This window comes from Manis javanica, chromosome 1 (genome assembly GCF_040802235.1).
Source record: "Manis javanica isolate MJ-LG chromosome 1, MJ_LKY, whole genome shotgun sequence".
Classification (NCBI taxonomy): Eukaryota; Metazoa; Chordata; class Mammalia; order Pholidota; family Manidae; genus Manis; species Manis javanica.
In genome coordinates this window covers 7,819,570-8,024,170 of record NC_133156.1, presented here as the reverse complement: position 1 = coordinate 8,024,170, position 204,601 = coordinate 7,819,570, and the positions used below count along the sequence as shown (strand labels likewise).

Here is a 204,601-nt window from a genome sequence, read left to right as displayed (position 1 = left end):
TTGGAGTATAATCCTATTTGAGATACAGGATTCTGGGTTGGTAGTTCTTTTCTTTCTGTACTTAGAAATGTTGTGCTACTTCCTTTCACCCTCCATGGTCTCTGATAAGAATCCAAGATCTTTCCTCTGGTTGCTTTTCAGAAGGTTAGCTGTGATATGTCTTGACTTGGGTTGGGTTTTTCTGGTCTTACCTTCTTAGTGGTTCACTTAGCTTCTTTAAAATGTAGGCTTATTTCTCTAGCCAGGTCAGAGATTTCCTAAGGCATTGTTTCGCTGGGTTCTTGCTTATCCCTGCCCTCCTCCTCTCCTTCCAGGCCCCTGATGATACCAGTATGATATCAGTATGATATCTTTGGTTGTCATTGCCAAGGCTGTCTCATTTCCCCAGTTTTCTCTCAGCTGTTGACGTTGGTAATGTTTATTGTTCTAATTTTAGTTCATAAATGTTGTCATCTCTCCCCTCCATTCTTAGCTGGCTTTCATTAACACTGCCCTGGCAAGGAAAAAGGGACGTACTGCTTCATTACTGCCTAGTGAAGGTAGAAGTTCCCACTCGGCCTCTTTTTGGTGCTCAGGGATCTAAATAGTCTTTTGTGTTAGCAGAGGCGGAAGCTCTCCATGCTGTGTCCACCGACAACACATGCAATGGCCTCATCGCCCCTGGGGAGGCCGCCTGTGACACCACCCCTGGCAGGAAGGGAGGGGGATGCCTCATTACTGCTGGTAGATATCGTGTCCCAGCTCCCCATGCTTTCCACTTAGACTGCCGTGTTGGCAAAGGTGTTTGTGGGGTAAATTGCAGTATTTCCAGAATCTCTCCCCCAGCCTTAGTCCATTTACACATACTGCCGCCAATTCACACAGCCTCCGGGGCAAGGTAGGGGAAGAGGCTCTTCTCTCCTCCCCTGGATAATTGGCGCCTGGCAGTAGCAGCGGATCTGCCAGTGGAGTTTCTCCTGGAAGGGGCAAGAGGCAAGCGCACATCGTGACTGCAGAGGCGAGGAGCGCGAGTGGAGGCCAGAGGGGATTAACAGAGCCAGGCCTCATTGGAGCAGTAGAGGGTTTCTTCCAATCTAGCGTTTCCTTTAGACTGATACTGGTTTACTCGCCTTGGGCCAGGAGCACATTTTCCCCTGCTCTATACCTGGAGTAAGTTGGCTGGACTGGTGACCCCAAAGTCTGTCTTCATGGGTGCAGTGTTTGGCAGGCTGCCACTGGAGATGGTGGAGAGACACCCAGGAAACCCTCTGTGGATGGCGGGCCTTCACGCAGGGATTCCCCAGTGGGGATTTGGTCTGGAGTATAGTGTCTCCTAGACAAGTGGCCCCTGCCCAGAATTGGGGAAGGGTGGAGCTAAGCCAACAGGCAAGGCCATGCAGGCCTGAGCGTAATGGACCCATAAGGCCTGTGCACTAGATGTCCATGGAACCAAAGATGGTTATGGAAGGGGCCTCTGGCAGAGGCTTGAACACACCCGCCAACCTATTGGATTCTGGTCACAACTACAGAAAGGAGCAGAGGTCCGGGACACCTTGATAGAGAAGCAACTGGCTGCTGTGTACCATGCCTTGCTGGCTACGGAGCCCATCACCAGAACAGTTCCAACCAAGGTAACAACCATTTATCCCACCGCCCGGTGGGTGCGAGACTGGACCCAAAGGCCATGGAGTGGCATGGCACTGACACCTACACTAGCCAAATGGGGGGCATATTTACTGCCTAGGGAATACAGCGCCCTCTCCACCAGCCCCTTAAAGGGAGAACTCCAGCATTTACTGCGGCCAGTGACCTACACCAGCAGGAAGCAGGGAGAAGCTGTCTTGGAGCCCCTGCTAGCCGAGGGAAGAGCCCCTCTACCTGAAGACGCTTGGTACACAGACGGCTCCGGTTGTGGGCAGCCCCCGAGGTGGAGGGCTGTGGCTTTCCATCCTAAGACTGAGAGAACATGGATGGAGGATGGAGAGGGGAAGAGCAGCCAGTGGGCTGAGTTACAGGCAGTATGGCTTGTGATCACCCAGGAGCCCTCCCCTATAGTTGTCTGCACTGACAGATGGGCCATCTACTGGGGCTTGACCCTGTGGCTATTGACTGGTACCATGCCAACTGGATAGTTGGTCACCAGCCCCTTTGGGGGAAAGAGTTGTGCCAAGACCTTGGCCTCTGCTCAGACTAAGGCTGTTACTGTATATTGTGTGATTGTCCATTTGCCTTTGGCATCCGCAGGGAATGATGAAGCAGACACATTGGCCCAGGGGCGCTGGCTAGAAGGAAAGCCTGCCTGTGATGAGGCCCAATGGTTACATCAGCATTTGTTGCTCATGGGGTTGAAGACAATGTGGGCTGTCACCCTTGGTTAGGCTTGCCGTTGACCTTTGAAGAAGTCAGCAGACCCAGGAGCAAGTGCCTTGTGTGCTCTAAGAGGGACTTACACCAAGTCCTGCAGCAACGTGGGACAATAGTAAGGGGGCTGATACCCCTCGTGAGGTGGCAGACAGACTATATTGGGCCTCTGCCCATATCAGAAGGATATCGGTATGCCATGACTTGTGTGGACATGGCTACTGGCCTGTTGGTTGCTTTTCCTGCACGTCATGCAGATCAAAACCTACCAAAAGGGACCTAGAGCATCTCTTTCAGCCTCTGGTCATCTCAGGTGATTGAGAGTGATCAAGGCACCCACTGTACTGGACATGCATTACAAGAATGGGTGCAGCAATCAGGAAGAAAGTAGAAGTTTCATGTACCATATAACCCTACCAAGGGAGGCATGATGGAGAGGTGCAATGGTGTGTTGAAATCTGCCTGGAAGCCAGACACCAGTACTCTACGGGGCTGGTCAGTTTGCTTATGGACAGTGCTACGGCGTTTGGGTGAGAAGCCCCAGGAAGGAGCCTTGAGTCCTGTGGATATGCTGGCACACACTGCTGCCTTTCCTATACAACTGTCTGTGCAAAACGGAGGAGTTACTGAAGCCAGGATATGGCCACCAGAGCAACTTTCTGCTGCCAGCCCCAAGTAAACTAATCCCTGGATACTGCTGAGTGGACATGGCCCTGGACATTTTGTCACATGGACCAGTGAAGGCTGGCCCTTCTGGCACCTTCAGGAAAGGGCCTGGAAGCTGGCCTTATGTGTATTCCTGGAGTAACAGCAGAGTGACCCCCAAAGATCATGGTAGTGTACCCAAAATAGCCAGGAGGTAAGTGCATCTTGCAGGAAAGTTTTGTTTTATCTTTATGACCAGTGCATGTGCCTCCCATAGCCCTATATACTGACCCATCTGCAACTCCCACAGGGAGGGGGGTGAAGGTCTGGTATACTAGACCAGGATGAGGTCCCATTCCTGCCACTGTCCTGTCGTAGGACCACTCTCTTGCATGCATCCTACCTGATGGACAGGATTTGCCTATGCTGGTGTCATTAAAACATGTATCTTATTGCCCTATGGTTATTCCCTTCCACAGTCCATGTGGCTTGGGCCCACCTCCTGGCTATGGCTGCTGCTTGCTGAGTGTGCCAGAGCTCCCTGTTTAGCTGGTGGCCTCCTGTGGAATGCACGAGTCATGGACTTAATCTGAGTAGGATTTTGAACCTAGCTGGATCCTGAGGCTTGAAGATGATCTGTTTCTGTTATTGTCTGTTATTAGTCTGGTTACAGTGCTCCAGCTTTCTCACTCAGGGGGCATTGTTGGAGATTGGGAGCGAGTAGATTGTAAGGTGAGAATTCTGGAGCAATGAGTTGTGGGGTAAATTGCAGTATATCCAGAATCTCTGCCCTGGCTTTAGCCCCCTTTACATATACGTGGCAGCTTCACACAGCCTCGGGGCAAGGCATGAGGACAGCTGCTCTCTCCTCCCCTCCATTGCATATTGGTCTGGCGCTTGTCAGTCGCTGGGATCAGCCCTCGGCGTTTCTCCCGGAACGGGTGGGTGGAGAGGTGAGCATGCACCATGGCTGCAGAGACAGGGAGAGGGAGTGGAGGCCAGAAGAGATGACTGGAGCTGGGCCTCATTGTGAGCAATAGAGGGTTTCTCCCAATCTAGGCTTTCCTCAAACTAATTTTGGTCACATTGGTTTATTTGCCCCAGGCTGGGAACACCACTTCCCCCAAGAGCTACAGTGTTACCAGCCAATGGGGATGAAAACTCAGGCTTGTATTTGGGGATCTTTGAAATCACCCTGGCAGGCATGCCAGGGAGACTCACTGAAGCCTTGCAAGGGTGGAATTGTAGGTTCCCCAGTTGGCTTTGCAGACATGGGTTGGGTGGGTGGGCGCAGCTTTTTCTGTGGCAATTGGCTGGAGTAGAGCCGTTATCCTCTAAAAGCTGTCTGGCTCGTCTAAGCCTTTCCTCTTCTGGCTAGAGGGAACTGGCTTTTGTGATGACTCTTCGTATGTACTCATTGGCATTCCTGGATTTCTGGCTTCTTCAGCTCCATGTCTGGAACACGGAAGCAAAAAAAAAATTCAGAGAACTCACCACTGTGTTGTTCGTTGGGTACTGAGGTCCCTAGCTGCTCTGCCCCCTCTTCTCCACCTTCCAATGTCTTTTGCTTAGTTTATGAATAATGTCCAGGAGTTTTAGTTGTACTTAGCTAGAGAAATAGGGAAAAGTATGTCTACTCCATCTTCCTGGAAATGGAAATGGATTTCAATTTCAAGTTCAATTTTAACTAGTTAAAATTAAAAAATCAGTTCCTCAGTCACATCAGCCATACATCATGAGCCTGATCAGGAGCAACATGTGGTTTAAAAGCTACCATATTGAACAGGAGAGATCTGGGAGAATAGTGTGCTAGTCTTGCATTAATCCTTGCATTGATAAACATCTTGATGAATTTTGGGACAAGTGTAAGTTTAGCCTCGATCTCCTTCCTGTGTGTCATTTACATGCAGGCGGTAGACAGCCCTCCTCAGGGAGCTGAGTCAGCTAGACCTACAGTGCACCCAGTATGCCTGTGGCCCGTCAGCTGTGCAGCAGTCCTTTCCTGCTGTCTGCTCGGGCTGCCTGGCACTTCCTGTCTCTTCAAGATGGTGACTGGTGTCTCCAGAAGGATCATGATAGCCCACAGATCTAAGACAAGCGCAGCAGATGTGCAGTTAGCGTGTCTGCCACAGCTGCCCCTCACTGGCCTTGCCAGACATCACTAATCAATCAAGACGCACTTTCTGGCTGAACCCAGACTCAGCCTCAAGGTCCAGCTCGGTGCTTGGAACAGGTCTTACCAATCAACTGAAATAGGCACTTGAGATAACACCTGGTTGTCACTTGTTTTATAACAAGATCTTATTCTTAACTTTCCTATTTCTTCCTTTGACTCTATTTTCTCTTACCTCATATTAAAGCCTTAACTCTCATTTATTCCTTTTCTACTTCCCCCAAATGCCAACATCAATACGCTCAAAGGTATCCACATTTTCCCTGTCCCTAAAAATGAATTGCCTTCAATTGATGCCTCTGCCTCTTTTGTTTTTGAATTCTAGAAGCAAGGCCATATAAGAGAGAATCCTGGGCAGGGAATTAGGGGCCTTGATTCTAAAGCCAGCTTTCTAGAACTTTGTATAGCTTTGTATAAATTATAAATTCTGTCATATTTATTAGCTATGTGGGGCAGAGAGAGTCTGAATCAGTGGTTTTAAATTATTCTTCAGAATTAGTGGCTTCTAAGAGGTGTCTCAGAGGCTGCTAAGGTGGGAGGCCCTGTCCTCTGCTTCTATCATACTACTTTTATGAGTTGTGCTTTTATTTTGCTAAAGATTCTTAAAAAAAAGCATTCTGCTAATAAAACAAATTTTAAGACTGTAGTTTAAGTGATTGGTAATGTCTTTTCTTTTTCTTTAAAGCTAATTTTCAATTTTATAAATAGAGTGTACATAGTTTTTAAAAAGTTATATTTTAGTACAAAAAAAAGTCTCTTTGTTCATCCCTTGCCATTTCTGCCTCTCCAGACACAACCACTCTCATGTCTTCTGTGTTATTTCTTCCAGCACTTCCATTATATTACTGGGTTTTTTTTCATACACTTTGGGTTGCCAGACCTAGTTCCAATGCATGTGTGCATGTGTGGGGGGTGGGGGGTTGGGACGGGTGGTGGGTCTTCCACACACAACACTAAGCAATTATGTAACACCAGCAGGGTGTCTGAGAACTCAATTCTGATGTTATCTGCCCAAAGACAGCAACGGATTCCCCAGGTTAAGGGCTCTTTCTGTCCTACAAGACTGCCCTCCACCCCCAACTCCAGATACTAGTCGCAAACCCCAGCACAGAAGTTGCCTGTGCTTCTGACCAACCAGCTTCAGATTGGAGGTTCCCATGACCTCCCCTTAGATTTGATTAACTTGCTAAAGTGGTTCACAGAACTCAGGAAAACACACTTTCCAGTTTAATAAAGGATACCAGTTAACAGCCAGATGAAGAGATACACAGGGCAAGACCCTAAATAAAGGAGCTTCTATCCTTGGGCAGGTTGGGCCTCGCTTGGTGGAACAGGGGCTTTCTGGTTCCCCAAGCATGGAAGCTCTGTCCTACAGAGAAGCAGGACACAACACAGAGATAGGCCCTTCTCAGGCATTTTTGTGAGGGCTTCATTGCATAGACATGATTGACTAAATTACTGGCCATTGGCTGATTAGATCTCCAGCCTCACCCTGGGGTGGGGTCCCAAAGTCTCTCATTAACATGACAAGATACCCATTTCACCTTTAAGGCTCTGAAGTGTTTTTAGAAATCCTGGATGAAGACCAAATAATATCTGGGAAATATGTATTTGGTTATCTTGTCCGGCAATTGCCTATGGGGAGGTCTCTCCCTGTGCACTAGGTCAAACCTCAACCTGGACAGGGGAGGATTCTTGGATCTGAATGAGGAAGAATTCTTGAGGAGGTTGGACAAGTGTAGGTGTAACTCCAGGGGGAAATCCCAGGGGAAAAATATGTTTGAAACCAAAGAGAGTCAAAGGAAGAAATAAAGTTAAGAAACCTGTTTATTTCTTACAAGCAGTCATCCCGTCTCTCTCTTGACCAGGCTACAGCCAAAGAGAGCTACACTCAACCTCTCTGGTCCAGATAAACCCTTGCTCACCCTTGTAATTACCTATTGATACAGAGATGGACTATTCTTCTCCACCCCTTGGACACACCTATTGATATGCAGATGCACTAAAGCCAGGAGAGATATTCTGAAAATATTACAATTTTACTCAGAGTAGGTAAAGAAGAAATTCATTAAAGCGAGAGTAGCAGGGAATGGCAGCTGCTTTGCAGGCAGCAGAGAGCAAGGAAGAACAGAGGGAGGAAAGGGAAGCTCACTGAACACCTGCTAGGAACAGGGCAGATCCTAAAGCCAACTCCTAAAGCCAGGATCACCTGGCTTCCAGTGTCTGCTTGAATCTGCACAGCATGGAACAAATTCTCTGCCACTCCAGGATTTGGGAGAGCCACAGAGCATTGGATGGAGTGAGATTTTCTTCTGAGGACTTCCCAAAGGCAAAGAAGGGAGATTTTCTGGCAGGTTACTAACGAGCATGATTGTACAGCTGCAGTTGTCCCAGGTCACCCAGGTGATGGGAACTTGCAAGCCCAAATCAGAGATCTCAGTAGCCCTTTCCTACTTGTCTGCAGTAGGTCAGAGAGAGAGAAGGCTAGTGCTTAAGTCTATAAAATAGAATGAAATAGCAAAGTAAAAAAGACAGTTACCACTGGAAGAGCACAGAACCAAGAACAGTGAGAAGGCTTTATTTAAGGCAAAAAGTACACACTCAAAGCAAGGGGAATGTGGGCATTCTCAGAGAGATGTCTCTCTCCAGTGAAAGACATTGTTACTATCCATAGTCTGTCCTCTAGACATTCTGTAAGATAAACTTAACACAAGGAATTAATTGATCCTGTTCTTCTCCACCATAGTGGTTGTCCTCAAGCAGTGGAAACATACCATCTAGGACTGCTTGCCTGCTGAAGATAGGGTCAGTTGTGGCTAACTGCCTTAAAATATGTTATCAGGAATCTTACCGCCTAACTTCCTGGTTTTTAAAATGGATACTTAGCTGTAAGATGGAGTTCCTCCTGTTCTTACTATACTATTTATATCTTGGTATTTTCATCACAGACAGGAAAAATTAATGATGATGCTTCTCCCATGTCCTGCCCTGCCTCAATCTGAGTAATCAAATATGTAGTTCTTATAATTCATTGTATTGCAATTACCAATGGCCTTTTAATTATATTTCTTGATTTACTCTTACATATTTTCTATCAATGGTATATTACGGTAATTTTTTCATAGTCCCCTCTCCAGCTCTGTTTCCTAATATAGTTCTGTCCCAATTTTTAGTTAAATCAATTGTCAGTGTGAATACCTTTGACTATCCTGGGTAGTCTTTGGGCCAAATAAGATATTGTGATTGAGTTTCCTTTCTTACACAGTTTTTTTTCCCCTCTCAGACTTAGAATTACCCTGCTTTTTTCATTCTTTGTTTTCTTTGAACGTATAGTTTTTGTTCCCCTGCCCTCCCCTCCTTCCTTCCTCACGGCTTCAGTGGATCTGTGTGTGTGGGCCTAACAAATGGCTGTCATCCTGGGAATCCCCTTTGTCACTTCCCTGTGCTGGTTCCCATCTTTGCCAAATGCTGTATCTTCTTTTTCTTTGATTTACACTTGGAAAAAACATGGAGTCCTTGCTTATCTGAAAATGTCCTTTACTACGTGATTGAAAATATGGGCAGATATATAATTCCAGGATAGAAATTCATGCAGCATTTTGAAGGCCTTAGTCCTTTGTTTCCCTGCTGCTGGTGTTCTGGTTGGAAGTCTGATGTCATTCTGATTCCCAGGCCTGTATGAGTGATCTTCTATTGTTCTCTTTAGCAGCATTTGGAATTATCTCTGTATACCCAATGTTCTACATTTGATGATATTCCTTGATATAACCTGTTTTTCATTTAGTGTCCTGAACACTGCTGGCGTTTTCAGCCTAGAGACACATGCCCTTCAGTTCTAGAAAATTTTCTTGCATTATTTTGAACTTTATTCCCTATAGTTTTGAACTCCTGTACATTGGATCTCCTCAACTAATCCTCTAATTTTCTTATGTTTTATATCCTGTTGTGGGGAAAATGGAACTTTCCGACCAGGATTCTCACCTGGCCTTAACATTGTCCATTGTGTATATAATAAGAGCATGTTTGCGTATTGGTGGGATGTTCACCAATGGCAGGGCTGCTGGTCAATCACGGGACTGCCCATCCAGTGTAGGCGTGGGGAAGAAGCACCCATTCTCTCCTCCCCTCTGCTCCTCATCTTTAATTGGTCAGACCCCTGCCAGAGAACAGGGATCGTCCAATGGACTACCTCCCAGTGTGGGATGGGGGAGGAGCTTGCGGGGCAAGAAAGAACCAAGCAGCCTGGGTTCTGAGCGAGGAGAGACTGAGCTGTGAGAATAAACTCTTTCATCCCCACCTTCTGAGCCCTTGCGTTCCTTTGTTCCCAACAGATTCATAGAGAACTTGCCCTGGGTCGGGAACCCCCTCCTCCTGGAACCACACCTGTCATCCACATCATTTTTGTTCCACTTTCTGGAAGACTTTATTGACTACCTTACAGATTTCATATTGAAATGTTGTAGGGGCAGGTATTTTTTTAAACCCCAAGAGCTCATTTTTGTCCTCTAATCGAACTGTTCCAGTTCTATGTCTTCTGTATTTGTGTTCATTACCCGCCTGGGGTTTCAGCATTTTTATTCTGTTTCCCAAACTCTCTCCTCCCTGTTTTTTTCTGTTGTTCCTGTTGTTTTCTTTCTTTGTTTTGTTCTCCTCTTTCATGTATGAGGCTTTCCTTACATGACTCCCACCATCCTTTATCAAGAAAAAAAAGCCTTAATAGGCTATAGATTACATAAATTCATAAAATTCATACATTTAAAGTGTGCAATTCAACAGTTTTTAGTATATTCAGGTTGCACAGACCTCACCATAACCATTTTACATTTCTATCACCCCCAAAAGAAACCCTGTTGTCTTTGGCAATTTCTCTCTCCTGCTTTCTATCCTTATCCCAGCTGCCCACCTTAAGCAACCACTGATCTGCCTTCTGTCTCTGCAGACTTGCCTATTCTAAACATATCATATAAATGGAGCCATACAATACATGGCATTTGTGAGTGGCTTCTTTCACTTAGCATAATGTTTTCAAGGTTCAATCCTGTTATAACATGTATCAGTATGCCATTCTTTTTTATTTTCAAATAATATTGCACTGTGTAGATATATACCCCCATTTTATTTACCCTATTCATCCATCAGTTGATGAGTGTTAGGATTACTTCCACTTTTTATCTATTAAAAATAAAACTTCTATGAGTATTCATGAACAGGTTTGTTTTTTTTTTTTTTTTTTTTTTGAGAGGGCATCTCTCATATTTATTGATCAAATGGTTGTTAACAACAGTAAAATTCAGTATAGGGGGGTCAACGCTCAATGTACAATCATTAATCCATCTCAAGCCTAATTCTCGTCAGTCTCCAATCTTCTGAAGCATAATGAACAAGTTCTTACATGGTGAACGAATTCTTACATAGTGAATAAATTCTTACATGGTGAACAGTACAAGGGCAGTCATCACAGAAACTTTCGGTTTTGATCATGCAATATGACCTATAAACAATCAGGTCAAATATGAATATTCGTTTGATTTTTGTACTTGATCTATATGTTGATCCCCCATTTCTCCTACTATTATTATTATTTTTATTTTTAATAAAATGCTGAAGTGGTAGGTAGATGCAAGATAAAGGTAGAAAACATAGTTTAGTGCTGTAAGAAGGCAAATGTAGATGATCAGAAGATCAGGTGTGTGCCTATGGACTAAGTATTAATCCAGGCTAGACAAGGGCATCAAGACATCCACGGATGCAGAAGATTTCTCTCAAAGCAGGGGGGGTGAGGTTCTGAGCCTCACCTCTGTTGATCCCCAAATTCTCACCTGATGGCCCCCCTGCGACTGTGCCTGTCTTAGGTTGTTCCTCCCTTGAGGAATCTTACCCGTCTCTGGCTAACCAGTCATCTTCCGGGGCCATACAGGGAAATGTAAAGTTGGTAAGTGAGAGAGAAGCCATATTGTTTGCAAAGGTTAGCTTTTTACTTCTTTGCAGATTTATGCCCTGTGGCTTCTATGCCCAGCACTTGTCTCAAGGTATCTTTACCACCTGGAGGAATTATGATACTCGGTAAATTCGATATGAGGCACGAATTCTATTTAAGGGTTGTAATTAGGAAGGAAGAAGAAAAGCTATAGATGTAGCATACGAAGGAAACTTGGGAGGATTGATTATTTCTTTGACATATCTTCTTGTATAGTACCTTAAGTATGTATAGGTTTTAAACTACTAACTAATTTGCACACATATATTAACATAATAGGAATACGGTGACATAAACAAAGCAAATCTATAATTACCATCCATCTCCAGTGAAGCCAAGAAAACCATTTAGGCACCCTAGGCATTTGTGAAAATTTATCTATGATATGATGGATATTGTCCAACTGTACTTGAACCATCAGACAAATTAAAGCAGCCCATTTCTGGGATCTGTTCACATCCCATATGTTCTTTTAACCATAGATAGTCTATAGTCATGAGATTTTGGAGTGCTACAACTTGCACCCCTCCCAACTCCTGGTTGAGTTCCAACAGTACAGATCCGGTCAAATTCGTTGTCTCACTGTATGCACATGCCAGCCTAGACATCTCCCTCCTCATTCTTATGGCAAGTCCAGGAGATGGTGGGCTGGATGCAGCCACAACCGCAGCATCGTCCGAATCCCTGTGGAGGCTTTTTGATGATCATCCCCCGGCACTAGTCCTCCAGAGAGTGCTGATGCCGGAAGCTCCTCCTCATATCGTATCTTAGTTCATTTTCTGGGTATCCAAGCTAGGCCTTGATCTTCTGCATAGAAACAAACAGACCCTTTGCCCACACTTTGACATGCCCTCTATACCACTGTGCAGAACTCATTGGAGGTCAGCACACAGTAACTGCTTTTTTTTTTTTTTTTTTTTAATTAAGAGAAAGGAATATTATCAGAAAAGAGTACCTCCATAGCTGATCATCTGACACCCTTTAAGTGATCAACATTAAGGATATTTAAAGCATGCGTTGATCTTTGATTTACCAATAGTTTTATCCTGTTAAGGAGTAATCCCCCTTTTCCTTCTTTCTTTCTTTCTTTCTTTCTTTTTTTTTTTTTTTTAAATTTTTAATCTACATTTACATGAAGAATACTATGTTTACTATGCTCTCCCCTATATCAGGTCCCCCCTAACAACCACATTACGGTTACTGTCCATCAGCTTAGCAAAATGTTGTAGAGTCACTACTTGTCCTCTCTGTGTTGTGCAGCCCACCCTCCCCTTGCTCCCTCCCCCCCATGCATGCTAATCTTAATAACCCCCTTTTTCTTCCCCCCCCTTATCCCTCCCTGCCCACCCATCCTCCCCAGTTCCTTTCCCTTTGGTACCTGTTAGTCCATTTTTGGGTTCTGTAACTTCACTGCTGTTTTGTTCCTTCAGTTTTTCCTTTGTTCCTATACTCCATGAACAGGTTTTTATGTAAACATATGACTTGATTTCTCTTTGTCTATGCCCAGTAGACGGGTCAAATATAACTCTGTATTTAACCTTTTGAAGAACTGCCAGCAATTCAGAAGCAACTGCACCATTTTATATTCCCATCAGCAATGTACGAGAACTCCAGTTTCTCCACATTCTAACCAATACTTGTTATTATCTATCTTTTCTATTATAGCCATCCTAGTTTGTATAAAGTGGCATTTTTTTGTGTATTTTGCAAATGACTAATGATGTTCACCTATTTTCATGTTTATTGTTCATTTTTATATCCTTTTCAGAGAACTGTCTCTTCAAATCCTTTTCGCATTTTTAAATTAGTTTATTATTGAGTTGTAAAAGTTTACATATCTAGATATGAGTGCTTTATCAGAAATATGGTTTTAGAATATATTCCATTTTTGGAAGTGTGTTTTCTTTTAAGTTTTTTTATAGTGTTCCTTGATGCCTCCCAATTTTTTATGCTAATGAAGCCCAATATATCTATTTTCTCTTTTGTTGTTTTTGCTTTCAGTGTTATATCTAAGGAGGCTTTGCCTGCCCAAGGCCATGAAAATTTACTCCTATATTTTCTTCTAAGTATTTTACAGTTTAAACCTTCCACTTAGGTCTGTGATCCATTTTTCATTTATTTTTGTGTATGGGGAGATGAACAGGGTGATTTCCTTAGTATGCATGTGAATATCAAATGGTCCCCAAACCATTTGTTGAAAAGACTATTCTTTTCCCATTGGGTTGTCTTGGCATTCCTGCCAAAAATCAACTGACCATATTTTTAAAGGCTTATTTCTGGACAATCCATTGTATTTAATTGATCTATATATCTGTCTTTTTGCCATCCATCTAAAGTATCAAGCACTGCAGGGCTGATTAGAAGCTCTCCTCGATGCCTGTGAGTGTGCTTCAGTATTTGTAACTAAGACCCTTCCATATTTATAGGAAAGGGGGTGCTGACATGCTGGTGATCACACACCCAAGTTTTGGCATTCTGTGGGCCTACAACAAATAGACATGAGCTCATAACATGCACCCCTCTTTCTGCCTTGAGAGCTCTCCCCCTGGTTCTCTGATGCTGGCCATAATCTCATTCTTGGGACATGAATCTTTTGTAGTATTAGAAAGCCTGCTTGCTGCTTAAATGCATCTCAATTACTCAGCATTCTGCACTTCCAGCATATTTCTTATTATTAAATGAGCCACTGTACCCTCTTTACTCAGCACCGTATCCTTTGCTTTCCATTTGCACCAAGAGCACTGATTATTTCCTCAGGGCCAAAAGGAATCAGTTTCTTCCTAGTGCTCATCACCACCTGTTGCAGCTTCAACATACTCTATCCCAAGGTGCTATCTTGATTGAGGCATCTAATCAACTCTGGATGTACTGATACTCCCTTGCATTCCTACCACCACCAAAATGATAGGAAAGAGGCTTAATTTTTTTAAAGTAATAAACTTTATTTTTAAAAACAGCTTTAGGTTCACAGCAAAATGGAGTAGAAAACACGGTGAGTTCCCATAAAGCATGCCCCATACATAGATACCCTCCACGACTATCATCATCTCCACATTTGTTACAATAAATGAACCCACATTTACATATCATTGTTTTTCACTCACAGTCCATAGTTTATATTAGGCTTCATCTTGGTGTACACTTAATGGGTTTGGACAAATGTAAAATATGTATCCACCCTTACAGTATTACACAGAGTATTTTCACTGCTCTAAGAATTCTGTGCTGTGCCTATCCCTGCCTGCACATAAACCCTGGCAACTACTGACTCTTTTACTATCTCCATAATTTTACCTTTTCCAGATTATCATATAGTTGGGATAATACAGTATGTAGCTTTTCACATCGGCTTCTTTCATTTAGGAACATGCATGTTAAGTTTCCTCCATGGCTTTTTATGGCTTCATAGCTCCTTCTGTTTTAGCCCTTAATAATATTCCATTGTCCACAGTTTATCTATAAGCCTACTGACAGATATATTGGTTGCTTCTAAGTTTTGGCAATACTGTTATAAATATCCATGTGCAGGGTTTTTTTGAAGTTATCATTTATATACAATCTTATATTGGTTTCAAATATACAACACAGAGGTTTAACAATTACCCATATTACTAAATCCTCATCCTTACTAGTGGAGTTAGTATCTGTCAAAATAGAAAGATGTTACAGAATCACTGACTATATTCTCCATGCTATACTATCCCCATGACAAACATATTATGATTGAAAATTTTTATGCCCCTATATCACCCTCACTTTTGGCAACCACTAGTTGCTTCTCAGTGTCTAAGAGTCTACTGTTATTTTGTTTGTGTTTTGCTTTGCATTATATTCCACAAATAAGAGCAATCATATGGTATTTGTCTTTTTCCATTAGACTTACTACACTGAGCATAACACCCTCTAGGTCTATCTATGTTGATGCAAATGGCAGGATTTTTCTTTTTATGGCTGAATAATGTTCCATTTTGTGTATGTACCACATCTTCTTTATCCATTCATGTTGATGGACACTTAGGTTGCTTCCATATCTTGGCTATTGTAAATAATGCAGTGATAAAGGGGTGCATATATCTTTTTGAGTCAGGATTTTGTTTTTTGGAGGTAAATTTCTAGAAGTGGTTGAAATTACTGGGTTGAATGGTATTTCTATTTTTATTTTTATTTTTTTTGAGAGGGCATCTCTCATATTTATTGATCAAATGGTTGTTAACAACAATAAAATTCTGTATAGGGGACTCAATGCACAATCATTAATCAACCCCAAGCCTAATTCTCAACAGTCTCCAATCTTCTGAAGCATAACGAACAAGTTCTTCCATAGTGAGTAAGTTCTTACATGGTGAACAGTGCAAGGGCAGTCATATCACAGAAACTTTTGGTTTTGATCACGCATCATGAACTATAAACAATCAAGTCAGATATGATTATTCATTTGATTTTTATACTTGATTTATATGTGAATCCCACATTTCTCCCTTATTATTATTATTTTTTAAATAAAATGCTGAAGTGGTAGGTAGATGCAAGATAAAGGTAGAAAACATAATTTAGTGCTGTAAGAGGGCAAATGTAGATGATCAGGTGTGTGCCTCTAGACTAAGTATTAATCCAGGCTAGACAAGGGCAACAAAACATCCACGGATGCAGAAGATTTCTCTCAAAACAGGGGGGTTGAGGTTCTAAGCCTCACCTCTGTTGATCCCCAATTTATCACCTGTTGGCCCCCCTGCAACTATGCCTGTCTTAGGTTGTTCCTCCCTTGAGGAATCTTACCCGTCTCTGGCTAACCAGTCATCTTCCGCAGCCATACAGGGAAATGTAAAGTTGGTAAGTGAGAAAGAAGCAATATTCTTTGAAAAGGTTAGCTTTTTACTTCTTTGCAGATTTATGCCTTGTGGCTTCTATGCCCAGCATTTGTCTTGAAGTATCTTTACCACTTGGAAGAATTATGATACTCGGTAATTTTTTTATATGAGGCATGAATTCTACTTAAGGGTTGTAATTAGGAAGGAAGAAGAAAAGCTATAGAAGTAGCAGATAGAAGAAAACATGGGAAGATTGATTATTTCTTTGACATATCTTCTTGTAGAGTAATATAAGTATGTATGTATAGGTTTTAACAAACTACTAATTAAATTGTGTACACACATTAACATAATAGGAATACAGCTACATAACAAAAGCAGATCTACAATTACCGGCCATATCCAGTGAAACCAAGAAAACCACTTAGGTACCCTAGGCATTTGTGAAAACTTATCAATGATATAATGGATATTGTCTAACTGAATTTGAATAGTTTGAGAAAAATCAGACAAATTAAAACAACACCTTCCTGGGAACTGTTCACATCCCATATGTTCTTTTAACAGTAGATAGTCGCATGATTTTGGAGCACTGCAACTTGCACTTCTCCTAATTCTTGGTTGAGTTCTGACAGTATAGATCCAGTCAAATTTGTTGTTTTGCTGTATGCACAGGCCAGCTTAGATATCTCCTTCTTCATTCCAATGGCAAGTCCAGGAACCGGTGGGATGAATGCAGCTACAGCTGTAGCATCGCCTGGATCTTTGTTGAAGTTTTTTGATGATCACCTTCTGGAATGACTCTTCCAGAGTATGTTGATGTTGGAACTTCTTCTTCATATTGTGTCTTAGTTCATTTTCTGGGTAGCCAAATTAGGCTTTGATCCTCTGTATAAACACAAACAAACCCTTTGCCCACACTTTGATATGACCTTTATACCATTGTGAAGAACTTATTGGAGATCACCACACAGGAACTGCTTTTTTTTTTAAGAGAAAGGAATATTATCAGAAAAATGTACTTCCATAGCTGATCATCTGACACCCTTTAAAAGATCCAAATTAAGGATATGTAAAGCATGCATTAATCATTGATTTGCAGTTAGTTTTATCCAATCAGGGAGTAATCCCCCTTTTCTTTCTCTTTTTTTTTGTTATCATTAATCTACAATAACCTGAAGAATATTATGTTTACCAGGCTCTCCCCTACACCAAGTCCCACCCACAAACCCCATTACAGTCACTGTCCATCAGCATAGCAAAATGTTGTAGAATCGCTACTTGTCGTCTCTGTGTTGCACAGCCCTCCCCTTTTTCCCATCCCCCACATTATGCATGCTAATCATAATGCCCCCTTTCTTCCCCCCACCACTTATCCCTCCCTACCCACTCATCCTCCCCAGTCCCTTTCCCTTTGGTACCTGTTAGTCCATTCTTGGGTTCTAAGATTCTGCTGCTGTTTTGTTCCTTCAGTTTTTCCTTTGTTCTTATACTCCACAGATGAGTGAAATCATTTGGTATTTGTCTTTCTCTGACTTTCTCCGCTTGGCTTATTTCACTGAGCATAACACCCTCTAGCTCCATCCATGTTGTTGCAAATGGTAGGATTTGTTTTCTTATGGCTGAATAATATTCCATTGTGTATATGTACCACATCTTCTTTATCCAGTCATCTGCTGATGGACACTTAGGTTGCTTCCAATTCTTGGCTATTGTACATAGTGCTGCGACAAACATAGGGGTGCATCTGTCTTTTTCAAACTTGATTGCTGCCTTCTTAGGGTAAATTCCTAGGAGTGGAATTCCTGGGTCAAATGGTAAGTCTATTTTGAGCATTTTGAGGAACCTCCATACTGCTTTCCACAATGGTTGAACTAATTTACATTCCCACCAGCAGTGTAGGAGGGTTCTCCATTCTCCACAACCTTGCCAACATTTGTTGTTGTTTGTCTTTTGGATGGCAGCTATCCTTACTGGTGTGCGGTGATATCTCATTGTGGTTTTAATTTGCATTTCTCTGATAACTAGCGATGTGGAGCATCTTTTCATTTGTCTGTTGGCCATCTGAATTTCTTTTTTGGAGAACTGTTCAGTTGCTCTGCTCATTTTTTAATTGAATTATTTATTTTTTGTTTGTTGAGGTGGGTGAGCTCTTTATATATTTTGGAAGTCAAGCCTTTATCGGATCTGTCATTTACAAATAGATTCTCCCATACTGTAGGGTACCTTTTTGTTCTATTGATGGTGTCTTTTGCTGTATGGTGTCTTTTCAGCTTCATATAGTTCCACTTGTTCATTTTTGCTTTTGTTTTCCTAGCCCAGGGAGATATGTTCAAGAAGAGGTCACTCATGTTTATGTCTAAGAGATTTTTGCCTATGTTTTTTTCTAAGAGTTTTATGGTTTCATGACTTACATTCAGGTCTTTGATCCATTTTGAATTTACTTTTGTGTATAGGGTTAGACAATGGTCCAGTTTCATTCCCTTCATGTAGCTGTCCAGTTTTGCCAGCACCATCTGTTGAAGAGACTGTCATTTCCCCATTGTATGTCCATGGCTCCTTTATCAAATATTAATTGACCATATGTTTGGGTTAATGTCTGGAGTCTCTAATCTGTTCCACTGGTCTGTGGCTCTGTTCTTGTGAAAGTACCAAATTGTCTTGATTACTATGGCTTTGTAGTAGAGCTTGAAGTTGGGGAGTGAGATCCCCCCACTTTATTCATCTTTCTCAGGATTGCTTTGGCTATTGGGGGTCTTTGGTGTTTCCATATGAATTTTTGAACTACTTGTTCCAGTTCGTTGAAGAATGTTGTTGGTAATTTGATAGGGATTGCATCAAATCTGTATATTGCTTTGTGCAGGATGGCCATTTTGACAATATTCATTCTTCCTAGCCAAGAGCATGGGATGAGTTTCCATTTGTTAGTGTCCCCTGTAATTTCTCTTAAGAGTGTCTTGTAGTTTTCAGGGTATAGGTCTTTCACGTCGTTGGTTAGGTTTATTCCTAGGTATTTTATTCTTTTTGATACAATTGTGAATGGAGTTGTTTTCCTGATTTCTCTTTCTATTGGTTCATTGTTAGTGTATAGGAAAGCCATACATATCTGTGTGTTAATGTTGTATCCTGCAACTCTTCTGTATACCGATATCAGTTCTAGTAGTTCTGGAGTGGAGTCTTTAGGGCTTTTTATGTACAATATCATGTCATCTGCAAATAGTAACAGTTTAACTTCTTTACCAATCTGGATTCCTTGTATTTCTTTGTTTTGTCTAATTGCCATGGCTAGGACCTCCAGTACTATGTTGAATAACAGTGGAGAGAGTGGGCATCCCTGTATTTTTCCCGATCTCAGAGGAGAGGCTTTCAGCTTCACGCTGTTCAGTATGATGTTGGCTGTGGGTTTATCATATATGGCCTTTATTATGTTGAGGTACTTGCCCTCTATACCCATTTTGCTGAGAGTTTTTATCATGAATGGATGTTGAATTTTGTCGTATGCTTTTTCAGCATCTATGGAGATGATCATGTGGTTTTTGTCCTTTTTGTTGATGTGGTGGATGATGTTGATGGATTTTGGAATGTTGTACCATCCTTGCATCCCTGGGATGAATCCCACTTGGTCATGGTGTATGATCCTTTTGATGTATTTTTGAATTCAGTTTGCTAATATTTTATTGAGTATTTTTGCATCTACATTCATCAGGAATATTGGTCTCTAATTTTCTTTTTTAGTGGGGTCTTTGCCTGGTATTGGTATTAGGGTGATGTTGGCTTCATAGAATGAGTTTGGGAGTATTCCCTCCTCTTCAATTTTTTGGAAAACTTTAAGGAGAATGGGTATTATGTCTTCTCTGTATGTCTGATAAAATTCCGAGGTAAATCCATCTGGCCCGGGGATTTTGTTCTTGGGTAATTTTTGGATTCTCGGTTCAATTTCTTTGCCTGTAATTGGTTTGTTTAGATTTTGTTTCTTCCTTGGTTAGTCTTGGAAGGTTGTATTTTCTAGGAAGTTGTCCATTTCTTCTAGGTTTTCCAGCTTGTTAGCATATAGGTTTTCACAGTAGTCTTTAATAATTCCTTGTATTTCTGTGGAGTCTGTCGTGATTTTTCCATTCTCATTTCTGATTCTGCTGATGTGTGTTGATTCTCTTTTTCTCTTAATAAGTTTGGCCAGAGGTTTATCTATTTTGTTTATTTTCTCAAAGAACCAGCTCTTGGTTTCATTGATTTTTTCTATTGTTTTATTCTTCTCAATTTTGTTTATTTCTTGTCTGATCTTTGTTATGTCCCTCCTTCTGCTGACTTTAGGCCTCATTTGTTCTTCTTTTTCCAGTTTCAATAATTGTGATGTTAGACTATTCATTTGGGATTGTTCTTCCTTCTTTAAGTGTGCTTGGATCACTATATATTTTCCTCTTAAGTCTGCTTTCGCTGCATCCCACAGAAGTTGGTGCTTTGTGTTGTTGTTGTCATTTTTTCCGTATATTCCTTGATCTCTATTTTAATTTGTTCATTGATCCATTGATTATTTAGGAGCATATTGTTCAGCCTCCATGTGTTTTTGAGCCTTTTTGTTTTCTTTGTAGAATTTATTTCTAGTTTTATACCTTTGTGGTCTGAAAAGTTGGTTGGTAGAATTTCAATCTTTTAGAATTTACTGAGGCTCTTTTTGTGAGCTTGTATGTGGTCTATTCTGGAGAATGCTCCATGTGCACTTGAGACGAATGTAGATCCTGTTGCTTTTGGATGTAGAGTTCTATAGATGTCTATTAGGTCCATCTGTTCTAGTGTGTTGTTCAGTGCTCTGTGTCTTTACTTATTTTCTGTCCAGTGGATCTATCCTTTGGGGTGAGTGGCGTGTTGAAGTCTCCTAAAATGAATGCACTGCATTCTATTTCCTCCTTTAGTTCTGTTAGTATTTGTTTCACATATGCTGGTGTTCCTGTGTTGGGTGCATATATATTTAGAATGGTTATATCCTCTTGTTGGACTGAGCCCTTTATCATTATGTAATGTCCTTCTTTGTCTCTTGTTACTTTCTTTGTTTTGAAGTCTATTTTGTCTGATACTAGTACTGCAACACCTGCTTTCTTCTCTCTGTTGTTTGCCTGAAATATGTTTTTCCATCCCTTGACTTTTAGTCTGTGCATGTCTTTGGTTTTGATGTGAGTTTTTTGTAAGCAGCACACAGATGGGTCTTGCTTTTTTATCCATTCTATTACTCTGTGTCTTTTGATTGGTTCATTCAGTCCATTTACATTTAGGGTCACTATTGAAAGATATGTACTTATTGCCATTGCAGGCTTTAGCTCGTGGTTACCAAAGGTTCTAAGTTAGCTTCTTTAGTATCTTACTTCCTAACTTAGCTTGTTTATTGAGCTGTTTTATACACTGTCTGGAGATTCTTTTCTTCTCTCCCTTATTATTCCTCCTTCTCCATTCTTTATATGTTGTTTGTTTTATTCTGTGCTCTTTCGTGTTTCCTTTAACTTGTTTTAGTGGGTAGTTGATTTTATTTTTTGCCTTTAGTTAGTATTTGTTTGGTCTGCTTTCTTTGCTGTGATTTTCTTTTCTCTGGTGACATCTCTTTAGTCTTAGGAGTGCTCCCGTATAGAATAGTCCCTCTAGAATACCCTGTAGAGGTGGTTTGTGGGAGGCAAATTCCCTCAACTTTTGCTTGTCTGGGAATTGTTTAATCCCTCCTTCATATTTAAATGATAATCGTGCTGGATACAGTGTCCTTGGTTCAAGTCCCTTCTGTTTTGTTGCATTAAATATATCATGCCATTCTCTTCTGGCCTGTAAGGTTTCTGTTGAGAAGTCTGATGATAGCCTGATGAATTTTCCTTTATAGGTGACCTTTTTCTCTCTAGCTGCCTTTAAAACTCTGTCCTTGTCCTTGATCTTTGCCATTTTAATTATTATGTGTCTTGGTGTTGTCCTCCTTTGACCCTTTCTGTTGGGAGTTCTGTGTATTTCCGTGGTCTGTTCAATTATTTCCTCCCCCAGTTTGGGGAAGTTTTCAGCAATTATTTCTTCAAAGACACTTTCTATCCCTTTTTCTCTCTCTTCTTCTTCTGGTACCCCTATAATATGGATATTGTTCCTTTTGGATTGGTCACACAGTTCTCTTAATATTGTTTCATTCCTGGAGATCCTTTTATCTCTCTCTGTGTCAGCTTGTATGCATTCCTGTTCTCTGGTTTCTATTCCATCAATGGCCTCTTGCATCTTATCCATTCTGCTTATAAATCCTTCCAGAGTTTGTTTCACTTCTGTAATCTCCTTCCTGATGTCTGTAATCTCCCTCCGGACTTCATCCCTTAGCTCTTGTATATTTCTCTGCATCTCCGTCAGCATGTTTATGATTTTTATTTTGAATTCTTTTTCAGGAAGACTGGTTAGGTCTGTCTCCTTCTCAGGTGTTGTCCCTGTAATCTTTGTCTGCCTCAAATTTTGCCTTTTCATGGCAATAGAGATAGTTTGCAGAGCTGGCATGAGTGATGGCTGGAAGAACTTCCCTTCTTGTTGCTTTGTCCTGGGAGAACAGCGACCTCTAGTGGCTTGTGCTGGGCAGTGGCATGGAGACGGGGCTTCTGATTCTTGCCCGGCCGCTATGGAGTTTATCTCCGCTGTTGTGTGGGCGTGGCCTGCCTCAGGCTGCTGTTCCTATATGGTGGAGCCATGTTGGAGGGGCAACGGCCAGGAGGCTGTTTATCTCTGTGAGGGGCCTCTGAACTGCCCTGCTATCCATGGGTTTAGGGTGCCCGGAGTTCCCTGCTGCTGGACTAAGTGTCCCAAGACACTTCTGTCTGGCTGTGGGGCCCCTGTCCCTTTAAGACTTCCAAAAAGCACTCGCTTTTCTTTGTCCCCAGGGTGCCGGCTGTAGGAATCCGCTCACAGGTCTTACTGTCCTGTTTCCCTAGTATCCAAGACCCCACGCATGCACTGTATCTGCGCTCTGGTGCAGATGGCTAGGGCTGGCTATTTAGCAGTCCTGGGCTCCCTCTCCCTCCCTGCTCTGACTCCTCTCCTCCCGCCTGGAGCTGGGGTGTGGGGTGCTTGGGTCCCACCAGGCCGGGGCTTGTATCTTACCCCCTTCGCGAGGCGCTGGGTTCTTGCAGGTGTGGATGTGGTCTGGATGTTGTCCTGTGTCTTCTGGTCTTTCTTTTAGGAAGAGCTGTCTTTGCTGTATTTTCAAAAATATATGTGGTTTTGAGAGGAGATTTCTGCTGCTCTACTCACGCTGCCATCTTGGCTCCGCCCCTATTTTTAGTTTTTTAAGTAACCTCCATACTGCTTTCCACAGCAGTTATACCAGTTTACATTCCCACCAACATGTAGGAGTGGTCCCATTTCTCCACATCTTTGCCAGAACTTGTTATTTATTGTCTTTGGGATAGTGGCCATTCTAATCAGCGTGAGGTAGTATCTCCTTGTGGTCTTGGTTTATATTTTACTGATGATTCGCAATGTGGAGCATCTTTTCATGTGCCTGTTGGTCATCTGTATTTCTTTGGAGAAATGTCTATTCAAGTCCTCTGCCCATTTCTTAATCAAGCTATTTGTTTCTTGGGCATTGAGGCATATGACTTATTTATTTATTTTAGATATTAACCCCTTATTGGATGAAACATTTATGAATATATTCTCCCATACAGTAGGGTGCCTTTTTGTTCATATGATGGTGTTCTTTGCTGTACACAAGCTTTTTAATTTGACGTAGTCCCACTTTTTCATTTTTTATTTTGTTTCCCTTGCCTGAGATGTGTCCAGGAAAAAACTGCTCATTCTTATGTTCAAAATATATTTTCATATATTTTGCTCTAAGAGTTTTATTGTTTTATGTCCTACATTCAGGTCTTTGATCTGAGTGAACTTTTGTGTACGGAGTTAGATAATAATCCAGTTTCATTCTCTTGCACACAGGTCTCCAGTTTTCCCAATACCAGTTATTGAAGAGGCTGTCTTTTCCCCATTGTACTTGTATGCATGGATATTGGAGGAGGGGGTTTAAAGGAGTTAGAATCTCATGTTCCATAATAGGAAATAACTGCATCATGCCTAAGATGGAAAACCAAAATATTGCATTTGAGGGATGCAATTTGGATACAAGTCTTTTGTTGATGTACAGTTGAAGAATATTTTATCCCATTTTCTTAATGGTGTCTTTTCAAAGGCAGAAGGTTTTAATTTTGATAAAGTCAAATTTATTCTTTTTTTCTCTTATGGTTAGTGCTTTTGGCATTTGATTTAAGAAATCTGTTCCACAAAATCATGAAGAAATTCTCCTGTGTGTTTTCTTCTAGAAGCTTTTTAGCTTCAGCTTTTATATTAGATCTAGGATCCACGTCAAAGTATTTTGTGTGTTCAGTGATTTTTGTGAAAGTGAACATGTATTACTTCTCCATTTCTTTCCTGTGCCAGGAAAGGCATTCATATCTTTTGTTAAATTCACACAATCATCTACAAGCTTCTTCAGGGCAGGGCCTGTATATAACAGTTCTTTCTCCCTGATCCTTCCCATCAATCAGGGCCTAACACAAATCTATACCTAATAATAACCCTCAGTAAATAGGTGCTCAATGGGGCAAACAGCAAAGGCCACACACTGCTTCTCTCTGCACCTAAAGGGCCAAGGCAGGGCTCTGTTCTGCCCCCAGACCTCTGGGTCTGGTAGCTGTGCTCCCGCAAATGGAGAGAAGAGCCCCATCCTGGACACACTGCCCTAGACCAGAGCAGTGGACATGGGGTGGAGGCTGGCCCTGGAGTCAGCCTTTTTGTCTCACCTCCCTGGGATTTCACCTGCTACTCAGAGGCTCATTGCTGGTCTTTGTTTTGCATGCTCTGAATTTTAAAGAGAGTTTAACATGTTAGCTAAAGCCATTTCTTTTCTCCCTGGGAATCCTTTGATCTTGAACTTAATCTCATAGTAGCAGGAACATCTTTTCAAAATAAACATCAACTGGGAGTAGAGACAAAGGCAGTATTAGTAAATCATTAATGTGTGGACACAAACATTTTTTACTTTCACCTACCCAAATAAAAGATAAAAAATCAACTACAATCGTATGACACAGCCATCAGCTTCCTGCTGAGAAGAACCAAATCTCCACTGGCTCCAGTCACAGTCGAGCAAGGACAGGAATGAGAGGGATGCTGATGGCAGAGCCAGGGGATGATGAGCTACCAGTCTGATCTCTTGTGACTGATGCTCAGTGGCTGTGGATTCAGGCAGATCTCCCAAACCTTAGGCTGTTTTTGTTTTTGCTTTTCTTTCCATGCAAGAAGAAATGGTATGAGAGAATTGGAAATGAGAGCTGCACGAGGTCACCCTGACAATGACCAAGCCAACACTCAGCAGGTGCAGCCTGTCTTCCCAGTTTCTCCCTGGCTCCGTGCACACAACCAGGCATGGTCCCTTTTGGGGCCATTACCCAGAGGTTAACTGCTTTTGCATTCCCTCTAGGAACAGCCCCAACTTGATCAAATCATCTCCCTAATAAAACCCCTTTCAGGGGTTTCCATTGCCCAAAGATAAGGTCCAGCATTGGTCCAGCCATGGAGGCTCTCAGCATCCTCTCCCAGGCACCTCACCCATGTGCTGGAAGGAAATTGTCAGAGCTGTGGCTTGAGGTGGGCCAGAGTTTAAGCAACTGGTCTGCCTGAAGTTGTATGACCCTGGCAACTTTTTTTACCCTGAAAGAGCTGCTTAACACCTCTGATGCTCAGTGTCCTTGATTCCTAACAGAATGAGGCTGACCACAGTCATGGGAGAATTCAGTGAAAACAAGCATAGGCAAGGTGCCAGAGCTACACAAGTTGCTCCCCAAACAGGGAGCCAGTTCTCTCCCTTTCATCTCCCCAGCCTCTTGCACACACCTGGGCAGTAACCACACCAAAATCATTCGTAAGTACTTATGTGCACATGGTCCTCCAGACTTCCACTGTCTTTGCCTGTCTTTCCTTTACTCAAAATGCTGTTCCCTCCAAATTTTCACCCAGAAAACTACTGCACATACTTGGTACCCAGCCCCAGTGCTCCATGATGAAGGCCCCATTCACCCCTCAGATGTACATTCCTCCCGGCTCTGCAGCACTTTGTACAACGTCTAACCCAGCACTCACCGTGTTGCATGGTGGTGTTTCATTTACAAGCCTGCAGCCCCTCCTAGGCTCCTCGGAGGCAGGGCTCAGGTTCTATTTCTCTTCTGTCTCTAGGACCTAGCCCAGTGTGGCACATAGCAGGCACTTGAAAAGATTTTGACAAATAAATAAATGAAAATTAGTAACTGTCGATCATTCTCCCACCCTGGACCAGTCCTTTTTAAAAGGCCATCATCTCCTTCAGTCTGTTTTATTATCTGTAAAATTGAAATTACACTTTATATAAATACATAGATAACACAGTGTTAGACTGACTTATAAACTGACACACTTCCGGTAAAGGCCTCTGCCAAGCAATCCTTTTAAAGTGGTGGGCCATCGGCAGCAGCTCATGTGTTCATCTGAAAAGGTGCCAAGTAGGAACGTTATTTCTAAAGCTCTTCTTGCTTTCCAGAATTTTTATTAGATACAGTTCTATGACAACTTCTCATTGAAAGGATGGGATTTAGATAGTTTAATAATATAATATAAAGATATATATTATAAATAAATATATAATGATAAAACATTGGTTTTATATGCTCATATGATTCTTACTTTCTTATAGTAAGAAATCTACAATTCAGGGTCATGAGAACATGGGATGCGTTCTAAAGCAGCTTTAGTAAAAATTAATATACCTGAAAAATGATTTTTATTGACTCTTTTTCTACAAGTTATTTAAGTGTCCAGAGAACATAGAAAAACTGCTTTTCACCTGTTCACGTGATTTAACTGTTGATCAGATTTTATTTCAGGGAAGTTCTCCATATCCTCTGCATTCACCATAAACTAACCATTATAAGCCCCTACTTTTTATTGGTCACACACACACCAACAGTTTATACTGAATCATGTTTTTCAGCTTACAAATATTTTCATGCCCATGATCTCACTTAATATTTGCCACAAACATGAAAGATGGCTAATATTGGTGACCCATTTCATTGCTGAGGAACCTGAGGATGGGAGACTTGCTTCACAAACTAATACATGTCACCTCTGTAGTCTGAACCAAAGCTTCGGAGTTCCATGTCCTTGTCCAGAATTTCTTCCAGAAAAGGATAATGCCTTCTTCAAAATAAACAACCCTGTGAAGGTTCAGTTTATGGGTCAACCTGCCTGACCAATGGATGCTCAGACCAAACATGATTTCTGGTGTGTCTCTGAGGGTGTTTCTGGGGAGAATAGCATTTGAATGGGCAGACCCACACTGGGGAGGGCATCCTCCAGAGCACCAAGGGCCTGAAGATAGCAAAAGGCAGAGGAAGGAGGAATTCACCCCTTTTTTTCCTGCCTCACTACTGAGCGGGGCCATCTCATCTCATCTTCTGCCCTCACATACCCCATGGGCTTTCCTGATGCCCAGGCCTTCTGGCTCAGACTGCATTACACCACCAGCTTTCCTGGGCCTCCAGCTTGCAGGTGGCAGATCACCTGGGACTTGTGAGCTTCTATAACCATGGGAGCCAATCCTCATAATCTCTCTTTATATAAATACATAGATAGATAGGTATGGGGGCACCTATAGTATTCACCTATCATCTATCTATCTATCATCTGTATCATCTATCTCTATGTGTCTATATATATGTATCTCCTTGGTTCTATTTCTCTGGAGAACCTTAATATAAGTCTTCTGTTCATAGCAGCTGTGGGTTAAATTACAGAATTTCCAGAATCTTCCAGCTGCCCTCAGGCACTTATATATCAATGGTGTTTCTCTTCTGGTGGCCATTCTCTTCTACACCATTCCTGTAATTGGTCTGGTGTCTGCCAGTCACCAAGGCCCTGCCCACAGAGTTGCTCCCAGAAGGGGCGGGCAGAGAAGTGAGGGCACACAGAGGCTGCAGAGACATAGAGTACCAATTGGGCTTTGCTAGCAAGGTCCGGGGAAAAGGAGAGTTCGTTCTGTGGCCAGAGGGGATGGACAGAGCCAGGCTTCTTTGTGAACACTAGAAAAGGTTTCTCCCAACCTGCCTTTCCCTTGACTTAGTTTGGTTCCACTGGTTTATTTTCCTAGGCTAGGAACACTCTTCCTAGGTGCAACAGCAGCATTATTCACAACAGCCAAAGACAGAAACAAATCAAATGTCCATCAGTGAGAAATGGACAAGCAAAATGTGATCTATCTACACAATTTCATGCTAGTCAGCCTTGGAAAGGAAGGAATTCTGACACCTGCTACAACATGGATGAACCTTGAAGACATGCTCAGTGAAATAAGCAGACACAGAAGGACAAGGGGAGATCTGAGGACAAGGGAGCACAGTGAGTAGGTGTGGGGGTGTTGGAGTATGGCTGGAGCTTTATAGTGTCTGAGGGGATTTAGGGATACAGGCAGGAGTGGACTGTGAAAGGCCTCAGGAGTCTTGCTAAGGAAACTGGGCAAGGTTAGGCAAAGCTGGCAACCAAAAACTCTACCAGATTCCAATTGACTCATAGATTCATACATCTCAAAGCTAGCAAGGAGCTCCAGAGATGATCTGGCTTGCAATCAAGCCTTTGGGTGGATAAGGTATTCTCAGCCCTGTCTTACAGTGGAGTGGACCATTCAGACAGAGGGAGCATAAGCTGCCGGACCAACGTCACAGTGACTGAAGACAAGAGCTTAGGCCTCCTGTCTCAGGATGGAGTAGCTTCCCCACAGAGGCCACTTTTTGATCACCTGTGGTTTTCAGTATAATGCTTTGGGAGGGAATCATTTTAGTAGAGACAGTAATATAGAATTTATGCATGTCAGTTAAAAACAGTAAGAGACAGTATAAGTGCCAATAGTACTCTTCCAATGTTTAGAACAATCCTTCTGGAATTCATTATAACTACCCCCTATATGAAAACATAGTTCTAATCTTCCTTAACTTCCCTTTTCCTTGAATTAATCCTCTGCTTACCCAATTGACTCTTTTCTTGTGTTGAACCAAACAAAGAAAGTTACCCCTAGTGACTTCAGTTGCACATGGCCCATGAAGGAAGGAAGGGCCCAAATGAGCCCATGTGGAAAAGGCTGTGCAGACCAAGGCTGTTTAGTGAGGCAAACATCTTTGGTTTAAAAAGGTATAGGCATATAAAGTACTTTGCATATTTATAACAATGTTCAACTGAGTCGTGTGGTTTATAGCAATTCCCAGGAAATGCTTTTCCGAACAGAATTTATGTGTGTCTGCCGAGTGCATACAGTGCGGTTTCTGCTAGATTATTGTTACAGGATTGCAAAAATCACTACCGAGACCAGAGAAGCAGTTTGTAAAGTGTGGTCTGTGGACTTCAAAGGGTCCCCAAGGTCCCCTTTCTCAACTAGGTATCTGGGGCAGGCTGAACTGTCTCCATCGACCTCAACAAAAACAGCCTATCACAAGAAATCGAGGGTGGATGCAGAAATGAGCACCCAGCTGTTCTCTATTAAGCCAGATATTCAAGAGATTTGCAAAATATAAAACGAGGTCACTCATTTCATCACCATAATTTTTGTTTTGGAAAAGACAGTCATTGCACACACATCATGTTATTTATGGTACCATGTAATGGCTTTTTTTTTCAATTAATAAATACATATTTTAGCCCTCGGTATCCCGAGGCCGTGTTGGCCGCTGAGCTGCCGCCACCCAGGCCCGCCTCTGGGAGTGGCGGCCTGCCTTGACCCCCAGTCCACTGCCGCCGCGGTTCTCTGAAGTGCTGCACCCGGCGGCAGGGGTACAGCCAGCAGGGCGACCGTGCGATGAGCGGCCGCCAATGGCTCCCCGCGCCTGGCGAGCCCATGCCTTGCCGCCTCCTGTCTCCGCTCCGGGGCACCCTCGGCCCTGCCTGCGCCCACCACCTGATGGTGCACCTGTCATTACAAGAAGAACCCCAGAATCATTTTGGGGGGCTCGTCCAGGATAACTTCGGAGCCTGCTTCTTCAGGCTGCCCTGGCCTCTGAGTGAGGCAGGGGGCATCTCTAACTCTCTTCTAACTTCATCAATGTCACGGAACCCGATGCTCACCACTGCAAAGAGAAAGAAATGAGAAGACAGCAAGCTGTTCTTCTGAAGCATCAGGAATGAGAGAGAAGGAGACAACATGATGCTTATGAAAGCTATAGAAGCTCGAAAAAGAGCAGAATACTGCCGATCTGTCGAAAGGGTGATAATGAAGAACCACTCCTCCTTTGTGATGGCTGTGACAAGGGCTGTCATATGTACTGCCATAGACCTAAGATTACAACTGTGCCAGATGGGGACTGGTTTTGTCCAGCTTGCATTGCTGAGGCAAGTGGTCAAACTCTAAAAATCAAAAAACTTCATATAAAAGGAAAAACTAATGAGTCAAAGAAAGGCAAGAAAGTAACTTTAACAGGGGATACTGAAGATGGCAACCCGGCGTCTCAAGTAGTTCACTGAAAAGGGGCAGCAAAGAGCAGAGAAAAGGAACAATAGAGGAAAACGATTCGGGTCACTTGTCAAAACAACACAGTTGTACCTCTGTTAAGGAACCGAAATGAGAGAAGGCTGAGAGGATCCTTGCTGACATGGTAACTCACCTCAGCGAAGAGTTGAGAAAAGGAAAAATGGAGAAAAATACTTGTGGTGACTGGTCCAAACTACCAACTTTTAGTTCCGTTAAGACACCGAAACGAGATGAGTCTAAGGACCTGACTATCTGCAGTATGAACCTTAATGAAATGGAAACTCATCTCAACAAAGAGCAGAGAAAAGGAACAATGGAGGAAAACGATTCGGGTCACTTGTCAAAACAACCCAGTTGTACCTCTGTTAAGAAACCGAAACAAACGGAGTCTCTGTACCTGGCTAATTGCTGTTTCGTCTTTGCTGAAATGGTAACTCGCCTCTGTGAACAGTTGAGTAAAGGAAAAATGGAGGAAAACACTTGTTGTGACTTGAAAGAACTACCACCTTTTACTTATTCTAAGGAACCGATAGAGAACCCAGACCTCTACCTGGACATGACTTTTTCCCAGATACTGATATGCATACTTGCCTCAGCGAAGCGTTGAGAAAAGGAAAAACGGAGGAAAACACTTGTGGTGACTGGTCCAAACTACCAACTTCTACTTTCGTTAAGACACCAAAACGAGAGTGTAAGATAAATTTTAGCCGAAATAAGCAGGCAAAGAGAGGCAACAAAGGGCCAGGTAATTTATTTAAATACCCCTGGGTGAGGTTCTGTGGCCTTCTTGTCACAGGCCAGAGAAGTCACACCCAGATGGGGAGGTGGGGGGCTTATAAGGGATTAGGAGGGGGAGGAGTGGGCAAGCTATCTTAGGGGGTGTGGAGAGGTATGATTGGCTAAAGGTGACATAATAGACAACTAGAAACTTTTTTTCCTTCCAAGAGGGAGGAGGCTGACATCCAGGTCTTAGTTGGCACATCAGGATGGAATTCAGGGAGAGCTGTCCCCTTTCCACATATGGCACGGACTTTGGGGTCTGGTCTGTTCTCCCCCTATGGCATCTCTCTGTTCTGTTTGCATGTCCTTGTTTTTCCTTTCTCCAGCCTAACAGAGAGGAGGCTGATACAAACCTTAATGAAATGGAAACTCATCTCAGCAAAGACCAGAGAAAAAGAAAAATGGAGGAAAGCACTTCTGGTAACTCGTCAGAACCAAGTTTTACTTGTGTTAAGAAAGTGAAACGAGATGACTGTAAGGACCTCAGTCTTTGCAGTATGATCCTTACTGAAATAGAAAATCATGAGGATGCATGGCCTTTTCGTCTTCCTGTAAACTTGAACTTTGTTTCTGGTTATACCAAAGTTATTAAGAAGCCTATGGATTTTTCCACAATTAGAGAGAAATTAATTAGTGGACAGTATCCAAACCTGGAAGCCTTTGCTGTCGATGTCAGGCTTGTTTTTGACAACTGTGAAGCATTTAATCAAGATGAATCTGATACACGCAGATCTGACCACAGTATGGGGAAGTATTTTGAAAAAAAGTGGACAGATACTCTCAAAGTGAGCCGAAGCTACAATAATCTCTCTTTTTTCCTTTTCAATAAGGACAAATAAGACCAGCAATGTGAACTATATTTTACATAAATGTGCAAGGCACACGCATAACAACATTTTTTTCCTTAATAAAAGTATCACACACACAAAATAAATAAATGAACAAATAAATAAATAAATAAATAAATAAATAAATAAATAAATATTTTAAGAATGTCTAAGTAGTTTCAATTTCTAATTAGACAAATATTGGTCCACCCGATTTCCCGCACACGGAGGGCTCCTCAGTCTTCAACAATTTCTAAGAGCATGAACAGATCCTGAGCTCAGGAAGTTGAGCGCCGTGCATCCCATCCTGGGGCAGGCCCGCGGGGCACTGGGCAGTGGGTGGCGCACTGCCACTGGCCCGTCAGCCCTGCCACACCGCAGGTGATGCCCAGGCTCTCTGGCCCTTGCCTGAGAACCCTGAGGGCAGTGGCACTGAGGCAGGAGGGGCTGCCTGTGGCCAGTGTGGCTGGGGGGCAAGCAGACCCGTGGGCCTACAAGCCGCCTTTGGTGCTCCTCCTGGGCTGAGAAGTGGCCGCCGGGCATCCCACTCCAACGAAGCCAGCCAGTGCCACATCCTCAGTGTCCGCGGGCCTGAAGGACCCTCGGGGGACAGCAGGCCGGTTGTGCTCATCTTGTCTTTGAATCTGACTCTCTGTCACAGGAATTAAAGGAAAAGCTTCTAGAACTGGTCTCCTGAGGACTAAGCATGAGTTTCCTAAAGTGATGTTCTTTCCTAGTATCCCAAGTGTTATCTCTTGAGCACTCTGCACAGGCTCTTCCAGAGTTCCCAGGATGCGCGTCTTGGCAGTGAGGGGCTTGTTTCAAAGACGTGCACTGCTCCAGCTTATCTAGTAAATATTTTACACAGTAAAGGAGAAATCAGGACTTCTCTCTGTTTTTGAGTTTTTATTTATCCCATTTACTTTTTTTAAAAACAGATTTTCTTTATAAAGATTCTATTGAACTGGAGGCGGAGCCAAGATGGTGGCGTGAGTAGGACAGTGGAAATCTCCTCCCAAAAACATATATATTTTTGAATATACAACAAATAGAACTATCCCTAAAAGAGAGAGCAGAAGACACAGGACAACAGCCAGACTACATCCACACCTACGAGAACCCAGTGCCTGGTGAAAGGGGTAAGATACAAGCCGCAGCCTGGCAGGACCCGAGGCCCCACATCCCAGCTCCTGGCGGGAGGAGAGGAGTCAGAGCGGGGAGGGAGAGGGAGCCCAGGACTGCTAAACACCCAGCCCTAGCCATCCGCACTGGAACGCAGTCACAGTGCATGCGTGGGGTGCTGGATACTAGGGAAGCAGGACAGTAAGACCTGTGAGCGGGTCCTGAAGCCGGTGCCCCTGTGACAAAGAAAAGTGAGTGCTTTTTGAAAGTCGTAAAGGGACAGGGACCCCACAGCTGGACAGAAGCATCTTGGGTCACAGTCCAGCAGCTGGAAATTCCAGAGAACTCTGGGCACACTAACCCCTGAACAACAGCTCTGAGGTCCCTCACGGAGGTAAACAGGCAAACAGCCCCCCGTCCATTACCCCTCCGGGGCCCCGCCATCGCAGAGCAGCAGCCTGAGGCTGGCCACGCCCACGGCAAGGGAGCTTCCTCCATACCGGCCGGGTAAGATAAAGAGACCCAATCTACACGCAATTGCCCAACACAAGACACTAGGGGTCGCAGTTGTCCCAGTAAAGTAAGGCCAGGAGCCAAGTGGCGAGAGTCTTGACTCTCCCAGCTGACAGACAAGTCAATAGCACTCCACTGCACCTATCAACATGAAAAGGCAAAAAAATTTGATCCAGACAAGACTAACCCAGACAGCTTCTACATCTTCTACATCTTCCCCTGAGAAGGAACCTGGGGAGATAGATTTAACCAATCTTCCTGAAAAAGAATTCAAAACAAAAGTCATAACCATGCTGATGGACTTGCAGAGAAATATGCAAGAACTAAGGAAGGAGAATACAGAAATAAAACAATCTCTGGAAGGACTTCAAAAGAGAATGGACGAGATGCAAGAGACCATTAGTGGACTAGAAAACAGAGAACAGGAACGCAGAGAAGCTGATGCAGAGAGAGATAAAAGGATCTCCAGGAATGAAAGAATTTTAAGAGAACTGTGTGACCAATCGAAACAGAACAGTATCCGCATTATAGGGGTACCAGAAGAAGAAGAGAGAGAAAAAGGGATAGAAAGTGTCTTTGAAGAAATAATTGCTGAAAACTTCCCCAAACTAAGGGAGGAAATGGCCTCTCAGACCACAGAGGTACACAGAACTCCCATGACAAGGGATCCAAGAAGGGCAACACCAAGACACATAATAATTAAAATGGCAAAGATCAAAGACAAGGACAAAGTATTAAAGGCAGCAAGAGAGAAAAAAAAAGGTCACTTAAAAGGAAAACCCATCAGGCTATCATCAGACTTCTCAACAGAAACCCTACAGGCCAGAAGAGAATGGCATGATATACTTAATGCAGTGAAACAGAAGGGCCTCAAACCAAGAATACTGTATCCAGCATGATTATCATTTAAATATGAAGGAGGGATTAAACAATTCCCAGACAAGCAAAAGTTGAGGGAATGTGCCTCCCACAAACCACCTCTACAGGGCATCCTACAGGGACTGCTCTAGATGGCAGCACTCCTAAAAAGAGCACAGAACAAAACACCCAAAATATGAAGAAGGGAGGAGGAGGAATAAGAAGGGAGAGAAATAAAGAATCATCAGACCATATTTATAATAGCTCAATAAGCGAGTTAAGTTAGACAGTAAGATAGTAAAGAAGCTAACCCTGAACCTTTGGTAACCACAAAAGTAAAGCATGCAATGGCAATAAGTACATACCTCTCAATAATCACCCTAAATGTAAATGGACTGAATGCACCAATCAAAAGACACAGAGTAATAGAATGGATAAAAATGCAAGACCCATCCATATGCTGCTTACAAGAGACTCACCTCAAAACCAAAGACATACACAGACTTAAAGTCAAGGAATGGAAAAAGATATTTCATGCAAACAACAGAGAGAAAAAAGCAGGTGTTGCAATACTAGTATCAGACAAAATAGACTTCAAAATAAAGAGAGAAACAAAAGATAAAGAAGGACATTATATAATGATAAAGGGTTCAGTCCAACAAGAGGATATAACCATTATAAATATATATGCACCCAATACAGGAGCACCAACATATGTGAAACAACTACTAACAGAACTAAAGGAGGAAATAGAATGCAATGCATTCATTATGGGAGACATCAACACACCACTCACTCCAAAGGACAGATCCACCAGACAGAAAATAAGTAAGGACACAGAGGCACTGAACAACACACTAGAACAGATGGACCTAATAGACATCTACAGAACTCTACATCCAAAAGCAACAGGATACACATTCTTCTCAAGTGCACATGGAACATTCTCCAGAATAGACCACATACTAGGCCACAAAAAGAGCCTCAGTAAATTACAAAAGATTGAAATCCTACCAACCAACTTTTCAGACCACAAAGGCATAAAATTAGAAATAAATTGTACAAAGAATGCAAAAAGGCTCACAAACACATGGAGGCTTAACAACATCCTCCTAAATAATCAATGGATCAGTGAACAAATTAAAACGGAGATCCAGCAATATATGGAAACAAACGACAACAACAACACAAAGCCCCAACTACTGTGGGATACAGCAAAAGCACTCTTAAGAGGAAAGTATATAGCAATCCAGGCATATTTAAAGAAGGAAGAACAATCCCAAATGAATGGTCTAATGTCACAATTATCGAAATTGGGAAAAGAAGAACAAATGAGGCCTAAGGTCAGCAGAAGGAGGGACATAATAAAGATCAAAGAAGAAATGAATAAAATTGAGAAGAATAAAACAATAGCAAAAATTAATGAAACCAAGAGGTGGTTCTTCATGAAAATAAACAAAATAGAAAAGCCTCTAGCCAGACTTATTAAGAGGAAAAGAGAGTCAACACACATCAACAGAATCAGAAATGAGAAAGGAAAAATCACGATGGACCCCACAGAAATACAAAGAATTATTAGAGAGTACTATGAAAACCTATATGCTAACGAGCTGGGAAACCTAGGAGAAATGGACAACTTCCTAGAAAAATACAACCTTCCAAGACTGACCCAGAAAGAAACAGAAAATCTAAACAGACGAATTACCAGCAAAGAAATTGAAGCTGTAATCAAAAAACTACCAAAGAACAAAACCCCCGGGCCAGATGGATTTACCTCGGAATTTTATCAGACATACAGAGAAGACATAATACCCATTCTCCTTAAAGTTTTCCAAAAAATTGAAGAGGAGGGAATACTCCCAAACTCATTCTATGAAGCCAACATCACCCTAATACCAAAACAAGGCAAAGACCACAACAAAAAAGAAAACCACAGACCAATATCCTTGATGAATGTAGATGCAAAAATACTCAACAAAATATTAGCAAACTGAATTCAAAAATACATCAAAAGGATCATACACCATGACCAAGTGGGATTCATCCCAGGGATGCAAGGAGGTACAACATTCCAAAATCCATCAACATCATCCACCACATCAACAAAAAGGACAAAAACCACATGATCATCTCCATAGATGCTGAAAAAGCATACGACAAAATTCAACATCCATTCATGATAAAAACTCTCAACAAAATGTGTATACAGGGCAAGTACCTCAACATAATTAAGGCCATATATGATAAACCCACAGCCAACATCATACTAAACAGTGAGAAGCTGAAAGCTTTTCCTCTGTGATCGGGAACAAGACAGGGATGCCCACTCTCCCCACTGTTATTCAACATAGTACTGGAGGTCCTAGCCATGGCAATTAGACAAAACAAAGAAATACAAGGAATCCAGATTGGTAAAGAAGTAGTTAAACTGTCACTATTTGCAGATGACATGATATTGCACATAAAAAAATCCTAAAGACTCCACTCTGAAACTACTAGAGCTAATATCGGAATTAAGCAAAGTTGCAGGATACAAAATTAACACACAGAAATCTGTTACTTTCCTATACACTAACAATAAACTAATAGAAAGAGAAATCAGGAAGACAATTCCATTCACAATAGCATCAAAAAGAATAAAATACCTAGGAATAAACCTAACCAAGGAAGTGAAAGACCTATACTCTGAAAACTACAAGACACTCTTAAGAGAAATTAAAGAGGTTACTAACAAATGGAAACTCATCCCATGCTCCTGGCTGTGAAGAAGTAATATCATCAAAATGGCCATCCTGCCCAAAGCAATATACAGATTAGATTCAATCCCTATCAAACTACCAACAGCATTCTTCAATGAACTGGAACAAATAGTTCAAAAATTCATATGGAAACACCAAAGACCCCAAATAGCTAAAGCAATCCTCAGAAGGAAGAATAAAGTGGGGGGGATCTCACTCCCCAACTTCAAGCTCTACTACAAAGCCACAGTAATCAAGACAATTTGGTACTTTCACAAGAACAGAGCCACAGACCAATGGAACAGAATAGAGACTCCAAACGTTAACCCAAACATATATGGTCAACCAATATTTGATAAAGGGGCCATGGACATACAATGGGGAAATGACAGTCTCTTCAACAGATGGTGCTGGCAAAACTGGACAGCTACATGTAAGAGAATGAAACTGGATCACTGTCTAACCCTATACACAAAAGTAAATTCGAAATGGATCAAAGACTTGAATGTAAGTCATGAAACCATAAAACTCTTAGGAAAAAACATAGGCAAAAATCTCTTACATATAAACATGAGTGACCTCTTCTTGAACATATCTCCCCGGGCAAGGGAAACAAAAGCAAAAATGAACAAATGGGACTATATCAAGCTGAAAAGCTTCTGTACAGCAAAGGACACCATCTATAGAACAAAAAGGTATCCTACATATGAGTGAATATATTCATAAATGACAGATCCAATAAAGGGTTGATATCCAAAATATATAAAGTGCTCACACACCTCGACAAACAAAAAGCAAATAATCCAATTAAAAACTGGGCAGAGGAGCTGAATAGACAGTTCTCTAAAGAAGAAATTCAGATGGCCAACAGACACATGAAAAGATGCTCCACATCACTTATCATCAGAGAAATGCAAATTAAAACCACAATGAGATATCATCTCACACTAGAAAGGATGGCTACCATACAAAAGTCAAACAACAACAAATGTTGGCGAGGTTGTGGAGAAAGGGGAACCCTCCTACACTGTTGGTGGGAATGTAAATTAGTTCAACCATCGTGGAAAGCAGTATGGAGGTTCCTCAAAATGCTCAAAATAGAAATACCATTTGACCCAGGAATTCCACTTCTAGGAATTTACCCCAAGAATGCAGCTCTCCAGTTTGAAAAAGACAGATGCACCCCTATGTTTATCACTGCACTATTTACAATAGCCAAGATATGGAAGCAACCTAAATGTCCATCAGTAGATGAATGGATAAAGAAGATGTGGTACATATACACAATGGAATATTACTCAGCCATAAGAAAAAAACACATCCTACCGTTCGCAACAACATGGATGGAGCTAGAGGGTATTATGCTTAGTGAAATAAGCCAGGCAGAGAAAGACAAGTACCAAATGATTTCACTCATATGTGGAGTATAAGAACAAAAGAAAACTGAAGGAACAAAACAGCAGCAGAAGCACAGAACCTAAGAATGGACTAACAGTTACCAAAGGGAAAGGGACTGGGGAGGACGGGTGGGAAGGGAGGGATAAGGGTGGGAAAAAAGAAAGGAGGCATTACGATTAACATGTATAGTGGGGCGGGGGCACGGGGAGGGCTGTGCAACACAGAAGAGACAAGTAGTGATTTTACAGCATCATACTATGTTGATGGACAGTGACTGTGAACGGGTATGTGGTGGGGGACTTGGTGAAAGGGGGAGCCTAGTAAACATAATATCCTTCATGTAATTGTAGATTAATGATACAAAAATAAAACTAATAAAAAAATTCTATTGAACTTTATTGAATTTATACAATCACAAGTCTCAAAATTCACACATAAAAATACACCATTTGCCATTCAATGTTTCTAGTGAATTCCTCTATTTGTGCAACCATTGCCATAATCCAGCTTTAGGATATTTTTATTACCTGAATCAGATCCTTCATTCTGGTTTACCAACCCAGGACACCACTAATCTACTTTCTGTCTCTCTAGATTCACCCTTTCTAGACAGTAGAGTCACACAGTCTGCAGCTTTTTGTGACTGGCTTTGTTCACTGAGCATGTTTCTGAGGTTCATCCATGAGTCTTTCCAATGGGTTTCAGCCCTGGGAAAATTCACTGTGGATTTAGTGAGACTGAGGAATGACAACGGAATGTTTGTGGGGTAAAAGGGTTTATTACCCGGCTCTGTTCTCCGGCGATAGGTCACACACTAGAATTACACCTGCATCCAACAGTCTGCAGGTCTGTAATCCTCCCGTCTCTGCCTCCATCCAGAACACTGGGCAGAGCTCTTTATATAGTGACTCAGTCAATAATAGCTCATTGCTTATGCTGTGGAAGCAGTAGCCTAGCAGTAGGCCAATTATGTCATCAAGCAGTATAGGGGCAGGTGAGGATCCTGGCCATAGGAATTTCCATTTTCCCCACAGTCAACCCCTCTAGGATTCTCACCTCTTAATCTTCCCCAATGGTGCAAGAATGCTGAAGCATTGTAATCAGATTCCACAATAGCAACAGAGGATAACAACATAGAGATAATAACAAAAATTATGATACAACAAAATTCTGACACAGGTAACAAAAATTGTAATAATCCTTAATCCTGAGGAGGTTATTCCAACTGTATTGAAAACCAGTTCTACTCAGACAAGTTCAGACTTGGTAGTGGTACTGATAGGGAGCTCCATGCACTCCAGAAAGTAGCAGATTTTGCTAGGGTGTGTACCCAATCCACAAAGACCTTAGGGAGATAAGACACATGTTTTAATTACACCAACATAGGCAATTCTTGTCCATCAGGTAGGATGCATATAAGAGAGTGGTCTTGTGATAGGACTGTAGCAGGAAGGGGGTCCTGTCCAGGTCTAGTATACCATACCTTTACCCCTCTCCCCATGGGCTGAGGGATCTATATATAGTGTTACTGGAGGTGAATGCACAGGCCATAATGATGAAACAAAACTCCCCAGTAAGATGCTCCTACCTTCTAGCCGTTTTGGATATACTACTGTGATCTTCGGGGGGAATTCTGTTGTTACAGGAATACACAGGAGGCCAGTTTATAGGCCTTGTCCCCAAGGTGCCAGGAGAGCCAGCCATTGTTGGTCCATGTGTTGAAATGTCCAAGGCCATGTCCAGTCAATGGAGTCTCCAGGATTCAGCACAGTTGGTGCTCGCAGCAAGATGTTATTCTGGTAGGCAACCTTGGCTTCAATGATTCTTCCTTGGTTTGTACTTGCAGTTGTATAAGGGAGGCAGCAATACACATTAGCATGTCTACAGAGCTCAGGGCTCCCTTTGGAGTTTCTTTTTCAAACACCGTAGCAATGTCCATAAGCAGACTGACCATCCCCGTAGAGTATTGGTGTCTGACTTCAGTCCAGATTTTAACAAACCACTGGACTCTCTATCATGCCAGTCATGGTAGGATTGTATGGCACATGAAACTTCCATTTGATTCTTAAACTGATGTACCCATTCTTGTAGTGCATGTCCAGTAAAGGGGGTGTCTTGATCACTCTCAAGTACCTGTGCTTGGCCATAGCCTGCAAAGAGATGTTCCAGGCCTCTTTTAGTCATCTGTTGGTTTGCACAATGTATAGGAAAGGCAACCAGAAGTCCAGTAGCTGTGTCCACACAAGTAATGGCATATAAGTACCTACCTGACAAGGGGTATCTACCCCTTAGCTATTGTCCATGGTGCTGTGGAACTCAGTGTAAGTCCCTTTTAGAGCACACAAGGCACTCTTCCTGGGCTCTTCTGACTTCTTCAAAGGTCAAAAGCAAGCCCCACTGATGGGCTACAGCCCACGTTGTCTTTTGCCCCGCGTGCAACAAATGCTGATGTAACCACTGGGCACATCAGAGGCAGGCTTTCCTTCTAGCCAGTGTACCTGGGCCAATTCATCTGCTTCATTATTTCCTGTGGATGCCAGTGGCAAATGACCTGTCACATGATGTACTGTAATTGTTTTAGTCTGACCAGAGGCCCATAGGTTTTGCCACAATTCTTGTCCCCAAAGGGGTCAGTGACCAACCACCAGTTGGCATGGTACCATGTTGGTAGCCACAGGGTCAAGCCTTGATAGATGGCCCAGATGTCAATGAAGACAACTACTGGGGGGGGGGTCTCCTGGCTGATCACAAGCCACACTGCCCGCAACTCTGCCCATTGACTGCTCTTCCCCTCACCATCTTCCATCCTGTTCTCTCAGTCTTAGGAAGGAAAGCAACAGCCCTCCATTTTGGGGGCTACCCACAGCTAGAGCCATCTGTGTACCATGCAACTTCAGGTATAGGGGCTCTTCCCTCCCGATAGGGTCTGTCTCCTACTAATGGTTCTGAAGTAAATTCTTCCTGCCTTTCACTAGTGTATGTCACCAGCCCCAATAAACATTGGGAGCTCTTCACTCAAGGAACTAGCAAAGAAGGCACCACGCTGCTGTACATAAGCACACCCCTTGGCCAGTGTAGGATTTGTGCTACACCACTTGGTGGCTTTTGGGTCCAGTCTTGTACCCACCACACGATAGGATAGGTGGTTATTACCTTTACCAGGGTCATTCCAATGATGGGTTCTGTAGCCAGCAAGGTGTGATACACGACAGCCAATTGTTTTTCTATCGAAGTGTATTGTACCTCTGTCCCTTTCCAGAGTTGTGATCAGACCCAATAGGTTGAAAGTCTGTTCAAGCCACTGCCAGAGACCTCAGACAAAACCATCTCCAGTCACATGAACATCCAGCTCTCAGGGTCTTGATGGGTCTATCACACTGAAGGCATACACGACCTTGACTGACCATTTTGATGCAGTGAAGGCAGATGCACATGTCTCATCCAAGTCCCACCCGATGCCTTTCATACCAACTGGTATAAGGGATTCAGAATTTGCATCAAGTGCAGGATAAACACTCTCCAGTAGCCTAGAAGACCCCAAAACTGTGTAACAATGCCACAGTTGTAGTGATAGGGCAGGCCTAGACTTTATCTACGACTGTTTCTGGTATAACTTTAGTCTTACTCAACCAGATGACCCCCAAGACTGAAATCTGCCCTGAGTGTCCAGATCTGGATAACCAAGTAAACAAATCTTGCATAGTAGTTAATTTTAAAAGCATGTATTCTGGAACCAAATCACTTGTGTAACAATTCTGATTATGCTATTTACTAGTCATTATATGCTTCACAAATTACTTAACTTTATGGAGATTACTATGAGGATTAACTAAATGAACACATGTGAAGATATAATTATTATTCTTTCCCATCTATTTAAAAAAATACCAAAAGTTAAGAAAATTCCATAAAAATCATTAAAACAGCACTTTTACAATACTTCACTCTAATTAAAGCAAAGTTATATAGAACTATATTTCAGTGGGAGGGTCTAGGCTATGAAAACTTATAAAAGATAGTTTTAATTTGAGAGTTGAATGAGTGACACTGCAGAACTCTCAAATTCTCCTTCATTAAACTCAGATAACTTAGAAGCATTAAATGCCTGCCCTATGTAAGACTTTTCACTACTGAATATTTTAAAATTCTGCTAAGCAGTGCGCCCTAATTGATACTTAATGAAATTCTAGGCTATGATTTCTAAAGGATGGGCCTAAAGCCTAACTGAGGTCAAGCTCTCCAAACACAATCACCTAACCCACACCCTACCTCCCATTATGGACCAATTACACTTCCACTGATCCTATTGGCTCGGTGAATGTTACATACAGAGTGGAAAGGTATTCATCACCTTGAACAGCCACTCCATAACTGCGTGACCTAACCAAATGACCTTATTTGCTCAGCCTCATTTCGAACATCTGTAGAGATACTTATGCTGAGATACTGAGAGGATTAAAGGAAAGAACGAATGAGATGTCCCCTCCATCCCTAAGAGCACACATCGCTTCTCATGTCCATTTCCCTTCATGTTTAATGTCACCTTTGGTATTTTTGACAAAACCATCTATAGGTTAAGCTGTGCACTTCAACAAAGATGTACCCTTTTAATTGTTCCTTCAGAAGCTTTACTTCATAATCAATATGGAATTAGAATGAATAGGCTGAGAATAATCTTCTGACAGAATTAAATAAGATTCATACAACTTTTGGAATGGAGTCTCACTTCGAAGAAAATAAGATAAAGTATCACCATAACTGATGAGAATCCTATGATTACTATCACTTTCTACAAGCAGCCTCAAGAAATACCTAAATCTAGTCAATATCAATTCATTCAAACATCATTTTTGGCAAACATTTTGGTATCCAAAACGATGAGACTAAATAATATTCAACAGGTTAACCATATTCATGTAGTAGAAATAACATTCCACAACTAATTTAATCTGGGCCTACTTAAAAAAAACAGCATTCTTCAAAATGAAATGTTCCATAAGTAAAAGATAATTTTCTTAAAGGTGGATATTTTCATTTAAAAACCTACCCTCACACCTTCTAAGCCAAAGTATTCTCTTCCGCATGTAGAACTCTGATTTTACCAAGTATTTCTTTGACAGCTGTCAAATTCAGAGCTATAATTGGAGTTTTGATTCTGCCAGTTGCGAGTGCGTGGTACGGCTTTTCATTCACACAATTACTGTGTATCTCATGTGGTTCTTTCTTTTTGAGTGTGTACAATAGTGATCCTTTAGAGAGCTGTGGATTTAGTCCGGAGATTAAGAATAGATCGTTAAGATGGCAAAGGATTGCTTTTACAAACACCACTGACTATTTGGTCCTAAGTTTTCACGAGGAATTGACATAAGCAGCAGACATGTACAGAATAAGGCCAGTTTAAGTGTAAAATAGCTGCACACTCAAAGCCTATGAACAATTAAGGTAGACCCATCAGTTACTACCACAAACACAGCAGTAGCCCTTGAACAAGGTTTGATTGACAACCAATATCCTTCCATTTTAACAGTCTATTCGAATTAGTACTCAAATTCTTGAAGTGCACTGCAACATTACTCCTGTTTTCCAGGGAATCGGGTGAGAAATTGCGTATCAAGAATTAATGAGACAAATGGCAGTAACGAAAATAAAACAGAACGTCAAAATCTGAGGATGGAAAAAACATAAACCTCCATAAGAAACAGCCAAGAAAAAGACAACTGGGCTTATATATCGTGTCACCCATTCTTTCTGTCTTAAAATATTGTGTATAAGGCACCGGAGGCGGAAGTGAAATAAATGAACGTCAAAATCGGTCAAGCGCCACTGACACGCGCACGCGGGCGCTCATTTGTCCACGGCGAGCCCGCCTTCGGCAGAGACCGCGGACACCCGCCCGCCAACTACCGCCCCGCGGGGAACGCGCTCGTCTCAAGCTGTTCGGACAACCAACCCGGGAGGAACGTCTCCACTCGACGACGCCAGCGAAAGCACAGCCGGCCGCGCACACAGCCTGGACGCCACCGGGCCACCCCGGGGAGGAGCCCGCTTCTGGCCCCCTCCGCGGAGGACCGGGCGCTGCCCGGGACCCCGAGCTCAGGGGGCGCCGCCGCGGCCGCCACAGAGCCGCGGGCCGGGGGCCTCTGCTGTGCGGCGGCGCAGGGGCGGGTCCTAGAGGCCGGGAGGCCACCCCCCGCCGCCACAGAGCCGCGGGTCGGGGACCTCCGCTGTGCGGCGGCGCAGGCAGGGCCGCTCCACCCGGACCGCCGCCCGCCTCCCGTCCCCGTCGGAGCGCCCGCCCGGCCCTCCGCCCGCCGCCGCGGGTACTCACACACCGCACAGCTCCACCACCTACGCGTAGTAGGACCTGACGGCCACGCAGGTGATGAAGGGCACCGGCACCCAGCCCACCGTAAGCTGGCAGCAGCGCCAGGACGTCCACGGCGCCATGTCCCGCCGGCGGGTGCAGCTCCCGGCGCCTCGGGCTCGTGCGGCGCTCCAGGGCCCAGGCGGCTGCAACGCGGGCGATCCGGGCGGCTCCGCGCTCAGCGGCCCCGCCTCCCAGGCTGGGCCCCCCGAAGCGACGGTCCGGGGCTCCTCCGCGGCTCCTCCCCGCGCCGCGCCCAGCCGGGTCCCGCCCCTCGCCTGCGTCCGGCCGCCCGCTCCTCTGCGGCTGGTGTCTCTTCAGACGTTAAAGCTCCAAGACGGCGGATCCTTGGCGAGTCTGGGCATCTGAGCGGCTCTGTGGGCGGCAGCCCGCAACGGACATGTAAGAACCGACCCGTCCTCGCGTCAGCCGCGAGGATTAATTTGCAGCAAACCCAGGCGGATCTGACCATATAACCATTACTTTTATAGATTAATTTAAGGTAAAACTGCTGTATTTATAATACGAAGACTTCCTATTCAGAATACGGATGTATTTATAATTGGGTAAGTTTTCTTTTATATCCATCAAGACCTTAAAGTTTGTTTCATATACTTCTTGTTAAATTTATTTCTAATTGGTATGTATTTTATTGTAATTGTAAATGAGACTTTCATTATTTTTTATTATCTTTTTCCTCAGTATAGAAATAGCCTTAAAAGCATTATATTAAAACACATGCCCAAAGTGTTTTGGAACAATAAAAGTCACGTGAAATCTCACTGCAGTATACCAACCATTATTAATAGTTTGGAGAACATCATTTCATGCACCTCATGCGCGCGCGCACACACACACACACATACGCGCGCGCGCCATTATATTTCCTAACTTTAAATTTGTACGCAGGAGAGCTACTTCTAATAACTCGCGTTATAACAGGCACTTTCTGGAATTTGATGGTTTTTCAACTTGATTCTCTCGGGTTCTCTGGGCATATTTCAACACATATGCACACAAAGACAACTATCATCTTTCAAATTTTATATTCTTATCTTGTTAATTTGTACTGGCTGAGACTTCCAGGCTAATAGGAAGTAATAGTGGTAATAGTGGATATTCTTATCTTATTCCTGACATTATTGGCAATGCAAAACTCCTGTTTGTTATACTGAGTCTATCTTAGGTAATAGTTCATTCTGAAGAAAACAGTATGTGGAGAACATTTCTCAACTCGATTTTATACTTAAATAACAGAGTAACAGTCTTGGTTAATTTGGAAGTTACTTCACTTCCAACAATATTTCATCTTTATCACAGACATAATAAAAAAGCCATACCAACCTCTCCTGCTGACAACCTCTCTCTCACATTTTTCCAATAAATGTCTTTATTTTCAGTGTTAGTGAAAAAAAGTAGCCACTCTGCAAAGTCTTCTTTTCTCATAAAATTCAAACCTTTAGAGAACTGAAGGAATTCCATTTCTTGAATCTCTGTTGTAAATTTTCCATAAATCTAATGTTAAAAACATACAAAATTGATATAAGTAACAAGTAGCTTAATGTTGTAAGTGGGATTGCGAAGCACCTTTCGTTACCTGTTGAGTGGCTGGCTTCTTGAAAAGGTGCAACAAATGAAGCATTTGTTTGTACAGAGGATTGTGCAGGAGAAGGGATGCAGGGGCTGATTAGTTCCCGCACTTGCTTCAGTCTGAGACTCCCTATGTTCAAGTTGTTTGTGAAAATTAGAGCTGGCAACCTACATTCTGATACTTAAAAGACCTGAAAAATTATGTAAAATGTTGCTTTGTTACATCCGTGGCAGTTTTTTTTTCATTATCAATAATCAGAGGAAATTAAAATTCAGCTGGCATACTCCTTTTAGAATGTTAATCATACTAAACACTTCCCAGTATTTTTTCAGATATTAGAGCTAATAAATGTGATCAGTGACTTTGTACCAAAAGCTTAGATTTGTCTAAAAATATTTATCATCTTTTACACAATAACTTATATCTATCTATATGACAACATTCTAATTTTATAAAAACATGGTGCTTTGATCAAACTGCCATCGACAGCTTCCTGGGCAAGGTACAAGTTGAAAGGATAGCAGATTAAAATATACTTTCTTTGAAAAAGAATTTGGAAAATGCTGTCCTTGATTTGTCTATATCTAAACTATTTGAGAAATATTATCTCCATGAATTTTAATATGTTGCTGGTATCTTTATCCACCTTTCTACATGTTAAAAGATCTGTATTATCTGTCATGGCACAATTTAGTGGAAATATACATGGGGTGGAAAAGATTTATGTCCTAGTTCAGTGGACGAAAAACTCACCATTCAAAAACTACTTGCTTTGGAGTCTACATTTATCCCATTAACCTTAAAAGAATGAAGGAGGAGTTTGATTTTAGGCTTCTATCTATGTGGTAAGAGTCTGTTATAGAACATTTTCTGAATGTATTGGATATATAAATTTATGTCTTGTGTCTTTTGGGGTCAGTGAAGAATTTTATCTAAAATTTGAAGCATTTCAAGTTTGGTCAGATAAACAGTCTTTAACTGATATATTTTGTCCTTTGTTTGACTGATTTTTCTTATACTGTGCAGTGTGAGGATGCTCAGTTCATTCCCACTAGAATGCTAAAAGGGCGCTTTACTTGCAAGTGTGCACTGAATTAGGGAAGTAGAAAAGACAATAGAAAGCATTACTAACTCGTTCCTTTTACTTTTTCTTTAGGCTCTGAGGCTTTAAGTACTATAAACTTAATTGGTATTAAATCATACGTTATCGGGTTTAAGCTATCTTTGTCTTAATTATAGTACTGTTGAAGAACGTAAGTGTATTATATGATAATAACCTCTTCTAAATCAAAAATTATAGATCTTGTTATGCTGAGAAAATCTGGACCATGATACTGGACATAAATTTATGAACTGAAGATTTTATAGTACATAAGACCACCAGATGCATTCTGAACAAGTTACATAGTTTATAAATTAGTGGATTAATTGCAAGCAATGGGGAAAATCTACCTTTCCCTATCTGGGGTTTCAAGGAAACCATCCATGGTATCCCAGAGATGACTCACACTAGCTGTGAGTTTACTGTACACACATCTTCTCACCTTTGCTTCATGTCTGGTGGCTTGAAATTAGCTTAGCAGACTATTTACACTACTAATTATTAAATGCTAAAAATGAAGTCTGTTCTTCCTGAGGGCTGATAATTAAACATATTTACCAGAATACACTGCTCACAGACACCTTTGAATTGATAAAAACTATTCATGAATTTAGAACATTCTCGACAACTGGTATCTCAGAATTTTTTAAAAGTCTTAAAAGGTACATTAGGAAGGTGGTGTAGAAAGATCCTGAACTCACCTCCACTCAAATCTGGATCATTCCCTCTGAAAAAGACCTGAAAACTAGCTGAAGAGCTCCCTCAGAACAAAGGATAAAAGGGCCACACTGAGATGGTAGGAGGAGCAGAGATGTGTTTTCACTACAACTCTATTCCTGACACAGTGACCCACAATCACGAGGGATCTTACAAATATGCAGTTTTTCCCCGAGGACTGAGGGGCTGAGGGGTTTGTACCCCACATCAGGCACTCCAACTCTTGAGGTGTTCTCTGGGAAATAAGGTACTGTCACGTGCCATTTTTGCATGCTCACTCCATCTTGCTAGCACTACTGGGAATGATTTCTGTGGTGTCTCTACCTTGCTCCGTGCTGGTGGGCTTGCCCTGCCCCTGTGCTCTCATGTGGCCTGGGAGAAGAACAGATGAACACAGTGAGAACTTGAACAAAGAGATAGAAAATATTAGAAAGTACCGAAATAAGTCACGCAGCTGAAGAATAAAATGACTGAACTGAAAAAAACACTGTTCAACAGCAGTTTAAGATGAAGCAGAAGAAAGGATCAGGAACCTGGAAGTCAGGACAGTGGAACTCAACCAAACAGAGCAGGAAAAAAAAGTAAACGCAGCCAAAGGGACCTCTAGGATGTCAAGCAGAGTAAGTTTGGTATGATGGGGGTCCCAGAAGGAGAAAAGACAGAGAAGGGCAGAAAAATGATTTGAAGAAATAATGGCTGAAAATTTCCTTAACCTAGGGAAAGAAACAGACATCTGGGTTCAAGAAGCAAAGTGTTCCAAATAAGGTAAACCCAAAGAAAGGGATACAAGGCACATTACAATTAAAATGTCAAAGGATAAAAATAAAGAATCTTAAAAGCAGCAAGAGAAAACAACTTGTTAAAAGAGACAACTCTCCCCTCTCCACCTCCCCATCCCCCATGAAACTATCAGCAGATTTTCCAGCAGAATCTTTGAGTGCCAGAAGCCATGATACATTCAAAGGGCTTAAAGGGAGAAAAACAGACAACCAAGAACACTCTACCTGGCAAGGCTGTCATTCAGAATTGAAGGAGAGAAAGAAAGTTTTCCAGACAAAAAGCTAAAGAAGTCTATCCCCACTAAGCTGGCCTTATAAGAAACATTAAAGAGACTTCTTTAAGCTGAAAAGAAAAGGCACTAACGAGTAACAAGAAAACATGAAAATAAAGATCTCCCTAGAAAAGACAAATATGTAGCAAATATAAGGTAATAATTGCTTATAAAGCTGGTATGAATTTTAGAAGATGACAGAGGGAAAATTATAATTACCAAAATTACTTAAGGGAGATTGCAGTAAAAAGGTAAAATATGACGTGAAAAACAAAATGTGAGGGAGAGGCATAAAAATGTAGACTTTTTAGACTGTGTTAAACTTTGGTTACTAACAATGGAAAACAGACTCTCCTGGGTGCGGGGCCAGCCTGGCCCGGGGCCGCCCCGTCGGAGGCTGGGGGCGGGGGCCGCGGCTGCGGGAGCCCCGGGCGCTGCCGGCTTCGGGCGAGCTCCGCTGGGCGGATGCCGGCAGCGCGGCCCGGGGGGCCCCTGCGCGGAGCGGCGGCGGCGGCGGCGGAGCCGGAGCGCCGCGGGAGGGCGGGCGTCCCGGCGGTGCTGACGGTGGACTCCCTGGGACCCGACACAAGACCGCAGCTGGGGTCGGGGGTCCGCGGAGCCTCTTCGTGCCGGCGCAGGACAAACGGAGACCGACGTGCTCAGCCGCGGACCGGCGCGTGGCCCCCATAGGCCAGGCCCGCGCCGAGGGCCGTGCGGTGCTGCTGCGCTGGTCTCTTCTTCAGTCGTGCAGGAGTGGCTCGACTTTCGTGAGGAAGACGGACCAACTTACCTTTGAAAAAGCCTGTGAAAACCTCCAGACTATCAGCCAGAGGCAAAGATGAATGCGGGGGTGTGAGTGGCAATTGAAATTATACCAGGAAATGGGATATGAAGTAGATACCTCTAGTGCAATTTATATGCAGCCCCGTTTACAAAAGTTACAGAAAAGTATCCAGAATTGCAGAACTTACCTCAAGAACTCTTTGTTGTTAAACCGATCACCCTTCCACAAGGATTGAAAGATGAGGTTCTCTACAATGTAGAAAGTGCAGGAGGTCCCTATTTCAAAGTTCTAGCATTTTGTATCATAATGAAGGAAGTGGTCCTATAGCTTTTGCCCACAGGAAAATGATACCATCTTTCATGCTTACCACAGGGAATCAGGCTCAATGTACATCTTATTTCATTGAACCTGTACAGTGAATGGAATCCACTTTGTTGGGAGTAATGGATGGACAGCTTCTTTGCCCCAAATGCAATGCCAAGCTGGGTTCTTTTGATTGGTATGGTGAACAGTGCTCATGCAGTAGATGGATGATACCTGCTTTTCAAATACATAAAAAGAGAGTGGATGAAGTGAAAATGCTGCCAGTTTTGGGATCACAAGCAAGAAAAATATGAACTTGTGACATTTCATACCTGGGAAAGAAACAGGCTGATGGATGCAAGAAGTATCTATGAAGTATTCCTGCAAAAACAAATGAAAAAAACAAAAAATCCAATCAAGCCTTTAGATTTAACTAGCAGTTCACAGGAACAAATCGCCATGAAGTTACAATCAGAAGAATCACCCAGTGGGAAATTCTCCTGGACAAATTCTTCAACAAATGGCATGGTTTGAAGAAAGAAAATATTATATAAATCAAATGCACTGTGACAGTCTTATTTCCATCATAATTTAAACAAACCAACCCATAGAAAGGCATTTTGAAACAGAAAATTAAAAATGGAATGGGTATTAGATGATATTAAAGAATTACTAATTTTGTTGGGTATGATGATGGTACTTATGTTTTTTAAGGTTTTAAAAAAAATTTAAAAGAAAAAGCTTTGTCAGGATACATATTGAGGTACTTATAGGTGAAATAACATGATACCTGGGATTTGCTTTAAAACACTTCAGGGGGAAAAGCAAATGAAAAATAGGTGTTGTGGGGAAAGAGGATAAAACAATAATGGCAAGTTGAAGCTGGGTGCTTGGAACAAGGGCATTCATTCATCATACTGTCATCTGTGTTTGACATCTTACATATTAAAGGTTAAAAATGAAGTGTTGAAAATGAATTTTAAAATGTTAGTGCTTGCATACACTAAGTTTTTCTACATAGACTCTCCTAGAGAACTTAAAGACAAAATGTTAGGATCACATAATTCAGCAAGGTTTTTGGATGCAAGATTGTTGTACAAAAATCAAGTGTTATTATACCCCAGCAATAACCAAATAGGAAAAGAAAATAAAAGGTGGAAAACAAAACTATACAATTATGGAAATAAAATTTAAAAGGAAATCTTAATGACTTCATGAGAGGGAAGGATTTCTTAGGCAAGGTACAAATAGCAGAGATCATAAAAGATTGATAAATTTGGTTACATTGAAATTAAAACCAAGGACAAAAACCCCATGAACAAAAGACAGGGCCAACCTAGGAGAAGGTACTTGGAACATACACACCAGTTAAATGAAATGAGTAAGAAAGAAAATCCTATAGCAACCTTTATAAAAGACCAGACTAGGCAATTCCCAAAAGAGATCAGGTTTAATAAAGATGGAAAAGATGCACCACCTCTTTACTTGTCAGGGAAATATATAGTCTCACCCTTCACAGTGGCAAAAAATGTCAAAGTCTGGCCATATCTTGGTGAGAACAGAGCAGAGAGCATCACGGCCAGCTGGAGTGTAAATTGGTGTAATTTGGCAAATGCTGATACTCCTACTCTATGACTGACCCAGAATGTTTCTTAAATACATTCCTTCATATGTATGTCCAAGGACCCATACACTGATATATTTCATGGAACAGTGAAAAATGAGACAACCTAAATGTCCATCAGTAGGGAGATTTTTTAAAAATTGTGATATATATGTATTCAAGGAAGTACCGTATAACAGTTAAAACATGAAAAATCAGAAGTAATGTTGAAGAAAATGATTTGGAGAACATGATTATATGTTAATGTAAATTTAACACTAAATGTATCTATAAACATATTTAAACATGGCATAAAAGTAAAAATAAAAATGGACTTGAAATGAACTAGTGGTTACCAAAGGGGAAGAATGTGGAAGGGCAGGTGGGAAGGGAAAGAGAAGGGGACTGAGGGCTATTATGTTTAGTACACATGGTGTGGGGGATCACGGAGAGAACAGTGTAGCACAGAGAAGGGACTTAGTGGATCTCTGACAACTTGCTGCACTGATGGACAGTGACTGCATTGGGGTATGGGTGGGGACTTGATAATATGGGTAAATGTAGTAACCACATTGTTTTTTCATGTGAAACCTTCATAAGAGTGTATATCAATCATATCTTAATAAAAAAATTTTTTAAATGGACTTGAATCATTCTTAGAAATTATCTGTGTGGAGGGAGGGAAATCAAGCAGAGGAAACAGCATAGTTTAACTTTATCTGTAATGTTTAATTTCTTATGAAAAATCCAAAATGAAAATTGAAAATTAGTATTTGTTAATTTTTGATGATAGGCATACAAATGTCTGCACTTTTTGAATAAAAATTTTTGAAAATTAAAAAAAATAAAATAGACTACTGTACATATGTATGCTATTATATGTGAATCTCACAGTAACCACAAAGCAAAAACTTAGATACATAAAAAATGGGAAAAGAATTTAAATGTAACCCTAAAGAAAGTCACCAAACCATAACAGCAAAAGAGAGGCACTAAAAAAATCTAGAAAACAATTAAAATGACAATAATTACATGCTTATTATTAATTATTTTAAATGTAAATGGACTAAATTCCCTAATCAAAAGACAGAGAATAGCTGAATGGATGAAGAAAAAAACAAGGCCCATCTATATGCTGCCCACAAGAGACTCACTCCAGATGTAAAATCCCACAAAAACTGAAAGTGAGTGGATAGAAAAAGATACTCCAACAAATGGACATGAAAAGGAAGCTGGTGCAGCTATACTTATATCAGAAAGAATAGATTTTAAGACACAAATTATAATAAAACACGAAGAAGAGTATTACAAAACAATAAAGGGATCAACCCAACAAAAGGGTGTAACATTTGTGAGTATTTATGCACCCAACATATATGAGCATGTAAATACATATTGTAAATATAACAAGAGCTAAAAACAAAAAGTGACAACAATACAATAATAGTAGAGCACTTTAATCTGTCACTCACACCAATGCATAGATCATCCAGACAGAAAGTCAGTAAGGAAACATTGGTTTTAAATAGCATGTTGGACCACAAGGACTCAACTGGTACAGAACATTCCATCCAAAGGCAGAAGACTGTGCATTCTTCTCAAGCGCACATGGAACAGTCTCCAGGACAGGTCACATGTTAGGCCACAGACAAATCTTAATAAATTTAAGAGAACTGAAATCATACCAACCATCTTTTCTCACCACAATGGTATGAAACTAGAAAATAATTACAAGAAGAAAACTGGAAAAATCACAAATACATTGATATTAAACATGCTACTGAACAATCAATGGGTCAATGAACAAATAAAAGAATAACTTGAAATGAAAGCAGAAATACAACACCCCAAAATCCTTAGGATGCAGAGAAAGCAGTTCTATGAGGTTAGGGTCATAGTTTGCAGGCCTACATCAATAAACAAGAAAAGCCTCAAATAATCAAACTGAAGAACCAAGGAAAAAAACAAATCAAGTCCACAGTTAGTAGAAGAAAATAATAAAGATCAGAATGGAAATATGTGAAATAGCCACTAAAAGGTCACAATAAAAGATCAATGATATTAAGAGCTGGCTCTTTGAAAAGTTAAAGCAAACTGACAAACCTGTAGCTAGACTCACAGTGACAGAGAAGGCTCAGATAAGACAAAATGGAGATACTACAACTGATACCACAAATACAAAAGGTCATAAAAGACAGAGTCTAACAATTATATACCAATAATTTGGACAACCTAGAAGAAATGGATAAATTCACAGAAACATTAAATCTTATGAAAAAAAAAGAAAATTTGAACAGGTTGTAAACTAGTAAGGAGATTGAATTATTAAGATAAAAAACTCCCATAAAACAAAAGTCCAGAACCAAATGGCTTTATTGGTGAATCCTACCAAACTTCAAAGGGAATTTAAACCTATCCTCAAACTCTTCCTAAAAACTCAATAGGAAGGGAATGCCCCTAAACTCATACCCTCAAAATCATCAACAACATATTAGCAAACCAACTTTAACAATAAATTAAAAGGTTCATATACCATCATCAAAGGATGTTTTAACATCTGCATATCAATCAACATGATACATAATATCAACACAATGGATAAAAATCATATGATTATCTCAATAAATGCAGAAAAAGCATCTGACAAAGTTCAACATCCATTTATGAGAAACACTCAACAAAATGAGTGTAGAGGGAAGGTAACTCAGCATAATAAAGGCCACATATAACAAGCCCACAGCTAACATCATACTCAATAGGGAAAAACTGAAAGCTTTTCATCTAAGATTAAGAACAAGACAAGGATGACCACTCTTGTTACTTTTATGCAACATAATATTAAAATCCTTGAACCAATTGTGCAATAACAAGGAATAAATGGCATCCAAATATCAAAAGAAGTAAAACTTTCACTATTTACAGATGACATATTATATATAAAACACCCTAAAGACTCCACCAAAAAAACTGTTAGAATGAATGAATTCAGTAAAGTAGAAGGAAACAAAAATTAATATACAAAAATCTGTTGCATTTTCTAGATCATACTAATGAACTACCAGAAAGAGAAATTAAGAAAACAATCCCATGTACAATTGCATCAAAAATAATAAAATAACTAGGTACAAATTTAACAAAGGAGGTGAAAAACTTGTACATTGAAAATTATAAGAAACTGGTAAAAGAAACTGAGTAAGACACAAATAAATGGAAAGATAGTCTGTGATCATGGGTTGGGAGAATTAATATTATTAAAATGTCTATAATTACTCACACTACAGATTCAATGCAATCCCTATCAAAATCCCAACAGCATTTTTTACAGACCTAGAACAAATAGTTGTAAAATTTGTGTTGAGGCACAGAAACCCCAAAAGAGCCAAAGCAATCTTGAGGAAGAACAAGGTTAGAGGTCTCATGCTCTGACTTCACACTATACTAAAATATATAATAATCAAACAGCATAGTATAGGCCTAAAAAAAACTGATACGCAGGTCAGTACAACATAATGGAAAGCCTAGAAGTAAACTCACACGTATATGGCAGCTAATTTATGGCAAAGGAGCCAAGAATACATGGTGGGGAAAGGACATGCTCCTCAGTAAATGGTGTTAGGAATATTGGACAGCTTCACACAAAAAATGGAATTAGACCGATACCTTATACCATAAACAAAAGTTTACTCAAAATGGGTTAAAGACTTAATATAAGATGTGAAACCATAAAACTCTTAGAAGAAAACAGATGGTAAGCTACTTGACATTAGTCCTGGCATTGAATTTTTGGATCAGACTCCAAAGGCAACGAAAGAAAAAATAAGTAAATGGGACTCTGTCAAACTAAAAAGCTTTGTACAGCAAGAAAACTGACAACCTTTGTACAGCAAGGAAAATGAGAATGCAACCTACTGAATGGGTAAAATATTTGCAAATCATACATATGGTAAGGGGTTAATATCCAAAATATATGAAGAACTCATTACAACTAAGAAGCAAAAACAAAAACAAAAACAAAACCCCAACCAACCAATCTCTAAAACATGGGCAGAAGATCTAAATAGATATTTTTCCAAAGAAGACATACAGATGGGCAACAGCTACAAGAAAAGATGCTCAACATTACTAAATTATCAGAGAAATGCAGATCATATCAAAACCACAATGAGATATCACCTCACACCTTGTACACTTTTGGTGGGAATATGAATTGGTACAGTCACTATGGAAAACAGAATGGAAGTTTCTCAAAAAATTAAAACAGAATGGAAGTTTCTCAAAAAATACCATATGATTCAGCAATTCTGCTTCTGGATATTTACCTGAAATAAATGAAAACACTTATTTGAAAAGATATATGCGCCCCAATGTTTACTGCAGCATTCCTTCAAATAGCTAAGATCCGGAAACATCTAAAGTGTGCATCAATTGATGATTGGTAAGAAGCTGTGGTACATATATTCAATGCAATACTACTCAGCCATAAAAAGGAAGGAAATAGGCCATTTATGACAACATGGGTGGACCTTAAGGGTATTATGTGAAGTAAAATTAAAGTCAGACAATGACAAGTTCCATGACTTCATTTATATATGAATCTAAAAAACCAAACCAAACCAAACCAAACTCATAGATACAGAGAACAGAGAGGTGGTTCAAAGTGGAAGGGGCCCAAAAGGTGGGGGGAGGATGTAAAGGTGGTCAGTGGAATGGTGATGGTTGCCAACTAGACCTGTGATCACTTTGTAGTGTACAATAATCAAATTATTAAGTTTTATACCGGAAATCAACATCATGTTACATTACCAATTTTGCTTCAATAACGAGAAAAGTGCATCAGTATCAACATTCTTCTAATGCTGCTTGGTGAGCAAACTTGAGATCAACTTTATTCCCTCCCTCATCATTTCTGTACTACATCTCAAGTCACGGAGTTATTTTTAGTTTAAGAAGTTATTGGAATTTAATGTAGGTTGGGGGGACACAGGGAGAGTTGTAGAACACAGAGAAGAAAAGTAGTGATTCTACAGCATCTTACTACTCTGATGGGCAGTGACTGTGATGGGGTATGTTGGGGGGACTTGGTGATGGGGGGAGCCTAGTAAACATAATGTTCCTCATGTAATTGTAGATTAATGATACCAAAACAGAAATTAAAAAAAAAACAAAACAAAAGCAGGGAGTTAGGAGGTGAAGTTCCTAACATATTCTTTGGTTATCAGACAATAACCCACCCTATAAAAAAAAACTTATGGAATAAAAAGTGAGATCAAATATACCACACTGGAGATAAATTTGGGATTATTTGTGGTCACTATTTTAAGGCTACCCACCAAGAGCTTAACAAAGGGAGAAGACATGAAGAAGGAAAAGCCCCCAAAAATGTAGGCGAGCAGAGGGAAAAGAAGACGGGAAAACTTCACAGACACAGGTGAGGATGCAGTGGGTGCAAAGGCCGCCGGCAGCTGCCTGAGGAGCCGGAGCACCAATATTTTCTTTCCTGAACTATGTACATACGCTGATAAAAACCTGAATTTTCAGAATTAAATTACCTGTTGATTTCATAAGAATGGGCAAACACCAAAATTCCAGAAGACAGATCTTAAATTATATGTAGTTTTTATTTACATGGCTAAGTGTATTTCAGTTGGAAAATCTTGACTAGTTGTAAAAGTACAAAATTCCCAAAGAACAGCAAATTCACCTACATGCTCCCTCATTAAAATGTAAGTCTGACTTGTTGCATGGTAGTATTTACTTAGTATGCAGTCCTTCTGGTCACCCAGAGCAGTGCCAGCCTCCTGAACCCCCACTCAGTGCACCCAAACGCCGACCAGGGACCACATTGTTTTTTCATGTGAAACCTTCATAAGACTGTATATCAATAATACCTTAATAAAACATTTAAAAAGAAAAGAAAAGAGGATGCTAGTCTCAGAATCTGTGTAGCCAGTAAATCACAGAAATACCCAGACTCATGGCAAATCGTGGCTTAAGCAGAAACACTGACGAGCCCTTAGCAAGGCACGTCCTGGGTGATTTTCCAGTGCCTGTCTCCTCTGCGTTGACCGGTGGCACTCGTCACCATTTTCTTCAGACTGGAAATAAAAGCTAAGGGACGGAACAGATAGCACGTTACTTTTTTATCCACAATGCTCATCAGTATGTCTCCTCACAAATCATTACAATAAACATTGATTTAGTAGAATGGCTGTTAACCCAGGTGGTAGGTCCCGAATGTGTCAGAATTTTTTTATTTATTACTGGGCGCTTTGTGTCAACATACATATTCCTGCAGGCCTGAGAATGGTGGGCAGTTATGTAGATTTGTGTGCAGTTTTATGTATAAGTCTTAGTGGAAATTTGATTTGGGAGTGGAACAGTCACTATTGACTTAGAAGCCCCTTCTTGCCTTGCCCTAAAGGCGGAGGTGAAATGTTACCTGGCTAGTGTCTACTGGAGTCCAGTGATGTAATCAGATCTGACATTTATTTTCTGATTGAGTTCCAGGCCTGTCCTTCGGAAGGTAGGCCGTCACCTCCAGGGACCTCGGTCTCGTTGGGGCGGTCCCGTCACTTCCCAAGGCCCCTCAGTCGCCCCTCCCAGGAAGGCCAGGCGCTGCTGCCCTCGTGGTCAGGATCAGGACTGCCCGTGAGGGGGAATGCTGCAGGCAGGGGGGCCCCAGGGAGCTCTCGGTAATGGGGACTCTCACCCGCACGTCACAACCCGGCTTCCCCAGCGGCGGGGGGGACACGCGTTGCCCAGGGGAAGCTGGAAGCTGAGGTGTGGCACCTGCACCGCGGGCCTTGGGTGCGGCGGTGAAGTCATCCTTTCAGGGGCACCCTGTCTGCTCTTGTCCTCACTCCGCAGGCCTCGGCCGTTTCCTAATGCCTCCCCTCCCCCAGTGGGCGCACTTTGAGGGAAGCGTGCGGTAAAGGAGGCAAGTCTTTTTCTGCCAACATGGTAACTTACTAGAAGCCTGCTGGTGTAAGAGGCTCTGGCGCATCTCCCCTCGGAGTGATTAATGTCTTGTGCTGCCGAGCGACGCCTGCAGCCTGTGCATCTCACCGCACGCTTGCTTCCTCCTCCCGGTCCCTGGGGCGACTTCGGCTGCAGCCTAATCCTAGTGGGGACGCTCCCAAGCCTCCTCTACACCGACCTGCTCTGCGGGAACGTCCGGGGGCAGAGGTCTGGTTACGTTTGTTCCTGGACAGTTCCGTGCAAATGCTCCCAGCTGTGAGCAGCTTTGTCCCTGGGGGACTCCGGGGCCCGGGGCTCTTTCATCTCTGGCTCCTCTTTCTCGGAAGGGTTGAGGCGCTTTGCCTCCAGGGGCGGGGAAAGAGCCTGCCTTGCCCTGAATGACACACATCACTTGCACTGGGGTTCCCTAGGGGAGAACTAACGCCAAGGCCGTTTCGGGGTGCCGCAGGGAGCCCGGAAACACAGCCTCGGGAAGGGCGGCTTCTCTGGAAGGGCAGGAAACTTGGTGACCAGGCATCTGCCTGTGGCCCGGAGAAGAGCTCTGCCCCCTCGGGCCCCGCCTTGTCTGCACTTCAGTGAGGGGCTCGCCGTCCCCGGGACCCTGGCGGCAGGGCGGGGACAGGGCGAGTGGGGCGGGGGTCGGGCCCAGGGCGCCGGGGGCGCGGACTCCCCTTCCCTCCCCGCAGCAGCCCCGCCTCCCCCACCCCTCCGGGCTCCCTGAGTCTGTCTGCACTTCTCCCTGCCCTGCCCTGTCCTGGGCCCGGGGGGGTCACTTCCAGGACCACCAGCCTTCGGACTCCGGTTCCCGCGGTCAGCTGCGCAGCTGCCCAGGCGAGTGTCCCTGCTGACGACCATTGTTTCCCCCATCCAGCCCCGGCAGGGGGCCGGCCAGCGCTCAGGCTACCCCTGTTGGCCTGCACCGGAGGCCCTTCCGCGCCCCTCCCCGCTCCTCAGGGCCCCTTTCCCGCCCTGCGGCCCGCTCCCCGTCCCCCCTCCCAGGGGGCTTGTCCAACCCGCACCGACTCCCGCGTCCTCACCACGCATGTCACCCGGAGAATCCTCTGTGAAGAAATCCACTTTCCCCCAGCTTGCTCTCGACCTTAGAAATGTGTTTCTTTACACCAACACAGCAGTTTCCAAATTAAATAAAGATTTATTCATATCACAGTTGGATGTTTCACTTTCTAAAGAACTTAAAAAAATTGTGTCTTTTAAAGCCATATTTAAACAGTAATTCAATTTACAGGAATGAGATTTGTGCACATGTGTTATCTTTTCTGCTGTTTTAAAAACAAAACTCCCCAGGTGCCTAGCCACTTGCCTCCTGTGTAGCTATGCAGTAAACAGTTGCTAAGGGAATGAATGGACAAAAGTCAAAGGCAGGATTAACAATTTTACCGTTTCATCAAAGCTACAGATCAATGGGCACAGGTGGCCACAAGGAATGCTTCTGGGGAAAATCTAACAGCTCATAAAGGCAATACTAAGGGGTGAATTTACTAAGAAACCTCAATTCCAATCTCATTTCTCTTCCCTCCGTATCTACCTGGTAGACTGAATTCCCGGAGGTTTGCACGTGGCAGTGTATCACGAGGAGATCCTGTGTTATGATCAGGTTGACGATGGCTAATAACACTGTCAGAGCCTGTCAGTTTTGCTTATGTGCCTGTTTCTCTGGGGCACTTACTGAAAATAATAAAACGTGACTTTAATTAGGATCCTAAGGCAGACTGCTTGTTTGATGCTTAGAAGGATTTAGGACATTAGGCGTGAGTGTCTTTATTACCTGCGCCCCTTGATTTCCTTCCATTTAATTTAAGTCCCAATAAATTCACTAAAGCAATTCTTGACAATAATAATGCATTTGGAAACTTGGAGAGATTCTAAAGCATATATTTGTGTCTATAAGCAGCTTAAAATAGAGATAATTCCAATTATCCTTATTGAAATGAAAATAATTCTCCCATAATTAGCCTAACATTATTTGTCTATTAACTTGGAAATCCAGGAAAGGGACACAATGCATTTCTATGTCTTGCAAGTGCTGAAGAGATTTCATCCAAGCTAATTAAGTGTAGATGGTCACAGGCGCTGAGAAAAGAATGAACAAGAGTGGTGATTGAGCTGCATCTTACGGACGGCAATACCCAATACGGTGGTGTGTCCACGACAGGACTCAAGATCCGCAGACAAGCAGGGACATCTCCCTAGATTCAGGGCATGCTGGGAGGGGGCATTGCTAGTGTTCAGACATCCTTTGTGAGCTGCCTCCCTGAGATCTAGTTGCTGAGATGAGCAACTGGGTTGTTGGTCGTCCCTCATGGGTCCCAGGCATCCCTGATCCCGTTGCACTGCCGCAGGGCTGCCAAGTCACAGTGGTCAGGCCTCCCCCACTTCCTGCCTCTTCTTCCACTCCAGTCTCTTTCTAAGCCTTCGTGTGAAGGCTCATCTTAAATCCAGAAGCATTGTCTAAATGGGCAAATTTATGGCCTACGTCAGAACTGTTTCTCAGTGTACCATCAGAGTGGACCTGATGGACATGGGGAAACTAGCACCAGAAAGCACCTTTCAGTCATTCACAGGAATAAATAGAAAAAAGGCTGGTCAACAAGTCAGTAGACAGGTACTAACTATGCCCACAGAGTACAGATACTGTATTAGACTAGAACCAGGGGGAAATAGGCACTTGATTATAGCTGGCTCTTTGAAGGGATTTTACAAATTCTTCAGATGGAACTAGAGCATGAATGAAAAACAGGATTACACACACATACATATACAACACACGCACACAACATATATACACACATACACACATGCCTACATACATGTGCACAAATATATTACATTTTTCTTCTATCTTAGTTAAACAAAATATGACCAATGTTCAAAAATTGCACAAAAATATATACACTATAAACAAATAAGTATAATTGTTTGCATTCTGGAAACTTATAGGTCTCCCTGCCTCATAACTCCTTCCTTCTTAAATATAATACAATTTTTCATGAATTATGCCGTGTCTTTTATTTTAGATGGGCTCAAGATCCATTTCTGCATAGTCGGCTTACACTAATTTAATTAGAATCTAAAAGGGCAGAGCTGTAAACAGATGCAGTGTATGAATGTACATAGATGTAATGTATGACTGTTGCTCATCTTTTCTGTTCTCATTACCCCAGTGTTATATTTTCTTCATCTGCCTGTTTTTAATTCTGTCCGAGGTGAGCTCAGAGAAGTGGGAGAGAAGAGGGAAAGGGCAACGCATCCTCCCTCGTCCGGACTTTCCTTCCCCCTGGACCATCAGCCCTTACGCTCGGCACACAGACTTCAGGAGTCAGCTTCTGCAGTCATAAGGGATGGCTGCTTCCACAGCCCAGTCACTGGGCCACAGAAACCATTGCACAGTTAAGTCTGGTTCAAAGCATCACCCTTCACATATGTCAATTCTTCCTCTGTAGCTGAGTCAGAGAGTAAAGACAGAGCAGACGCAGATTAACAAGAACAAGGCTTTATATGAATGTATAACGTATATACATAATCTTGGAAAAATTAGGGCCATTTATGTAAATGGACAGGAGGAAATAAAACACCTATAATCAGTTAGTTAGTTAGTTATTATTAGTCTTCTTAGTTCCAAGACTAGAGAAACCTGTTGTTACAACATACGCACTCTTGAGGTGGTGTGGGCTTCTGACTTGCTGTAGGGAGAGAGCAGGTTGGGTTTCCATAAAGAGCAGATCCTCCTAGTAGATCAAAGTCCATTCATGTTATGCACAGATGGCAGATAAACATCTCTCCAGTAAAGCCCATTCATGCTGCATACAAATTGCAGACCAACATCTTCTCCATTATTTGTTGAGGTTCATGATAGGAGGACAGAGTCAGATGGTGGTTCCTGTGAGGCTCTGAGCAGGCACAGAAGGGGCCCTAAAGGCGATGTGCAGCTCACTGTGCCCAGAGTCCAGGCATGGCTGTGTGACCAGGAGCCCCCCAAGATGCCACTGCTCCTGCAGTCAGAGGGCTCCCTGCTGTGGATCAGGGCAGCGGTGGATGTTTTGGCTGAGAACAGTTTCTCTTTAAAAACATATGGCCCTATCCCCCATTGCACGGCCTGCATTGTACTGTCCAGCAAAGCCGCAGGTGCCCTGTATCGACGGCGTCCATGTTTCTACCCAGTCACAGCAGGAGTAATGCTCTGGCCGACACCATCACCTGCGCTCTGTGTAGGTGGGTTCTAAGGGCTGGGAAGGCAAGGGTCCTCCTGGGGCAGCCGTGCTGTGGCCATACAGAGCCCCTGGGATCTGAGCAAGAGTAGGACTGTCACGTGGCCTCCTCTACTTGGACCACCTCATTTTCATTTCATGGATGCAGGTGGATGCATGGTGTCTAGGGCAGGCACACTGAGCCCTGATGTCCCCCCATCCCTAGTGGCTGCAGGGGCTCCCATGCAGATGTTTGCCTATTGTCCCTGCTCAGACAGACTGAAGGGACGCATCGCCTCTATTAATTGATCATAAGAAATAGAACTGCCACCTTCCCTCTTCTTGGATGACTGTTGGCATATCTTGGATGCCTGTGGATGAAGGGGGCCTGGGGCAGGCACACTGAGCCCTGCTGTACCCCCATGCCTGGGGGCTGGAGGGGCTGCCATGGAGGGTTTCCCTGTCATCCTCGGGCAGCCATGCCAAGACCACGCATAGCCTCTATTAGTTGATTGTAAGAGTGCCACCTGCCCTCTTCTTGGATGACTTTGTGCATATCTTGTATGACTGTGCATGAGAGCGCCGTGGGGCCGGCACTCTAATACTTCATGTGCTCACATACCTAGGGGCTGCAGGGGCTGCCATGGAGGGGGATACCTGTCCTCCTGGGGCAGCTATGCTGTGACCATACAGAGCCTTCCAAGAAGTGCTTGGAACTGGCATTATTGCATTAGAGACATGGGTGTTAACCACATTTTTTATGCCAGCTACTTTGGAAGGCAAAGAGGTGAAGACACGGGCTGAAGCAATCCTGCCACTGCCTGGTTTGTTCAGAGGAGGTACCACGGAAGCCAGGAAGTGATTTGTCCCAGAGACAGGAGCTGGATGGAAAATGACAGCATAGGACGGTGGAGTCATGTCCATGCCCACCTCAGGATGTGAATTAGGTGGGGAGGGCAAGCCTGCAGGTGCCTGGGCAGCCATGGTGGGTCGGCCTGCAGTGGAAGTGATTGACGCGACGATGATATCCGAGTTATTGAGGGAAGGCACAGGAATGGGGGTGGGTTAGAAGCAAGGAGCAGGAGAGTCTGTACCCTCGGGTGATGGGGAGTTGACAGGACACGAAGGCTGCTGCAAGGAGGTGGTGGAAGTGCTGGGAGCTGCAGGAAAGTTAGAAGTGAGCCAGGCTGTGGCAGGGGATGAATGACAAAGGCCCTTCTCCTTGGGTGGAATTCCCACCAGGGACCTCTGAGGTGTCGGTGGTCAAGGGTGGGCAGCCTATAGTCTCTGGGGCAGGTGGGGAGGAGGAAGGGGCAGGCTGAGGGGCACTACCAGCAGCCATGTCCTTTGTTTTACCCCCCAAGCGTCTGTCCCTGTGACGGTCGGGGCTGTTTTCCAGGTGGCCCAGGTTTTTGGCAACAGCTAAGCAAGGACACTTGGGAGGTGGGGGCAGCTCACCGTGATCCCGGGGCGCTGGTAGTGGCCGGGGCTGCGGCAGCGGGAGCCCCGAGGCACGGATGCTGTCCTCTTGCGGGGCCTGCTGCTGGCAGGTCGCGGCAGGGAGCTCCTGGATGGCGTGACGGCGGCGGGCTTCGTGCCCTGCATCTCCTTCCCAGGGGCGGTGAGTCTGCGGGTGGTCTCCACCCGGCCCTTCCTCTGTGGATGGCTCTGGCAGCCAGGAACAGCGTGGGCTGGGGTCAGAGGGCACTGCTGCTTCTGGATCAAGCCTCCCAGAAGGCGTAACGTCTCCAGATGGGCTGTAAGAAGCGGTGGTGACCCTGTGGTCCTCGGAGGAGGAGCCCACCCGAGACATCCGGGGGATCTCACTCGAGCCATCTTCTGGGGGCCCAGGGTGGCGGTCCAGGGGCCCAGGACTGCGCTCCAGGGACGTGAGAGCCCTGCTGGTGTCTGGGGGCCTGGATGTAGCTGACATATCCCCACTGCCACGGGGGCCCCTGTTCTCATTGTCCTGCCCTGCGGGCTCTACGTGATCCTCCTCTACTGGCACCCCTTCTGCAGGCTCTCTGTGGACCTCCACTTCTGGGCGAGGAAGCGGGAGGTGACTGGCTGGCACTGGCTTCCTAGACTTGGCTCCCTGCTGACCTCCTAAACGCAGGAGCCTCCGCATTTGCCCTGCAGGAGAAGGGGTGCTGCTGGCCCCTAAGTGTCCAGATATCTTGTAATTATGCGCTGAGAGTGCGCGCTTCCTCGGCAGGTCTGTCCAGTTGTTGGAGCACAGGACGTCCAAAGGGGAGCATCTGGCCTGCTGGAAAGGATACCGCGTCCCTGGCTGGATGGAAAAGGCCCCTGATAGCAGCCCTGGATCCGGGCGGATCAGCGGGTGACCAGGGCGGTCGGCAGGTGCAGGAACGGCGGGGTGCTCCCTGGCAGGAGGGGGCTCCCGGGGCGGGAGAAGCAGAGGACGGCGGCGGCGAGGCCGGCGCCTGCGGCGGGCTGGGGCCCAGAGCTTAGACAGGAAATTGCCCATCGGGACAATCAGTTGTGCGCCAAAAGATCCAAGACCAGAGTGTGAAGCTGAGAGAAAGTCTCTATTGCTTCTGACTCCTCTCGTGGCCAAGCACACAGTGAGCTAGTTGGTCCGCAACTGCAGTTGTGATGTCACCTGCGCATGTGTCACAAAGCCCCCTGCACTGGTCAGCACCCCTCCACCATTGGAGACATCACCAAAGGTCAAAGGTCGTGGTAGAATTTTCGGCGCCTGGGACCGCCCACTGACAATTGCAGGTGGTGGGCACCAGGTAGACCACCATGAGGGACCGTTCAGGGCTGGAGCGGGCACATAAATCAGTGCTCACGCCGCCTGGGCACTGGCTCTGCAGGGCCCTCAGCACCCAGTGTGTGGTGGCCAGCCCAGTGCTCGAGTCCCAGAGGCCAGGGCCTGCTCAAAGCCACTGGCAGCCACCCAGATCCCGCCAGGGTGTCCCGCCCCGCCCATGTCCTTCCCAGCCTCTTTGGGAAGCCTGGAGCCAGGCCCGCCTTCTCCGCACCCGCCCGCCAGGCAGGTGTTTTCAAGGAGGGGACTAGGGTCTGCACCTGACTGGACAAGGCAGCCCACAACATCTTTCCTAATAGGCAGGTACGTTCTTGGCTTCTCAGAAAGTGTTGGTTTATTGATCACTTATATTCTTTCCATGACTTTCTATATGAGCATTTTAAAGTTTTTAAAATGTCACCACTTTCTATGGTGTCAATAAAATTTTAATAATTAATTATTTTGAAGTTCCCAATCAGGCAGAAAGGCTAACTATTGTATGAACTGGAATTGTCTACTCTAAATTTCAGTAGGCCAAATTAATTTTTTAAAATTAGTTTACCTTCTAGACACAGAATATGAATCCTGAACTTTTTCTCTTATCACATCTCAATTTAAATGGTTATTTGAAAAAAAATAAAAAAGGAAGAATCTCCCTACTCATAAACCTTAAAACATTTGTCTGTGATAATGAATTTGAGAACTACCAAAATGACGTAGTGCTGCTTGTTTTCCTAAGAACAGTGATTTTTTTTCAAAGTTTGATGAAGAAATCAGTGTTAATGTGGCATTTTCTTTTCTGTTTCATTGATGCTTGCAATTTACCCTAGCTGATTGTTCTTTCTTTCTCCATGTGGGGATCTTGTTCTTTTCGTTATTGGGCTGGAAGGGTTTTGAATTGGTATTGCTGAGGAACTGAGGAACAGACTTAGAAATCCAACTGAGTTCCAGTAGAGAAAGCAGCAAACAAGGACTTCAACAACTTTTTTTTACACAGTTTTTTATTAAGGTATCACTGATATACACTCTTATGGAGGTTTCACATGAAAAACAATGTGGTGACTACCTTCACCCATATCGAGTCCACCCCCCCTGCCACTGCAGTCACTGTAGGACTTCAACAACTCTTGATGTGAGAAATTGAGTCCTGAAGATCAAAATAATTAAAATAAATCCTCTACCAAACATTATTTATAAGGTCTAATGGACATCCATTTTTCACATAATGGTCTCTTTTTATTATATTCCTGACTAGTCCAGATAACTAGCCCAGACCACAGCCACTTGTCAGCTGTGATCTAGACTTTCCAAATAAGATTGTTTCCAGAGAGCATGCTTTTTCATAGATAAGTTGTTTTTTTAATTGCAAAGATTGTTTTGTAAAAATATAAAGGATTCCTTTTTCCAAATAAACCTATTTTTACAATTAAATCTGGTGTCTTTAAGCAACTAGTAAATTGATGTTAGGTGAGATACATTAGATATCTAAATGTAAGGAAAGAAATGATCTAGAAACCAAGATAATGCAGTTTATAGATGGATCTATGAGTACTTTTAAAATTATTTTGACTTTTATTAAGGAAAAATAACTAGAATCTACCTTCAGGATTTCAAGAAGTTTTTATAATTTAGAATGAGCTAGGGAAAGAAAATAAAATTGTTGTCCCAAATATGGCTGCAGGTTTTCTTCCTAATTAAACAGGTTGACTTTTCCAGAATTTTGAACTTAAAGAATTGATAAAGTAGAGATGAAGCCTTCAGTTAAAGGCAGAGTCAACCCCATGGTGTTTATCTTCTCAGGAAGCTTGGAAATTTTCTATGGAGGTTGTTAGTTGTTTTGATAACTAAGGGTTCACAATTAAAGGCTTAAGAACTTAAATGGGGATCGGTTGGTCAGCCTTGATCTTCTGCAAATAGCTTTTCCAGAGATCATCTGAATTTTTTTGAGTAGATGTTGTGTGTTTCTCTTGGGCCATGGAAGCTTATAGGAAATCAGTGCAAACAGATAAATGCTGCAACTGCTGTTTCTTTGCAGCAATAGGTTACGTGATCACAGCTGAAACAAAAACAGAGCTACTAAGATGATAAGAAATACATGTAGACTTAAAAACACAGACAATGGACTGCTGGTTACCATAGGGGAGGTGGTGGGGGGCATGGCTAAAATAAGTGAAGGGGATAAAAAGGTACAAACTTCAAATTATAAAATAAGTTGGCCACAAGAATGGAAGTACAACATAGATAATATAGCCAATAATACTGTAACATCGGTATAATGACAGAGAGTAACTACACTTACCATGGTAAACGTTTATACAACATTTGTAATTACATAATGTGTATATAATTGTCAAGTCACCATGTTGGACATCTGAAACCAAAATAATGTTGTATATTATCTATATTCAAAAAATAAAAAAGAATACATGTAGAAATATTGTTATGAAAGTGTTTTGGTGGTTTGATTTCCTTTGCTCCAGAATATGCTGATACTGACACACTTGCCCGACCCTGATCCAGCAGATGATTTACTACTGAGTTCTATACCAACCGTAGTTTAGTCCAGAAAGTACCATAGTTTCTTTAAGTTCTAAATCACACCAACAAACAGCAGAGTGAGACAGTGATGCACTTTTGCAAAATTTCTTGGTATGTTTTTTCAGTGGAGAGGAAAGTAGGAATTCATTAAATCACATGCAAGTTGCAATGTTTCCTTTAGTTATTTCTTTTTATATCTACCTATTGTAAGAAGGAGCTGTTGAACCTAGTAACTTAGAAACAGTAAGTATTGCGCAGACTTCTATTAAGGCAAAGTCTGCATTGTATTCCCCCAAAAGCTAGACAATTTTCAGGGATCCCTGAATGGTACGGTTATGGGCACCTATTGTTTGTCCATTCCATATTGAGTCAGCATAAATATATTAAGCAGCATTATGCTGTATTTTGGGACATTTGGTAAAATATTTAAAGTTGCCATCAACAAAAACACACCATATTCAGGCTCAAGAGGTCCAAGGGCCAGTGTTTGTGTCACCTATGTGTGGTTGGAAGATGCTGTGAGGGCCACACAGTGCAATTACACAGTGGAGATGGCAGAGTTGCTACGGCATCTCTAGGTACAACAGGAAGTAGTGCAGCTGCGCTCACGGAACAAGCAGTGCCTGTATCTACATGAATCAGAGGACAGGGTGAAACCTCAGGAAGAATACAAACAGAAGCTGCTTCAAGGATTTTATAAATTCCAGTTTTCTCCAACTATCCATGGGCTTTAATGTTCAGAGTAGAACAAAAAGACAGTGCTGCAGGGCCCTTCTGACAAACCTCAATCTCTCTTATAGGGAAGAATGACGATCCCAAAGACATCTTAACAGGAGCAGACCTTCTGCACACCTTGCTCTGTCAGAATCCAGCCGTTACCCCTGTCAGGTGGTGCGGCCGCAGGGCATGCCCTCTTTAGAAGGGCATCTGCTGGTTAGCCCTGATCTTCTGCAAATAGCTTTTCCACAGATCATCCGAATTTTGTTGAGTAGATGTTGTGTGTTTCTCCTGGGCCATGGAAGCTTATAGGAAATCAGTACACACAGGTAACAGTCACAGTTGCTATTCTCACACAATCCAATCCTGTCCCAGTGGGCTTCCTCCCTTCTCCAGCTCCGCACAAATCTAGGGATTGGATCTCATGAAAGAAACCTGGCCACCTTCTCCTCTGCCTGCCTGCAAGCAGCTTTGGCTCTGGTCCTTCTCAACCAGAGGATGTCTTGGGCTTTCGCTATTGGTGTCACTTGAAAAGCTTCAGCAGCCTGCTTGACAGGACCTGTCAGCCCAAGACCAAGCTTCCCTTTCATGCCACTCCCCTTCTAAACCTGCCTCCCTCTCTCAGCCGCCAACGGCCTGGGCTCTGGATTTGGACACCCTGCAGCAGCCGCCAGGGCCTCCTCTCTCTATAGTGCCTTTCCAGTCTCACCACAGAGGATCCCTCAACTCTAGCAGCTCTGGGGGTTTATAAGTCACCCACTTTCCCAGGCCAGGGAGGCCCCTATCCTTGGCTGGCCTTTCCATGCAATAACATCATGCCCTTGAATACACAGCAAACCCCACCTCAGACAGGAACTTCTTAGACTTGAGTCTCCTGCCATGACACAACGCAGCTCTGGGTGGGGCGGGGCCCTTGTAGAAGGAAGATTCATTTAAAGTCTTGAGAATCTGTAAGTCATGCCTTCAGATTGCTGGGTGTTAGGATCAGTCTCAGAAATTTCTCTGGAAAAAACATAAAGGCCTATCACCACCTCAATATTGGATGCCTTCTAAAAGGAGCTTTAAAGGGAAGGTGGAATATTGTGCATGGTTATTGGTTAGGACCATTTTACTTAATAGGAGAGTCGCTACATTTTTACATACATGAATGAAAAACAACAGAAAGAAGAAAAAGAAAACTAGACCCTGAAATTGTGCTGTAGAGTTCAACAGCATGAGAAAAGTCCTGATTTTTCTGTCCTAAAACTAAACTGTCTCAAAAATAAATTTCAAAATGGTAAGTTGTGAGAGCAGGAGAGAGGCCACTTCTTAACTAATTTTTTTGGGTACTTTGAGTGATACACATACCTGCTCACACCCATCCAAACTGCTCTGTAGATTAATATATTTGAGAATTCCAAATATTAACGTTTCTTAGACATATGTGCAGAAACATACTGTGAAAAATAAATGTTTTAGAGATATTTTGGCTATCATGCTTTTATTTCTGGGGAAATATATTCCTATAAATTTGATACTGTAATACTTCTGGTTCTGCACAGCTGCCTTTGGTTTCAAAACTTTGGGTTGTAAGATCCCTTAACATTGTCTAGATCAAGTATTTTCTGTATCAAAGGAAATGAAGTGTTCTCATTTAATTTGGACTTTAGAGTTGCCTGTCGAAAAGAGATTTTGTTCCTCTTGATTCTCTCAAGTAAAATAGAATAATCTTTCACTCTGCTGCATACTTCATGTAATATAACTATATCCCTTGTCAGGGAATTTAAAGTATTTCCCAGTGGTATAATAATATGCTTCTTAACATGTGAATGTATTTCTACTACTTGTTGGCCTGTATCAGCAAGGCATTCTCTGCTGTTTAGCAAGGGGGACAGACAGGGATTTACAGAGCTCCCCCGGAATTCTTGGCCCCATCTCCCTGAGGACCCCCAGCACTGCACTGGAAAGACAAATGGCTGAGTTGAGAGTGACAGTTACATATGGCTGTTGATACATAGGGCTGATGTAGGTACAGCAGCTGATGTGGGCTGTGCACAAGCAGAGGACTCACACTCACAATCCACATGGATCTGATGACGATGACAGCAGCTAGTCCAGAGTGGCCTTTCCTAGGCTCCTCTTTCTGCTCAACTCCTGGTAATTCCTTTATTTTTCAAAAGAACATGTTACACTGTAATTTTTGTTTTATTGTAGTCATTTGAAAACCTGGCACTTTATTTGTATGCATCTCAAAACTATTACATTAAAAAATGAAAGTTATATATAATCTGAACATTAGAAAAAATCAAGCATTTAAACAATTAAAATGAATGAAAAAAATCTTATTGATGAGGTTTTACAAAAAACTTTTGTATAGAAGGCTATATTTATGGTATTTACTGTGTAAGAAAATTAAAATTGAGAACTTAAAGGTATGTTAATTCATTTAATAACAAACCCATTAAAGTCCACATAGCACACTTTTTAAAATGTGTAAACACACCATTTATTTTTGATTTATTAAAAATATTATTACAACCGTGTACATTAATACTGGTACAGAAACTACAAGTTTTCAAAGTTAAAATGTACCTCGGGGAGATGATTTGGCCAAAAGAGTGAGACCTGCTTGTGATTCATATATCACTTCATGTTGTGAAGCACTTTCTCATCCATTATCAGCTCAGTGCTTGCTTTGCACATAGCATGCGATGGTTAAAACAAATCTCCAGTGTTTTCTGATGTCACTTTATTTTCTGTTCATATGGGGGAATGTTCAGAGAAGGGGTAAATGTCTCCGTTTCTTTTTTTTCTTTCGTTAAAGCCTTTCTAGGTCAGCTCTTCTAATTTAGAATGTTTAAGTAAAAATCTAAATTAAAACACACTAGATTATGTAGTCAACCTGCTTTCAATATTAGTTTCCATATTTTTGTTATACAGTAACATTTTGAATGTATTTTACATTATCAGTTCATTTCGTATTTCAGAAACATAAAAATGGTTTCAATTGGTATTCTAAGTCAAACAGATACACAATTAAGCACTTAAGAAGTACTTTTAAGTAGTAGGAAATGTTAAGAAATCAACTCAAAATTGTTCCCATTTGCACCAGATGAAATCTGTAGGACACCGTGCAAAGTTAAGTCAAATTAGTATGTCTACATTCAGAATGACTGTATTTTCAGAAGCTTCTCACAACTGAAGCATTAGCATGAGGTACAATTCTGGTGTCTTTATGTTTCATCATGACAATCGTGCAGTAGCAAAGTTCAACAATTCTCAATACTTCAAATATTAACCTGTTTTCTCATACCAGTTATTTTAAAATAATGCTTTTGTTAAAATTTCACAAGAACTAACACGTTATCCAAATTTAAACCTTAAAACGACCACATGACTCAACATGTGAACTTCCCTTATTTATTTTGGAATTTTAAGATAACATAATTAGTTTGCTTATGTTGGGGATTAAAAAAATAACCTCTATCCCAGGTATTTTCCAGGGATCGGAGCCCACTGCTAGGATGGTTGGGTGAGCGGGGAGGAGCCTTACGGCCGGTGCTGGGGGCGCCTCGGCGAGGGGCGCGGCCCCCGAAAGGACCAGGGCCCAGGCCCCAGGCCCCGGCGGGGGCGGCGGCCGGGGGCTGTGCTGGGCGGGGGCGCCCCCCAGCCTCCCAGGCCAGCCGGCCGGCGCCCTGCGCGCCCAGCTCGGGCCGCGGCGAGTCGGGGATGAAAGCGCGGCCCGCAGGGAGGCCCGAGTGTGAGCAGAGGCCCCCCGGGGCGACCGCTCAGGGTGATCCTGGCACGTTAGCAGGGGGCCCGGGGGCGCAGTCCGAGACCGTCCGGGGCCCCCTGCCCGCGGCGACCTCAGCTTTGGTCCTGTGACAGGCTTCCTTGAGGCCCCCAACCCCGAGCGCTCTCCGGGCGACTCTTCGCTCGTTCCCCACGGCAGAACGTCACTGCTGGCACCCCACACCCAATGTACTGTGATATCACACATCAGGTAGCCTGTGGAAAACTCCAGTTCATGCTGAGATGTGAAAAGGTAAATACTACTAGTTTTATTATGAAAATAATTTTTTCCGATTATTTTAAAGTCGTTGCATATGAAAAATGGGATGCTGATGTGGATCCTTTAAAAAAAAGTTACTTGTAGTAACAAACACAGTAACATAAGTTTACCATGTCAACCGTTTTTAAGTGTACAGTTTAATAGTGTTAAGAATGTTCACTTAGTTGTACAGAGATCCCCAGAGCTTTTTCATCTTACAAAATAGAATCTCTGTCCCCATTAAACAACTCCCTCGCCAGCAACTGTTCTACTTTCTGAGTTTGATTACTCTAGGGACCTCATATAAGTGGAATCATACATTATTTCTTTTTTTTGTGTCTGGCTCATTTCACTTAGAATAATGTTCTCAGGTTCATCCTTGCTATAGCAGTGTCAGAATTTCCTTCCTTTTTAAGGCTGATTTATATTCCATGGTGTCTATATTTTGTTTATCCAAACATCCATTTTCTTTTAAGAGTTTTATACTTTTAGGTTTTTGGCTCATTTTTAGTTAATTTTTGTATATGGTGTAAGGCAGGATCCAACCTCATTCTGCCCCCTCCCCCTGCCCCAGTTTTACTGATACAATTGACATATAACATCTTCCAAGTTTAAGTTGTACAACATGATTTGATATATATATATATATATTACAAGATGATTACCTCAAGAAGCTTAACACATTCATCACCTAATTACAATTTTTTTGTGCATGCTGCATATGGGTATCCAGTTTACCCAATTCCATTTGCTGAAAATCCTATCCTTTTCCATTGAATGATCTTAAAACTCCTGTCAAAGTCACTTGACCACACACAGGGTCTGATTCCAACCTCTCTATCCTATCGCCTTGGTCTTTGTGCCCGTAGCACGCTGCCTTGGTCACTGCTACTCTGCACTAAGTTTTGAAATGAGTAAGTGTGAATCCTTCAACTCTGCTCTTCTTTCTCAAGATTTGAAAAATTTGGCGTCCCTTGAGATTCCATATGATGTTTAGGATGGATTCTACTTCTGCCAAAAATGTCATTGGGATTTTGATAGGGATGTATACTGTGTATCACTTTGGGTAGTACTGACATCTTAACACTATTCAGTCTTCTAATTCATGAACATGATATGTCTTCCCTTTTAATTTTGTTTCTTAATTTCTTTCAGCAATATTTTGTAGTTTTCAGTGTATAGATCTTTCACCTCCTTGGTTAAGTTTATTGCTAAGTATTTTATTCTTTTATTCTTTTTTATTGAGGTAAATACAATAAAGAGCACAAATTTAGTATACAGTTTGATGAATTTTAATGTGTGTATACACTCATGTAGCCATTGCCAGGTCAAGGTAACAAACATTCTTGCTAGTTTTTTCCCCTTCACCAATTTTCCTCTTCTCCTACCCCTCCCCACCAAAACCACCACCAATCTGTTCTCTGTGTTTATGAGTCTATTCTGTTTGGTTTGTATGTTTCAAATGCAAGTGAAATCATATGGCATTTTTCTTCCTCTTCTCTGTGATTTATTTCACTTAGTGTAATATATATAGGTTCACCCATGTTGTCACAAATGGCAACATTTCATTCTTTTTTATGGCTGAGCAATATCCTACTGTATATATGCACATCTAAAATAAACAAGTGGAGACTACATCAAACTCAGAAGCTCCTGCACAGCAAAAGAAACCATCAACAAAATGAAAAGGCAATCTATTGAATGGGAGAATATATTTGCAAATGATATATTCAATAAGAGGCCAATATCTAAAATGTACAAACAACTCAATCAACTCAACCCCACCCACCCACAAACCCCCAAATAATCTGATTAAAATAGGACAGAGTAGACATTTTTCCAAAGAAGACATACAGACATACAGATGGCCACCAGACATATGAAAAGATGCTCAACACCACTAATCATCAGGGAAATGCTAATCAAAACACAATGAGATACCACCTCACACCAGTCAGAGTGGCTAATGTCAAGACAAGACAAGAAACAAGTACTGGTGAGGATATGGTGAAACAGGAACATACACTGCTGGTGGGAAGGAAAATTGGTGAGACCACTGAAAAGCAGTATGGGGGTTTCTCAAAAAACTAAAAATAGAAATATGACTCAGTAATTCCACTTTTGGGAATTTATCCAAAGTAAACAAAACCACTAATTTAAAAAAATATATGCATTCCTATGCATATCACAACATTATTTACAATAGCCAAGGTATTTTATTTTTTTATGCTATTTTAAGTGAAATTGTTTTAATTTCCTTTTAACATGGTTCATTGTTAGCATACAGAAATGGAATTGATTTTTTATTGTAGATTTTATATCCTGCAACTTTGATGAATTCACTTATTAATTCTAACAGATTTTTGTGGACTCTTTAGGGTTTTCAGATCATGACATCTATGCAGAGATAATTTTACTTCTTCCTTTCCAATTAGGATGCCTCATTTCTTTTTCTTGCTTAATTGTTTTTGCTAGAACTTGTACTATGTTGAATAGAAATGGCAAGAGAGGGCAATATAGTTGGATCCTGCTTTTTTATGCAGTCAGGCAATCTATGTCTTTTGACTGGGGAGTTTAATTCATTTAAACTTAAAGTATTACTGATAGAGAAGGATCTGCTCCTGCCATCTGAAAACAGTTTTGACCTGTAGACCCTCTGTAAGGATCTTAGGGACTTACTAGGTATTCTGGACTTACTAGGTGACCACTGGACACACTTTGAGAACTGTTGCTCTAAGGTATTTCACCAGTGTGTTTATGTTGACAAGATGTTTATGACTAGACAAATAATGGTTTTAGAAACACATGATGGTCCCTTCATAAATACAAAAAGAAACCAATATGCATGGTTCAATAATTCTGAAAAGGTAAAAAATGTAAACACTGAATTAGGTGTTGTGCAAACATAAGGAATCTGATAGGTGTTCAAAATCATTTTGCCATATTTTGTGATTTAACAGTTTGAGAGAAGGACTCAGATAACATACTAAACTGTAATGAGTCAACTTTTTCACAGGGGGCATAACATTCAAGTTATGGAATATCTAAGCTCCTCATAGTGCACTATTAATTAAAATGTCAAAACATTTCTAAAACAAGCTTTCTTCTAAAAAGGAAAAACTTCAGACTTTCTATCAGCAGTTTTGCTTTACTTCTCTGGTAGTTTTACTTTATTTCCTATATGTTTCAAGTTGGACATAGATTTTTTTTTTTTCATGTTTTACAAATTTTTTTTTTTGCTATCATTAATCTACAATTACATGAGCGACATTATGGTTACTAGACTCCCCCCATCATCATTCCCCTGACATAGATTTTTAATAGAGTCCTTACACATAGTTGAAAAAGTTGACATGGTGGCTTGAAATATATTTACTTAAGCTATGATCATTCCGAGTGGTTTGTTCTCTACCTAAAATACTACCCTAGAGGCAGGGGCATGGAGCATTAGAAAGCCTGGGTTCAAATCCTAGTTCGATTTCTGAGACAAATTACTCAGCAGTTGTATGCCTTGATTTCCTCATCTGCAATTTGGGATAAGAACAGTATATTATCCTACAGGGTTGTTATGAGGATTAAATGAGTTATGAGATGAAAACAGCTTAGTGTCCTACATAATACTACATACACGTAAACATTAACTATCATTATTGTAATATTCTCAAATTGATTAGAATGTTTACTATTTTAAAATATGCAAACTCTTACCTATTTCAATAATCCGTGTTGGTCTAAGATTCTCTGACACCACGGGTGTCCTATAATTCAATTCTGACACTACTCATAGTGTACACCCCATGAATTAAATGCTCAATCCCACAAGCCTGCTTCCACGTCAAATGCCTGTTTCAAGTCCCAAAGACCACCAGTACTTCTGACCTACCAGCTATAAATCAGGGATTTCCATGATCCCTTGCTCAAACTGAGGTGGTGAAATATTAAGTTACTTACTCTGTACACATTATCATGGAAGCAGCAGAGATACAATACAAACCCAGCTCTTCTGATTTGAATTCCAGCCTCTGTCCACTTTACTACAAAATATATTAGACTGTAAGACATGTGACTTGTTCTCCTTGGCTTGGTCCTATTTCTTCGGGTCTTATTTTCTTCATCGGAAAAACAGGGGATTTTTCATTTCCAAAATCGTAAGATTCTATGATCTCTAAATTCTCTTCCAGTTTTAAAATGTCATTATTTGGTATCCACAATAGTTTGCTTTCCTCTGCATCAGAGCGTGAGCAGTGGAGATAGTAACTGTATTTGTGCTTAACAAATGTTCCCAGAGAGCACCTAATTTAGGAAAAAGAGACAAAATTTAGTAAATTTGGCTTACAGCAAATCCCAGTGGTTTCCATTAAACAAACTAACTAAACCTATGGTTTCAAAGACAAAGTATATAGTATACTCAGCTACTTCTGGTGAAAAGTAGGAATAATTTTGGAGCCCAAGACAGCATAAGTGTTAAAGGATACCCTAAGTAGAAAGGCTGTATTTGTGAAATGCTCTTCATTTAGGGAGTATTTCAACCAGACATCTACTTTTTCTCAGGCCATAAACATTTCTCTCATGTCTGGTGAGCAATTATTGGAATTTGCACAAGTTTCTTCTTCTTTTTTTATTTCAGAATAAAAGAGCATATGGGTAGGCTGGAATACTCTTCCTTACCCATCCCCAGAAGAGTGTTATTGTTAAATAATAAATTAGGAAGAAAAAGCATTAGGCCTGAGGGTAGCCCAAACTAGGAGCTAAATTCTAGTGTCTTCCAACATCAAGATTCTACAACTTCAAAGTTTTACCCTGCCCTAAAGTTCATGGCTCTCGGTTATGTGCGATTTCTGTAGCCCACTTAAAAAAAGCATTCATTCAAAACATTAAGTAAATCTGAAAGTAAGCCTACTCATCCTCACATTTGAGAAAATACTTTTTCTTCTTCTTTTCAAAGAGTGTCTAGATGCAAAGTTCTTATGTAGTTGCACAAAACAAATGCTTTGGATCACAAGGCCCAGTCTGAAGCATTATAAGTCTCAAACATTTATCGTCACAAACTATTCATTTGTTACATTTGTACAGACATAGCATTGATCTGCAGTAATTATTCTTTATAGCAGCTAGAGGCATTTTGTAATCTTTCTGCAGATTGCTATACTTAGTCAAATATTTATTGTCTTCTATATGTCAGAGCCCTCACTAACCACTTAGTTTCACACAATTCTTTAAAAAGGCCATTAACTGCATTTTGGCTCACTTTACCTTTCTTTAGTGAAAATAGTACAGGCACTTAGCTTCTCACAAGCAATAACAATCTTGTTAATTAACTTTCTCAACTTCAAGTTGTAGAGATGCCAAACATGAAACAATCGTGTTTTTCAATGGAGCTAATAATGCAATTTTGTTGCACCGATATATTAGGAAAACTAAACACCTCAAAAGTATGGCTTACTTACAGCTAGTGAGAAATACCGGGAAGATTTCAAGAGGCAACTTACAAATACTAGTATTTGACTTTCTGTGTCGCCCCAGGAGGCAGAACAGCACCAAAAGATACAAGTTACAGCTAAGTGGATGTCAGCTCAAGACAAATAAACCCCCTCTTCCAAGCAACCAATGAAAGCTGGTCTGAATATTTAAATAGATGCTCTGGGCATGATTTGCCTGGATTGTCGTAAGAGCCTGGGGTTCGGGAGTAAAGATGGATTACCAGGCACTCTGTAAAGTACTTTCAACAAGGACTCCGCAATTAACATAACTGTTATGAATCCCTTAAGCACGACACAACTGGTGACAGTGAGTTATTACTGAATTCATGAAGCGAGGTAGTCAAGGTCAGGGCACCTGCCTTTTCTCTCTCCTGTACGAGACAGCACGTGCGAGGAGAAAAGGATGCGTTTTCCTGCGAGGGTCTTGCGGCGATCTTCTGTCCAAGTAACTTTAGACGAATCTCCTCCTGCAGGACCTTTGGTAGAAAAAACGAACCGCGCTATTCTGTAATGGTTCCTTTTCATGGCAGAGCAGCAGCACGCAGAAGACTGAGGCGCACTCCCGGGAGAGAAAGCGGGGCTCCGAGTCAGGTCCTCCACAGCGGGGAACGCGGGCGGGAGAGGAGCGGCCGGGGCGGCGTGAAGGGCAAGGCCTGAGGGAGAGGGCGGGCGCCGCGGGCACTGTCCTCGGCGGAGGGAACCGCGCGGGCGGCGGGGATGAGGGCGAGATCAAGGCCGGGGCGCCGGCCCGCAAGCCCGGGGTCGCCTGCAGCCCGGCCCCACCGCCCCGGCCCCGTCGTCCGGCCTGCAGGCGACCCCGCCCGAGCGGGGCGGCCCAGCCTCCCCTCCTCCCCGGCTGCCCAGGATTCGGCGTCCGGCCTCCCCGGCCCCGCCGCCCTGCGGCGCCCGCGCCCACGGCTGCCGTGCCGGCCCCTGAGAGCGCGTGGGGCTCTGGGGTCGCGGCGCGATTGGCCGGCCGCGGGCCCGCTCCCATAATGCAGCGCATGGCGCGTCATTGAAGAGAGACCAAGATGGCGGTGGCGCTCGGGCCCCCAGAAGTGATCGCTCAGCTGGAGAACGCGGCCAAAGTTCTGATGGTGAGTCCGCAGCGTCCCTCGCCCCTCCGCATCCGCGGGCCTCGGGCTGGCCCCGCAGCGCCAGGCCTTGCCTCCCGCTGGGCTGGCGGCCAGCAGGGCCTCTCGGGAGCCTTGCAAGCGGAGGAGGCGGCGGTGGCGTGGCGCAGGATTCTCCGTCCTGCTTTCCTCCTGCCTTCGTTGCCCCCCTTCCCGGCGCTGTCCCCCTTCCCTAGATGTCTGACACCGCGGCAGGTCCACGGAATATGGTGCTGTCGGAAAGAGGGTTTCCTGTACCCCCCTCTTGTCCCTGCCCGCCGCCCTGCAGACTGGTTGGAGAGCGAGGCGCGGGGAGCGGGTCGGGGTCACCCCGCAGGGCTTTGGGGCTGTGGGCTCCCTGCTGGAGAGTCGGTGTCGGGAGGCAAGGGGTGGCCCCGCCCAGGTGCTGATAGCAGCCCTGCCCTCTTCCTGCATTCGTGTCCCCAAGAGCTTTCTCTGACCTGCACCCACCTCTCGGGTGACCGCAGCCGGCAGCACGTGGAAGGACCGGCAGGAGGGAGGGAGGGGAAGCTTTGGGACCAAGGTCATTGGGGCGAAACTGTCTAGTACAGAGCTCCGTGTGGGTCGCGAGTGAAGGAGAACTGAGCCTAAGGTGGTCGTTGACTTCATTTGTACACTGTACAATTTTGATGAGTAGGTAATTTGCTCCGGATTTGAGAAGGCCGAGTCAGAGGATGAAGTATTCCACGCAGGGTTTAGAACTAAGGATAAACTATCTATCCAGTTACTCAGTAAACTGTGTATTTGGTGACCCAGTTTTGTTTTTGTAAATTATAATTTATGTATTTGTGGATGTTTTTTGGAAGTTAGAGGCTAATTTAATTACTTGACTTGATTCAGCCTTTTTAAGATTTGACAGCGGACAGCTTTGTTATCTTTTTGGACTTTTTCCTTTTCCTTTTGGTCGGGTGTGTTTGGGTTATGTGTTAGAGCATAACATTTAAAAATGTTTGAACTAAATTCTAGCACAGTTTTGCTTTCACCACAGATAGCTTGTGAAGCTGAGAAGTCTAATGAAAAGTAGGATTTACTTCGTTATGAACATAGTTAAGTGAATCATTTGTCACACAAATTTGAGTAGATGACGTTTTCAGACTCTTGCAAGATTAAGTCCAGAAAAGAACTAGTTAGTATTCTGCCTAATGCACGGTTTTGTATACATGACATGACTGACATGGCATGACATGACATGACATAACTCTGCATAACAGTACTCAGTATTCCTTAAATACCTGAAAATTTTCTAGGAGCTAGGGGCTTCATTTCATTAGACTCTGTAAGGAGTATGTCACTCAAAATACGTTTGCTTTAGTTTACACTGATAAGATAAAGTTAGTGTCCTTCATCATGGGGCTGAATATTAATTGGAAAGTGCTTGCCAGTACCTTCCTTCTTCCTGGCAAAGTTAGTTTAGAAGAAAAGTAGTAAGTACTGTTTATTGAATGCATTCTATGTGCCAGATACTGTGCTTGATGCTTTACATACTTTATTAGTCCTTGGAACAGTTTTACAAGATTGAGGAAGAGTTTAAGTGGCCTGGGTTACCTACCAACTAAGGGCTGAATTAGGTCTAGAACTCAGACCTTTCTGGTTCTAATGCTGAATTTCTTTCCACTTTGCTTCACTGCCTGTTGTGTATGTGGTGGTGTAGCTATCTGCTTGTATACTTCTTAAGTTCCCAGAGGAGAAGAGTATTGAAAAAAATGCTAGGGTATTAAAGATAGGAAATTTGTTTTTGGAAATTTTCATTTACTATTAAAAAGCATGTACCAAAAATATGTAAGAGTAGTAGTTACTAAATTATTTCTCAGCATGAAAACTGCATTCCAATTTATTATTAATAATAGTTCACATTAAGTGCTTACTATGTGAGAGGCATTATGTCAAACACTTTACATATATTACCTTATTCCTCAGTAAATCTATGAAGTACTTAACTACTTTAATTTTCATTTTATAGACTAATATTCAAACATACAGATGCTAAGTAACTTATCCAGATGTTGAAGGAAAGTGGTAGACTGGGGACTCCCAACTCAGATCTTTTACCACTGGTCTGTGGCTCTTAACCTAGAGAATAGCGGGAAAGTACGACTAGAAACTTACCTAGAAAGTAGGTAAGTTAATTCACTTGGGGTTAGTTAAGATCGTCAAATCTCCTTCATTTATTAAACATTAGAATATTTTTTAAAAAGATTTGGTCATTTTTACCGTTTACCCATCTGTGGGCCTAAGGACATCTTGCTTATAGAAAATTGCTATTTTAACTCTTAATATGATCTGGGATTTAAAGAAATAAGTGGTCTTTTACAGTTTTGCTTAGTGTTCCATTTGGTAGTCCATCTGTTTCTTTAGACATAGAGTTTCAGTGTGTAGAACAATCTCAAGAGATCTTTAATATAGAGGCCTTAGGGAGTGCACAATGGCTATCAGAAGGAAATTGTAAGGCAACTTTTGTGTGCAAACATGTATGTTTGGTAATAGGGTCTATAGCTTTACCGGCTTTTCTCAAGAAATAGAGATTCTGAGAAATAAGAATCTAGTCTAAGCATTCTCCCTTGCATTCTACAGATGGGGCAACTGAGGTTCAGAGAGGTAGAAGTGACTTGCCAAAGGTAGGTCATAGAACAAATTAGTGATAAGAATGATCCAGACCCCAGATCACCAGTCTCCCATTTCCAGAACTCTTAAAATTTTTACTTGAACATGTTGCGTCTCAAGGCCAACATATTATATTAGCATAAATGTTACATTTTATTACTTAATTGGAAGTTTTGAAATGTGTTTTTGGATACTGTAGTTGCTTGCCTGTGAACATCTATAGTCACTGCTGCTTTAAGTTCTTGGATAAGCTGCCAAATAAAGTAGTATATTAGACCTTTAGAGTAAAAAGGATACTTGTGGATTTTATAGGACTCAGCATAGAGTGATTTCCCTCCACTCATCATAGAAACAGGAAGTATTTTGTTGATGCTTGTAAATACTGCTTTATCTGCAGATTCAAGACAGTGAGGTTACTTGCTAGAAAATAAATTTGAAGGTGAACAAGCTAGAATGAGAAAATACTTTTATAAATTAGTAACAAATGGAGTATTGTTTAAATAGATCTGAAAATTTCTTTTCCATAAAGATTCCAGATGTTGGGTTTTACTTAAGATACCTAACCATAAGTTTTTGAAAGGATATTACATACCAGCATGAGTAAAGTTTACCACACTTAGTGCTGACATTCTCTTGAGTCTCTCTGGCTATATGAATTTAGTAGGTTACATGTACAGGCCTGGAAATTTGGCATTGTAGATACATTCTGTGTTATTTAAAAAATCGCAAGAGTAATACTGGAACATGCTAAAGTGAATCAACAATATACACAAATATACAGAAAGGAAACAAGCCTCCCTTCTCTCCCTTTCCCCAGGCTCAGTCTCCCTCCTTAAGTGATTCATATTAAGGTTGAACATGCAGTTGACCCCTCAACAGCACCAGAGTTAGGGGTGCCGACACCCTGTGTAGTTAGGAATCTTTTTATGACTTGTGACTCCCCAAAACTTAACTAATAATAGCTTGCTGTTGACTGGAAGCTATACCAATAATATAAATAGTCAACTAACATACATTTTGTATGTTATGTGTATTATATACTGTAGTCTTCCAATAAAGTTAGCTAGAGAAAAGAAAATGATTTTCAGATTGTTGCAAATCCCCAAAATATTTTTCAAATATATTCATTCATTGAAAAAATCTGTATCTAAATGAACCTGTGCACACAATGCATGTTTTTCAAGGGTCAGCTGTACTTTGATCATTTTCCCCATGTTTTTGCAATACCCATTATATAGTTTCTACTTCTTTTTTTTTTTTACACAAATGATATACTATAAATATTACCCTTGGTTAAAAAAAAAAAATCTAATGGTAAGAAATTCAAGCCGTGCAGAAAGGTATATAGGAGAAAGCAAAAGTTCCCTAAACTCCCATTCCCTCTTCAGAGGTAACTGTTTCTCGGGCATCACTATTGCAAAATACGTCGTTTTTTAAAATGTATTTTTTACATAAATGAGATCGTATGCTCCATATCCTCGTGCACTTTTCTTTATTCGCCTCATTGTGGATGAATTTTAAAGTTTGTTACCATTTTCTTTTTTTTCTGTGTGAGTAGATATAAAATGTAGGATGTGTTTTGATTTTAGAGATGTCATAATGGAAAAGGTTAGTATTCTGTTAGAATTAATAATACATTTGTTGGAACCGTAAGTACACATAGTGCTTTGCTTATTGTCTTGCATTTCCTTGGCTTTCCTCTCCCGGTTCCCTTGGGCTGTTGTTGGTGGTCCTGAGTGAGTGTGCGCAGTGACGATGTAAGGGGGGGCAGAGCATGTAAGTCAGCTGATGCTTTATAGAAAAGTAATTCCATGGATTTGAAGGATGAGTGGGAAGGGAGGGATAAGGGGGGAAAAGGGGCATTATGATTAGCACACATAATGTAGGGGGAGGCATGGGGAAGGCAGTTTTAAAACTAGAATGGATTTTAATAAACCTATATGCAACTTGAATGAAAGGGAACCCTGACTGGTTTCGTGGTTTTTATTCGTGGTAGTGGAGTTTGGTTACTATTTTGAAAGCATCTGCAAAATTGTAGTGCTATGCTATACAAAAATTATTACCATTAATTTGATTCTCACATCAGTCCTGTGATGTAAATAGGAGAAGAGATTTCATTAAACTTTATAAATGACAGCATCTGAGAATGAGAGATGATAAGTGATTTGCCTGGTCATGTAGCTGGATCTGGAATTCAGTCTCTGGTCATTCATTCCTTCTAGAGCATTTCTTCAGTATGTATATGTGGGCGTGATACTATGTATGCTGAGGAGACAGGAGAAAGACCTTGTTTTCAAGAACGGCACAGAAAGGCAAAACTATTAACAGTTGTTAGGTAATGCTACAATAGAAGTCTGTACTCGTGCTCGGTGAGAGTAGAGGAGGGACATCTATCTCAGACTGAGGTGGGGACCTACAAAGGGCTTCTGGAAACATGTGATCCTTACGCTGACTCATGAAGGACAAATTGAAGCTTTCCAGTTGAATAAGGAGAATCCCAGGTAAAGGGATATATCTGTATGAAGGCTTGAGGGAACCAGTTACAGTGTGTTTGGGAAATATTTGAGCATTTATTTAGTAGATATTTCCTGAGTCCTTCCAATGTAAGGTTCAATTCTTTTATTATTTTATAATCAATGTACATGTCATAAAGTTGAGATATTTGATTATAACATATACTTTTCCTATTGGAAAGATAGGAATAAGCATTTTTATTTATTTCAGCCTTGTCTTTTAGGCTTTCCTGTAGATAGTAGAAAACTGGCACTAACAGAATTCTTTTACTTAAAAACTAGCAGGAAATTTTTGTTTAAAATATAGTTCAATTAAAAACAGCAGCAGACTCACAGAACCCAAGAATGGACTAATAGTTACCAAAGGGAAAGGGGCTGGGGAGGATGGGTGGGAAGGGAGGGATAAGGGGGAAAAAGGGGCATTACGATTAGCACACATAATGTAGTTGGGGGGCATGGGGAGGGCAGTATAGCACACAGATGACAAGTAGTGACTCTCTAGCATCTTACGACACTGATGGACAGTGACTGTAATGGGGCATGTGGTGGCAACTTGATAATAGGGGGAGTCTAGTAACCATAATGTTCTCATGTAATTGTACATTAATGATACCAAAAAAACCCAAAACATACAGTTCAATTAAGCTTGTATTTTGCAGTTGGACTTTTTCAAACTCAACTAATTGTATTATATCCAGTGATCCAGAGAAAAAATGTGGAAAGACCTCTGAAATTGTCCACAGAGACCTAAAAGGCAGTTGATAAAATTCAAAAGCATCTTAACGATTAAAAATTCAGTAAATGAGGAATTGATAAAAATGATACAAAATAGTCCTTTGAAACCACTAGTAAATGGTGATATCCTTAACAGTAAAATAGGGAGTCCCAATATAACTATTATTCAACACCTTCTGCAGGGCTTAGCTGATAAGAAAAAGGAATAAGTGCAAATACTGGAAAGAAAAGTAAAAAAAGATTATTTGCAGGTGAGATTCAGGAAGAGAAAATTCAAGGATATTAACTAAAAAACTATTAGAAACAATAGTTGTTTGGTAAGGTGACCAGATAGAACACAAACCAATTGTAAGATTTCCTTCCTACCAACAATGATAAGCTTGAAAGTGGAAAAAAGGTCTTGTTTCATTACGAATAATAACTAGGAATAAATTATAGGACACTAGTAAGAAGAATGCAGCATTTTAGTGAAGAAAATGATAGTTTATTTGAAGAATATAAAAGAAGATGTGAATTAATCTTAATTAATTAAGGTGGGGTTCCTCAATCCAAAGAATTCATCTGGTGAATGTGGCAGGTCCTCCTTCGTTAATCTATAAATTGAATATAATGTTGATCAAAGTTCCTTCTTCCTCCTCGCCCTTCTTTGAAGTAGAAGAAAAACTTGACTAATAATTATAATATATCTGGAAGAATAATTGTATGAGGATAGCAAAGAACATTTAAAAAGAAGAATGCGGGGTTTGGGGCATTGATGTACAGCACCGGCATGGGAAAAGAATAGGTAGGTGGGACAGAATAGTCCAAAACCTGAACTGTGATTAAAATGGCATCTCATATTGTAAAGGTATGGGAAAACAGATGGTGCTAGTGGCAGTATAAAAAGCTACACGTTTTTGGTAGACAGTTTAGTAGCATGTTACAAAATCTGCATATCTTCTGACCCCACCTCTTTTACTTCTAGTCATTTATTCAACCTCTGGGAATACTTGCACATACACAAAAAAATGTTTACTGTAGCAAATATACCTTTCTGCAGTAAAGTACTGAAACAATGTGAATGTCTAGTTGGAAAAAATTGGTTAAATTAACTGTGGTATTCTATATAACAGCATTTTATGGAACTTTCAAGAAATGTGTATCTAATATATGGTAGTATTTTTTTTTAAGACAGATCTGAATGGATGTTGAAAGATGTTCAAACTAAGTGAGAAAAATGTGCAGAACAATATATGATCCTATTTTTGTTTTTAAATAAAAAACTTTATTTGTAGATGCATAAAAGCAATTGAAAGATAGATATTAAACTTTTAGGAATGGCTATATAGGAGTGGGATTGGAAGTGCTGAGTCCTGAATTTCTGTTGTAATGTAGTTTGAATACAATGTGAAACGTCGTTTTGATAAATTTGAATGTTGCATGTGCTTTTAAAATCCATAACTACTTTCTTGAATGTTTTATAATTTTTATGTCAGAAAATTAAAAAATATATCATGGCTCATACTGAGTAAAGACTATATTTGTGGTTTTTGCACTTATAAATCAAATCATCCCATTTCTGCAGATTTCTTTAATCATTGCTAGTTAAGTAACTTGCTAACAAATAAAAGGAGAAAAAGTCTTGAGAACAAGTTATTAGAAAACAAACTTTATTCTTGAGAAGAGGTGTGGATTTACTCTCAGGCCAAGCTCTATTCACTTGCAAATGTGGGAAAAATTAGGCCCACTATAACACTGACAACAGAATATTCTAGAGTAGGGGCTTTCAAAGTTAAGAAGGTACATAATCAATTTTAGGATGATTAGTAAAAATGCCTTTTACTATACTTTTACTCTGTGTTTACTATGAAGGTTCTGGTTTACTAGGCTATGTCTCACTCCATTCCCTTACTTTTAATGACTTTTTTAGTAGGGTTGTCAGAAAGTACAGCATAATTCTTAGCCCCTGGTTTATATTCCAGCCGTGATACTGTTCCCATCTACAGTTTTTGTTTTCCAGTCAACGCTGGATACATAATTTTCAAGGCCCCATGTAAAATGAAAATGTGGGACCCCTTGTTAAAAAATTGGGAAAGAAGTGCCAATAGAGGTCCTAAAGTATAAAGTTTTTTCCTTTAAAAATATTTTCTTATCTATAAAACATAGGAGTAATAGTGTTTTCTGCAAACATAAGCTGAAGAACAATATTTTGGTGTCATACTTTTATTTAATACAATAAATAATACACATGTGATACTTTGGTCATAATATATTTTTGGCTTGCTTTTCTACAAATTTATTAGGTGTCAGAATTTTTACTTAAGTTCATTCTCAGTGTGATTGAAAGTGATGTCAGTTGCTCTTGACAAATGCAAGATTGCAGATAATTTTTGATAATTTTTGGTTTGAGTAGGGTCTTTATCCTGATACAACTAGTACTAACTAGAGCTTTTATGTTTTATAGACTGTGACAACCTTGGGATAAATTTTTGATTAATTATTTACAAATATAAATTTTAGTACATTTAGAGTGGGTGATTCTTGTTGAACCTTTTTTTGGAAAAGATTTAACTCCTCACATAATTCAGTTTTATGTAAGTCCAAATTTATTTTCATGTGAACATTTTTTTTGGAAAAGATTTAACTCTTCACAAGATGACTGCTTAGCCAGGCACGGGTAAGATTCCTCAAGGGAGGAACAACCTAAGACAGGCACAGTCGCAGGGGGGCCATCAGGTGAGAAATTGGGGATCAACAGAGGTGAGGCTCAGAACCTCACCCCCCCCTGTTTTGAGAGAAATCTTCTGCATCCGTGGAAGTTTTGTTGCCCTTGTCTAGCTTGGATTAATACTTAGTCCATAGGCACACACCTGATCATCTACATTTGCCCTCTTACAGCACTGAACTATGTTTTCTACCTTTATCTTGCATCTACCTACCACTTCAGCATTTTATTTAAAAAAAATAATAATAATAATAAGGGAGAAATGTGGGATTCACATATAAATCAAGTATAAAAATCAAACGAATATTCATATTTGACCTGATTGTTTATAGTTCATAATGCGTGATCAAAACTGAAAGTTTCTGTGATGACTGCCCTTGTACTGTTCACCATGTAAGAACTTATTCACTATGTAAGAACTTGTTCACCATGTAAGAACTTGTTTGTTATGCTTCAGAAGATTGGAGACTGTTGAGAATTAGGCTTGGGGTTGATTAATGATTGTGCATTGAGTCCCCTATACAGAATTTTATTGTTGTTAACAACCATTTATTAATAAATATGAGAGATGCCCTCTCAAGAAAAAAAAAAAGATTTAACTCTTCACATAATTCAGTTTTATATAAGTCCAAATTTATTTTCATGTGTAAATTTATACAATATTGTAATGTTTCCTCTGACAATTCTTGTTACTTACAGATATTGTACTAGAAACCACAAGTGGTTTAATGATTTGTATGTAATTAAAAATGCCTGTTTATGCATCCTGCCACTGTATATTCAAATATAAAAAGAGTAAAGTTAGTCTTCCTCATTAATAAATGGCTCATACAGAATTTTTTATTAAAATAGCATTTTCAATCACATATGATGATCCTTAAATTTAATTTCTACTAGGCCTATAGATAATTTACTTTATTGTAGCAGTTTTGAAGACTAGAGTTTTTAAAAGTTTTAAGGAATTCTAATAATGCCCTGAAATGTGTATTGCAGTGTCCATATGGACATTTTTGTTTTGTAATTTTACTGATGCAGTTTGCTGCTTGGGTTCCTGTTGCAGTGCGGGCTGGAGAGCTGCTGTTCGTGCAGGCGTTTCCGGGACCAGCTCTGGGGATGAGCGGGCAGGCTGGCTGAGCGGGTAGGTTCTGGCACTGTTGTCAGTTTGGGCCCAGCTACCACCACAGCCAGCTTGGGGACCTCTGGCACCCCAGATTGCCTCAAGGGATGTGTATGTGTGTCTGGCCCCCTGCCTGTCTTCATTACTCCCAGACATGCTCCATTGTCCAAAAACAAGTTCAAGGATGAAATCTTTAGGAATTTCAGGATGACAACAGCAGAGTATCGTATTAAGCATGGGACCCTTCTGAGAGATGGGCCCTGTGTTGTCACACAGGTCACATGTTAATGAAGCCAGCCTTGGGCTCCAGCGTCCTGGGCTTCAGTGCATCACCTGTGATCTGCTCGCTCCTTCCAGAACCTAACGTGTCTGTGTGTGTATTCTTTTGGCTTGAAACGCCCTTTTTCCTCTTTTGCCTAGTTTACATTTAATTCTTCAGATCTTGGTGTAGTTGTTTACTTTGGCAAAACGAGCCTGACCACTCTGAACTAGATTAAATTCTCTCTTCATAACACCATTTGCTTTAGTAACATTTATTACATGTACAGCTTTATGCTGTCTATTTGGTTACATGATTGCCTCCTGCTGGACTGAAAGCTCCATGAGGACAGGGATTCTGTTTGTTTTTGCTGCTCGCGACTGACTGGTGTATCCGAAGCGTCTAGCACATTGCCTGCACGTAACGTTTGATAGTAATTCATGGACTGAAATATAAGAACAAACGGCTTTAAGGGAAGGCAGGTAGTGTAGTGGCGAGTTTAGACCGATTACCCAGGTTTGAATTCAGGTTTTATGACCCTCGCTCTTTGTGAGGCTTTGGGTGAGTTTCTGTCTTTCCAGCTTCTTCGAACCCTTCTCTCGTTGCTTTCTTTGCATCAGCCCCACCAGCTCTCTTTCAGCCCCCCTCTCTGCTAGCCTCCATAGCACCACAGGACATTTTGTATCCTAGTCCCTCTGCCTAGAATGTTCTTCACTTTCACCTAATCCTTTAGGTCTCTTCATAGTCACTTTCTCAGGACAGCCTCTCTTAGCTTCCCTGAAAGGTGAAATTCACCTGTCCTCTACCTAGGTAACTACGTAATTCTTTCTTGACACCTGCCATATTTGGATTTTTACATTTATTTGTGTTATTAGGTAGTGAATGTTGGTCTCCCGTGCTAGACTCTAAAATGTATTAGTTTAGGGACCTTGTTTGCATATAGTAGTTGCTCAGAGTAATGTTTGTTGAATGAAAAAAAATGAATGAAGTAAGGAGGGAATAGTGTCAGATGAGCCTAGGAAAATACACGGAGGCTGGCTTATCTAAGGCCTTATTTGCCCTAATAAATCGCCTTGAATTCACCCAGTAGTTTGACTTGTCACGTCTGTGGGTTTGATATGTCACCGGCAGCAGTGGGAACCAAGAGAAGCAAGATGTGAGGTAGGAAGACCAGTTAGGAAGCTGTTGAAGTTCGAAAAAGAGACGATGAGATTCTGAACAAAACTGGGGCAGGAGAGGATGTGTTAATGTGGGTAAAATTGTAAAATTTCCGGAATATCTCGCCTGGCTTTGGTTCATTTGCATATCCTCACGGGTGGAGAGAAGCTCATCTCCATGTCAATGGTTATTACCTGGGCAACCCAGGGCGTGTCTGAACCTGAGAGGTTAAGGGGAGGGGGCTTGCTGGCTGCTTGCTGGCTTGCTTGCTTCCTGAGCAGAGGAGACTCGCGCTGGACTGCAATTTGTAAGCAATAAATGGGTTTTAAACTTTATTTCTCCCTTTGTCTGATTTCGGTTTTAGAGATATTTTGCCCTGGGATTTCCTCTCCCCGGATTTACAATTAATATTATTAAACATTTAATGTCAAAGTGATTGTCATAGTAAAGGAGTGTAAATTCATATTTGGGTAAAGCTGAGGAGTACCCCAAAACATCTTGTAGAAGCTCAAAATCTCTCAACTTTTATTTTAAGAGATTAAAAGAAATTTCATTCTGATTCACAATATCTGTGTTCTAATATAAAATTATTTTCCCCTAATCTTTGAATCAGATTAATAATTTTAGAAAGCTGATCCATCTTTATTTTGTGGCAGTGATCAGAGAAGTAATTAGAAAACACCAGTAGTATATTTAATCAGATGAGATAGTAGAAAAATCACCCTGTTACTATAGTAGTAAGTGAAAGGAAAGACACACAACAGCAATTCACCGGAGAGTTCCGCTTTATTAGGGAAAGGTGCTGGGTTATATAGGATGGGGCATAGGGTGATTGTGGTGTTACTTCTACGGGGCTGGTGGCTGTTGGCTAGGTGCTGGGATTGAGAGGGGGGCGAGAGGTGATTGGGCTTCAGGTGGCGCCGGCGGGAACCGAGGACCCCGAAAAGAAGCCGGAAGTTTGCCATCTTACTGGTGGGGACCCTTCATTCCCCCCTTTCTCCTCTATGGGTTTGTGGACGTTGCTTTCTCTCTGACTGCTTCTTGCTGAACAGGGGCGGAGAAGGGAGTGAGGGTTTGAGGATTGGGAGGAAAGGGTTGATAGGACTCCCCACAGTAAGGATGAGTAGATGTGGACTTCCTTCAGGTTGGAAATCAATGAAGGTTCCCTGTAACCATAGGTTGAGGACCTGTTGATTCCAATGGTGCCAAGAGGATATGGGTGTCAGGAGCCAGGCGTCTGCGGCCATTGTTTCCAGGAACAGTTTCCAGCAGAGAGAGGGGTCCATCTCAGCATGTGGTGAGGAGGTCACGTGAGGGTGAGGGGTCTTCTGTGGCCAGAAGCTGGTAGTTCCTGAGTAAAAGCTGGTTGAAAGCTTGATTAGAGATTTTTCCGACTTGGGATTTGATGAACTTTATTATACAGGGTAAGAAGAGACAGACGAGAAGAATGACTATTATGGGGCCTGCCATGGGCCAGAGCCAGGTGAGGAGGGGGTTTGTTAGTATTGAAGAGAATGGGTTGGAATTGGAAGCAGAGTGGAGGCTGGAGGCAAGGTCAGTGAGTTTGGTGATGTCAGTTTCTACAATGCCGGATTCCTTGATATAATAGCAGCACTCTTCCTGGAGGAAGACGCAGGTGCCGCCCTTCTCGGCTGTAAGCAGATCTAGGGCCCGCCGGTTTTGAAGGGTGACTTTAGCTAGCGAAATGACCTGTCTTTGGAGAGAGGCTAGGGAATCGGCAGTGGATGTCAGGGCTCCCTCAAGTTTGGCGTTGAGATCTCTAACTGCCCATAGAGAGTGACCCAAGGCTCCTCCCAAAAACCCCACCCCAATGGCTGAGGTGATTAAAGAGATACCGACCATGATGGGAAGGAAAGCAGCCCTTTTTGTGCGCGAGGGCAAGGGAGGTTGGAGCTCAAGGAATTCTGCCATGCTGTAAAGTGTAAGCTGTGGGATTAGGGTGACGAGAATGCAGGGTGTATCGGAGTTGAGAGGTAGTGAGTTGAAAAGGCTGCCATTACACCAAAAGAAGTGTCCCGGTTGTGTAAAAGTCTTAGAGCCGGAGGTAGGGGTGTAGATAGAGAGGCAGTGAAGTGCACTAGAGGGGGGTGGAGTTGGGCCTACACAGTGGTGGATGGTGAGATTATCTGGGTATTCTGGTTCCCATAGGGGTATGTCTGCCAGGGGACGGAGGGGTTGTCCTTCTGCATGGAAGGAGTAGTTGGAAATATTAAGGGGCACGGCGGCCAGCAGTGGGCGCTGTAGTGATGCACACAAGAAACAATTGGCGGTGTTGAGGGTGTGGTTGAGAAAGATGGTGGTGTCTCGAATGAGCTGTAACCAAGAGTAGGAGGAATAAGAAGATGAAGAGGCGCCGTCAAGAGTTTGGATAATGACTTTCTCGGAATGTCTGATATCTGATGCAACTTGAGAGATCTGGGAGCGAGAGGGAACATACTCTCGAGAGATATGAAGGGTACCATGGGGGGTCGAGGACCCCTTGTAGTAAACTGAGGCTGTTACTCCAGCAGCCCATCGAGAGTCCCAGGGATCTGGGATTGATAAGGAGAATGAGCCGTTGGGATATTTCATGAAACGGTTGGAGGAGTAATACTGTGGGTACTGGAAGTCACCCATGTAGTGAATGGTGCAAGACCAGTAGGGGCATCCCCCATAGGTGTCTTGCCATCGCCTGCAATAGGCTTGTCTTTGGTCATAGAGGAAGCAGAGGTAGGGAGAATAAAGGTAGCTGTAAATGAATACTTCGGTGGAGGGAGGAAAGTGGAGGTACAAAGGCTCAGAGCAGCCTTTCAGAGGGCAGTCTGATGTGGCAATGAGGGCAGTAACTTTTGTTTGATGCTGTGTGTAAGTCTGCTTGACTTTGAATCGCCATACAAAGGAGGGGCGGGCGGCACGGAAGACAATAGGAATGAGGGAAAAAAGCGAGAGAGCAGTAAAGGAGGAAAAAGTCATGATTCAGATATGGATGGCAAAGGGGGTGCACGGGAGATGCGGAGCTTCAAGGGATCAGAGGGATGAGGCGTGGTAGAGTAGACAGTGTCTTGGGCTGTATCCGAAGGACTCTGGATTGTGACTGATGGGTCTTGGGTGTCCAGAGAAGGTGGGTCTTGGGTATTTGGTTTCAACCTGGAGATATGAATCCAAGGGGTGACAGAGTTATCAGGCAGTGAGAACTTGGCAGCCGAGGGGGTGCAGAGAATAACTGGGTGTGGACCTTCCCATTTCAGGGTGAGAGAGGGCTGATCCTCTGGTGGCTTATAAAACACTAGTTGGCCGGGCTGTAAGACAGGAGGATTTTGGGAGGCAGATGGATCAGGAAGGAGCCAATCCTGATATTTCCACAATTCAGTGCGGAGGAGAGAGAGTAGTGGAAGGGCTATATTGGGAGGAATTGGTCCTTTGTGGGAAGGGAGCCCGGGGGGTAGAATCGGGCGCCCGTACATGATCTCAAAGGGCGACAAGAAGGAAGGTTTCTTTGGGAGGGCTCGAATGCAGAGTAGAGCTAAGGGAAGTAAGTGAACCCAGTCAAGGTGTAGTTCTAGAGATAGTTTGGTCAGGATGTCTTTTAGAGTCCTATTGGCTCTTTCTACTTTTCCTGAAGCTTGTGGTCGATAAGGACAATGTAAATGCCAGGGGAGCGAGAGCGACTTGGAGAGGTTCTGGATAATTTGGGCAGTGAACTCAGGGCCGTTATCTGATTGGAGGGAAGTGGGCATCCCGAACCTAGGAAAGATCTGGGTGAGGAGGATAGAGGCAACTACGGATGCTCGTTTGTTAGTGGTGGGGAAAGCTTCAACCCATCCTGAAAATGTATCTACTAGCACGAGTAGGTATCTGGTACGTCGTACAGGGGGCATGTTAGTGAAGTCTATTTGCCAATCTGCAGCGGGGACATTACCCCTTGCTTGATGAGCCGGGAAGGGTCGGGCTTTGAGGGGGGTATTAGGGTTAGTGCATTGGCAGATGGTGCACTTGCAGGTGATTTGGTTAAGTAGGGTTTTGTCTTCAGGAGAGAGAGGAAAAAAAGATGGTAAAAAATGGATCAAGGATTGGGGGCTGGGATGGAACAGGTCATGTAAGAGGCGGAAGAGAGACTCTTTGTCCTGAAAGCAGAGGGTGTCTTGTGATAAGGCTAAAACCGCAAGGGCAGACGGATTGTTGTCTGGTGTGTTTTCTGATAGGGCAACTGACCGGGCTACTCTGTCAGCCTTGTTGTTACCTCTTGCAATGGGGGAGTCATCTTTTTGATGTGATTTGCCGTGGACTATGCCTAGTCGGTGTGGGAGTTGTGAAGCCTCTAGAAGTTTAGTAATTAAGGCTGAATTAGTTATGGAATTCCCTTTTGTGGTGAGGAGGCCTCGTTCTTTCCATACTGCCGCGTGGGACAAGAGAATGTGGAATACGTACTTGGAGTCAGTGTACAATGTGAGAGACGTGTCCCAGGCCAGAGTGCAAGCTCTGGTGGCTGCAATGAGTTCAGCCTGCTGATTGGTTGTACCAGGGGGTAGGGCTCGTGCTTCAATGACATCTTCGAGGGAGACTACTGCATATCCTGACTAGTGGATGCCCTCATGTTTAAATGAGGACCCATCAGTAAACCAGATGAGGTCGGAGTGTGAGAGGGCTCCTTCGGAGATCGTGGAGTGGCATGGAAGGAAGTTGTGAAGGGCTTCCAGGCAATCATGCGAGGGAGTATGAGGAGAGTAGGGCAGAGGAAGAAGAGTGGCCGGATTCAGGGGCTGGCAGGGGAGGAAAGAAATGTTTGGATTTTGGAGGAAAGAGGACAGTAAGGTCAGGAGTCTGGAGGGAGGGAGAGTCTGTAAACTTTTGTAGGTTAAGAGATCTTTTAGGTGATGTGGGGACAGAATGGTAAGGGGCGCTCCGAATGTTAGTTTATGAGCTTCTTTCTGCAAGAGCTGTCCAGCGGCTAATGCCCGTAGGCAGGGGGCCCATTCCCGAACTGTGAGGTCTAATTGCTTGGAGAGATAAGCCTACTGGAGCAAAGGATGGGCCATAATATTGGCCTAGGACTCCTAGAGCTTGACTGGACCTCTCATGAATGTATAATGAGAAGGGCTTCGACAAATCAGGAAGATGGAGAGCTGGGGCTTCCACAAGGGCTTGACAGAGCTTAATGAAGGAGTGTCGGGGTGAGGAGGATAATGGTTTTTTAGGGGGGCTCTTGCTGAGGTCGTATAGGGGTCTTGCCAACAGGGTGCAGGGATAAGTTAGGGATCCATGCTCTAAAATATCTAGCCAGGCCTAGAAAGGAAAGGATTTCTGTCTTGGTTTTGGGAATGGGCAGGTCAGAGAGGAGCTATTTTCTGTCTAAGGTAATGGACTTTCTTTGTTGAGATAGAAGGAATCTGAGGTAAGTGACAGGAGGGGAAGAGATTTGAGCTTTGACAGGGGATACTCGGTAACTTCTGGAAGCTAGAAGGTTAAGTAGGGAGGCAGTGTCAAGTTGAGACTGTTCCCACGAGAGACTGCAGAGTAGAAGATTGTCCATGTATTATAATAAGGTGGACTTGGAGTGATCATGATGAAACTGTTTGAGGTCCTGAGCTAGGACCTGTCTAAAAATATGGGGACTATCTCGGAAGCTTTGTGGCAAAACTGTCCAAGTGAGTTGTTCAGAATGTCTTGTGTATGGGTCCGTCCAGGTAAAGATGAAAAAATCTTGGGAGCAGGGGTCTAGAGGGATAGAAAAATGGGTCCTTGAGATCTAGGACTGAGAAGTGGGAAGCCGAGGCAGGGATCTGCGATAAAAGGCTGTATGGATTTGGAACTAAGGAATGGATGGGGACAACGGCTGTGTTGATGAGGCGAAGGTCTTGGACAGGGCGGAAAGATCTGTTGGTTTTTTTAACAGCTAATATGGGCGTATTAAATGGGGAGTGAGTGGGTCTGAGGTAATTTTTGTTTAAGAGATCTTGAATGATGGGTTGGAGGCCTATGAGGGCTGAAGTGGTTAGGGGGTATTGGGCCTGACAGATATACTGAGAGGGGTCATGTAATTTGATAGAGGCAGGGGGACATAGGGCCATGGAGGGGCTTGTAATGTCCCAAACTTTGGGATTTACAGGGTGTGTAAGGGCAGAACCGGAGCTTTCATTGGGTAGAGGGGGGTTGTCGGCTATGAGGGCCATCAGAAAGGGAGTACTGGGGGCTGTGGGATTGGATATAGTTATGGAAACGTGGAGGAGGGAAAGGATGTCCCGTCCTAGTAAAGGGATGGGACACTGGGGCATAACTAGGAAGGAGTGGGAGAAAGGTATGGGACTGCCTAGGATTGTGCATAAAAGGGGGGGGGTTTAATGGGAAAATCTGTTTACCTCCTACCCCAACTATAGGAGTAATGGCTGGCGTGATAGGGCCCCGGTATTCTCGCAAGACTGAGAAGGTGGCTCCTGTATCTAGGAGGAAGGAGATGGGGCGACCGTCTACTGTTAAAGTAACCCTGGGCTCCTGTTTGGTGATGGAAATGGTCGGGCGAGAAGCCCCCGGGCCCCATCAATCTTCTTCTGCCAGCCCCACTACGGTGGGCTTAGGATGGGGGTTGTTCGTCCAGCCTCCCCTTCGGGTGGTTGGGCAATCAGACCCCCAGTGGCCCTTTTTGTGGCATCTGGGGCATGGGGTGGTAGGAGATCTGGGGGAGGGGCACGCCCTTGACCAATGTCCCTCTTTTCCGCACTTGAAACAAGCTCCTGGGGGGGCTTGTCTGTAGAGGGGTGCCCAGGTTGTGGTTTTATCAGCTGGGCCAACATCTGGAAATTGTCCTGATCAGCTTTTTGTTTACGGCGTTCTTTCTCCTCCTCCCGGTTATGGAAGACTTTAAAGACAACTGTTAGCATCTCAGTCTGTGGGGTAGCGGGGCCCTGTTCTAACTTTTTGAGTTTAGCTTTAATGTCGGGGTAGCTTTGAGCTAGGAAGTATGTCATAAGGACCTGTCTTCCTTCAGGTGTTTCTGGGTCCAGGCTGGTATACTGTAATAGGACTTGAGTGAGTCTATCTAAGAACTCGGAGGGGGTTTCGTCTCTCTTTTGAATTATGTCTTGGAGCTTTTGAAAATTGACTACTTTACGAGCTGCCTGTTTTAGACCTGCTATTAAGCAGGAGGCAAAAATATCTCGAGAGTGGAGACCCACGGCGGTGTTATAATCCCAGTGTGGGTCTTATTCGGGGACAGCAGTGGGACCAGGGGGACAGGTGGGGTCAGTCCTGTGGGTTTCGGTAGCATGCGTTTGGGCGAAGTCCCAAGCTCGTCTACGCTCTTCAGGGAGGAGAGTATTGGCCAGGAGCATGAAAATGTCATGATGCGTGAGGCTGTAAGACTGGAGGGTCCATTGAAACTCCCTGATGTAGGTCGTGGGATCAGTGGAAAAGGAACCTAGGCGTTTCTCTAGTTGGGCTAAATCTCCTAAGGAGAAAGGGACGTGAACGCGCATGATGCCTTCGGATCCTGCTACTTCCTGGAGTGGGCGATGATTTTGGGAGGCCCTCGGGACCGAGTCTGAGGGGGACTGAAGGGTTCTGGCTCAGTCTGTGCGGGGGAAACAGGTGATGGGGGCAAAGCCACGATAATTTTGGGAGGCCCTCGGGACCGAATCTGAGGGGGCAAAGACGGACGAGGCTCTTGGAACTTAGTTAGAGGGGGGCTGAAAGGCTCAGGCTCGATTTGCGGGAGGGGGGAAGGTGAGGGGGAAGGAGGAGGAGGTGGTGAGGGGCAGGAGGAGATGGTGGAGGAGGGGGAAGGGAGAGGATGGGAGGCTTCTGCGGGGGTGGAGGCGGCTGCGGCTGTAGAGGAAGGGGGAGGGTCTGTTGTAGGAGAAGAAGGGGAAGGGAGAGGATGGGAAGCTTCTGTGGGGGGGGGGAAGAGGCAGCGGTGGCGGCGGTAGGTGGCGGCGGTAGAGGAAGGGGGAGGGGCTGTTGTAGGAGAAGAAGGGGAAGGGAGAGGATGGGAAGCTTCTGGGGGTGGGAGGCAGCGGTGGCGGCAGTAGAGGAAGGGGGAGGGGCTGTTGTAGGAGGAGAAGGGGAAAGGACAGGATGGGAAGCTTCTGCCGAGGGGAAAGCGGCAGCGGTGGCGGCGGTAGAGGAAGGGGGAGGGGCTGTTGTAGGAGAAGAAGGGGAAGGGAGAGGACGGGAGGCTTCTGCCATGGGTAAAGAGGCGGCAGCGGCGGCAGAGGGTGGAGGGGTTGTAGGAGGGGGAGGGGCCAAAGGGGGAAGTCTGTATGGCGGAGGCTCGTCAGCCGGGTCAAAGGTAATTGAAGAGGGACTGGGAGTGTGTGGAGGGGAGGGAGACGGCTTGCAGGCTAGGAGAACTTGGGGCAGGGAGCAGGTGGTGCAGAGGCTGGGATTTTGAGCTAGGAGGCGAAAAGCTTCGATATAGGGAATCTCCTTCCATTTTTTCAGGCGCTGGCAGTAGTTAAAGAGATTGCGAGTGATGTTAGGATCAGTAGTTCCCCCTGCGGGCCATTGGTTGTTATTGTCTAGGGGGTATGTCGGCCAATCTTGGGAGCAATATTTACGGAGAAGTTTTGGTTTTATATCAGGCGTCAGGGAGAGGGTAGCCAGATGCTTAAGCAGGCATTCAAGAGGTGAACTTTCAGGGAGGGATGAGGAGGCTCCCATGGCTAAAGGACAGAGGAGACAAACAGGGGAAGACGAACGGAGATCCTCGGACTGGAGGCAGACCACAAGGAGACAAAGGGCGTCCCCGATGATCCTTGGTGGTCTGCGGAAACTTGTATACGAGTCGGAATTTCTTAGGAAGTGTGGGTCGTCAACCAGACTTCCCTAAGAAGGCAGAGTGCCGGAGTCACGAGGTACCTAGTGCTAGGCGTTTTCGGCAGACCGAACAGGTTTCGGCGGACGGAACAGAAGGAGGAGGGGGCGGGAAAGGGAGCGTTCTCATCCGCAAAGGAGTCACCTTGTTTATGGCTGTTGAGGGGGGGGTGCTGAGAGTCTGCTGCAGCTGTGAAGGCCTGAGGTGGGGGTTTATGGCTGTCGGGGGAGGGGCCTGAGGGTCCACCGCAGCCGTGAAGGCCTGAGGTGGGGAGCGTTCCCTCCTCATCCCCGAGCGTCAGGGCCTTGCTGGACAATCACGGTCAATGGCACTGCGATAGCTCAGGGAAGAGTGGCTTTGGAGGAGGGGCCTGAGGGTCCGCCGCAGCCATGAAGGCCTGAGGCGGGGAGTGTTCCCTCCTCGTCCCCGAGCATCAGGGCCTTGCCGGACGATCACGGTCAATGGCACTGCGATAGCTCGGGGAAGAGTGGCCCACCCCGGGGTGGGGGGGGAAACTTACCTAAAGGTCAGAGAGGAGTGGTGAGTGTGATGAGCCAGCGCCGGAAAAAGAGGACGAGGGCAAGCTGCTGCTGGTGTTGGGGGAAGACGGCGCCCAGTTGGGGTGTCCCGTCTCCCGGGTTTCGGCACCAATGAAAGGAAAGGAGCGACACACAACAGCAATTCACCGGAGAGTTCCGCTTTATTAGGGAGAGGTGCTGGGTTATATAGGAAGGGGCATAGGGTGATTGTGGTGTTACTTCTACGGGGCTGGTGGCTGTTGGCTAGGTGCTGGGATTGGGAGGGGGGCGAGAGGTGATTGGGCTTCAGGTGGCGCCGGCGGGAACCGAGGACCCCGAAAAGAAGCCGGAAGTTTGCCATCTTACTGGTGGGGACCCTTCAGTAAGCACACAGGAGAATTACTGAAATTTAGGAATTGAAAACCAATATACCACAGAGGCTCTGGAGCCAGACTGTGTGAATTCTCCTTGACTCTGTCCTTGATTAGGTGTGTGATGTTTGGCAAGTCACTAAACTTCTACGTGTCTGTTTCTTCATCTCTAAAGTAAGAAAATATCTACCTCAGGGAGTTAATATGAAGATTAAATGATTTCATTTATATTACAAAGATGTTTAGAATAGTGCCTGGCCCATAGTTCAGTGCTCTGGGCTAGCTGTTATTTTGTACTTTTATCTATTAAATATAACGTTGCATCAAAGCACATAAGTCAAGGTAACCTTGTATTAGTAAGCGGTCAATAAATATTTGTAGAGTTAAATAAATTTCTTCTAGAGTAGTGCTGATAGTACTTTCTGCATTGATGGAAAGGTTCTATATCTACCCTTATGGTAGCCAGTAGCCACGTGAGGCTGTTGAGTACTTGAAATATGCCTAGTGCAAGATAGGAACTAAAATTTTACTTTTTATTAATTCAAATAGGCACATTTAGGTAATGGCTGTCATATTGGGTAGCACTGGTCTACAGCATGGCTATGTCTCTGTACTCATCTTCTGATTTGTAAATACTGATTCCATATTTCAAATAATTTTCAAGGGTTCTATCATTACTTCTGGTTGTTGCATTCCCACTGTCAAAATGCGCTAGTGATTTTTGATCTCAAATGCATCTTTAATAGATTCTGCCTTAGCATTCTGATTTTTTTGTGCTGTAGAATCATCAAAACACAATACTGTTGAAAACATTGATAGTACATATTGATAAAGAGATGGCGGCCATATTCTTTGCTTCATAATTATAAATCATTTTTAGATTTATAAACACCAATTAGAACAATAAGGCAATTTTTTCAGCACCTTTATATACACATCTACCATGAACATTTGTCTATTTATTATTGTATCAAGTGAATTTTTTACACAGACATCATAAAAGAGTAAAGAACCCTGTCACATTGAGACAGAGACTATGGTCCTAGACAGAGTAGAGTGAGGGCCTCTGGAAAAAAACAAAACAAGATAATCCATTGTGAGATTTGCTTAGGCCTACTGAGGGGGGCCCAGCTTATTTTTCTAACTTTACCCATATGCTGCTTTTCTTCCTCCAGCCCTAAACAAATGATTTGTTGCAACTTAGGCAACTTAGCAAGCAAGCCCAAAACAACATAGTAAAAACAGGAAGGATTCCATCTTAAAACCCAATTAGTTAAAAAAATTTCTTAACAAACATACAATAACTCAGCCCATCTTGGGAGGCAGTCTTGAGTGATATGCTCCCAGACCAAGAAACTGCTATCCTGGCAGGAAATCAGAGCAGTAAAAATCTTGTAAGTAACCAGGAAGACTAATAAGAAACTTAGTGTTTCTTCAAAACTATTTGAGACCACTTAGCAGGTGTACCTCCCTAGCCTCTTGCTTTCTCTCTAAATAAAAGCCTCTGTCCTTACTCTCCTGCCTTGACTGCAAAGTTCATTCTTCCGCTCTGTGAACAAGAACCCCAGCATCAACATTATATTAGCAAAACAAGTTTGTTCAGGTTCTTGTCACAGAATATTGGTTAATGAAGTGATTGTGTAATGAGTGACTAGATGAAAATACCATATTTCCTTTCTCCTTGGAAGTATACTGTTGATTTACTGATTCTTAAATTCATCTAATGTGAGGCTTCTCAACCTTGCCACTATTGACATTTTGGGAAAAAAGTCTTTTGCGGTCTGGCCTGGGCATTGCAGGTTGTTCCGCAGCATCTCTACCCTTTACCTGCTGATTGCCAATAGCACTTTCTAGTCGTGGCAACCAGTAATGTCTCCAGACATTTCCAGGTGAGTCCTGAGGGGCAAGATTGCCTCAGTTGAGAACCATTGATCTAAAATATCATCATCTGTAGACTCAAGGTCTGAGATTATACTTTGATCAGTTTTATCATCGTTATCCATCCGTTGGAACTTCCTGCAGCGGTAGGAACATTCCATACCTGTGTTGTTGGGCTCCTAGCCACATTTGGCTATTAAATACTTGAAATGTGGGTGGTGCAACTGAGGAACTAAATGTTTCTTTAGTTTAGTTTAATTTTAGCTTATTTAACTGTCAGTAACCCCATGTGGCTCTGGCTGCTGTGTTGGACAGTACAGCTGTACATCTTGTTGCATCCTTTAGATTCACCGGATAGTTGTGAATATCATCTCTTGTCAGTTTGCTTCTCTGTCATTGTGGGTGGAAAATGAAAAACTCTGAATTCTCAACACTATTCAGTGAAACAAACAAACAAACAAAGACTACAGAGATGGTGTTTCTAGATTGCTTCAATACCTTGGAAGATCATGCTTTACTTGAGTAATGTGGTAAAAAAAATTAAGGATAGTGTAATAGTGACAATTTATTTTCTTATTTCATCTCTTTTCTGATTTCATCATTTATTTTTTAATTTCATTATTTTAGTTTTAGCACAGTTGAGAAAAATTGGTGAGTTCTAGTCCTTAGAATGATGCAATAAAAATGTTTCAACATACAGAAATAATGTGACCACTAAGATCCTATATTATATATCTTAGCTTTATAAAAGGATTCAGCAGATGCATTGTGACTTCACATTAGAATGAGTATCGAAAGTAAAATTTCTCTTTATTCTTTGGAAGACCTTTAAGAAAATATAAAAATCATGAGATATCAAATATTATAAATAGTTAGAACTGCTTAAAAACCTGCAAAAATTGTATCCAGTGGACCGTAATGGTTTACTGACAGTTACTGACAGTTTAAGGAAATGCTTTTATTGTCTAAACATTGGGTATTATGTTTGCTATAGTTTTTTTTAAAATTCTTTTTATCAGGTTAAAGAAGTTTCATCTATTTCTTTTTTGTGCAAATTTAGTCATGGATCTTGATTTAAAACATATTTCTGCATTTTTTTATGATAACATTCTTCTTTAATATGTTAATGAGGTGAAAGATATTACTGTAATCCCCTGTCCATCCCCTCCCATCCTCAGAAAGGCAGAAAGACATTTAACTTTCCACAGTTCAGTATCTGCAGGTCTGTGGTCCCAAAGCAGATGATCCTCCTTTAGGGTCAGTACCTACATCATTCACCTCCACTTCATCTCAGCACATAGGCATTTATCATCTCACATCATAAGAAAGGAGAGTGTAGTATTATAAGATATTTTGAGAGCAAGAGAGAGACCACATTCATATAACTTTTATTACAGTACAGTGTTATAGTTGTTCTTTCTTACTGCTATTGTCCCTAATTTATAAATTAAACCTTGTAATAGATATATATATCTAGGAAAAAACAACATGTATAATTGACCCTTGAACAACCCTTGAATTGCATGGATCCACTTATACATGGGTTTTTTTTCAATGAACGTATTTGAAAATCTTTTGGAGATTTTCCACAATTTGAAAGAACTTGCAGACAAATTATGTAGCCTAGAAATAATTAGACAATTAAGAAAAAGGTGTGTTATGAATGTATAAAATATATATAGGTGCTAGTCTGTTTTATCGTTACTGCTGTAACATCTGCAGTAGTTAAATTTTTGGGGAGTCAAGCATTATCTGTGAATTTTCAGCTGCATGGGAGTTGGCACCCCTAACCCCTGCATTGTTCAGGGGTTGGCTCTGTAGAGTTCAGAACTATCCACACTTCTCAGCAGCCACTGGCATTTTGGAATGTGTCACTTGTGGGTAGGGGGGCACTCTTTAGTTGATTTTCTAATGTTAACCCAGTTTTGTATACCTGAGATAAACTAACTTGGTCACAGTGTACACTATTACCTCTTTAAAAAATTCCATTGTTTTGATTTGGCATGTGAACTATGGTAAGGTTTTTTTCATCTCTGTTCATGAGTAAGTAAGGTTGGCCTAAGCTTTTTTTGCACTGACTTCTGGTTTTGGTATTGGCATTATGTTATGATGATATGCTAACCTCCTAAAGTGGGTTGAAGAGTGTTTGGAGAAAGTTTTGTAATCTCTTGAATCTATGTAGGACTGGAATCGTTCCCTGCTGTTTGGTAAAATCACTGATAAAATCATTTGGGTCAGTGTATTTAAAAGAAAAGCTATTTTATTTTAAACTACTGATTGAATTTAAAAGTTTCAGGACTATTGAGGTTTACTTAAATAATTTGTGACATTTTTTAGTGATTTGTCCATATCACTTGTTACATTTATCACCATAAAATTATTAGTTATTCTTTCAATTATCTCCCTATCATCTGAGGCATCCGTGGCTACAATCTCTTTTAATTTTGGCCATTTATATATTTGTGTTCCCCCCTCCCCACGTCCCTTCTTGATTAATTTTGCCAAAGTTCCATCAATTTTATTAGTCATTCCAAAGAAGCAACTTTTGGCTTTTTTGTTTATATCTATTGTATATGTAATTTCTGTTGCATCATTTTTTGCTCTCTATTATTTCATTCTATTTCCTTTGGGTCAGTTCTGCTATATTTCTAAGTTCTTAGTTTGGATGTTTAGTTCATTTGTTTTAACTTTTTATATTTCAGATGTAAGCATTTAAGTCTATACATTTTCCCCTGGTACTCTTATTTGTATGCCACAGGTTTTGATACAAAGTACTTTTGGTCAATTCTAAATGTTTTCCATTATGATTTCTTCTTTTATCTTTGGATTTTTCTAGTTGTTGTTAAATCAGGTTCTAACTTAGTTGCTTCGTAGTCAGAGAATGTGTCATGTATATATACCAATTATTGAAAATTTGGGTATGAATTATGGCCTAGTATGTTGTCAGTTTTTGTTCAGTGTGTGTTTGAGAAAAATGTATGATATCCAGTAGAGGTGCAGTGTATGTATGCCCATTAAATTAAGCTTCTTAAATCTTTTGGTCTCCATAAGCTAACAGTTACTGAGAGAGGTGTGTTAGTGGATTTGTTGGTAATCCTGTTATTTTTGTTTTTTATATATTTTAGGCTCTACAGTGTTACCCACATACCATTTTAGTTGACCCTTTTATTTTATCAGATAACCCACTTCTCTTTAGTAACATTTTGTCTTAAATTCTGTTTTTTCTTATAGTATCATAGCTATGTTAGTTTCATTAACTTTCTTTTGATTAGAATTTGCTTGGCATGTCTTTTTCCGTCCTTTTACTTTTAGCTTTTCTATGCTTTTGTTTTTTGTATGCATGAAATTGGATTTTCTTTTTTATCCAGCCTGACAATTTTTGTTTTGATTTAGAAGGTTTAGTTTATTTATATTTATGTGTGGCTACTGATAAATTATGATTTATTTCTATTACCATATTTTGTGTGTGTGTATATATGTGTGTCTCTGGTTGCCTTTTTTCGGGGTTTTATAATCATTTTTTTCTTAACATTGTTTTGATGTCATAGCATATGTCTTTTATACTTTTAAAATTATTTTATTGACCAACGTAAACATCTATATTCAATTTACTTTAATCTGTAATTTCTATGTCAGAACAATACAAGAACTTAAAAACACCTCTTTCCTGATTTATGTGCTGTATTGTCCAGAGTTTTAATCATCTCTTTTTAACCTCACAAATTTATCATTTAAAAAATAAAATCAGTGTTTGTTTAGATTTATTCATATAGTTAGTTTATTTACTTCATAGTCCTTTGCATTCCAGACTTTCCATCTGGGATCACTTTCCTTTTTGAAGTATATCCTTCATAATTTCCTTAAGGAAGAGTGTTTTGGTAGTAAAGTCTATTAGTTTGTTTTCAGGTACATTTTAATCCTTGAAAGACAGTTTACTTGTTTATATATTTCTGATTATTTTCTCTCAATGTTTTGAAAATGTTACTCTGTTTATATACCTGGAGGTGGAATGCTCTCTTTTTTTTTCCTTATTTTTTATTAAGGTATTATTGATACACACTCTTATGAAGGTTTCACATGAAAAAGCAATGTGGCTGCTACATTTACCCATATTATCAAGTCCCCCCCATACCCCATTGCAGTCACTGTCCATCAGTGTAGTAAGATGCCACAGATTCACTATTTGCCTTCTCTGTGCTACACTGTTTACCCCGTGACCCCTCATACCATGTGTCTAAACATAATACCCCTCAATCCCCTTCTCCTTCCCTCCCCACCTGACCTCCGACAGCCCTCCCCTTTGGTAACTGCTAGTCCTTCCTTGGAGTCTGTGAGTCTGCTGCTGTTTTGTTTCTTCAGTTTGGCTTCGTAGTTATACTCCACAAATGAGGGAAATCATTTGGCACTTGTCTTACTCTGCCTGGCTTATTTCACTGAGCGTAATATCTTCCAGCTCCATCCATGTTGTGGCAAATGGTAGGATTTGTTTCTTTCATGGCTAAATAGTATTCCTTTTGTGTATATGTACCACCTCTTCTTTATCCATTCATCTACTAATGGACACTTAGGTTGCTTCGATATCTTGGCTATTGTAAATAGTGCTGTGATAAACATAGGGATGCACATGTCTTTTTGAGTCTGAGAACTTGTATTCTTTGGGTAAATTCCAAGGAGTGAGATTCCCGGGTCAAGTGGTATTTATATTTTTAGTTTTTTGAGGAGCCTCCATATTGCTTTCCACAATGGTTGAAGTAGCTTACATTCCCACCAGCAGTGTAGGAGGATTCCCCTTTCTCTGCATCCTCACCATCATTTGTTATTCTTAGTTTTTTCAGTGCTGGCCATCCTTACTGGTGTAAGGTGATACCTCATTGTGGTTTTAATTTGCATTTCCCTGATGATTACTGATGTGGAGCATCTTTTCATGTGTCTGTTGGCCATCTGAATTTCTTTGGAGAATTGTCTCTTCATACCCTCCGCCCATTTTTGATCAGCTTTTTGGGTGTTGAGGCATTTGAGTGTTTTATGTATTTTGGATGTTAACCCCTTGTTGGATATGTCATTTACAAATACATTCTCCCATACTGTAGGATGCCTTTTTGTTCTGTTGATGGTGTCCTTTGCCGTACAGAAGCTTTTTGGTTTTATGGTGTCCCATGTGTTCATTTTTGCTTTTGTTTCCCTTGCTCAAGGAGATGCATTCAGGAAGAAGTTGCTCATTCTTATATTGAGATTTTTACCTATGTTGTCTTCTAAGAGTTTTATGGTTTCATGACCTACATTCAGGTCTTTGATCCATTTCAAGTTTACTTTTGTGTATGGGGTTAAACAATAATCCATTTTCATTCTCTTGGATGTAGCTGTCCAGTTTTGCCAACACCAGTTGTTGAAGAGGCTGTCATTTCCCCATTGTATGTCCAAGGCTCCTTTATCATATATTAGTTGGCCATATATGGTTGGGTTTATATCAGGGCTCTCTGGTCTGTTCCATTGGTCTATGGTTCTGTTCTTGTGCCAGTACCAAATTGTCTTGATTACTGTGGCTTTCTAGTAGAGCTTGAAGTTGGGGAGTGTTATCCCCCCTGCTTTAGTATTCCTTCTCAGGATTGCTTTGGCTATTTAGGGTCTTTCATGGTTCCATATGAATTTTAGAATGATTTGCTCTAGTTCATTGAAGAATGCTCTTGGTATTTTGATAGGGATTGCATTGAATCTGTAGATTGCTTTAGGCAGGATGGCCGTTTTGACAACATTAATTCTTCCTATCCATGAGCATGGATGTGTTTCCATTTGTTGGAATCGTCTTTAATTTCTCTCATGAGTGTCTTGTAGTTTTCAGAGTATAGATCTTTCACTTCCTTGGTTAGGTTTATTCCTAGATATTTTATTCTTTTTGATACAACTGTAAATGGAATTGCTGTTTTCTGATTTCTCTTTCTGCTAGTTCATCATTAGTGTACAGTAATGCAACAGATTTCTGTGTATTAATTTTGTATCCTACAACTTTGCTGAATTCAGATACTAGATCTAGTAGTATTGAAGTGGATTCTTTAGGGTTTTTTATGTACAATATCATGTCATCTGCAAACAGGAACAGTTTGACTTCTTCCTTACCAGTCTGGATGCCTTTTATTTTTTTATGTTGTCTGATTGCCATGGCGAGGACCTCCAGAACTATTTTGAATAAAAGTGGGGAGAGTGGGCATCTTTGTCTTGTTCTTAAAGGAAAAGCTTTCAGCTTCTCACTGTTAAGTATGATGTTAGTTGTGGGTTTGTCATATATGGCCTTTATTATGTTGAGGTACTTTCCCTCTATACCCATTTTGTTGAGATCATGAATGAATGTTGAATTTTGTTAAATGCTTTTTCAGCATCTATGGAGATGATCATGTGGTTTTCGTCCTTCTTTTTGTTGATGTGGTGGATGATGTTAATGGATTTTCACATGTCCCATCCTTGCATTCCTGGAATAAATCCTACTTTATCATGATGGATGATCTTTTTGATGTATTTTTGAATTCAGTTTGCTAGTATTTTGTTGAGTATTTTTGTATCTGTGTTCATCAGGGATATTGGTCTGTAATTTTCTTTTTTTGTGGTGTCTTTGCCTGGTTTTGGTATTAGAGTGATTCTGGCCTCATAGAATGAGTTTGGGAGTATTCCCTCTTCTACTTTTTGGAAAAATTTAAGGAGGATGGGTATTAGGTCTTCACTAAATGTTTCATAAAATTCAGCAGTTGAAGCTATCAGGTCCAGGTGTTCTGTTCTTAGGTAGGTTTTTTTTATTACCAATCCAGTTTCATTGCTGGAAATTGGTCTGTTCAGATTTTCTGTTTCTTCCTGTGTCAGCCTTGGAAGGTTGTATTTTTCTAGGAAGTTGTCCATTTCTTCTAGGTTATCCAGTTTGTTAGCATATAATTTTTCATAGTAGTCTCTAATAATTCTTTATATATCTGTGGTGTCTGTCATTTTTTTCTGTTCTCATTTCTGATTCTGTTTATGTGTGTAGAATCTCTTTTTCTTGAAAAGTCTGGCTAGGGTTTATCTATTTTGTTTATTTTCTCGAAGAAACAGCTCTTGCTTTCATTGATTCTATTGTTTTATTCTTCTCGATTTTATTTCTGCTCTAATCTTTATTATATCCCTCCTTCTACTGACTTTGGGCCTCATTTGTTCTTCTTTTTCTAGTTTTGTTGGTTGTGAGTCAGGCAGTTCATATGGGATTCTTCTTCCCTCAGGTAGGCCTGCATTGCAGTATACTTTCCTTTTAGCACAGCCTTCGCTGCGTCACACAGGTTTTGCAGTGTTGAATTATTGTTGTCATTTGTCTCCATATATTGCTTGATCTCTGTTTTTTTTCGTCATTGATCCATTGGTTATTTAGGAGCATGTTGTGAATCCTCCGTGTGTTTGTGGGATGTTTCATTTTCATTGTGTAATTTATTTCTAGTTTCATATCTTTGCGGTCTGGGAAGCTGATTGGTATAATTTCAATCTTTTTTGAATTTACCGAAGCTCTTTTTGTGGCCTAGTGTATGATCTATTCTTGAAAATGTTCCATGTGTATTCTACTGCTTTTGGGTGTAGAGTTCTGTAGATGTCTGTTAGGTCCATCTGTTCTAATGTGTTGTTCAGTGCCACTGTCTCCTTACTTATATCGGTCTGGTTTATCTGTCCTTTGGAATGAGTGGAGGGTTGAAGTCTCGTGGAATCAATGCATTGCAGTCTATTTCCCCTGTTAATTTTGTATTTTCACATTTTTTCACAATTTTGTATTTGTTTCACATATGTAGGTGCTCTTGTGTTGGGTGCATAGATATTTATAATGCTATATCCTCTTGTTGGACTGCCCCCTTTATCATTATGTAATGTCATTCTTTGTCTCTTGTGACTTTCTTTGTTTTAAAGTCTATTTTGTCTGATACAAGTACTGCAACTCCTGCTTTTTTCTCCCTATTAGTTGCATGAAATATCTTTTTCCATCCTTTCACTTTTAGTCTGTATATGTCTTTGGGTTTAAAGTGAGTCTCTTGTAGGCAGCATATAGATGGGTCTTTTTTTTTTTATCCATTCAGTGACTCTATGTCTTTTGATTGATGCATTGAGACCATTTACATTTAGGGTGATTATCGATAGGTATGTACTGATTGCCATTGCATACTTTAGATTCATGGTTACCAAAGGTTCAATGTTAACTTCCTTACTAAGAGTCTAACTTAAATCCCTTAGTATGCTATTACAAACACAATCTAAAGGTTCCTTTTTTCTCCTCCTTTTTCTTCCTCCTCTATTCTTTATATACTAGTTATCATATTCTGTACTCTTTGTCTATGTTCCTTCATTGACTTTGGGGATAGTTGATTTAATTTTGTATCTGCTTAGTAATTAACTGTTCTCCTTTCTTTACTGTGGTTTTATTACCTCTGGTGATAGCTATTACACTTTAGGAACACTTCCGTCTATAGCAGTCCCTCCAAAATATACTGTAGAGATGGTTTGTGGGAGGTAAATTCTCTCAGCTTTTGCTTATCTGGAAATTGTTTAATCCTGCCTTCAAATTTAAATGGTAATCTTGCCTGATAATGTATTCTTAGTTCCAGGCCTTTCTGCTTCATTGCATTAAATACATCATGCCACTCCCTTATGGCCTATAAGGTTTCTGCTGAGAAGTCTGATGATAGCCTGATGGCTTTCCTTTGTATGTGATCTTACTTCTCTCTGGCTGCTTTTAAGAGTCTCTCTTTATCCTTCTTCGCCATTTTAATTACTATATGTCTTGGTGTTGTCTTCCTTGGGTCCCTTGTGTTGGGAGATCTGTGCACCTCCATGGCCTGAGAGACTATCCCATTTCCCAGATTGGGGAAGTTTTCAACAATTACCTCCTCAAAGATGCTTTCTATCTCTTTTTCTCTCTCTTCTTCTTCTGGTACCCCTATAATGCAAATATTGTTCCATTTGGATTGGTTACACAGTTCTCTCAATATTCTTTAATTCCTAGAGATCCTTTTTTTCTCTCTGTGCCTCAGCTTCTTTGTATTCCTCTTCTCTAGTTTCTATTTCATTTATCGTCTCCTCCACCATATCTAATCTGCTTTTGAAACCTTCCATTGTATGTTTCATTTCTAATACTGTGTTCTGTTAATTTTGGATCTCCAATTGAAATTTATTCCTGAGTTCTTGAATATTTTTCTGTACCTCCATGAGCATGTTAATAATTTTTATTTTGAGGTCTCTTTCAGGAACATTTCACGAGGTCGATTTTAGTTGAATCTTTCTCTGGTGTTGTATTCATAATTTTGCCTTGAACCAGGTTCCTTTGACATTTCATATTTGTATATGATGCCCTCTAGTACCCAGAAGCTCTACTCTCTGGAACTGCTGAGCCCCTGAAGTAATGTTGGGGGTTGCAGGGGAGCAGTGTTGGTGCCTGGGGGGAGGAAAGAGCTGTTTCCTGCTTCCTGGCTACTATGCCTGCCTCCACTGCCAGAACCAGTGGACCGAGCACACAGGTATAAGCCTCTACGCTTTGCGATTGTAGCTGCTGTAGATGGGGCTTCCCTCTGGCTGGCCTAACGCTAGGGTAGGGTTTGCCAGTGTGTGAGCCAGGTGTGGTCTCTCCAGGAGGAAGGCGCAGTAGGCTGCGTATCAAGAAGTGGGGCCTTGGAGCTGTGTAGCCAGCCAGGCAGCTGGAGCACCTGAAGATTGTGTAAGTTCCCAACCTTCTGGGCAGAGTGCATCCGGACAGTAAGCTCTTTGCAGTCCTTGCCCCTTTAGCAGCCCTCTTCCTGTTAGGAAGTCTCTCAGACTGCCCACCTTTCTTTTGTCCCAGAGCAGCTCAATATGGATCCCTGCTTTCCACAAGTGGCTGGAATCTCAATCTCTCCAGGTATTCTGCCTTTCTTAGCTTTTCAACCCCCCTCATCATGAGAGTACCATGAAAACACCATGAAATGTAGGTTTGTGCTCCCAGAGCAGATCTCTGGAGTTAGGTGTTCAGCAGTCCCAGGCCTTCACTCCCTCCCTGCTCCGTTTCTCTTCCTCCCGCTGGTGAGCTAGGTTGGGAGAAGGGCTTGGGTCCTGCTGGATCAAGTCTTTGGTATGTTACCCTGTTACATGAGGTTTATTCTTTTCTCCAGGTGTGTGCAATCTGGCGCAGCCTTCTTTCCTGTTGCTCTTTAAGAATTATTTGTATTAATTATATTTTCATATTATATGCAGTTTTAGGAGGAAGCCCCCATCTCAACTCTCATGCCACCATCTTTAATGCCCTCCTCCAATGCTGTCTTGAATGGTAATTCTATGTTAAATTTTTTGAGGAACTGCCAAAGTGTGTTCCACAGTTGCTGCATTTAAAAAGAGACCACTGCATTTTTATGTTCCCACCAGCAATTTTTCCAGTCTCTCTACATCTTTGTTAACAATTGTTATTTTCTGCTTTTTTGGTGTTGGCCATTCTCACAGGTATGTGAAGTGGTATCTTGCTGTTTTGATTTGCTTTTCCCTTAAGATTAGTGATATTGAACATCTTTTCATATGCTTACTGGCCATTGGTGTATCTTCTTTGAAAAAATACATATTCAAGTCCTTTGCCCATTTTTTAATTGGGTTCTTTTTTGTTGTTGTTGAGTTTTAGAAGTTCCTTATAGATTCTGTCTATAAATGACATATATGTTTATGTTGTGCAAAAATTTCTCTGTTCTGTGAATTGCCTTTTTACTCTGTTGATAATGTCATTTGATGTACAGAAGTTTTTATTTTTGACAAAGTCTGCTTTGTACATTTTTAGTTCTTACTTTAAACATATGTTTCTGACATTGTCAATATCTGTGCTTTGTTGGTCTGATTCTTTAATCATTTGTTGTACAAACTCACAGTGGTTTGATTCCTCACATGTTAGGAATTTTTTAACCTTAGTGCTTGGAAGTGTTTCTGGAAAACAAGGAAGCCTGGGTTAAGTTGCATTACTCCAAGTGCGTAAGTGCATAACCAACATGGGTCTACTTTGTTTATTGGCTTGAGGTGTTTGGGTGATAAAGGATCCTATTGAAATGGAGCAAGAAACCTATTTAATGGCCTGTTCATGGTTACCAATTAATTGTCCAGAAGTAGTTTTCCTCTTTAATCTATCATTAAGGTCTCCCCTCCCTTCCTCCTCCCCCCTCTCTTTTTAAAAGATAGTTTGCCCTTCTTCTGTGGGTGCCCTCCTTAAGTGGCGGGATGTCCTGTTGGATCCCCACCTGGGGCCCACCCTGGCTGTGTCTCCTGTCTTCTATGCCTTGGGCAGAAGTCACAATGTAAATTGAGGGTCACTCAGGTTTGCACGTTTCTTGGGTAAATGCTAAATGCTTGAGTGTTTGACTTCGTCTTGGATCCGTGCTTCTTTTTCCTTTTTAGCTTGTGAGGATTCCTCAATTTCTTGTAAGCTCAGCAGTACGTTAAAAAAAAAAAAAATTCTATCCACTTTTTTTTTTTTTTTTTTTTTGGTTTTACAGAAGAGTTGTTTGATGATCTAGTCAGCAGTACCATTGGGTTTGGAAAGCCCATCCATTTAAAAAAATGCAGTGTTGCAGATAAATGGAAAAGTTACATAGAATAATATAAATCAAACCCATGTGCCCACTTCCTACATTAACAAAAGTTAATATAGCCACTTTACTTAAAATATTAAAGTAATAATCCTTTTGTAGATATAATTGAATTTTCCTCTGGGTCCCTCTTAGATACTATTCACCACCACACAGATAACCACAATTTCAGAGACATTTATCTTTCCATGTTTTTACACTTTGCCCACAAATGTAAATACATATACTACTAAGTTTTTAAAACTTTACACAAGTGATGTAGCATAAGTCCTGTCATTTGCTTCTTTCATTCAGATTAATTTTCAGAGTTTATTCAGGTTGGTTAACATGAGTTCTAGTTCAATCTTTTAACTGCCTTATAAATCACTATGTGACTTTACTATGATGTACCCCAGTTGGTGGAAATTCAAATTGTTACTTTTTGGTGGGGGTGCTATTACAGTGCTGTAGGAACATCTTTGTGTCATCTTTATATGTGTGGGAGAGTTTCTCTAGGAAATAAATGCCTAGAAGTAGACATGTGCATACCTAGCTGTTCAAGACCATCAACTTTTTCCAGATACTTAAAATACCAAGTGACTGTCATGTTGTAGATTATCGTCAGGTTATAATTGTCTATAGTACCCCAAATCTTCCCATGCTCTTGTTTTTGTACTAAATTTTTGCCTAACCAGTCATTCAGAGGTGGTAGCTTATTTCAGTTTGCATTTCTGTGGTTATTGGTGAGGTTGGATATGATTTCATGTTTATTAGCCATTTTTTCTTTCTACAGACATTTCTTGGAGATACTGTGGGTTCAGGCCCATACCACTGCAATAAAGGGAATATAACAATAAAGAGAGTCAAACAAATTTTTTGGTTTCAAGTGCATATAAAAGTTACATTTATACTATACTGTAGTCTGTTAAGTGTGCTTTATATAGCATTAAGTCTAAAAAATAAAAATGTGCATACCTTAATTAAAAAATATATTGCTCAAAAATGCTAACCATCATCTGAGCTTTCAGCGAGTAGTAATATTTTTGCTGGTGGAGGGTCTTGCCTCATTGTGGTGGCTGCTGATGGATCGGGGTGGTGGTTGCTGAAGGTTGGGGTGGCTGTGGCCATTTCTTAAATAAGACAATGAAGTTTGCTACACCAATGGACTCTTTCTTTCACAAACGTTTTCTCTGTAGTGCGTGATGCTGTTTGGATGACCATTTTACCCACAGAAGAATTCTAAAAATTAGAGTCCATCCTCAAACCCTGCTGCTGCTTCATTGGCTAAGTTTATGCCATATTCTAATCCTTTGTTGTTGTTTCAACAGTCTCCACAGCATCTTCACCAAGAATAGATTCCATCTCAGACCACTTTCTTTGCTCATCCATAAGAAGCAACTCCTGATCCATTAGTTTTATCATGAGATTACTGCAATTGAGCCACATCCTCAGGCTCCATTTCTCATTCTAGTTCTCTTGCTGTTTCTATGACATCTGTCATTGCTTCCTCCATTGATGTCTTGAACCTGTCACTGTCATCCATGAGGGGTGGAATCAGCTTTTTCCAAACTCCGTTCAATGTTGGTATTTTGATCTCTTCCCATTAATCACAAATTTCTTAATGGCATCTAGAATGGTGCATCCTTTCCAGAATGCTTTCAATTTACTTTGCCCAGATCCATTAGAGAAATCACTATTTATGACAGCTATAGCCTTTTGAAATGTTTTTCTTAAATAATAACACTTGGAAGTTGGAGTTACTCCTTGATCTGTGGGCTACAAAAAAAAATGTGTTAGCAGGCATGAAAACAGCATTCATCTCGTACATCTCCATCAGAGTTCTTGTGTGATCAGGTGCATGGTCATTGAGCAGTAATATTTTGAAAGGAATCCTTTTTTCTGAGCACTAGGTGTTAATAGTGGGCTTAAACTCTACAATAAACCACATTGTAAATGGATGTGCTGTCATCTAGGCTTTGTTGGTCCATTGATAGAGCACAGGCAGAGTGGACTGAGCATAATTCTGAAGGGTCCTAGGGTTTTCAGAATGGTGGATGAGCATTGGCTTCAATTTAGAGTTCCCAGCTGCATTAGCTCCTAACAAGTCAGCCTGTCCTTTGGAGCTTTGGAGCCAGGCATCGACTTCTGTCTGGCTGTGAAAGTCCTAGATGGCATCTTCTTCCATTAGGAGGCTATTTCATTCACACTGAAAGTGTGTTGTTTAGTGTAGTCACCTTCATTAACTATCTTAACTGGATCTGGATCACTTGCTGCATCTGTATTCTACATCAGCACTTGTTCCTTCACTTTACACTTTTATGTTGTGGAGATGGCTTCTTTCCTTAAACCTCATGAACCAGCCTCTGCTATCTTTAAACTTTTCTTCTGCAGCTTCGTCACCTCTCCCTGTCTTCATAGGTGGAGAGTTAGGGCCTTGCTCTGGATTAGGGTTTGACTTCAGGGAATGTTGTGGCTGGTTGATTTTCTATCCAGACTGCTATAACTTACCATTATCAGCAGTAAGGCTGTTTTGCTTTCTTATCATTGTGTGTTCACTGAGTAGCACTTTTAATTTCTTTCAACAGCATTTCCTTTGCATTCACAACTTGGTTACCTGTGTGACTCAAGAGGCCTAGCTTTTGACATGCCTTCCTCACTAACCTTTTATCATTTCTAGCTTTTGGTTTAAAATAAGATGTGTGACTCTTCCTTTCACCTGAACAGTTAGAAGCCATTGTTGGGTTGTTAATTTGCCCAAATTCAGTTTTGTGTCTCAGGGAATAGGGAGGCCCAAGGAGAGGAAAAGAGATGGGGGAATGGCTGGTTGGTGGAGCGTTTCAGAACACACACGGTCATCAATTAAGTTTACTGTCTTATATGAGCGTGGTTCGTGGTACCCCAAAACAATTACAGGCGTACTATTAAAGGTCACAGTGATCACAGAGGATAACAACAAATATAGTAATAATGAAAATGTTTGAAATATTAGGAGAATTTCCAAAATGTGCCACAGAGAGACAAAGTGAGCAAATGCTGTTGGAACAGTGGCACCAATAGATCTGGCCACCGTCAAACAGGGTTGCCACAAAACTTCAATATGTGAAGAATGCAAAGGGCATTAAAGTAAAGCATGATAAAACAAGGTATGCCTGTAACAGAGATACACAGGCAGTGCATTGTGTGAGGTGGGAGAGAGACATTGGTTGTGCTCAGGCCAGCTCAGGGAAGGTCCGAGAAGGCTGATGAGGAAGAGACTGAAGCAGAGTTGTGAAGGATGAGTTTGCATATCTGAAGAGGAAGGAGAAGAGTTGGACAGGTGGGGGTTCCATAGGTCAGTACTACCTTGGGAACTTTGAGGGGAAAATGCATATTTTTGGTGTAGACTCCTAGCCTATTGAACCTTTGGGGGCTGGGAATATGTTTTTTTTTTTTAACAAAAACGTTTCTCAGGACTTTATGATGCAGAAAACTTGGTATTTGGAAACCATTACCAAGTCATTTTCAAGAAGAGTTTAAAGTTTTGGTTTTAAGAAACTTACTGCCCTATTGCCATGTCATGTATTGACTCAATGATTTTATTGTTCTTATGATCAACCAGTGGTTAATATGAACTTACTTTTAGATTATACTTTGTTATTTATGAAATCTGGTATTTTATAAGTAGAATATCATTCTTTGTTATATTTAAAGTATATTCAGACAGGTATTTTTTTTTATTAAGGTATCATTGATATACACTCTTATGAAAGTTTGACAAGAAAAACAATGTGGTTACTACATTCACCCTTATTATCGAGACCCTCCCACACCCCATTGCAGTCACTGTCCATCGCTGTAGTAAGGTGCCACAGAGTCCCTATTTGTCAGGCAGGTATTTTATGAAGGGTAGATATCAGAGTGTCCAAAGATTAGCTTTAGGAACTATTTTTGTTTGTTGAGTAACCTGCATATTAATTTGTAATACTATGCATGGTAGTGCTCTTTAAGGGTATTGAGAAGAAAGAACATGTAGTTTGGAAATACCTGAGTAATTCATGGTTGATTGTGTTCATAGCAGTATAACATGTGGTAGTATTTGTTAGTATGTTGTGTATTCAGGGTATAGTCAGCAGATATTCATGATGAAATATCTTGTAAAAACTCAACTTGTTGAATTAGGGGACATGGTGGGAATGAAGAATTTGCAAATTGAAGGACAGAATATTTATATTTATCATAATTAGCTGTTCACAGTGTTTATAATAAAGCCTTTTAAAAAATATTAGAGATTCTTTAAATCTTTAAAGGAAATATTTTCATTTTTGTCCAGAGAACTCTAGAGGGTGCTATATCATTAGGAATAGAAGTGTGAACTGACTTTATTTAAGGATTTCTTTAGGCTAGAGTATCAGAATTTGTTAATTTCTCTTTATGTACATCTTTTTTCACTATTTTAACTGAAATTAGAGTGACTAATGTTGCATAACTATTGATACAATTGTGATCTAATGTATTCAGTTGTAAAAGGTTTTTTATCATTTAGATTCTTTGAATATACTTGAAATTTGATTTCCCTACTTTACAATGGTTATCTTTTCCAAAATGTAGGCAATTTTAAGCATTCAGATCCAAACCTTGCCAGGAATTTCTTCCTTTATCCTGAAACCATATTTTAAATACTTACTATGAGGTTTTATACTGTAGTTCCTAAAAAAATTAAGCAAGAATATGTCCCCCATTGTTCTCCGAAAGTGAAAGTGTTTTCTGTGGTGGGTAGAAAGATTACTATTGTTCAAGCTTTCTTATTAAACAAGTATACTCTGTTTTGTGTTTCTCTTTGTAATTCTCAAGGCCCCACCTTCCATGGTCAATAATGAACAGCGCCAGCACGCAGAGCACATATTCTTATCATTTAGGAAATCCAAATCACCATTTGCAGTTTGCAAGCATATTTTGGGTAAGTATTCACTTCAGAAATGTTTTTGCATAATTAAATGTAGTTTTTCTGATTTGCAATTAGATATTTTAAGTTCCTTTTAAAATAAGCAGTTTTTTTATATAGCTATAACTTTCCATTAATAATCATCCTATTGAAGTGACTTTAAAGGTATTCCGTAAAGCCAGACAGAAAACTTAGTTTTTACTTTGGATTTTCTTCCCCTAAATAAAGTGTTCAATAATTTATTTTATTATTGATCATAGCATGAAGGCTGTTAATGGTGGGGGAAAAAATCCACTATTTTTTCAGTTGTTCTCAAGGATAGTATCATTACAAGGAGTATACTGCATATCTTATCCTAGTGATTGTTTTTGGAGGTTTCTACAATTTCTTTCTTTTAGTTGTGGTTTTTTTTTTTTTCAGTTTTGTTCTTTTAAACCACAGTTTGTATTCACCTTGCTTAGGAAGTATTAGTTCGGTATAGCCTATTACTATATATCCTTAAAATGCACCATTGATTTTTACTCTTGTAAAAAATGTTTTACGAGGACCTTATAGCTGACATGTATAGAAATAATCTCTTTCCTTTAAAAATTAACAAGAATTTTAACCCTTTTCCAAATATGTAATTTTCAAAGATAGATATGTATATGGTGTTCTGCGTCTTAGATATTTATCAATAACAGTAAAAGAGATCTCATTGGTTATTGTTACTTTATAGCCTAATTTTTGTTGACTTTTTCTTAATTAGAGCCATTTTTTGTAAGACATATTTAAGGCTCTGAAAGGCTAATTGAGTTATCCTTAACCATAAAATTGGTTAGTTGAGTATTAGGACCTAAAATATCTGACCATCTATTCATGTGCTTTTAGTAAGACTTACCTGTTAGCCACCAGTATTCTGGTTGCCAAATTGAAATAGCCTACAATTAAAGCTGTATGTTATAAATGGGCTTATAAATGTGAGTTGTTAGGTTGGAGTGGAAAGAGCACTGGTGTAGGAACTATGAGATCCGGGGTGCCTGCTGCATGGTATCAACTTGAGGAAGTCATTTAACCTCTCTGAGCCTTTTTTCATCTGAAATGGGAATAATGATACTATTTTCCTTAATGGACTTGGCTGTCTTAAGTTGAAGTAACATATAAAAACACTTTGTAAACAGGTAAATGTTGTGACCCCATTATCTCATTTCAAATGGCTTTTTAAAAATACGATAAACTTAAAAAATAGTTTGTTCTCTGCAAGGAGCTAGCAGTGGTGGTGAAGGTGGTCTGTCTCATTCAGGAGTTAGGTGATACCATTAGAGGAACAATTTCAGTAGGTACCTTTTCTGAATGAGGCAGTTTTGATTTTTTTTTTTTTTGAGTGCTCAGTTTTTATGCTTGGGTTAATTTGGTTCTGACACTGAGAAAATTTGTTATCTTATGCCTGTGAAGAATACTTAACCCAATGTTAAATTAGAACAAGCAAAACTAAACATCAAGAACATTAAGAACTTGAGGGAGATTTACTTCATCCTTACTGCCTTGAAATTGTTCAGCATTACTAGATTAAGAAAACCATTGTGTTAAACTGGTAACCTAAAATAATTTGAGTCTGCTTTTGGTGGCATATGCCCTAACTACATTAACTAGGATTCCATCAGTGTTTCATCCGACTTAGTATTGTAATTCAGTTGTCATTCTGTACTAGTTGGGAAATAGTTGACCTAAGTTATAAGTATTTTATTAAAGTGTTACTTGTTTATATCATTCTTTCCTTTTTAGAGTATGTATATTTTATGAAGTACTATTGCTTTGTTATGATTTGAGCTTGTTTTGGAACACTTGTTTTCCTGATAAAAATTTCTAAACAATAGTATTGCTAGTTTCAGCTATGCTTTAAATCAGTTTGGGTTTTGAGACATTAACTATTTAAAAGGTTGAGTGCATGTATTACAAGCATAATCATTAATGTACTACAAAGCCCTGTGTTACATTAATGTTTACATCTGAACTTCACAGAAAATCTTTTAACTCCATACTCAGTTGCCACCAGCACAGAAAGGTTAATTCCTCTAAGAAGACTTCTCATACAAGTGGCAGTCAATCGCAGTTCAGAATTTTCACATTCTTGTTCGGGGATTATATGTCATTTTTATGGAATGTCGGGTAATATTCTAACGAAGGGGAAACTTTCTCTTTGCTTTCCTTTTCTGGGCTCTTAAAATTCTTCTTTTTCACTTCTAAGTTAAGTTTTATTTTGTTTCTTATTTTTCCTCATTTCTCTTCTTACCCTTTTGTTTTCATTCTAATTTTAATTTTTTGTTCTTTTCTGTATGTGTGTGAGCACACGTGTGTGCATGTTGTGTGCTTGTACGTTTTGTCAGAAGAGCACTTTCTTTTAGACTTCTTCACCTCGGAAGTCTTTGGCACTTAGGAATTTACTAGTTCTGCAGGGCCAAATGTTCCTTCAGAAAACCTGTGAGTTCTATTGTTGTTAAAGAAATACCCGCAGATAGTGAAGTGAGATTGGGGCAGCACTTCTGGAGCTAATTTGTTAGCATTCTTTTGCCCTTCTCTCAGGGAGAAGTGGGTTTCTTTCATTTCTTACCTCAGATGTAGCCAAAACAAAATGAAACCTGATACTTATAATTGGTTGGTGTTCTTATGTATCATTAGGCAGACTTTGGAGCTTACATTTACTTGTGCTTTGGACAGAAATCTCTGAGGCCAAAGGGGGTGATTGTTAATAGCTGAATATCTGAGGCTTGACTACTAGGGTTTTAATTTTCTTAAAAAAAATTTTTTTTTATCAGAATTTGTGCTTTTCCTCTCATTTACTTGACTTTACCTTTCATCTTTGTGGCTCTGTCTAGTTTCAGATGGCTGACATGATACAAATGAATTCATTTACATAATTATTATTAAACTTACTGTGTGGTAGGAAATGAAAGCTTCCTGCTAAAGTGGCCTAAAATAATTTTATCACCTAGCCAGTGTCCTAGTCAGTGGAAAATCATTCTAAAAGTATTAGGAATTCTAGATGAATTGGGAGTTCTTCATGAAGACCTTGCATTGTCAGGCATCTTTACAGCAGAGAGCAAGAATGAGGCTCATGTATGTACATGTGAAGTCCTAATCTGTTAGTAGGCTTCTTAAGTTCCTTTAGCATCTTTTGCACATATATATGCCATATAAGCATGATTTATAAAGGCTAATAACAGTTTTTATGAGAAAGTATAATTTGTTAGGAAAATTCTTTCTTTTCAATTTGTAATTTGGCTTTCTTTTTTCGGATTCCTCCCATCTTAGAGACAGCTTCTTATGGGAGTAGTAATTTAGAGATTATTTATGTCAAACAGGTATTCTAAGGAAAAGCTATCTTGAAAACTTTTCTATATCATTCACCTTCTGTAACTGTCCACCTCCCAACCCTGCAAAAAAAAAAATGTTTGTGGGGGAGGGAACAGAAAAAAAGGTCAGGATATAAGCACACACAGTGAGAGATGAGCATGTTTCCTTGCTCATGAGACCAAGCAGGTGCCTGTTTGGTCTCACCTTCATTGGCATACTCAGGTAGGAGTGGATTAGTATTGTTGAAGGAACATTATCACTAGCTATGTGACCTTGAATTTCCTCTTTTAATCTCTTGGTGCATCAGTTTCTTCAACTGTAAAAGCAGGAATTAAATAAGATTATCTTTAGAGTTCTATTTCTAAAATTCTGAGAGTCCCTAAGATTTTGCTACCTTGTTAAAACCTATGGTTAAGGATTTTAGGTTTCTTAAGATTTTTAATGTTATAATAGAAAATGAAGATAGGCAAACAGCCATCATTTTTTTCAAGATGTTTATAAAAAGAGATTGTTTGAATTACCTTTATGAAGCAATACCATATTTCTCCTTAAGTGATCTACAGAGATGTAACTGGTTTCTGTTTGAAATCCTTTTTGAATAAAGCACTAATTTTTTTCTCTTGAAACTTTTAAACACATTTAAAAAAAATAGGTTTACATTTTTGTTAGGTTAGGAAAATTCTTTTTTAAATTTGGCTATTTTAAGGTTTCTAAATTTTTGTGAGTTTTGATTATCATCTTAATTAGAATTCATGTTAAGATAGCATGGAATAATCAGATTTAAAACAAATAAAGGTCCAAATTGGGTCTTCTTATTAGCTTTGGTATGTTCAAAACTCCTATGTAGTAACCTAACGTGATAGGAATTTACGTAGGGCGTGCATTTTCTCACACGTTTTTATAGCTAATTGTGTCAGGATCATTTGTAAGATTTTCAAATGACCTGAGTTTTACTAGGAGAGAAAAAGATGTGCCTATGTATCTTCATGCTCTTCTGATAAATTCTTGAAGATGCCATGCTATGCCTAGAGTTAATTTCTCATGGCTTTCAGATACTCACGTCTAGTGATCTTGGCAAGTAACCTGGAGTCTAATCATAGACTTTTTATGGATTTCACATTATGGTTATTTTTTAGAGCTTCAGAAAATTTCTTTTTCCTAACTTCATTTTAACTTTTCTGCCTTTTGATAATACTGTTTGTAAACTGTAGTGGTATTGGTGAATAAAAAGAAAAAATAGAAAATTAATATAAAATACTTCTTAGGTATGTTAATTTTCTATTTTTTCCCCCTCCTGATTCAGTTTTTAGTTCAGATACTGTATCTTGTTAGTTTAGGCTGAACTTTTCTAAGTGTAGCTTTGGGATTTTACTCAGTTTGATCAGTATTGCAATCAGAAAATTCACAAGAACTTCTCACCTTGCGTAAATTTTTTTTTTTTTTCATTTGGAGAAAAATAACCTAAGTGTGATTGGGTTTATTTCTGAACTTGCTATTAGAGATGGGTCATCCTGCTGAAAGCCTCATTACTTGACAAACTGAAATATTTGAATAGCATGGCTCATCACAAATAGTAATGTTCAAAGAGTAGTTTATTAAGATATTTTTCAGATACAAAGTTGTTTTGCACAGGGTGAGAATCTCTTAGGAAATATTCTGATTGCTTTATATTTTTATTTTTATTTTTTTTAAAGCTGTGTTATTTTTTAGTTCTTCATGCTTTGGAAGTAACAGTTGAAGAGAGGTGAGGAAAGTTTGTGAAAATTGTGATCGGTGATTAGCTGCCACCTGCCTGAGGTGTCTTCTGAGAGGAACTAACCTCTTTGTGGTGCTAGAGCAAGGTCCCTGGATAAAAAAAAGAACAGGTAACCATCTTATTCCTTGTCTGAAAAGTTCTGTTTTAAAATTAATAAATGAAAAGTGTTCAAGGGAAGATGAATTGCTGTTTAAAGTAAGTTTCTGATTTACTCCTCAGAAACAAGTAAAGTGGACTATGTCCTCTTTCAAGCTGCCACAGCCATAATGGAAGCAGTTGTCCGAGAGTGGATTCTCTTGGAAAAAGGTAGCATCGAATCACTGCGAACATTCCTCTTAACCTATGTTTTACAGAGGCCTAAGTAAGTACGTGAAAGAGATACTGCTAAATACTTTTGCTGAGCTTATCCTTTTTGAATTTTTTTCTTTGTTTTTTTTTCTTCATCTTTTAATGATAGATGTTTATGGTTAAGGTCTATGTGGGGCTCATGCTTTTAAAACTCATATACATGTGATTGTAGGTTGTTCCAGTACTACATGAAATAATACTTTTATTTAAGCTCATGATAATAGGTTTTTGTTTCCTTGAAAAGATTGTGCTGGATGCTAAGTTTTTTTGTTGTTTAGTTCTGAGATTTTGATTATAAATAAAATTTGACCTTGGGCTCAGTTTAAAATCCTTTATACTTGTCCTTCTTTGTTGCTTGGTAAGTATTATGACATAGGTGAGTAATCAAAGACAGGTGAGGGGGGAAAATCAAGTACCGTTATCAAACCAAATGGTAGCTGCGCGTACACACAGACACACACACATACACGCAGAGATGCACATTAAAAAGGTTGTGGAAGAGAAAGCACCACAGTCTCTACCAGTTTCCGGTGGAGAGTGCTCCTGCTCAGGTTTGAGGAATGGGGTGAAAGTGAATGTTCTGTTCATCTTATACATTGTATTGCTTAAACATTTTATAAGATTGTATACATTTATTGCATATATGATTAAAAAAAACTTTTTTTGGAAAATTATTAGCCACAAGACTTTGGGGAGAAATTCATTTACTACTTACCTTTTTTTTTAAAGTTCCCCCAAATACCAAGTCTTCTTTTAAGAAAAGGCAGTGCACATTGTATGTATACTGTTTGTGCAATTGAGTACTTTTTGCATATATGTTTATTTCCAAATTCTATGAAGAAAATGTTATGTATTAATGTAGTCAGGAATGCTGGTAATTAGGATTGTCGATTAATGGCTTTAGACATGCATTAAACTTTAAGAGTAATTTAGAGCATACTGTCATACCTTTGTTCCTACTGACTGTTCATGAGCAGTCTCTTGGGTTCATAATATTTAATAATAATTACTGGCATGAGTTCAGCTCTGTTAAGTGCTAACTGCTTTATATAAAGGAAAACATGAGAAAAAGCCAAGGTTTACTTAGCTTATTAGCATTACAGATTTAATGGGTGATGTGTTCTATAGGTGAGCAGATGTATGTGTATATAATGTGAGAGAAACTTGTTTTATATAACTTTTGTTTTCTGGTTTTAAGAGAATAAGGAAAAATTGCCCCAGTTTCAAACCATTCTCTTCTCCCTCTTGCTAGTTTTTAAAAATTTATTTAAATTTTAATGTGTTCTTTGATGAGGCCATTTGGGTGTGATACTAGCTTACCCTGGAGCTACTCATTTATTACAACCACCCCCGTGGGAACCGCTGAACCCTGGAGAGCTTGGTAGACTCAAATGTATGACAGATTCTGATTGTGTGTGTGCATATGATCTCTTATATTATCCAAAATAAACTTACTTTTAAATAATTGTAATTAATTCAGAAGCTAGTTTAGAGTTGATTTATAGGGTTCCACATTGAAATAGCTCACTTGTATATTTTCTCATAAACTCATATTTTTGGGGAAAAAAGCTTTCAGCAGAGTTGAAAGAATAGTATAATAAATATGCATGTACCCTTTCTTGAGCAGAAACCCAGTTAACATTTTGTGCATTTGAGTTCTCCCTCAGATACATGCATTTTTCTCCCTCAACTATCTGAAAAGTGTGCTGCAGAAATGATGATCCTGCCTCCGTGGGTATTGCAGCGTGGCTTTCCTAGGAGCATAGTCTCAATACCCATGATCTGATTGGTATACTAATATTATCAAATATAATTCTCACTGTATATTCTGATTTTCCCAGTTGTCTGAATAACGTTAGTTATATCCTTTTCCTTCTTTAGTTATTTTTTTGATCCAGGATTTAACCACAGATTAACACTGTATTTAATTGTCATGTCCCTTTAGTCTCTCTTTTGGGTTACTGATTTTGTTTGTTGAAGTATAGTTGATAACAGTATTATATTGGTTTCAAGTATACAACATAGTTACTCTGCAGTTATATACAATATTAAATCCTCACCCCAACTAGTGTAGTTGCTAGCTGTTAATATAGAAAGATGTTACGGAACTATTGACTATATTCTCTATGCTGTAGTTTCATCCCTGTGACTAATTTATATTATGATTGAGATTTTGTGCCTCTCTTTCCCCTCCACCTGTTTTCCCATCCACCACACCCCTCCCCCATGGTAACCACTAGTCATTTAATGTCTGTGAATCCACTGTTGTTCTGTTCATTTTGTTTTGATTTTAGATTCCACACATAAAATGTGGTATTTGTCTTTCTCCACTTGGCTGATTTCACTTAGCATAATACCAAGTCCATCCGTGTTGCTGAAAATGGCGAGATTTCTCTTTTATGGCTGAATAATATTCTAGTGTATATATGTACCACATCTTCTTTATCTATCATCTATTGATGAGTACCTTGGTTGCTTCCATATCTTGGCTGTTATAAATAATGCAGCAGTAAACATAAGGGTGCATGTATCTTTCTGAAGCATATTTTGTTTTCTTCGGGTAAATTCTTAGAAGTAGAATTACTGGGTCATGTGGTATTTCTATTTTTATTTTTATTTTTAGAAACTCTGTGCTGCTTTCCATAGTGGCTACACCAATTTACATTCCCACCAACAGTGTAGGAGGGCTTCCTTTTCTCCACATCTTTGTCAACACTTGTTATTTCCTGTCTTTTGGATAGTGACTATTATGACGGGTATGAGGTGGTATCTCATTGTGGTTTTGATTTGCATTTCTCTAAGATTAGCATTGTGGCGCATCATTTCATGTGCCTGTTCATTTAGCCATCTATCTGTATGTCTTCTTTGGGAATATGTCTTTTGAGGTCCTCTGCCTATTTTTTAACTGGTTATTTATTTTTTCATATTGAGGTTTATGAGTTCTTTATATATTTTGAATGTTAACTCTCATCTCTTTTGATCTAGAATAATTCTGCCTCTTTTTGTCTTTCATGACAGAGATATTTTTACCTTGTAGCATGTCCTACAGTATAGCTTACATCAAATTAAAAGCTTTGGTATACTGCATAGGTAGAATACAACAGGTTATGTAGTATTAAATATTACATATGTTGTGTGTAGTTCTCATTACATGCACAAAATTTTTTCTTTCTATTTTTCCCTCCTAATTCAGATAAAACTTGCATAGAGTAAAATGCAGGGTACACTTTTTATAGAGGCAATATAACATAGTGGCTTCAAAAAGGGACTACAGGTCCCACTTTTGTCACTTATTAGCTCTGATAGATATTTATTATTATATATTATAAAATACATATGATTAATAAATTACAATCATGTAATCTCTGCATTAATTTTGTTTACTAGAGTGAATAATATTACTTTATCAAGAGATTGTTGTGAGGACTGAATGTATTAATTTTTGTGAAGTTAGTTTGTATCCTGTGTATCCTGAAGGTCTTGTGTATCCTGAGTCTTGTGTATCCTGAGCCCTCAATAAATGTTAGCTATTGTTTATTTTTCTAGTAATATATAATTCTTGCCAATAGAGATATTCAAAACTAACTTTATGTACTTTTCTAGTAGTAGTATTCAGCTTTATGCACATTCTGGTAGTAGTGTATTTGAAACTATTGAGTCCTCTCAAAAGTATAAAAATTCCTGTTGCTTAACTAATATTCTTATACATAATAAGATCTCTGCATTTATTTGCTTAACGAATGCTTCAAGCCTGTGTTTTGAAGGAATAGTTTTCACCTCAGTCTCAACATAGACATGTTTGTTCATTTGTGTACATGTCTAATAATGTCTGTTGTTCTGGGGGCATCCTCCTTCGTAATGACCAGGCATGTGTAGAGGAACTAGGCAAGGAATGCTCTCTGGAGAAAGTAACATCGCAGTTTTGGCAGAGGGCATCCAAGTGCAGAGGCCGGGAAGTACATGAGCTTGTACCAGGAACTGAAACTTAAGCTGAGTATATCTGCAGCTTTGGGTATATGTGGAAGGAGTGAGATCAGAGAGGGGAGTAGGTCCCTGGCCATGAGGCACCTTAGAAGTGGGTGACCAAATCATTGATGTCCAAACCGGATACTTTTCAGGGTGAAAGAAAGCATTATAAACATGTTGGACAACAGGGAAATTGGGAGTGTCTCAGGAAAGCTGGGGTGGGTCACACAGTTTATAAACCATTTTAAGGGATTCGGGTTTTATCCCAATGGCACATGGTGGTTGTATCCTTGTGGTATTCTAGAAGCTGGATAATACGGTTCAGGATTATGTCTTCTGAGTCTTACCCTCAAGAAACAGTTGTGAAAGGCAATTCAGTCTCCCTGCCCTTGTGGTCTAATGGGTTTTGTAGAATGCTTCTACTTGGGATCAGTGCTTCTGCTACCACACTGTGGAACAGAACTTGGAATGAAAATTTAAAAAGTTCTATTACAATTTGTATGTTTCCATATGTTGTATCTTAGATAGCTAGCATGTTGCTTTTTTCACATTAGGAATGGACTTAAGATTATACTACTGGTTGGAGATGGACGTTAGATTAGAATTTACCTCTTAATTGGTAGAATCTTAATCGGGCTCTTAGTGAACTGACACACTTGTTGAACACTGCCTAAAACAGCTAATGCTTATAGTTGCATGCTATGCACCAGACACAGTTTTAAAAACCTGTAGTCCTTGTAACGACTCTGTTACTGTTACCCCCATTTCACAGATGAGAAAACAGTCTTGCCTGGGGACACATATCTAGTAAATAATGGAGGATGGGTTTGAACGCAGGACTTCTGGCTTTGGAATCTTTGGCTAATCAGATAGCTAACTGGTATTATTAGTACCTTCAAGCATAATGAGAAATTTGGGAGTATTTTTATATTAGATTCATGTAAAATTTTTCATGATTTTTGTGTTTTTCAGCCTCCAAAAATATGTTCGGGAACAGATTCTATTAGCAGTAGCTGTAATTGTAAAACGAGGATCATTAGATAAATCAGTTGACTGCAAAAGCATTTTTCATGAAGTCAGCCAGTTGATAAGTAGTGGCAATCCCACTGTGGTAAGTGTGCTAATTATTTTTATTTATAAATACTAAGAAATGTTTGTACTACACAAATAGCAATGGTAATGGGTATCTGCATAAAAGAAAATGCACAGTCTAAAAACATCAAGCAATTTTCATCTTCTAGTTCTTTTTTGTATGTGCACATACTATAGATACATATAGAATACTTTGCTTTTTCATTTGATTCTGTTTTTCCACGTTTCCATAGTGTTCATAATCATGTTAATGGTGTAAAATATTGGAAGCTTATATGCTGTAATGCTTTTAACCATTTCTTTTATTGAATATTTCTCCCCATTTTTAATAAAATGTGTGACAACTACTAGTGATAATAGAAATGTTTGAATAAAATACGAAATGATACACAACAAAGATTATTAAATGTTGCTATACAAATATGTCAAGGTGTTATTGTCCTCTGGGGACCATTGCTCTTGACTAAAATGCTCTGGGGAGCCTGACTGATTTTTTCCCCTTTCAGTCTCCTGTCTACCTTTTAAGAACTTGTTGTGCTAAGAGTGACTCTGTCAGAGGCAGGAGGGGTTGGAGTTGGCGTTAGTGATGAGGTGTGATCCTCGGTTGAACTATTGACTTTGATCAGCTGAATGATCTTTAACTCAACATAGAATTGAGCTTGGTAATACTGGACTGTTCTGATTCTCAGGTATTTAATCTTTAAATATTTGGGTAGTTTTTTTCACTTTCCCTATTTTCTTGCATCATTTGAAAGATATCTGTGTGAGGCTATATACTTTACAACTCTTTATGAATTACTTTACATCTTCAGTGGCCCCTCCGTAGTGGCGTGATTTTAATAACTGTTTTGTTTTCGTGGGGTTAGGGTGTATTGGTTCCCTCTAGGAGGGTGAGGCACCTTGTCCCTTACTGTCCGCAGTGTCTGGGCTGTCTCCTTCCCCCACCTCTTGCTATACGCAGATGTGCACTCACTTCTCAGCTCTAGCCATCTGTGCTCCACTCTGGTTGGGACCCCTGGCTTGATGTACCAGGGTCTTGACTGAAGGAAGTTGCCAGGACTTTGGAACTTCCTGTTCCAAATACCCTAAGTATTTTTTGTTTTGCCTTTGGAATTAACCAGAGGTCATGCGTCTTTTCCTTATAAGCTTTATTGAGAAATAATTTATATGCATTGCTGCATCCATTTAAAATGTGCACTTCAGTTGTGTATACCAGTGAACTGTTGCCATAGTCAAAATAGAGAACATACCTATTTTTTTTTTTGAGAGGGCATCTCTCATATTTATTGATCAAATGGTTGTTAACAACAATAAAATTCTATATAGGGGACTCAATGCACAATCATTAATCCACCCCAAACCTAATTCTCAACAGTCTCCAATCTTCTGAAGCATAACGAACAAGTTCTTACATGGTGAACAAATTCTTACATAGTGAATAAGTTCTTACATGGTGAACAGTACAAGGGCAGTCATCACAGAAACTTTCGGTTTTGATCACGCATTATGAACTATAAACAATTAGGTCAAATATGAATATTCATTTGATTTTTATACTTGATTTATATGTGAACCCCACATTTCTCCCTTATTATTATTATTATTATTTTTATTTTTAATAAAATGCTGAAGTGGTAGGTAGATGCAAGATAAAGGTAGAAAACATAGTTTAGTGGTGTAAGAGAGCAAGTGTAGGTGATCAGGTGTGTGCCTGTAGACTAAGTGTTAATCCAAGCTAGACAAGGGCAATAAAACATCCACGGATGCAGGAGATTTCTCTCAAAACGGGGGGGTGAGGTTCTAAGCCTCACCTCTGTTGATCTGCAATTTCTCACCTGATGGCCCCCCTGCGACTGTGCCTATCTTAGGTTGAGAACATACCTATTTTGATTTTAATTGTGTGGATATTCATAAATGTATAATCTATAAAATTTTGTGGCAGATTTCTTCAAGAGTAGTGCTGTCCAATAGAACTTTATGTGTTGATGCATATTTTGCACACATGTAGCTGGTGTAGGTGAGGAACTGAATTTTTTATTTGATTTATTTTTAATTATTTTAAAGTCAAATAGCCACATGTAGCGAGTGGCAACCATATTGGACAGTATAGTTTTAGAGATTTATTAATCTCAAAGGCCTGATTTTAGGTCCTTTTCACTTATTCTTAATACTGTAAAGTTTAATTATTTATAAAAATTTAATTTAAAAAATGTGCATGTTTGAATTACTACATTTTATGAGTCATTTTGGCTGTTGTATATTGTGAGAAGCTCTCTTGAGGTTAGTCCTCAAATAAGATTTCATGTAAAATTTTTGAGGTAAAAAATGATCAGAAGCTGCTTTTTAATTACATTAATTTTTGCACTCTCAAAATCTCCGTATTGCTAAACCTGGTCTCTGTTTCTGATGAAGAGCTTTGCTCTTGACATGCTGATGCTTCAGGATTGCCTGCATTAGTGGTGTAGTGGTAATCTTGGTATTTGCATGAATTTGTGTTAATATTTGTTGCTTAACTAATGTCTTTGTGCACATCCAATGGTGGCTGTCACCTGTGGTCGAGGGAAGAAAAGTAGTGGGTATAACTGGCCAGAACTAGTAGAGAAAAGGTTTAGAACTGAGGCTGCCACTTGGAAATTCTATTTTAGCCCCTAGTGCTCTGAATTAAGTTACTCTTCATATTTTAGATTCTACTTAAGACTTGTCCTTGCTTGGGAGCTTGAAACTAGCTCATTCATTTGACAATATGCAGTAAAGGAGTCCAGTTCATTGCAACTGACCAGGATTTAAACTTTAGAAACTTATTCAGTTGCTCTGGGATCTATATGCTTATAACTAATGCCTTTTCCCTTGTTTAGTTTAATTTGCTGATCATGTTGGCTGGGATTTCAGTGTTCAGGTAGAATTCCTGTGGCCTGTCCTCATCCCCACAAGTAGCTTCTTGGTACCTATGCTGAAGGCAAAGGATCAAGAGTACCTTGTCTCTCTCAGGAATGAGCACCTACTCAGGAATTATGTTCTCCACTTCCTTTCCCTTTGGGTAATTTGACCCACCACAAAAAGTAGTCCCAATGTAACCTGGTCACTGGATTTTTTTGAGCCACTGTAATAATTGATGTTCTTAGAATGATTGGAATAGATGTAGCTGTTTGATTAGAGATTTTGCTTCAGTCACAGTGCATACACTTTGAGGATAGTGGGTAAATTTAATATTCTCATGAAATATTCCAGAATATTTTTGAAAAAAAATACCACAAAAAATAGAAAAAAAATAATATAAGTAAACAATAAAAAATCCAAGATGATTTTTAAAACTTGAATTTCTACTGACAAGGTTAAGAACTTTTATTGTAGTAGGAAGTCAGTAGTGGGAGGTAGAGTTTAATTTCAGGATTGCTGGATGAATTTATTTTGGTGACTGCACTGAAAACATTAAACTTAAAAAATACTTCTACATTTATATGGCAAGTTAAATGCCCACATGTGGCCATCCCTGCTTGTCCTTGCTTGGCAGCTTGAAACTAGCTCATTCAGCAGGTCTAAAAATTAAGGTTACAGACCGATAAAACATTTTAATATATCATCCTCTCTGTCTGCTTTCAGACTGTGAAGAATTTGTGGGAGTGGTTCAAGAATTTTACTTAAGATATTCTTAGTCTCAGAGACATGAATAGCAATGGGAGAGAGGTTTAAAACTTTGATAAGAAAGTAGAATGATAAAATCAGAAGAACAACTTTGATAAGAAAGTAGAGTGATAAAATCAGAAGAACACTGATAGAATGTTGGCTTGAAACTTTATAAAGCTGGTTTTAACAGGTATTTGTAAAGAAGTGATAGTTGACCCACCATAGTTGACTCATGGTTTTCTATAGGTAAAAGAAAGTGTTGACCTCATGAATTATTAAGTGAGATAACTAACTTTCCCCTCAGACCTCTTCTAAATTGATGCTTCCAGGAACCCTCATAAGTCAGAAACTATATGTCGTCTGGCTTTTCCTCTTCCCTTTCTAAGAGTGTCCTTTGGTGGTCCGTCTCCTGTACTCCTCTAATGTACACGTTTAAATAAGCTTAGGTGCAGTGTAGTGTAATACAACACTGATTTTGATTTGTGATTCACACTTAGTTTAAATCCCAACTCTGTCATTTACTACCTAACTAACTTTTACAAACTATTTAACTTCTCTAGGCCTTGGTTTACTAATATATCAAATAAAAGTGCTGCTATCCAGTTCAGGGTTGCCCAGAAGAGGAAAGACAATGCGAAGTGCATTTCAGTAAGCATTCAGCAAGTGTTTGCCTTATCTCCCTGATGGTCTCCTACCCCTTTATTTATAGACTCTTGGGACATGAACTATATTAAAATCATCTCTTTTCTATCAAATAATGTTTTAAGTATTGAAAATCAGAAGAAAGTCTTATGTTATTATCCATGAATGGAAACTAATTGTATATTTAAAAGATATGTAATCAACATATTAGTTTTCCTTTAAATGCTTTAAGAAATATCTTTACAGTTTTGGTTCTCTACAGATAGTTATATGGAAAAATTCTAATTAAAAATACTTTCTAAGATTATATTTTTAAAACACAGTTTGAAATGGTCTTCATGTGTCATCATATATTCTTAGGGTGATTATGTGTTTACAGTTGTACAAACAAAATAGTTTGTTGTTTCATACCTGTCTTTGTAGATAGGCTGTTTTCCTGTTACGGTGGTAAAGGTTGCTGTAGTTACTTCCTCTGAGTTTGCAGTGTCAGACCTGCTCCTTACTAATCTGAGAGGGATAAATATGGAGACTTTATTTCCTAAAGAAAGTGGCTGCATTTTTTATTTTAAATTATTATCTAAAGCAAAATTTTAATGTTTCTTGTTTGTTTCATTTCCTTTGAAAGCAGTAGGCATACATTAAATCACTTTCAAAGCTATTGAATTTAACATTTAAGCCTCCTTTCTTCCTCTTTGCCTGCTTGAGAGCAGTCCGTGAGAAATCCACTCATCTGCAGCACGGCTGCCCCTGGATGTGGTGGCCAACTTAATCTCTCTTATCATAAGTCTCATTGATGTTTGCTTAGAGGAGCAGCTGGAAGTCTGCTTCATGTATGGCAACTTTTCATTAAGTTTATTCTTGGTAATACTTATTACAGTACATTACCAAGAATAAAAAGAATAATTCCTGGGGGAAGAGCCAGGCTATTATAAGACACAATCCTCTTTCTGAACAAGAGTGTTTTATTTTGTCAGCTGGAGTTAGTGTTTGAATATCTTGTCCTTGTCACAGTAAGCTTGGTGAGTAGGGCAAGCTGTCTCTGAAGGATATTTTTTCACTATCATGAAATTAGTGGTTTTTACTAGAAATGAGAATGCTGCTATATGTCTTTCAATCTGAAAACGGTTACTTAAGTTGTAAGTGAATTAACTTGTGAATTTTCAGTACTTAAATGAGAGAAAATTTTAGACTTTCATAACCATGAGACTTCATTGACTTTCTTCTACTTGTTTTACATATTTAAATTTTCTTTTTGAAATTTATCAGTACCTTAAAAAAATGAAACACATCATGTACTCATCCTCTACCTTCCCTTGTGTAGTACAGCATTAGGGATAGAAATAAATGTAGATTCCTTAGTCTAGGTAACATTTACTGCACATCTACTGTATTGCTTTAGTGATGCTTTAGTTAATGGCTTTCTTTTTTTAATTAGTAACTTATGTTATAATTTTAATTTGGTGGAATGTAGGTTAACAATCAAGAAGTAAGACCAAAAAGCCAAAATGGGTGATTACTTTTTATGATAAAGATGAAAAATACTGTTCCCACTTTACCTTATGGTAAGCTCTGTAAGATATTTACATAATATTTTTACATGCATTCTCTAACTTAAACCTTTGGACAGTCATAAATTAGGCAGGGCAGAAAAGACAGTTACCTTTTTCAGAGATGAGAAAACAGAGGCCAAGGTAGATGAAGTGATTTGCCCTTAGTTACTTGAAGTGGTAGATCTTGGACTGTTAGAACCCAGATTTTCTGAATCCTTCATCTAAATAGTAAGGTTCTTATACTAGACTCCAGAGAGTCCTATAGAGTATTTTTATTTAGAATTTATTTTAGATATAGTTTTAATAAAAATTATTACTTGCTTTCTAACTTGTTAAAACTGAAAATTAACAATTTAGGACTACTTGTTAGTGTTAGTCAAAATGCTAGCAGCAGTGAATGATAGACACCAACAAAGGATGACTGAGAAAAACTATGGTGCAGACATGAATGAGGAAGCACTGGGTTCTGGTGCCACTTTGTCGAAAGGTATAAAGCCTCATACATTTTAGTAGAGTCCAAGTACTCATTTTATAATAACATCATATAATAATTGCCTTAGAAATAATTCTTTTGGAAAATTTACATGAAGTAAGTTTCATGAAAAATGCTGCATTTGGGAAATGAACTTATATTAACTTAATTCTTTATGATCTTGGATAAGTGAATCATGGTTGTGTTAACCTCCTATTGTAAGTCTTTAGGGTTTGTACTAATGGTATTTTATACTGGTCTAATCCCTGTTAACTTTAATATGACAATCCCTTAGTATACTGCTTATTAATCAGTATACTAGTTGTTCAACTTTGATCTGATTTCACTGAAATTCACCACTCTGAATTATTTACAACAGCTTTTGTTTCTGAGTGTCTTAAGTATCAGAGTCACTGTCTCTAGTACAGAAATGATCTCTGGCCCTGACTGTGATGAAGGGCACAGAGACAGCCTGGAAGGTACTGATCAGTGGAGGGGGAGTTAAGAGATGACACATGTGGGTGACCACTGAGATCTGAAGACTGAGGCAAGCGGACAGGAACCTTCTCCAAAGGTTAAGAGAAACAGAAATTGTGGTCTCTCTCAGGTAGACCTGATGCTTACCCCCACCCCTTTGGCTCTCTTTCTTCTGTCCTGAGGGGCTGTCCTCTTTTCTCCTTTAGGACCTCCTTGTTTCCATAGCTGTCTTTGTTATGACGCAGTGCACCCCACTGAGATAGTGACTTTATTTTAATGAGATTTAATTGATAATCAAATAACGAACATTCATAAACATATTGGGAAATGAGTCTTAGACACATTTTATTATGTTTAATTACTCTACAAATAGGGAGAAATTACTTTGTCGATATGTGTAGAAATGCTTTGTTTTCTTATTGTACAATCAGTGCTTAATCACCTTTCTCCAAGAATTTCCATTAATTCGGCACCTTTGAACCATAGTAGTGTATTTTTCACATTAAGGATTAAACTGTTTGGTATATTTTAATGATGAAAATATTTTATTGAATTTTAGCTCTTTGAAAGCTGGTAGTTTTAGGAAGGTTAAAACCAGAATAACTGATTTCTGGTAATACCCTAACCATGTTGTATAATCTATTGTTATGTATTTGTTAAGTCTGGTAAATTTGAAAAGAACACACTTACTTTAAAAAATTTGTCTTTTTATTTTGTAAGTATAAAGTGGAAAAAAATAGAATACAAGACAATATGGATTGATGGTATATAAATAATTTATACCTGTACATTTAAGAAATTAGAAAACTATAAACTAATGTTACAGTAATAACTTCTGAATGGTAGGATTGTGGGCAATTTTATTTTCTGTGTGCTTTTCTGTACTTCCTAGTTTTCCTAAAATGAAGATGAATTATTTTTATAAGAAGAAAAAGTTACTTAAAAACAAAATGGTCTTATATACCAAGAGCTAAGTCTATAATAAAAATGCATTTTGTTCTTAATTATCATGAATCAAGAATGTACATTCTTTTATGGATGAATTTGTTCTTCACTAGTGTGAAAGTTTGCTGTTTTGGAGGGATATCTTAATTGGTACATCTCAAACCCATCCCATGGAGGTTTCTTTATTTGATAAAATTTATAGTTAAAGGAGACTTTTAAAAGTCCCTTTTCTGAGCAGTAGTACTTGAGAAAGATTCTCACCTTCTGTTACTCCTGCCCTTCACTTGTATTTTCATATCTTGACATTTATGTAATCTTAGGAAATGTGTATTTCACATAAAAGCAAACCTTTTTTTACATGTTACAGTCATTTAAGTTGTGTTACTGAAAATTTGGATATAGTCATAGTTTAAAAAGATGCCATTTTGTAGTGAGTATGGTTTGGCACTAAAAAGCAGTTTCTGGCCATTTGTAAATTACTTGCATGAAACTTGTGATTTATTTGTAAGAATGATATGTTTGAGTTTAATGAGAGCTTCTGGGTTTATAATGTGCTAGCACTGAAATCTTATTTAGAAAGGACAGGAGAAAAAGCTAAGACGAAAAGACAAAAAAAAAAGTGTTCCAAGAAAGTGTTTTCAGAATTATGGGATCTAGGAATACATCATGTTAGATCCCTCTGAGTTAACCTTTCCTTTTGAATTTTTAAAATTTGAATTTAATACCTACTTTATCCATGAAAGTCTAGCTGTATTTAAAAACTATGTTCATGGTTGATCCCTATGTTATTTAAATGTGTTTGTAAGGTTTTGATTGCTAGTACTTTAATCATTACTCACCATTTTAGAAGACAGCCATTTTTAAAACTAATTTATATTAACTAATAAAATGAAGAGATTGTACTTGATTTCCTAAGATTTTCTAAGATTCCCTTTGAACTATAAAATGAAGTGAATATGCAATAAACACCGTTTTCTGTAATAAGCTCTTCAGTGCCTGGTTTCTCAGACCAGGTTTCTTCCACCACATGCTGGGGACCATGCAAAGGTGGTTAAACTTGTACACTTTTCTTGACAGTTTGGGGAAGTGGGGACCTTTTTATATTAAAACAAATTATATTTTGAAGTAAAATTACAGTGTGTGTGTGTGTGTGTGTGTGTGTGTGTGTGTGTGTGTGTTAAGCTAAACCAGGCTTATGCAGAGTACTTCTTTCATTGTTGAAAGCACTTTGGTCTGTACCCCCCGATTCCTGAGGGAATTTGCATGTATTCTCGATTGTTAGGTTTCCTGGAGTAGAAAAGTCTGAGAAACTGTTTAATGTATGAGCTAGTGTGCCATTTATAAATATTAGTTATACAGCCATGCTTATTTTAGTTGAGATTAAGGGGTAAATAGGGATTTAATTCTTTTTTACATTGCTTAGAGGAAATTCCAAACACACACAATAATAGACAAATGTACACTCATGTATCATTTAGCTTCAACAAATATCAACTCATGCCAATCTTTAGGAATTTAATTTTATGTATATTTGCTCAGATTTGCCAAGATAAGCATCTGTAAGGTCAAGGTATTGACATCAGAAGCATTTCTGAACAAAGATGTGGCAGTTGGTGGGTGGGTATGAACTGAACTGTGTTCAGCTGTTGTATAAGCGTGCATAAATAGTATCGTCTTGACTTTAATCTTTCTGTTGTTCAGAGGTAGTGTGCATATTTCTGTTTAATTCCTGGAAACATGCCAAGATAATTTGTGTCCTCTCCATCCTCGGCACCTTGACTCTAAATAGTTCATGAATAAAATCAGTGAGTCAATGTTAGGCTCTTGTTGGATAGAGACATTGACAAAGTCTTCACTTTCAGTTTAGAAAAACTTGAGTATACTACCTGGTTAATACTTAAAAGACTGTAACATCTATTTTACTTTTCATCTGTTTGGGAATATATTTTACAGATGTCAGAACAGAGAGTCTGGGTTCAAATCTCAGCTGGCCTTACTACTTACCCTCTCCAAATCTCACTTCTTTAAAATGTATTATGGGGATATGGATTGTTGTGTAAATTAAATGAAATTAACACATTCAACAATGATTGTCTTTAAAATACCATTTGCAGTCTGTGATTGACTAGGTATATGTCCTGAGTTCAAATCTTAGATCTGTGTAGGTGAAGTTGAAGAAATGTTATTAACTACTAGGCCACTTAGAAAGGGGAGATAATGTTTGTTATACCTAATCTTCTGACTGATAGTATAAGATATAAAGATACAGAGAAAATGCTCTTCGAACAAATACTGTATTGAAACAATGTGCTGGAAAAAAAATTATTTCCTCACAATTTTTTCCTATCAAATAATTTCAGCAAACTCTGGCCTGTTCTATTCTAACTGCATTGTTGAGTGAATTCTCAAGTTCAAGTAAGACTAGCAACATTGGACTGAGTATGGAATTCCATGGTAACTGTAAAAGAGTTTTTCAGGTATTGGTATTTTTGTTCTTATATTTTAATTATTAGATCATACACTTTCTATACAATCTGTTCCTAATGGAGTGAGAACATTTATTTTTATCTAGTTGAGTAGTAGCCTGTACTTAAAGATTAGTGTTGTGATTTCATAGAATATAGTAAAGTAATACGTTTGGTAAAAGTAGTTGACAATTTAAGATTACTTGCTTAATTCTAGTCTTTAAACAAAACAAAAAGGAAATAGCTATTCTAAAGATCCTTAGTTTATTTTGTTCTTACTGTGTTTAGATATAACTAATTCAATTGGTGAGACTCTGCCAGCCTTAAAAATAGGCCTGGCTGAATGCCAGTGGGGGCCATGTATTTAAAATGTTATTGCAGATGGTGTGGACTCTTTGTCTCAGATGTATTGTTTGGCTCTGAAGTGAAGTTATGTGAAGGCATTGGCTTAAATCCGAGGGCTCTGCACTAAAGACTGACCCCTCCAACTCTGTAGTGGTTGTCAAAGAGTCACTTCTCTACAGAGAAACATTTATGTTACCGTCAATTCAAAACTTGAATGCATATCATGTAAATTATGAGCAAAACTAAAAATGGAAAATGTTCTCAAAGAAATACTGCTTTCCATAGGAAATTTTAAGGTTTTTGTTTGTTTTGCTTTATGGTCCTAAGAAGTAATACATTTCGAATAAGCTTTTGATACAAAACTATTTGTGATTTATTTACTGTAGGAAGAAGACCTTCGTCAGATCTTCATGTTAACTGTGGAAGTTCTGCAGGAGTTCAGCCGGCGGGAAAACCTTAGTGCTCAGCTGTCTTCGGTATTTCAGCGTTACCTTGCACTTGCCAATCAAGTCTTGAGTTGGAATTTTCTTCCTCCAAATTATATCCTTTCAACAGATGAATAGTTTATTTGTGGTAATTTTCATAGATAATTATAACAGAATTCTTTGTCTCTGCAGTTATATAAAACATGTTGAAAGAAAATTAGTCTTTTTAGAAATGGAATTTAATTTCTTATATTTTATGAATACACAGTGCAGTGAGCTGCTTAGATTTAAAATTTCATTTGCAACTTCGTAGAAGAGGGTTGAATAAATGAAAACATTAGATCAATATGGCTGTTATGGAATAGCAGTATTCCTTAGGAAGAAAAAATGTGGAAGTACATTATCAAACAATCATTTTCTCCTTGTAACTTGTAATTACATTGGATTTTTTGACTGATTTTTCTTAAAACTGGCATATTTTCATTTGATCTTTATGGATGATGATACTGTTCAAGTGTACACAATAAGGTAATAGTATGTTTATTCTTAGAAGAATTTTCCAATATAAAACTATGAAATTTAATTTCTAGCAAATTATTTATTAGTAATACAAAATAAGTTTAAATGGGTTATATTATAGATACATATATCTGCCTCTTTATCTGTCACTAAAGTGGGGAAATTTGTATTTTAGAAAGCAGTTCCTTAATGTGTATGATTTGCTTTTCTAGAACATTTGCTCCCTCTTGACACACTGAAAGCAGTGCTGTGTAGTGGCTGCCCATTCGAGCTATAGTCGAATCAGACAAAACTAGGTTCAATTTTCTGCAGATCTTAGGCAAATTATTTAACCTCTCTGAGTCTCAGTTTTTCCAAATGTAAAATGGGGATATGGATTGTTAAGTGAATTAAATGAAATAATACATTTAAAGCTCATGAATTAGGTACTATTTGTTGAGCTCTTAATAGTCTCCTTGTAAAGAAGTTCATCAGCTAGCTATTTATGTGATACGTATACTCTTAATGTATAGGAAATTTAACTTAACCTGTTCTAGATATCTTTAATCCTTTCTTGGGGGGTCAGGAGAGGGGAATTTATTTAGGAGACAAAGATAGGTGATAAACAGGAAATAGGTATTCAGCCATATCATAGATTTAGGATGAGACTCATCTTTATTCTAACAGAGCCAAGAGTTATCACATTCATGTGCAGAGAAATTAGCTAATTATTTGTGGCTGGTAAAATTGTGGGATTTTAAGGTGGTGGGGTGAGGCAAAACCTTTTATTTTCAAGTTATTGTATGTTACATTTCTATTATTTTCTGTTATATTCGTTAATAGAAAGTTAACCATAAAATGCTATGTATGATAGTGAATCTGTGACTCAAGCCCTGAGTTTCTCCAGTTTTCTTTCCCAAAGACAGTCATGGTTAGCTGCTGCTTTATAGGGTAGTTAATCACTTTCTCCTTTTATTCCTAGTCTCTAATCATCTTTCTCTTAATAATCAATTTTATATCTTCAATGCATTCTTTTTGTTAAGGGGCACATATTTTCTTAGGTTTGCTTTTTAAAAAACTACCCTTTGAGTGCTAAAATACAGTTTTTTGCTCCAGTTTTTGTTAGAAAAAGAAAGGTGTTGAAAAACTTTGAGACAGATTTGAAAAGTAGCAGGCCATATGGAACTGTCAAAACATGAATTATATATGTGGGGAAAATGAAAGTTACACTGCATGTATTGTAGCCAACTTTAAAGTCTCTTTTAAGGGAAAGTGTAGTTGGCTGAAGAGTGACTGTTTTGTAAAGGGAAACAGTGTGCTCTGGGAGTTTGGAAACAAAAGTTTGTCTAAAGATACACATACAGAAAATATTTTTATAAAGTATTTAGTTAAAACTTTGGAAAACCTGTCATCTAAAAATAATAAGCACTGCTTCAGTGTTGCCAAAGGAAATAATTCCTTATTTAAAGAAAAGTAGATCTTGATCTTGACTTGTAGGTATTCTACATAATGGCTTACAGATGAGTTCTTATGTGATCACGGATGTTTATAGGAGCTATTGTTGGCTCACTGAACTGCAGTTAGGTGCTCCTGTCTCTAAGTGGGTGAGAAAGAACATAGAAGTTGAATTAAACCAAGATGTGTTTTCAGTGCTAACTAGGGAAATTCAAGGAACCCAATTCTATCATAATTCTGATTTTGGCAATTACTTAGAGGTCTGTTCAGTGAAGAGGGAACTGAATAATTGTTTAGCTTTGTACCTTGAAGATGATCTAATGATCAAATTTAATTTAGTTAAAGCATATATTAAATTGATGGCTATTTTAAAAATGATTTGCCTTTTAGGATAGACAGATAAATAGCAAGGAGACCTTATAAAATGTGTTGTATATTTTGTATCAAATATAGTTGATCATTTAGAATGGTATCATATTAAATGAGACTATGTTAAATTATCAATATCAGTCCCTATACATATTTTTTTGTAACTGCTTTTTCTTTTTCTTTTAATGTAATTTAAAACATAATGTAAAAAACTACAAGAGTAGTTCAAATAATTGTCATATGCCCTTTACCAAGATTCACCAATTCTTAACATTTTGTACCATATAATTTATGACTATAGAAATAATCAGGAAAACTAATTGAAGCTGATTCAGCATTGGAGCTAGGATGTGAAGAAAGTTATTAACAAAAGAATACATGGATTCAATTTTTAGATATTTAATAGTATTTAAGGGTATTAATGTCATATTTGGTACTTGTTTTGCAATCATCTTTTGTTGAGATTTATGTGCATATAGACTTTCACTAAAGAAATCATAACTGCAGCAATGATTCTCCATGGGGGGTGATATTTCACACTTGGGACATTTGGCATTGTCTGCAGACATTTGGTTAAGTTCAATGAGTAAACTGTGCAGTATGTGGATTAAGTCTCAGTAAAGGCTTTAAAAATATCAATCATGCCAAGTGTTAGAAATCTTTCTCTATAGGTCAGTTGCTCCCTGGCAGTAGAACCTTAAGTGATAGAGGGAGATTGGAGGTGAAGATGAAGTTTGAGGAGATATTCCTGTGATGGGGCCATTAATGTAAAGGGACTGGGAGAAATCATTCAGAGCAGCAAACAGGACCAGTGTCAGGACCTTTGGGTACAACAGCAGTCAGAAGGAAGAAGCAAAAAATGTTGCATAGGCCCCTTCAGGCAAGTGGAGGGAAGAATCAGGCAGGGAGTCTGGAAAGCAAAGGTAGATAAGTGTTTCAAAGGATGGTAGTAGACATGATCTGTTAGTGATGGGTAAGATGTGGATGGAAAATAGGCCACTGGGTATCAGGCTAGATACATAGGGAGCTCTGTTTGTGAGGGATGAAGGGTGTAGGTGCCTAAAGTCATTTCAGTGGCAGAGTAGTGATTGGTAATTGATGAAGCAGGACGGAAATGTGGAGCACAGGTTGTGAGAAATAGAGGGAGTGGGAGTTTGGGACAAGAACAGGTGCAGTTTCATTTTGTACTTTAAATTTTGGATAGATTAACTTGTTTATTGCCTAGGGGGAAAAAGTCAGCATTTAGGAAAGAAAATGTGATATTATAGTGTTAGATCGGCCAGTGTTGTAGATGTTGAGATGGCCCAGGTGCAGTTCAGGTAGTGAGGAAGACAGTAAACTTTAGGAAATACGGAGTGCCTTCCTTCGCCATCCAAGTTTCTCAGCTATTAAATGCTGGTTTGATCGGCTTTGTCCAGGGTTGTTCAAAAGTAGAAAAACGCAGTGGTAGAAATCAGCGTCCTATGGAATTTTTAAATGTGTGCATGTGTGTATGAAGAAAAGAATACATAAAGCCATTGTGGAATTTTTTCCTTGAGTCGTCTCTTTTTTGAGTTTCCCCACCTCCAGTTATTCTCTACTTAAATCTGGTGTTGTACACTTTAAAAAGAAAGATTTGTAAAGTCATTACTCAGTGTGTGAACTGGTTTATATGTGATCCTTCTAGAGATATTTCTGCTTTGCAAGGAAGGTATCCCGAGGACACAGTAAGAAAAGCCTCTGACTTTAGGCCATTGGAAGGATAGGTTATTTGGGGAGTCATCTCTTTAGTCTTAGGTCATAATTGATTGTACTGAATTATATATTATATTACCTATATAGCGTTTAAAAAAATATTTAACAAAATATTTTGTTTACTTTGGTGGTTCTTATATCTGTTCTGTGTTCCCTGTCTCTCCCCTCTTGCCTGTGATATCCTGCTACTGTATTCTACACTATAGTTTTATCCCTCTGTACAACACTATAGTTCTGTAACTGTCATAAATGGTAGGGTGGTTTGGTCTTAGGAGAAAGTTAGCAAAACTAAAAAAATTGGATGTTGACTTGCAGGTGCTTGGAGAGCAGAAACAGGCAGGCCCACCGAGCCGTCCGCCGCTGCCTGAGCAGTGCTGTGCAGCTCTATTTTCTCGTTCTAAGCCCACAGATTTTTCAGTTATTGCTTTATATAGCTTAAATCAGTTAAGGAGCAGGGAGGAAGAGATTGTACATTAGAAAAAAGTCTCTCTAAGAGCAAACTGGATTCCACACATTTTAACTCTTGTACCTCAGTCGTTTAGTGATTTAGAAGTTGAACGTCAGGTGCCAGCAGCGCCATCTTTTTGGTTCCTTCCACCTTTGGCTCAGGAAGCTGCAGCATTTATGCAGGGTTCTGTTTGGGCAGGTCTGACTTAATTATTTTAAGTGCAGTGCTTCTCACTAGAAAATGATTTCTTTAAAATTATTTAAATACTTATAAAGAAATATATCCATTTCTTAATTCTATGTATCAGTCTAGGTTATTTCAGTTCAGTAAACTGTTAGTGAATGCCACTACCTTCAAGGCAGTCCTGGATGGTACTCCGAAACTTAGAGTTCAAGGTTGTATTACTTGGAAAGTGATAGTGATGGGAGGATGGGAAGAGAGCTGACCACTGAATCATATGTTTTCCCCTATGTTACGTTTGAGCGAGAAGTGAATACTCAGGAAAGTATAGAGACTTTTGGTTTGTTACCATCGAAATTGAATTCTTGAAGACCTTTCTATACATTTTGCTTTTGATTACAGGAATTAATTTTTTTCTAAGGAAGGTGTAATTTAGAGAGAGCATTAAGACCATGTGGGTTTAATCCATTATGGGTTAAATAAAGTTTGCCTTTGCCATGTTAGAACTGTGCTTCCTACCCTAGTCAGTTGTCTTTAGCAGATTTGGTCATTATTTGCACTTGGGGAGAAGTGTTTGTGTATGTGAATCTGTTACCATTAAAGCAGAGTCATTGTTTTCTTGACATTGTTCTGGTAGCGTGGTTTTACACATAAAAATTCCGTGACAGCCCACCTGCACTGGCTGTCAGAGAGCCCAGTGAGCAGCGCCAATGCTGTGGTTTCCCAGCTCGGGCGTGACTGGACTTTCAAGTTCCCTGAAGTGTACTGTAACTGTGCCCTTTCTTCTTACATCTGCCTTGGTGACTGACCCTACGCTAGGGTTGGTGAGCAACTAATGTGTTGGAATTGAATGCACAAGAGAGGTGGATAGTCTGGAAGTTCTCTGACCTAACTGCCAAAACAGGCTTTCACACCCAAATGCGTAGCTTTTAACTGAATAGAAATTATGGAAATGTAATCTGATTGGGGTAAACATTATTTACTGTAGCCTTTTAAATATTTAATCTCAGATTATCTATTTTTTAAATTCATTTAGTGTAGTGAATATTATTCATTATGCATCAGGTTTATTTTACAAAGAAGGAAGAAGTGGGAATTATATACAGAAGTCTAAGTTTTTTAATTCACTTTTATAATAAATCATCTAAAATGTCTACTTGATGTATCTTACATGTTTTCACTAAAACAGCTGTATTAATTGATAATTCATGTTCAAAAACTTATATGTGGCATTGATTTAAACAAAAGACATGGACACAGCATAGATTTTGAGGCTCAAGAAATAGTATTTTTTTCATAAAAAAATGAAATACAGTTCATATACAAGTCACATATTTAAAGTGTGTAATTAATTTTTTTTAGTCTATCATCGTGTTGTATAACCATCACCAACATCAATTTTAGGGAATTTTTATCACCCCAAAAAGAAATCCCATACCTTTTGGAAGTCACTACCACCTCCCTCTCTTCATCCCTTGCCCCCTTGCCACCCCATCGCAACTGCTAATCCACTTTCTGTCTATACATTTGTCTATTCTGGATGTTTTATTTAATGAAATTGTACAATATGTGGGGTGTTCTTCTGCATGGCATGTTTTCGAGGTTTATTCATGTTGTAGCGTGTATCAGTACTTCATTCTTTTGTATTGCTAAATAATATCACATTGTATTGATATGCAACATTTTTATTTCTCTGTCCATATGCTGATCAGTTGATGGCCCTTGGAGTTTTTTCCCAATTTTTAAAGACAATAGAGTAATGCTGCTGTGAACATTTGTGTACAAGTTTTTATGCAGATGTATTTCCATTTCTCTTGGGCATGCATACCTAGGAATGGGATGGCTGGGTCATACAGTGGCTCTGTGTGCACTTTGAGAATCTGCCAGGCTGTTTTCCATAGCACCATGTACTATGTACTATTCCATGTACTATTTTGCATTAATATTGCAGTATATGAGTATTCCATTTTGTCTGCATCTTCATCAATACTTAGATGTCCTTTTTTATAAAGCCATCCCATTTTGTATGAAGTGGTACCTTAACTGTGGCTTAGATTTGCATTACCCATTGAGCATTGTGTCATGTGGTTATTGGCCGTTAGTGTGTTGTCTTTAGAGAAATGTCTGCTTAGATCCTTTGTCCATTTTTAAATTGGGTTATTTGTCTTTTATAAGAGTTCTTTATATATTATAAATATATAAAATAAATCCCTTAGCAGAGACCTGATTTTCAAATATTTTCTCCCATTCTTTGGGTTGTCTTTTTGTTTTATTAATGATCTTCTTTGAAACAAATTTTAATTTTGATGATGTCCAGTTTATCTATATTTTTATTTTGTTGCTTATGCTTTTGATATATTTAAGATGGCTTTGTATAACCCAAGGTCACAAAGATTTTTAAAATAGACTTTATTTTTAGGGCATTTTTATGTTCATAGCAATATTGAGTAAAAGGTATAGAGAGTTCCTATATTCCTCCTTCCCTCACACATGCAAATTTTCTTCCCCATTATTAATATGCCCATTAGAGTGGTATATTTATTATAATTAATAAACCTATACTGACACGTCGTTATCACTCAAAGTCCGTAGTTTACAATAGGGTTCACTCAGTGCTTTGTGGGTTTGGACAAACGTATAATGATGTATACCTGCCTTTATAGAACCATACACAGTAGTTTCACTGCCCTAAAACACCTCTTCCCTCTGCCATTATTCATCCCTCCCTCTTCCCAAACCCTTAGCAGCCACTGGTCTTTTTACTGTCTCCATAGTTTTGCTTTTTCTGGACTGTCATAGTTATAATCATACAGTATGTAGCCTTTTCAGATTGGCTTTCACTTAGTAATATGCGTTTGGTTCCCCTGTGTTTCTTCATGGCTTGATAGCTCATTTCTTTTTATCACTGAATAATATTCCATAGTATGGATGACAATTTACTTATCCATTGACCCACTGAAGGACATCTTGATTGCTTTCAAGTTTTGGCAATTAGGAATAAACATTTGAGTGCAGGTTTTTGTGTGGACATAAGTTTTCAGCTCCTTTGGGTAAATCCCAAGGAGTATAGCTGCTGGGTTGTATGGTAAGAGTGCGTTTAGTTGTGTAAGAATCTCTCTTCCAAAGTTGCTGTACCATTTTGCGTTCCCACCAGCAGTGAATGAGAGTTCCTGTTGTTTCACATCCTTGCTAGCATTTAGTGTTGTCAGTTTTTGGCCTATCTAATACATATGTAGTAGTATCTCATTATTGTTAAAATTTTCATCTCTCTGATGACATATGGTGTGGAGTATCTTTTCATATGTTAATTTACATCACCTTTTGTGAGGTGTCTGGTCTTTGGCCGATTTTTTAACCAGGTTTTTCTTACTGTTGAATTTTAAAAGTTCTTTGCGTATCTTGGATAATTGTCTTTTATCAGAAATATCTTTTGCCAGTATTTTCTACCAGTCTGTGGTTTATTATCTAATTCTCTGTCTTTTACAGAGCAGAAGTTTTTAATTTTAATGAAGTTCAGGTTATCAGTTCTTTCTTTCATGGGTCATGCTTTTGGAATTATATCTAGAAAGTCATTGCTAAACCGAAAGTCATTCAGATTTTCTCCTATATTATCTTCTAGGAATTGTCTAGTTTTGCATTTTATATTTAGGTCTGTGGTCCACTTTGATTTAATTTTTGGGGAGGGTGTAAGGTCCTGTATAAATTGATTTTTTTGCAAGTGGATGTCCACTTACTCAAGCACTGTTTGTTGAAAAGGCTCTGCTCTATTGTATTGCCTTTGCTCTTTGTCGGAGATCAATTGACTACCTGTGGGTGGGTCTGTTTCTGGTCTCTATTCTGTTCCATTGATCTATTTGTCTATTCTCGTGCCAGTACCACACTGTCTTGAGTATTGTAGAAGTAAGTTGTGTTGTGTTAATCATCTGACTTTGTTCTTAAGGCCACAAAGATTTAATACAGTATTTTCTTCTAAGAATTTCATACTGTATTTACTTATGTCATATATTAGGTCTATCATCCATCTTTAGTTAATTTTTGTATATTGTGTAAGGTGGTCTAGCATCATTATTTTGCATGTGAATATCCTGTTATTCCTTCACAGTTTGTTGAAAAACTATTCTTTTCTAATTGAATTGTCTTGGCCCCTTTGTATAAAATTACTCGACTACATATGACAGTGTATATTTTGCTTCTCAGTAATATTCATTTGGTCTTTATTATACCAGCACCATGCTGCCTTAATATTTTAACTTGGTAAGTTTTGAAATCAGGAAGTATGAGTTCTCCAAATCTGTTTTCCTTTTTTAAGATTATTTTGCCTTGTCTGTGTCCCTTGCATTTTCGTATGAAATTTACGATCAGTTTACCAATTTCTTCAAAAAAGGCAGCTGGGATTTTGATAGGGACTATGTTTAATCTGTAGATCAATTAGTAGTACTGCCATGTTAACCATGTTAAGTTTTCCAGTCCATGAACATGGGATGTCTTTTCCTGTATTTAGATCTTTAATTTCTTTCAACACTATTTTATAGTTTCAGAGTAGAAGTATTAGACCTCATTTGCAAGTTATTCCTGAGTATTTCATTCTTTTTAATTCACTTGTAAATGGAGTTGATTTTAAAGTTATTTTCATATTGTTCATTGCTAGTTTGTAGAAGTACAAATTTTTTAATGTTAATCTTGGGCTGTGTAACTTGCTGAACTTACTACTTCAAATAGTATTTTTAGTGGATTTTTAAATTTTTTCCTATATCCATGATGTCTTCTGCAAATTTTTTTTTTTATGTATTATTACATGTTGGTTTTATATGTGCAGAGGGTGATTTATGGAAGTATCCTCCACCCCAAGCCTGGGTCATAGAAAATGTTTATAGTTTCTGCGATTTAGGAGATATTAGAATCCCTCCCTGGCTCAGTGACTAATTACTTGGCCATTGTGCCCTGGTCTCTCTCTTGAAAGAGACTAAGACGAAATCTGCCTGCTTTTTATTCTGGTTTTGTGTACTGAATGTGTCCTGGTCCTGGGATCATCTGTCATACCATCATCCCCATTTAAAAATGGGCTCTGAGATCTTGGGTGGTCTGATAGCTGCCTCCCTCCTAAACTCTCTTCCTGTCTCTCTTTGTTAGAGCTGCACTCACAGACCAAGTTTCCTTCTGCCCTGGCATCTTTGCACACGGAGTTTCTCTGCCTGGATACTTTCTTCCCTTCTTTGCCTAAAATGACCTTCTAATTGTGCCTCAGTTGTGCACCCTAGGTGAGGTTTCTTTTGTTATGGCTTCTCATATACATGTTATATATGATTTTTCCCACTTAGCTCACTTCTTAGTTGCAAATTTTCATTTGTTAGCTTTTTGAGTAATATCTGTTTACTCACTTGTTTGGAAGCTCACAAAAACATGGGCCATGATTTCATTCACTGTATTGTTAGCATCTTGCACAGTGTCTAGCATGTTGTTAATAGATGCTTAACAAATATATATTATTTAACTATGAGGTAAGGTTATTCAGAAGTGTTATCTCAGTTCTTAGATGTTTGTTTATGCTGCTAATATTGTTAGCTAGTAGTTCACCTGGTGTCCATAAATGCTTAAGGGTGTTGGCAATCATAAATGACAATATCGTTTTGTAATAAGAATGTTTGGCAGGTATGTTTGCTATGTTGGCTTCAGTAATACTTCTTTTTTTAGTTTGGTTACACTGCCTTTTATTGATATCCTATTTTTGTGGATCAGATTTAGTTTTGGTATAAAAAATTAACTCAATCTCTTAGGGAAAGCTAACTGGATCATAAACTGGTAATGGGATACAGAAGCTTTCACCTAAATTAGGACTTCCAGTAAAGCCAACATTACTACTTGGAGGCAAGTCTTGGGAAAACATTCAGGTGAGATCAGTTCTCCTTACTTTCAAAAGACTTTTGGTTACTTGGATTAAGTGTGTCTGTAAGACTGGGCTTACTGGTTTATGTTGTGCCAGAAAATGAAGTAGCAGCTTTTCTTGTTCCAAAAATTAATACTTAATAAAAATTAAATATGTGAGAAGAAAAACTGGGCTTCCCTTTACTTCTGAAACTTTGTTTTACTTATGAGATAGCATAAAAAGAATATGGAAAGATGGAGACATTAAAGTATTTATTACTATTGTAAAATGTACAGTGTTGCTACAAGATCTTTCTAAATTGTGAACTACTTGTAAGAATAAGCAGTGGAAATTTTCAGACTCTCCATATTTGCTCAAGGATAATTTGTAGCTCTTGTCTGACTCATTTAATTGTCTTTTTTACTGTCAGTTACCTCCACAAAATGATAACCTTAGGTAGTAGATGAGGAAGAACTCATTTGCATATGTAAGGACCCCTGTATTTCCGAAGATGACTTCCCCCCTCCTGTTAAGATGTGTGTGCTTACTGTTAATATTGTTTGTTGTTTGAGACCTCAAGACTTGTTCCAGACTTGGTAGAATTTATCCGGTGACAGTAGCAGTGTGCGATTGAGCTCCGTCCTTCTGGCTCTTAGCCTAGTGTGTTTCTGGTCATGCAGTTACAGAGTAGGACAGGTGGTACATTTAAATGCCTTTGATTTCTCAGAAGTTGGTGAGCTTTCCTAAGCAGAGAGTTTTAGAGCTAGATAGGATTGTGGGAGAGGGGACAGGGAACAGAGAGTTAGTTCTTTACTGCTGTGGTGCAGTTGAATTCACATCTTGTTGCAAGTGATTTTCTAGGGGATTAAGATAGCTTTGAGTTTAGAAGACTGGTTGGGTTTTAGCACTTGAGAATTTGAAACCTTGCAAAGAGGGAGCAAGCTTGTATTTGATACTATGACAGAGAAGGCATTGTTCTATAACTCCTGATTTTTTAATTTGGTGAAAACATGGGAAGGTGGAGATTAGATGTGGACAAGTTTTTTTTAAAAACAGGATTATTAGAAGACCAAAAGCAGCTCTAAAGGGCTGTTTTACTGATTGAATTTTATTTTATTTGGTCAAAAATTAATTATTCTGATATAAAATAAAATTAGCTGAGTTCAGTATTTATTTTAGAGATTTGTATAGGGCCATAGCCCTATACATATTTCTGATTAGGAATTTAGTAAATGATAGCTATTTAACTCATATCAGTCTGTTGTGATTCATGTGTCTCCTAAGTCTGACAAATATATAATATATATAATAAACAATTACTTCATAAATAACCACTTCATTGTCAGACTTCTCAGACTTCTCTTTTATTGGTGATATATTTGGATAAAAAAGATAAGGCAGTGTAATGTTCAGATATCACCATGTTATAGTAGTACTATAAACCAAAACTATTGAAATTTTTTAAAAGCAAACTTGTTTTATTAAACTTGTTTTTAAAAGAAATAATTGCTTTAAATTTTAAATCACTTTTTAAATAGTCTTAAAAATGGAAGTACTAGATTTCTGAATTTTAGTGCTAATCTTTTGTTTTTAAAAGTATTCTACATTAAAAATTATCTGAGAAGAAGTGGTGTTTGGGGCCTCTTATACATAGAAACTAATTAGTTGGTAATAGCAAATTAAAAAATAAAATTTTATCAAAATGCTTTTGGAGATAAATACATGTTCTTTTAGTACAGAGATTATTTGTAATCACGTTATATGGTTGTATTTTCTCATCCAAACTAGAATATGTGTGTGTTTTTTATGAAAAAAGTGGTATCAGTGGTAATGCTAGGCTGAGGGATAAAGAGATGGTAGTTAAGTCTGCAGTGTTATAGGTTAATTCTTCAGAAACAATTAATGTAACCTCTTTGCAAGGTGAGTTATGATGTTTCTTAATAGAAGGCAAACATCAAGCCAGAGATAAAAATCCTTTCAAAGTTTGGAGTTGGAAAACAAAACTCAAATGAAACTGTGAAATAACCAGGGGGAAAGTAGTTTCTAATAGTTGTCAGTTATTAAACTCACAGATCTCCATTTGCTGGTGGTAAAATGTAAGGAATTCAAATCTTAAAAATATTCCGGTTGTCAGCCTTTTAAGGAAATTTGGCCACACAGACTGGGCACAAGGGACAGTATGTTTAAAACAGACCAACTCAGGAGAGGCTAAAACCAGGATTAAAAAAAATAGGATTTAAAGATTCCTTTGAACCCGATGTTTAGGTGAACATTTCCAGTTAATCTCATTCCATTCGTATCTGTAAAGAATCCTCTCTTAAACTCAGGTCTTTCCATTTCTACTTTATATAATGATATCTACAAGTGTTATGGAGCATATGCTCTTTGTACATTTAGTTTTTATATTATATTTTAGAAACTTCTAGTTTTCAGTAGAAACTCTTAGTTTTATTGGAAACTCTTAGTATTATTTAAAGGCTGATTTTTTTTTTCTCATTAAAATTCAGGCTTACTTTATTTCAATTTCCAAGAGTTTGTCTTTTTTTTGGCCTTCATCTCTTTCCCGGCACGTCCACAAGGGGGCAGGTAAAGGAAGAGGAAAGAGATTTAAATGAACTTGATCTGAGTTTGCTTTTATTTATCAGATGGAGTTGCAGAACATTTTTGGAGTGATTTTTCAGAAACAAGCAAGGAGACTCCTCTTCTGAAACAACTCACAGTGCCCCTCCTCACTCTTTAGGCACAAAGTAACACTAGATATTTTTAAAGGAAGTTAAGTAATAGTCCTTTAAAAATGGTTTCCAAAGCATTTGCCACAAAATTGCCTTTAATTTTCTCTGTGAATGATTTGGGCTTTAATGAAAATACAATATTTGAACTTATATCTAATTTTTGAAAGCTGTGGTTTTGAATAACTATTGTTGAAATTTCCCATTGAATGATGAGAATGTTTGCCTAATTGATACATTGCAAGCTGGGCATTTGATTCGCAGTGGAAGGGGCATAACTGTTGTCTTTGCACCCAAACAGCTTGCCCATTTCTTAAAAATCTCAGTTTTGTGTCCGTGTCATTGAGTGAATTAACTTCATAAACACCTACAAATATATTATGATTACTTTATGTATGGCAAAGATAGTATTCTGTTTGAAGCATGTTTGATATTGAACATCTGAACATCATAAGAACTGATTTTTAGTCTGGGGGAATTTTAAATGAGCATCTGTTCGAGTTTTACATGAACTATTTCTTTGGGTCAAATTGGTATTTGCATACTCCGACATGGAGGTTTTTCTTGGGTATGATTCATATTTGCCTTTGTTCTTTTTTTGTTTCCTAGTGAATATATTTCTTTTGGGAAAATGCTATTTTTCTAAGAAGACTATATGAGACTCACATTATGTATGTGATTTTAGCTGTCATAAGATATTGGGAGGAAAATGATAAGTAAACAGGGCAGAAATTGATTTTTCTTTTTTGGTGTATATTTTACCATGTTTTACATTATGCTTTTCCTTCTGTTAACACCATTATGATCTCTAATTATTGGACTTTCTATATCCCTGCAGCATGACATATACTTACAATGAAACTGTTATCTTACATTCCTATAGCATTCTTTTTTTTCAGCACTTAATGCTTTTATTCCTTAGCTTCATGCATGAATTATGTAGCATATGTGAAGAGGCTTAAACTGTTTCCATTACATTCTTTCTGGATAGCTCCTGTTATATTTAGGATATACTTATACTTTAGACAATTGTTGTTGACCTTGACAGCAGATAACTGGGCAGACATTATATAGCTATGTTTGAGTCCTCACAAAATGTGCTGTTAAAACCAACAGAGTCCTGGCGGGAGACTCTTCTGGACAGCAGAGTTATGGAGCTTTTCTTTACAGTAAGTCTCATGTTTCATCTTGGATAGTAAAGGCCATGGAAAAGTGCCACTGAAAAGAGTATGTGCTTTTGTATTTTTCTCAAGTAAAACAGGTCAAATTGCTCTTCTCCCCTAAAACCTTCTCTTCTAATCAATAAGTCTGCTTGAACAGAAATTTTACAGAAATGTTCTTGCTAATAAAAAAATGTCACCTAATTGTGAAGGGTCTAATATCCTAGAGCTGAAGTTCTCAAACCTTTTGCCCTTACAGACAACCTGACAGAGCCTTAGGAACCTCTAGAGATCCCTGTACCACACTTTGAGAACTTCACTTCTAGCATAGTACACTTTTTATGTACTAATTATCATTCATGGATTAAGTTATTATTACTGAATAGCAATAATTCACTTAAAACCTTAAATAGTCCTGTTTATTATTTGCTAAATATCAAGAAGTAAACAATATGTGCCCATGTTTGCCCATGAGAGTCCCTGTTGGGGTCTGTTACTTTCATTTAAGCAGGAAGTATATATTTCACTATAAAAAACAATTTTAACTTTGTTACTTGTTACAAAATGACAATAGCTAATTTTCTACATCATTAAGTTTTCACTAAATTTATTTTCAATTTAGCATTTAATATATTTTAATTTAATCAAAATATTTTAATATTTCAGTATGATAGTCAAAAACTGGGAAAAAATATACATATATGCGAGTGTATTGTGTTTTGGGTCTGATTTGCTGTTAAAGGGTGAGTATACAAGTTAGTCAGAACAGTGACTAGGGCAAAAGTCCAAATAAAGACCAATTAAAATAAAAAACAAAGCTGTTTAAAAAATATTATTCACTAGCTTTACAACTGCTTGCCTTTTTTATTGAACTATTTAAAATATTGTAGTTATGTGGTATGTATTTTAAAATATCTAACAATGTTATTTGTCCATGGGTGTACACATAAATATGTTTTCTATAGAAATGTTCAAACTAAGCATTACCTTGCATTTTTTTCTTTAAATTGAAGAAATGATGGCTAAACACACTGTCAAAGAGATAATTTTAACTAAATTAAAAAATTCTGTTGCCTACTTCACCTGACAAATTATTTTGTTAGGTATCCATGTTCAGTTCTCGTATTATTCATTTGACTGAAAGTAGATCCCATTCCAGCAGTTTTTGAAAAGGTGAAAAACTTGCTGTCAATACTGGAAACAGCTACCCCAAATCTGAACAGCTGTCTAGACAAACTAGACAGCTGCTCCTGTCAGCTGTGAACTACCACATGCAAATAACTTCTGAGTTTGAAAGTTAACCCTTTTTCACTTCGTTATTTTAAGTTTTGTGTTTGTGGCCTGTCACTTTCATTTAAGGAGTATATAAATAATTTTAGTTTCGTTATTTGTTAGAAAAATGACAATGGCTGATCTTTTTATTTCATGAAGTTCTTGTTTAAATTTATTTTCAATTATGTGAATTCATTACCAAATTTAAAGCAGGTTTCCACTGATATCACTATTTCTCTAGAGTTAAATAAATAGAAATACACTATTGCTTGGAGTTACAACTGTAAATATGTTGATATCTTACATCTAGAAATACTTTAGGTTGTATTGTGCTCAGAAGTTTACAAACGTCTCAATTTTTCTTTCTTCTGTAGGGTCTTGGGAAAACCATTCTCATTAGTTTTTTCTCCTACCTTTTTGACAGATTCTTCTTGATCTTGCTTATGGTCTCTGCTGCTCATTAAATATTAGTGTTCTTAGTTCTCAACTTTGCTGACTGTATATAGTTTCCTTGGTCTATCTCTTCCTCGCGTAGGACTTCAAGCACCACTTCTACACCGATGATTGCTGAGTCTATATTCAGCACAGGCTGCTCCAGAGCCTTATAATCCAAGGGCTCACTGGACGTTTTCGTTTGGATATCCCACACACATCTCAAATTGAGCATGTTCCAGGAGAATTTATTTTACTAACTTGCTTCTTTTTGCTTCTTGTCTTCCTTTGCTATTCACCTCCTTGGATATTCTGCTAGATTTTGCTTTTCCTTGTCCCTCTGCTTCTTTCCCTATTCAGGTGATAAATTCTGTGTTTGATTTGTATAATATAATTATGATGTGGTAGAGCTCCATTGTAATGCTGACATTGGAGGAAGGGCAAGAATCTGCTATATTATGTAAGATTAATCATTGATTTATCATGAGTTTTATGTGGTTCATATTTCAGAGAACAAATTATTTGAAGAGTGCATGCAGGCTCTGAGGCAGTTCTTATTTTTACTTTGTTTCATTACATAACCAAGGTCGATTGTTTCATTGAAGGTATTTTTTTCTTTTGATTCCTCACTGGTAGACCAGGAACTAGTAACCATTGGCTCTATGAGCAGAGAATAAACCCTCTACTGCCCCAGATTATGTTGTATCTAATTACAGATTGTATCCCTGAATATCATGTTTAAATGTTTATTCATTAAAAGATATGATAACAGATTTAGTTCTAGTTTTCACATAAGGAACGTAAGAATACATTGTGTTCAGCACTTGAATCTTGTCAAGTTGCCAGCATGGACCCCTCCAAGTGTACTTTCATTTCTGTCTTATAAACTCTTTGCTGCTTTCATTTGCTCCCCCCAACCCCCCAAAAAGAATGCATTATGTCCAAAAGTTTGTGAATTAGATAACATGGATATATCATTTTGTATATTAAATTTTAAATTTACTATACCAAACAAAATAGAGTAAAATATGTTTTGAAAAACGTTTGTTTTCCTCTAGACCAGGGATGGGCAAATTTTTCCTGTGAAGGCCAGGTAGTACATGTCAAGCTTTGCAGGTCATATGTTCTCTGAGGAACTGTTCAGCTCTGCCACTGTAGTACAGAAGCAACTGTAGACAGTACCTAAAACAGGTGTGCAATGTTCCAGTGAAGCTTTATTAATGGTCACTAAAATGTGAATATTGTATAATTTTCACATATCTTGAAATATTCTTTGTTTTCCCCAACCATATAAAAATGTAAAGACCATTCTATGGGCCGTACAGAAATAGGGGGAGGCCAGATCTGGCCTGTGGGCCATGGTTTGCCAAACCCTCATCTAGACCAAAGAGGGTAACATATTTTAAGCATGTCAGTAGATCAGTGAACTTGGTGACTTCTTAGTATTTAAGCTTTTTAGAACCTTAAGAAGTTGAGGGATTAGAGAGTAATGGAATCAGTGAATAAGGACTTACTGCATACCTGTTCACTGTGCCCCAGCACTGTATCATTGAGTACTTAAGAAATGTTGCTACTTCAAGTGTTACTTCATGAGTCAAAGTGAACATAACCTGAAACAAATAGAGAGTAAATATTAAAAATTGCTGCCATTCAGAAAGCAGAGAGGTTTGTGTAGAAAAAGTGCTGGAGAAAGCAAATCCTTGAGGGAAGTAGAAAATGTAAATGTGATGGATTAAGATAAATAATTACCTATGATTGTTTTTACTAAATATATTTTCCTCAGTTGTTGTAGTTATGTCAGATCACAGAAATGAAACATCTTTAAAATATGAGAATATTAATAATACTAGAATAAAACTAGGGAGAAATATTTCAGGAGCATTTCTTTCATACTGACACTAAATACCAGCTGTGTTATATCAGTATTGCATAACTGAAATAAAAGCTAGGTGAGACTTCAAATGGATTTAAATAAAAATTTTAATTTTATAAAAAAATTTAGCATTTATTAATAATGATGTAGAATAGCATGAGATTCAAACAAATTGTGGGCAGTCTCAGAGTTAATGAAAAAGTATACCTATATATTGGTTGAATTAATGAATATAGGGATTGAGAGTTATATTGGTTTTCTAAGTGTGCAACTGTTTACTTGCGCTAAAGCAACATCTATATACTCCTGATTCAACTTGTCTGCTAACTTTAGCAAGAAGCTGTAGCGAGGCATAGTTAGCATAATACAGATGACTGTCATTGTTGCTGTTTTTAGAAGAGGCAGTATGTCTGACTGGCTGGCATCTGTTTCTCTCTTTGTCATAACATGCTGGAGACAGTTCAATTTTTGAAATTTAGGTAGCCCTCAGTCAAAAATTAATTGATATGTTTAAAATCATGACCTATAATGTAAAGTGGACTGAGGGACAATTTTCAGATTTAGTTTAATTCAGAAATTAATTTTCTAGAAATAACTAGCTACAGTGAATTTTTCTCTTACCTCATTTGGCATGATAGACACGTGACCCTTACAAAAGAAGAATTTATATTTATGGATTAGTAATTCTTTCTAACAGGTACATCGAAAAATCAGAGAAGATTCAGATATGGCCCAAGATTCTCTGCAGTGCCTTGCCCAGTTAGCTTCTCTCCACGGACCCATCTTCCCCGATGAAGGATCACAAGTTGATTATCTAGCACACTTCATTGAGGGATTACTGAATACTATTAATGGGTAGGTATACTTGCCCTTTATAACTGAAAAAGGAACTTAAGTTCTTTCTTTATGTTTAACAGTGGAGGAAAAAAAGAAACTAGTGTTTTTTATCCCCTTTTTATATTTTGAAGTATTCTTATATGGGTAATTTGAAATTGATACACAGAGATATGCCTTTAAAAATCTGGTAATATTTGCACGTTTGGAAACGAGTTTTTATAACTTTTCCTCTACCACCACTTAATAATACTCATTACTTGATTTGTAGAATTGAAATAGAAGATTCTGAAGCTGTGGGAATCTCCAGCATTATCAGCAACCTGATAACCGTGTTTCCTCGAAATGTTCTAACTGCCATTCCAAATGAACTTTTCTCATCCTTCGTTAACTGCCTCACACACCTCACTTGTTCTTTTGGGCGAAGTGCTGCACTGGAAGAAGTGGTGAGTGACTATTTTTAAATAAATTGTGTTTATTTTTCACAAGGAAATTTGCTGTGCCTTTGGCACATTTCTCATGACAAGTAATTATTTTGAGTGCTAGCTATTGTTAAAATTGCATTTTTGTTTATGTGTGCAAACCATTTGGCAATATGTGTGTAGAAACATGACTTTCAAAAATTTGTGGACTAAAATCACTTCAGTAGATTAAATTTACTGTTTTTACAATGTTTTAACTTTGAGATAATTTAGTACTTGAACATAGAAAATTGAATGAAATGTTTGTATTAAGAATTATCTGAAAGGCCATTTTTAAAATAAAAACTTTGTAAAGGGTGCTGCTAACTTTGTGGTTTAGTTGTACTTATGTATAATTTTATATATTTTTTGAGAATTTTAAAACTTTGCTTTTCCCTGGAAATTATGGAAATATAACTTGGTTCAAATAATTGTAACCATTCTTATTTTGACTAGACTCTGCTGATTTTTTGGTGCTTTGGTTTAATAGTAGATCTTGGGATAATTTAATTTACATTAAAATTAAGACCAATAACAGTAATAACAGTAATAAAGTTGTGTTTGATAAAAGATTTCTAATGCATATTGTCCAAATTTTATATTTAATTTAGGAAATATACTAAAACTCCTTGACAACACAGCTATATTTGTAAGTTACTGTGAATAACTACATTAATCATGGGAAATAATTGATTTTTTCCTATCAAGTAGTTGATGTTGAAACTAATTTTTATTTTTATATATAAAAATGTGGATCTTTTTCAAAGACCGTGAGGGTAAAAATAATATTTGTAGTTATCTGTTAAAATTTCATGTTAAATCCTGAGGGGTCTGGCAATGTGCATGCGTGTGTGTGTGTGTGTGTTGCATTCCTTTAGAGATACTAAGAGAACAAAGGCTTGGGAATAATTGTTTATGCAGTTGGGCACTTAAGTGGTTTGATGAGGAAGGGAACTAGTTCGGACAGATATTTATATGTTGGAAAACATATAAATAGTAAAGGAATAGAAGCTTTAAGTCATCATATATGAGATTTGAATTTCTAAGGGTATAATTATATTCTAAGCCTGGAAATACAGGGACATTTAAGATATTGAAGCTTTACTCAAACCTGTTTCAAACGAGCAGATGCTGAATCAGTCAGGCTTCATTTAACATGGTTTCGTTGTACTTGCTTGTCCCCCTGAGTTTGTTTTCTCTTCTGCACCAGATGGATTAAACAGCATTTTGATCACATATTTAGAAACACAGCTACCTTTTAGTTTCTGTTTTTGGGTTAAGGGTGTTCCTAAGCATTTTATAGAATTGCTGGAAGACATATAACATTCTTGGTTTGCAGATTTAGTTTTGGATTTATTTTGACCAGGAGACTTACAACTTGGAAAACAACTTTTCTGTTAAGGTAGGCCTAGAAGTACTGGAATACAGAGAGCCTAGTTACATACGCTTTCAGAGAAGTAGATGTATACTCTGTTTGTTTCACAAGAAGGCGTGCTCTAGTTATGATGTACTTAATAATAGGTTTCATTTAAGGAAAGTGATATCTCTTTTCACTTCTTTTAATTAATCGATTTCTTGTAATTGATCTGCTTATGACACTTTAAAAACGTTTTTAAAAATAATTAGTTACCTGTTGGAAAAGGCAGAGGGAAAAGATTCATCTAGAGCTTAGGCAGATTGGTGAGGTTTTGTGAAGTTGAGGATTGGGGCTGGGGAAGGCCCCGTGTAATGAGTTGGCAGGAGACTAAACGAATCCTCCTGAGTGCCATCTCAGCCTCATGTGGTTTTTGTTGTATCATGTGTGTGCTGATGTTGGTGGGCCTGGGGAATGTGCAACTAATGCCAAAGTACGTGAGCAAATCTAGCCAAAGCAGAGTGGAACTTCTGGGACATACGCCACATTATCTTTTATTTCCTTGGGTACCCAGTGACTGTCATACTAGTACATAACATGTAGTTGTTGACCTGAGATGGAAAAGCACGTAAAGAAATGGTCTTATAAGTAAAAACCAAAAATTAAGGCATATTAAAAAAACTGCTTTGGGTGTCAGCATGGTACAGAAAGGTCATGAACTTGCAAGGGTGACGGTACAGTCATGAGCCAAGTAATCAGAAACTGTAGGACCTTGGGCAAACTGCTTAACCTTTTCTGAGCGTATTTCCTTCCTGGTATAGTTAGAATAATAATTTCTTCTGGTATTTTATGGGGTGGATTAACTATATGAACATGCCTATACTGTGTGTGTGCATAACAAAATGTAGAATAGTAATGATAAAAATGAACCTTTATAATAGCATTTATTCAGAGCCTGAATTGTATGTAGTCTAATCAAGTAAGAGCAGTTCATGAATTTTGTTTTGTGCAAACCAGTAATTTTACTATTAGTTTTACTTATAGTTTTAATTTCGTGAAATGTTTTCTGTTTTTCTTTAATATTAGAGTTTATTTTCCTGATAGGAAAATAGGTTAAGCATGTATACTTTTGTTTTATTGTGAAAGTACTTTTTCAGAACTGTATTTATTTAGGAATGTGTGAGCGGTTGTCTCCCTTCTTAGAAGTTTGTCTTTGACAGTGATGATGTTGCTGTAGCAAGAAAAAATAAGGCGTATTCGTGGGAAGAAAGATCTTGGTATTAATTAATGTGTGTTCATGGAGTATGTCCCTGCTTGGTGGCTTTAGCCTTTGTGTAAGGGGACTGCTACTTATGGCCGTCCCTCAGCTTGCATTTAACTGAAAGCCTGTGTTTGAAAAGAGCAATTAAAATCTTCAGCCAAGTTCTGTTGTCAGATTTCTTGGTGTTACTTGAGGCTCCCTAAAGCTGAGAATTTTTTCATTACACCCCAGAAATCGAGTTATTGTCTATTGCTGGACTGGAAGAGATGAAAATGATTGCAGAGGTGAAGCAATTGCCTTAAAAATTAAAACCCTAACAAAATAATTGTTCATATTATTTTGTCAAGTATTTTATAAAATGTTTATAATATTAGTACATGCATTTGAATGAAATTTGAAGGGAACTTGGCTTGAACTCTATGCTTTGTTTCTTGGTTTGTTTTGTCAGTAGAAAATTTTAAGTTCAACCCCCTTATGCCCCAGTAAAGGTTCATCAGATAGAGCTGCATAACATGGTGAGTTAATTGAACAGAGAGCCTTCATAGTGCTTAAACACTGTAGTGTATGTGTGCTTGGGTATGTATGAGTGTAGGGGGGGATATGTAAGGGAAATGAATGGTGGTAGATAAATTTCATAGAGGAAGAGATTTACATTTAATTTTTGTACATTTGTAGCCTGATCTCAAGACGAGATGGACAAGGTAGTAAAGAAAGATACTTGATGAAATTGTTAGGAAGTTCATTGTTGAGTGCAGTGCAGTAAAACAATTCTGTAATTTGTTGGGTGAGTACATGCATATAAAATTCAGCATTCTTTATTCAAAATCTAGTTTCTCTGGTTTGATGGACAATTAACTTTGTGGAGAGGAGAGGTGGGGAAATTAATACATTGAGCCAAATTACAAATTGAGAACTGGAAAGCAGAAATTTGGGGCTATTTCAGTGATTGGAGGGAAAGCAATAACTTTTTGGAATGGTGATGTCAGTATAATACAAATATGTGAGTCTACCTCGCATTTTACTTCATGAGAGGATGGGACCATTTGGGAAATTGTGCCGGCCTTCCCACCCAACAGTTCTGATGGCCAGGAAAGAATAAATTTGATGCTACTATGGAGAGCAAGACAGCTGTCTGGCACCATTATGTACATTCACCTCTGCTGCTTGAAAGATCAAAGCAAAGAATTAAATGAAATGCATGACCATTTTTTAAACCTTTCATATTTAAAGTGTATGTACAATTTTAAAAATAGCTTTTTAAACTTCTTTTTAATATTAACAGTTGCTTTAGCTCTACTAGGATGCTATAAGAAAACCAGTTACTATTAAACTTTGAATGTACATTCTTGTTAAAAGAAGTCTTTAAAAAATAATGTCAGTGTTGTATTTCATTCTGACTGGATCATAATTTTACCAGTGCAGTGTTCCCTGACTTTTATATGTGAGTCAGCTCTGGTTTTTTTCAATCTGTTGCACCAATCTTAACCACTACCAATATTTACCTTATACAAAAATCTTGCTCTTGAGATACAATGGGTTTAGAATGAAGCCTACTTACTGTTATAACTATTGTTTCATACAGTATTCTTTTGTATTGTTGATAATACTAGCATTAGAAACATGACCAGATATAATGGGCCAGGGGTTCAGAAATGAACCACTAGAGTGAGGTGGAAGAAAGAGATTGCCCAGCTAACCTGTGTAAGCCAGGCGAGTCCTTGAGATTTCAGCCACTAAGAGGATTGCCAGATTAATTCCACAAATATTTGGAAAAAAAAAAATACCTATGTGTGCTAAGCATGGTGCTTAGTGCATATATATTCTGTAACATTAAGGATTTAGAAATTCATGTACATTTCCAAAAGGAAGAAAGTATTTTAATCTAGGAATGTAACATTGAAAACCTCTGAAAATTACAACTTGGACTCCTTGTGTTTGTGTAGGAGTAGGTTTTCTTTTTTTTTCAGTGCTCTATCTGTAGGATTCTTCTAACAGCTGCAGTACTTGTCCACTAAATCAATTTCTCTTGGGGGATTCCAGAAGCCAGGAATACTGTCTGCTGCATAGGTTCTGTGCAATTAAATTAATTCTGTGCTTCAAGGACTGGCTAGAAAAACCAAATGAGAGAATAAATCAATTTCTTTTGCCTTTGACATTCAAAGACTTCAAATTCTTGCTTTTTAACTGAAGAATAAATGAAGTTTTATTTCTGACGTTTCTGTGATTTTTCTCTATATTGCCCAATTTGCCCTATATGATACTACACTAGGAAAAGAATCTAATACGTACAGAGGATAACAGCATCAACTAATATAGCCCTTTCAGACTTTAATCTTTTGTATGCCCTTTTGTTAATGTTGTACATTGTGTAGTGCATATATTATCTGATCTGTTGTCAGACTTGGGGCTGTGCCAATGCCTACAAATTTTAAGCCTATTGTGAAATTTTTCATTTATATAAAGTAAACATTTTATGAATATAAAAGTTTATATAAAAGTTGTAAAGAATAATAAAATGAGCAACTGTGTACAAACCATCCAGATTAAGAAATAATATACTGATAGAAGCTATTTTTCCCTTATTTTATCTGGAGTTTTTTGTGCTCTTCTGTTATTGCAAGCACATTTTTTGTTGTGTAAGTTATTTCTGCCAAATGATTTTTTTCATTATGTTTGGGAATGAACATTGCTAGTGAACTTCCTGGCTAGTGTTGTTGGCAGTTTTTTCCTCACCTCTACAATCTCTGATTGTTTAATTTGGTTTTGTTCCCAAATCCTTTTAAAGAGTAATACAGTGGCAGCAGCCTCAGGTTGGAAATATGGAACACAAAGTTAACAAAGGTTGAAGAACTTCTTAAAGGTTATTCCTTAGGAATAAAATTGTCAGTATGAGAATTAATTGCTCCCACGCATGTTCCAGCAATTTTTATGTCTATGAATAATGCTTTTCTTAACTAATGCATGTAATTTATGTTTACAGTGAAGGTAATACTGATGATCAAAGAAAGAGCCTTTTAAATTCATGGTAAAGATTTGGAGTTATCATGTTGGTTATTTGCTGTTAGTAGAAAAAAAATCTATTGTAGTGGGGTGATTGTACCAAATATCTGATAGTACCTATAGTACTATCGTAGTTAGGAGTAGATTTGAAGTTATTTGCAGATTAACAATCAAATTCAGAACTACTCCAGTCTGAAATTATCTTGTATACTTTTATAACATCTGATACTAGTTATATGCACCACACTTTATTTTTTAGAGCAGTTTTAGAGTCACAGAAAATTGAGTGAAAATAGGGTTCCCATATATCCCTTCCCCCAACATATACAGCCTCCCCACTATCAGCATCTGCCACCAGTGTAATACATTTTCACAGCTGTGTGAACCAGCATTGATACATCCTTATCACCCAAAGTCCATAGATTACATTAGAGTTCACTCTTGGTGTTGTATGTATTGTGTCCTCTGGGTTTTGACAAATGTATAATGACATGTATCTGCCATTGTAGTCTCATACAGAATAATTCCACGGCCTTAAAATACCCTGTTCTCAGCCTTTTCATCTTTCCCTCCCCACCAACCCCTGGCAGCTACTGATCTTTTTACTGTCTCCACAGTTTTGCCTTTTCCAAAATGTCATATAGTTGAATTCATAGAGTAATGTTAGATTTTAATTTCTGAAATTTATCTCTGTTTCTGGGGAGCAGATTCACACACAGAAAGTTTTCAGAGCTTCATTTGGCAATATTTTCATAATAAAATTAACCACTATTTTTATATGTTCACATGGTTACCAGACATACAAGCAGACTTTTTTGCTATGGCTAAAGAACTGCAGATTGACTCCTCTATACACTTCCAAGTTAATTATGGGTGTTAAAATGGAAGTGCTGATACATATTTTGATTACCTTCTCCACCCTCCATTCCCAGATGGAGTAAAGTGGGGTCAAGTAGTCTCATAAGCTCTAAACCCCTTTCCAAAGCCTTTCTGGCAGCAGGCCTGACAATACTTAGGGCATGAGCACATGGAGTCTAGCTCGGGCTCCTTCGTCATCTCTGTGCACGTGCTCCAGCGTGGCTGCTGAATGCTGGCCAGAGCGGCTGTGGAGCAGGGCCAGAGTATTAAGAAAATGCACTTGGTTAGGTTTCAGTTCTCTGTGATTAGACTGAAAGATTTAGTTGCCAATTGTCATCAGCCAGATATCTCACACTTTGCCTGATGAGTTACTTGTGTTGATATCCAAAGGAACCAGAGGCTCTTTTAGAAGTTTTTATTCTTATTTTAAGTCGCTATCTTATAGTCTGCCTGTGATCTCCTGTTTTGTCTAATATCAGGGTTTTATAGGAGAGATTGTCGAATGCTTTTTCAGTAATAAGAAGGCTTGTAAGGCTTTTACATTTCATTTGTACTTTTCTGAATATGGGCAGACTATGATAGCATGCATTATATATGTGCTAAAGAATAACAAAGATAGTTCTTAGAAAATGTCCTGCTTCTTCCTTTTGGGACACTGGAGTTCAGAGGACGCTATTCCTTAAGTTCCTCTCAAGATATGTTACCAGTCTGTTTATTTTGGCAAGATAAACTGTTAAGACTTAACAAATGATGTCTGCAAAGCACATGCTTTGTTAAGTATATAAACAGGCCACAGATGTGTCTATGGGAAGAAACTATTTTATTCATCTCTGTATTCCAGTGCTTAGCTCTTAGCATTCAATAAATTTTTGTTGAAGGAATCAAACCACCCTCTTCTTTTGCTGTTAATCACAAATTGAGTGCAAAATTTTTTTCTAGCAACTTTTATTTACTTATTTATATCTAAATTATTTTTTCCCCAGTTTTATTGAGAAATAATTGGCATACTTTGCGGTGTGTAAGTTTAAGTTGCACATCGTCATGGCTTGATTTACATATATTGTGAAATGACTACCACAATGGGTATGGGTAACATCTATCATCTCTTACAGATAAAATGAAAATAAAAGAAAAAAGTCTCCTTGTAATGAGAACTCTTAGGATTTACTCTCTTAACAACTTTCCTATATACCAGTGTTTGCAATAGTCATCCTGTTACACATTACATCAATCCCTAGTACTTACTATTCATCTTATAACTGGAAGTTTGTACCTTTTAATCACCTTCCTCCCATTTCCCCTCCCCGCCAATTCCCACCTCTGGTAACCACAAATCTGATGTCTTTTTCTACGAGTTCAGTAGGGTATTTTTTTTTCTTATGTTCTTTCTCTTTTTAAATATTATTTTTAAAAAAGATTATGTCTAAGTGAGATGGTACAGTATTTGTCTTCCTCTGTTTGACTTGTTTCACTTAGCTTAATGCCTTTAAGGTCAATCATGTTGCAAATGATAGAATTTCCACTTTTTTTTAATAGCTGAATAATATTCCTGTGTGTGTGTGTATATGTACATACACAATTTATTTACCTAGTCACCTGTCAGTGGACATGGGTTGCCTTCCTGTTGTGGCTACTGCTGTTCACAAATAATGTTGCTGTGAACATAGGGATGCAGATACCTTTTCAAGTGAGGGTTTTTGTTTCCTTTGGATATATTCCCAGAAGTGGAATTGCTGGATCATATATGTGTTCTTAATTTTTTCCACAGTGGCTGTACCAGTTCACATTCCCACCAGTAGTACACAAAAGGGTTCCCTTTTCTCTTTGACAGCATTTGTTTTCTGTTGCCTTTTTGATGATGGCCATTCTAACAGGTATGAAATGGTGTCTCATTGTGCTTTTGATTTTTATTTTCCTAATGACTAGTGATGTTGAACATCTTTTCATGTACCTGTTGACCATCTGTATGCATTCTTTGGAAAAATGTCTTTTCAGATACTTTGCTCATTTTTTAATTGGATTATTTGCTTTTTGCTATTGAGTTGTTGAGTTCATTATGTATTTTGGATATTAACCCCCTTATTGGATATACGGTTTCCAAATATTTTCCCCTCTGTAGGGTGTTTTTTCACTTTGTTTCTGATTTCTTTTGCTGCCAACATTTCTCAGAGATTTACAGGACTACTACTATCACATATATAGTTTCCACAAATAAGTAGGTGTTTCCTGAGCTCTTATCAACTTCTCTTGCTCACTTTGTCTATTTCTGCACCTGTGTTTTACTTTCTTCTAAGGGAATATCTAGATAGGTGATTAGGACAAGCTCTTCCCCCCATTTTTCAGCAGAGTCTTGGACATATTTGGCTTTTTATTCTTCCATATGAATTTTGTCAGTTTGTCACAATTAAATTAGATTGTGGTTGGGATTATAGGGACTCTAGTGAAGAATGGACATTTCTACTATATTAACTCTGTCCGTATATGTATTTTTCTATACTAATTTAGGTCTAATGGATTACCTTTAAAGGAACATATTTTTTTTTAGTACCTATTCTTGTTGCTATTGTTAATAGTATCTTTTCCTCCCCTTTTTTTAGATTGCTGCAGGTGTAGAAAAATGTAATTGCTATTTGTGTATTGATTTGATATTTACTAAACTTTCAAAATTCTTACTGGTTCTGGTAATTTGTTTCTAGAGTCTTTTTAGTCTTTGGTCAGTTACATCATTTGTGAATAATGACAGTTTCACTTTTCAGTCTTCACAATTTTATTTCTCTTATTGTATAATATATTTGTTGCTGTACAGTGCTGAATACAAGTGTTAATAGAAGACTTTTTTGTGGTCCATCATTAGGAATGTCTGCGATAGGTTTTTTGATCTGTCCTTTATCTGAATTACTAAAGGTTTTTTAAAACAGGAATAAGTATTGAGTATTATTAAATGTGTTTCTGCTTAATCTGTTGATGTGATAATTGCTTTGGTAGATTTTCCTGATGTTAAGATTACCCTTGCATTTCTGAGTGGACCCCAAGTCGGTGGTCGTGCATCATGGCCCTGTGCGACCTGGTGGGGTGATTTGGTGGCCGCTCTGCCAGCCTCCCAGATCCCTCTCCAGCTTGTTACCTTTTACTCTTCTCTGGATCACTTTGTATAAGGTTGGTTGGTTTCATTTTGTTTTTTGTGGCAGTTCGGTAGATCTCACCTGTAAATACTGAGCCTGATAGGTTCTTTTGGGGAAAATCTTAAACCAACTGAAATTTTTTCATGATTAGTTACAGGAGTATTCAGGTTTTCTTTTTTCTTTTTTTCCTTGATCCAAATACCAAGTCACATTTTTTTCTAGCAATGTGTCCATTTGTCCAATGTGTAAATTAAGTCTTTACTTTTTTCTTCACATTTCTGATTTCAACTTTGTTATGAATAATTTCAGAAGCAGTTTAATGTTGTGAAAATGGTATATGCTCATTGGTAAAAATAATTCACAGTGCATAAACTTGAAATTGTCCCAAAATCCCATCACTTACACTTTTTTTTGGCGTTACTTTATTTGCACATAGAGCTATATAATAGCTTTCCCCACAATTATGGATATTTAATACTAATTGTTAAAAACAATTTTAAAGCTAAAAATTAGAAATAAACCAAATCACTTGCAGTTTCACCTTCTGAAACTTGTTACTACTAATTTTTTTATGGATTTTTCCCAGTTTTTAAGGCATACCCGTTAAGACTTAAATAAGAACAAAATCACTTTTTATCTATATTATTAAAAGAATATTCTATGTCATTAATTGGTGTTAGAAACCATGGTTTTTAATGTAGAAAAGATGGTTCAATAAGTTTTTTTACACTGTTTTAAGTAATACTACAGCAAACTTGTAACTAAAAGCACCATGTGACTGTCCTGTTAGGCAGATTTTTCAATTAGACTCTCCTATTAGGTTTCATTTTCAATCACACCTTCAGGTGGTGTCTTGTTCTGTGTAAGTCCACTCTTCACAGCTGCGCTTCCATTAGTTAGGTAGGTTTTAGAAGATGGACATATCCTGGAGAGAAAGAAGAAAGGTAATAAGCATAGCAGTTAAAACTATATTACACATTAATTTATTATATCATAATAGATTTTTGGTTCATAAAGGATATCTGGTGACATATAAAAACATTTAAAATGAAACAGTCTTTTAAAACTTGCAAAAAACAATCAGAAATAACAGTAGAAAAGAAATTCAGGACTAGAGAAGAGCCATCTTGATATACAGGCTATAAGTTATATCTGAAATAATAAATCTGACTTTTTATAGATTTGAATTTGGGGGTCCAGAATGGGATGGGAGATACAGTTCTTTAGGAGGGTCTCAAGCAAAAAGAGGAAGCACACTTGATCCTCAATGGAATTTTTCCTTATATTAAGTAAAAATGAAAACAGAAAAAAAATATTTTGAAAAGCTTCATATAGAACACAGTGAGTGATATGGAATACTCAATCCCATGAAAGCAGATGATGCTTGAATAGATTTTATTTGGCTGTTTCTTACATTGTTTAATCCTCAGCATCCCACCAGTGTCTAATTTTTTAGTTTTTTGATCATTCTAGCTTTTTGAAACATTTATTTCTTTCATAACTTTTATTAGAGACCTTAGGACAAAAAGAACAATTACTATCTTGCATTTTACCTTATGAATTACATCAGACTCTTTTGTAAGACTAAAATACAGTATGGAATCTTAGTGATCAGGTTTCTTCTATATCTTAAAGCATTTTGCTATGATCTTAGGAAGTATTCTACCATTACTCATCAATTGCTACATATAAAAAAAGACTAAAATTAGAGGAATGGTGGAATCACCAACAAGGATGATACAGTGAAATCAATCACTACAAATGAAATAAACATCTCCTGTTCATTATTTTTCAGTTTTCTAATTGCATTTCCCAAAGTATGGCTTTGTCTTTCAAGAAGCTATAAAAGAAGTCTGCAGATACCATCTTTTAAGTCTGTTTTTGTTTTTTTTTTTTAACATTTCATTTAACAGTGTTTGGAGTTCAGAATTTTTCTTTTTCTGCCCATAGTAACAGAGAAGGAGGTTACCAAAATAAGACATTTCACAGTGTTAAAACAGATCTGAAGGTGAATGAAGGAAGGCAGCAGCACTCTAAGCTCTCGTGATGATAGTGAAATTGATGGTATAAATGAAGCCTGGACTAGGTTGCTTTTCTCAGCCTCAACAATTCAGGTGTAGACAGTGTATTTCCAAGGACAAAAAGAAGATGTGGCATTCTCATCCAGTTGTTCCACAGGAAAAACTCACCCAATATTTTGAACAAGAGCTTAGATCACATTTTGTTAAAGGATGTTGACAGTATTCCTTCATCCTTTTTGATGTTCATGCAATAAAATTTGCTTAGTACAATTTATAACTGTATTAATGCTGAAAGCAGCGTGTACAAAGTATTTGGAAGGCATTAAATGACATAGAAAGAAAAAAATTGGTCAAATTAGTCATTTTCATTGGTATGTACAAATCTAAATGAATATGTTACTGCATTTATGGAACGAGGAATATGACTGTTCTTCAACAAAATTATAAGCTATCAGAATTTTCCAAAGTATAATGCATTTTGATGATACATGAGCAAGAAGAACCAGCATTGGTAAGTCAGAATCTATTGAAGATAGATGTTACATGTATAGTCCAGCCTCATTATTCATGGATCTCATATTTGCAAATTTGCCCCCTTGCCGAAATCTACTTGTAGCCCCAAAATTAGCACTCGTGGCACTTCCATGATCATTCATGGACACATGCACACAAAGAGTAACCAGAAGAGTAATCACCTTGGCGTGCTCGTTACCACTAGTTGAGGTCTAGCAAGGCAAGACCTCTTCTCATTTCAGCCCTCATACTGAAAATAAGTGTCCCTTTCACAGTCTCCAGTGCTACATTTTTTGCATTTTTGTGGGAAATGGAGTATTCCATATTTTTTATTGAAGTTCTTCCTGTGCAGCAGCTAGATTGCTGCTAAAGAGGCCCCTAGGCATTGTGCTGAAGTGCTATCTAGTGTTTCCTAAGTGAAAGAAGGCACGGATGTGTGCTATGGAGCAAATAGATGTGTTAGATAAGCTTTGTTCAGGCATGAGACATACTCCTATTGGTCATGAGTCCGTTGTTCCCCATCAGCAGTGTCTATTAAATAAGGTGTCTTAAAATGAAAACACACTTAAAGCAGGGTTATGTACTGATGCGTTCACTTGTATGTGGTGAGAAATGTAGTGACCAGAGCAGGACCCTAAATAACCCTGTATTTGCTAACTCCGTTTTTGTGGCAACTTTATAGGTCATAAATATCACAAATAACAAAAACTGACTGTTTTACAAGATGAATATGTTCCAGTTAGTTGCATTCAAAGAATGTTGCCCATTGTGAATATTTGTATTCTCCAGTCCAGGAAAACATGGAGGAAAAATTTGGGATTGATGTTTAAATTCTTATTAAATTATCTAATGAAGTTCTTTTCACTTTCCCTTTGTTCTTGTGTAAATTTTTCACAAAATGATGTAAAAATACACAAAAAATCTTAAAGGTCCATTTTGCCCAGAAAATGGCTGTTCTTCTTTGTATGCCCTGGGTGAAGGCATAATAAAACATAGTTTACTAGAAATAGTTCATGTAGCTGCTTAGCTGTTATGATTTAGTGGTAATAACAGTGGTGCTACTTAATCTGGAATACCTGAAATAGATCTTCCATCACTTTTCTGAGTCACTGACAAATTGCTCAAGTAACACTTTGATGAAGGTTCCAGAGCTCTGTATTTGTAGGATGGGGGCCTTTTTTGTTTTAGAAATCAGAAAAGCAAATTATACATTAGACCTATAGATGTTCAGTATTCCTGGGTTCTCTATGTATTAACAGAATGTCAGAAATTGTGGATTGTACCAAAAACCTTTTTTATGTGTGAATACATAGTTCAAGGATTCTACTACTTTATTTTTTAACAAGTTATTTATGAGAGATGCCATTTTTAAAATGGCCCCCAGAATGTATGTCTATCTCTGTGGCCTTTAGTGTACTGTCTGTAGTTGTTCGCTTCTCGCCCTTCCCCACCCGGCTGAGCCTGGAAGCATGAGTGGTGTGTTCTGTTTTGCACTCAGCACAGTGCTTGATGCTAAATATCTAAATTTCATTGAATAATGATCTAGAGAATTTGTGGATGAAGAAATTGATACACAGATTAAGTTATATATCCAGATTACTAATTAATGGCAAAATGAAGATATGGATTCTTAATAGAGCTAGAAAATTAAGTGATATGTTAGACACACGGAGCTTCCTAGAGGTTACCCTAGTCACTACGTATGGGACCTCCCTTCTCAGTGTGGCATAATGCTTTGAAGTTTATTTTAAGGGTACAGCTTTTGTACATGGTGGAAAACTTAATATCTAAGCTTGTGGAACACTAAGTTGTTAGTTTCCTCCTGGTCTCTACCACTCGCTGTCTGCTTGGCCTCTCCCCTCATCCTCATGCACTGTGGCTCCTGTGTCCGTGTGCCCCTGCTGCTCCTCCTGCCTGAGACCCTTCTCAGGCTCGGGTGTAGGCCTGACCCTTGTTTTTCTTATTTAAAAATGTTAAAGAGCATCTATGAAGTTATCTGCATATTCTTAAATATGCTGATTAGGCCAGTCTATTTTCATCATTCTTAAGTTTTTAAGATCATTCAAAAGTATGTAGTAAGTACATGTTTCATCTTTGTATTCTAACAGTCCTTTTGTTGGCTACAGGAAAATACTAGTATTTTCATCTGATAAATGTGTGTTCCATAAAGCATTGAACAGCTTGTCTTATAAAAAAATTCATTCCTGTTTGCCTAAGAATTACTTAGATTAAATTAGAAAGTTTAATAAAAAGCCTATACATTTTTACTGCAATGTTTGAATTGATTAGTTAATATTATAAGTTCAGTTAGCTGGATTATTGAATAATTGGGAATCTTTGTTAAAGAAAAACTTAAAAAACCATTTGTATGTATAGCTATGTGACTTCTTATATTGCCTGTCTTCTCTGGCCATTTGTTTTATGAATGTTCTTGCCTCTTAGCTTGATAAAGATGACATGGTGTACATGGAAGCATATGACAAATTGCTGGAGTCCTGGTTAACTTTGGTCCAAGATGACAAACATTTCCATAAAGGCTTTTTTACCCAACATGCGGTTCAAGTTTTCAATTCCTATATTCAGTGCCACCTCGCTGCTCCAGATGGCACAAGGAATTTGGTAAGTTTTAAGTCATATTTTATCATAAGCTCTGTTTTGTCTATTTAATCCTATCATACATATTGTGTAATACTAGATGTTTAGGATGAGTTTCTCCAGAAGATGCGCTGAGCACATTAGATGGAGAGCAAAAGTGGTCCCCTGCTTGTTGATATAAGTTCCTATTTTCTGGGATGTTGTTTGTGGTTACCTCCTTTCTCTTCTGTTTTCAGTGACCTACTTGTGTCTTCCTAGTTATTAAGTCATAGTACTTCTTGAATGTCAGATCTCTTCAGTGACAAGTTAAATTTTCTGGTGTGGAAGGTGGGTTGTGGGTGTTCAGTCAGCTGTGTTTTCATATGTGCACTGTGGGGTGATATGCTCTACTTCTTTTTCTTCTGTGTTTCCTCTTTCTTTGTTGCTTGCTAGGGCTGTCAGCAGAGTTAGACAGGAGTCCCTAGACAGCTGCACTCAAAGGTTGCCTCTGTCCAGCTCTCCATGTCACAGGAAGTGCAGAAGTTATTTTATAGCGCAAAAGCATGATTTATTGAACAAAGGCATGCACTTCCTCATTCTTTATTTCTTCTATCGGTAATAGACTGCCAATGGTGTGGCCTCTCGTGAGGAAGAAGAAATAAGTGAACTTCAAGAGGATGATCGAGACCAGTTTTCAGATCAACTAGCCAGTGTAGGAATGCTAGGAAGAATTGCTGCAGAACACTGTATACCTCTTCTGACAAGGTACACACAGTCCAGAGAAACCCTATGGAGCAAATATTCTCTATGCACAATTCCCTGGACAGCACTTAAGTGTTCAAAGACATTAAACACCCCCACCCTGTATCCCAGCACACTGGAACAAATGGAAACATACTCATGATTGCATTCCTTGGCTTGTACATTTGGAGCCCAGGCACTACAGCATAGATGGCAGAGAGATTATGGAAAACATGGTATGAAAAATGATTTGACCCGTATCAATAAAAACTTGGAATAACCAGTTTTCAAATGTCTGTTGTAAACCTTGATTGTTTGTAAAGCTCTGTTTTAATTCTGTCATAAACAATAAGTCACAATTCCTGTAGTGCTGTGAGAACAGTTGTGTACTATAGTAAATACTTTTGTATATGTGTTTTTGCGCTAACATCTTAATTTATGTTGTCTAATAAATTGAAACAATGAGTTATTCCAGGTCTTTGCTTATTGAGCTTTAAAGTTATTTTTTTTTTTTTCCTCTTTCAGTTTATTAGAAGAAAGAGTGACAAGGCTCCATGGTCAGTTACAGCGACATCAGCAGCAACTGCTTGCTTCACCAGGTTCTAGCACTACAGAAAACAGAATGCTTGATGATCTGTATGAAGATATTCACTGGCTCATTTTAGTTACAGGTTGGTTGTTTCTTTTTAAAATGTAATTACCAATTGAGCAATTTAAGGCTGAAAAGAAGCTTCATATGTTAAAAACAGTAGTCCATACACAGTATTGAATCAAGTTGGGATACAGCTGTAGTATATCAAAGAGCTGTGGGTGTTATTTTTTTTAAATGTTGGCTAACATTTATTCAATGCCTATTGTATACCAACTGTTGAACTCATTGTAGCCCACTGAATTAGTGCTATTATTAGGTATTACTGTTATTGTTATTATTATCCCCATCTTATAAATGAAGAAGCTGAGACTTAGAGAGTAAGCAGCTAGCCCATGGTCACACTGCTATTAATTTTTGAAACCAGAAAACAAATCTAGGCAGTCTGACTTTTAGGGTCTTCTGTAACCATATTACCACTGTTTCTATATTTTAAATATTCAGGAAAAAATCTTAATTTTTGAGAAGGCATTCCCAAATACTGATATTTGATACAGATAATAGAACTCCTATTAACTTTATAGAATATATTATTGAAAATTATTAAAGATAGTAGATTAAAAAACCTACATATCAGTATGAATTATAAAATTGGTGAATAAAGCATTTGTCCTTTGTCCTTTCCTGTATTTTTGAGAGTTAATTATCTGAGAAAAAGAAAGTTTCTTCTCATCAAATTGAAATTAACATTTATAATTTTACTTCTACATCAACTTAATATGATGTATATAAATCAAATAAAACTGAAAACATTATAGTGCAATTTGATAAATGTAGATTTGTTAAGTGTTCATTTTTAATTTTTTTTAAACTGAAGGCTACCTCTTAGCTGATGATACTCAGGGAGAGACTCCGCTAATACCTCCAGAAATAATGGAATATTCCATTAAGCATTCATCTGAAGTTGACATTAATACAACACTTCAAATTTTGGGATCTCCAGGAGAAAAGGCTTCTTCCATCCCAGGGTACAACAGAACAGATTCTGTGATTAGGTAATATGAACTCTATAGCTGTGCTCTTATAATTTATACTGTTTTATAAATTCTGAGTTGATGGGTAGATAACTCGAGTGTTAGGCACGATGTCAATCTGATAGACGAAAGAAAATAAAACTTGGAGAAGCCTTGAAATAAACAAAGATGGCAAGTACTCAGTATTTCTAAGCAATGCCACTCTGGTGAGAATTGACAGCTACATCCAGTACTGAGGAAAACAAATGTAAAATTCTGAATACGCTGAGACTTTGAAGGGACATTTGATCTAATGTGCTATAAACATATCCCTTGTCTATCAGAAAGTATTACTTACCTGGGTATGGGCACCCTAAATGAAAGAAATTAAGAATATGAGATTCTTAGAAAGGTATATCAACGTTTGCAAGTATTTTTTACTCATAAAGCTAAAACTACATTGCAGTGGGTTTCTTAAGGAAAACTGATTTTTATCTTATGAAATAGAAGTATTTATCCTGAATATATAAAACTTGAGAGACCTGTCAGATGAGTTAGATAGCAGTGTGTCTCAAAGGAGAGAATTGACTTGGATCTTCCTAATCGTAATGGCAAAATTTTCATTAATTCTAATGGTGAAATTAAGGAGGGAAAAACTTTGACTAAATATCCTTCTAAAAGTGGATTTGAAAACAGCATTTTAAATTTCAGTAGCTTTAAATTTAGGTTGCAGGCAGGGATATCAATGGTGAAATAGCATTGGTTTTTGTTAATTGCATAATCAGTAATCAAACAGGGTGCTGTCCCCCTCATTCTTTTAATTATAATGCAAAAATATATGGATATCATTTAAACCTGTACAGTAGAAAATATGATATAAAGAAAAAATTGAACTGCTAAGCGAACATGAAGAAAATGTTTGGAACCTTATTTCCTTTATTGTTGCATTCTCTTGTTTGAAATGAAATATCAGCACTCTATTGAAAAAGTTTTCTCTCTTCCTTTTGGGATTACTATAGGCATTTAGGTGAAGTGTGTGGAAATCATTGCTTTTGCTTTGTTTTGATTCATGGTGAATGTTCATTTTAAAGGCAGCTCATTTCAGGGTGCTGTCATGGAATATTCTTTGTCATATTTCTTGCCTGGGCAGTACCATCAGGAATGCTTTCCTTGTATTTTCAGTTTTTGCCAGTCCCAGGTATCAATGTGGGAGCAAAAACCATTTTGGTATCTGAAAGCACAGACTATGGAGGGAGGTGGGATGACAACAGTGGCCGCCCTCCCCACCCCTTTTTTTAAGTCCAAAGAACTCATGTGAAATTGAATAATATTTGGCTGAGAAACATTCCTTCATTGACCAAAAAAGTAGTTCACATTTCTTGAAGAAATTATCATTTGGCAAAAAATTATTGAGTACCTACTATGTATCAGGTATTGTTGTAGGCATTTGGGTTACAGATGTGAAGAATACAGACAGAAATTGCTCCCCGTTTCAAGCTCCTTGTAGGGGAAAGATAATAAATAAGTAAATTATACAGTATGTTAGAAAAAACCATAAGTGCCGTGGGTGAGAAACTGAGCAGGGTGAGGGAATAGGAGCGCAGACTTCAGGGGTTGTCAGTTTAATAATGTGATCAGTGTGGGCTTTATTTATAAGGTAACCTGCGAACAAAGTCTTGAGGTTGATAAGGGAGGCCATGAAAGCCTGGGGGAAGAACATTCCAGTAAAAGGGAAATCAGATAAGTCTTTAGCTTTTTGTGATATCTTTCTTTGGCTTATACTCTGAATAAAGTGGGGTGCTATTGTAGGGTTTTGAGCAAAAGAGTAATATGTTAAAAAACTATTCTGCTACACTGAGAATAAGCTGTCTGAGGCAAAGATGGAAGCAGGTAGAACAGTTAAGAGGCTAACCATAGTAATTTGAAAGCTGATGGTGGTCCCAACGAGAGTGATAATAGTAGACGTGAGATGTAAGCAAAGCACTGTTGGACTCATTGTGCTGACTTTTGGCCTGTCAAATGCAAAGGTAATCCAAGCTTAATTTGGAAAGTGTGGGAAACTAGTTTCTAAAATATAAAATATGTTTAGATAGCATGCTTAAAAATTGAAGTAGGATTGAGAAATTGATGTTGGGATATCAGCAATTTAAAAAATTATGTTGATGTCTTCATCAGTTGTTTCTTCAGCTGCCGTGTGTGCCTGAATCTGAGGATGCAGGAGAGGTGGGCGAGGAGTGGTATAGGAGCACCTGGGTTCCCCAACCCTGTTGGCAGAGCAGGACCAAAGGAGGGGCTTCTTGGAAGAAATGGCATTTAAACTGAGACTTGAGGGATGAATAAGAGTTTGCAATGTACAGAGTAAGGCAGAGAGTATTCCAGGCAGATACAATAGCATAGGCAAAGGCTGGAAGTGAGAATGTGGCTTAAAAGCAGGAGGGAGTTTGGTATGGCTCATGTGTAAACACGAAGGGGAGAAGTTGGGGCAGGCACTGTGGATTGGACTAATGCGGTAGAAGTAAAGATAAGCGAAAAGGATTGGGAATAGGGCAGGAACTGATGAAATCACTGAGCGAAGTAGATAGGTGGAAAGGATGGCAGGCAGGTCGGGCAGCATTCTCATTAGGGAGATGGAGGAAGCAGTGGACACGTGAGGTGTTTCAGAGGGAGCTCTGCAGGACCTGCTGGTGATTGAGCAGGTGGGGAGGGAGAGGAGGGATTGAAGAAGGTTCCAAGGAGGTCCTTGGATTGCCTGGCCTGAGAACTGCCTGTGTCCTCTCCCTTTACCTTGCTCCCATGTTCACAAGAGAAAGGCCGAAAGAGCTCTCTCTGTTCCACATCTGACTGTGACGGACTGGCAGGTGTGTGAAAACCTGCGAGTGCCAAATAGAGGAACAGTTCCCAGTAGTGTGGCACTGGGACGGAATGGCTGAGTAATGGAGACCAGTAATTTTACAAGTCAGGAGGATTTCAGTCCTTTACATTAAATAACGTTGAGGAGAGACCTAATCAAATTGCCGGCAGATTACTAAAAATCATTTTTGGTGGTAGATCCAAGTGATTTTTGGCATACTATAACTTGGAAGATGTTTGAATCATTGAGGGACCCAGCTATTACAAAAATGTCTTCTTCCATTTATTTATGTGAATGAGTTTTCTTAGTGCTGTGTGAATGAGTTTTTCTCAGCTATTAGAATGAGTAACAGGAATCAAATTATGTTCCAACTCTCTCATTGGTGTTTGGCAGTGGTGTTTTTTCATAGATGTGTGAACTAATTTGGAACACAAAACCCTGTTACATTAATCTCATTTAGATATGCATAAGATTTGATTTTTATTAATTATTTATTTAAATTATGTTATATTTTGCTCTGTTGTGTACTAACAAACATTGCAACAATAACTCAATCCAAAAGCCATTTTTTAACACTTGCAGTCTTATGATCATTAGAAATTTTAAAAATATTTTAATATCTCAACATATTTGTTTCAGAGATGTATATGGTGTGATCAGTAAAATGAGTATAATTATATTATAAATTTATTATATAAAATTGTATTTAATATCCTGTGGGGAAATTGAAATAAAAATTTAAGGAGAAAAATAAACAGTATAAAGTTTCCAACTGTTAAAGAAACTTTTTTTTCAAATGGATTATGGTAGGTATCCAAACACTGATAATTATATTCTAGTGCATAAATTTAAATGGTTACTGTAACTATTTCAAATTGTTAGACTGCACATTTTATCATTTAAAGCTATTTACTCTTATAGGGAAAATTGATACAACTTAAATGTATTGTGAAGTCTTTGCGGTTTTTTGTTCCCATACACCCTAAAATAGTTTTTAAAAGCTTGAGCAGTCGTAGTATAGACAGTATGTATACAGTGAAAAAAAGAAAAGAACCTGAAAAACTACTTGATTTAAAGAAGATAGTCAGAGGAAGAGGAGGGTAAGCAAATAAAAACGGAGTAAGCAAACAGATGAGGGGAAATACAGGAAGTACAGTTCAAGGGAAGAGATGAGCTCACCTGGGCAGAGACGTTAGCAGTGTCTAGTCCTTCTGAGGCGTCCAGTTACTTAGAGAACTGAAATACGTCCATAGGTACTGTTACAAGTAGATAATTTCGGTTACCTTGAGGGCAGTGAGGAAAGTAGCAGAAGCCAGACTTACGTGATTAGAATCCCCGCGTTGGCACTGATGGTCATAAAATGGTGTTTAAGGGCCTCTGTCAGTTACATCCTTGGCTGCTTTGCCTGTTAGCTCAAGTCAGGTCTCGTATATATCTCTTCTGATTATATGCTCCCCTACTCCCAACCCCAGACTTTTGTACTATTGTTAATACCGCAGCCTTATGAATTATGTCATGTAGGAAAGACAACATGCTCACTTACATAGGTAATTTTTCTAGCAAAATGTTTATTTTAAAATGCCATTAAGGAACAAGTTTGTTAGGAAATAAATAGGACCTTCAGATTTAGAGGGAAGACTCAATATTCAGGATCTTCTAGTTAAGTCAGTTCCCAGAAACTACACCGTAAAATAAACAGTGCTAACTACGGGAGCATAAGTAGTGATGGAGCTTAAGTAAATGCTGAAGACTTTAGCATATGCTCTCAACAGTTAATTTTATGTGTTTCTCCATTTTCAATGTGAAAAATCTCTTCAGACAGTAATGCCGAGATTTGCACACGCACTTACAACTTCAGCAGAAGGGTGTCTGTAGCCGCGACTCTCCTCCCTTTGTCCTACGTCCTGCTTCCCGAAAGGTCAGCGACAAAATGGAGCATTTATCTATAACTCCACTGAGGAAAATGTTAAGTACAGCCTGGCCTAAATCCAGAGAGTTGAGAAACAAAAAAGGATTTTTAAGAAAAAAATACAGTTAGACAAGCAATAAATTGATAAAAAGAATAAGTGACTTGTTTTTTATACCTACAGGCTGTTATCTGCTGTTCTAAGAGTTTCAGAAGTTGAATCCCGGGCGATAAGAGCAGATCTCACTCACCTACTAAGCCCTCAAATGGGCAAAGATATTGTTTGGTTTCTAAAACGCTGGGCAAAGACTTATCTCCTGGTGGATGAGAAACTATATGATCAGGTCAGAATGTAAAACTGTTTAACTTTGGTTTTATGATGATGGCAGTTATAGAAAGGAGAACATTTACTTGGTGATTTTCTCATCAAAATGTAACTAAGAGCTGAATGTTTTCCACATTGAAGAGAACTGTATGAATGGCATTGCTGTTTTAAAGACTTCTTAGGGCACATTATTTGATTCAGTTTATTGAAACTAATATTAAGTTACAGATTACTATTTGGAAATGGATTAGTTTATACTTTTTGTATTTGATGTAAATATCATGTTAATGTGTTAATATGAGAATAATTAAAGCCAACAGGAAAACCACTTTGGAAATAATATGATTTTTTGACACACAGAAATGGATACATTTATAAAATTGATGTAAAGTAAGGAGTACTTCAGACTTAGATGCTAATTTCGTTTTGATTTTTCTGTAGACTTTTTTTCATCTGATTTCTTTCTCATCTTAAAAAATTTGTCTTCTCTCTTAAGATAAGTCTACCATTCAGTACAGCATTTGGAGCAGATACAGAGGGTTCTCAGTGGATTATTGGCTACCTCCTACAAAAAGTCATCAGTAACCTCTCAGTGTGGAGCAGTGAGCAGGACCTTGCAAATGACACTGTGCAGCTCCTTGTCACTTTGGTGGAAAGAAGAGAAAGGTAAGCTGATTGGAAGAGGCCACTCTGTGTGAGTGACTTCAGTTTGCTTATTAGTGTATCTTTGCAAGAGGCAGTTAATGGTCCTCAGGTCCAAATAGACCCTGCATTTTTGGAGCAGTACGTTTTAAAAAACAATACATTATTGTTACAAATGCAAATAGGACTTTCCCATGTTAGACTTAAGGGTTGCATTGACTATTCAAGCATTGAGCATCTTATCAAAGAATCGTTGGAGTAACATGTTTAATTTAGTAATTTATAGTTTTTAAGACACGTTAATATAGAAATAAAGTCTCATTTGATTTTTTTCAGGTATCCTATTAATATTATTCCATTTTAAAGGTGAGAAAAACTGGTAATTCAATAATAATTAAACTTAATTTTGCAGAGTAAATTTTTAGTGCTTGCTACAACAAATGCTGTAAATGTTTTCATTTTTCTTACTCCATAGGAACATATTCTTAATACTTTTGTCATTGGCTGCTAGTTTTTGAATTCCTATGATTGACTGGGTACTGTTCTAAGCATTTCTTATATAGTATCTCCTTTAATCATCACATCAGTCTCAGCTATGAGATTTAGGACTGTTAATACTATTGTTTTACCTATTTTGCAGATCAGGAAACTGATAATTAAGAGAGATTAAATAAATTTTACATTGTCAAACTACTAATGGGATTTAAATGCAAGCTTGTATGACTCCAAAGTTTACTTTAAAAATTAAGTGCAATTACCTTCCATTTTTGTTTACTTAGTATACATAAAATGGAAGTAATACATTTTACATTTTTTTATTTTTACCTGTAGGGCAAACTTAGTAATTCAGTGTGAGAACTGGTGGAATTTAGCAAAGCAGTTTGCAAGTCGAAGCCCTCCTCTGAATTTCTTGTCAAGTCCTGTGCAAAGGACGCTTATGAAGGCTCTTGTCTTGGGAGGTTTTGCACATATGGACACAGAAACCAAACAGCAGTATTGGACAGAGGTAACAGTTCCCCTTACTTTGGTTGTACCCTCTTGTGTAACCCCATAGTTGTTTTATCTATATGTTGCTATGAAAATTATCTGTGGAGACAGCAACATTTCAGTCACAGCTTTTCTGATATTTTTCCTTCCTAATGAGTTAAGTTGAAGCTTATTATTTTACAAACATCATCTTATGATTTGTACTTGTCTGCGTATGTGATGACATTGAATATTATCAAGTGTTCCGAAGTTTAAGCACATTTTGCCCAATGTAAATTAGAACCTGAACTGGTATGTTAATTCCTCATTAAGAATCAATGATTTGTTCCTTTGTCTTGAACAAGGACACGCAAATTAACCACTTTGTATTACTAGGTTAGTTTACTAGGGATGCTAGGACAGAATAACACAAACTTAATGACTGAAACAACAGAAATTTATTGTCTTACAGTTCTACAGGCTAAAAGCCTGCTGCGATCATGGCATTGCCAGGCTGGTTCCTGCTGGAGGCTGGGAGGGCGGGTCTATCCCAGGTGCTCCCCAGGATTCTAGGGGTTTGCTGGCATCTGTGGTGTTCCTTGGCTTAACCAGCACCCTGATCTCTGCCTTCATCTTCACATGACATTCTCCATGTGTGTATGTCTGTGTCCACACTTCTCCTTTTTATGAAGACACCACTCATACTGGATTAGGGTCCTACCCTACTGACCTCATCTTAATTTGCTAGTTACATGTGAAACAATCCTATTCCCAAACAAAGCTATGTTCTGAGGTACTAGGGGTTTAGTCTTCAACATAAAAGGACATCATTCAGCGCATAATAGCCTCTTGGGACACATTGCCTTACATAAGCTTTAAATTGGGAAACAACATTTTATCAGTTATGTTGGTGTCCAGACTGTAGTCCTGGTGACTGGAGTACTGTTAATGTCTGAAAAGAGGCACATGGTAACAGAATTAGTTAGTCATCTGATACTTCAGACCAGAAGGAAAACCAAGCTGACCATGTATTTCTAGTTTTTCTATGTACAGCTTTAAATAGAATTAAGATAATTGTCTTCCTGAATATGCACATTTACTTATATCCAGAGCGGGACTGAGGAGCTGCAGTTATGTTCTATGCCAAAAGGATTTGGAAAGGAAAAAAACAGGCACGCTTTGTGTTGGGCTGAATTTTGTAGAGATTGACAAAATGCAGCCCACAGACCAAATCTGACCTGCTGTTTGTTTTTATAAATAAAGTTTTAGTGAAACATGATCATGTTAAATTGTTTGTGTCACGTCTTTTGGCTGCTTCTGTATTACGGTGCAATTGTAATTGAGTAGTTGGGCCAGAGGGTATGTCCTACAAAAAAATATTTACTCTGTGGCCCTTAACAGAAAAAAGTTTTTCAATAATCCCTACTGTGGAGGCCTAATTTCTTTTTCTTTGGAATCAATTGGAAAGAGATGAGGATAGTGGCAGAATTCCGTGAATGGCATTGAGGAAGCTGTGCTCTGGGATTTGTGTGTTCTTTCTTTCTTTCTTTTCTTTTCCTTTGGATCCTAAATGACTTAAGGGATAGCATGCACTTACATGCTTTTCCATAAATAATGATTTTCTTTTTTCCAGTTTTATTGAGATTTAATTGACACACATCATTGTATAAGTTTAAGGCATATAGCATAATGGCTTGACTTACATATATTGAGAAACAATTACCACAGTAAACTTAGTTAGCATCCATCATCTCATAGTTACAATAAAAAGGAAAAGAAAAAAAATTTTTTCCATAATGATGACAGCTCTTCAGATTCACTCTCTTAACCTTCATTTATACCATACAGCAGTGTTAACTATAGTCATGTTATACATTACATCCCTAGTACTAATTTATCTCATAACTGGAAGTTTGTACCTTTGACCACCTCTTCCATTTTCCCCACCCCCAATCCCCTGCTTCTGGGTAACTACAAATATTTTTCTATGAGTTTGGTTTTTTTTGTTTGTTTTGTTTTTAGATTCCTCATATAAGTGAGATCATACAGTATTGTTTTCCTCTGACTTAGTTCAGATCCATTAGGTCCCTCCAGGTCCATGCATGTTTTTGAAAATGGCAGGATATCCTATTTTAATGACTAAATAGTATTCCAATGGGTATATACACACATACATACCAGTTTCTTTATCCATTCATCCATCCTTTATCCATCTACCACACTTAGATTGCTTCCCTGTCTTGACCATTGTAAATAATGCTGCTGTGAACATGGGGGTGAAGGTATCTTTTTGAGCTCATGTTTTCATTTCAGTTGGATATATTCCAGAAGTATTTATGGTACTTTTTCTCTGAGGACCCTCCATACTGTTTTCTGTAGTGACTGCACCAGTTCACAGTCCCAGCAGCAGTGCACAAGGGTTCCCATTCCTCCACATCATCACCAGCATTTGTTCTCTCTTGTCTTTTTGATGATGGCCAGTCTAACAGGTGTGATGTGTTACACCTGTGGTTTTGATTCATGTTTCCCTTATGACTAATGATGTTTAACATCTTTTCATGTACTGTGTGTTATTTCTTTACATATGCCAGAAAGTATTATGGCCCTCAAAATGGGGAATGTAACATATGGTTCAGATATTTTTTATTTTCTGTGCTTTTACCACCCTCTAGTTAGAAATATTTTGGAAAGTGAATGAATCTACGTTGAGGAAATAAAGTTGAAGAACTAAATAAAGCATGTGAATCAAGCTTTTGGAAATTCATGCTGTGTTTCTATAGGTTCTTCAGCCACTGCAGCAGCGGTTCTTAAGAGTGATAAATCAAGAGAACTTCCAGCAGATGTGTCAGCAGGAGGAGGTCAAACAGGAAATCACGGCCACGCTGGAGGCCCTGTGTGGCATTGCAGAGGCTACCCAAATTGACAATGTAGCAATCCTTTTTAATTTCTTAATGGACTTCCTTACCAACTGCATTGGATTGATGGAAGTTTACAAAAATACCCCAGAGACTGTCAATCTTATAATAGAAGTTTTTGTTGAAGTTGCACATAAACAGATATGCTATCTTGGAGAGGTAAATACTGTCTAATTTTATCCCTTTAGGATTAAAATTCCCTAAAGCTATAACAAAATAATGGATACTTTACATCAAATTTAATGAATATTATCTGAAGTAATCTTTTTATGCCTCCACAAGGTGTTTCAAAAAGTCTTTTCAAGACACAGAATTCAGAGAAAGGCATATTGAATGAATATAAATTCATGCCCTATAAATATATCATTAATCAGTAATTTCTTTGGACTTACATGTTATTCAGTCAGACTTATTCAAATGAGTAATATTTGATAAAACAAATGGATTATGGTAGCCAATTTTGCTGTGGTTAGAGCCTGAAGGCTTAAAATTTTAAACAGCAATTTGTATCTTTGTTTTGTAAATTAGATGAGTGTTTAGACACACTAAATTCTTTTAAACTCAGTAAGCAAACCTGTGTTTCTTGTCTCATTGTAAATTATCTAGAAAGCTGTTTTAAAACAGCCTTAAAGGAATATATTTATATTTGTTAGCAGATTAGCATAATTCTGTTCCAAACCATTTATATGGGTTCCTGGTTTGTAATTTTTTTGTTGTTAGATCAAAGGAACGCACTGAAAGTAAGATTCTATTTTGTAAACATTATCAGCATATTCACAGATGCATTACTAAGAGGACAGGCCAATACTGTTTATTCTAATGTTTCAGGCTACTGTTTCGTACTCTGCTTTTGCAAATTGAACAATTTTAAATCTTAAAATAACATTTTCCAGGACGTTGAACAGCAGAAGAAAAGCAGTTCTTTTGCCAAAATCTTGTTTTTCTAGTATGCATTATCAAATGAATAAAAAAACTGTATGTCAGATTGTATTGTTAGATAATTGCTAATATTTTAAACATGACTGTACTCTTAATACATGCTTTTTCATTTGTGTTAATGTTTTACAGTAGTTCAAAACAAATATTAGAGCTACTCTTCTAATTCAGGGTAAATTTATTAGATTATATTTAAAGTTTCTTTAATACTTACATTTGTTTCCCAACTGGGTTCTACCAGTAATCTATGCATGCTTTTTCCCAGTCCAAAGCTATGAATTTATATGAAGCCTGCCTTACTTTGTTGCAAGTATATTCTAAGAATAATTTGGGGCGGCAAAGAATAGATGTTACAGCAGAGGAGGAGCAATACCAAGACCTGCTTCTCATTATGGAACTTCTTACTAATCTTCTATCAAAAGAATTCATAGATTTTAGTGATACAGGTAAGGTGTACTCTAATGATTTTTAAATTTTATTACTGTTTTTATTAAAGCAAAGGAATGTTTCAGTAAGTGAAATCCTATGAGGAAGTTCAATCTACAAAGTAGATGAAAAGTCAGTCTCTTTGGTTGAAGGGAGGGTTGGACCAACAGCCCTTCCTGCTTGGCTTTTCTCTTAATGGAATAATAGTAACCGTATCTTCCATTTGTTAGGTCTTACAAATGCCAAGCACTGTTCTTATCACAACAGCATGAAGAATAGGTGAGATGTTGTTACACTCATTGTATAGATGGGGAAGTAGAGTAGTCATGTCGCTTGGACAGGCCGCACTTTGAAGACCTGGCCTAGTCGCTCACCAACAACATGATCTTGGAGAAGTCAGTTAGCCTTCCTGAGCCTTTACTCTTAAAGTGGGTATGATAAAAATGCCTTTCAAAATGTTTTAAGGATTAGCTGTAAATATCTTTGGTGCCTAGTATTATGCCTGGCAACCAGTCAGTTGAAGTTGTTATGACAGGTGAGAACTTTATTAGTAATTGACATCTATTTATTTGTGCACTTTTACTTCCATCTTAACCCATTGCCAACTTTGCCTTAAGGCAAAAGAGGTCTTGTTTTTCAAGAGAAAAAGGAATCCTGTGTAGCCTCTCCTTTCATATGTTGTGCAGACACGTGGGTAGTGGACACCTATGACTTCTTCTTTCTAAGATTCTCTTTCTAACTTGGTGCCGTAACAGCCCACTTTACTCATTAATTCCAGTACTTGAGATTGTTCTTTCTCTGTTTCCCTTATTGATTCCATTTCCTTATTTGCTGAACAACAGTGTTTTTCACTGTCTAGAAGGTCCACTCTCCCTTGCAGTTAATGGTTTGGAAGGCACTGTCCTGCACTGTCCCTCAGTGAATTCCTTGTATACCAAAACCTCGGCTGCCGCTCTGGTTCTAGACCCAGCCTCTCAACTGTCATTCCTAATTCCTCACGTCAGTGCTTCCTAGCCCAGGAGTTCTTAACCTTTTCTAGATCACTTGTGCCTTTAAAATCTGAAGGAGTTACTTAGCCCCCGCCCCTTGTAAAGTGTGTGGCACACCAACCTGTAGAGTTTCACCGACATACTAGTTGATTTGTGAACTCTTGGAAACTCTTCTGTAGACTTGCCGGCACTGTAAGGACCCTGGTTGAGAGTCCTGCCCTCTGAGGAATCCGACTCGGAGGGAGGAACTAAGATGGAAAAGGATGGGAGGGCTATAAAGGCACTTGGAGCAGAGAGAAGCTCTTCCCAGTCCCCCAGGTTTATGGTGCAAGCTGCATTTCCTTCTGTCTGCCATTCTATGAACAAATTGTAGTGCAAACAATAAAGTTACAAGGGGGAGGGCTTCAAAATAAAAAAAAAAGATTAAAAAATAAAAGATTCAAATCATAATAAAACATTAAGAAAAGAAATTGAGGCTAAAATGCCCATGATTGAAAGTACCCAATAAGGGTAAAAAGAATAAAATATAAGTGAGATACGGTTGAAAGTTTGAAGACAATTTAAAAAAATGATAAACAGCATTCGCTGATAAAGTAGATGGTAAAAAAGGAAGGTAATATTTTAGGTAATTATTTTTAAAATGGAATAAAGATAATAGATAATAGGTGAGGTAAAATACAAAATACATTAGGTATGATGAGTAAGTAAAATAGGAAAGCTGGTAAAAGCATGATTGAAATGGGCCTCTGCACTTCATTCTTGAATCCTTAGCAGAGCCTGTGGCTAGAGTGCTGCTTCCCGCTAACAGCCCTGAGCGGGGCAGCCCACGCCCCGAGGGCCCGGCTGGTTGGAACAGAGAACAGCAGTGTCGGGGGGTGGGGCTCCAGCGGGGGAGCTCGCCGCCGCCGTGGCTCCGGAGCAGGCTTGCTGTTGTAGAAACCAGGTACACCAGTGCTTGGCTTTGGAAAGTGGGATTTTCCCACCTGGAACTGAGACTCCTGGGGAGAAGTTCAGAATTAGGCTGAAAAAGTGGCTCTTTTTTTATAACCCCATATTATCTTTTTTTTTTTCTTGTTAAAAAGTAAATATGCTCTTAGTAGAAAATTTTTCAAATACAGAGACAGAAAAGTCACCCATATTTTGACATGCTCTAGAGTCAACTATAAATTGCATTTTGGTAATATCGCTTTTGGCTATTTTGTACTGTTTTCTTTATGATAATAGTCTGAATATAATTGTATATTCTGCCTTTTCCACTCATATTGTTACTCTTTTTCTTTGTCATTGAAATTTTTCATAACTCTGATGGCTGCATGATATTCCACTTTTGGAATTTAACCTGTTTCCCTATTATTGGACATGTGAAACATTTACAATTTTGCAGTTAGTAAATAGTGATGGCAGTGATCCGTTTCTGTGACTGAATCCCCATCTGAATTTCTAATTATATCCTTAATATTTTTATAATGCTCAAAAAGCTCTTAATGTATTACTTTTGAGGATAATTGTCACAGTATATTGTAACCAGCATTTAAATATTATTATTTAAAAGACATTTTTAATTTAGTGAATCAGAAATAGTATCTTTTAAAAATTTGCATTGGTTAGTAAATGATTAGAATGAATTGTTTTTCATTGGGTTGATGGTTTTGCAAGATGTTTGTTTATGGATTTTGCCCACTTACTATTTAGGTCTTAGAATTCTTATTAATTTATATGCATTCTTTATGATTAAAATTAAGGATAATAACCCTTTGTCATATTGGTAGCTTTTTTAAAAAAAACTTTCTTTTTTATATAACATTTTCTTTATTTCCCCCATTCTTTTTCCTTTTGGAAAAATTCCACACACCTAAGAGATAAAATAAATATTAATGTGGAAATTATATAACTTATAGCATAACTAGTATGTCAGTGGAGTAGATTTTACTTTTCAAAACATTAATAAAGCATTAGTTTTACTTTCATCATTGTAGAAGAATAATGTAACCACAAAATATCTACATCAGCTACATACAAATATCTACCCACAACATAAAATACAAAAGGTGACCCAGGGCAAGACTTAACCAGGTGTCTTAACTGTCTACTCATAGGTTGATTTTGGCTTAGGGACTTGAGTCTATTTTCATTTTCTTGAGGGTAGAATATATCCAACTTTGTAGCTTCATTGATGTTACAACTACAGACTGTACTATTTTTATTTTAATAGATGAAGTGTTTAGAGGACATGAGCCAGGGCAAGCAGCAAACAGATCTGTGTCAGCAGCTGATGTTGTTTTATATGGAGTAAACCTAATTCTGCCCTTGATGTCACAGGATCTTCTGAAGGTAATTGAAGAAAGTGAATATGAACATTAAAGCTGTCAAAGTTTAATGATATTTTAGACAAGAATCTACCTCTGATTTAGTTAACAAGCCATAAGTACCTGCTTACCTATTAAGTATACATGAAAATAAAACATGTGCAGTACTGTTCTGTCATTCACATTGTGCATGCAGCTCAAGGCACCAGAGTCCTGTGTTCACTGATAACAAAAAAAACTGGGGTTTTTTTTTGGAAACTGAGTTCTCATGTTAGTAGTTTTGATTCCCTCATCACTTGTCACTAAGCAAATAGGTTATCTGTTGAGGTGTATTCCTCTTACTTTCTGAACACCACTCTCAGGTTGAGGGAGTGAGCAGTGGAATGCATTTTCCATGCCACTCTATGTAGAAATGGAATGGTAAGAAAGCAAGACTAACACAGTTTTTAAATTTTTGTACATTCTGGCTAGATTGTACCTTGGTTTCAGCAGTCGATATTGAGAGTGTAGTGGTGGTGAGGCTGCCCTTCCCCTGCCAAGTTCCGTAGAGGAGGGGAGCCTCTTCTCATGACTCGTCCTAGGGGTATAAGGGTGGTGACAGAGACATGAATGGAGAGGGGGAGAGAGGTGTGTACACGCACATATGCACACATGTACGCATGTAAGTATGCATGCACAAGATGGTGTGGGAGAGGGAAAGTGGTAGTAGAAAGTGGAGATAGAGAAGCCTTTGGAGGTTGAGTGTAGGAGTGCTGTTAGATCCCCAGCATAGTGGCATGTAACCAGATGCTGCTGTCCTGGAGGAATTGCTCTGTTGGTAAGGGTTCTAATGACCTTGATCCAAGCACTCAATAGGGTGGGGAAGTTTAGTATTAAACTCTCTGTATTGCTTTGCTTCTAAGGGTTTTCGGGGTTTTGTTTTCATCAAACCATTAAACATTCAATTGTGTTTTTTTTTTAAGGTTAAACTGTAGATTACTACTTCCACTTAAGTTCTCTAGGACTGTCCAACCAGAAAATTGATTTTGGAAGTGTGAAGGACTGAATACTCAGTTCTGTGCATAATCTTAACAACTTGTATCACCTTCTTGTATTTTTCCAACATGTTTGAATGCAAATAAACACATTTGCTAAAGGGTTTTATTTACAAGTCATTTAATAATTTGAGATTCGGCTGCTTTGTTTACTTTTTCAAGGTAAACAATACCTGAAATTGGCTGTAGCTTTTATTAACTATTCAGAAGATAATTGGTTTTATGATGTGTTAATTTCACAGTAGTCACTAAAAAATATTCCCTTTATTATAACTTATTTTTGTAATTAATTAGATCTTCTATGTCTCCTGTTTTCTATATCATGTATGTGTTTTAAAGAAATCATTTTACTTACAAATTTGTTGGTTATTAATGGAAATAAAAGATACCACTATGTATCTAAAATTTTAAATTTCTTTTTCAGTTTCCAACCCTTTGTAATCAGTACTACAAATTAATCACATTTATCTGTGAGATTTTTCCTGAAAAAATACCACAGCTTCCTGAAGACCTCTTTAAGAGCCTGATGTACTCACTTGAACTAGGAATGACATCGTATCCTTTAAATAAATGTCATTATTTGACACTTGGGGGAAAAGATCTTACATGAAGAAAAGTTTTTAAAATTTTTACTTTTATTTTTTCTTTGTGGTTCAGTTTTATATAAAAGAGCAGTCATCTGTATAACTGCCTCCATTCTGTTTCTGTCATTCGGTTCGCCTCCTCATCCTGTCCTTTCACAGATGCAGGGGTGCTCGGCCGCTGGTCCCAAAGTCACTCTCATAAGGAACCCAGGTAGTCTGTCATATACTGTTGCTGAGTCTCTGATCTGAGCACCAGGACTTTTATCAGTTGTTTGCATTATATTCAGAAACATGCCAGGAATCTCCAGTTCCAGACCCCAATCATCTCAAAAACATTGGGAATCTTTTCTCACATAACTCAGTAAATATGTATTGCACACCAATATACTCACTTATCTTTATTCTTTTCCATCTCTTTATTCACTTCCATTTGATAATAGCTATAATTTTTTTATCTTTTGTAAGTATGTCTACTCTAGTTTGTTCTTTGACCTTCATGATCAGAATGAGTTCAGAGGTCTGCCAGCTTTGCCTGGAAGCTTTGACACCATTAGCTGAACAGTGTGCAAAAGCACAAGAAACAGATTCACCACTTTTTTTAGCAACACGGCACTTTCTTAAGGTAAGATGTTTGGGTGGCCTGTTGTAAAATCATCTGCTTTGATAAGTACAGTTAGTGTACATAAATGTTCATTCAAATGAGGATATGGTTACTTCTTTCACAGAGGTGGAAATAAATACGTTCTGCTCACTGTGGTTTCTGGAGATCAACTTCCTGGACACATTTTTCTCCACTTTTATTTTGTGTTCTTAAAAATTGATATGGTAAATAATGGGGAATTTGATAATTTGATTATTTCATACTATCACAGCAAGTAATAACATCTGTATGTTATCTATCGACTTTTTAAAAAACTGTTTTCTTTAATTTTTAGATATATTTAGTAATAACTACCACCTCTCTTTGTTTTGGAAAGGGGAGGGGAGGGTTATATGATCATCATATATTTAGGGGTTTTATTGTATACTTTCAGCTGGTTTTTGATATGCTGGTCTTGCAAAAGCACAACACAGAGATGACCACTGCAGCTGGTGAAGCTTTCTACACATTGGTGTGCTTGCATCAGGTACTGGACACACATCTTTTCACAGGATCCTTCTCATGTTTAGCAAAGAAATTGTTCAGACAGATGATGGGCTATTAATACTTCCAGTTCCTAGAGAATCTGTGACTCAGCACTTCAGTTCTATTTTCAGGGAGGCCATATTTCTTCACTTCCTCATTAGCTCTGATTTTCAATTTTGTGTTTATCTGACAAGGTATTAGTGGATAAGCATTTATTTTCCCTTCTTCACTGCATTGATGACTGCCCGAAAGCTTGTCCTTAAACAACTGTGCTGGAAACCAGTAATCAGGCATAAAAGAATAATAGAGACATGGTTTCTGGCTTTGAGGAACTCACAATTTTGTAAGCAGCAGGATAAATTAAGACTGATTCAGAGGAATCTGCCTTCAGAAAGCATGAAAACAGTGCATTACTTCACTTAACAAACAGTATGGAAAGCAGGTGTTACTTCATTTTGTTTTGGAGAGCCTTATAAAAATGATGAAGCACTCACTGTTTGGCATTAATGTAACAGAAGAAAAGTTATGCTAGCTCCCGTGTCTCCCTTCCCTATTCCAATAGAGTCAGGTCTTCATCGAGTGGATGGGAAGAACCATATTGGATCATCAGCTGCCTAGCTTACCAACACCTGCCTCTTGGCCCCCACCCCAAGTACATGCATACATCCCAGCATGACTGACTGATGGGCTAGAGAAGCTTTGGCATTTTGTTTTTAAATATAGAGACCATACCATTTGCTATAACTGGCACTCAGGGTTCAATTTCATTTCCCTTTTTAAAAAAGATAGGATTTTGAGGTCTTCCGTACCACTTAAAGACTTCCTTTCTTCAGACTTCCTCTACCATTGCACCCAGAGCCAAAGGTGCTCTGGGACTTCAGTTCTTGCTCTCTGCTGTAGATGGTACTTTCTGCAGATGGTGCCCATCTCCGGCCTATGGCCTTTCTCTGTCATTTGACTTCTTGTTGCTTACTAGGCAGATAGGCTTCTTGTCCCCATGTATATATATAAGCCATTACATTGTGATTGCCTTTTTTAAAGGACATATTTACATGTAGAAAAGAGAACAGGGATTTGGGATTGGTTAGTATGGTATCTTGATGGCCCCAGAGGCATCACCATTTCTTTTGAATAGGGAAATGATTTGCATTTATTCTTGCCCTTCTGTGAGCAGACCCATCCCTAGGATAGGGCAGTTAGGGCAGCCACTGTGGCTCCGTGCCTGTGGGTGGGGTATGTGCCTTACTCTTCTTTTCCAAATACAATTAACATTTGGTTCCACCATTTTGGTCTATAATGATATCCCACGAAGCTGATGAAATTTAATGGCAGACCAGGTTTTTTTAAAGGTAGCCTATCTTGGAAAGCCACCCCGGTTGAGTCTCCCTTTACCCCACGTGCACGCGTGTGCATGCACACACACACACACACACTCTCTCTCCCTCCCTCTCTCCCGCCTCCTCTCTCTTCTCTACAGCCTCTGGGTCCATTGTTGGTTTGGAGCTACACTTGCCAGTCATTCAAAGTGTTCTACCTACACTTTGTAAAACTGAAAGGACTGAAATACACCTCTCCCACTCTGCCGCCCCCTCCCAAACAACTCCTGTCTATATTTGTGTGTCTGCTATCCTCAGACCTGTGTTGACAAGATGTCTAGATAAACCTCTGGGAAACTGTTCAAAATCAGGTTGTAGACTTGGTTTATGTATAAAATGCAAAATAAATATTAATAATGTGCTTTGAAAACAGAAGAGACAGCACAACAAAGTTGGTTATTACATGGATTCTGGAGCCAAATAGCCTGCTTCTTGTGTAAAGGCAGTGTGGTCTTGAACATATTACTTAACTCACTTTATATAAGAACTTTCATCTATAAAACAAGTTTTATAGATGTACCTACCACATAGGATTATTACAAAAAAGTGAGTTATTAATGTAAAAGGTTGGTACAGTACCTAGAATATAGTAAACTTTCAGTAAGTGGTAACTCTTAAAAAAGCTGTCATGATCATTTTATAATGTATGCAAATATCAAATCATTATGTATATACCTGAAACTAATATATGTTGCATGTCAATTATACTTATATTAAAAAAAAGAGTTGTCAGACCCTGCCTTCAGAATCCCATAATCCAGTAACTGATATGATCTATTTGTTGTGATGTTTGAGGAAGATACATGTTCTTACATATACTTTATTGCTTCAATAGGCTGAATATTCTGAATTGGTTGAAACATTACTATCAAGTCAACAAGACCCAGTTATTTACCAGAGGTTAGCAGATGCCTTCAACAAGCTCACTGCAAGCAGCACTCCGCCTACGCTGGATCGAAAGCAGAAGATGGCTTTTCTAAAGAGTTTAGAGGAATTTATGGCAAATGTTGGTGGTCTCCTTTGTGTAAAATAAATAACAAAACTTCATGCTTAATTTAGATCCCTTTCTGCAGAGTGCACTGAACTGCTGAAAGTTGGCTTGAGTCTTGTCCTGTTCTTCAGTTCTTTGGCCATTTTGGATTTTGGAGAGCCTGAAAGTTTGATACGTAAAGCAGTGAAACAGGAGAGGTCAACTTTGGATCAGCTTCTGCTGTTAATGTTAGCCACAATCTATCATAAATGTCTTGTAGATCTTGAATGGTGATGTAAAATTTTCAAAATGAAATTCCATATATGTGCAAACAGATATGGGCACCATGAAATACATATTCAGTGCCTTTTCCCCCTTTATGAAAACAGTAAGTGGCTAGTAGCAGCTACTACTAAACTACTAGTTTAGAAGTGTTGTTATCTTATATTGAATGGGTATGTGCTTGGCAGTGTTTCTCACAATGTTGTCTGGAGATTGCCTGCATCATTTGAGTTGCTGGTGGGAAAGGTAGATTCTTAGGCCCAACTGTGGACCCTCAGTCTGAATTTCTGTTGGACCTTAGATTCTTCATTTAAGTAAGCTTATCTCCTCTGCCACCCCAAAAGTTTTGAATCAGTACAGAAGACATTGAAAACTCCTAATAGGTTTTGTGCTTTCAAACTTTTCCTCCCTTTGATGATTAGGTTTGTGATTCAGCAGGAAGAAAAAACACCAGGTATCAGTTGGCTTCTTTGTAGCACACGCTCTTGCTCTCCTTCTCTTTGTGTAACATCAGCCTGGTGTTGCAGGTTTCCCCATAATAGGTCTCTAATTATATTCTGATGTCTGAATTTGAGGAGGAAAATACATATATATATTTGTTCCATAAAAAGAACTTTAGGAACCGTAGCCATTTCATTGCCTTAATTTTAAGAAGACTATACAGAAAGGATGCTTCAGAGTTGGCTTAGGGTGTTAGCTGCTATGAACTTGGTGCCCTTTTGATTGTGTGTTTATGTGGGTTTATGAGTGAAATGAAAGGCTCATTCATATGTAGTCTAACTTTTTGAGTATGTTTCTATTCAGCCACGTAGCCCATGGCTAATAATCTACTCTGAATGGCTTGCTTAAGCAATAACTGTTTAAAGGGATATGAATTACTGATTCATATGGACTATTATACGGTGGGGCATTAGGGGCAATAATTATGCTAGAGTGGGTGTTCTCATTTCACAGGAGCCATGTAAATTTAATTTAAGAAATTTAAAAATTGACTTAAGATCCTGTAGTTTAATTTTTCTAATCAGATTTTTGTACTGCTGCCATGCTCCCCTTAATTCTGTGTGCCAGCTTAAATTATGGAAATGAAAGCTGATTTATAAACTGCAGGCATATGAAACTGCCCACTGCAATGTCAGAATCACACCGCATAGTAGCAGAAAATTCTGGTGCAAGCGCACTCTGAAACTGCTTCTGAGGTCTGGGCGTTCTCCTGCTGCTGTGTTCTTGACACCTTATGGGAAATTATCTTCCAATGTAGTGTTCATATCTGAATTGCATATAGTATGTGCACCTTCACATATGATGCTGTGCAGAACTTTGTAGCATCTATGCTATTAACAGTTATTAATGAAACTGGGACATCTAATTACATCCCACCTGTACGTGTGACAGGAGACACGAGTGAATGCAAAGCCAGGTCCATTACATTTTGAGGAACATTTCTCTTAATTTTATCACCGTTAAGCAACTGCATTGGAGCAAAAATATCTTAAAAGACTGCTAGGAGAAAACTAATATCACACTCTTCATGAAATATACATATTGTATTTTTAAAAATACTTTGAACAAATGCATTTATTTTTAGATTTCTTCTTTTTCCCCTTTAGAGAACTTGAAGTCACATGCCATGGTAATCACTGTGTTTGGCATTATTCTTGTTGTTTGATGTTTCCCTGTGCCCTCAGTAGTTGTGAGCTCTGTACACTTAACATGTGATAAGCACAGTCCCTCTGCCAAAGGGCACCAACACACGCAGCTGCCTGCATAGGCCTCCTGGCTATGTCGAAGCTCTGATCAAATTATTGTTAAAAATAAAGATGAGTAGGAGAGGAATGCTGTGGTCAATAAAAATCTATCTATTTAATCTTTTATCTAGACAGAAATGTATTTGTCAAATTTGCCCAGATATTATTAATAATACTGAGAATTCATTAGACCAGTTTCAGTTAAAACAGGATTTACTCCAGATTGGACCAAACAATTCTTAAAATACACCAGAATGGTGATTAGTGGCAAACTGGGAAGAAAAGCCACCACGATTTTTTAGGTAATGGGGATGCCACTTTCATTGCAATGGCTAGACTCTTATCAGGGTGTTTATGTGTATGTTTGCTTGATTGGGTATTTTAGTTTGTGTCTTCTTTTGTTTTGTCCACACTTGTCTTTAGCTATGTTTATTGGCTTTTCAGTTTTTTGGGTTTTTGTTTTAATGCTCTTGGCACAGTGGATGTCAAGAACACTGGCTTAATTCTAGTAAATTGATTTTCATTATTAAAACTGACTTTTCAAAAGAGTTTTAAAAACAAACATTATTTGTGCCCCTGTTTTATATATGTTAAAGTGACACTTTTGAGTATTTGAATTTTAGAATTTGTGTTTTATAAAATTCCTGTTGTTCATATATAGTATCCTTTAACATCTAATTTTCAATTCACTCTTCAGTTTATTTCTTTATTTTATTTTCTTTGACCTATTCATTTCCCAAGGCACAATCTCTTTGTGGAGTCCCGAGGCACAGTCACTAGGGACTCTGTACTTTCACAATTCGTATTCATGTAACAGCACCTGTACTATATTCTTGTAGCTTTGTTAAAAGGATTGGTTGTTTTTATGGCCCTTCTAGATGGGTGGCTGCCTGGGCAGCTAACTTAATTGACAGTATTTGACAGTGTCCTTTTTCAACATAGTTTTTGGGTGTTTCTGCCTTGCTGTCTGTTAATCTGTTTGGAAGACAGGGGCTTGTTAATATCACTGCACTGAGTTTTTGTCTGGTATAAAGTGTGACTTATTATGTAAAAAAAAAAAACCTTACAATTTTTTTCAAACTAATTTTAAGAATTAAGACTTTTATTATTGTAAACCATTATCTAATTATATATGTTATTCTGTTCAGATGAAATGGTAGCTACTTTTTTCTCCCCACAACTTTGATTTCAAAACCAAGCATCTCTGTAATTTCCCCCCAGCTAGCATTTTGTAACACTCCCCTGTCTTTGATTGAACTTTCTCTTTTACTGAAAATATCAAGTCCTTGTATTTCTTATATCCCCAGATTTCCTATTTCTGTCAATAATTGTATGAATCCTCAAGTATTGGAAGATACTAGCTGTCAATTCCAAGGATTTCAAGTTTGAGTATCCTAGTATACAGTGTCAGTTGGGCCCTGAAAATAATACTTTTGTCTATTACAATTTTACTTGCTTCTGTTTGCTACCTCTCTTATTAGAGCTTTTTGTCATTAGACCTTTCTAACTTAGCTGTAGGTCTCTAAAGAAAATATTAGCTGTTATGGCAGCAGGAATCCCAATACAAACTAGGTTTTTTTTTTAAAACCAGAGAATAAGGAGTTGATTTGGATTTGAGTTTTTAACATAATTTTCTTAAATTCTTATACAAAAGAGCATAGCTGATTTGAGCATATAATAATGTGTTAAATTATTTTAAAATGTTAGTGGATATTCTTTGACTTGGTAAAAACTATGTTCTGAAAACACTGCATTTAAGAATTCCTTAAAAATTGATTTTCTAAAATTAAAAAATGTCTAATTTAGTTTGAGCTCTTACTGATTAAAAGTACCATGGTTCAAGTTGAACTTTAAACATTTTAATTTAGATAAAAGAAATGTGAAGTGTTCCTGATTGATTTTATAATGGGAACCCATGACATATTTAGCCAAAGAATATATTTGGTTCAGGTAAAGATATAAACTTAATAATGGACATCCATTCAGTTTTAAAGAGGATGGATGAAGTGATCTGTTTCTGCCCCTTTATTTCTATACATGAATCTCTATAAAGACTGAAATGTTCTGAGATGGCTTTGCGGTGATTGGATTCCTGAGGCTCACGCTAAATATCATCTTTATCCGCCTCACCCACTGCCCTTTGCTCTTTACCTATTTCAGGCCTTCCCAGTAGTGGAGAGATTTTTTCTCTTTTTCAGTCTATATTCCTAAGCCTTCATAGCTATTAGGAGCTATCAGATATGTACTAATAGCTAATTTTCCTAGCCTGAATTTAAATACTGCATCTGCACTATGTACCTAATGGGGATCTGACCTCAAATGTGTTGAGCCCAGGCTTCCTGATGTGGTGTCTTTTACCACATAAAATTATGACAAATTGCAAATACTGGTATTGTGATTTGGTTCTCTGTATAAGAAAGAAGCTCCATGCAGTGAGTTTGTGGTTTAATGGTCACAAAATGTTATTTAGCACTGCTACCATTCAGCACGTGTAAAATTTTTTAAATTTATAAATATTAAAATTTTAAACTTACACGAAGACTTTTCAGTTTTTTAAGAGACCCAGATATGTGTATACTGTTTAAATATTTACCTCTATTAATATTACTAATGAAGGTATAAAGTTACATTTAGTTTTTCAAAACATGCTACAATATGACTTTAAGAAATCAAGGCTATGTATTGAGCCAGTTACAAGCTGAATATCAAATTGATAAAATTTTATTTGTATTTTTTAAATCCACAAATGGGAGTTAAAAATGTGTCTTTCACTAAATATTTTTTATTACATTTTTGTTTTGACCATGTGTGATTTGTTCATGGGTATTTAGCTAGTTTATGAAACTTCTTAAAATGGTGCTAGTTATACTATCATAGGATGATTGATACTGGGGACACTGCACAGTCATAAAAAATGATTTTAAATAGAAAACATGAGACTTATCTGTATAAGTAAAATAAAGATTTGCATTACTTTCTGGGAAAATACCCAACTCTAATAGAATATCAAGGATTCAAAAAGAAAGTTTTGTTTATATTCTGTGCTATTGAGCATAATTATTTTTCATTCAGCTTACAGTCTTAGAAATAATTTCAGAGTTACTGGTTAAATTATTGAATTTGAGCATATATGTAATAATATTTTTAGTAATTTGGGCCATTCTTTTGGCCTTTCAGGGAAAGTGGAGGATGACCATTTTGCTGTGTGTATTAGACAACCTTTCACCCTTTACCCAATCTTAAATCTTGTAAACATATATAGTGAAAAGTTAATTTTTTAAAGAAAGAAAACGCATTTTGAAATATATTTATTTTGAACACCATTTTGCTTTGAATAGTCATTGATTTATAATGGTATTTCTTAGGTTAAATTGAGGTATGATTCAACTACAAGGGTGGGTAAGGACAACTTAGGTTAAGAGGCCTCAGTAGAGTGTGAGGTGAGTTTTTGTTTCTCCTCTTTCATTAATAAGGGTAGAACCTTTGGCACAGGCTAACCACCTATCATTTGAGAGGGCCATAGGTGATTTTAAAGGTTTGCAAATAATGAAGCCTGGACTTTTTTTTTGAAGATATCTTTAAAATAATGCTGCTCTCTAAAAAATATATAGTTGTATTATATTGAATGGTTTGTGAATAAGACCTTTGGTGTATTGATTAGATTATGATACATTTTTGGTTTTTGAACATACAATTCCCAGATTGGGTCTTTTGCATTCTTTTGTAATCTCAGATGGCAGTTCAGTTTGACTTTCTTTTAAAATTAAGTGGAAGCAAAGGGAAAATTCAATGAAATTAATGAGAAAGTCTACAGAGAAATTCCATACAGTACAAATGGCAGCATACTCTCAGTTCTAGCACATAAATCAACATCCTACTGAATTCTTTCCATGTAAGTTATTTTTTAACATCAGCATAAGAGTGAACTGAGGTAAGTCATTGATGGTTCCCAGAGTTAGTAAATGAAAAACCAAAGCAAAAGGATCTTAAGTAGGAATGTGCTTAAGATTTTTATCCTCATAGTAAGCAGTTTATTCTTAAACTTTGATAGTGTTAACTTCTGATTACTTTGCTAGGTCAGTCTTCAAATATTCCTTTTAGTAAGCCCAAGACCTTAAACTGCAGTATTCATTTGTACACCTGCTTATAACAGTATTGCCCTAGATGGTCCTTTCTGAGGGCTGACCTGGTGAAGAAGCTATTTGAACTGATAGAGTACAGGGTTAGAGGCTCAGAGACCTAGATTCGATTCCTAACTAAGCTACTTAAAGTTTGCATTAGTGTCTACTGATTTTTAGCATCTATATCATAGGCCTATACATGCTAATTCTCAAAGAAAAAATTTGAAACAATGATGGATGAAATAAATAGTAGATGCTCAGTAAATCCCACTAAAAAATTGTAAGAACATATTTAACTCCATTAGATAAATGTGTCCTAACACAAAAAAATACCTGAGAGTCATTCGTTATTTTTTTTTTGAGAAGGCATCTCTCATATTTATTGATCAAATGGTTGTTAACAACAATAAAATTCTGTATAGGAGACTCAATGCACAATCATTAATCAACCCCAAGCCTAATTCTCAACAGTCTCCAATCTTCTGAAGCATAACGAACAAGTTCTTACATGGTGAACAAGTTCTTACATAGTGAATAAATTCTTACATGGTGAACAGTGCAAGGGCAGTCATATCACAGAAACTTTCAGTTTTGATCACTCATCATGAACTATAAACAATGAAGTCAGATATGATTATTCGTTTGATTTTTATACTTGATTTATATGTGAATCCCACATATAAATTATTCGTTTGATTTTTATACTTGATTTATATGTGAATCCCACATTTCTCCCTTATTATTATTATTATTTAATAAAATGCTGAAGTGGTAGGTAGATGCAAGATAAAGGTAGAAAACAATTTAGTGCTGTAAGAGGGCAAATGTAGATGATCAGGTCTGTGCCTATAGACTAAGTATTAATCCAAGCTAGACAAGGGCAACAAAACATCCACAGATGCAGAAGATTTCTCTCAAAACGGGGGGTGAGGTTCCAAGCCTCACCTCTGTTGATCCCCAATTTCTCACCTGATGGCTCCCCTGCGACTGTGCTTGTCTTAGGTTGTTCCTCCCTTGAGGAATATTACCCGTCTCTGGCTAACCAGTCATCTTCTGGGGCCATACAGGGAAATGTAAACGTTATTTTTAAATACTGGTATCTTCACATCATACAATGTGACCTTACAACCCTCCCCACAGCCACCATGGCATATCTTTTTTAAGCAAGAAAACTGATTTATTTAAGTCAGTAGTTTCTGTAGAATATGTTCATATTCCTACAACAAAAAGACCTGATTCCTAAAGTTTCATCATCACTATTCTTTATAACTTAGCTCTTATCAAGTAAATTGGAGAAATAAACTAAGTTTCTTTACTACACTAATGCACATTGTGAATCTCTAGACCTTGATCAGATTTCATGTTAATTTATATTAGTCATTTTTCATTTATCTATTTAATAGTCTCTCAAAGCATCTTACAGGACTAGAATTCTCAGGAGCATCCTGTGTGGCATGAATCAATCAATTTGAGTAATTTGGTGAACACTTGAAGAATGAAAGAAAAACACCTGAGTTTGTGTTCTTGTCAATTACTAGTTTTTGAAAAACTAGTTTTGATTCCAGTTTCAAATTGATTTGAAAGCACTTTTCAAGTCCAGCTTAACTTGACAAATAATTTTCCCTTTACTTCAATGAGAATCAAATTGCCTTTGGTATTTTACATTTTTTATGATTTGCAAAAAGCATTAAGCTACAGTGCAAACATTTCACCAGAAAAGTTCCAATATTCAGGTACTTCTGTGACATGCTGTCTGAGCAGTCAGGACTGTTGGAACTGTAACTGAACTTGACATCTGTGGTCACTTTAATTACAAAGTAACACTAATACACATTACATGAAGGTTACTGTTGTGTCTCACATGCTATGAAAGCAAAAGTTAAAAAGATGTTTTGAACCAAAGATAATTTGCTTTAACTTTTTCTGTTAAAAGTATAAGCTAAGGCAGTCTCCTATGTATGGGAAACTACCTGTTTAATGAATACTGAGTAACAATTTTGCAGCCACGGAATTCATTTATCTTCACCTTATACCAGGAAGGATTTAAAGCTATTCAGTAAATAAAACTTAGACCATAA

At 38.9% G+C, this 204,601-nt stretch overlaps 1 protein-coding gene and 1 pseudogene across 4 annotated transcripts; both read left to right on the top strand.

The window, feature by feature from the left end:
* The first annotated feature begins 50,005 nt into the window (after window positions 1-50,005).
* Window positions 50,006-51,829, top strand: LOC118969024 (dual specificity protein phosphatase 12 pseudogene; annotated as a pseudogene).
* A 28,039-nt stretch (window positions 51,830-79,868) lies between these two features.
* XPO4 (exportin 4) lies at window positions 79,869-201,725 on the top strand. Of its 4 annotated transcripts, none has more exons than XM_073225197.1 (24): window positions 79,969-80,048; window positions 82,656-82,699; window positions 119,139-119,244; window positions 124,538-124,679; window positions 129,605-129,743; window positions 139,795-139,911; window positions 140,631-140,784; window positions 155,002-155,114; window positions 159,380-159,537; window positions 159,788-159,962; window positions 174,549-174,725; window positions 175,303-175,445; window positions 175,947-176,092; window positions 176,888-177,065; window positions 181,965-182,124; window positions 182,602-182,771; window positions 183,579-183,753; window positions 186,494-186,787; window positions 187,830-188,010; window positions 191,192-191,310; window positions 192,744-192,874; window positions 193,408-193,525; window positions 193,938-194,030; window positions 196,241-201,725. In XM_073225197.1, the coding sequence occupies exons 3-24, from the start codon at window positions 119,151-119,153 to the stop codon at window positions 196,436-196,438; spliced, it is 3,375 nt and encodes a 1,124-aa protein (XP_073081298.1). In that variant the 5' UTR covers window positions 79,969-80,048; window positions 82,656-82,699; window positions 119,139-119,150; the 3' UTR covers window positions 196,439-201,725. The 4 variants fall into 4 exon arrangements, with proteins under 4 accessions (XP_073081147.1, XP_073081298.1, XP_073081231.1 ...); XM_073225130.1 differs by lacking the exon at window positions 82,656-82,699 and adding an exon at window positions 124,273-124,427 and having other exon boundaries at window positions 80,033-80,048; XM_073225046.1 differs by lacking the exon at window positions 82,656-82,699 and having other exon boundaries at window positions 79,869-80,048.
* Window positions 201,726-204,601: the final 2,876 nt, after the last annotated feature.

Bases quoted from the DNA above. Each gene is read 5' to 3' on its own strand.
- XPO4 (XM_073225046.1), top strand. From the start codon at position 79,983: ATGGCGGTGGCGCTCGGGCCCCCAGAAGTGATCGCTCAGCTGGAGAAC. The intron at 124,680-129,604 runs GTAAGTACGTGA...TGTGTTTTTCAG, and splicing joins TATGTTTTACAGAGGCCTAA to CCTCCAAAAATATGTTCGGG. The intron at 183,754-186,493 runs GTAACAGTTCCC...GTGTTTCTATAG, and splicing joins AACAGCAGTATTGGACAGAG to GTTCTTCAGCCACTGCAGCA.